This window comes from Lepidochelys olivacea (genome assembly GCF_965140295.1).
Source record: "Lepidochelys olivacea isolate rLepOli2 genome assembly, chromosome: 1".
Lineage (NCBI taxonomy): Eukaryota > Metazoa > Chordata > Testudines > Cheloniidae > Lepidochelys > Lepidochelys olivacea.
Genome location: NC_140411.1, coordinates 133,128,317 through 133,416,674, shown reverse-complemented (window position 1 = coordinate 133,416,674; position 288,358 = coordinate 133,128,317). Strand labels below are relative to the sequence as shown.

The window sequence follows — 288,358 nt, the reverse complement described above, 5'->3', positions numbered from 1 at the left end:
AGTGCCACCCCTCTCCATGGGGTTCTGCTGCAGTCTTCACCGCCAGCTGCACCTCTCCGCCAGCCGCCCTGCTATCCGCTCCACTTGCCATCCTGCACCGCCAGCGGCCCTGCTATCCGCTCCTCTCCACTCACTGTCCTGCTGTCTGCTCCGCTCCACCAGCCGCCCTGCTATCCACTCCACTCCTCTCCGCTAGCCACTCACCAACTGGCCTTTAGGCCCCCGCCTACTTAACACAGCTCTCAGTGATCTCAGCTCTTAGTCACTTCAGCTCTTCAGTGACTTCATCTCTCAGTGAGTTTAGCTGGTAGTAGGGGGAGCCTCAGTCCTGGTGCACCACTAGCCCAGAGTGGGTCTAATGCTTAGACCTAGGGGTCAGTGATTTCAGCTCTGCAGCACGTCACAAGATTTCTAATGGAGTCAAAATCAGGTCTGTTATTACACAGTAGAGAGAGGAGGGGTCAAAGTAGTGTTTTCGGCCCTCAGACAGTGCCTACACTACCAGGTACATATCCCTATCCCCAGCCTCTCTCAATTCACTGGGCTTTGGAACTCATGTCCCTTGCCTAGCAAGTGCTGCTTAGATGAGGATGAGTCCCTCCGTCATAAAATGCCAAGTACAGTTCTACTGTCCTTGATTCACATAACCAGGATAACAACCCTTTATCACTCCTGCCCCAATAACAAAGAGACTGGAGATCCCACAGCAGCCAAAGTGACCATTTGGGCAGGCAGTCCATCGTGTTAGGCAGGGTGGGTGTGCTCATGCAAACGAGATCAGCCTCTGAAGTCTTTTTCCACAGCTTACCACCAGATGTCAGGGTAGAGCTCATTCTGACTCTGCTTACATATATATATGCCAACTAGCATTTTTAATTTATTTTTAGTATCATTTTATTAGATTTGAAAGGATTCAGTTTTTATTGGTATACTTTGGTAAACATCTGTTTCATGGTACACTCACAAACCAATGAAAAAATTATTTCCATCTATAATAAATTAAAGTTTACAGAGAGTCAAAATAAGAAAAATGCTGCTTGAGAACTTATTAGAGTTTGATTTAAGGGTATTAACTTTGTAGATTGTGACTTGTGAAACTGACAATGTGTTTTATCAGTAAACTTTTTGAATCTCAACATCTATTGCCATCAAACACTTACAGTTTGACTCTCTCCATTGAATGACCCTCCATAATTTCCTGCAACTATCAACATTTTAATCTGTAAACATAGAAAAACCTAATATTTTTGTGCAATGATGAAAATTTAAATGGATAAAATAAGCAAAAAGGTTTAAAAATCAACATTGACATTATCAGTCAAAATTATTTTTAAAAATTCAAATTCTGCCAAGACTTTTTATGAGGGATGACAATCTTTTGTGCAAACATGTCAATATTTCAGACCTTGTACACCAGGTCTTCAGCAGTGCTCAGCACCCCACGACTCCCATTGGAAGCACTGTTCGGAGTCACTAGATGCTGAGGTCTTTTGAATATCCCAAGTGAGGGTGCTAAGCATGTTTGAAAATCTGCCTTGTAGTAGTGTTTGATATAGTGTCTTCTACAAAAGTGTTCTTTTGTTGGCTAACATTGATGTTATGCTGAACAGCTCGGCAAAGACACTTGATATACCTGTGTCAGAACCAGACTGTGCTTTCACTGAGCTGCCTGATCATATACAAAATTGAGACAAAGGTATTCACACTTTACAAAATACAAAGATTGAAATCCTTTTTAATGCTGCTAAGTCTACAAATGAATGAGAATGCCCTCTCTGATAAAAAGAAAGACAGTACAAGGTGACATTGTATGTTTCCAGAAATGAGGAGACATAAATGAGACACAAAAGAGATTCCTTCACAGATGAGAAGCCCTACCAAATAAATATACTAGTTTAAATGATTCATTAAGCCCCAAAGAGATAATTACCACATATACCTTTAAAATGTAGTATCATTTTTCTAAGATGAAATTCACTATAACTTCTGCTGTATGATTTACCAGTTGCTAGTTTCAGACAATGTAATTTAATGGTGTAACTTGAAAATACTCCTGAGACCAAGGAAAGGTCTGACCTAGACATGCAATCAGTGCTGAATATGTTAGGTGTAACTGGGATCACCTGCATATCATACGTGTGACACCTGTGAAATTGAAGTGCCAATTGAAGTGCCAAAGCTTATAATTATTACTTTGGAAACACTAGATTTAAATACGAGCCTCAAAGAAATCAAATGGAAGTTTTGCCACTGAAGTTAATGGGACCATGATTTCAACTCTCAAATATCTATATAGAAGAAACACACACTCTCTCTTCATATGGTGGACAACTCCTTTTTACTGTGAAATCTTTTCAGTAGTACTGATGCCTTATTTCCTTCCTTACCTTTCAAAGCTCCAGTTCTGCCATGTGGAACACAATTCCTCTAAATCATGGATAATAAATGGCAATGACTCCACAAGGAAGGATACACTGAAGGATGTAATTTTTCCCTCTGTTGGTAGAATACATGGTGGTATGTAATGGAGCAGGGAGGTTGTAATCCCTATTTGTATTTGTCTGATGAGATAGCACATGGAATATTCTGAGTACCTCAGTCCCTGAAATATATTCCAAAATTTGGAAGTAGTTCTGAGATGAGATGAGAAAGTGTTCAGAGGGTGGATAAATTGATTTATGAAAAAAAAAATAAATTGAGAGGCAAATGTGACTAACTTGGCTAAGCAAGACAAATATATCCCTGCAAGCATTTGAAGAGTAGGAGCACCAGATACTTGGTACATCTTTCATTCATTTTGCACCTGTGTGATTATATTGACTTCAATAGAGTTACACTATTGCTTAAGTGAAAGAAGAATCAGGTCCCAAGAACAGAGATGGTAAAAGCAAGTAGTGTGATGAAAATAAGAGAATATTTATGCTGAAAAACCTCCTGACACTGAATTCTACTTTGATTGTGCAGCTAGATTCTCTGAAGAGATGACTGTAAAATTACAGGTTGTTTGAAAAGATGATCTCTGATAGTGTATTTATCAGGGCATTTTATGTGAAATTCCAGTTTTTAAAACTTTAAAGAGTTTCTCAAGATAATAAAATTTTATCAAATCCTGCCATGAATAGACAGGCAATTGAGAGAGCATTTTGTAACACAGAAACTTAATTTTGATAGGTGAAAGAGTAACATTATTATTTGTTCAGTACAAAATTTCCTTCATCCTGCTACGAGATCTCATTTGCAGAGAGTGGAATTCAAAGCCTAGGATTTTGGATAACGTGTAAGAGTGTCTGCTTCTGAAAGGGAAGAGCCTTATATCGTATTGATTGAATGAAGAAATTCTAATAATTGAGAAGTCACTAAGGGTTGGAGGTAATCTTTGCAACTGAAGATTGAATGCCACTTGCCATTATTCAATCAGGTTAAAAATTTGACTTAAATGCTCTCAAACTTTCTTCTTTACAACTTCTGTCTTCATCTTAATTGAATGGGCACTATGAATAACAAGATGTTATACTGATAATGAACTGATATGAATTTAATATCATAATATAACAGAAAGATTGCAGAACTGGCAAATCTATGTTCAAATAAGTGAACCCAGAGATGAAATATGGCCCCAAAGGCATTGAATAACCCCCCTTGCTACCTGTGACTGCAAAGGATAAAACTGATCAGCTTAGATTGTATTGCTGGTGTATACAAACACCAAGTAATTTCTATTATTCTGTGGAGAACAAAAACCAGGATGTATTATGGCTGTGTGTTCATTCATTTCTGCTGAAGAAAATATGTAAGCCTATATAAGAATGATGACCCCCAATTATCCAAAGATGTAAGCAGGTAATTCATTTCAACCACATGAGTAGTACCATGAACTTTGATTAGACTAAGCATGCTCTTAAAGTTAAGCACCTGTGAAAGACTCTGCATAATCAGTCTCTTTGTGCATCCCTGTGTTTCCTAGGAAGTTGCCATTGTGGCTCTCAGTGCTGCAAAGCTGGGTACCCTTATGACCTGTTGAAGGTACCAAATGCTGCTGTACTTGTTCATTTTCAGAATCTTATTCCATGACTAGTCTTGCTGATTCACTTAGAAAGTCCTATGATTTTTAAAAAATATATAAGAACATAAGACTGGCCATACTGGGTCAGACCAAAGGTCTATCTAGCCCAGTATCCTGTCTTCTGACAGTGGCCAATGCCAGGTGCCCCAGAGGGAATGAACAGAAACAGCAATCATCAAGTGATTCATCCCGTTGCCCATTTCCAACTTCTGGCAAACAGAGGCTAGGGACACCATCCCTGCCCATCCTGGCTAATAGCTATTGATGGCCCTATCCTCCATGCACTTTTCTAGTTCTTTTTTGAACCTTGTTATAGTCTTGGCCTTCACAACATCCTCTGGCAAGGAGTTCCACAGGTTGACTGTGCGTTATTTGAAAAAATACTTCCTTTTGTTTGAGTTAAACCTGCTTCCTATTAATTTCATTTGGTGACCTCAAGTTCTTGTCTTATGAGAAGGAGTAAATAACACTTCCTTATTTACTTTCTTCACACCAGTCATGATTTTATAGACCTCAATCATATCCCCCCTTAGTCATCTCTTTTCCAAGCTGAAAAGTCCCCATTTTAATAATCTCTCCTCATATGGCAGCCTTTCCATACCCCTAATCATTTTTGTCGTCCTTTTCTGAACATTTTCCAATTCCTATATTATACATCATTAATACATATATATATATATATAATATGATTCCCAACATTCTGTTTGCTTTTTTGACTGCCACTACACATTGAGTGGATGTTTCTAGAGAACTATCCACAATGACTCCAAGATCTCGTTCTTGAGTGGTAACAGCTAATTTAGACCCCATCATTTTATATGTATAGTTGAAATTATGTTCTCCAATAGCATTACTTTGCATTTATCAAAATTGAATTTCATCTGCCATTTTGTTGCCTTGTCACCCAGTTTTGTGAGAACCCTTTGTAGCTCTTTGCAGTCTGCCTGGGACTTAATGATCTCGAGTAGTTTTGTATCATGTGCAAATTTTTCCACCTCACTTTTTACCCCCTTGTCCAGATGTAGACCTGAGGTTGAAAAGGATCTTAAAGGGAGCGGGAAAGAATTCCCCTAATTATCCTTCATGTGGGAACAAATGATACAGCTAGATTCTCGCTGGAAAGTATTAAGGGTGACTATGCTAGGCTGGGGAAGACGCTTAAGGAAATCGAGGCTCAGGTAATCTTCAGTGGGATTCTGCCTGTTCCTAGAGAAGGGCAACAAATGTGTGACAAGATTATGACTATCATAGAACCATAGAATCATAGAATATCAGGGTTGGAAGGGACCTCAGGAGGTCATCTAGTCGAACCCCCTGCTCAAAGCAGGACCAATCCCCAATTAAATCATCCAAGCCAGAGCTTTGTCAAGCCTAACCTTAAAAATATCTAAGGAAAGAGATTCCACCACCTCCCTAGGTAACGCATTCCAGTGTTTCACCACCCTCCTAGTGAAAAAGTTTTTCCTAATATCCAACCTAAACCTCCCCCACTGCAACTTGAGACCATTACTCCTTGTTCTGTCATCAGCTACCACTGAGAACAGTCTAGATCCATCCTCTTTGGAACCCCCTTTCAGGTAGTTGAAAGCAGCTGTCATATCCCCCCTCATTCTTCTCTTCCGCAGACTAAACAATCCCAGTTCCCTCAGCCTCTCCTCATAAGTCATGTGCTCCAGCCTGCTAATCATTTTTGTTGCCCTTTGCTGGACTCCTTTCAGATTTTTCCACATCCTTCTTGTAGTGTGGGGCCCAAAACTGGACACAGTACTCCAGATGAGGCCTCACCAGTGTCGAATAGAGGGGAACGATCACGTCCCTCGATCTGCTGGCAATGCCCCTACATATATATCCCAAAATGCCATTGGCCTTCTTGGCAACAATGGCACACTGTTGACTCATATCCAGCTTCTCGTCCACTGTCACCCCTAGGTCCTTTTCTGCAGAACTGCTGCCGAGCCATTCGGTCCATAGTCTGTAGCGGTCCATGGGATTCTTCCGTCCTAAGTGCAGGACTCTGCACTTGTACTTGTTGAACTTCATCAGATTTCTTTTGGCCCAATCCTCTAATTTGTCTAGGGCCCTCTGTATCCTATCCCTGCCCTCCAGTGTATCTACCACTCCTCCCAGTTTAGTGTCATCCGCAAACTTGCTGAGGGTGCAATCCACATAATCCTCCAGATCATTTATGAAGATATTGAACAAAACCAGCCCCAGGAGCGACCCTTGGGGCACTCCACTTGATACCGGCTGCCAACTAGACATGGAGCCATTGATCACTACCTGTTGAGCCCGACAATCTAGCCAACTTTCTATCCACCTTATAGTCCATTCATTCAGCCCATACTTCTTTAACTTGCTGGCAAGAATACTGTGGGAGACCGTGTCAAAAGCTTTGCTAAAGTCAAGGACCAACACGTTCACCACTTTCCCCTCATCCGCAGAGCCAGTTATCTCGTCATAGAAGGCAATTAGATTAGTCAGGCATGACTTGTCCTTGGTGAATCCATGCAGACTGTTCCTGATCACTTTCCTCTCCTCTAAGTGCTTCAGAATTGATTCCTTGAGGACCTGCTCGATGATTTTTTCAGGGACTGAGGTGAGGCTGACTAGCCTGTAGTTCTCCAGATCCTCCTTCTTCCCTTTTTGAAGATGGGCACTACATTAGCCTTTTTCCAGATGGCTTAGGCAGTGGTGCTATAAGGAGGGCTTTGGGATGTATGGTCACTGGGAGGTGTTCCTGGACAGAGGACAGTTCTCTCGGGATGGACTTCATCTGAGTAGGGAAGGAAATAGACTTCTAGGATGGAGGCTGGCACAACTGATTAAGAGAGCTTTAAACTAGGAATTTGGGGGAGATGGTTGGGAGATGTCCAGGTAATCTCCACGCCGGATTTTAGCATTGAGAGGGAAGAAAATGAAGTAAGAAAGGATACAGCCGTGGGTAGGGGAATGTATATAAGGAGGAAGGGCAGTGTGGATACCAGTCTAATAGGTTATACTGGCTGTAGAATGACCGTGCCTAATAGAGTACAGAATGTGAGTGAGGCCAAACAGCAAAAATTAAAATGTTTGTACACCAATGCGAGGAGCCTAGGTAACAAAATGGAGGAACTAGAGCTACTGGTGCAGGAAGTGAAACCAGATATTACAGGGATAACAGAAACATGGTGGAATAGTAGTCATGACTGGACTACAGGTATTGAAGGGTATGTGCTGTTTAGGAAAGACTGAAATAAAGGTAAAGGTGGTGGAGTAACATTGTATATCAATGATGAGGTAGAATGTAAAGAAATAAGAAGCGATGGAATGGATAAGACAGAGTCTGTCTGGGCAAAAATTATATTGCGGAAGAAAACTATTAGAGCCCCCCCGGGATAGTGCTTGGGGTGTGCTATAGACTGCCGGGATCTAATTTGGATATGAATAGAGCCCTTTTTAATGCTTTTAATAAAGTAAATAATAATGGAATCATGGGAGACTTTAACTTCCCAGATATAGACTGGAGGACGAGTGCTAGTAATAATAATAGGGCTCAGATTTTCCTAGATGCGATAGCTGATGGATTCCTCATCAAGTAGTTGCTGAACCAACTAGAGGGGATGCCATTTTAGATTTGGTTTTGGTGAGTAGTGAGGACCTCATAGAAGAAATGGTTGTAGGGGATAATCTTGGTTCAAGTGATCATGAGTTAATTCAGTTCAAACTGAACGGAAGGATTAACAAAAATAAATCTGCAGCTAGGGTTTTTGACTTCAAAAGGGTTGACTTTCAAAAATTAAGGAAATTAGTTAGGGAAGTGGATTGGACTGAAGAACTTATGGATCTAAAGGTATAGGAGGCCTGGGATTACTTTAAATCAAAGCTGCAGAAGCTATCGGAAGCCTGCATCCCAAGAAAGGGGAAAAAATTCATAGGCAGGAGTTGTAGACCAAGCTGGATGAGCAAGCATCTCAGAGAGGTGATTAAGAAAAAGCAGAAAGCATACAGGGAGTGGAAGATGAGAGGGATCAGCCAGGACAGCTACCTTATTGAGTTCAGAACATGTAGGGATAAAGTGAGACAGGCTAAAAGTCAAGTAGAGTTGGACCTTGCAAAGGGAATTAAAACCAATAGTAAAAGGTTCTGTAGCCATATAAATAAGAAGAAAACAAAGAAAGAAGAAGTGGGACCGCTAAACACTGAGGATGGAGTGGAGGTCAAGGATAATCTAGGCATGGCCCAATATCTAAACAAATACTTTGCCTCAGTCTTTAATAAGGCTAAAGAGGATCTTAAGGATAATGGTAGCATGACAAATGGGAATGAGGATATGGAGGTAGATATTACCATATCTGAGGTAGAAGCGAAACTCAAACGGCTTAATGGGACTAAATTGGGGGGCCCAGATAATCTTCATCCAAGAATATTAAAGGAATTGGCACCCGAAATTGCAAGCCCATTAGCAGGGATTTTTAATGAATCTGTAAACTCAGGGGTTGTACCGTATGATTGGAGAATTGCTAACATAGTTCCTATTTTTAAGAAAGGGAAAAAAAGTGATCCGGGTAACTACAGGCCTGTTAGTTTGACATCTGTAGTATGCAAGGTCTTGGAAAAAAATTTGAAGGAGAAAGTAGTTAAGGACATTGAAGTCAATGGTAAATGGGACAAAATACAACATGGTTTTACAAAAGGTAGATTGTGTCAAACCAACCTGATCTCCTTCTTTGAGAAAGTAACAGATTTTTTAGACAAAAGAACTGCAGTGGATCTAATTTCCCTAGATTTCAGTACGGCGTTTGATACTGTGCCACATGGGGAATTATTAGTTCAATTGGAAAAGATGGGGATCAATATGAAAATTGAAAGGTGGATAAGGAATTGGTTAAAGGGGAGACTACAACGGGTCCTACTGAAAGGTGAACTGCCAGGCTGGAGGGAGGTTACCAGTGGAGTTATTCAAGAATCAGTTTTGGGACCAATCTTATTTAATCTTTTTATTACTGACCTCTGCACAAAAAGTGGGAGTGTGCTAATAAAGTTCGTGAATGATACAAAGCTGGGAGGTATTGCCAATTTAGAGAAGGATCGGGATACCATACAGGAGGATCTGGATGACCTTGTAAACTGGAGTAATAGTAATAGGATGAAATTTAATAGTGAGAAGTGTAAGGTTATGCATTTAGGGATTAATAACAAGAATTTTAGTTATAAGCTAGGGACGCTTAGAATCAATTAGAAGTAATGGAGGAGGAGAAGGACCTTGGAGTATTGGTTGATCATAGGATGACTATGAGCTGCCAGTGTGATATGGCCGTGAAAAAAGCTAATGCGATCTTGGGATGCATCAGGAGAGGTATTTCCAGTAGAGATAAGGAGGTTTTAGTACCGTTATACAAGGCACTGGTGAGACCTCACCTGGAATACTGTGTGCAGTTCTGGTCTCCCATGTTTAAGAAGGATGAATTCAAACTGGAACAGGTACAGAGAAGGGCTACGAGGATGATCTGAGGAATGGAAAACTTGTCTTATGAAAGGAGACTCAAGGAGCTTAGCTTGTTTAGCCTAACTAAAAGAAGGTTGAGGGGAGATATGATTGCTCTCTATAAATATATCAGAGGGATAAATACCGGAGAGGGAGAGGAATTATTTAAGCTCAGTACCAATGTGGACACAAGAACAAATGGATATAAACTGGTCATTGGGAAATTTAGGCTTGAAATTAGACGAAGGTTTCTAACCATCGGAGGAGTGAAATTTTGGAATAGCCTTCCAAGGGAAGCAGTGGTGGCAAAAGGTCTATCTGGTTTTAAGATTAAACTCGATAAGTTTATGGAGGAGATGGTATGAAGGGATAACATGATTTTGGTAATTAATTGGTCTTTAAATATTCATGGTAAATAGGCCTAATGGCCTGTGATGGGACGTTAGATGGGGTGGGATCTGAATTAACCCAGGAAAGAATTTTCTATAATATCTGGCTGGTGAATCTTGCCCATATGCTCAGGGTTTAGCTGATGGCCATATTTGGGGTCGGGAAGGAGTTTTCCTCCAGGGTAGATTGGAAGAGGCCCTGGAGGTTTTTCACCTTTCTCTGTAGCATGGGGCACGGGTCATTTGCTGGAGGATTCTCTGCTCCCTGAAGTCTTTAAACTATGATTTGAGGACTTCAATAGCTCAGACATAGGTGAGAGGTTTTTCGCAGGAGTGGGTGGGTGAGATTCTGTGGCCTGCGTTGTGCAGGAGGTCGGACTAGACGGTCATAATGGTCCCTTCTGACCTTAGTATCTATGAATCATTTATGAATATGTTGAATAGGACTGGTCCCAGTACAGACCCCTGGTGGACACCACTATTTATCTTGCTCCATTCTGAAAACTGACCATTTATTCCTATCCTTTGTTTCCTATCTTTTAACCAGTTACTGATCCACGAGAGGACCTTCCCTCTTACTCCATGACAGATTAGTTTGCTTAAGAGCCTTTGGTGAAGGACCTTGTCAAAGGCTTTCTGAAAATATAAGTACACTATATCCACTGGATTCCCCTTGTCCACATGCTTGTTGACCCCCTCAAAAAATTCTAGTAGATTGGTGAAGCATGATATCCCTTTATAAAAATCCATGTTGACTCTTCCCCAACAAATAATGTTTATCTATGTGTCTGATAATTCTGTTCTTCACTATAATTTCAACCAGTTTCCCCAGTACTGAAGTTAGGCTTACCAGCCTGTAATTGCTGGAATCACCTCTGGAACCTTTTAAAAAAATTGGCGTCACATTAGCTCTCCTCCAGTGTCATCATATTATTCTCCTTGCAACATTAAATCGTGAAAATAAAATATGGGTCACTCAGAAATAGAACTGGTTGAGAAATACTCACAAATGACATTGTCAGCATGTTTTTACTGTGAATTGCTGAATACATTATTCATTATGAAGTTTCTGCTCTATTCAAACAGTTCCATAGAGAAATAATATTTGTCCAAAAATTTTCATGAATTCCCCAACAAATAAAATTTAAATGTATTATTATTTTGCGAGCTTTACTTACAAACCAGAGACATTAAAAGTGAGATTTCCACCCGCCCGCCCCCAATAATTATTATCTAATATGGGCCTAACTCAGGGGTGGGCAAACTTTTTGGCCCGAGGGCCACATCGGGGTGCGACACTGTATGGAGGGCCGGGTAGGGAAGGCTGTGCCCCACAAACAGCCTGGCCCCACCCCCTATCTGCTCCCTCCCACTTCCTACCCCCTGACTGTCCCCCTCAGAACCTCCAACCCATCCAACCTCCCCTGCTCTCCTTGTCTCCTGACCACCCCCTCCCCCGACACCCTGTTCTAAACCGCCCCCCCCCGGGATCCCACTCCCTATCCAACCCCCCCTGTTCCCCGACCCCTGACCGCCCCAGAACCTCTGCCCCATCCAACCGCTCCCTGTCCCCTGAGACCCCCTACCCAGCCCCCCAATGCCATGTGCACACGCCACTGCTGCCCCCTTACCATGCCGCTCAGAGTGGCAGGAGCTCGCAGCCCTGCTGCCCACGTGGTGGCATGACTGCGGGGGAGGCAAGACAGCAGGGGACCGGCCGGGGGCTAGCCTTCCCGGCCAGGAGCTCAACGGCCGGGCAAGATGGTCCCGCAGGCCGGATGTTGCCCCTCGGGCCGTCGTTTGCCCACCACAGCACTTTTGAAAATCCCAAACCAAGGCCTTTTATTTTTTTTAAAGATTATTTTATTGCTCTTTGAGCAGTATGTAGAACCCACTGTGAAAAACAAGAGCTGCTTGATAATTTCCTGACACAATGTTTTCCATCAGAAAATGCTAATTCATCAAAATCTAAACATTCTGCAGGACCATGATTATTTCATGAAATTTTGTTTTAAAAAAATCAAAATGAAGCATTTTGAGAAGGTCAAAATGTTCCATTTGTATCTTATTGGAATGGAACTTTTTTATTTTTTTTTGTTTCAAAACAATTTTGCTTGATAATGTATTTTATGTTATATTTATAAATATAAATATATGAAAATAAAAACAAAGCATTTTAATTTACCCCCACATTTTGTTCAGAAATTTTGTTTCATGGGAAATTAATTTTATTCTGGTTTGGAACAAAAGTTTTTTTCAAAGTGTCAGTTTCCTTTGGAGTGGAAATTCCACATTTTGACTGGTTCTAGTAAAAACTAACGTTAAACAATAAAACAGTTTGTTAAATTTTTATTTAAGGATTGTTGTACTTCTATTCTAAAGGTTCACTATGTTACTTTATCAACAATACTTCTGATATACTGAAATGATTAAGCATTTGATTCTATAACTACTTCCTAGTTTAGTATTGTGGATGCCACCTCCTTGCCAAGCCAAAATTATGGCCAGGCTGATTTAGAAGTCTTTGTCTTCATTATCAATCTTAGATACTTATATGGCCTTCATTGTACACATATCTGAGCACAGCACAATCTTTAATGTATTTATCCTCTGAATACTCTTTGATATACTGAAGTGGTAAGGCACCGAGAGCCAAATGTTCTTGCATAAGATCACACAAGAAATCTGAGGTGGAGCAAGGAATTGAACTTAGGTGTCCTAATGCCCAGGCTAGTGTCCTAACCACAGTACTATGCGTCCTGACTGCTTTGAGCCTCCTGATGTTGTCACATCAGCAGCTACATATAGACAGTCTTGGCAACTGTGAAATCTATAATGAATTGATGTTGTCATGAAACAACAGAAATGGAAGAAACCCAATTGCCTCATTAAGACTAAAAAGAGGCTGATATATTATCAGGATGCTGTGGCAAAAGGTTAAAGAATAGAATTGCTCCAAAGCTTGGTATTTCCCAGGTAATAGCCTAGATTGCCCATCAGCATCTGTCCTGCATTCATTTATTCCTTCAAAGTTTTAATATACATATATAGGTACCCATGCAGTGTTCTAAGTGTCTTTCATATAAGCTAAAAAGTTACAACAGTAACATAGACTAAGGTCCGCCCATAAATACATCTACCTCAGCCACACTCTACTGAGAGTGTGATTCCCAGCTCAAGTACACATATTTGTGCTCACACACTAAATATAGTAATGTAGCTGTGGTAGCATGAGCTAGCTGCCCCAAGTATAAACCCACCCAGATCCTGTGGATACACACCTGGGGCAGCTAGCCTGTCCTGCCATTCGCTGCTTCCCATGCTACAACACCTACTCTGCTATGTTTAGTGCACTAGCTTAATCAGAACTATCATGAGTATCCTACTCAAGCAGGGAATCATATCCCTGACTCCAAGTAAAGATTTAACCACAGAAGTTCAATTAAAAACAAAATGCTCTTGTTGGAAATGATGCAGTGTACTTTCTTAGAATACAGAACAGAGAGAGACAAAGCAGGCTGCTCCCTAAAAAACAGAAGCACAATGTAGCCCACTATACTGTGGGCTGGATTTCTGCAGATTGACTCCAATTGCACTCTTCACCCCAGAGCTCCTTCACCTGCAAGCAGGACTGGAAAACCTGAATGTAATAGCTTGTGTCATAAATATAAAGGGAAGGGTAAACCCCTTTGAAATCCCTCCTGGCCAGGGGAAAGCTCCTCTCACCTGTAAAGGGTTAAGAAGCTAAAGGTAACCTCGCTGGCACCTGACCAAAATGACCAATGAGGAGACAAGATACTTTCAAAAGCTGGGAGGAGGGAGAAAAACAAAGGGTCTGTGTCTGTCTGTAGTCGTCTTTGCTGGGGATAGACCAGGAATGGAGTCTTAGAACTTTTAGTAAGTAATCTAGCTAGGTATGTGTTAGATTATGATTTCTTTAAATGGCTGAGAAAAGAATTGTGCTGAATAGAATAACTATTTCTGTCTGTGTATCTTTTTTGTAACTTAAGGTTTTGCCTAGAGGGGTTCTCTATGTTTTTGAATCTAATTACCCTGTAAGATATCTACCATCCTGATTTTACAGGGGGGATTTCTTTATTTCCATTTACTTCTATTTTTTATTAAAAGTCTTCTTGTAAAAAACTGAATGCTTTTTCATTGCCCTCAGATCCAAGGGTTTGGGTCTGTGGTCACCTATGCAAATTGGTGAGGCTTTTATTCCAACATTTCCCAGGAAAGGGGGGGTGCAAGTGTTGGGAGGATTGTTCGTTGTTCTTAAGATCCAAGGGTCTGGGTCTGTAGTCACCTAGGCAAATTGGTGAGGCTTTTTACCAAACCTTGTCCAGGAAGTGGGGTGCAAGGTTTCGGGAAGTATTTTGGGGGGAAGGACGCATCCAAACAGCTCTTCCCCAGTAACCAGTATTAGTTTGGTGGTGGTAGCGGCCAGTCCAAGGACAACGGGTGGAATATTTTGTACCTTGGGGAAGTTTTGACCTAAGCTGGTAAAGATAAGCTTAGGAGGTTTTTCATGCAGGTCCCCACATCTGTACCCTAGAGTTCAGAGTGGGGGAGGAACCTTGACAGCTTGTAACAGTTCCAAGCCACCACAAGGACCCCTCACAGAGTATGTCCTGTCAGCAGCGTCCTCTCGTTTATGTTGAGGGAACTCTAGCTTGAGTGTCTCTCCTGATCTTAACTGTTGTATTCTATTCAGGAAAAGAGAAGCTTTTGGGTTATCTCTGTATAGATTCTTCCCCCACACCCCAACATGGCCAGAGCCATTACTTTCCCTATCTTGCTCAGTATTTTTCGTATTGATCCAGTCTGTGGTTTTGACTGAGCCAAAGCTCATGTAACCTGCAAAAATTATTCATCTTTGAAAAGGCTAATAATAATAATAATTAGATACTAGCCTACCGTGCATTTTTACAGAAAAAGATGGCATTTGCTTAACACAAGCTAGACAAAACTCTTAGAGCTTGTATGAGAATTTTCCCTGAGGAAAAACAGCAGGACTGAGCTCGTGCTGTACTAAAGTATGGTTCAGTGGCAGCACATTCACGAGTAAACAAGTGAACCAGAGACATACATTCGTATCTGTTTGGTTAGTAATTTGTGATTCCCACTTAATTAAAAATAATTTCATCTTTTTGCCACTGAAATACTGCATTTACTGCCATAGTATGTTTGTAACTATCTGATGCTGCAGCTTTTATCCCCTTTGTCACAGGGGTAGCCAGTACACACTAAACAATTCCCCACACTAAACACACTAAACAATTCCTTCCTTCTTTCACCCTTCTGAGCCTAAACAGTTCGATAATCCTTTTATGGGACCCATGCTAGTCTTCACTCTGTTGATGCAGGAACTGGAGCAGGGCTTCCTTCCCCACTCTTTGGAAGTTCCAGCAATGGGATTTCCTGAGAGGAAGCTAGCAATTGATTCCCATCCCAAGCCTTCAATGTTTCCTTTCCCCATAGCCTCTCCCTGCATTTCTCCATGGAATCCTTCCATATTCTGCTTGTCTCTAGGCCTCCTCCTAGTTCTTCTAGGCTAAGCCTTGAACAATGGACCATATGCTGGGGTTCTGACCTCTTTGAAGACCTTTTCCCCAGCTTCTCCTAGACTGGTTCTCCAGCTCTCTTAATAGAGAAGCCAATTCCATATCTTGCCTTAACCCTGATGTCTCTAGGCTCATCAAGAAGCTTTCTTTATATAGTCCCAACCCAGTAACCTGGTTCCTGGAATACACCTCCCATCAGTTCCCCAAGACAACATCCTCTATATTGCACTTATTTAAGGCCAAACCAGGCACTGGCCATGCTTGGCCAGTAACCTTCCTTAAAGTCTACAGGACAGATGTGTTATATCCAGGCTTGATAATTCTGAGATGTACAATGAACCAATGTCATGAAACAATACAAATGGCAGAAATCCACTGGGATTCACATGACCTAATATAGTAATATTTAGAGCAACTTTTTTACAATGTGCCCAAATTAGCATTTTTAGGGAAAAATTGCCTTCCCTATTATGAAGACTTTTCAGTGGAGTATTATCTTCTGTAGATTAGCTTTACACATATGTGCATTTAAGCCTATTAGAATAATAACTTTAAAGATATGAGCAAGGTAAACAATGGCCTTTGCAATTATTCTGTTAGCTTGGGTCACAGAGAGATTTAAGGATGACAAATGTAAATGTTTGAAAGTCAAGCTTTGAAAGACAGTAATTATGAATGAACTTCTGAAGCCTATACTGAACAAGTAATCTGAATGCTGTAGACAGCGTGCATTGTAGAAATGTCACCAGTATAATTAAGAACGTTGACTATCTTCTTTTGATACGAAAAGAAAAAAGATTCCATGAGGGTGAGACGAAATCTGTCTTTGTACCCCAGATTATCATACAGCATTGACTTGTAGATTTAGTATTGTCTTTCATGGAAATTATGACTGATTCCACTGAAAATTAGGGCAGTCTATTGACTTTACTGATGAGAAACATTCAAGTAAATTATCTCAGAAAAAAACAACACGGAAGCTTCAGGTAATACAACACTTTTCTTAGCAAAGACTTTAGGAGGCACTAATTAAGGCATAGGATAACGTCAAATGAATCCAAACAAAATAGACAAGAGGAAAATATACTTGTAAAATAAAGCCTAAATTCCACAGAGACAAGCAGACTTTGGTGATTAGTAGGTATTAAGTCATATATATTAATTTTTAAAGGGAGTCATATACTGTGTATTGTAAAAACCAAGTGCATCCAAGTAAATTTGATTTGAATGGTGTTGCGTCACAAGTTTTCTGCTCGTGTCTATTCCCGCTTATAAAAGATTGTTTAGGACACAGTCTGCATCTTGAACACTCCCTGCTTTCCTTCAAATTGGTCTGGTTATGGTGGGAAATGTCTTTCATAAAGGAGGATCATGTACCATTCTCTAAAGTTACTCATATTCTGGATGCAGCTGACCTCCTCTGCAAGTTTGTTCCACAGTTTAACACCTTAAAATGACTGCAGTTTCTTCTGCTGTTATATACTTTGGCCTGAACTTTGAGAGCTATGCTCTTCCCAAGAAATGCAGCAGTATTCTTCACTGGCAGCAGACTGAGATGCATATTACCACAATCATCCAAACCCTACAGTGGCTCTCAATTTGACTCTGTTGCCAGGTCAACACTCTGATCCTCTTGTGGCTGGCTCCTGACACGATGATGGCTTTGAAGATCACAATCAAACCTTGGAATAGGCACTGGAAGCAGAATGGGAGCTGAGGGAGGGATCAGAGGACAAGAATTGTGTTCACATATAACCTGCTGGTCAGTGTATGTTATATGTCTCCTCTAAACCTGAGAGTGACAGCTCTCCATTTGAGAAGTTAGGTCTTTTGCTCAAGCTGTAAAGACGAATGCTTTTAACTCTGGAGATTCCTAGCGTGGCCACAATTTGAGCTGTCACAAAAGTAAGGGCTTGTCTCCTCCCCCACAACAGAGAGAGGAGCATAAAGCCATAATCTGCTCCTAAATGTTTGTAGTTGACAAACAAGTCTTTAAAACAACAGTGATAAACTAGTGTTTGAAAACACCACCAACAGGCTACTGGATTATGCAGCATATTATAAAAATGAATTTGGTTGTTGTAGTGTATAGGGATACTACCCTATTCCTTGTAAACATATTGGTAGAATTTAATAAAAATCCATACACTAATTTCAGTAATTTTATCCATTTGCAGAGACCAACTCTCTAGTGTTTTAGCTCTCGTCCCAGGCACCTGTTTTCTTGGGCTGGTACAGCAACAAAAACAGCAAGCAAAATGGAAATACTGCCACCTTGTGTATAAACTGACATTAAATGCTGTCCAATCTAGTCTTCTGGTGAAGAGTTATGTACAATTTTCTGCCTCCTATAATACGTGGAAATAATTTTCTTAAATTTTTAACTTGCAGTGTTACAAAAACTTTCATGTATTTAAAATATATATTGTTTAAAACTCTTTAGGCCTTAAACTTCAAAATTGTGGTTGTAAATGGGGTAACTGCAATGCAGGATGTAACCATCTGGCACACTCCCTTTTGACAGGACAGATACTCAGTAACTTGTGTCACTCATGTTCCCAATGCTGCTGCCCTGCATTGTCATAAAAAGCAATGGATAGGTGTCTGAGTTTTTGTTTGTTTCTTTAAACTTGTGCCTATGTTTTTGTCTGAGATTAGGACTAATCTATGTTATAAAGTAGGGTCCCTATTCAGCCAGGTGCTTGAGCATGTGCCTAATTTTAAATATGTTAATTGTCCCACTGAAGTCAAAGGGGCTATGCACTTGCTTGGAGTTAAGTTCATGCTTAAGTGCCTTGCTGAATTAGGATGCTAAGTAGCCTACAGCATTGGGTTTGTAGGATCACACTTCACTGAGATAGACAATATCTGAAAAACAGATGTGGCAAAGTTGTTTATATAGACTGTTGATGTGAAGATTGCATGAGGTTGCATGAAATTAAGTCACACCCATGGATCTACTTAGGAAAAGAAACGTCTTGTTTAACTCACAGACAGTATTTGTGTGTGTCTGTGTGTGTATCTGAGCCTAATGTACTTGTTTTATGGTGACAATTTCCCAAAAAGGAACTTTGCAAAGAGTAAACAAAAGTATACAAATCTTTTCTTTATAGTGATATGTGATTCTGCTGTCAGGGCAACTTGTGATCCAGCTCTGAGAATATTAACTACTAGACTTATCTAGCAATCCCAGACACAGTAACCTCTGGCATGAGAGCTAAAAAATCTTAGAAGGACAGGTAAATTGATAGTGAAGATAGACACAGTGTTCCTGACTATCTTCTCCTTTACACCCACTTTTTTAGCAATATGACTCCACTGTTTTTTTTTCCTTTTTTGCTTTTAGCTTTAGATTTCAATAAGGCTACACTGGTACAAAGGTTTCAGAGTGGTAGCCGTGTTAGTCTGTACAAGTACTCCTCGTTCTTTTTACTGGTACAAAGCTGGTGTAACAGAGCAATTTAGTGGTCTAGGTATCTGCATTTATAAAGATATTTGGTATCTTTATATGGATGTGGGTAAGTAAATGATGGAGTCTGACTATTCCTTCCACAGTACATGTCAGAGCCATTCAATTATGTTTTACTGAAGTGTAACCCTCACCTGTGTGCCTGGGCACCTGATGTTGCTGACATTCAGGAAGATCCTGAGTAACCCAGTGATGATGATAGATAGGTGGGAATCCTCTATCCACCCCTCTGCTGCCGTCCCTTTACTTCTAAAGGAATTTAAAATTGGTGGTGCCTCCACCTGGCTGGCCCCTGTACACACTCAATGGTGTGCCTTGGGAACCTCCAGGAATAAACCTCTTCTAATAATAAATAATAATAATATAATCTGTGGCATGGGTGTAAATCGAAAATACTAATTACAAATAATATACATCCAATACACTTAAATTATAGTTAACACACCTTTACTTAAAAACTTTTAAAAAACAGGGTATAACAGACTAAGATTACATGTCATTAATAATTTAAATCCACAGGGGGCAGTTGAATAAAATCAATTAACAAATATAGTGTACAGTAATAAATGAAACGTATCTAACTGGTATTTACATGGCCACCATTTACCCCACCCCAGAGTGTACACTACTCTGGTGTTCAGAGTCTTAGACACTTGCTTGCGTGCCCGCGCTTGAAGATCTGCAGCTGGAGACAGTGCTCTGTTAGTTCTGCGTATCAGTCCAGCCCAGGTAACAAGCTGCACAACCCGCCTGGAGATTGGCGTTTGTCCCACCAAATCTCAGCAGCTCTGGGTCCTGATTTGGTGGGAAGATCCCTCTGCCTCTCCTCAGACTCAGTCTCTCTGCTGTGCCCCTTCCCTTGCAAGTATTTTCCCAAACAACAGTGGGGGTTACTCACAGTTCCTTCACTGCAGGCCCACCTCAGTCAGCTCTAGGCACAGCAACAGTCTCTGTCCTGGCTCCAGGGAAGCCACCAATAGTCTCTGAGGCTCCCTGCTTGATTAAAGCCCCTGCAGGCTCTCAGCAGCAGCTTCTGGCTTCCTAGCAGCAGCTCCTGGTATGGACAGAGCTCCACAGCAGCGATCTCACTCCTTTCCCAAAAATGGAGTTCACTGCCCGCTCCTTTGGGGCACTCCCAGGCAGATACATGGGCCGGGGTCAATTTCACCCACAATGCCAAACTCCTGGGGTACACACTGTGGGTCCAATTCAGCAGTCACTCTCACCAGTACAGACACAGTCTGACTGTTAGGGTCACCACGGTGACCATAAATTGTGGTCTTCCCAAAGATTTTTATAGTTGCCTGATAGATAGTAGCATCCTCAGTGTGCATGGGCACTTTATCCAGTATAAGTGCTCGGCTGAGTGGCATCCTATCTCTTTACACCAGGACATTAACTTGTCATGATCCATGATGCAGCAGAGAAAAAGTTTACTAAAACAAACAAAGTTCTTTAAAATCCAGTAGGGCTTAGGAAAATAGTCAGAACTTCAATAACATAAAGAAATAGATGAAATGATTTCTTGCAGCAGAACTGGAGGTGGTAGAGGGATCCCAGAGGTGCCTCCAAAATGTCACTTGTAACGCCAACAGACCCGAATCGTCGATGAGCTGAAATGAACTTGGGACCTCTGGAACTAAATGCATGAGCCTCTACTGCATGAGCTAAAAGCCATATAACTGTTAGCTAAGGCTGTAGAGGAGACTCCATCTCCCTCTCTCTAAGTGGTCTTGGTGCCACTAGATGGGACAGAACACCACACCCAGGAAGTGTGTGGGTTACAGACGTATATATCCAAAGCATATCAAGAAGTCTTTGAGAGGGAGTAATAACCCCCCCCCCCACTCTTCTCCCCACCATTCTTAAATTAGACACAGTCCTGCAACTTTCTGTGACAAGGAACTATTTTCACTTTCAGAACTGACTTTGGTTATATTCTGATCTCAATACTCCAGAGTAACTCCAGTGACATGAATGAAGTATTCTATATTTACACTGGTTTAACTAAGATCAGCATATGGTCCACTCTCGGTAAGTAAACTGAAATGTCTGACCTCATTGTGTTTGTTTCTCTTAGTAGGTATTTAGAAAAACAGAACACGTGGAAGACAAGAGACGCAATATTTCATGATCCTTATTTGGAAAAATGAGTGGGAGAAGAGCTACTTTTTAAGAGTAGTTTTTGTTCTAATGTAAATGGTGTGTGCTGGCAGGTGCAGCCTGGTTCTCAGAAGCTAACACATGCAATGATTCAAACTCTCCCACGGGGGCACCCTTATTCATGCCAGAATTTTACATTTACAACTTTATGTAAAGTCACCTTTCCCCACACACTGAGAACTACTATGCCATAGATTTTCCTATTAAATGAAGCCAACACCCAAAAGGGCAAGTGACCAAATATAGTACCCTGTTGGTGGCAAACTACTGTCATAAGCCTGTGAGAATGGAGCGAGAAGATGATGTATAATACTTTGCACTTGCATATGGCAGTTTTCACTGAAAATCTCAAAGCACTTTACAAAAATATTGATAAGCATTATCCTTTCTATTTTACAGATGGGGGGAGAGGAAGCAGAGACAGGAAAAGGAGCTAACCCAACCCCCATTGAAGTCAACAGAAAAACTCCAAATAGACTATGAGAAAGGTTCCAAGTGACTTGCCCAAAGTAACAAAGCAAGTTAGCTACAGTATGAAGCATCAGAACCAGGTCTCCTGGCACACAGTGCTGTGCCTCATCAGCTATGTCATAACTACCCTGCACAGAAAGGAGTATTTTCCTTCATCCCACCCTTTCAAGGTTCTGCATTGTGCTAGTGTCTGGGGGCCGTACAGACCGGATGTAATTCCATCAACCTTAATGGCATTGCATCAGGTTTTGATTTTTCCCTGGGTGTCAATATCCAGTAGAAGTGTACAGTATTTCAAGTTCTTTTTTGTAGTTAGAATGTGAAAATTTATGCTCTATTAGTCTGCTCTTTGGTGAAGTCTGGCTGAAAATGGTATGAATACCATTCTCCTTCACCTCCACCCCACTTTTTTCCCTGATTTAAGATTAAAACTAAATTACCTTTATGAAAGACTATTTTCTACTGTTTTCCTATCACAAAAACTCTTTTTAAAGTTCTCAAACTTGTTTTCACTTTGTATTTATATTTTGTTTTCTCTCCTTTCTATTCATTCATCTGCTTTGTTGCAATATTATTTACACTTTTCCTTTCACCGAAAGCATAACATGAAGGGGCAACTTTGCAGCCTATACCAGCACTGTTGTATATAAAACATTGTCACAAAACAGCCACAAAGTACTCACCTCACCATCTCTCTCCTTGATTCTAGAGTCAGCAACCTTGACCTCAGTTTGACCTTGTACTTTTTCCTACTTCTCAATTCATCCAGCTCTATACATCTACCAACTGTCACTTCCAAAACATTACCCACATAGGACTTCTTTGCCTCAATTCTTATTCATATCCCATGCCATCTCTCACCTTGGCAATTGTAATTCTCTTCTTTATAGCACTTCAAGTCAAATGACTAATCCATTCACTAGACACAGAATCAGAAACACAAACTCCTATTATCAGTCAGGGTTGGTAATATTCTTTGCACATTTCACATTTCCATACTCATCTCCAGTCTCATAAAATGGGATCCAGATTTTCATCATGGAAGAAAAGTATTTGTGAATGTTATATATGCAGCACATTTTATATGTTGGACTTGCATATCTATCTATATATACCCATATATGAACAAGTATGACATTGGCACTGTAACAAGAGCATCTTACCTATCTTTGCTTCTGGCCATATGTCTGCCTCAATTTACCCACACTGATCAACTCAGTCTCCCCATGTGGTCCTCTAGCTGCTAGCACTTTTGGACCTCTGATATGACTTAGATTTCCAGCTGAGGCCACCCTTTCCAGAATTAACAAATAAGAGACAAACACAACAAAACAAACATACAGCAACCTTACGCTGGGTCTTCAGTCCAACTCCAGGCTCAAGTCCTGCTCCTCATTGCCTTCCTAGAAGCCTTGTAGGGGAACATAGGCCCTCCCTCTACTTTGGGTGCCAGCCCAGGGACCCTATAATAAGCAGAAAATGTCAATCTCCTTAGAATCCTTGCTTCACTTTCCTGGACACTTCCTACAAAAGCTTGCCTGTAGTCCTTTCCCACAGCCCTTCCTGGAGTCTCTGTGCCTAGGTTTCATCCCTGGTCCCACTGAAGGTAGCCTCTAAGCACTTTCTGCTACCCACATACCTTTACTGTAGGTAAGCCTTTGTAGTCCCTGCAGTCAGGCACTCAGTCTCCCAACTGAACTGAAGAGGGTCCCTTTAATCTGCCTCAAAGCCCGTCACCTGGAGAGGCAGCTAATAAGGCACAAGCTACCCTTGAGTCTGGCTGTCTTGTCTTTCTTTGTGCAGGGTTTGAACCCGTGACAAATGTGACATTTGTCACTCATATGCTCTTCCCCCAGACACTTAAGGCAGCGGTGGTGTGAGTCATTCACTGCCAAAAGACCAGTTACTTGAGTGACAGGACTTGAAGCCAGGAGAATGGAGCATGAGTCCAGTACAGGAACCCAAATGGGAACCGGTGAAACCAAGTTACTAACTACTAACCTGAACTTAATCTTATATCTAAAACTATGTACAAAAGCTCTAAACTAGCCTAAAACTAACACAACAGGTATTATGTACGTTAAAGAGTATAGGACTTGCAAATGCAAGGATAGTAGTTCCAACAACTGTCATGGGTGGTAGGAAGGACTGAGTGCGGGTTCAGGGTAGGGCTCTTCCCTTTATACTTGTGCTCTGTGGCCCGAGGCACTTGTGTCACCCTGACAGGTACTGCTGAGGGAAAAATCTCTAACAGCTGTGTACGAGGCACACACACACACCTACAGTGGAATGGACATGTGCAATCACCTGGAAAAGAACCGGTAGTCATGCCAGGAGTCAGAGCCAGAACCAGAATCTAATAGCCACACCAAGGATCAGAACTGGAGTCAAGAACCAGGGTCAGGACAAGGAAGCCAGAGCCAGGAGCAAGTTGAGTTAGAATAATAGAATCATAGAAGATTAGGGTTGGAAGAGACCTCAGGAGGTCATCTAGTCTAATCCCCTGCTCAAAGCAGGACCAACCCCAACTAAATCATCCCAGCCAGGGCTTTGTCAAGCCGGGACTTAAAAACCTCTAAGGATGGAGATTCCACCACCGCCCTACGTAACCCATTACAGTGCTTCATCACCCTCCTAGTGAAATGGTGTTTCCTAATATCCAACCTAGACCTCTCCCACTGCAACCTGAGACCATTGCTTCTTGTTCTGTCATCTGCCACCATTGAGAACAGCTGAGCTCCATCCTCTTTGGAACCCCCTTTCAGGTAGTTGAAGGCTGCTATCAGAACTCCTGTCATTCTTCTCTTCTGCAGACTAAATAAGCCCAGTCCCCTCAGCCTCTCCTCATAAGTCATGTGCCCCAGGCCCCTGATCATTTTTGTTGCCCTCCGCTGGACTCTCTCCAATTTGTCCACATCCCTTCTATAGTGGGGGGGACCAAAACTGGACGCAGTACTTCAGGTGTGGCCCCACTAGTGCCGAATACAGTGAGCAAGAATTGAGCAGGAGCAAGGTTGGGGAACAAGGCAGGAACAGGACAAGGAGCAACAAGCACAGGGAGACTCACGGCTGCCGGTGAGAATACACCGCGAAGCCAGAGTGCTGCTGTTGCTGGGCTAAAACCCAGCCAGCTTCCCCTTCTGACCAGTCAGGTTGTGTGGGCAATACTGCTGATGCAAACCAGCTGTGCTTGTGGGGTTGCCAGGAGACAACCTCTACTGCAGGCCCTGATACCTGACATCACCACCCTCCCTGTAAAAAGTGTAGAAGCAAACTGTTAAAAGAGTAAAGTAGTTCCCCAGTGGTATAGAATTTCTTGTCGGGTAAGATCACCCCATCCAATTCAATCAACCAACTCAACTTTAACTTTGCTGCAGTTATTACTCTGGGTATCTATTAAACCCCATGCCAATAATTGCCTTATAATGATAGTGGTGGTTTTGACCAGGAAGAAAAAGCTCCAGCAAATTAAGGCAACTTTACTCCTTAGTGAGAGCATCCACCTGGTGTTTAATACACTTTAACTTATATGCATTGACTTTGCAGCTTTGTTGATTCCCCATGTAGACATGATCTAAGCTGCCTAGATCCTTTTCAGAATCATTACTGTCCAGGATACTGCCCCCCTACTCCGTAGATATGTCCTGCATTCCCTGTTCCTAGATGTATTCATTAGCATTTGGCTCTATTAAAACACATTGTGTTTGATTGAGCCCAACTTACCAAGCCATCCAGATGACTTTCTATGATTGCCTTCTTCTCATCTTTATTTGCTACTCTGCCAATCTTTTGCCATCCACAAATTTCACTTATGAAAATATTGAGTAGTGTTGGGCCTAGTACTAATCCCTGTGGAATCCCACTAAAAATAGCCCTGTTCAGTGATGACTCCCCATTGCTGATTACCTTTTGAGATCTATTAGTTAGCCAGTTCTTCATCCATTCCAAGTGTACTTTACTGATATTGCATGCTGCTAATTCTTTAATCAGAATTGTAGTACTAAGTCAAATACCCTACAAAAGTTTAACTGTATTACATCTACACAGTGACCTTGATAGATCACACTTGTAATCTCATCAAAAAATTAAGTCAGGTTGGTTTGACAAGATCTATTTCCCACAAAATCTAGAGATATAGTCATATACTTGGCATTGCACATAGAGCTCAAAGCACTTAACATAGGAGGATAAGTATCATTATCCAACTGTATTAATTGAACAATTGAAATGCAAGGAAGTTGAATGACTTACCCTAGGTCACCCAGTGAGTCACTGATAGAGTCAGATATACATCTCCAAACTCCTGATTCCAAATAGAGTGCCCCATTTACTTTGCTAATACTAGTTATTAATGTGCAAACCCTTTGTGTTTGTGTGTGTGTGTAGTTCACATGCTTGCACAGATACATAGTAGGAAGCATTATGTGGAAAAAGACTTGAGAAAAAATACAAGCCTTATCTATATAAATCTATATATTTTTGCTTGTCAGCTACCTTACTTTCTACATTTACAAGTAGGATGCAAGTCAGGTGCATTCCTCTTGTTACAGTCCTGAGAAACTGAACTCATCCCATTGGGAATTCAGGTGAGTTAAGCAGTTTGTTAAAGTTTTTGCAGAAGCTGACAAGGGAATCCCTGAGGCAATAATGCATCAGTGCCAAAGTGTAGCACATTTTACATCAAAACCAGGGGTGCTTACTCCTCAGATATTTCAAAAGAAGATTCTTAATAAGTTTTAGTGGACACCTGAGAGAATCTATAAGGCACATTTGACCTGAACAACAGTTTCAGGGCATGTCACTTGAAAAAAACAACCTGATAATCTGTCTCACATAACATTCTCTTGTCTGGACTCCTAAAGTTAAAAATTTTTGGATCAGCATCTGGAAAAGAATTTCCTCTTCTCTCAGAGTAGCAGTTTTGGCCTTTCTCCTCATTTGCTTTGAAGTTGGTCTCTGCTACACTAACTGTGGCTAACAGGGTTATATTAAGAAAGTGGAAAAGTACAGCTTAGCAGAACAGTTGGTTCAGTTCCCAAAGCAGTGGGAAAAAGCAGGAAAATATTTAACAAAATTTGGAAGTATTTTGACAAACGTATTGAAAATAATATGTAGATTGGCACCCCCTGCGTACTCTCCATTTAATACATAAAAACCACTGACCTCTAAAATGTTGTCATATAAGCTTATGGCTCTTTCCTGCCTGTGCTTATAAGGCTAAACCCTAAGTCCAGTACCTTGCTTTTCTCTATGACTTTTTTGTGTGTATTTTGTTATTCTCCCCAAAACAGACAAACAAACAAACCAAACATCACCAGCACTATCACCCAGAAACGGTTCTCTCAACATAAGGCCGATCCTGGAAGAGATACCAGGAATGTTCTTTTCTGGGAGCAAACACCTCATAATAGAAAATCCAAAAATATCCCAAACTTTTCGTTCCTTTCATAAAATATTTTTACTACCCACTTCTCAGCAATTATTTTATTATATAGACACAGGGCCTGGTTCCCCATTGCATTACACCTGTGTAATTCCTTTGAATTGGAGTTACAACAGTATAAGCTGGAGTAAGAGAGCGGAGAATCTGGCCTGTAAACTGAACAGCTGCCTTAGATAGCTTATGCCTTGGGCCCCATCCTTTGAGAGTCACTATGCTTCTTCTGACAGCATGACCCACAAAGGCTTATGACCTTATGATGGCCTCTTGGAAACCCAGCAATGCTCACTGTGGGCAAGCCCCTCTCCATGTCTGGGCAGACAGTGCTATTTTTAAGGGCATTTATTTTACTTTTATTTATGATAGGCACCAATCCTAGGCTCTGGTGCTTGGACATTACACTATGTATATTAGTATTTTAAAATATATATAAAAATCCACTTGGACCTAGAGTTAAAGAAGAAAGTTATGAGTCCTTTAAAGGTTACCGACTCATCCTCTCTCAACCCAATGCCTCAGTAAAAGCTGGGAAGAACAGGCAGGTTTGTGCAGCACATTTTGAAATCGAGAGACTAAGGCTGTATCATATCAAAGGGGGAGTAAGTTCTTAAGCTGAGAGCCTTCCTAAGAAAATGTCCTGCTTCCAATACCTAGACAAAAATATATAAGATCTGAAGAACCAGCAGCTCAGACTTGCCAACTGGGTCTCAATTACCAGGGTATAATAAAAAGGAAAGGGACAGGGACAGGACATATTCAGAGATGAGGCATAAAGTGGTGGATTGCTTGTTTGTTATTTTGCATATTCCTCCTCAGTTCTTTTCAAAACCAAATTTAATTTTCAAAATCCAAGATCCAGGCTAAGGGGAATCTGGATTTCTAGTTCTGTGGTCAGTCCTGCCACTGAACTGCTGTGGGACTTGGATGTGGAAGCTAACTCACTGCACCCTAGTTTGATTATCCAACAAAAAAGGGTGTACAAAAACTTTCCTAACTTGCAAGGAAATTGTGAGGTTTCATTAATGTGCGTACAGCGCTTGGAGACCATTAAATGAAAGATATTATTGAATGATAAAGCAAAGCATAACTACACATGTTTAAGATACATGTCATAAAACAATCTTTTTCTTGTGAACTACAGATAGTGAACGGATAACACAGATAACCATGTGTTAAACTTCTGAATTGGTTTCACACCAGGACTTTTATTTTAAATAGGCTTCACTTACATTTGAAATATGGAAAAAATGTTTTTTAAATGAAAAGAGTACAGGATAAAATTGACAGGTAAATGCTATTGGAACTCATTGTCTTTATTTTCACTATTTAAACCAATTTTTAAAAGTTATATTTCCTAGGAGTCAAGTTAGGTAGTGAAAGAAGACTTTCTTAGAACAACAGATCCATGAAATGAGAGGGTTTTACTTTTGCTTTGTGTAGGGTTTGCACATATTTATTAGTTGTAGGATATAAACAACAACAGATGAGGTAAGTGTTAGCTTCCTCAGAATCCAGAAAACTGCAATGAATTCTGCTAGCACAAATTTATTACTGTTACAGAAAATATTAAACTACACCTGAAAACACTCTTCCCTTTGCTGCAGAAGCTGATACTGTCACCACAGAATACCATGGCTTCTGGTCTTAATAAAACAAGCAATATAAGGTGGGTGAGGTAATATATTTTATTGGACCAACTTCTGTTGGTGCAAGAGACAAGCTTTGAGGCTTACCTAGAGCTCTTCTTCAGGTTTGGGAAACATACGCAGAGTGTCACAGCTAAATACAAGGTGGAACAGATTGTTTAGCATAAGTAGTTAACACATATTGTACAAGACCATTCAAGATGAAGAGCACCTTTCCCAGACCTAAGGGAGAGCTTTGTGTAAAAACTTGTCTCTTTCCCAACAGAAGTTGGTCCAACAAAAGATATCACCTCATCTACCTTGTCTCTCTAATATCCTGGAACCAACATGTCTACAACATGGCATAAAACAAGAAATAGTCATTTGAAGATATTTCCCTTATGAATTCTCTAACCCCTCCCTCCAAAACCTGAAAATCTTTATGAATTGAGGCTTGTGGGCTTTTGAGTCAATATGTCTTGGAGTTTAAGGTTTCAGCCAAAAAAGTTTTGTAAACAAATAGATTTCAACTTTGGGATTATGCTTCCATTAAGGTTTCTATTTCCTATTCATTCATCCATCATGTCACAATTATCTAATTCTGAGGAATGAAATTCATGTCTCCTGTTTTAATCTGCCATGTGATAGAAGCAGAAGAAAAAAAAATACTGTATTATGTAATCCTCTGTAAAAATGCATCACTTCAGTTATACTTATTTTCTCCCTTTAGTCCCCCATTTTAAATTTTACATGTAAAAAAAACAAGCAAACACAAAACAGAACAGTGTTAATGTAACTGGGAAAAGCCCCAGAGTAGCAGGAACCTTTTCAAAACAGTTAGTGTTTTATACTATCTATAAGGTACCTATAAAGTACTGGATGACCCAGGAGATCTCTAATGGGCATTGGCTGAGAAATTAGAAGAGGATTTCAATCTGTAGTTAACTGGTTCACATTCAGTTCAGATCAGTCATGACTGAATGTTGTTGCCATTTGATAGATGTTCCGAGGTCTATGTGGATAAGTTGATGGCTTCATTTCAGTGAATAAGTGTCTACATAACAGAAGTCACCATCATAAATGTTTCTTTTGAAGACAAATTCAGCAGGGAGACCAAGGACTATGTGGACAATAGAGACTACACTCTTACTGAGGTCGTGGTACAGGTACACTGATGAGAAAACAGCCCGTACTGCACCTTTTCTATGATACAATGCAGAAAATCATGGTTGTCAGTCCAGAACTTTTCACGAGCAATAAAGTAACAAAGTAAAACAGAAGAATATGACAGAACTGCAGCAACGAAGGGCTGACATTAAAAATGGGATAAAGGCAAAAAAATAAAATAATTATTTGTTTCAACACACACAACGGGGGAATAGATGCCTACATTTTAGAGATCATATGCAGCCAGCAGAAATCAGTTGTTGTTGCATTGCCTATTACTTCTCTGAAATCAATAACAGGGAGACAGAACTACTGGATATTGTTTGCCTATACACAATGCTTAAGTCAAAAGACAGCATTAAGCTTTGTAATAACTGTACACTATTGGCCTGATCCAGGTCCCCCCACTACCCCTTAAAAAAAGCAACAGAATTTCCCCCCATTGACTTCAATGAGAGTTGGGTCAGCACAATATGCTTATCAGAGTACGTCAGGGAAGGATCCAAACATACCATGACATACTTATACGTTGTAGCTCTTTTAACAGTTAGCCTCCACTCAAAACCCCCCCAGCCAGCCAGACAAAAAAACATTTTAATTGAATTGTGGAAGAAGTGACAAACCACAAAATGTATGCACTTCTTAGAATAAATCTGATATTAAGCCTTTTAGAAAGCTGAAGCCAGTGCAGATCCAGACTGTGCTGATAAATCAGACTTCAATGCGTAGTCAAATGTAATTGTGAAGTGCTTATAGATACTAAGCAATACATACATGACAACACTGAACCAGTGACTGGGGAAGTTGAAAGAGTACATGAATTAGAGATGGGCCATTGGTCACTAATGAAACCCCAGGAGAGATGACAGAATGAGAATGTAATTCAGAAATACTGGACCAAAGCTAAATTTTCATAAGATTGGCATCCAGTAAAGCCACTTGATTCTATCAAAAGTGTTCTCTGTCCAGACTTCCGTATTCCAAGGAGAAGTGGGTTGAATTCATTACTCCACCACTAACCTGCAGTAATAGCCTTGGTCCTGCTTCTGTAGAGAAGAGTTGGCATCTTGGGCTTTCCCTTCTACTTAGTAGCACTGTACTGGGTTTATGCATGGAGCAAATCCTTTTAATTGAGACTTTGCTCTGTGTTCCAGGATTTAGCCAAAAGGGGTTATTTCTCATATTGCATCATTTTCTCATGAAACCATTACTAAAATTTCTTGAGAGCCATTAGGAGTGCTACTGATGCTAGTTCCTCCTCAATTTCATTGATTAGTAGTGATGCAATTAATTTTAGAGAAGGGAAAGACATGATTGAATAGATTTAGGCATTCGGAGAATGTAGAAATAATTAAAAGGACAAAACACATCAAAAGGAATGAAACTAGACTGGAAAGGTAATGATTGAAGAGGAAATGGTATCAATATCCTTTTTTGTGTGCTGAGAATGTTCTCAGTGCATGCATTCTTCTCTATTCTCTTTTCTTTCTGGATGACAGCTGCTAGAAACGAGTAAATTCTTGTCACAGAAAGGATGATCAGTTAATCCAGATAGGGGAAAAGATGAAAGAATAGATGGTGAGATATTTTAGTACTCAGCTCATATCCCTCCATCATTCTTAGTAATAATTGGTCATACCAGCTAAGACACTTGCAGGGCATTGTTTGGAGAATTATAGGCTTTATTATTAACATTTTTTTCATTTTTAGTTTTTAGAGCACAGAGGTAGCATTGAAAGGTTGCTTAACTCCGCTGACAAATTAGGGAAGACTGAAATCCTCTAGCATGGAGAGCCCGATTTGTTCCACTGAAGTCAATAGGAAATTTCGCTCAACACCTTGGAAACGTCCATATTACTCAGCTCAGGAATGCATTAGTAAATCTAAAAAGCCTGTTGATAAATGGCCTCATCTTCTCTGAATCCCACTGTCCAGCATGTATGTCCAACTTGGAGAGATTCAGGTCCAGTTAAAGTAAATTTAGCCACATTCCGTGTCATGTACTTCCTTACTTTAATTACCTTGAGAATCTAATCATGCTGTGTATTTCCCCATGAACAGTTAGCTTGGTCATCTAGTTTTCCCTCAACATTTTCTATTTTCTGCTTCAGTAAAGCAGTTTCAGACTTGTCGTTATTTTCCATTGTTATCATCTGTATTACATTTTCAAGTGTTTCTAATCTAGATTTTACAGCACACAGATCCTTGGATAAGGTTTATATGTCTTCTGAGATTTTGTCCAATTTACCTGACAGGAAATCTTTAAGTACTGAGATTTCCTGAGAGTGAGCTGGTTGCTGTGCTGCTAAATCTGACCTGGGGCTCTTGTTAGGCGAGTGTGTCTCAAACCTTTAATTACCCTCTGATTTCCCAGTTATTGATTTTGGTCAGGCACAAATTAATGTTGCGGGTCAGCACTTCCAGACATTTGCCAAACTTGGCAATTTCAGGAGGACTCGAGAGTGCATGTGAGTGATCCAAGCAGTCATTTTTGTTTGTGTTCCATGTGACCCTTCAATATAAAAATACTTTAAAAATAATAGAAAGCAAACAACAAGAGTGAAGAAAAGTTTATCTTACATCCATCCTGTAGTCTTGCCATGAAGAGAAGGCCTTAATGTACAAAAACTAATGGATACTTACCGTATAGGTGATATTTACTCTTTCATGTCTTTCAAATCAGAAATATAAATGATTTTTTTTTCATGAAAGGATCAATATTATTCAACTTGCAAATTCTAAAACATGCCTGTTGCAACCTTGAGGTGAACAGACTGGTTAAAACTGGCAGAAAGTCAACTGAGAGGAAGATGCCCCCAAAGCTACCACAAAAGATGTGTATCCTTCCTACCCCTAAATACAAGATGCTACTTCAGGCAAAATTATGGATGAACACATATGATAATGGCCACAAGCCACACATACAGATAATTTGGGCACTCAGTGTTGTGCAGGCACAAATAAAAGCTTGATGATTGAAGCTCGATGGCAGATATGACCCTACAGGTCATCATTATGCATTAAAGGACAAAAGCATATGTACGTCTTGAGAGCCTAAAAGTTACTCAGCCTTTGGCCTGATGCCTCACAGCTTACACTGGGCTTGCACCAATGATCCATTAATACATGTCATGTCACAGATCATTACCCAAACAGCAAATGCAGACAATTTAATAGTTCGCATGCATGTCTAAAATCCATTATTAGCTTTAACATGAAGATGAAATTGAAGTAAGTGAAGACAAAAGAGCATGTTCCATTGAGACACTAAAGAGGAGTCAGTGATACATGAATCAATACATTGTAATAAGAAAACACTCATGTCCTATTAGATAAACCAAGCTTGCGGGGTGGGCGGGGGGAGATGAATTATTGGTGGAGTGGTACCATCTACAGATTTCACATGTTGCCATTAAAACATAAAGTAGTCATTTTCCCTTTATCTGACAGTTACTTATTTCCAAGCATATGCTATTCTACCTTTCTAAATAATATCTTTTGGTCACATGCCACAAGCCTGGCCGCTCTAAACGTGTGGAATAAATTACATATTGGAAGACAGTTCAGGCCTTAACAGCAATTTGATCATCACAAGCATCTGTAGATCTAATTATTTATAAGCAAAAATGCCTGAGTTGCATATTAAACCACAAATATCTTGTTTAGAGTTGAATTAAAGATCTGATCATAGAATCATAGAATAACAGAGTTGGAAGGGACCTCTGGAGGCCATCTAGTCCAATCACTTGCCCAGAGCAGGACCAATCCCAACTATATCATCCCAGCCAGGGCTTTGTCAAGCCTGACCTTAAAAACTTCTAAGGAAGGGGATCCCACCACCTCCCTAGGTAATGCATTCCAGTGTTTCACCACCCTCCTAGTGAAAAAGTTTTTCCTAATATCCAACCTAAACCTCCCCCACTGCAACTTGAGACCATTACTCCTTGTCCTGTCATCTGCTATCACTGAGAATAGTCTAGATCCATCCTCTTTGGATCCACCTTTCAGGTAGTTAAAAGCAGCTATCAAATCCCCCCTCATTCTTCTCTTCCATAGACTAAACAATCCCAGTTCCCTCAGCCTCTCCTCATAACTCATGTGTTCCAGTCCCCTAATCATTTTTGCTGCCCTTCCCTGGACTCGCTCCAATTTTTCCACATCCTTCTTGTAGTGTAGGGCCCAAAACTGGACACAGTACTCCAGATGAGGCCTCACCAATGTCGAATAGAGGGGGATGATCAAGTCCCATGATCTGCTGGCAATGTCCCTACTTACACAGCCCAAAACGCCATTGGCCTTCTTGGCAACAAGGGCACACTGTTGACTCATATCCAGCTTCTCGTCCACTGTCACTCCTAGGTCCTTCTTTGCAGAACTGCTGCCTAGACATTCGGTCCCTAGTCTGTAGCGGTGCATTGGATTCTTCCGTCCTAAGTGCAGGATTCTGCACTTGTCCTTGTTTAACCTCATCAGATTTCTTTTGGCCCAATCCTCCAATTTGTCTAGGTCCCTCTGTATCCTATCCCTACCCTCCAGCGTATCTACCACTCCTCCCAGTTTAGTGTCATCCACAAACTTGCTGAGGGTGCAATCCACACCATCCTCCAGATCATTAATGAAGATATTGATATCTTCTGATATACAGAATGGCATTCAAATGTACTAAAGTTGAAACTGTTGATGGCTGGTAGATATTGCACAAATTAAACCACTGCATTTCAAATGCAAAACCATTGCACTGTCCATTTTAAAATTTGTATTTCAAAAATAAAATATAAAAATAAAAACTTCTGGCAAACTGACCCCACAGACTGGCTCTGATCAATAAAACACTTTAGACACATGTTTAATTTGAAGTATGCAATCAGTTCCACGGAGTTCAAGTATATTTGTATAGTAGGTTTGCTATTTAGTGAAATCATCTGAAGAAAATCACTTTAAAATTCTCAAGAAAATAGATAATTAGGAATCTAATTTGTCAGTTTTTACTGAAAAAGATCATATTCCTGTCATTCCTTTTGTGAACTCATATCTGATAGAGCAGGTCAGCATTTTTTGACTGACATTTTTTTCTGCTAAAAATGGGGTTTCAAAGAAAAATGAGATTATGAACAGGAAAATGTCATTTTTGACAAAGCTTTTCAAAATCTTGAGGGGGAATTTCTGAACAAATAAAACAAATGAAATGAAGATTTTAATTAAAGCAAAATGAAAAATTTTCATTTTGAAAACAAAAAAAAAATTAACATTTTGTTTTCTCTCTCCTGCCCATTCACCCTTTTTCCGTTTTCATCACAGAATGCCAGAGAATGAATAATGTCTAGTTCCTCACCTTTTTCTTCCTCTCCCCTTTCCTTTTTCCACTCTAACTTTTTAAAACTTCCTCAATTTGGAAAAGGTAGAATGGCAAAAGAAAAAAAGAGAAAAGAAAAAAAAAAGAGAGAGAAAGCCCATTGGACATTATTAATTTTTTTGCAGAGTGGTAAAAAAAAAAAAAGAAAAAAAAAGGGGGGGGGATTTATACTTCAAGGTTTCAAAAGTTTGAAAAAATTGGAACATTTTTAGGTTCTCAGTTTCAATCCTTCACAATGGAAACCATGTTGAAAATTTCATTTATTATGTAATTATTTTTCCATTTTTCTTTCAGCTCTATTATCCAACAGGAGGAGCTATGTGCAGTTTTTGTGATAAAACCCCAAATCACATGAAACTCTCCTGGTTTAGAGTTTAGCTAAAAACTGAAAGCTCAGACGAGGGTTGTCAAATGACTGGCTAAGGTTCAAGTAAAGCCAAGCATAGTTTTGAATGTGAATCATAGAATCATAGACTATCATGTTGGAAGGGACCTCTGGAGGCCATCTAGTCCAACCCCCTGCCCAGAGCAGGACCAATCCCAACTGAATCTAGCTGCTGTATGGTTTTGCAGCAGACATGGAAAATTTGTGATTTTATATGTTTTGGAAACAAAAATGTGAAACTCAGTTATTTCTTACTCAGTTCCACATTGACATTTTTAGGCCTCAATCCTGCAAACACTTAAACATATGCTTAACTTTACTACTGTCAGCATGACATCACTGATTTTAATGGGAGCTATAGCCAGTAGTAAAGTGCTTAAGCATTCCATAACTGGGCCTTGAAGTGTTGGAACCCCAAACTCAGAACAGAGCTGAATGATCAAAAGAGAAGAAAGTGCTTGTAGGACCCCTGCAAAGCAAAATAGTCTAGCACAGTTCTACAGACTGAGATGGCAATGCATGTTTACAGCTTAAATTCCTTAGCAGGACCACTATGAATATGGCACCTTCATAGAACCTGCTCTAATTTAGGACTCAGAAGAACTGGTCAGGTTCTCTTTTGATTTTGATACATATTTACAATCTTTAATACAACTTAATGGCTTTTTTGTCTTGGAATAAATAGAATATCTGGTTAATCATCAATAATAATTTACATCATTCCCTGCATATATAGAGTGACAAAATTTGGTGCATCTGCATGGGCTTGTAAGTGTGTAAGTGTCACTGCATATTTGTCCAGGTGTTTTATATCATTTATAGGTAAACAAACGTGTATGCTGGGGAAAGCAGTGCTCTAACCAGGGACTAGCATTTTGGTGAGGCTCCACTGTTGTACAAATTATAGCTGTGAGGAGACAGTCACTTTTTTCTTCACTTAATATATTCTTGAATTACACCAGCCAGAAAGCCAGTGAGGCTCACTTTTCAATAGACATTGCTCCTTTAGTACCACTGATATTAATGTTCATACTAATGTAAACATTTGCAGAAAATAATTTCTGCAACCGTTCTTCTTGGAAGTTTCTCTCTCTCTGCTTCATACAGATAGGGACAACTCTTTAAGCATGCTGCATATTTGTCTACTTAGCTGGGCTGAGACTCCTCAAACATGTCAGAAAGGGAACTTATTAGAAGATGAGATCTCTGGACAGTCTATTTAATGTAAATAGATCAACTAAAACAAACAGCTATGTGAATCCAGACCATACATGATCTGATACGACCTATCAGAATATTTATGTTATGAGGACATCTAACTCAAAACAGTTATATTTTAAATGTATCACGGCTGAATTACGCTTTGCACAGATTTTTTAGAAGTTATTCTAATTGCAAATGATTTTTGGTTCCCTTAGAATGTCAAACTAACAAAGGTCATGACTGGAAACAAATGACAGGGTAACATTTAAAGCAAGTGGTTTTTAGGTACTGTGAAAAAATGAATAGGCATAACCTCTGACCCCCAATGTTTTGTACCTGAAAGCATTTCTATTTCTAGACAAATTCACAACATAGTCATAAAAGAGGGGAAGTTCATATACAGTAGATGAACAGGTGGTGTATAATTTATGAAGTATGGTATATTATAGACTTAACTGATCAATATATTTAACTTTGAGAGAATGATTTTTATGAGATTTGGGCTGTTAAATCTTTAACGATCAATAGGGGGCAACACATGGTTTAAAACTGAAGTCTTTTTAAATTCCTCAGTGCAAAATTAATAGCTGCATACTGGTAGAATTTCCACTGCAAAGTACCATTTCCATTTGCACTCAGTCTAGCATCACTTGTTCAGTTTGTTCCAATAGGATCTCTAAACAAAGAATAGTTTCTTACTCATCTGGAAATTAAGTTATTCAAAACATAAGGGATTCACAGAAGTTCAAATCTAACAGAAGATGCCAATCTAACAAATCATCCAGCCACAAACCAATTCAGCAGAGTCAACAGGTGAATACCACACACACATAGCTGAGGGAATAGAACTCAGTAACATCTGCATCAGGCTTGTATTACTGACTGAAAGAAGGGCTTCAACTCTAAACAGATAATATAGTATAACACATATATTACTATGTGTGATGGGGTGTTCGCTCCACACTAGCCTCGAAGGGCTTAATGAGGCTGAGTACAGGTCAATTAATTGGATAAGAATTAGGTGGCCTAAGTAACTCCTGGATGAGACAGAACAGAGGAGGCTCGTATAAAGCCAGGAAGCTGGCACTAGGAAGGGCTGTAGCAGGGGGAGCCTGTAGCCCACCTCTAGACATTAGGGAAGGAAATCTAAGGAAGAGGGTGTAGGAAAAGGCTCAGGAAAACAGCAGTAAGGTTAAGCAGGATGGAGACTTAGCTGTTGATTAGAGGGTCCCTGAGCTGGAACCTGTCAGAGGATGGCCTGGGTTCCCTTACCAGCCACAGGGGAAGTGGCACAGTTTGGGCAGTGGATGGGAAGACTGCCAAAGACAGTGTGTAGCAAGGGACTTTGATACCCTGGAAGGGGAGAACTACAGTAACCTAGCCAGAGGGCCAAGCCACAAAGAGACAGCACCCTGAGTCACACAGACAGAGAGAGAGAGAGCGAGCATGCGTGCGTGCGCAGAAGTGGGTGTCAGACCTGAAAAGAGCTAATCCCAGAGTGGCCCGGTGGAGGTGTCCTAGCAGTGAGTGGGCCCTGTGTCCCTATGTAACCTATAGAACCCTATATAGAAACCTGTTCCAATAATACTAAGAATTTGACTCCATGTCAGTTAAATCCAAGGGGTGAAATCCTGTCTCTTTGAAACCAATATGAGTTTTGTCATAGACTTCAGTGAGACCAGGACTTCACCCTAGAGCTTCAGCTGGACTGTGTTGCCATAACTCACCTGAAGTCCATACAGCTATGTTGATTTATACCATTCAAGTATTTGGCCCAAGGCTGCTCAGAAGTGGCAATTTTTTGGAATTTAGACGTTTGTTCACTGAAGAAATCATTTTACTTTCTAGGCCACTGAATATCCATCAAAAGGTCAGAATTTCCTGTCACTAGTAGTCTTGGTTGTATTTTCAAAACGACTGTAAAAGTACCTTCATGCATCGCAAGAGGCACTAGAATAATCCTTAATTCACTACACAGTGATATGCTCTTCAGACTGCAGACCAGGTGCTGCATCAACTATTTCCTCCATTACTGTGGAATCTTTTAAAATGGCTAGAGTAATAACTTTAACAGTACTTAATTTAGTTTGGAGGACAGATTCTAAGAGGAAAAAAATGTATGCAGTACAGTCACAGACCTTTTGCACAGACAACTTCATAGTGTGGACATCCAGCATTTATCCTAATGACTCATCCTGACCTTTGGCTGGAACTACTGTATATCAGCTCTTAGGAAAAAATCTTGTGCTCATCACTCAGAACAAATAACCTGAGCGGAGTGGAAAAAATCCTCCTGCAAGGCTGTTACTCCAAAATTTGGACCCCAATACTGGCTTGCCTATAACCATAAATTGATCAATTTATTCTGCCCAAATGGGTAATAAGGTTGTAGCCCGTCCTAAAGGAAATGCTGGAGTTACCAGGGGGTTTGTCTTTAACTTGCAGAGGACTCCCCAGAGCAGGCTAATCCTGCTAACCTGTGGGAGGACACGGATACTACCCTCCACTCAACAGACTGGACATCCAAGCAGTAATTTTTTGAAAACAAAGTATCATTTATTTAAAGGAAATAAGCAGTTACAATACATTCAAGAAAGCAAGAGGGAGAACATTATAATACACCAAATATAGTAAAACATTTATTAACTCTTGTTTAGAAATTATACATTAAAGGAGTGCAATAAAGAAAAGACACAGACTCCACAGAATACATAGCATACACAGATCATATAACAGTTACAATGTGATACACAAAGACCCTGCATACATATGTATACAAGCCCTACTACAATGCTGATACAAATACTATACTTATTACAGTGTAGCAGATGGCGCCTCTATACATACATATAGGAAAGCATTATACGCTTGTTACAATTTAACATTACCATTCTGTGAGAGATGATCAAATGGTTATAGGATGGGGTGGGGTGAATAGCACTCAGATGCAAACATCCAGCTTTATTTACAAGCACACCCAGACAGTCTTTTAAATTAGACAGGGAAAAAAAATCAGACTTACATGCCTTCACACTTCCTCTGAACTGTCTTTTGGTCCTTCTACTCTGTCTGAACACAAAAGGTCCATGATTGACCAGGCTATGTCATTTCAGTTGCTGCCTCCAACCGCTGCCTCAGAGTGCTGTCTGCCGCTTCTGTGGCTGCTGTCTTCATAGAATCATAGACTGTCAGGGTTGGAAGGGACCTCTGGAGGTCATCTCGTCCAACCCCCTGTTCAAAGCAGGACCAACACTCACCTAATTCATCCCAGCCAGGGCTTTGTCAAGCCAGGCCTTAAAAACCTCTAAGGAAGGAGATTCTGCCACCTCTGTAGGTAACCCATTCCAGTGCTTCGCCACCCTCCTAATGAAAAAGTTTTTCCTAATATCCAACTAAACCTCCCCCACTGCAACTCGAGACCATTGCCCCTTGTTCTGTCATCTGCCACCACTGAGAACAGCCTAGCTCCATCCTCTTTGGAACCCCCCTTCAGGTAGTTGAAAGCAGCTATCAAATTCCCCCCTCATTACTCCCTTCTGCAGACTAAATAATCCCAGTTTCCTCAGCCTCTGCTCATAAGTCATGTGCTCCAGCCTGCTAATCATTTTTGTTGCCCTTCGCTGGACTCTCTCCAATTTATCCACATCCTTCTTGTAGTGTGGGCCCAAAACTGGACACAGTACTCCAGATGAGGCCTCACCAATGTCAAATAGAGGGGAATGATCATGTCCCTCGATCTGCTGGCAATGCCCCTATTTATACAGCCCAAAATGCCATTGGCCTTCTTGGCAACAAGGGCACACTGTTGACTCATATCCAGCTTCTCGTCCACTGTAACCCCTAGGTCCTTTTCTTCAGAACTGCTGCCGAGCCAGTCGGTCCCCAGCCTGTGGCGGTGCATGGGATTCTTCCTTCCTAAGTGCAGGACTCTGCACTTGTCCTTGTTGAACCTCATCAGATTTCATTTGGCCCAATCCTCTAATTTGTCTAGGTCCCTCTGTATCCTATCCCTCCCCTCCAGCGTATCTACCTCTCCTCCCAGTTTAGTGTCATCTGCAAACTTGCTGAGGGTGCAATCCACACCATCCTCCAGATTGTTAATAAAGATTTGGTTGCTGCTGTTGCTGCTGCTGCTGCTGCTGCTGCTTCAGGTAGCTGCTTCACTTCTCCTTTGCTGGTTGATCTTCTCTGCTTGGTTTTACATACACACTAGCCTGCTGGTTGTCAGCCTTATAGCCAGTCCCTAGCCTCCTCTGATTGGTTGCTTTTCTAAGCTCAGCAATTAGTATAGATCCTCCCTGCCTAATTGTACCAGCTCAGCCAATCATCTTAAATGTAGTATCATACACGCTAATCCTGTCTAGATCCTCCTTCTAGCTATTAGCATAAATCCTACTCCTAGCTCCACCCTTCAGGCATTTTGGAGAGGAAGCTGAGTCATGCCTGTTGAACTCTGTTTCAACCCTATCTCTTATCTGCTGTTGGTCAATTCAATCTGTGTCCTTCATTTTGATGTTTTTTAATAGAGAATCATTGTGACCTCCATTTTGGATTTTTAGCGCTCAACTATCACTATGTATTCCTTGTCTAAAGGCTTAATTCTAAAACTAACTACTGTTTCACGCAAGCTAAAGCATTATGATATTGCCACCACCACTGTTATGTTAATTTGGAGAGATAATTTCTCTTATGTTTTTAAACCCCTCTAACTGCTTTCCTCTGAATATCTCTGTCCTAGGTGCTGCAAGCGTTTTTTAAAGCAACTAAAAGCAAAATTTCTTGTTTCAAGGCCATGGACCTGCTTCACCTGCTCCATGGTCCTACTATCCCTGATGGGTGTAGTGTTGGATTTACCAGTCTGGCTCATGCCCCACTCCCTTACTGTCTTTACTTAGTCCTTAAAGAACTGCTGCACTCAGTGATGCAGGAAGCAAATTTTAGAGCCCAGCCATGGGATTCACATGGGATGAGCTTATAAGTGCTCCTGACATCTTTCCTCTTCACGTGTTCTACTGGTCTAGGCCACTCCAAACAGGTTTCTGGGGGAAAGGATTTGCCCCATAATGTGCAGAAGACTTACTGGTAATGTGCCACCTAGATGCTGAGAATATGCACCCTGTGTTATAAAAATGTCTTTTCTTTCTTTTCCTCTTTCAAATAAACTTACAGGAAGCTATCTAATATATACAATAGCTCTTACATATCTGAAAAGGGTGAATAAACTTCATCACCACCCTATACAATTCTGAGGTTCTTTTGGGCTTGAGTGCACTAGACATTTAGGGAATGCATTACTACAGTAGTCAGCATTTAAAAGTCCACATTTATTCCCAGTTACCATGAAGCTATATCAGATATATTGCAACTGTACTCTATTTGTAGTACAAGGAAATACAGTGGTATCGGAGATTCAGCAGTATGGGAACTGTAGGAAAGTGGACTCATTGCTGGCATGCCCCCTTGTCACCAAGAATGGCAGCTCTCTCCTCATGCCATCACAGCTCTGCTGTAGTCCCCCTTTTTGTGACTCAGTCCTCCAGCCAGATCACACTTTGAAGTCTCTCCTCTTCCAGGGTAAACAAGAAGTCCAGTTCAACTAAACTATAAACTAAAAAAAATTCTTCACCCCTACCCAGGCTCTGTCTTACCCCTTCCTCAGCTTTGCAGAGCTGTCCTGCCGCTCTTGTGCAAAATGACACCTCCAGGACTTTCTCCCTAGAGCTTTAGTTCCAGACTCAATAGTCCTTCTCCCACTTGTATCAAGATGTTTCTTTACTACCTTTTCTAGTGGTCAGTAAGAGATCCCAGGCCCTCCCTCTCCTCTGGGTTCCAGGCAAGTGACCCCGTCGCAAGCAGCTGAGGTCTGCTCCCTCACGCTCTTTGCTGCTTCCCTGGGCTATTTTTTTTACCTTGGTCTTTCTTCAGGCCCTTTCCCACAGTCTTCCCTGGGCTTACTATACATCTGCCTCTCTCTAGGCCCTTCCTTCACTCTCTAGTAAGTGGAGAAGAACTACAGAGTTCTTTCCCTCTTTCCTTGCAGTTCTTCTTCTTGTGTTTTGTGGTGCAGCAGCCTAACTTCCTGAGTCTATGACTGACTTCGTAGATAGATTATGACTTAAAGTCTGTTACCTTTCCCAGTATAATTAAAGAATTGTACAATAACTTTTTCAATAGGGCCCCATTTTCCTTGTATTCTGGATAGGTGTTGCAAAGAAAATTTTGTTAGTCTAAGGCTTCTGAGTTCTCCATCCAAATATCTCCTTTCACTGATAAACTCTTATGGAATTGTAAAGACTATCTATTTTTTCCCGGCCCTTATGTTTATTTATTAGAAATAGATTACTATTTAATCTACTGACCTGTTACAATTCTGAATAGAGTCACTTCGCTCTTCCACTCAGAGTAAAATTATATCAACATTTTCAACTGCTGGGCGTAAGTCATGGAATTTTTTCCCTTTCATTTCATGTACTACAGTTCTTGCCATTCCTCTCATAGCTTACTTTTGACTAAGTGTTTAAATTCCAGTTTGCTTATGGGGATCTCTAGGTCAACTTGTTTGTGATTAATGGCATTTTTTGCCTCTTTGTCTTCCAAGTCCTTGCCAGCTGTCCCTACATGTGTTGGGATCCATGCTATTACTATGGTCACATCCAGCTGTACCAATTCGGTTGTTAGCAGTCAAGACAAAGATAAAAGTAGTTAGCCTTATGGCTTTCTTGAGTCCAAATGTAGGCACTCAGAAATCAATTCCCACTCTACCCATTCCTTTCTCTTTAAAGCCATCAGTATACATTGGACAAAATAGTGTCCCCACTTATCACAAATATCTTCATTTGCTATATCTCGTATTTTCATCATTCTTCTCCTTTTGTTTATTTTATTATATCATTTCATGTCTATCTTGGAGGATGGAGGGAGGGTAGGGGTTTCCAGGGATATTTTCCTGTAGCTATAGACTTTGACCTCTTTTAACCCTCTCTTCTCATTGAGATTCTTTATCCTACTTGCATGAGGAAATTTGATATTTTTGTCTTCCACTTAACTCCCAACAATCAATATTAGTAATAATAAATCCCAACTAAACAATATTAGTTTAGTGTTATCATCTTCACTATAATCTAGTGCTTGGCCCAAAAGATTAGGTCTAGGTGCTTCATTCTAAGAGTGACAGGCATTTCTCTACCTGTTATCTGCATTACATACAGAGGCATAGTAATGAAGCCAGCACATGCTATGCAATGCTCATGCTTCAATACAGTCCTGTTTTCTCAGATTTGTTTTTGATGCTGGCCTAACGGCCTGGCAGTCATACTTGATTAGTGCTCTGTATAGCATTATCACAGTTTTTTTATCTGCTCCCCAGGAGGCTCCAAATGTACTTTTATGTAAGTTTATTTTTCCTTTGCTATAACATTTTCAGTACAGTACCTCAGGTGAGCTTGTTATCAAATATCATAGAATTTGTGCTTTCACTATGCCTATTCCTGGTGATAAAAACATAATTTTATCTCTTTTTGAATCTTCCATGTTATGAAGCTCTTTCCCTTAATTTTGTTAATGGAGAACTTGAAGCCCCACCTGTTTGATTTTTTTGGTGGCACTGTGCTGCTGGAGAAGCCCGTAATCAGCTCCTGACACTCCCCAGCCCCAATCAGGGAGAATGGATTGGGGCTAGGTGAACCACCCTATGTTTGCCTGGTAACTGACCACACCTGCCAGCCTCATTAGCAGGAGCTATAAGGCTGGAAGGAAGGAAATGTGGTGTGAGGTAACGTGAGGTAGAGGGGAAAACAAAACAAAACAAAACAAAACAAAACCAAAACACCACACCACACCACACCATGAACGAACCTACCTGCCTAAGAGCAGGAGGGTAGGCTCCGAGGGAATAGGAGCCTCCTAGTCTGTTGCTGGCCAGGCCAGTGGTAGGCCAAGCAGTTGCAAAGCCTGTATATAGTTGGAAATTGGTATTGGGAAATGGATCACAAACAAAGAACACAGGTGTTGAACCAGACTTAAGTGTCCCCGATTCACAGAAGAGAGGGACTAAGGGCCCGAATCCAGAGGGGTGCAGTGTGCACCCTGTTATAGGAACTTTCAAGGTTTCTACTTTTGGTCTATACGGCACAGTCATCAGGAAATCTGATGCCCACCCTGCACACAATTCCTTTGGAAGATCATTTATCATGATGTTAAAGAGGGTTGGGGTAATGACATTCCCCCGTGGGGTTCCATTTGTAATGGAATACATGATGGAAAAGGCTTTCTCTACCTGGATTTGTATAGTTTTTGTGCTTAGAAAATTCCTTGTCCATGTGTACATTCTTCCTGCAGTATCTAGGGTTGCCACTTTTATGCAATAGTCCTCCCCCTAACACATTGTAGGCTTTTTTCTATATACAGAAAGATTACTATAATGTGTTCTTTGGTTCTCAAGCTTTGTGCTTCTGTCTCTATCCATATGGTGTGGTCTGTCACACGCCTACTCTTCAGAATCCACTTTGTGTTCAATCTCTGAGCCTATTTCTTTCTAAGTGTGCTATTAATCTCTTTGTCACCAGTTTTTCCATAGTTTTACCTAAACATGCCATGCGGGCAATTGGTCCGTATGCCTCAGGCCTACAGCACATCTTGCGTGGTTTCCTCACTGGTACAATAAACATGTTTCCAGTCCCTAGATATTTTCTCTTTCCTCCATATTCTTTTGTATAATTTTTGTATTTACCTCCAGCTTTTATCACTTAGGTGTTTGAGCATTTCAAAGCTTATTTCATCGCTGCTTGGTGCGGTGCTGTTGCTACTGATTATCATTTTTTGGAGTTCCCTCATGCAGAAGTTTTCATTTAAGATAAGATCCACATTCTCTTCATCTCATCATTATCATTAAGGGGAATGTTCTTTTCCTTTCCCTAATTTCTATCCTCTGATCTTAGTCATTACTGACTTTTTGAAACATGGCAGCCAGAGTTTTCTCTTTTTTTTCTTTTGGAACTTATTGCTCTATGGCCTTCCACTTGGTATTGAGTGATTGCAAGTCTTTATTCCATTCTGTAGCCTTTATTTAATTTGAATTGATAGTTTTGTGTTAAATCATAGGGAGTCCAGCTCCTGTGTTGCCACAGTTTTAAGATCAACAGGGTGGAAATCACTCTTAGATTTGGAAACTCTAGGAACACACGAAGAATGAAGACAGTGACCATACACACACACACAGACTCACAAGTAAAAAGTTTTACTAAGCAGATGATAAAGGTTACAATCACACATGCGTATACAAAACTTGAGGGAGCCCATGCAATAGCTGCTGCTATATTCATGTTCACATACTCAAAGATGTTGTAGAGTCTGGTGGCTCTTTCAACAGCTGGTGATTAATAGAAGGGTGGTTCCTGTTGGTGTCTTCATAATGAGGTCTTACCTCAAGGTCTTCCCACCCTATCCATACCAGGGAACTCTTTTTATCTTGTGTTAGGCATGGTTAAAAGAACCTTATGCGTATACATGTGGGTTCCAACCTCCTTGTCCTTATCTGTACTTCCACATCCCATAAATGTTGGGGTGCCCCGCTTTTCATAGGTTGTTTTCTTATTCTCATTATGTAAATGTTAATAACGTGCTGAACATGCTTCCATGGTGACCTGCAATCTGAACAGAACTTTCCGTGATGTTATAGTCAGGTGTCTTGCAGTCTAGATGGGTACCTTTTGGTATATTTTTCCAGAGCATCACCTATTGGCACATCCTTTACAGTATTCTGGTAACTTTACTGGCATAGAGTCATTCCTCGGTCATCTACCTATGTCAAGCCTCCTTAAGTCTGAGGCCTAGAGTAGCTAATCTGAAATCTTACAGGCCTTAGCCTGTAGGTCTTGCATTACAGCTTTGCTTTACTTATATATCTAATACACACTCATCACTCCTAAACACTTGTCATCCTTATACTCTTATAATCCTATCCCACTTATCTATTCCTATACCTACAATTTATCACACATTGATTACATATGAAATAGCACGAGTTAACCATGACAACAGGATGATACAATTAAATGATAAAATGAACAATTCATTTTCTGAAGTTGCTTGTATACCTCCATATCATTATTGTACTGGTATTGTTCACTTTCCCACAGTATTTCATTCAGCTTTCAATTTTTTTCCTTTTTATAGCACTTTGTGCAACTGCCATACTTTTTTTATATGTATATTCAGGGTGATCGCAGTAGCTTGAATAAAAGAAAAGAGCTCAGATCTTCACCCACCACTCAATTCAAACAGAAACTTCCAATTATGTACCTATAGATCACCAGCTCTCACCTGCAGTGTGATGGGAAGAAGTTGACTGCTATGCCATACACTTGCATCCAGGCAATGCCATACTCACTTCCATCAAATGGTGATTCCATCAAGTCATGGCACCCAGAAAGATAATGGAGTAAATAATCAATTTGTAAGCATGTAGAAGATAATAAGGTGACAAGTAACAGTCAACATGGATTTGTCAAAAACAAATCATGTCAAGCCAACCTTACATCCTTCTTTGACAGTGTAACAAGCCTCGTGGCTGGGGGAAAGCAGTAGATTCTATATATCTCAACTTTAGTAAGGCTTTTGATAACATCTCACATGAACTTCTCACAAGCAAATCAGGGAAATATATTCTAGACAAACCTATTGTAAGGTGGATGCACAACTGGTTCGAAAACTACTCAGAGTTATCAATGGTTCATAGTCAAGCTGGAAGAGCATATTGAGTGAGGTCTGCAAGGATCTGTCCTGGATCTGATTCTATTCAATATCTTCATAAAGGATTTGGATAATGGCCTAAAGAGTACACTTATTACATTTGAGGATAATACCAAATTGGGAGGGGTTGAAAGCATGTTGGAGGACAGGATTAGAATTCCAAATGATCTTGATAAACTAGAGAAATGGTATGAAATAAATAAGATGACATTCAATAAGGACAAATGCAAAGTACTACACTTAGGAAGGAATCAATAGTATAAATAGAAGATGGGAAATGACTGCCTAGGAAGGAGTACTGCAGAAAAGGATCTGGGGCTTATACTGGAACACAAACTAAATACGAATCACCAATATAATACTGTTGCAAAAAAACAAACAAACAAAACTGAAAATCATTATGGGATGTATTAGCAGGAGTGTTGTAAGCAAGACACAAGACGTAATTCTTCCAAGCCACTCAGCACTGATAAAGGCTCAGCTGGAATACTGGGTCGAAGTCTGGGCACCACTCTTCAGGAAAGATGTGTACAAATTGGAAGAATTTCTCCAGAGGAGAACCACAGAAATGATTAAAGGTCTAGAAAACATGACCTATGAGGGAAAGATTATAAAAAACTGGTTTGTTTAATCTGGAGAGGAGAAAACTGAGGGGGGGCATAAGTCTTCAAGTACATAAAAGGTTCTTATAAAGAGGAGGGTGTTAAATTGTTCTTATCCACTGAGGACAGGACAATAAATAATAGGCTTAAATTGCAGCAAGGAAAATTTAGGTTAGACATTAGGAAAAACTTCTTAACTGTAAGGTAGTTAAACCCTGGTTACAAATTACCTAGGTAGATTGTGGAATCTCCATCATTGGAGGTTGTTTAACCTGTTCTTAAAAAACACCTGTCAAAGATGATCTAGATAATACTTAGTCCTGCCTCAGTGCAGGGGACTGGGGTAGATCACCTATCAAGGGCCCTTCTAGTCCTACATTTCTATGATTCTATAATCTTCATCATTTTCAGAGAATGCTTGGGCCATCCAGCCCCTTATTTTGGTGTAATTTCAACAGGCCTCACTGATTTCATTGCCTTAAAATGTCAAAGATATTCTGGATCTAGACAATTTATATCCCAATGTGCGTCACACAGGTCCTCCATCTACTACTGTGCAACTCCTAGTCTTGCAGAAGTCCTGCTGCCCCCATCTGCTATATTTCCTGGCTTAATCACACTGGTCTTCCAAAGGACAGAATCTAACCCTTAGCCCTAATTAGAATGCCATAAATACCTTATAAAAAGACACAATGCTCCATTTTCTCTCTTGGGACCCAAGTCTACCCCATTTACTAGCATTGCCAACTTTGGTTGGACAAACTCCTGGAGATTTCATCACATGACAATCTTTAATTATAGATTAATCTTTAATTTCTGGAAACTCCAGGACAATCTGGGAGGGTTGGCAACCCTACGTATACTCATCATGCTAAACTGAAGTCAGTGGGCATTTAGCCATTGACTTCAATGGGGCCAAGACTTTACCAATGAGTACTTTACTTTGCAAGTACGCACATGGAAACCAAAGGGGCTTGTCATGGAGTGAGGCACTGTTCATTGTGAGGGATTGTGGCAGAATCTTGCCCATAATAAATAAGGCGGTAATTTCCTATGAAGAATACAACTTTTGAAAGCTGACAGTTGACTTGATACGCTATTTGTGGTATATGATCTCACTGTATTTCCTAGAGAAAATGCTTAAAACCTTAATACTTAAGCCATCATCTCAGAATCTGTAGTCACATTGAATGACATGTGAATGAAGGCTGATTGCTATTTGCTTAACTACATTACTATTATAAGCAACCAAAGTAAATAAATAAATGTTGGCTTTAACATTAGAAAAGCATTTTATAAATTAAACTCCTGCTGTTTTGCACATTCTCAGCTCATTACTAAGACCAAACAACATATTCATTATCTGACACTTGCGTATGAACATCAGTCACTGGAAACAGAAACAGAAGGTGTGTAGGCTGGATTATTTTTAATATAGTTTTTTCAGTTAAAGTTCATTTGTATGATAAAGTAAATTGCATTATTTTGTAGACTTGTACAGATGACAATTAGAACATTTGGGGGGTTTAGAATATCATATCATGTGTTTATATTCTAGGTAAGAAACTCAGTGAGTTTAGCTATTTAAGATGCCCTCATTCTAGCTCTGCAGTTAACAGGTTGTGAGATTATAAAATAATTGTAAGGGTTGTGAAGGAACTTGTGTGACAGATATTGCAATGTATTTGTTGGTTCATATTCTTCATTTTAAATCCTTAAAACCCAATAGAAAAGCCTAAGCAATGTGCATTTATGTAAAGGGTTATTCAGTATTGGGAATCAGTTACCAGAATTAGGAAGAGCCATTTTTATTTAGTCCGACATCCCATATATTAAACTAAGATTCCTTCTTGAGCTATAGAAACTTTATCATGTTGAAAGGCTCTGGTTTTCAAACTTAACTGAGACCTTATGTGAATCAAATGCTTTCCAATGTGTCTCTTTTCTGCTGAAGATTTAACAATATGAATAATAAATAAATGATTAATACTTAACTCTTCTATGGCTCTCTTCATCCTCAGAGGTTTTACAAAACTAAAAATAATTCTGTGAGACAGATGTGTCATTATCATCGTTCTGCAATTACAGTGTCCCTTACATTGAAGGATTAGTACTTTTTTCTTTTGCCTGTCATCAACTAACACCAAGATAAGTCAGCTGATCCTTTCCATGATGAAATGCACAATCTTGCTCCCAAAGAAGTAAATGGAAGAATTTCAGGGTAAGGATGATCAGATCCTTAGGTTTGAAAGAGGGTATTTCTTTGGCCAGCTCTACACTAAAAAGTTACATCAATCCAGATATGTCACTTGGGGATGTGAAAAATCTACACCCCTGAACAATGTAGTTAAGCTGATCTAACCCCCAGTGTAGACAGTGCTAGGTCAATGGAAGAAGTCCTACCTATTGCCTCTCAGGGAGGTGGGTTAACTACAGTGATGGTAGAACCTCTCCCAGTGTCAACACCTGAAGCGCTATTCCTACCTACATGCCTCCAGCTTTCACCCTGACCACACCACACGATCCATTGTCTACAGCCAAGCTCTGCGATACAACCGCATTTGCTCCAACCCCTCAGACAGAGACAAACACCTACAAGATCTCTATCAAGCATTCTTACAACTACAATACCCACCTGCAGAAGTGAAGAAACAGATTGATAGAGCCAGAAGAGTTCCCAGAAGTCACCTACTACAGGACAGGCCTAACAAAGAAAATAACAGAACGCCACTAGCCGTCACCTTCAGCCCCCAACTAAAACCTCTCCAACGCATTATCAAGGATCTACAACCTACCTGAAGGATGACCCAACACTCTCACAAATCTTGGGAGACAGGCCAGTCCTTGCCTACAGACAGCCCCCCAACCTGAAGTGAATACTCACCAGCAACCACATACCACACAACAGAACCACTAACCCAGGAACCTATCCTTGCAACAAAGCCCTTTGCCAACTGTGCCCACATATCAATTCAGGGGACACCATCACAGGGCCTAATAAAATCAGCCACACTATCAGAGGCTCGTTCACCTGCACATCTACCAATGTGATATATGCCATCATGTGCCAGCAATGCCCCTCTGCCATATACATTGGTCAAACTGGACAGTCTCTACGTAAAAGAATAAATGGACACAAATCAGATGTCAAGAATTATAACATTCATAAACCAGTCGGAGAACACTTCAATCTCTCTGGTCACGCGATTACAGACATGAAAGTTGCCGTATTACAACTGAAAAACTTCAAATCCAGACTCCAGCGAGAGTCATTTGCAAATTGGATACAATTAACTTAGGCTTGAATAGAGACTGGGAGTGGCTAAGTCATTATGCAAGGTAACCTATTTCCCCTTGTTTTTTCCTACCCCCCTCCCCTCCTCCTCAGATGTTCTTGTTAAACCCTGGATTTGTGCTGGAAATGGCCCACCTTGATTATCATACCCATTTTAAGGAGAGTGATCACTTTAGATAAGCTATTACCAGCAGGAGAGTGGGGTGGGGGGAGAGAAAACCTTTTGTAGTGATAATCACCCATTTTTTCATGGTTTGTGTGTATAAAAACATCTTCTCTATTTTCCACAGTATGCATCCGATGAAGTGAGCTGTAGCTCACGAAAGCTTATGCACAAATAAATTGGTTAGTCTCTAAGGTGCCACAAGTACTCCTTTTCTTTTTGCAAATACAGACTAACACGGCTGTTACTCTGAAATACAGCAGAGCAGCTGCAGCAGTGTAGCAGTTTAAGCGCAGACATCACCTTTCTGTTTTAACTCACCAGATTGCTTGCTTGTGTTTTAGTGGACGTTACACTAGGACAAAGAACCAAGAGAGAAATACTAAACAGGGGGAAAATTGAGGATAAGTCTCAGGCTATTGTCTTTTCCCAGAAACTGGAAGCTAACATGTTTCCAGTAATATAAGTCTTGAGAATCCTATGATAAATTTGCATTTTAAGCAGCATTCAAACTGGGGAACTAAAAGTCTGGGTACACTCCCTCTCTCATCGAGTCCTCAGTCATCACAGCTGTTCTCCCCCATACTTTACCCAACTTACTTCTTCCCCCGCCCCCCGCCGCCTTTTGTAGCAAGGAAGTACAATAAAATGTGTAAATAACATTTTTATATCCCTGTACCTATCTACACATCTAAATTCAGGATCAGAGGCTCAGATCTTCAGTTGGACCAGAGGTCTGTTTGGAAGGTGCCATTTTGCACCAGGGAGTCAGGAGGGGAGTGGTTTACAGCCACTGAACAAATTGATTTCTAGGTTTACTGGCCAAACTGAAAATAATGTGGTTAAGTTTGAACTGAAACAGATTTTTCTCAATTTCTTGGCAAAATGAAAAATGGGGGTGGGAGGGGGGATTGTTCAGGTCACAACAAAACATTTTGAATATTGATTCAAAATAGTTCTTTGAAATGAAATGTCAAATCAAAAATGATGTTTTCAAAATAAAAAGCTGAATGTTGTCATTTTGATTAAACACTTTCAAAATGCTTGGTTTGTTGGGGTTGGGGGAGTTGGAAATTTGTGTTTTCAGATTTTTTTGAGTGAAACTGTTTGCCAAATACAAACTGAATTTGTGAATAGTTTTAGGGCTCATCCCAAAATGCATATTTTTGATGAACATGCTGTTTGCTGAAGATTTTTGTTCAGCTCTAACAGCCAGCTGTACACAGATTTCTCCTTGTTGGCTATTTACACCAGTTTGCCAGCCTCTTAGTGCCACAGGAGCACACAAAGTTATGTCTACACTGCAATCAACCCCCCATAGCTGGCCTGTGTCAGCTGATTTGGGCTTGTAGGGCTCAGGCTATGAGGCTATAAAACTTCAGTGTAGACATTTGGGCTCAGGCTCTGGGACCCTTCCCCTATACGGGGCCCCAGTACTTGGGCTCCAGCCTGAGCCCAGCCATTTCCATTGTGGTTTTATAGTCCTGCAGCCTGATCCATGCAAGCACAAGTCAGCTGGCAGAGGCCAGCTGTGGGTGTTGAATTGCAGTAGAGACTTATCCAAAGGGGCCAGAGTGGTGGCCATGATCTGGACCTGAATGGGAAAAGTGAATCTCGTCAGAATGGAATAAGTGTGATAGTACCCAAAATGTATGGACTTAGTTTAGATTGAAGTTGTTTGAGTGTCTGAGAATGATATGCAGTTTGTCCTCAGGGTTTAGTACCTGGGAAGGTACAGGGATACAGTGAGTGGTATAGAATTTCCCTTGGGTATGTGGTACTTCTCTGCCCATTAGCTCCAAAGATGAGAAGATCTGGGTCATTTTAGAATGACATTTTATCAGTGGATTGCCACTCAGTATTACTAAAGAAATGATTTAAACGTAGTGTAAATATATGCTGCACATTCTGCCTATCTACCTCTCCTCCCACAAAATAATAGTTACATGATATGTCTTCTGGGGCAACAATGAGGATGCTAGATATATTCCATGTCATGGAGTTTATTTTCCATACAGCTGCAGTGGACGCACCCTTCACTATGTGGTAAACAAATGTTTCTCCCCTGGTATGCATACACACACGCACACACACACACACACTCAACATATCAATTAACAGAATTTAGTAAAACAAAATCTAAGGGCTGAATACTGCTATTTATTGCTCTTGAACTGATTTGGAGCCCACATTAGCTTCACAGATTTGTGCACTTTATCTTAAAACAAAGTGTAGTGATTTTGAATTGCATTTCCCCCACTTCTGTACACCAGGACTGAGGAAGACATAATATTCTTAGTTCATATTGGTTCAGTAATATATTGGAGACACAAAGTGCCATGAAGAGCTGACCTATTAAACTGCAATGTGCATGTAACACCTGAAACCTATGAGGAAATTACATTGTCAGAGTGTTTTCAAGGTATCAAACCCACTTAACTGTATACAAGGCTTGATTTTCTGACTGAACTTCTGCCATTCCCTTTGACTTCAGTTCAAGTTATGGGTGCTCAGCTCTTTTGAAAATTAGGCCTATGCCATTTTACTCAGCTGAAACCCACATCTAGTCTCAAGATTAGAACTGTCTGAAACTATCTTTCTCACATACAAAATTGCCTTGGGGGGGGGGGGGGAGGAGAGAGGGTAGGAGAAAGCAGAGGAGCAGGTTTTTTTTTTTTAAATGAAACTGCAAAATGTTAAAAAAAAAGTCAAAACTGACAAAACTCTGATTCTTTGATAGGACAGGAATGTTTTGTTCACTGCTCTGCTGACGATATATTTAAAGTTAACTAGCTCAAGACCTAACTAGCTGAAAATGGTCAAATCCGCACTTTCAGCAGCTTGTGCTTATAAAGAACTGATCCTAGGCACCTGCAGATACTCCAACTTCCTGGGGGCCCTGGCTCTCAGGGGCTTCAGCAGAAGTAGGACTTAAAATGGGGACCATAAAACCTCAAGCCATACCAAGTTAGAGGTGATACAAGCACTTCTACTTTAGTCAAAGTAGGTTGGTACTCACCCTCCCATAGCTATACTGACAGTGAAGTCCTAAAAGCAGTAAAAGTAATAGAAACTTATTTTTTGAAAGAAAAAGGCCAGACTCAGTTATCCCTATTCATGTTAGGTAGCATTTTGTTCCATAAATATTTCCAGCGACTTCAGTGAGGGCTATTTATGGAGTAAGGTGCTATTCAACAAAACATGTATAAGGTTATCAGAAGTTGGCCCAGAGTAAGCAGCTGTGTACCAGGGAGCTGATCAGCTGACTGATAGTGTCATATTTATAGAGACTCTTCTTCTGACCAAAAATCACACTTTAAATGGGCAATCTCCAGGCTACATTAAAATTAGACCTAACAGCTGTGTTTGGGTTGCAGGCTGGTGTGTGCAGAAAGCTACATTTCTCTCCTCACCCTTTCTCCTTGTATGCAAGCAAGATATTGAAATATATAAGTACCGTTCTTCACAAGTACCATAGACAGTAAGCTTTTTGTAACCTTCACACCTTGCATGGTTACCAGAACAGAACAAAGAGAGCACTAGGTAATCAAAGGCTTCTGATCAAAATAAGCAAAATAAGCATAGGCCCTGCCTGCATGATATTTGGGACATGCGGGAGAGAGATGGAGTTTTATCAGCAATGCAGTCCTCGCCTTGGAGAGCTGATAGATTTATTAGGATCAAAATGGAAGTAAGTGTAAGCTGCTAGAAGGGGTCAACCGGGTGTAACTGCACTAAAGGCCTTTACCATGCAAGATGTTTAGTCCAGGGCTTTGGTCTCAGATTTAAAGATTCACATGTTATAATAAACAAAAAAAGATTTAATAGAAACCCAGCTCTTTAACAACCCTTTTTCCCTTTCTATAATTCCTCCTCAGCAGCTTCTCACCTTCAAACCTGAGGGAGGCTGTCATCTTTAGAGCTACTTGCTTTAACCCCAGGCACTTCACTAACCTTCAGGAGTCCACCTTGCCTAATTGCCCCACCCTTCATCTTTAGCATAGCTGCAAGGAAGTTAATTCTCTGTCTATCTTAGGTACTTACATGGTCGATATTATTGTAGCATCTGAGCACCTCACAGTCTGGAATGTATTTATCCTCACAACACCCCTGTGAAGTAGGGAAGTGCTATCATCCCCATTTAACAGATGGGGCAATGAGGCACAGAGAGGCTGAGTGCTTTGCCCAAGGTCACGCAGGAAGCCTGTGGTGGATCAAGGACTTGAACCCAGGGCACTCAAGTTCTTCCTTTCCCTGCCAGTACCTCAGAAGCAATTTTTAGAAATATATGTTTCTGAGGTAGGTGTCATTAGGTGCCTGTCAATCTTGGCTTTGTCCCTATAATAATTTAATTTTCTCAGGCAGTTTATTAAATGAGAGAGAGAGAGAAAAATTAGTGTGTGTCAGTGGGAGAGAGAGATTTTGCTAATTACAATGTTGCAAAACATTCTTAGGAATACTGTAACTGAAAAGTATCTGGAGACAGAGGGACAACAGATTTGTGAAAGTACTATCATAGGCATATCTGTAAATATGAGGGCAATCTTGAAAAACATCCATATTGTAAAGGAAAGTTTTCTGACTTTCAGAATTAACACATTTCTTTCCCTGTGTGGGGGAAGGGGGAGAAGCCTTTATTAGGCTGATCCACTGATGGGACTATAGCTCAGTCAATGCAACAGCAGTGTGGCAGCAGTAATAAAGATTAGAAATATTAAATGCTTCAGATACTTGTTATTCTATAGGAGGTATGTGAAGGGGTACACCTGGACTTTGTGGATCCCTACATGAGGACCCTGGGCCCCACTATACCCCACACAGGAAGTATTGAAGTGATGGAAAGGAGCAGAGAAGGTGGATCCTCCGGGTCTGTCTAAAGAGGCCTTACAGAAGCAGCCAATCAGAGCCCAGTAGGCTTAGATAAAAGGAGCTGCAGGGCCTTAACACATCAGTTCCTGGTTGGGACCAGAGGGGCGGGGCAAGGCAGGGCAGGGCAGGGCAGGGCAGGGCAGGGCAGGGAGCGGAGCGGAGCGGAGCTCTTCTCTGGCCAAAGTAGCTTAAGGGATTGGCAGAGTTTGGGTCTGGCTGCATTTACTTAAGAAGGGTTTGCAGGGGGTAGGGGGAGAGAGGACATAAGAGCTTTAACCCTGATAGAAGGGAGGAGCTAAAAGGGGCCACGTAGGAAGAGGACCAGGGAAGCAGCAGCAATAAACTGAAATTGAGCAATGCGTAGCTGTTGTTTATATGGTCCTTGGGTTGGAACCCAAAGTAGTGGGTGGGCTTGGGTTCCCCCACTGGCCACAGTGACATAAACCCCAAGACGGGGACAGGGCTTATTTGCAGGCCTGAACAAAAGGCTGAATTTAAAGGGCCCAAAGCTGGGACTGAAGACCCTAGTGAGGGCAACTGGGACTGTTCATTTATTGGGCTCTTTATTACCACAGAAGGGGTTCATTTGGACTTTGTGACTTGGCTGGAGGGCCAAGCAGTGAAGACCCATCCAGGTCAGCCGACAGCCTCCAGGAAGCACCAAGGATGAGAAAAGAACTGCAATACCACATCCAGCCATTAGGAGTGCCCCCATTGCAACGTGATAAAAGATCTTATTCCCACTGGTAGAAAGCACACTCTATCTCCTGCTAGGTGGTAGGAAAGGTGACAATATTTCTATGAATTAGGTGCCTGAAGGTTTGCCAAGAACACTTGGGGTAAAATCTGAAGCCAATGGCAAAACTCCTATTGACCTCAGTGGGGCTAGGATTTCATGCTTGGTCAGCTAACAGGAATTTTGGAGAATGTCTATAATCCACATGCAGTCATCATGGGGAGGTAGAAGAAAAAGGTTAAAAGAAATAACAGCAAAAAGAAAAGCAAATAATGAAAAATCTGTAAAAACTGGTTATAAAACATTGGAAAACCCTATTCATGCTCAAGTCACCTCCTTGAATATTTCATCTTTATAGATATTTTGTGCTACACATCTGGAAAGAGCCTTTCCTCATTAAAACTCCTTCATAAAACTTTCCCCAGTTTTATGTCCTGGAATTAAAGACTTCATATTCGCCTTGAGTAGACTAGCTATGTTACATACAATGGTCCTGATTCTCTGTTGCCTGGCATGAAGTATGATCATTTAGGGAGGGATTTTCAAATGCACTCAGCATTAGCTGCACGCTGCTCCCACTGAAATCTGCATAATTTTGACCAACCACTTTTGGAAGTATTCACTCCACTGTGTGTGCCACACAAAGTGGGTACAGCACAGCACCACTGGTGCAGGTGACTGGAGAATTTGGATTGGGTATCATTTTACACTCATTTTGAGCAGGTTTAAACGACCACACAAGGTACAAAGCCATGATAATCAGGATTCTAGGGCTGGATTCCTCATTGCTCATCAGTCCCTTTGTGCCAACTCAAAGTGGCTGCCAAGCAGCTCCAAAGCTATCAGGAAAATATCGCTTGTGTAGTGCTTCTTTACTCAGTGTGCCCTAGACAGCTCGTTAGCCCTACCCATCACAGGAGCCCTCAGCATATGGAGTGTACTGGTGGCAAGTGTACTCTGTCAGGGGCAAATGCCCCAGCTATTTTCTGACCGTTCCAATGCTGACTGTTCTTCCATGTTGATAGCAATAAAAACACATGGTAACCATATGGTGGTCAGGGAATCAAATCAACAGCAGCAACACTATGCTCGTACCACAGAATCCTAACCAGTGAACACACACAGTCATCTGAGGGGGTGCTGAGTGCCTCTGAGTTGGGGGCCCTGATTCATCCACTGCACCAGAGCCGAGCCCAGTGCAAGGGACTGGGGACAGGAGTTAGGTTTCCAATATTGTGTTGTATAACACTGCTGGGAAAAAATTTGGCCCTCAGCACAGGCTGGGTCAGTTCTCATCTCTATCTAAAATTGAGCCCCAGCTGCCATGGCCATTGTGTGAATTACTCTGCAACACATAATACAGAGTTTCTCTTCTGATACAATGAATTTAAATCCTCCATATTTTCTCAGTAGCCATAGCCGAAATTATTTTCAGATGCAACGCTATACATCTGGGCAGGAGGGAACTGACTCCATTGAATACAGGAACAAAAAACTTACTGCAAAATAAGGGTTTTTTATCTAGGAAAAATAATCTTACCCCACAAATGTAGTATACACAATTCCTAAAATAGAATGTAATGCAAACTTTCCACAAACACACATGCACAGGTTGAAATCAAACTAGTGAAATCTGTAAACATTTTTAAAGTAGGAAAATATGGAATTGTAAACAAATAATCACTAATCTGCATTAAAATGCAGTCAAATTTTCTCATGGATAAGTATTTTGTTTTCATTCTGTTGTAATGCAATTAAATCAATATGGAATAAAAAACAGATTTCAGTGAATGAAGCAGCTAAAATCCTTACTGTTTCTGTGTTTCATTTCCTTAGACTCTTCCTATGATACAGGAATATTTTGACAGAAATTGTAACTAAGAATACCGAGCTGTGCCTTGCTTTGAAATATAAGGTTCTTGCATCACAATTCACAGCTGTTCCACATTCATATTTTGTTTATTTCAGACTCAAATTCACCTCTAGCTTACACAAATCTGGTTTTATCAACAATGTAAATAGTTGACAGGTTGCCTCCTGATTATGTGATTATAGGAAAATTTACACTTTATACATGCTAATGAAAATAATATTTATAATTTAAAAATTGACCTGCAAGTGATTAAAAATGGTGTTGTTCTTCTATAAAGAAAACTTGGAAGGTTTTTATGTTTTTAAAGTATTTTTCTGCTTGTTTTTTTTTCATTAAGAAGTCAGGTCATGTCTACCCTGGAAAGCTCTGTGAAGTTGGGAGACCTGTTGAAATTATGACATCACAAGAGACTGAAAACAGAGCAATGAAGAGGGAAAGGGACATGGAATTTGGTTGTATAACTCACTCTATTTTTTTGTTATCACCTTTTAAATTCTAATGACTAATGAGCTCTTTGGTAAAAGGATATCTTTGTTACAGAGGCAACTCCTCTAATGTGGGGGAGTTCATAATAAACATCCCATAAAGAAAGAAAGAAACTGGGAAGACCAGCTTTCAGATTCCTAATATTTTCCATGCTACATATATTTATATAAAAAAATCCTTTCCAGACCACCTTTACTTTTTCTCCTTTACTGTTCTTTTGTTGTAGCCCTTATTTTGGGTCACTAGCACATCTTTAAAGAGCAAATTTTAGTTTTAGTCAAAGAGCAAGTGGATGATTATATTCTATATCAGTTGAATTTGCTTGGATCTTCCATATATATTTTAATTAGGACTATCAAGCAATTAAAAAAATAATCACAGTTAATCACATGATTAATCGCGCTGTTAAGCATTAATAGAATATCATTTATTTAAATATTTTTGGACGTTTTCTACATTTTCAAATATATTGATTTTAATTACAACACAGAATACAAATTTAATTAATGCATTATTATTTTAACGAGCATCATCAGCATCATCAGCATGGAAGCATGTCCTCTGGAATGGTGGCCGAAGTATGAAGGGGCATAGGAATATTTAGCATATCTGGCACTTAAATACCTTGCAATGCCAGCTACAAAAGTGCTATGCAAACGCCTGTTCTCACTTTCAGGTGACATTGCAAATAAGAAGCAAACAGCATTATCTCCCATAAATGTAAACAAACTTGGTTGTCTTAGGGCTGGTCTACACTACATCATTAGATTGACATTCCCCGCATTAGGACAAATTTATAATGTGTGTGTCTACACTACTGAGCCCTTCCCACTGACCTAAAGGCCTTTTAAAATCAATGTCCGTACTCCACCTCAACGAGAGGAGTAGCACTAGATTCAATCGTCCCAGGTTGAATTAGGGGTAGTGTAGACACAGCACAGTGTATTTCAATTTGTTTGGCCTCTGGGAGGTGTCCCAGAGTGCTCCAATGTGTCCGCTCTGGACAGCACTTTCAACTCCACTGCACTTTAGTCAAGTAAACAGGAAAAGCCCTGGGAAGTTTTCAATTTCATTTGCTGTTTGATCAGCGTGGAGAGCTCACCACCACAGCTGACCATGGCTGTCTCTGTTCAATGTTTGTTAGCATAATAAAATGCATGAATTGAGGACAAGAGACTCTTTATTCACTGTGCTCACTGTGGTTGGTGGAGGTCTTGTTTACAGAGCAGTACATGCGAAAAAGGGAGCAGGTTGGTAAGGAACAACACACAGAACTGTCACATCAGTGTTGCATCATTCATGAAACAGGTTTTCAAAGCCTCTCGGAGATGCAGTGTACCTTGAAGTGCTCTTCTTATTGCCCTGGTGTCTGGCTGCTCATAATTAGCAGCCAGGCAATCTGCCTCAACCCCCACACCCCGCCAGAAACTTTTCCCCCTTACTTTCACAGATCTCATGTAAAACACAGCAAGCAGCAACAACAATAGGAATATTGCTTTTGCTGAGGTCTAACCTAGTGAGTAAACTGCGCCAGCGCCCCTTTAGACATCCAAAGGCACATTCTACCACCATTCTGCACTTGCTCAGCCTCTGGTTTAACTGCTCCTTACTGCTCTGCAGGCTACCTGTGTACGGCTTCATGAGCCATGGGAGCAAGGGGTAGGCTGGGTCTCCAAGGGTAACTATTGGCATTTCAACATCACCAAAGGTAATTTTCTGGTCTGGGAAGTAAGTTCCTTCTTGTGGCTTTCTGAAGAGACTGGAGTTCCTAAAGATGCGCTCGTCATGTACCTTTCCCGACCATCCCACGTTGATGTCAGTGAAATGGCCCCTGTGATCCACTAGTGCTTGCAACACCATTGAAAAGTAGCCCTTCCGGTCTATGTTATCTTTAGCAAGGTGATCTGGTGCCAAGATAGGGATGTGTGTTCCATCTATCGCCCCACCACAGTTAGGGAACCCCATCACGGCAAAGCCATCCACTATATCCTCCACATTTTCTAGAGTCACTACCCTTCTTAGCAAAAGTGAATTGATTTCCCTGGCTAATTGGATCACAGCAGCCCCCACGGTAGATTTACCCACTCCAAACTGATTCCCGACTGACCGGTAACAATCTGGAATCGCAAGCTTCCACAGGGCTATCACTGCTCACTTCTCAACTGTCAGAGCAGGTCTCACTTTGGTATTTCTGCGATTCAGGGCTGGGGAAAGAAATTAGCAAAGTTCCATGAAAGTGTCATTACAGATTCAAAAGTTATGCAGCCACTGTTCCTCATCCCATACCTGCATCACGATGTGATCCCACCAGTTAGTGCTTGTTTTCCTGGCCCAGAAGTGGCGTTCCACTGTGTCAACAAGTCCAGCTGCCACTGCCAGTATGTGCAAATTTCTCCGTTCCATGGCTTCCAGCACAGCTATTTGCATGGCATCACATTCTTCTGCACAGCTGGTCCTGGCTAGGCTCTGCAAATATTGCAGGACGATGTGTGAGGTGTTTGTGGGTGGGGTCCATGCTTGCTGTGCTATGGCGTTTGCAAGAGTAACCCAGACTTAGGCACGAAAATGATTGTTTGACATTGCTTTGAGGGACGGAGTGAGGGAGGAGACAAGTGCATCATGGGAGGCTGATGATATGTACCCAAAACACCTCACAAAAATGTTTTTGTCCCATCAGGCTTTGGGAGCCTAACCCAGAATTCCAATAGGCAGCAGGAACTGTGGGATAGCTGACCACAGTGCATCGCTCCGTAAGTCATGCTACTCATGGTAGTGGGGATGCACTCCATCGACGGAATGTGCATAGTGGGGACATACACCACCGATTTTGTAAAATCAGAGGCTACAGGTCAACTTTAATAAATTCAACCTAATTTCGTAGTGTAGACAAGCCCTTAGTGGTTGGCCAAACAAAAGGTAGGACTGAGTGGACTTGTAGGCTCCAAAGTTTTACATTGTTTTGTTTTTGAGTGTAGTTATGTAACAAAAAAATCTACATTTGTAAGTTAAACTTTCACAATAAAAAGATCGCACTTTAGTATTTGTATGAGGTGAATTGAAAAATACAATTTCTTTTATCATTTTTACAGTGCAAATATTTGTAATAAAAATAATAATATAAAGTGAGCACTGTACACTTTGTATTCTGTGTTGTAATTGAAGTAAATATATTTGAAAATATAGAAAAACATCCAAAAATATTTAATACATTTCAATTGACATTCTATTGTTTAACAGTGCAATTAAATCTGTGATTAATTTTTTTAATCACAAATAACTTTTTTAGTTAATCACGAGTTAACTGAGGTTAATTGACAGTCCTAATTTTAATAATTGATATGGGGTGGAGAGGTGCATGCCTGTAGATGTATTTCCTGAGACTAAAAGAAGAACTTTCTCACAGAAATGCTTTTATATCAGAAGCCTTCAGTCCTACCTTTTGAATGCAGACCCAACCCAGTCATGTATTTCTCACATCAACTTGCTCCTATTGACCTTTGAACTAGGATCTGCACTTCATGTCATAGTGTAAGGCCTAGTTATTTAGTTTAATGTTTTACTCTTTTTATTAATTTGTTTGTTTATTTGATCAGGTGGTTTGCAGTAATTTCAGAATCAGTAGGTTCATGACCATATTGTTTATCATGAGCTTTCAAAACAAGGGCAGATGTGTTTTAATCTCAGCTATGGAATTTAATTGGAGCCAGTACCTGCAAACAGTTCTCACACAAATACCCCATGTGTATGAGTAACCTCACTGACTTCAGTGGGACTGCTCTTGTCAGGAGTTGTGTTTGTACAGCACCTTGAAGGTACAAGGTGCCATATGAGTAGAAGTAATAGGTAAAAGTAGAGATCTCCAAAGAGGTCTTGAAGGTGCAAGGTGCCATACGAGTAGAAGTAATAGGTAAAAGTAGAGATCTCCAAAGAGAATAATATAAAGTGAGCACTATACACTTTGTATTCTGTGTTGTAATTGAAGTAAATATATTTGAAAATATAGAAAAACATCCAAAAATATTTAATACATTTCAATTGACATTCTATTGTTTAACAGTGCAATTAAATCTATGATCTCCTTCAGACTGTTAGGGTCTGACCAAGAAGCCAATGGATATCAATGGAAATGCTGGGTTTAATTCTTTCTGCTGAGCCTTCCTGGATGCTGAAGAGGTGAAAAAAATTCATTATAAACTCTTAAGGGCGGGAACTGTCTTTGTTCTGTATTTATACGGCACCCAACACAATGGGGTCTGGGTTCATGACTGGAGCACCAAGGCGCTATGATGGTAAAAAAAATTACATGTTCAGCTGAGAATTCCCCTCTTTTGTTGGCGCTTTGTGTTTTTCCCCCTTTACTAAGTTTCCGATCCTTCAAACGCTTAAGTGGATGTTAAGCTAGACACACGAGTAGCCTCACTGAAGGAAATGGCATTACTCACTGTGGATAAACAAAGGTCTAAATGGTTGCAGGACCAGGGCCTAAATACGCTGTTCATAAATTTATGTGCATATGAGAATGATTACACCCTGGAAGGAATATTTTCATTGAATTTCTAATATATGGTCCTGGCATTTTTTTTCAACTCCAGAACAACAGCCAGCTTTATAAACACAGCGTTAAAAGAATTGAAAATCATGTGCTGAAGTGGCACGTTGGTTTACTGCTATGTACAGGGTTACCCTGTAAATGTAAAAGAGCATACTCCTTGTACACAAACTACTGCTGCAAAATATAATATGCCAAAGTGCTTAGCTGCATTTATTAATCATATAATAAATCTTCACCAAGCAAAAAGAGTTGCCATTAAATATTTTACAAATGGGAATCCGACTGCTAAAATGTATTATTGCGCAATGTATTGACCTAATAAATGGTATTAAAAAATAAATGAAGTTTAAACTGCACAGAGCACTGAGTTTTCAAATAAATTCCTCAAAAGCTTCCATCTTTCCTTCAGAACAGCTGAACTTTTACTGTACTCAGATCTCCTGGATTTGTTTAGTATGCACTGCTCTGTACTGCACAGGTGTGAGTATATACTATTATATTTAATTGTCTGGTGTGAGCTCAGTATAACCATATCAAAATGATTTATAAAAGACCACAGTGCTCATTTCTGAAAATTTATTTTTCGAACGTTTTTGGGGAAAAAGCGTGTATCCAGGTCATTACTGTGATAGAATACTGCAAATGTTCTAACTGTCCAGCTGGGACTCATGGAATTATTGTCCTTTCAGAGAAAAAATGCCCACATATAAGTCATGGACAGAGAATTGATTTCCTCATAATATTAAAGCAAGCCTTTTCCTGGTGGAATTATTATGTTAGTAAACAAATCCACATCTGTCCCATTTATTGCCATGTACTTCATGCAACAGCTGTGCTTCGTAACATTAATCAAAATGTGGTTGTGAAAGGTACAAGACAACTGTTGGCTGTGGTTATTTTTGTGTGTGCATATTACATTCAAAAACCCTGCTTTAAAAGGTGATATATTCAAGTACTCTAAAGTTAGGAAATGTCAGAATTAAAGTTGCCCAGGAAACTTTAATCCTGCCCCTTGTGTGTTTTTCCACAAGATCCCTGCCTCATTCACTGGAGAGTGCCTTCCCTCCAGTGGTCGAGGTGGTGCAGGATCCTTTTTGGCTCATCACTGCTCAAACACATCCAAATAGAAGAACATTGGCAGAAATGCTTTATTCCAGGAGGCTTCTGTCATACCTCTCAAATGCAGACCCAACCACAGGAATACATGCCTTTGTCACATCAGGACTTGGTTATTGCAAAGCTCTCTTGGGCTTACCTTGAAGATGACATGGAAATGACAATTGGTTGCACACTCACTGCTTGGTGGGGCAGAAAGATATGAAAACCTTATTCCAATATTTTGCATGCTAACACTGGTTGTCTGTCGAAACCCAGACTCAGCTATCTGAGAGACTGCCTCTTGCTCCATACATACCAGTGGTAGCTACTTCTGATGGGGACTGTAAGGCTTGGTCTACAGCACACAGTTAGGTCAACATCAGTTGCCTTGTGTCGACCTAGTAGTGCATGTGTTTTCATTTAAATTTGTCACCCACGATGTAAAAGTACCCCGTTCTGCCGACATAGTAACACCACCTCCCTCAGAAGCATTGAGCCATGATCAATGTACTGAGCTCGAAGCAATGTGAGTGTAAACACTGCATCACTTTGGTTGATCCTAACAGTCCTCCAGCAGCTGTTTCACAATGAAAAAAAACTGACCGCTCTGGTCTCAGTTGTGAACTCCACTGCCCAGGGGTTACGTATACCAGAAGGGCCCCCATCCCTTTAAAACCCTGTGAATTTTTGAAATGCCTTTTCCTGATTGTCGAGCTAGGGGAACACACCTAGCAGCTCTCCAGTGTTGGGCACAACTGCCCAGCTGATCATGCCAGCTACATGTTCCAGATGCACTCCGGCTGGGAGTAGACTGGAGATGTTGTATCTCCTGATTGTGTGGGGAGAAGAGGCTGTGCAAGCATAGCTATGGACCAGCTGTAGAAACGTCAACAGCTATGAGCAGATAGCATGGGGGATGCAGGAGAAGGGATATGACAGGGACCAGCAGCAGTGCCATGTGAAAGCTAAGGAGGTGTGGCAGACATACCAGAAGCCCAGGGAGGCCAACAGTCGATCCGCTGCCACAGATCTGCTGCTTGTACAAAGAGCTGTGTGCCATAGTTTGGGAACACACCACCCCCACCTCACAGATCACCAGGGATACATCTGAGGATCCCAAGCCATGGGCCCCTGGCCTGAACAGCAAGGAGGAGGAGGAGAAAGAAGAGAAGGATGGGGTCCAGTCATACCACTAGTCATGACCAGTTTGAGACTCCTCCGCAGTCCAGTCAGTCCCAGCAGTTGAGCACAGACAAGCCTGATGCAAGGGAAGGATCCTCGGCTAAGTGTGCAAATGTATTTCCCATTACAGTTATGGCAACCCCAACTTAACAGGATGCAGCTATCAACTTTGCATTAAAAATTTACTCCTACTAGAAGAGATAGTGGCAGAGCTGGATTAACTTTTTGTGGGCCTGGCGGCAAACATATTCGTGGGCCTCCATGAAGGCAATGGAGCATGGTGCAGGGAGGTCAGTCCCTGGAGCAAGGGGCCAGCCAGAGGCAATAGGGCATGGCATGGCAGGGGCAGCCCAACTCCGCCCACTGCGAGGGCACTATTTACAAAACGGCAGTTGCCAGATGCACAGTGGCCTGCCCAGCCCTGTGCTGCCAGCATCCCCTTGGGGATGGGCCCATTCCATGCCACACAGCGCCCCCCGACCCAACACCCCCAGACTCCCTTTGGCCAGAGCCTCCCCCCAGACCCACTATGCCCAGCACCCTGCCCAGACCCACCCACAAATGCACAGCACCCTGCACAACACCACCCCTGCCCACAGCCCCATCACAACTGCCCAGCACCCCCTAGAGAACCCCCAGTTCCTAGTGCCCCAACACACACACAGATCCTCCCGACCCCTTCACAGCCCAGCACACCCACCCCCGCACAGACTCCCCCAAGACCCACTCCCCCAAGCCCTGCCTCCCGGCTGCACTCACCAGCCCTGCTGGGAGGTGACTGTGTCTACCGGGCTGAGCCAGCAGAGCAGCCAAGGCTGGTCCCAGGGCCAGGAATCACTCTGGCCACTCAGGAGTGGCGCAATCAGCCAGGCGAGTGCCTGCCCTGGCCAGACTCCCACAAGATGCACTTGCCTGGAGGGGCCCAGCCAAGCCCCCCACACTGTCCCCCCGCCACACACATCCTTGGATGAGACTGACCAGGCTTCTGCACCAGTCCCAGGCGGCTCAGCTCCGGGGAGACAGGTGGGTCCCCACAGGTGGTGGGAAGCAGAGACTGCCTGGAGCCGGAGGTGCACTGGAGTCTGGCCAGGGGGCTGAGAGGAGCCATTGTAAACCCAGCGCTGGATAGTGGTACAACAAAGAGAGGTAACATTGTGATCTGCTTTGCATTCCTCTAGGTATGGGGCCCCATGCAGAGCAGTTTGTTTACGTGTCAGTGAAGTGGCCCAGAGGATGCACCAGTGCTTGCATAACCATACAAAATATCCCTTTCTGCTGATGTACTCTGTGACAAGGTGGTCTGGTGCCAAAATAGGGATACGTGTGCATTCTATTGCTTCACCACAGTTCAGGAACCCAATTTCTGCGAATCCATCCAGTATGTCCTGCACATTGCCGAAGGTCATAGTCCTGCATAGCAGGTGGCAATTAATTGCTCTACACACTTGCATGACACAGTGGATTTTCCAACTCCAAAATGATTTCCCACTGACTGGTAGCAATCTGACGTTGCAAGTTTCCACAGTGTGGTTGCCTCATACTTCTCCACTGTCAAAGCAGCTCTTATTCTGGCATCTGTAAGTTGGAAGTCTGGGTTAAGCTTGGTACGGAGATCCAAGAAAGTGGCCTTGTGCATCTGAAAGTTCTGCAGCTACTGCTCATCATCCCAAACCAGCATTATGATGCAATCCCACCAGACAGGGCTCATTTCTCCGGCCCAGAAGCTGCACTACACTCTCTGTAGCTGCTCCATGAACAGCACCAACAACCTTGAATTGGTTCACTCTATGCACCACAGCAATCTGTCCTCCAAGAAATTGTCATGTTCCCTGCTGATTTGGTTATTCTTGTGGCTAGAGGATTGTGCGTCCTGTGCTTGCAATGCTTATGACAATAGGGCAGAGCTTCTGTCAGATACGGTGGATACTGAGGAGGTCCATTCAGCTTTGTGGGATTTTTTTAAAAAGGTGCAAAAATTATGGGATACAGATGACATTGTGAGATGGAGACAGTTGAACACTGGGAAGTTGACCCCTTGCACCCAGTCATAGAATCATAGAATCATAGAATATCAGGGTTGGAAGGGACCCCAGAAGGTCATCTAGTCCAACCCCCTGCTCGAAGCAGGACCAATTCCCAGTTAAATCATCCCAGCCAGGGCTTTGTCAAGCCTGACCTTAAAAACCTCTAAGGAAGGAGATTCTACCACCTCCCTAGGTAATGCATTCCAGTGTTTCACCACCCTCTTAGTGAAAAAGTTTTTCCTAATATCCAATCTAAACCTCCCCCACTGCAACTTGAGACCATTACTCCACATTCTGTCATCTGCTACCATTGAGAACAGTCTAGAGCCATCCTCTTTGGAACCCCCTTTCAGGTAGTTGAAAGCAGCTATCAAATCCCCCCCTCATTCTTCTCTTCTGCAGGCTAAACAATCCCAACTCCCTCAGCCTCTCCTCATAACTCATGTGTTCCAGACCCCTAATCATTTTTGTTGCCCTTCGCTGGACTCTCTCCAATTTATCCACATCCTTCTTGTAGTGTGGGGCCCAAAACTGGACACAGTACTCCAGATGAGGCCTCACCAATGTCAAATAGAGGGGAACGATCACGTCCCTCGATCTGCTCGCTATGCCCCTACTTATACATCCCAAAATGCCATTGGCCTTCTTGGCAACAAGGGCACACTGCTGACTCATATCCAGCTTCTCGTCCACTGTCACCCCTAGGTCCTTCTCCGCAGAACTGCTGCCTAGCCATTCGGTCGCTAGTCTGTAGCTGTGCATTGGGTTCTTCCGTCCTAAGTGCAGGACCCTGCACTTATCCTTATTGAACCTCATCAGATTTCTTTTGGCCCAATCCTCCAATTTGTCTAGGTCCTTCTGTATCCTATCCCTCCCCTCCAGCGTATCTACCACTCCTCCCAGTTTAGTATCATCCGCAAATATGCTGAGAGTGCAATCCACACCATCCTCCAGATCATTTATGAAGATATTGAACAAAACCGGCCCCAGGACCGACCTTTGGGGCACTCCACTTGATACCGGCTGCCAACTAGACATGGAGCCATTGATCACTACCCGTTGAGCCCGACAATCTAGCCAGCTTTCTACCCACCTTATAGTGCATTCATCCAGCCCATACTTCCTTAACTTGCTGACAAGAATACTGTGGGAGACCGTGTCAAAAGCTTTGCTAAAGTCAAGAAACAATACATCCACTGCTTTCCCTTCATCCACAGAACCAGTAATCTCATCATAAAAGGCAATTAGATTAGTCAGGCATGACCTTCCCTTGGTGAATCCATGCTGGCTGTTCCTGATCACTTTCCTCTCATGCAAGTGCTTCAGGATTGATTCTTTGAGGACCTGCTCCATGATTTTTCCAGGGACCGAGGTGAGGCTGACTGGCCTGTAGTTCCCAGGATCCTCCTTCTTCCCTTTTTTAAAGATTGGCACTACATTAGCCTTTTTCCAGTCATCCGGGACTTCCCCGGTTCGCCACGAGTTTTCAAAGATAATGGCCAATGGCTCTGCAATCACAGCCGCCAATTCCTTCAGCACTCTCGGATGCAACTCGTCCGGCCCCATGGACTTGTGCACATCCAGCTTTTCTAAATAGTCCCTAACCACCTCTATCTCCACAGAGGGCTGGCCATCTCTTCCCCATTTCGTGATGCCCAGCGCAGCAGTCTGGGAGCTGACCTTGTTAGTGAAAACAGAGGCAAAAAAAGCATTGAGCACATTAGCTTTTTCCACATCCTCTGTCACTAGGTTGCCTCCCTCATTCAGTAAGGGGCCCACACTTTCCTTGGCTTTCTTCTTGTTGCCAACATACCTGAAGAAACCCTTCTTGTTACTCTTAACATCTCTGGCTAGCTGCAGCTCCAGGTGCGATTTGGCCCTCCTGATATCATTCCTACATGCCCGAGCAATATTTTTATACTCTTCCCTGGTCATATGTCCAACCTTCCACTTCTTGTAAGCTTCTTTTTTATGTTTAAGATCCGCTAGGATTTCACCATTAAGCCAAGCTGGTCGCCTGCCATATTTACTATTCGTTCGTCTCATTGGGATGGTTTGTCCCTGTAACCTCAACAGGGATTCCTTGAAATACAGCCAGCTCTCCTGGACTCCTTTCCCCTTCAAGTTAGTCCCCCAGGGGATCCTGGCCATCCGTTTTTTGAGGGAGTCGAAGTCTGCTTTCCTGAAGTCCAGGGTCCGTATCCTGCTGCTTACCTTTCTTCCCTGCGTCAGGATCCTGAACTCAACCAACTCATGGTCACTGCCTCCCAGATTCCCATCCACTTTTGCTTCCCCCACTAATTCTACCCGGTTTGTGAGCAGCAGGTCAAGAAAAGCGCCCCCCTAGTTGGCTCCTCTAGCACTTGCGCCAGGAAATTGTCCCCTACGCTTTCCAAAAACTTCCTGGATTGTCTATGCACCGCTGTATTGCTCTCCCAGCAGATATCAGGAAAATTAAAGTCACCCATGAGAATCAGGGCGATCTAGTAGCTTCCGTGAGCTGCCGGAAGAAAGCCTCATCCACCTCATCCCCCTGGTCCGGTGGTCTATAGCAGACTCCCACCACTACATCACTCTTGTTGCACACACTTCTAAACTTAATCCAGAGACACTCAGGTTTTTCTGCAGTTTCGTACCGGAGCTCTGAGCAGTCATACTGCTCCCTTACATACAGTGCTACTCCCCCACCTTTTCTGCCCTGCCTGTCCTTCCTGAACAGTTTATAACCATCCATGACAGTACTCCAGTCATGTGAGTTATCCCACCAAGTCTCTGTTATTCCAATCACATCATAATTCCTTGACATCACCAGGACCTCCAGTTCTCCCTGCTTGTTTCCAAGGCTTTGTGCATTTGTATATAAGCACTTGAGATAACCTGTTGATCGCCCCTCATTCCCAGTATGAGGCAGGAGCCCTCCCCTCACAGACATTCCTGCCTGTGCTTCCTCCCGGTATCCCGCTTTCCCACTTACCTCAGGGCTTTGGTCTCCTTCCCCCAGTGAACCTAGTTTAAAGCCCTCCTCACTAGGTTAGCCAGCCTGCTGGCAAAGATGCTCTTCCCTCTCTTCGTGAGATGGAGCCCGTCTCTGCCCAGCACTCCTCCTTCATGGAACACCATCCCTTGGTCAAAGAATCCAAAGCCTTCTCTCCGACACCACCTGCGTAGCCATTCGTTGACTTCCACGATTCGACGGTCCCTACCTAGGCCTTTTCCTTCCACTGGGAGGATGGACGAGAACACCACTTGCGCCTCCAACTCCTTTATCCTTCTTCCTAGAGCCACATAGTCCGCAGTGATCCGCTCAAGGTCATTCTTGGCAGTATCATTGGTGCCCACATGGAGAAGCAGGAAGGGGTAGTGATCCGAGGGCTTGATGAGTCTCGGCAGTCTCTCCGTCACATCGCGAATCTTAGCCTCTGGCAAGCAACAGACTTCTCGGTTTTCCCGGTCAGGGCGACAGATAGATGACTCAGTCCCCCGGAGGAGAGAGTCCCCGACCACCACCACCCGCCTTCTCCTCTTGGGAGTGGTGGTCGTGGAACCCCCAACCTCAGGACATAGCATCTCATGCCTTCCAACCAGCGGAGTCTCCTTCTGCTTTCTCGCCCCAGACATATCATCTGGTCCACTCTCCGCAACGATACCTGTGGAGAGAACATGGAAGCGGTTAGTTACCTGTGTCTGTGTTACTGGAACCCGGACATTCCGCTTACCTCTTCTGGAGGTCACATGTTGCCAAGCTTCTTCACTGGCCTCTTGGCTTCTCTGTGCAACCTGCTCTATATCTGTAGAGCTTTGTGCCCCTAGAAGCCTATCCTGAGTTTTGTCCAGAAAATCCTCAGTTTCTCGTATGCAACGCAGGGTTGTTATCTGTTGCTCCAGACCTTCAATCTTCTCTTCCAATATGGAGACCAGCTTGCACTTTGTACAGACAAAGTCGCTTCTGTCCTGTGGAAGAAAGACAAACATGGCACATCCAGTGCAGGTCACAACAGCTGAACCCCCCCCTTCCATATCACCTTCCTACTATGAGCTTCCTCAGAGCAGTTTGCAAGACGTAAGCCTCACTGGGCTCACTCCAGGCGAACTCCCAGGCAAACTCCTGCTGTGAGCTGCTCTGCTGTCCCCTGCTGCTCAGCTGGTTCGCCGCCGCTCAGCTGGTTCGCGAAGCTCTGGCTATTTTTAAACAGCCAGGCTTCCCTGAGGCAAACAAACAGACCCTGTGCAAGTTGTTTTGGTCCCACCATTCATTGCCAAAACTTCCCAAAAGACAGTACGCTGGATGGTGACAGATTGTGGCCTGGGATACCTATCTGTGGTGCACCGTACTGTGCATTGACCCAAGCACTCCTGGTGAGTACGTGCAGCGCCAACGCAAAGAGCCGACTATGCATGTGCACAAGCAGTATGCTAACTAATGGTGGCTTTATGCCGACGTCGGCTTTATGTCGGCTTTATGCCGACGTAATTTGCATCAACCAAAGTTTGTAGTGTAGACACGGCCTAAGGCTGACAGAGCCCAGGTTTGAACTTAGAGCATTCCCATTGCACTCCTCTTTACTTAACAATTAAATACGTAATAATAGGCTGGAACTCGAGACTTGACATCCTTCTCTTGCAGCAAGAATAATAACATTACTTAGCACTTGTATACAACTTTTCGTCCATAGACCTCAAAGCACATTTCAGAAATGGGAAAACTGATGCATAGATAGGTTAGGTGACAACATGCCCTGATTAAGCATGCTAAGGAATAAACTCTCTAGATTTGATTCCTTTCAACTAAACCTTTTCAGTATGTCTACCCTGGAGCTGGAGCTGTAATATCCAGTTCAGAGAGACATATGCATGCTGGTTTTCATTGAGCCAGTGCACTAATAATAGCAGTGTAGCAGGATCATCGTTAGCTGCCATATGCACAATCCTGTTAGACACCCTAGGTATATGGTTGGGTGACTAGTCTATCCTGCCACCTGCATCATTGTGGCTCCACTGTTATTTTCAGTGTGCAAGTTTGGTACAACCATGAGAAAAGAGTCTTTAGGCTGCTGTTAGTTGATTGGTGAGATGATTCTTTGCGTGAGGAAGTATTTCAAACTTCATGCAGCACACTGTCACAATGTATTCGCTCATTAGAAATGACCTTGCTTCATCAAAGTCACCAACTTTTCTTTTAAGAGCCTGAACAGTCTGTTAGCTTAGCTTGCTGGGGGTGATCAAAAGGGAAACAATGAAACAAGGTGACTAAATCCATTAGAGAAACAATCCTTTGAGAATGATAGCCTTTTAAAAATTAATAGCATTTCAGTCAAAGAATCACTGGGGCTTTTAAAGGCTAAGAGCAAGGTATTTTTTAACTAAGGATTAGAGGAGATCTTGAAAGTTTAGCCTGAAGTTATCTATCAGAGTACAACCACTGAATATTTACATACTCAGTGGTACAAAGTATTAGAGCATAAATGTTGCTTTTAGTTTTGATGTGTAGTCCAAAATACACTCTATCCTAAGATGGGTGCTGCATTGATCAGGTTTGAAGAACTGGCAAATGGAAAAGAAAACCATTAACTTTATCTCACTGTAGATTTGTAGAGGCTTCTGGTGTATTACACCTTAGAGAGCAATAGAGAATTTTTTTCATTATTTTTAATTATAATCATCATAAAATACTATCTTAAATTAAAAGGCCACATCCTGCCATTGATTTTGCACATTACTGCCACTGAAATCATTAGGATTTCTAAGTTATCATTAGGATTTCAGTAGGGGTTCAATGCATATGGTTCAAAGACATGACTTGGGAAACACTTAAAAGGAGAGTGAGTTTGTGTGTGTGGTTTTTGGAGGGGGGTGAGGGAGTGAGAGAACCTGGATTTGTGCAGGAAATGGCCCACCTTGATTATCATACACATTGTGAAGAGAGTGGTCACTTTGGATGGGCTATTACCAGCAGGAGAGTGAGTTTGTGTGTGTGGGGAGGGGGGCGGGGGGCGGAGGGTGAGAAAACCTGGATTTGTGCTGGAAATGGCCCAACTTGATGATCACTTTAGATAAGCTATTACCAGCAGGACAGTGGGGTGGGAGGAGGTATTGTTTCATGGTCTCTGAGTGTATATAATGTCTTCTGCAGTTTCCACAGTATGCATCCGATGAAGTGAGCTGTAGCTCACGAAAGCTCATGCTCCAATAAATTGGTTAGTCTCTAAGGTGCCACAAGTCCTCCTTTTCTTTTTGCGAATACAGACTAACACGGCTGTTACTCTGAAACTTAAAAGCAAATGTATCTCTTTTACTTTCAATGATTCTCTAGCAACTCATATTATTGCTGAACAGCTAATAGACAAGAGAGTTATGCAAGTAATTTGAAGCTGTTTAGGAAAATGACTATTCCCAGTGAAGACCATGATGGGGAATGTAGATTTTTGCCCTTACAATAACAAACACTGAAATATTTGTGTGTGTGTGTGTGTGTGTATTTAGGACCAGGGTCTCAGCTGTACCTTTTTAGTACTGGGGGCAGCTGGGAAGAGAGGGTCCAAAAGCACCATTCAATATTAGACAGCAGCGTAGTGCCAGCCCAATCCCCAGAATAATTTACAGCAGCGTCAGGGTTGCCCCTAAATTGTATCAAATGCCAACAGCCTCCAAGGGCCATTTCTCAGGCTGGGGTTTGCTAAAATCCATGGGCACTCCAGTCACTCACGCCTGCCCCCAGATATGCCCCAAAACAGTCTTAATGGGGCTGAGTATCTAGTTCTTAACAACTTGAGTGCACAATTGTCTGATTTACATACAAACTGGTGACAACTGTGCACACAAATTTAGGCACACAATTGAATGTATATTTCTGAGGAACTAAAAACTTAAAAAGAAAATTGTCTTGTATTATCTGAGCACTTGGTCTCAGTTAAAGGCTTTTCTCAGGAGTCCAGGGCAATGGTTGTTCAAGACCCTCAGTTCAACATAAGCATGGAAGGGAATCGGGAGAAAAACAGAGTTTATTGCATATAACCTCAGGCGCTAGAGGTGGTCCACGTGGTGATGGATTCATTTATCTTTGTCCACTCACTTAGGAATCTTACTGACTTCAAACCTTGAGAGATTACATCAGCAAATCACATAGCTCTATGCTTCTATTCTATTTTATTAATCAGAGCATTATTTCTTCAACAAGCGGCAGCACGGAAGCTGTGATAAGAGGAGACATTCTGCTTTGGCCTGTCCCATGACACAGTGGCATAGACAAGAAGGCACAGAGAATAATAATAATACTAATGCCTACAAATACAAACATTTGAACAAACTATTTGGTTATGGAGGCACCTGTCTCAGAAACTGTGCCCTCGTATAAGGATATCTCGTGAACTATACCATTTGATAGAAGTGTAGGTAATGTGGAATAACTGGGACTCAAATATTCCAATCTGAGTTAAGATAAATACAAATGGTCTGAATATGGAAATAAAATGGATAGAGGGTCTGCAATATCGGAGATTGCTGAAGAAATGTACAAACAACAAATCACCAGATGCTAAAAGTAGGAGAAAATCATGTTGTTTTAAAACTATACTTAGGGAGGCACAAAAGGATAAGAATGCTTGCAGGTCACTAATAACTAGAAAAGTTCCTGCTTACCCTTACAGTTAAGTATGACTGAAGACAGTGGGGAAAAGGTGTTGGCAGGAAGATATTGAGACAAGGAAATTACCAAGAAGAGAGGAAATTGAGATATTAAATTATAATTCTGTTTATTAGATTAGATAATGAAGTACTGATATCTGTATTTGTGTTAAACTTCAGTCAAGTACTATGGCTGAAGATTAATATTGAATTAGGTACATGAGTCTATGGTCTGGGCATTGCTGGAAATGGTACAGTTGTGCCTGATCTCTGGTCTTCGGAGTGACACAGAGAATCAGTGATAGGCTGAAAATTATTAGCCCAATCAATTGTGGGGAAAAAGAAAAACAAGGTTACTGAAATGGGCCGTTTCTATATATATATATATATATATAATAAATTTTCAGTATTATTAATAGTGGATCATATACAAAGGCAAATGTCATAGTATCATTCCTTAACTGAATTTTCATAATTAATTAACCAGGAAGAAAGAGCTATGAATAAAAACCTGAATGATTCTCTATTTTAAATGTTAACATTTACAAGGTACATTTTAGTATGACAGCAGAAAAATCCATAAAAACAAAATTTCAGGTTTTGCTTCTCCTTAATTGTCATCATTTTTCATTCAAGCATGTTCTGTTTTAGTTGAGGTTGAAGGACACATGGTACAAACAACAACCTCTCAAGGGTGTATAAAAATATTTCAACTTAATTCAAGGGAAGCCCCACAATGGTTTCATACACTATGTCTTTATCCTTAGTGGCAGAAGGCAGTATAAAATAGGCTTGTTTTTTTTTTTAAATTAACATGATGTGCATGGAGATATTCAATAAGAATATTATGAATATATAGATATAATACTGATATATTCATAATGAACATTTCATGGTATTATAGGACTTTGATCATTCTGAAATCCTCATTTCTAAATGTACTGCTAATAAGTCTTAAAATTTACTTGGTGTTAAAATTTCACGTTGATTTGGGTCCAGGTTAATTTACTTTTGTCATGTAACAGGCTGGATCTTAAATTTAAGACTAACAAAGCAGAATTATTACAAATGTGGCACTAGTTTCTCTCATCCAATGCCCACATTCAAACCCCACAGTGGTAACAAATGCTGACAAAATACTGCAATAGATGGTCTTGAGACCATTTTGGTTTCTTTTTAAATTCAGATTGGGCATAATGGGGGCTAAAGTGTAGACCTTGTGATGGTCCTCTCAACAGAAGTGAATTTCACTGTTATGATGCCTACACACACGCACACACACACACATATTAGACTCTCATTGGCATATTAGTATATTTTGAAACATTCTGCTTGATTTTAAGGTTCATTTATTGGGTTTTTTAAGTGAATTATGAAACACTGTTATATTATTCCTCAATAAACTTCAAATTTGGTGTGAGACCTTCTGCGTATTGTGGGCCTAGGCCAGTGGTGCCAGAACAATTTTTATATTGAGGGTGTTGAAGGCGTACACCATGTATATGGGTTATTACCACTTCAAGCCTGGGGGTGCAGTAGCACCCCCAGCACTCCTCGTTCCAGCACTTATGGCCCAAGCCTATGAGCTACTGAGTGCATGTTCACTGATGCCAGTTACTCTCAACTTTCATTGACTTCAGTAGGAACTAAGGACACGCAGTACTTTTCATCAGGAGCTGAGTACTTCACATAATTGGGAGAACTGGTCCGAAAATAGTGAAAAAAATTAGAAGAAATTTTGCACTGGACAGGGATTCAGTAGACTTGGGTTCTATTTCTCCCTCTTTCCCTGAGCCACTGCATGATCTTGAACAAGTCACTTCACCTCTCTCTCCCTTTGTCTGACTTTTCTATTTAGACCGTCTCTTAATATGTCTTTGTGCAGTGCCTAGCACAATGGAGACCACTCCTTGTTTGGATTCTCTAAGAGTATTATTGTTATTTTTAACAACAACTACTACAGTCTGTTCTACTTGATCCCAGGCAAAATTATAGAAAGGCTGATACAAGATACAATCAGTAAAGAATTAAAGGATGGTAGCATAATTAATACCAGTCAAACGTGGTTTTATGGAAAAGAGGTCTTGTCCAACAAGCCCGATCTAATCTTTTGATGAGATTACAAGTCTGGTTGAGAAAGATAACTATGTTGATATAAGAGACTTAAGCTTCTGTTGGACATTTGACTTAGTGCCATATAACATTTTGATTTAAAAAATTACTTTCCATGGACTCACAGTAGCACATATTAAATGAATTAAAAACTGGGTAACTCATAGATGTAAAATAATTATAAAGGGAGAATCATCATCCACAGGGCCGTTCCTCATATGGTCCCCCAGGAATCTGTTGTTGGCCCTATGCTATTCAATGATTTATTTATCAATGATCTGAAAGAAAATCATCGCTGATAAATCTTGCAGAAGACACAAATATTGGTAGAGTGGTAAACAATCATAAGAACAGGTCAGTTATACAGAGAAATCTGAATCATTTCATAATATGGGCTCACTTAAGCAGCACACATTTTAATATAGCCATATGCTACATTGTACATTTAGGAACAAAGAAAGTAGGTCTTGGAGAGCATATCCTGGAAAGCAGTGACTCTGTATAAGCCTTTGGGGTCTGGGGGTTACCAACTGAACATAAACTGCCAGTGTGATCCTGTGAGGGCTAATGCAATTCTTGAAGGTCCAAGCAAAGGACATTGAGCAGGAGTAGGAAGTTGGTATTTCCTCTGTTTACATCATTAGTGAGACCATTGCTAGAATTCTGTGTCCAATTCTGATGACCACACTCCAAAAAATGGTGAAAGCTATATGAATGTTCTCAGGTTTGGAAAACATGCTGACAGCAAAACACATAGGCAGCTCAGTCTATTTAATTTATTGAAGAAAAAATTAAGAGGGGACAGATTCACAACGGGGACTTAAGAACCTAACCATCACTTTAGGTACCTAAGTCCAACATTTAGGACCACTGGCATTCATGAAACCACCATTTAGTGCAGTCGTGGGCAACCTGAAGCCCGCAGACTGCACACAGCCCATCAGGGTAATCCGCTGGTGGGCCCCCAGACAGTCGGTTTACATTTGCATGGCAGCCTGCAGTTCCCAGTGGCCGCAATTCACCATTCCCGGCCAATGGGACCTGCAGAAAGTGGCGGCCAGCACGTCCCTGTGGCCTACACCGCTTCCCAAAGCTCCCATTGGCCACGAATGGTGAACCATGGCCACTGAGAGCTGCGGGTGGCCGTGCAAATGTATACAAACTGTCTGGAGGACTGCCAGCGGATTACCCTGACGGGCCGCGTGTGACCCCCAGGCCGCAGGTTGCCCACCACTGGTTTAGCTACTGCCTAATTCTATATGTGGTGAATTTCCATTAGCAAAGTCCCCTAGGCACCTACATTTCTGCAGGTGGGTGCGCACAAAGCTTCCTGAGACCTGACAGCACGAAGAAGCTCAGCACCTATTTCACTCCTAAACCCCAATAGGATTAATAAACTAGTATTCCCCACCTATTTCAGCTGCAGGATCCAGTCCAGCATGCATGATCTTAGACCACTATCAGACTGGGCCTCATACAAAACACAGTCAGAGGAGGTGGTGGAGGTAACCCCCTTAAAACTAATAACTCAGTGGTTAGAGCACTCAGTGAGAATGTGGGATGCAGCAGTTTAAATCTCTCCTCTGTCTGTTTCAGAGCAAGGCCTTGAACCCAGGTTTCCCACCTGAATGCTCACACTATTGGGCTACAGGAGTGCATTTTGGGGTTGTGTTCTCAGTCTTTCCTGTTAAAGCTCTTCCACTTTGTATTAAGTGCTTAAATAGTTATTGGGCTAGAGAGAGAGAGAGTGAAATTGACTTGATAGCCCAGTGATAAGGGCTCTATAGACTATGCTCGAGATCAGCCAGATGATATGGGCTTGATGCAGGAATTACTGGGCGAGATTCTATGGCCTGTGTTATGCAGGAGATCAGAGTACATGATGATAATGGTTCTTTTTGGTTTTAAAATCTATGAATCTATGAGCCTCTCCAAGGCAAGGGGCAAGCAGGAGGGAAATTTAGACTCAGAAGAGTGTCTTTTAGTCACAGTGTCTCCTGGGACAAATCCTGGGGGAGTGCAGTTTATGCAGCATCCCTTTCTTAAGGCTGTGACTAAGGTCACAATCTAGCCCTAAGAGACAAAATAACAAGTAAGCTCAAAATACCATTTTTAGTCACTTTTCTGAGCAGAATGGCTCGTTAAGAGATTCAGTCTAAATAGATATTTTTGGAATGCAATTTTGTATAAATGTATTTGTAAATAACACCCCCCCAACACACACACACCTGGGATAGAAACATTTTATAAATTAAAACAAATAAGATATTCTGCCACTCTTATTGTTTCATAAATGTTCCCATTGATTTCAAAGGGACTGCTTGCAGGATCAGATGCAGATTAACATGAGTGGCAGAATCAGGCCCTAAATAATGAAGGACCAGACTGTGCCCTTGTCTTCCTTGACCGAGAAGGGCAATAACGTGGATCTTGGGTCACGATCTGGTTTGGAGGATAGCCCCTGCTCTCACCTATGCCCTACCGATGAGCAAGTGGCAGAGAGGGGTGTGGAGTGAGTGGAGTCTTGACTCCACCCCCGACATAAAGGACAGAGTAGAGTCCCAGGCACTTGCATTCATTCAAAGGCTGAAGTATTCTCCCTTGCCCTGAAGCAAGATAGGGGCAACAGGGAAGGAACTTTGACTCTGAGATCCCCTTCCCAGGGCTGCTCCTGGGGTGCAGCAGTTATCATAGCATCATAGAAAGGTAGGATTGGAAGGGACCTCAAGAGGTCATCTAGTCCAGTCCCCTGCACCTAGGTAGGACTAAGTATTATCCAGACCATCCCTGACAGGTGTTTGTCTAATCTGTTTTTAAAAATCTCCAGTGATGGAGATTCCACAACTTCCCGAGTCAATTTATTCCAGTGCTTAACTACCCTTCACTTAGGAAGTTTTTCTTAAAGTCTAACATAAATCTCCCTTGCTGCAATTTAAACCCATTATCTCTTGCTCTATTTTCTATGGTGTGATGCTAGTAAATGAAATGCCAGCTCTTGCCACAGTCATGGGCATTAGCTAAGAACTGACAAACTCATAGTTGGAAACCAAACCAGCTCACCTGTATGTTAGTTTTGTTCAAAATAGGTAGTAGTCTAATAAAAATATATTTAGATTCTATGAAATGCTTGTAAGGTGTTGCATGCATTAATCTCCCTTGTAATGTCTGTATTCCATGCTATAAGGAAATATGTAAGTTTTGTTGTATAACTTTGAAAAGATTTTCTCTGAACTTGTGGCCCTAGGCATGGGACTCATCTCCCCCTGCCCATTCAGGAGGTCTATCAAGATTAAACGGGCTACAAGGAACATGACAATGCAAAGAATTGGTGAATGGCCTTATCACACCTTGGAAATGTTATATGACAGGGCGTTTGTCTCATGGACTGGAAGGCTAAAAGTAAAAGATAAAACAGGGTCACAAGAAATTTTTTCATCTCTTTGCTGTTTGAACTCTAATTCTAAATTAACAGAGAACAGAGACACTAAATTAAGGCAGAGATCCTCAGGGGTTAACCCTGGGTCTGCCATGAAAGACATTTTGAATTGACAGATTACTACATCTCTGTCATCTTTAGGAACCATAGATGGTAACTCATTTGTGTGTATATGTTTGTTTGCTTTATCCTGTAAATAACTCTCATTTATTTTTCCTAGTTAATAAACCCTCAGTTAGTTTATTAGAGAATTGGCTACAAGCATTATCTTTGGTGCGAGTTCTGACATACAAATTGGTCTGAGGTACATGACTGGAAATAACCTGAATACTTTGTGATCTTTGGTACAAATGACCATTTAGCACTAAGTCCAGCTTCCATGGGTACCAAGATAGACTGGGGAGTCTAAGAGGACTGTCTGTGACTCCATGGTAAGACTGTTACAGTGATGCAGGAGTTCACATTTGTTACTGGGTTGGTGAAATTTAATTATAGAACACACCACCAGTTTGGGGTGTCTGCCCTGCTTTGACAGTCTTCCCTGAGGTAGGCACTCATGCTCATGAGCCACTCCAGACAGCATGACAAGTGGTTTAGGAGAACAATTTACCTATGTTCTCTTTATAATAACTTTTTATGTTCTTGAAGACTGTTATCATGTCCTCCCTGAGTCTTGTTTTCTGCCCAAAAGCTAAGCTTAGAAAGTATCACATTTATTAGACATAGGGTTAGCTTTTGGCATCTAGCCACAGGCCTGAGTTGGGAGTATACAGAGCCACACAACTTCAAAAGGAACTCCAGGAGGGATTTTGCCTCCACCAGTCTTGCATATGCAAGTGGAGTGCTATGTCCCTGCTTTTGGCCACCTTTGAAGAACATGAATTTCCGTGATACCAGTAGTGTAGGAATTATGATTGTGGTTGGTCCATGGGTGGAATGTGCAAAGTAGAGGCATGGCTTCTGACGCTATCCTTCCTGCCATATTTACTAGGGCAGGGACAGTCTGACCTATAGCTTGCATAATTTCTTGTCATAAATTCATGATGCCTTCCATTTTGTCCAGTCAAGATTCTGCATTATGAAATTTAACTTCAGTTGTGCACCCCATAATTTGAATTGCAAAAAGAATTGATTTAATAGACCTGTCCTTCCAAGTGACTTCATTTTCCATTGTAACTGCTTTGAACTTCCCTTGGGGAATGATAAACTCCAAATAGACAGTACTTTCTACCCAGAACTCAGATTGTAAATTAAGGACAAACATCTATTGCTTTTTTGTTTACTTTTTTTTTTTTTTTGCCTTTGGCACCATTGGTGCTAGTAGGAAATCACAATCAAGAACAGAAGAAAGACAATATCCCAGATAAATGAGGCCTCTTACAAAACTCACAAATATTTCCCAAATAAATTTTCATCTTGCTCTGTCCTGTAGTGTATTTTTAAACAGTTCTATCCTTTTTGGTGGCCTGGGATTTTCTCTTCCTAACTCTTCAAAACACAAAACTGCCTAGTTTACCATTGATTTTAAATTATTGGACCTCTTGCTGTTGTGTTTTTAATGTACCATAAATGCCACATGAATATGCTGACATCCCAGTAAAGGAAATATTTGGTTAATGGGATTCAGGACAGATGGACTCCAAACAACTATTGGAGGTAAAAGGGGTAAAGGAAAAGGGAAAAAAAAAGGTCTGACTCATTATCAGTTCCTTATGAACAATTATAAGCAGCTTGCCACTTTTGAAAAGGCGATTAAATAGATAGTTGTGTTATTACATTAAATAAATATTTTTTTATCTGAGAAAGATCTTTTGACAACTATAGAGAAAACTATGGCACACATTTGGTTTGGAGATGATACTGACTATATGTATTATATTTTCTATTTTGCTTTCTCTCTGTTTTTTATTATATGGGAAATATGGTTGTAAATGGGCTGTTTTAAGAACTTCTATGTGTGTTTTGTTTATTTGACCTTCATAATCTTCTGTTTGCAACATCATTGAAGCTAATGGGAATTATGCTTGAGTATAGATTGCAGGAACAGGGCCTTTTAATATAGTAAATCAAATCAGTGAATTCTGGTACCCCATATTTAAACAGCAAATACTGTTAAAGTAAACAATATCATCTTTATTTGCCCAACTGGGCATGGTTTTTAATGTCAGTATTACTAGATAGTAAGAGGTAATTATTTAAGAGGCATTCAGGTTTATTTAAAATTGATGAAAAGTGACTCATAAAATCAGATTAATTCTGTGCAATGTAACATTCTATTAGTCACTTGCAGATCTCACTTCACATAACCAGTATGTGGCGCTGTCTCCTGTCAAAAAACAGCCCTGACTTTCACAAAGCTGGTCTTCAGGAGAGCTAGTGTTTACATTGCCAGCTGTAAATGTCACAGCACAACACTGAAGAAGGACTAATTGTGTTTTCATAGTAGCATGAGGTCAATGCTTTATGCGTTTAAAGATTATTTTTGCTTGAGTTTTTAATGTTTTTAATGCTGAGAGATTACTTTTTTTTAGTTTATTGGGGGGTGAGGACCAAAACCAAAAACCAAGTAAACAAAAACAGATCAATATATTTTAGTTTGTGGAAAAGAAAAAGACATGTACTGCATCAAAGTAACACAATTCACAAGAAAAAGGATTTTTAAAAGCAGAAATTTAAGAGTGGTTAGAGGTAGTCAGCAGAAAAAATCACCCAAAAGGAAAATTGTGTTTGCTTTAACAAATTACTAATTTTATTCCATGGATGTCTATAAGTTGTGTGTGTTTAATAAACTAAAACAATCTCTTGTTTACTTCAGAATTTTGCAAAAAACATGTTACTTTGTGCATCCTACTTGTTTCCAAATCTCATGTTCCATGAAGAAACTTAGTAAACTTTCTCCCTATAACATACAGACACGCACATTCATATATTTACATTTATATGTGTATGTAATTTCTTTCTAACAATCAGGTATATATTTAGTCCTTACAGGTTTTTGACTGCCAACCTTGTTTACCAAGTATTTGAATTATAGTCCCTGGGTTTCTTTAGTTTCTTAATCTCCTTGTAAGGGAAACATGTCCTGTGCGAATTTGGTTTTAGTGGCATTGAACAGCCATTCTTTTGTGTGCTAACCAACTCAGCCTCACTTAAAAGGAATTCAGAGACTACCCTGATGATCTCTGTAACTGTGACCTTTCCAACACAAGCAACTGAATAAACTGTATTCACAAACTTTTTTAATGATTAAGGGCTCTGTGCCTTTTGCTACCAATCTTCAAAAAACCAACAAAACAGCAGGATTCATGGACTTTAATGTAGTTATTTTAGTTTTAATATGCAGCATTGATTGGTTAGTAGTACAATAGCACTAACACTGGGAATAAATCTGTCTGTCTTCCATACCCGTCATATCTGAGCACCAAATACCACTATTAAAGATGGCTGCAGATTTTTTCAGACCGCCATACTTATTTAATAAAATTGTGGCAAAAGTTGAAAGCATTTGGTATGCTTGTAAACATAATTAATCAGTCAAGGGTAATGGGTTTTGTCAGTTGTCTGTTCCCTTCTAGACTGGGGTGTCGCTGAGGAATTGCAGAATTGTTAGTCAAGCCTAAAACAGACTAAATGGGTCAGAAAAAGACATTTTCTGAATTGGATAGGCAGAACCAGGCCACCTCTGACTAGTAAGGCTGTAGCTCCAGCCTTTAGCAGCCTTGCTAGGTCTACACCATAATTTCCATAATGAGGGTGATTTTTTTACTACTATTGGGGTGCCAGACAGGCCAGATTCCATTGTGCATGTTGACTCAGTGGATTCCACCAACTGTTATTAGTAGATCCCAGGATGTTGTCCTCCAGTGATAGGAAGTCTACTAGAAGTGGGGCACAGTTTACAAGCCACCACCAGCCTTCACTCAGCTGAGGGGATCAGGGCTGGCCATCACAGCTCACAAAGTGTGTGGAGTCTTCTGGAGAGGTAGTTGGGACAGCTCCAGAGCTTACTTGGTGCATCTCCAAAGTAGCCTCCATTTCTGGACTTCTTTCTAGGGTATATTGACACTGCCATGGCTGTCCTGGGTGAGCTGCGTTGGGCTTGCAAGCCTTGGGCTGCTGGGCTAACACTTGCATTGTAGACATTTGGGCTCAGGCTGGAGCTCAGGCTCTGAAACCCGGTGAGGCAGGGTGGGTGGCAGGTTACATCTATATGGGGATAAAAAACCCGTGGCTGGCCCCGGGTCAGCTGACTCAGTCTCGGGCTGTTGGCCTGAAAAATTGCTGTGTAGAGGTTTGGGCTCCAGCTGGACCCTGAGATCTGGGACTCTGTGGGATGGAGGGTCCCAGAGCCTGGGCCTCTACCTGAGCCCGAAAGCCTTCATTTCAATTTTTAACCCCACAGCCAAAGCCCCGGGAGACTGAATCAATTGACCCTGGCACTGAGACTTGGTGCCACAGGTTTTTTATTGCTGTGTAGACGTACCCCAGTGGCACCCTGCACCAATTTGCTTTTAAACGTGCCTCCCTTGCTGAACCCCTTTCGGTAGGCTGTGATAGCACTGCCATCAGACCAGTCCCCCTCTGCCACCGCAGCTCCCTCAGGCACAGGAGGAAATTTGTAACTGCTGTTCCCCAGCCACTCACAGGGTGACGTCTATTGAGTTACCCCAGATTTCTGCCAGTGACCCGAGGGCAGAATTTGATCCAGAAGTACTTCAGGCCACAAAAAAAAATTAAAAGTGAAGACTCTCCTCCACCCCTATTATAGCTACATATTGCAAGTGGCTGACTGAAACTAGTGTCTGATGTTACCAAATTCCTGTGGATTGTAACACCTAGTCCAAGCTCTGTTTTCTTCTATTCAATTTCTTATATCATGCTCAGCACCAAATTGAATAGAATTATAACATTAGATATGAATGTCCTTGCTTCAGGCTTAACAATGTCCTTGGTTCATAGGCTTAACAACAGTCTTTAGGGTTTGATTCTCCCTTGATATACTTGTGTATTGCCTGCTGTGGACAATGGAAGTTGCCTGCATGTGTTCAGGGGAAAAAAAAATCTCCTTGGGCTTCTTGCTTACATTATGCTGGTGTCAATCTAGGGGTGAGGAGAGCGGTGTTACACTGGTGTAAAACTAGTATAAGTGAGATTATTCACAGCCCTTGTTATATATTAATTTCATTGAAGGAGATTTTTCCAATTTGTGTATTTAGCTGCATTTTAAAATATATTCAGCAAAAGAGACTCCAACAGCCTCTAGACCATTGACATAATAATTTATAAATTATTTCAACAGCAGAGATATTTACACCTCCTGTAATGGCCCCAAATCTCAGTTCTGACAAGTGATACAAGCTTGGGATCACCTAGTTTGGGAGATTTAATCCACAGACTACTGTTAGAAAAGAACATTTACTCCTTCTATTCATATGGTTTATTGCAGCAATAGGAGTTTACATACAGTGTTTTAAAATTAATGCATAATGTAATGTATGTGTTTTGTACTGCGTACATGCACTGTAAATATGCAAACTAAAAAGAAAACAGAAAGAGAATAGTTCTTGTATGTGTATTTTAGCTATTTTGTTTAAAACAGGGCAAGATGTTAATCATTTTAATTTTGTAGTTATTACCTAAAGGCACTGGACTAATGACTTATAAAAATTAATTTTTAAATAACACACTAGGATGAAATTTTATGGGATGAAATTTTATGCAAGCTCCAGCCTGGAACAAATGGTTAGTACTGACTTGGGATTTTAATATGGGAAAACTCCCAGTCTTCAGTAAACCCCAAGCTGCAATTTCACTACACTTTTTTAGACCTTAACAAAGAGACTTAGAGGAATTGTCCATTAGTTGAATTTCTCAGCTTTATTTACATTTATGAATGAATATATCTGAGTTCATAAGTCAAAATAAGGCATATGAACACAGCAATATTATTAATAGAACAAAGTAAATATGAGTTTTGACAGTGAAAAATCAACAGACCCCAGGGTGTGCATGTCTCTGTGCATACTGGGTGTGTCTATTTAGGTCTATATGCCTTAGTCCGTCTGTGGATGTGTTTGTGTTTGCCTGGGTGCATTAGGCATGTTTGTATCCGAGGATAAGTAGGTGTACTTGTTTAAGGGCCAGATCCGGCAGGTTGCTGCGTGTCTTCAATTCCCTGTGATGTCCGTGGGAGCTAACAGGGCTCAGCACTTGGCACCGTCAAGCCGTGTGTGTGTGTGTGTTTAGGAATGCCCGAGTCTACATGTGTGCTAGGGGTGTCTGTGTTTGGGGTGTCTATTTAGGAACAGCTGAGGGTCCGTGTAGGCTGGGCTGAGTGCTAGTCATGTAAGGGGGTGGGGGAGTTACTGTGCAGGGTCTGTGTCCCAGTGTGTTGCAGCAGCCCAGGGTGTACACAGCATGTGTCCAGGGGACCTCGGAGAAGTTCACCAGCTCCCTCGCATTCTCTGTCCCCTGCCTGCGGTCAGGCAGCCCGGCTCTGCTGTCACTCCCATTTCTTGCAGCCAATGGCACAGCCTCCTGTCACCCTCACCCCACCCCCTCCTGGGAGTAAGGGGAGGGGTGTGTGCTGGGGAGGGGAGGAAGGGGGGTGAAGAGAGTTGAATGATTGAACTTTCTTGTTTAGTTTCTGCAGCGCTGAGGTCCCCCCCCCCCCGCCCCCAGTCCAGTCTAGCACCAGATCGGTGCAGGGGGGCTTATCCGGGCGTCTCTTGCTCTCTGCGGCACCCCTTCCTCTCCTCAGCACCCACCCAGCGCACAGCGATGGTGCTAAAGGATCCCGCCGGGTCTCTGACCCTTTTCCTTTGGATTACGGCTTCCTGGGGCTGCCTGGCTGCAGCTGCTGGGGTTGCTGCTGCTCGCAAGCAGGACGAGTCTTTCTCCACTGTCAGTGTCTACAGAGCCAGATGCACCTCCAGGTGCCTGAGCCTGCAGATCACTCGCATATCTGCCTTCTTCAAGCATTTCCAGGTACGGTCGCAGCGCAATAGGGGAAGAGAGACCCCGCACCCGCCCCTCGCTCTCCACGCGCTCTCCACGCGTGCAAGCCCTTGGCCCGGTGACGCCGCTGGGCAGTGTTGCCCAGGTCTGGGGGAGTGCACGTTCAGGGTGGGGTGGGGGGTGCTGTGAGGTGGGGGAGGGGGTGCTAGTGGGTGTACATGGGACGGCTTGGTCTTCATCGCTTCTTTGCAAACTTCCCGGGCGGGAGTTCCCAAAAGGGGCTGCTTATGTCGCAGGGTGTACATCTTCCCCCCCCCCCCCCCAGCCCCTGCGATCGCCCCAGAGCTTAGGCAGGTGGAAAGCCTTACCGCCAACACAAGGAACCCCCGGGGCGACCAGAACGAGAATGAGTGGTATTTCGGACCCGTCCTCACGCTGTGCAAACCAGGCTTTTATCCCGGCACCGGGTCTTACCGGGGCAGATCGCTGTGCTTGCCGCGTGTTTCGCTAAATGCTCCCATTGACTATTAATTGCATCTGTAAATGTCCTAGCGCGGCTGGAACTGGGGTTGTTTGTGCAGGGATTTGTTGGCAGGGTTTTTCACTGAAGCGGGCAGTTTGTGCCGGGGAAGGTGACTTATGCAGGCAAGGCAGCTCTCTTCCCCCTCACAGGTGCCCAGTTTGGTTAGTCTCTAAGGTGCCACAAGGACTCCTTTTCTTTTTGCGAATCCAGACTAACACGGCTGTTACTCTGAAACCTGTCTCTGGTAGTTCCTTTGATAGTTACACAGGACCTGCAGCCCAGAGCCTCCGAGGGCTCCTGAATTCATGCCCGGGCGGCAGGCGATGTCCTGGCATGGTTGGCTAAGCGCGCACGTCTCTGGTTTTTAGGAGATTTAAGAGCGGTGTGAAAACTAAGTAGGACAAGACACTGGTGCTTTGTGTGTGTGTGTGTGTGTGGAGGGGGGTTTAAATGCTGAAGAAAGTCTGAGGGGCAGATGATCTGAGTTTTGGTTGCTCTGATGTTAAGAAGCAAGTGTTTATTACAGTTCATCATTGGAGTTGGATTTCTCTTACGTTCTGCTTGAAAATTCGGGATGTTTTCTTAAGGGCGATGGTCAAGAGTTTGTAGCCTCTGTTCCGATCTGCCAGAATAAAAGCGGATGGGGAGTTGGTGGTTATAATAGAACTACAAACTAGGCGACAAGCTATGCGGGACAAATGTCTATGTGGTGGCGGAGATGATGATGATGATGATGGGGGGTGGGGCAGAAATGGGACAAGACATTGGGAAATAGGTCGAGGTGCATGAGCACGAGACCTGTCTGGAGTAAAATGAACCACACCTAAATTGGTGGGTCAAAAAGCATATTTAGGACATCGCGGACGAGATCTTCTTAGGAAATCGTGTCTCCAACTCGGTATGTCCACACCTTCCCTCTAGACTATCTCTTCCGACCCCCCCCCCCCACACACCTGTTCGGTGGTGATGTAAAGACTGAACTGCATCGGCCAGAAGGAAATGGTGAAAACACTTTAAATTGCACATAACAACAGCCCTCTCTCCCCTTAATAAACTGGCCTCCCACCTATTTGGACAGAGGGAGCCATTAGCACTGTAGAGATATGTCCCAAAACACGGGTGGGGAAAAGGTGAGAGGGAAGTGATTGTGTTTCTCTCCTCTCTGTGCTTTTAGAGTGCATTGAAACAAACACAAACTGCGAGGGAAATAGTTGCCTAAAGCCGCTTTGTTCATCCAAAGCAAAGGAGTTTACGAAAGCTCATGCTCAAATAAATTGGTTAGTCTCTAAGGTGCCACAAGGACTCCTTTTCTTTTTGCAAAGACAGACTAACACGGCTGTTACTCTGAAACCTGAAATGCTGGGCTTTTTAAAAACCGGATCACCGGTACATATTTTAAATTCAATAGGAAAATAAAACCCAAATGTTTTGATGTCTCGACTGCAACAAGAGCTTTCTCGTATCTGTAGCTGAATTTAAGAATAAAAAGCCTGGGAATGCAAAAGAGCCCCTCTTAAACGGGGGTGTGTGTGTGGAGAGCTTGGGGTACGCTACTGACTGTCCATATCAGACAGAAAGGGCAAGGGGAAAATATTTGAACCTGCACATTCGCGTGTGGGGCAAAGAGCACGTGCAGTCCCAAGATTTTACCTGAAGGTGTCCTGGATTTTGAAACTGCAGAGTGCTTGCTATGAAAATGTCTTCGTCTCAGAAAATGTCTCGAAAGCAGGAAAAACATGTAAAACAGTTCTTTATCTTGGAATGGGCTTGCACTGTCAGCCGGTTGTAACTTATTTGTTTTAGAGTTTCAGTGGCTAAGGCGCCAGTTTAGATCAAGCCAATTCCTAGTGAAAGGCTTTTTTTGTTTTTTTCTTGGCATGATTTCTTTTCCGAAGTAAAACTGCTGACAGAATGCACATTGCCAAACAATACTGATTACATTTTAATTAGCTAGGGTGAAATAAACTGCAAATTACTCAGTTAGGGCTTAATAATGGGCCGCTTTTTTTTTGTAATCAGTTGCAAATCTCGGAGTTTTAACCCTGGGTTGTAAACGACTGTAATGTTTAGAAGAAAATGATCTCGCTTATAAAAGTTAAGCTTCCCATTGTCTTTTAATGAAAAAAGGAAGGACTGTTTCATAGGGTGCATTCACTGTTTGATATGCATAATAGACCACAAGGTCATACCTAGGCGACATTATTCAATGATGAGAACTACCCTCAACTACCATCTCTAAAGTAGCAGTTGCTGAAGTTATTTCACTGCAGAGGATGCCACATTATCTCATTATCAGACTCAGCCTTTGAAGTGACCCAAACATTAACTCAGCCCAACAGCAAGAGTAAGGTTCTAGATTGTCTCACTAAAGACCACATGAAGAACAGGCAGTGCCAATGCTTAATTTGTGATGAAAGAGGTGCTGGGCCTCAAGCAATTGTTTTACTTTCATAACTGCTGCAGCAAGGCAGAAGGGCCAGGGCTATGAACTGCTGGGCCAGAGGCCTGGGACAAATTAAGTACTGTGCAGTGCCTGTCTTGAGAAGACTCTCTGCTTTTCCTCATCCCCTCGGTTACAGTCACGCAGTAGCTGGGGGTCAGCCAGATAGCTCTGGAGCACGGGGGTGAGCGGTGCTGCTTCTGGATGACACATGATTCCTGGGGGCTGCCTTGCGTTGTAGAGGTGGAGGGTTCTAAAAACACATCATTTAGGGTCTGATAGCAGAAATATCAACTCATCTGAACAATGAAGAAATCAGTGAAGGGTAAGGATTATTTCTATAATTCCAGGCTCTTATTTTCCCCATTGTCCTGCCCAGAGCTAGTCGATATTTTTTGACTATATTTTTCGTGAAGAAAATGGAATTGTTATCACTGTTTTCATCTTTCTTTAAATCACCTCAGGTTCTGATGGGCAGTTGAAATGCTCTGTTTTCTTTAACTTCACTGCCTCACTTCTCTATGGAAATAATAATATTTAACTACCTCTGAGCGGTGTCTGACATCTCAGATACCCCGATGAAGCAGCCCCACATACCCATTGAAGGGTGCACCTTCACTAGGAAGAAAGTGTGTTCTAACCATGTTTTAGCTAATGTGTGGTAAAACCCTTGGTAAGAAAAGGCAATTTGTAGTTTTCATACACATTAGCAAGTTCTATCATGTGTCCCCCATACTTATGATGTGTATGAGCACCTCACAATCTTCAGTGAGCAAATTAGGGAAATCAAGCAAACTAGGGAAATATGGTTTTGACAAAAGTACTATAAGGTGGGTGCAAAACTGGTTGGAAGGCTGTACTTAAAGAGTAGTTATCAATGGTTCACCGTCAAACTGTGAGACTGTATTTAGTAGGATCCCACAGGTGTCAATCCTGGATGTGGTACTAGTCAATTTTTTCATTAATGACTTGGATAATGGAACGGAGAGTATGCATATACAATTTTCAGATGACACCAAACTGGGAGGGGTTGCAAGCACTGTGGAGGACAGGATTAGAATTCAAAACAACTTTGACAAATTGGAGAATCGGTCAGATCAACACAGTGAAATTCAATAAAAAGAAGTGCAAAGTATGTCAGTTAGGAAGGAAAAATTAAATGTACAACTACAAAATGCAGAATAATTGGCTAAAAGTAGAGCTGCTGTAAAAGATGCGGGAGTTATAGTGGATCTCAGAGTGAATATGAGTCAACAATGTGATACTGTTGTGAAAAAGGCTAATGTCATTCTGGAGTTTATTAACAGGATGCATTATCTAAGACATGGGATTTTTGTCTCAATCTACTCAGCACTGGTAGGGCCTCAGCTAGAGTACTATGTCCAGTTCTGGGCACCGCACTTTAAGAAGGATGTGGACAATTTGGAGAGAGTCCAGAGGAGAGCAACAAAACAGATAAAAGGTTTAGAAAACTTGACCTATGCAGAAAAGTTTAAAACTTGTTTAGTCTTGAGAAAAAAAGACTGAGGGCGGACCTGATAATAGTCTTCATAAATTACTCCTGCAGGAATTCTGCACCAAAAAAATAAAAATTCTGCACACAATATTTTAAAATTCTGCATTTTTTGTCAAAATAATGCAATATAATCCAGCTAGTTTCAATTATTTTGGTAATTTATTTAAACTACAATACAATGGATGGAGAATGGAAGTGGGAAGCATTGGAGGAAATCACCAACCCCCCTCTGTCTAATAGTAATATAGCTAGTATTGACCCTTACTTCTAATTATTAGTCAACAAATATATGCAGCCATATGCTCATTGTTACATCATAGGCAACTGAAGAGCAAGTGAGGGCTGGGGACTCAAACTCACAATTTATACTGGCTACTGACCATCTCCAAAAAGGTCAGTCGCAAACAGTTCATGGAGCACATTTTGATAGGTAATTTTTTCAGTCCAAATATGTAGACCAGTTCTAAACGCTAAAGCACCATAAGCATGTATAAGGCCATACTGCACTTTACAATAAGGCTCCTTTACACCACTCTGGAAATGTAAAGGAGCCTTAAAATTTTTACGCCTGTTTTATACTCTTTTTTGTCAGCATCTACCAGTATACACATTTTCCCTGCCTAGTGGGCTGGCTTTTGTGGATTGCATTCTTTAGGTGACTCTCTCCCCCCATTCATTGTATAGGGAGCCTAGGGCTCTAACTCAGTCTTTGTGAATCACGTTGTTCCTGTGATTTTCTGGGTGCCTAAAAGTTAGGTGTTGCAATGCTCAGCATTCCAATGCCTAAATCCTTGTGTGGATCCGAGCCTGTGATTATTATAAATAGCTTCTTGGCTGATATGATCTACCAGAGCTAAGGAGTTGACTTGGTAAGGAGTTAGTTTTACACAAACCACTGCAGGTTTCAGAGTAACAGCCGTGTTAGTCTGTATCCGCAAAAAGAAAAGGAGTACTTGTGGCACCTTAGAGACTAACCAATTTATTTGAGCATGAGCTTTCGTGAGTTTCTCCAGATGTCTTGCTCTGTTCTCTTCTACCAAAACTTGAAAGAATCCTGTTCTTCTAAAGGCTAAGAAACTGGGATCCTTGTACTTAGGCGGTGTACTGAAAATTAAAGGCACGTAGCAGAGAAGACGGTTCCACACATGTATGTACTTCTTATATGTCCACATGCTTCTGCAAGCCACATAAATATGTTAGGCCAGATTCCGGCTTACTTGCTTCTGCAGTTTACCTTAAATATAATAGCTGAGAAGATTTGTATTTTGAAGGAGGAGGATGTATAATCTTGTATAGTTCTAATCAGGAATAATTAAGTCACTTAGTCTAAACATTTGTTATATTCAGTAAACAATAATTATATTGTGGTGAGAGAATGTTCTCATCATTTCAAATGTACCATTCTCCTATCAACAATGTCTTGCTCTGTTCTCTTCTACCAAAACTTGAAAGAATCCTGTTCTTCTAAGGGCTAAGAAACTGGGATCCTTGTACTTAGGCGGTGTACTGAAAATTATAGGCACGTAGCAGAGAAGACGGTTCCACACATGTATGTACTTCTTATATGTCTACATGCTTCTGCAAGCCACATAAATATGTTAGGCCAGATTCCTGGCTTTCTTGGTTCTGCAGTTTACCTTAAATATAATAGCTGAGAAGATTTGTATTTTCAAGGAGGAGGATGTATAATCTTGTAAAGTTCTAATCAGGAATAATTAAGTCACTTAGTCTAAACATTTGTTATATTCAGTAAACAATAATTACATTGTGGTGAGAGAATGTTCTCATCATTTCAAATGTACCATTCTCCTATCAACAAATGAATTTAGGAGAGCTAGAGTTTTTGGCAGACCAAATAAGGCACATTAAAAAAAAAAGTCTCCCATTTTGCATACTCAGTCCCTTGTGGGTACACATAATTATGTGTGCAAGTGATATGATTTAGATATCTTGCTACCAGATTGCACGCGCTAATCAGGTAGCTAGTTATCTAAATGCCACCACCTCTGCCTAAAAATGATCACCACCCCAAAATTGATAGCTCTTGACACATTTCAATGTTAATTGATTGTAGGTGCAAAAGTTGTAGGGCCAGGTTGAGGCCCCTTAGCAAATTTGGCCCACAGTGCTCTGTTGCAGAGGTAAAGGAGAGCAAATGTTAACTGCCAGTATAATGTAACAATTGTTACTGCACTTCTCAGGGTATTTCCAGTTTCCGCTCCATGCTTCATATGGTGCGGTGACCAAAACTTAGCATAGTATTGTGCATGAGAATACATTCATTTATATAGGTCAGTGGTTCTCCAACTTATTTGATCGGGACCCCCTTCTTTGTGTCTGTAATAGTTTACACACACACACACCACCACCACCACCACCCAGCTCTGAAGACAGAGTAGAGAGCAGCGGCTGCTGCCTGGGCACCCAGCTCTGAAGGCAGAGTGCTGGCTCGGTGTCCGGCTCTGAAGGCAGCACTGCACCAGCAGCAGCGCAGAAGTAAGGGTGGCAGTGTGAAAAATGATATTTGTCATCACTTTTCACAGCAGACTTATAGCCTCACTGCCACCCTTACTTCTGCGCTGCTGCTGCTACCCCAGGGCTGACAGCCAGAGCCCCGCCACCTGCAGGTGAGGGATTGTGGGGAGGGAAGGAGAGCCTGAACCTGGGTTGCCTCCCAGTGAAGGACTGGGGGGGCAGGGAAGGAGAGGCCTGGCAGCGGGGCTTCGGCTTTTTTGCCCCAGTGCGACGGGACTCCGGGTGTCCCCTTTATTCCTGCCTCTTGGGTGTGCATGCCCCTTCTGCATGAGCCCCAGCCACCTGGGGCTGACAACCAGAGCTCTTAAAAAAAATCCACACAATTTGCGCCTCCCTTGACACATTCCCGTGCCTCCCTTAGGAGGCCTGCTCCATAGTTTAAGAACCACTGATATAGATAATAGCATTATGATGTTTTTTGTTCATTCTTTAACTGCTTCTTAATATGGTCTTACATCTTGTATTCTTTTCTGACTAGTTTGTGACATCTAGATCTTTTACTTGAATGATTACAGTTAACTTCAAACTCAATGATCTCTCTGAAAAGCTCAAATTGTTGCTGTAAATATGCACTCACACTTGTCCACATTCAATTTAATCTGCACAGACTGTCTACTCATCTAGCTTTGTTAGGTCTTCCTTAGCTTTCTCAGTCTTCTTTAGACTACCAAGTAAATGTGTGTTAACTGCCAGTTTAGCCATTTTAATATTTAAATCCCCTTCAAGATAATTAATTATGTTAAATAATGCTGATCCTAGCAGGTATCTTTGGGGCACCCCAGTGGTAACTTTCTTCCATGTACACAACCTTACCATTTATCCAGACTGTTTGTCTCCTGTTTCTTCACCAGTTTCTAATTCCAGATAGAATGTTACCTCTCACCCCATGACTACCTAGTTTCCCCCTTTCTAGAGGAACTTTCTCAAAGGCTTTTTGAAAATCCAAATCCTCTTTTCACTAGATTGTTTGTATCATATAGAATTCAGTGTTGGTTTGGCTATCTAGTCTTATATCTGGTCTAATCCCCTTGTTGAGATCCATGATCATAGACTCAGGAGTCGTACAGATATGCTAATATGATCCTTTTGGAGGACAGAATCTGAGTGGATCAACTGTTTAGATTGGAGGCTGATGGAAGCACATCATAAGCACAAATCATTTAAAATGTTGGAAAACCAAATTATGGATCTGAGACAGAATTAAAGCTTTAAGGCAGAATCTAGCTCTGTGATATGGGTCAATGGGATTCAATGGGAGGTTTGCCCACTTTCCACAGGGCTGAATCTGCTCCTTATAATCCTGCAATTTTGACTGATCAAATTTGGGACCTTTAAGTTTGGATAGTGTCCCTTTAAATTTGAAGTACTTTTGTCTGATCATGTCTTAAGTGTAACTTAACTATGCAGAAAGATAAGGAAATAGTGGATTTATTGAGGAATAAAAGTTGGCAAGGTACTTCCATCCTGCTACATTTTGCTTGTGGCTGCCTAAACATTCTTAAAATAATACTTTTACTGTCATGCCCTTCAAAAACCATTTTCATTTTATTTTAGAGAGTCTGATCTACAGACATGATGCAAAAATACATTGTCAATAGGAGTATTGTTGACATTAGCAGAGCTTGCATCAGGCCCAGTATTGATGTTATTATTAAATCTGGAAATGTAATTCAGAGAAAGAAATATTCAACTTTTAAAAAGTAAACAGATACCTTTTTTTCTTGCAGTCTGTAGCAGCGTGCTAAAGGTTAAGGAGGGCTTAATCTATGAAGTGCTTATTTTAAATTTAACTTATTAAATCATCATTCACTATCTGGATAAGGAATATTTCTGTGATTAACTTGTGTTCTGAAATGCATTTAAAATGTATTTGGTTTAATAAGCTTCCTATGAAGAAAAAGTCAATAAGCATCTATGATAGCTTAAAAACCAGAATGGTTTTCCTGTATATTGAACATTTGTAATTTTGCAGAGGGCAAATTTCCTAGGAGTGAATGTCAACTTTGTGGGCCTGTGAAAGGAGATTATTATTTACAAGCTGGTCTTCCTCTCTTGTGACATAAAAATCATGTTAATTTTTTGCTTCCACTGTTATCTGGAATTAGTAGAGATCCAACTCTGTAAACAGACAGGATAATCTTTTAGAATTCATATTTTTAAAGGCAAAATGATGACTAATGGGTGTAGCCTAGGAGACAGGGTATAATGAAAGAGAGGAAACATTGTTTATATTGACTTAATTATTCAATACTTAGCAATGAATAAGTTAGTGGGTTCTCTGAACAGGTGTAAATCTTCTGGCAAAACAGAACTCAGAATAGGAGATAATACTGTGGAGCTGCATTCTGCGATGTGATCATGAAATAGTAGAGTTCATGATTCTAAGAAATGGTAGAAGGGAAAACAGCACAACAAAGATAACGGATTACAAGAAGGCAGACTGTAGCAAACTCAGGGAATTGGTAGGTAAGATCCCATGGGAAGCAATCTAAGGGGACAAACAGTTCAAGAGAGTTGGCAGTTTTTGAAAGGGCACAAGAGTAAACTATCCCAAGGAGTAGGAAAGACAGGAAGTATGCCAAGATACCATCCTGGCTTAACCAGGAGATCTTCAATGATCTGAAACTCAAAAAAGAGTCCTACAAAAAGTAGAAACTAGGTCAAATTACAAAGAATGAATAGAAACAAATAATCCAAGTATGTAGGGGCAAAATTAAAAAGGCAAAAGCACAAAAATGAGATTAAACTAGCTAGAGACATGAAGGTTAACAAGAAAACATTCTACAAATACATTAGCAGCAAGAGAAAGACCAAGGACATTGTAGGCCCATTACTCAATGGGGCGGGAGGAAACAATAACAGAAAATATGGAAATGGCAGAAGTGCTAAATGACTTTTTTATTTTTGTTTTAATCAAAAAGGTTAGTAGCAATTGGACATCTAACATAGTGAATAACAGTGAAAATGAGGTAGGATCAGTGGGAAATAGGGAAAGAAGAAGTTAAAAATTACTTAGACAAGTCAAATGTCTTCAAGTCACCAATACTGGATGACATATGTCCATACTCAAGGAGCTGACTGAGGAGATATCTGAGCCATTAGCGATTATCATAGAAAAGTCATGGAAGAGAGATTCCAGAGGACTAGAAAAGGGCAAATATAGTTCCAATCTATAAAAAGGGAAATAAGGACAACCCGGGGAATTACAGACCAGTCAGCTTGACTTCAGTACCTGGAAAGGGAATGGAGCAAATAATTAAGCAATCAATTTGCAAATAACTAGAAGATAACAGGGTGATAAGTAACATTCAGCATGGATTTGTCAAGAACAAATCATGTCAAACCAACCTAATAGCTTTTTTTGACAGGGCAACAAACCTGGTAGATATGGGGGGCGGGGAAGTGGTAGATATGGTATATCTTGATTTTAATAAGGCTTTTGAAACTGTCTTGCATGACCTTCTCATAAACAAACTATGAGTCTATGATTTTATGTTTCCCACTGCTGGGCCTTATGGTCCTAGTACAAAGCCCTCTGTAGTCAATGGAAAGATTACCACTGATTTCAGTTGGGTCAGATCAGACAGAACCACTGATACTTGTTTTGTCAAGCAAGAAGAAGAGCACTGTGAACCTTCTGTCCCTGTTCCAGTCTTTTAATGCCCCAGAGATCAGAGGACAAGGAAAGAGGTCTAGAAATTTGAATGTTACATTTCAGGTATCTGAGACTTGAAAGTATCATCCCTTTCTTCCCCAATTAAAAAAACCAAAAAAACAGAAAAAAAACCACAGTTTTTTTTTGGTGATGATTAATATATTGACCACCACTTCCTCCCCCCAAATATCTCTAGATATGGGGCAAAATCCTGGCCCTATTGACTTCAGTAGAAACCCCCCCATTGACTTCATTGGGCCCATGGAATGTTTGGATTGCAGTAGCAGTATAAGATGTGTTTGCAGCTTATGAAAGCATTGTAATAGAGAAAATTATTCATAAGTCTTCCAGGAAAAGAGGTAGTTGTGGGGGTACCAGATACGGTAGTGCCTTAATATGCTAAAATCTATTGAGAGTATTATTAACCATATTGTTGTACAGTACAAACAGTTACAGGTGTGACATCCTCTGGCCCTTGTAATGTAGTGAAGTGATGTCACACCACCAACTTAGGAAAGTCTACTTGAAAGCAAAGACCTCATCCTTTCACATGCTTTCCACCAGTGCTTCTTTAGGCAGCTGATGTTACAATCCAGCTGCCAAGTTTTCAGGTGGATCCAATAATAGTATAGCATGGATGAAGGAACAGATGTCTGAATTTCTGTGATGAGACTTCTGCTGCTCACATTCACAAGTGAAACAAAGATTGAGCTTGGTAGCGAGAACAGGATGGCAATAGCATCTTACCTCAAGCTAGTGCAACAACTGACTCCTCTCTCCTTGCTTATTTTTTTCTCAATATATAGATCTCTGTCTCTATTTCTTTTTTCCTGGATCCCTACCCCTCAGTTTTATTACAGAACAACCCCCAAAATAACATCTTTTCACTTTAAGGCTGTGCTTTCACAAGTAATTACACTTGAGACACACTGCTGTGATATGGCATTGCCACTGCCTTCCTGAGACAGAGCCCTGTAATTCACACTAATCTGTTATTATTTTTGTTATTGTTTATTTGTAGTACTGGGGCTCCTAAGATCAAGACCTCATTGTTCTAGAACCTATACAGTCACTTATTGAAAAGTCCCTGCCCCAAGATCTTGTAATTTAGATTACAATAGACCACACCACGGGAATGAAACAAGCAAGATAGGGATGGGAAGAAAGCTGGGGAGGGGGAGGATGAGGTAACAGTAAAAACAGTACCTAGCACAATGAGCTTCAGTCATGGCTTTTTTAGAATTTAAGATCCGATATACAGCTTGATTCATCCCTGCAAAAAAAAGTTATACTGGTGTAAAACTGGAGTAACATGGTAGTGAATCACACCATAATCTGTTTTTCCCCATTTTTCTTAGTCACAAAGTGTATATATAATATGTTTACTTTTGATCCATACATAGCAGCTCTGTCAAGAGAACTGCACATAGGAACCTTGAGCTGTCCCATTTTCTTTTCAATTTAGTGATTTATTTCTATGCCGCTATGAGCTAATAGATCATGAACTAACCAGCAGCCCTTTGATCACTGTAGATCTGCAGCTGGTGAAAGAAGCATGTGGGGTTGGGTAAATTGACAGAAGCAGGTTGAAGAACTCTTTTGATAAAGAGATTGTATCCCTCTGTCTCTTTACACAGTGCTGAATATCAGCTACAGGACACATTTTACACAGTAATTAAGGAAAGGGAATGTTTTTGTTGCATCCTAGTGGCAGGTGGCAGCCTGCCGTTGGATCTTCATAATTCATATTTTTTTGAATTTTAAAACCGCAGGAAACACAACAGGCTATTTGCAAGTCAGCTGTGTAAACACATCTTCCATCCAATAACCAATGAATTCTTAATGAGCAAGGAGCATGTGAATGGTATTGGATGATATATACCTAGCATATTAGCTTATCATATCATAAAGTTTCATTTAATCACACACACACACACACACTCAAATCTTTAGTACTGAAAAGCCCTGGAAAAATTTTCTTACTGGTGATCAAACCCTGGCCAGTTATTTATAATTAGAAAATAGTTTAACTGTTTTCCATCATTTTGGAAATCTTACTGCTCTCTAGTTTCTTCTAGGCAAAAAGGCAGCAACCTGGTCCAGACCTGCAAGCTAAAACAATAAACTTCAGCCATTTGCTAAACCACAAAAGGAGGAAGTATTTATAGTTTGTGAAATTCATGCCAGCTGTCTTCGTTCAAGGGATGAAAACCATTACTTTTAGATAAATTAACGTGTACCTATGTAAAAACTCTAACAAACTGTAGACTGCTGGGTACTGACAGCCAGTAACTCTTTTACAGTTTCTGGTCTTTCAGTTTTTCTTCTGATTTTTATTTATTCATTTTCAGTTTATAAAATGCCCCCCATCTTTAAGATTCTGATAGTGGGATTTTCAGAAGAGTTTAATGTTGGCCAACTCTGTTGGTCCTGCTTTGAGCAGGGGGTTGGACTAGATGACCTCCTGAGGTATCTTCCAACCCTAATCTTCTATGATTCTATGAACTCTGGTCCTTTTGAAGTCAATGGAAAAACTTTAATTGATTTTAATTGGAGTAGACTTAGACCAGTGGTCACCAACCCGTTGATCGTGATCGACTGGTCGATCCTGGAGCCTCTGCCAGTCGATCGTGATCTCCAGGCCGTTAAAAGTCTGGCGGCACAGTGTGGCTCAGGGAGGCTGCCTGCCTGCTGTGGCCTTCACACCGCTCCTGGAGGTGTCTGGCTACTGGCACATCTCTGCAGCCCCTGTGGGGGAGGCGGCTCTGCGTGCTGCCCCTGCCCCCACCACTGTCCCCACAGCTCCCATTGGCCAGGAACTGGGGGCGGCACTTGCAGGCACAAGCAGCGCATGGAGAGCCACTGGCCCCCTCCCCTGCAGGGCCCCCAGAGATGTGCCGCCAGCCAGATGCTTCTGGGAGTGGTATGGGGCCATGGCAGACAGGCAGCCTGCCTGAGCCCCACTGTACTTCCGGCTGGGCACTGCCTGTGGTAAGTGCCTCCTGAACAGAGCCTGCATCTTGCACCCTCTCCCACACCCCAACCCCCTGCCCCAGCCCGGAGCCCCCTCCTCCACGCAAACTCCCTCCCAGAGCTTGCACCCCTCACTCCTGCACCCCAACCCCCTGCCCCAGGCTCAGCCTGGAGCCCCCTCCCACACTCCGAACCCCTCGGCCCAAGCCCAGAGCCTGCACCCCCTCCTGCATCTGAACCCCCTGCCCCAGCCCGGTGAAAGTGAGTGGGGGTGAGGGGAGAGCAAGCGACGGAGGGAGAGGGGAATGGAGTGAGTGGTGCGTGGCTTCAGGGAAGGGGAGTGGACCTTGGGGAAGGGGCAGGGTAGATCCTGGGTTGACCTTAAATTCAAAAAGTGATCTTGTGCGTAAAAAGGTTGGAGACCACTGACTTAGACCAATGATGACTGCTTTTGAAAAATACATTATGAGTGTTATATTAATTTCAAGGGTCAAAAGAGTTAAAGGTGTTATAAAACCAACATAAAACAGTGAGGAGTCTGGGTTTTTACTATGGAGACCTTGATTTACTTGGTTTCTTGGAAAACACCAGAAAGCACCCATTCTAAAATTGAAAGTTTATTGGTCAAATACAAAAAGAGCAAGAAAGGAAACAAGCATGTATACTGAAACTGAAATTGAGTGACTATGTAAACCAAACTTAGTCAGACCCTACCAAATTCTCTCTCCTTTTGGCATTAAAATATCAGTCTCTTATTTTGATTAATAACCTTTCTTTGATTAAACACATTAATTTTATTCTCAGTCCTGATGTGTGAAGGACATTCATATATCCTGTTTTTAACAAACACACAGCCACAAGGTGGAAGAGAGATAGCATCGAAAAGATGCGTGAAACATGGCTTTGTTGATGTTTTTGGAACACTGTGTTGCTGATTAATTACGACTGGATGCTTTGGCTGGCAAGTCAACCATGATATCTGCTGCTTGGACCGTGGTTCACATTCTGGTCATGGATGTCATCTCATTGGATCCTATCTCCACAGGCAAGGCAGGCTTGGATGAATAGAGTATAGTTGATTTCAGGATTCAGTGAAAAGCCAGGAGACTGAGAGATCGCATAGGAGGAAAGAACCGTTGGGGGCAGAAAGCAACCCAACAAGGGAAGGGAAAACCAGTACAGGATCTTCTGTCACCTTTGTGGTGTGGATAGTTAGATATCCCCACTGGTGGACTGAGGACTGGATGTCATGATAATGTGATGACTTTCAGCACTTGCAGGTGAAAACAAAGTTCCTTAAACGAGAGAAAGGCCAGGCAGCCTTCCTCTTGGGAAGAAAGCCCCTTAGACAGGTCTGTTCTTTCTGACTTGAGATGCAGGAAGCTGAGATTAGTCGAGATGAGATGCAATGCTGGCAGGTTCGGGGATGAGCTGGAGGGAAGATGATTCTTTTTTTTTCTTTTCCCCAAAGTCTCTTTTTAAGAACCCTGAAAAGGAGTAAAAGTGGGTGGCATATTGTATCCTTATTATTTTGCCTACCAATTAAATACATTTCAGTAAGGGCAACTTGGCATAGGTAACTTTGCTTCCACATCTTCTTGATTACTAAGTATGAGCTCATTACAGTCCTTGAGACTTATATAAATATTCCATTTTTGTTTGGACTAATCTAGTTATTCTGTCTGGTTTTCTTGCACCTGTTCATAACATTCATTTATTACAAACAACTTCACCTGTTTTCCATGAACATAAGAACATAAGAACGGCCATACTAGGTCAGACCAAGGGTCCATCTAGCCCAGTATCCTGTTTTCTGACAGTGGCCAATGCCAGGTGCCCCAGAGGGAATGACCAGAACAGGTAATCATCAAGTGATCCATTCCCCGTCACCTATTCCCAGCTTCTAGCAAACAGAGGCTAGGGACACCATCCCTGCCCATCCTGGCTAATAGCCATTGATGGACCAACTCTCCATGAACGTATCTAGTTCTTTTTTAAACCCTGTTATAGTCTTGGCCTTCACAATATCCTCTGGCAAGGAGTTCCACATGTTGACTGTGTGTTGTGTGAAGAAATACTACCTTTTGTTTGTTTTAAACCTGCTGCCTATTAATTTCATTTGGTGACCCCTAGGTCTTGTGTTATGAGAAGGAGTAAATAGTACTTCCTTATTTACTTTCTCTACACCAGTCATGATTTTAATATCATATCCCCCCTTTGTTGTCTCTTTTCCAAGGTGAAAAGTCCCAGTCCTATTAATCTCTCCTCATACAGAAGCCGTTCCATACCCCTAATCATTTTTTTGCCCTTTTCTGAACCTTTTCCAATTCCAGTATATCTTTTTAGATGGGGTGACCACATCTGCACACAGTATTCAAGATGTGGGCGTACCATGGATTTAGAGCCTATATGATATTTTCTGTCTTATTATCTATCCCTTTCTTAATGATTCCCAACATTCTGTTCACTTTTTTGACTACTGCTTCATATTGAGTGGATGTTTTCAGCGAACTATTCACAATGACTCCAAGATCTCTTTCTTGAGTGGTAACAGTTAATTTAGACTCCATCATTTTTTATGTATAGTTGGGATTATGTTTTCCAATGTGCATACTTTGCATTTATTAACATTAAATTTCATCTGCCATTTTGTTGCCCAGTCACCCAGTTTTGAGAGATCCTTTTGTAGCTCTTCGCAGTCTGCCTGGGACTTAACTATCTTGAGTAGTTTTGTATCATCTGCAAATTTTGCCATCTCACTGTTTACCCCTTTTTCCAGATCATTTATGAATATGTCGAATAGTACTGGTCTCAGTACAGACCCTTGGGGGACACCACTATTTATCTTGCTCCATTCTGAAAACTGACCATTTATTCCTAACTTTTGTTTCCTATCTTTTAACCAGTTACCATTTCATGAGAGGACCTTCCCTCTTATCCCATGACAGCTTACTTTGCTTAAGAGCGTTTGGTGAGGGACCTTGTTAAAGGCATTCTGAAAATCTAAATACACTATATCCACTGGATCCCCCTTGTCCAAGTGCTTGTTTACCCCCTCAAAGAATTCTAGTAGATAAGTGGGGCATGATTTCCCTTTACAAAAACCATGTTGACTCTTCCCCAACAAATTATGTTCATCTATATGTCTGACAGTATTGTTCTTTACTATAGTTTCAACCAGTTTGCCCAGAACTGAAGTCAGGCTTACCAGCCTGTAATTGCTGGGAACACCTCTGGAGCCCTTTTTAAAAATTGGCATCACATTAGCTATCTTCCAGTCATTTGGTACAGGTGCTGATTTAAATGATAGGTTACAGACTACAGTTAGTAGTTCTGAAATTTCACATTTGAGTTCCTTTAGAACTCTTGGGTGAATACCATCTGGTCCTGGTGACTTATTACTGTTTAATTTATCAATTTCTTCCAAAACCTCCTCTAACAACACCTCAGTCTGGGACAGTTCATCAGATTGGTCACCTAAAAAGAATGGCTCAGGTTTGGGAATCTCCCTCACATCCTCAACCGTGAAGACTGATGCAAAGAATTAATTTAGTTTCTCCACAATGGCCTTATCATCCTTGATTGCTCCTTTAGCATCTCAATCATCCAGTGGCCGCACTGGTTGTTTAGCAGGCTTCCTGCTTCTGATGTACATGGTTAATTCTCAGGCAGGCAAAAAGTCACAGGCTATTGTGACATCTAATTAACTTTTGCATCATTTCACAGTTGATCTTAGAGTACACTTTGTAGGCCCAAGTGTACATATAAATACAACAAGAAACAATATATTGATTAATGACGTGTAAAATGAATTCCTTCAATGCCATCTTAATGCATCATCCTCACATCATCCTCCACAGTTCAAGGCCAGAATAAATAGATGAACATAAGACATGTCATGAAGATAAAATCAAAGATGGTTTTGTTGGGCCAACAGAGAGAGTGAATTTCATAGTCTCTGAAAATAGCACCAAAATTTGAATCAAGGGACAGGGCGTTAGAAGAAATAATTCCAGATGGTCTTATCTCCCACAAGTTAGGTAGACTGGGGGAATAGTTGCCTCTAAGATAGCCAGGAGCCACCATTCAGGACTTTTAAATCAAGATCAACACTTTAAATTTAATGCACAAGTGAAATAGGAACTGGTTTATGATTATTACTATAACATGTGCATCCAGATGCCTTCAGATTCAGAAACATTCCAAAATTGTAAACCTCATCAACAAATGCAAATCCCTGAGGGTGGATGTCAACCCTTCATGCCCTTAAGATGCTTGCCCATACCTCTGGCATACATCTTGTCAGGATGAAGCCTCAGCCAAATCATTCTCATCCAAGCCTCTCTCAGTGCCAGACATGAAGACAGCAAACAGACCACACTGTCTAGGTCCAGTGAAAAGGATAGATAGATTTAAAAGTCATCGACATAGTGATAGTGCTGCAACTCAACACACCTCATTATCTGTCTTACCAGCCTCATACATGTGGGAAGATTGACAAAATGGGAGAAAATGGGGAATAACACATGACTGATGTTAGTCATATTGCTTAATGGGCTACTGGAAGATATTCAGATACTACAGTGATGAGCATGGTATAAGAATCTGAATAGAATAGAATGGGATGAGGGTTCTTGGGCAGATAAGAAGTTGCCTAACAGCAATACCTGGGACCTTCCAAAGATGGAGCCATTGTAGCATTATATAATGCTACAGGGTTGGATGATTTAAGGAAAAAGTACTGGTCTGTGGTATCAAGTGCTGCTGATAGCAAGAGCTGCAATATGTTGGAAAAAGGGAATTTGAGTTGATTTGAATTTTCTGCATTTGAGCACAAGTTATATTGTGTGTGTGTGTGTATTGGGAAGTTTGGGTTGAGACCACTGAAAGAATATATAATACAGTTGCAGACTTGAGAGTTGGTTCAAAGAATTCTATATCCAACTCTGATTTTTCAGAAGCCATTAAAATGCTGTGGATCATGCAAAGGTCTAAACTGAAAGGTGGCTTTGAGATCTAAAACATTACAAAGCTTCCAACATTTGGAGCACAAAAGAGCTTGTTTATTTTTCCCTTCCTTTACCTGATGCCAAAAACATTTGAAACATGACTTGTCAGTAAATGATTCCTTTATATACCAGTTACACCACTGATGACCGGGGATGTGTCAGTGTCAAATATTTCAGTCTTGTCCTGAAGGGATAGATATTTTCTTTTTATAGTACATCCTCATTTACCAGTTGCTAGACTGTCCTCTGAGCCACTGGTAAATTCTGATTTCTAGAAAGCTTTATCAGAATATGATAGAGAGAAATACTAACTTAATCCTTCCTCTGATTTCTGCCACTGAAAATCATTATTATAGAGGGATTTGGGAGCTCCCCTGTACTTCAGGCTTGCATAATAGTTACCATTCTGTTCCATTGTTTTAATAGCTCATAGCTTTCTGAAACTTTCACATTTCAGGTTGATTTTTTTTTCCAGAATTGCCCTCTGGTTTTATTTCCACGATAGATGATTTTTTTTCCTGTATGGTTTCAGCAAAATGTTTCAGCTATATTGGCATGAGAAGAGCAGGAAAAGGAGAAAAGAAACACCTTTCTAATGATCAGAAAATGACATGACCTTTTAAAAACAGCTAAGGCAATAAAATGGCGGGGTAGGGAGAAAGAGTTTAACAATTGAAATTTGTCCTGGAGAAAGCCCTCAGTGAGGAAAAGTGTCTTTCAGTGTTCTGGTGAAAACTGGTTTGGAATTGACTAAGGCTTTGAGCCTTTGTAAATAGCACTTCATGCACAATGCAGTTCTGGGTTTACTCTTAGAACTTTTCCAAATATTCAGAGTGAAGATGGGCTATGCTGCAGATTCATACCCAATTCTTTGGTTCCTGAATTACCACAAATTGGTTAGGATTCATTTCCAAACATTTCTGGGAAACTGGTAGACCTGGTTGATGGGATGCTTCTCATCCTCATCCTGTGTGAATGAAGCAGGGTTCCTGTGGAAAAGAAAGCCTGTGATCATATAATTAAAGCAGGCATTGTAATACATATGCAAAAGAGAGCCATATTAAAGTTACATGGGCTACTTTAATACTGGCATTTCCCAACTTTTGAGAGCTTTGTTTTGCAACTTTAATAATATTCTCTTAGCATAGTGTTTGTTTAGGGAAGATTATATGTGTATGTATATAGTTCCCTAAATTCATTTCTATATTTAACACAATATAACATCAGACTCTTTTCACAGCAACCTGAGAGACAAAAGTGAAGCACCCTGTAGTACTGAGTAATTTTCTGTATATGCTAGTTAAACAGAGTCCATGAAAGTCATTTATATGGCCACCATGTAGTACATTGTATTTAGCATGCTAATTGATGAAGTATAATGGAATAGACCAAAGGTGAAAACTTGCTGAGGTTTACAGAGGCTTGGAATTAAATTACAACACTAACAGCTAGGCTGCGCCAGCAGGCTCCGTCCTGCAATCAGTAACATGAGCAACCCAAACACATGGTAATAGAACCTTTCTGCTATACAACACTATCATGTGCTCTTACATGCTCTATATTTTACAGATAAACTGTTTTAGAAATATTTCAAAATATTTGATCACCACTGTTTCTTGTATCCTTAGCTCCGCAAGGGCACAACATACTGGAACCTTAAACCTGTCATTGATCCAGGAATGAATGCTGCCCAAGCAGAGCCTCAGGCCATTGTAATTTTCAGAGGAAAATGTCAGAGCCTGGAGGAATGATGGGAAATTTCTCTTGCATGTTGATATATGTACGGCAGATGTTAGATGTTACTCAGCTGTTTGGAGTGTTGGAAGTAGCTCTGGGAGAAATGGATTAGTGGGCAAAGTGCAGGGTAGTGCAGTACATGATAAATACATATTATTCCAAGTATCTTTGCAATGTATCACGAGATCCATAATTAATGATATTATGTATATTATATATTGAAGCTGTACAATCAAAGAATATATTATCATGTTTTCCTTTACAAAATTAAATTAATTTGCAATATAGGTTGCACACAAATGTTGCCCAGACATGGAACACTGCTGAACTTTTAAACATATCTAGTTTGTGGCTCAGTCAGACTTTAATGTGATTACTAATACAGTCCAAATATGACTGCTATATTTTGTGAAATGTATGTAGTTGTTTTTACTTCTGGTACAAAAAATATTTCCAGGAGGTTACATCCTGGTAGATTCTAGACGAACGTTACTTTGCTAGTTTATTTGTTCAGATCCAGTAAACTCTATTGTGCACCTTGACGGAAAAGCTAAAGTGGAAGCATTATGTATTCTGAGGAAACATAGTTTACAGACAAGTGCACAGTAAGACAAATCTTAGTTGTCTTATTCATGCAAGTAGATCCATTGACTTCAGTGGGACTATGCACCTGAGTAAAGCAAGCAGGATTTGTCCCAATGCATATTAAATGCTTTTGAATATGAGATTCCGTATACTACCTTCAAGTTATCATTATTTGCTCCTGGTTCTTTGTCCCATACTCCTTGTTGAACTTTATTTTAAATCTAAAATTTTCTTTCATAATGTGACTGAAATTGCTGTTGAATAAAGTAAAACTTCATTGGTAGGGGATGACTTCTAGAAAGTGTCATGGAGTAGTTTGTAATACCACAAGAAGGCAGTCATAACTCACAAGTGCTGCGGAAATCAAAAAGATTGTTTGTGCTCATTTGTTTATACAGCTTTGTTTATCTAGTAGTTTTTGTGTCCATTTTTAGTAGACACTGTGGTAGAAAGAAGAAATGTAATCTCCATTAAAGGCCTAAATTAAACCATAACAATGTGTGGTATATAATTTTAAGACTACAGATCTCCTGTTCATTCTTCTGTTAATGTGGTTTAGATTTTGACAGCTGCCTCTCCAGGAGATTATTAGCTATGATGGCCAGTCAAGAAACACTGAAGTCTCTGGAGTTTCTGTAGCAGTAGATCTTGACTTTATTTTTTTTTAAAATCACTCAGAAAATATTTATCAATTTTATTTTGCTGGATCATATCTTTTTGATGCATTATGGGTTGTAGCTTTACAGATTTCACTATAAACTTAAATAAACACAGTCTGTTAGGTAAAGTAAGAATAATCTTTGAAATCATTCATAGGAATTACATAGGATCAGTATAATGTCATGGAGAGGCTATTTTACTGTCATTTTCTTTCCTACCTGTCTATAAAAGTGAAACATAGATACCAGTGTTGCACTGAAGTCCACAGAGTTGCATTGGTGTAAAACCAATGTAAATGATAGGGAAATTAGGCTCATACTTTCTGCACATAACAACACTGTTCGTAATTTGACATTGATTAATAATTTGGGATGTAGTTTTTCCTAAAATAGTATTGGTGGCTAATCTAGATAATTAAATTCCATATATATTGTTAGGCTCTATGTTATCCATGGCAATTGAATTTTGGTTTGTGTTTATAGGGATGCAATTAAGTCTTCAAAACAGATCATTAGACATGTCAAAGCTTCATAACTTCTGACAAGCAATGATCCTTATAGCTTCAGTCTACTGGGTTAGCTGAAAATCCAGGTTTACTTTTCTGCAGCCTAGGTAATTGTGACATAGCTATGGGTTTTCTTCAGAAATATGTGTATTTCATTTTGCTATGAAGGGCTACACGGTATACAGAGTTCTCCTACTCAAAGCAATAGCTGCACTCCAAATATGTATTCCAAAGTACGGGCTACCATTTTGGATTTCTTCCCAGGGAATCTCAGCCCCAAGTTGCCTGCAATAGACAAACAACTAATCCCTCTTTTTTATTTACTTAAAGGATTCTAGAAGAAATGCCAGGTAAAGGAGGCTGTGATGATTTTATTTTACAAACTTCATTCCTGTTTGCCTAAATATCAGTCACAATCATTCCTATTTCCTTACACAAATAATACCTAAAACTAAAGCTCATTATTATTTGCCCTCTCACACTACAACTTACCAGGTCACTGAACCTTGATAATTACATTTGTTATTTCTTTTGCTTATTAGACCAAATTTCAATAGGCCAAATACAGAGCCTTTACTCCATAGTTAATCAGTTGTTATTTGAGGCAAAACTCACAGTAAAAGAACAGCCTATGTAGAAAAGAGAAAAGTCTGTGGGTATCAATCTGTGGAGTTTCCTAGCAGTTCTTCTGGGTTCTCCGTCCTCCCCATGGCAGACGGCAGGGGACCAGCCCCCAAAACCATCAGATCCCTGGGATCTGAGTGTATCTTAGATGGCTCTGTATTCTGGCAGACCACCGTATGCAAGTCTTGTGCCTCTGTGCTGGCTCTTCTAAATGCTGCCCTGAGAATTACCCTCAAGAGGGACAAGCAAGTAGAAGCTAACACAGCCTATATCACTGGGTTCAGTTAGGAGAGAAGCCCAGGTTGTTCACCCACTCCCTCCTTGCCATCTCCAAATGTGCAGTGCTGGATCCTATCCCATCCCTTTCTCTCCAGTCAAGAAGTTCTTGCAGGATTGGCGTCTGTAGGGGAGGCATACCACAGAGGCAAAACTGTCTTCCTCTGCAGTGACAGACCCCCTTCCATGCACATACGTATGTGGAAGGGAACGTGGAGCCCTAAGCAGGATTCCAGGATCTGGCCTTGTGGGTTTCGGTCTATTACATGACTTATTTAATTCAAAGGCAGCTCTTGTCATCATTTATTTCATCCATGGCATTGTATCAATTTAAAAGATGAAGTGATTTTCACTTCCAAAGAGGAAAGTGTTATGGATCATCAACAACATGCAGCTCCTCATTGATTTTCAGCCGAGTAGTAAGTACAATCATGTTTTACTTTATTTTGCCCCACTTAACTTAAAAACCTCTTAAAAACCTCGATTGCCCCCACATGACTGGCCCAAGAACATTTTGTGAAAATGGGAGTTTGATACGGATCAGTAGTTAGCAGATCTGTTAGGCTATGTCTACACAGCAATAAAACACTCATGGCTGGTCCTTGTCAACTGACTTGGGCTTGTGAGCCTGCAAAATTATGGTGTTGATGTTCAGGCTTGGGCTGGAGCCCGAACTCTGGGACCCTGTGAGGGAGGAGGGTCCCAAAGCCCAGGCTCTTGTCTCAGCTCGAACATCCACACTGCAATTTTTCAGCCTCATAGCTCGAGTCCAGTGAGCCTGAGTCAGCTGACACAGGCCAGCCCAGGGCATTTAATTGCTTTGAAGACATTCTCTTAGTGTCAAGAGAGAGTTTCTTGAACACAGATCTTGCAGAAGCTTCTTTAATCTGGCATCCTGTGACTCCCCACAGAGAAACACTGAGAACCTCAACAAAAGGCAGGTCCGCTAGTTGCTCACTGGTCATCAGTGTCCAGGAAGGATATGTGTCCTTAGTGGAGAAACTAGACACTGTACAGACAAGAACATGCCCTTTCACTGCGTGGGAGGAGGATAAAGAGCTCTTCTGGGCTTGTGTTGCACTAACAAGGCACACCTGCAAGGGTAGAAGAGAGGGTAAACAACAGATAGTGGGACCTGGAGGGGCCTAGGGAGCCCTGCCCTTCCCCACAAATGGTGGAGAATGTGGGCAAACTATGTCTGTTACAAAGGGTTTTTTTAAAAAAGCCTTAAAGAGGATAGAGTCCAGCTGCTCTGCTCAAGATGGAATCAGAGTGGTGGTATAAGTGGGTGGCAGAGATACCAAGAGATATTAACCGACCAAGGGACTAACTTCAGCTCCCAACTGATAAAGGAATTATGCTTCCTTCTGAAGGTCAGGTCGCTGAAAACTATGGTAGACCAACCATAGATTGATGGTCTAGTAGAGTGGTTTAATAACACCCTGAAGGGAAAGTTAAAACGCTTTGTCAATGACAACCCTAAGCAGTGGGACTGGCTACTTCCAGCAGTCCTTTTTGCATTGGGGAGATCCCACAAACCTCTACAGAGCTCTTCCTATTCGAGTTGCTGTATGTTTGCCAACCACGAGGCATCTTGGACTTGCTATGAGGAGGGTGGGAAGAGCAAGATGTGGGGGCCTTACGTATGACCGAGTATATCTGAGTTTAGAGAGAAAATTAGAAACATAGGGATGTTCACCAGGGAGAATCTGAGGAATGCAGCAACCCTAAGAAGATCTACTGGGATGGGAAGTTCAAGGAAGTGTTCAGGGAACTGAAAACATGACTATGGCGTGCACCCATGCTCTTCAACCCTGATTTTTCTTGGGAATTCATACTACATACAGATGCTTTGAACATCGGTCTCGGCACTGTCCTCTCACAGGACTTTGGAGGAGAAGAACATCCAATCCTATACCTAAGTAGGAAGCTATTCCCTAGAGAAAAGTCATACTTCGTTATTGAAAAGGAGGCATTAATGATCAAATGGGCGGTAGATGCCTTCAGGTATTACCTGTTGTGTAGCTACTTCTCCCTAATTGCTGATCTGAATCCACCCTTACGCTGGATTCAAACCATGAGGGACAAGAACCCTCTTTTAATGAGATGGTATCTTGCATTACATTCCTATAATTTCTGAGTAGAACAACAGACCACACTAACACTGATTTCTTGTCACAAGAGATCGGGGATGGAGTCAACCCCCCTGCCTCTGTGAATGGCCATCCCATCTTGAGGGAAGAGGTATGTGAAGGGACACACCCTCACACTGGGTTAGAGGAGGCTAATGAGCTATCCTGAGCCTGTGATGTGCTAACAAGGTGCATCTGCAAGGCTTGTTGAACCTGGAGGAGGAGAAGCCTAAAAAGGGAAACTTACCCCAGGCCTGTATTAAACACGGATAGCTAACTCCTTCCCTATGCAATTTGAATCCCAGCTTCTGCAAATTACAGGAAGTTAAATGGATGCAGAGAATGTTATTTCCTGTTCAAATGGATTCATTTCCATATTCCTGAAAATGTATTGCCTGTCATTTCTGGTTAGGTAAAAAGGAATCCCCAAGACCCTGTAAGAAATTATCATTACTTGATCTGTGCTGTGCATATAGATATACATGCAAACACCATAAACATGGTTAATTAGTAACTGGGAGAGTGTGGTATCAGGAGAGAGAGAGAGAGAGATTTAGGAGAAAGTGCTGTTTCACAGCCTATAATGTTCAGGCTGCAGAGACTGCTGACAGGTTAATGAAAAATGTTGGGAATAAGATGCCTGTATGAGCTGCATTTGTAGTGTTGTTAACTCATGTCATCCCCTTACTGTGTTCCTTAGCAGCAGCTATAGGTCTGTCTACTCAGTAGCTCTGTTTCATGCAGGTGACAGGCTGTCATATGAAGGACTTATTTCTACACTTCATTTGTGGGGTTTTCATTTTTGACAGAAGAAGCTTTTGAAGAATAGGCGTTTCAATCAAAAGTGAATCAAAGGTTGCAGAAAGGAACAGACTTTCAAAAACGATAATAGAGACATCGGGATTGTCATAACAGATCACACAAGTGGTTCATTTAGCCCAGCCTCTTATCTCTAGCAGTGTCAGGTATCAGATACTTCAAAAGAAGGTTCAAGAAACCTCATAATGGAAAATTAGGGAATAAGATGACAATGAGGGAAGTTATTTTTGTCATGGCTTGCATCCATAGCTGACAGTTTCCAGTTGCTTTGGAGGGGCATTGTGATAATACTTGTTAAAAGTACTTCCCTGTTCCAGGCCATGGATATAAACAAGGTTCTTGAACTTTTCAGCGCTTTGCACGCTTACAAATCTTCTGATCCGGCAGGGTGCTGAGAACTTTCTGTACACTGCTGGATTCCCTCTGTGTCCATTTAAAATATGGAGTGGAAGGCACAGAACACCTGTGCTTTTCATCTTGAAGGATCATGCCCAGTGACGTTACTGGCTGGGCAACTCGATAGTGCAGTGTGCATGCACACCTGTCAGAAACAATGCATCTAAATATCTTTATCTCATAAGCTTGAATTATATACTTGTAATGTTTCCAGGGCAAATGGCTTTGTCATCTTTCACTTTCTAATCACTTGCATTTGCGGTTCATTTGTTGTAAAATTCAGAAGTAAATTTTCAAAGGCAATCTGGCTTTAAATTTACACATCAAGTACAATGGTCAGATCATGGTCCCATTACAATCAATGGTAAAACTCCCACAGAATTAAGTGGGACCTGGATTTGACTCTGTAGAAATACAGATAATGCAAGGGAACCTAGCAGGTAAAATGTCCAAGCTAAAATTCAGGAATTCAAATACTTTGAAACATAAAGTTCTATCCAGATGGGTTTGCATTTAAAAAAATCACTTCTCGAATGTAAATGATATTTGTATTAGTCATTTGCAAAAGGAGAGGAATCAGGGTTCAGAATTCTAGTTTCCATATTGTTCAAATAAAGCACTAAAAATTTTCTCTTTCACCTTATAAAGTATAGCATTCAGTACATGTTAGTTTGTATGCAGCTGACTCTGCTAAGTGATGGTTTTATGTGGCTCTGAACTTAGAATTGTTTTTTAATTGAGCACATACTAGTATACAGTAGGAAAATGCAAATGTTTGTAGATGTAAAACATTAAAAAGAAGGAAAGGCATCCATCTGGATATTTGTTGAGGGATTGTTCCAAGTACCAGATATAATTAAAAAGCAAGAATGTTTTTTTTTGTTTCAGTAGAAGGGGCTGCCTCACTAGGATGTAAAACAATAAGTTGCTACTAATCTGTTATTGCAATCATTGCTATTTCTGTTACTTTTTTACATGAAGAAGTAAGAAAATGAAAGTAGCATGTAAAATATTGCTTTAATATTGCCCCTGGCTAGATTTGTAAAGGGAACCATTACATTCTAGACTGACATTGAGGATAACACTAAAGCATTCCCACTCGTGTGTGTTCTTTATAGAGATCCTAAAGTTTTATTTCAACTATTTATGTCTTTTTAAGGAGTTGTGCATGACTTCTCTTTTCATATTTAATTATTCTTGTGTCTATAAACATTGTAGCTAGTAAAATTCTAAAATAATCACAGCTAAGTATGAGATTGTATGAATGAAGGAGTGGCTTTATAGTAGATAATTGGGAAGATGGAAAGGCAAATACACATAAAATATTGAAATCAAATTATATGAGTCAAGAGCCTTTTAAGACTGCTATTAAAATGAGCTTTGGATAAGTGGGGTACTGGTTGCTCATCTTTATATATATCATCTTCTCAGTTATTCCACCAAATAGCTGTGATGCTAAAAACATCTACTCTGCCATATAAAAATAAACAAAACTAAAATTCATTACTGGAACTAAGTGGGATTTCCTGACCTACAGGTGCAGGTACTCTCTTCTACCATATTCATCTCCAACAAGCATGTACATAATTTTAATTGCATTAATTGAGCTTGTAAAGTAGAAGTGTAATTCTTGTTAATTCAGTGTTTTTAACGTCTGTCCCTGTACTTCAGAATGGGCCTGATCCAAAGCCCCTAGAAATCAATGGACACACTTAAACTGACTTCAGTGGGCTTTGGATCAGGTCCAGTACACATAGGAAAGGAGTACTTGTGGCACCTTAGAGACTAACAAATTTATTTGAGCATAAGCTTTCGTGAGCTATGGCTCACTTCATCAGATGCATTCAGTGGAAAATACAGTGGGGAGATTTATATACACAGAGAACATGAAACAATGGGTGTCACCGTACACACTGTAACCAGAGTGATCACTTAAGGTGAGCTATTACCAGCAAGAGAGCAGGGGGAGGGGGGAACCTTTTGTAGTGATAATCAAGGTGGGCCATTTCCAGCAGTTGACAAGAACGTCTGAGGAACAGGTGGGGGGGGAATAAACATGGGGAAATAGTTTTACTTTGTGTAATGACCCTTCCACTCCCAGTCTCTATTCAAGCCTAAGTTAATTGTATCCAGTTTGCAAATGAATTCCAATTCAGCAGTCTCTCGTTGGAGTCTGTTTTTGAAGTTTTTTTGTTGAAGTATTGCCACTTTTAGGTCTGTAATCGAGTGACCAGAGAGACTGAAGTGTTCTCCAACTGGTTTTTGAATGTTATAGTTCTTGACATCTGATTTGTGTCCATTTATTCTTTTACGTAGAGACTGTCCAATTTGGCCAATGTACATGGCAGAGGGGCATTGCTGGCACATGATGGCATATACCACATTGGTAGATGTCAAATAAATTGGTTAGTCTCTAAGGTGCCACAAGTCCTCCTTTTCTTTTTGCGAATACAGACTAACACGGCTCCTACTGTGAAACGTGTCAGTATACATAGGGTGACCAGATGTCCCGATTTTATAGGGACAGTCCCGATATTTGGGGCTTTTTCTTATATAGAGACCTATTACCCCCCCACCCCCATCCCAATTTTTCACATTTGCTATGTGGTCACCAGAAGTATGCAGGTCCAAATTCAGAAAGGGCATGTACTGCATCCTACCACCTTCAGCTCTCTATTATGATCACAGAAAGTTGGAAATCAATGTTTGTAATTCAAGTCCTAGCCCAGCAAAGCGCTTAAGCATGTGCTTAACTTTAAACATGCAAGTTGTTCTGTTGATGTCTGGGACTATTCATGTGTTTAAAGTTAACCACGTGTTTTAAGTGCTTTTGCTGTATCAAGGCCTTTGTGTCTGCTTTAAGGGAAAAAATGGACAAAATAATTTTCTTTCCTCTGCTTTTATCCACAGACCCCACTATACAGAGTAGGTGAAAAATAATAGATGAGATTTTGGAAATTTGGGTAAACTTGCACCCCAGGGGGAGGAAGGACAATAGTGGTTTTAATCCACCTTTGCATTTTATCAATCCTGAGCGACTTTGGGGGCTGTAGAGACCCCTGTCATAACTTAGATTGCCCCACAAGCTTGTCAAAATTACATCAGCCTCCCCAAGCTGCCCTGTGAACTGGAGCATTGCCTAGAATCTCCACAGTGCTGCCTGCCTGATATGCTCTGACACGTTCCTTCTGTTCTCAGTTCTGTTCCTCAGCATGCCTCTACGATCAGTGCTGGGTGAAGGGGTCTTCAGAAGGCAGCCTTATGGTTGGGTTCCTCTGTGCCTATGCTGGGGGAACTTTCTCCCAGTTGTAACCAGGATTTTTAAGGGACCTTTATGCCATACTAGGCCTTTTACCCAATGTAAAGGGGCCAAGGCAGGGATGAGGACCTCACCCAATAACAACTAAACAATTGTCGGGATTGTTACTCATACTGGGCTTACATTGTAACATCAGTTTCCAAACAGAATTAGAAGAGAAGTTCAGTCTAAAAACTGATGGCATAATCTGGGCAATTTTTAATGACATATTTAATATTAACATATCATTTTTTTTCTTTTGCAGAACAATGGTTCCCTTGTTTGGTGCCAGAATCACAAACAGTGTTCAAAGGTAAGTGCTTCTTTAACTACCCGGGAGCTTACACTTTGGTTTTTGGAAATGAAACTTGTCTTTGACTTTAAGAAACTTGTCTTCCGAAGGAGCTGATAAAGATTTCTTCTAAAAAACACTCATTATGGTAAAACATAGTCCTGTGATCTTTATAGGAAGATAAAGCACCCAGAGAGCCATATCCTCTGCTGGTGGAAATGGGAATAGGCCTATTGCAGCAGTTAGTCGAATTATCCCAGTGTACACCGACTGAAAATCTTACCCATAATTTCTGTTTGACACAATGTTTTAGAGAAGCGAGTGAAGCAGCCAATCTTGTTAAAGTGTACATTCAATAACTCTCAGATACTCCAACATTAGACATTTCATTTAGTTGGATGCTTAATATACAGCATAGGACTGAATTTCTTGGACAAAATTATTTCACAAATTCCAGTGTTACCCTTTCTCAAGCTGACTCTTTGACCCCAGAAGCTTAGGGGGTAAGTGAGCTGATAACCAACTTATTTTGCTGGACAAGAATTTTGCTAGATTGCCTGGAGAGAAGCAACAATGCTTCAGCAGCATTAGAGGGTGAAAGTGGAACTACAGGGTCTAGTCACTGACTGCTCTTTTCATAAACACACAATGTTAGATGCATCCATTTCCTGCATTAGTAATTCACCTGAAAACTGTGAAGAATGGGCAATGAGGAACAGTGGAAAAAAGGCCACAGACCCTAAATCTCCATGATGATGTAGGCCTACAATAATTTAGGCATTGTATCATGTAGTGATCTATATTCACTGTTTATTCCCTGATAGATTGACTATGAATGGGGTCAAACCCCAGTGGCATTATAATGGAATAGATCACTTACTAAAGAGGTGCATTGTTTAGTTGACGTAGCTGAGTGTACTCTGTTTTATGAAATCCAGACTCCCCATATGCAAAAAGGTTTGTGCATTACTGTTTTAACATAATTTGCTTAAAAGCTCATTCTAATATTAGCTGTAGCATATGGCGATCCTTGGTATATATTGTATCAACATTTCCACAGTAAGACTTTTAGATCATGTAGGAGCTAATCCAGCTCCCTTTGAAGACAGTGACATTTTTCTAATTGATGACACTGGAGGATCAGTCCCTTATTGAGTATGCTATTGCATGAAAATCAAAATACACCACAGAATGATTATCAGTCTTATCAATGATAAAAAAGCTATATTTGTAAGTTACATTGCCTGCACATGAACAGTAGCATGTTGGTATCAGAAGAAAGAGTGAAAAATATTCCTACTAGCTCTTCTCAATTTCAATACTCAGCCATCCTGAATTCTCAGGGAAACAGGTTCTACTTGTTACACTGTTACAGAGAAACCTCACCACCCATAAAAGAGGTTCATTCAGAGTATGTGATACATCATAATTAAATCACCTCCTTAAGAATATGCAGGGACTTTCACATCCTTTCAATGATCTTGATATAGCTTTCCCTTTTTATTATTGAGGCTGATACTGTACCTCCGCTAATCTCTGAAAGAAACTCACTGAATGGCTTTTGTCTGCATGAAAAAAGAAGGAAACAAATAAAAATGTGGTCCAACTTCTAAAGCAAGGCAGAGGTTAAATGAACATCCATTTGAGTCAGTGCCAAGTGCATAGCAGCCATACAACATATGTCTTATCTAGCATGAATTTGAGGGCAACCTTTAGATTGAATTACTGTCTTGAAAGGATGAAAGACCGAATGTTCCAAGTTAAGATTTTTTTTTTAAACTGAAAACATGGCTATTATTCACATCTTGGATTGCTGAATGCTTAGAGTGCTCATAATAGCTTGTCTTATCATTCCCTAGTAGGTAGGAGGGTAACATAAATATTTTGCATAACAATAATAGGTTTGCCATTTATAAGGAAAATAAATAAATATGTATTAGACTGTATTCTTTGTGGTTCTGAGTCCATGGGAAATGTGATTTCCCAGAAGGTTTTACCCCATCATATTTTGCAATTTATAATTAAATAGGTGGGTTACATAAAAGCTGAGATTTCAAAGCAGTGCAGGGGATTTTGCCAGACATCTTCTATCCATATTTCCTCCACTGCTCTGGTCATCTCAACCAAAGGGTGTAAAGTGAAGACAATTTTTTAACATTTCAGAACACATTTTTAAAAGGGCACCACCCAACTTTCACAGTGCACCTTTAGTTTTGTTCGCACAGTCCTTAGGGCACAGTTTTGTGGGGCAAATAACTATAGGCACAAGCGATGGCAATAGATGTTACCTTTTACCTCGTAAGCATGTGCGTTCAGATAGTCGAACATTAAAATGACATCATTGGCCACCACAACTATTTGCAACTAATATATGACAGAGAAGTTTGTCAAGAAATCATGTCAGTAGCACATGGCATCTCTCTGAGAGACTGTGTGGTTAATTCATTGATTTATTTTTACATTCTATTATTTAAATTAGTGAAGTTTTTTTTCATCAAATCTGTAGACAATTTTAAAGAAAAAGGAAATTGGGTAGTAAAAACAAGAGATTTGAAAGGCCTTGGCATGATCAGACATATCCATTGTGTTTTGTACTTGTGCATTCCTTACTGCCTAGATGTTTTACATCAAATATTTAACTTACAATTTCCTAACTATTTAAAATCTATTACGTAGGATGCAAAAAATAAGAGATAGAAGAGAACAGTTAAATATTCCACTTTGTCTCCCCATCAGGATTGTTCCCTTATCTTATATTTTTCTAGAGTTTTCTCCATTGTAGGGACAGATCATTCTCTCTTGTGGTAAAACGTACATGTGGGAGCTTTGGGGAAGAAAATGCCCCTCCCCAAATCATTCTATCAAGTTTTCTCATTGAAAAGGCCATGGATCCCTGTTTTGGCCTCTGGTTGGCCTAGGATTGGCCCCCATTCCTCTTCTGAATTCCTCCTAGTAGTAGTGTGGCACAGCTGAAAATTGAGTCCATAAACATTCTACATCATTTTGTGTATATATAGTATCTAAACAAAAATTCAGCTTATTGCCATTCTAAGGAAATATTGTGTACACCTTTAATGCTGCTGTTTTTCTTTTTAAGGAAGCTCTTTATAAGGTCAACATAGTAATTAAAATACAATGGAAATTCATATCGTTTATCTCATAACTCTGAAGTTACAGAATGATATTATACTAATAACCGCTAATACCAATGTGTGGGACAGTCTTGGTGGCCTGAAAACAGGAAATGTAAATTGAATATATCGAAGAACCATTCTTTTTTTCAAAGAGATGCAAAGGTAATGAACAGAAGTGATTACAGTTCTCACAGGACCAACTATGGACCAGTTATCCCAGTCTCAAATGACCATTTATTTTTTGTTATTTTAATGGAACAGGTCACAAAAGCATGACTATGAATGGCAAGATATGTAGCACTGGTTTTGTATGTATGATTTCATCTAATATGATATCTCCAGTGACCTATTTCACAAGATAAAACTGAAGAGCACTATTTGAAGACGCTCTCCCACTTGGATATTAATAGATGGGCAATTTAAAAACTGTTAGCACAGCACAGTATGGGGAGGAGGTGAACAGCCCTCAGTGGTGAAAGAACACGTTAAGGACTATTTAGAAAAGATGGACATGCACAAGTCCATGGGTCCAGATCTAATGCATCCAATGGTGCTGAGGGAGTTGGCTGATGTGATTGCAGAGCCATTGGCCATTATCTTTGAAAACTCATGGCAATTGGGGGAGGTCCAGGATGATTGGAGAAAGGCAAATATAGTGCCTATATTTAAAAAAGGGAAGAAAGAGAACCCGGGGAACTACAGACCGGTCAGCCTCACTTCAGTCCTTAGCAAAATCATGGAGCAGGTCTTCAAGGAGTCCATGTTGATGCACTTGGAGGAGAGGAAAGTGATGAAGAACAGTCAGCATGGATTCACCAAGGGCAAGTCGCGCCTGATCAACCTGATTGCCTTCTATGATGAGATAACTGGCTCTGTGGATATGGGGAAAGTGGTGGATGTGATATATCTTGACTTTAGCAAAGCTTTTGATACGATCTCCCACAGTATTCTTGCTAGCAAGTTAAAGAAGTGTGGATTGGATGAATGTACTATAAGGTGGATAGAAAGCTGGCTAGATTGTTGGGCTAAATGGGTAGTGATCAATGGCTCGATATCTAGCTGGCAGCCGGTATCAAGCAGAGTGCCCCAGGGGTTGGTCTTGGGGCTGGTTTTGTTCAACATCTTTATTAATGATCTGGATGATGGGATTAATTGCAAATCAGCAAGTTTTCAGATGACACTAAGCTGGGGGGAGAGGTAGATACACTGAGGGTAGGGATAGGGTCCAGAGTCACATAGACAAATTGGAGGATTTGGCCAAAAGAAATCTGATGAGGTTCAACAGAGGCAAGTGCAGAGTCCTGAACTTAGGAAGGAAGAATCCCATGCACCGCTACAAGCTGGGGACTAACCGGCTAAACAGCAGTTCTGCAGAAAAGGACCTGGGGATTACAGTGGATGAGAAGCTGGATATGAGTTAACAGTGTGTCCTTGTTGCCAAGAAGTCCAATGGCATATTGGGCTGTATTAGTAGAAGCACTGCCAGCAGATTGAGGGAAGTGATAATTCCCCTCTATTCAGCATTGGTGAGGCCTCATCTGGAATACTATGTCCAGTTTTGGTCCCCCCGCTACAGAAGGGATATGGACAAATTGGAGCAAGACCAGTGGAGGGCAACGAAAATGATTAGGGGGCTGGGGCACATGACTAATGAGGAGAGGCTGAGGGAACTGGGGTTATTTAGTCTGCAGAAGAGAAGAGTGAGGGGGGATTTGATAGCAGCCTTCAACTACCTGAAGGGGGATTCCAAAGAGGATGGAGCTAGGCTGTTCTCAGTGGTGGAAGATGACAGAACCACAAGCAATGGTCTCAAGTTGCAGTGCGGGAGGTCTAGGTTGGATATTAGGAAATACTATGTCACTAGAAGGGTGGTGAAGCCCTGGAATGGGTTACCTAGGGAGGCGGTGGGATCTCCATCCTTAGAGGTTTTTAAGGCCCGACTCGCTAAATCCCTGGCTGGGATGATTTAGTTTGTGTTGGTCCTGTTTTGAGCAGGGGATTGGACTAGATGACCTCCTGCGGTCTCTTCAAACCCTAATATTCTATGATTCTATGATAGTTTGAAGTCCATTTCTGCAGTCACAAATAGGATTGTGTCTCAGTCCCCATTTATGGAGAAGATAGAAGCATTTGCCATGTAATATGTGGATATAGTTCAAAGTGGACCATATTTTCCATGGAAAGTCTTTGGTTGGTTCCTTGATGGGGTGTTTATTTGGGACACTGGCAACCTTCTACCTTGCTCACCATTAATCTCTGGGGGGAAAAACCCTGAGTGTTTGAGCTCTTGCACTAAAACCAAAAAAGGTTCTCTGGATTGAGCTGGAATCTTGATATATTTTTTAGGTCTTTGCGTATTGGAAGATCCTTGTTCCCTAAAATATAATAGAACTCCGGAAGAATTCTCATGTCACAGTGAACTTGGGTTGGGAAGACATGGTTGTGACACTGATTTTATTGTGCCCATAATAATCTGCATGAAGGTGTTAAATTGAGATTTGACAAGTGACGTGTGTGAGCTATGTGCCTGAATGGATGATTCTGCACAAGAGTGGACAAGGGCCAGTAAAGAGGTAGTAGAGCATTTGCATCAGCTCCCCAGGCTGTCCTTGTCGACTTCTGTATGAGATTTACACACATCTTTATTTTGTCTTGAATATTTTTCAGGTGCTAGTGGTATGTGAGGTTTTCATCTAATGTCAATCCAGGATATGTCAGGGTGTGATTGTGTCTTATCTGCTGGTGACAGAAATTCCTGTGTAGTTTTGGCCTTTTTCAGCTGTTTAGATGAGATGATGACATGACACTTTTAGTGAGGTTTGGTTTTAGCTCCCAATATAAGAAATATTCTTCCATGATTTTAAGATCCTCAGTTGGGATTTGCTCTGTGGTAGGTAAATACTATGCCAGTGTGGTCAAAGCATCATCAACTGCATAGGCAAATTTCCATAATGATTTTGGGGAAGGCGGCTGGTGAAAATATGAAACAAAATCATGCTAAGACTGATCCCTATGGTAGGTCATCATTAATAGCATATGGCCTGCTGACCGGGTCATCAAGGACAACATGAAACCTATGATTGGTCAGAATGTATCAGAATAATGTTATTGTTGCATTGCATAGGGCCATTGCTCCATACAGCAGATAAGTGTAAGAAAACTGCCCCTGACTTGAGTTTTCCTTGGAATCCCACTTCAATTCCTTGGAATCCCACTTGTTAAGGCTAATACTTGGTCAGAAACCCACTTGTTCATTTGGTAACATTTTGACAAGCAGCCTAATTCTTGCTAGTAATATTTTCTCCATGAGCGTATATAATGTGCAGAGGAGTAATACAGGCCAGTACAATGAGGGATTGGCAATGTCAGTGACCATAGCCTTATGCCAGATCCTCAGGACAAGCCCTAAGGAATGGATATCGGAGAACCGTGCTGCGAGCCATTCCTGTCCCTTGGCTCTGAGGTTTTTCAGAAACTCCACGAAGACACCTTCAGGCACTGCAGCTTTCCTGGCTTTCGTGAGTGAGGGCCTTATTTACCTCCTCAACAATGTAGGGCAGTGATTGAGGGGACGAGGCAGGCAGTGCGGTCTCTGCGCACTTTGCTCTTAATAGACTTGTCCCCTGGTGGGCTTGAATTCATAAGGAGCATTCAGGGTTTTGATGTTTCACTGGGTTTGCAGCCTGAAGCTGAGGCAGCAAGAGCCAAGCTTTGTGGCTGGAGTGAGTAAAGTCCAGAGCTCGATCCATCTTTGATGGTACGCTGTATTCAGTGACTCGAATAGGCGTGTTGCAGTGTTTGGGTCACCAGACGTTTGGTATTCCTTTAATAGCCTTTCTGTTTCTGGTTTCCAGTATGGGGATTATCCTTTTTAATACCCATGACACATACTTTTCTTGCAGGTCTTCAGACAAACTGGGTAATATGATCAAAACGTTGTTGGGATTGCGTGTATGGTGGCCTCACCGGTCACAGTTAATCCTAGCTAGGATTGCTGGGAGTTCAGGGCCAATCAATGTAGATGATCACCAGTCAATGCTGTCTGGGGGGGGAGTTGCTAAGAATAGTTCTGGAGGCATTCTGAGGGGTTCCAAACTAGTCTTTGGTGAGGAAACAGAGCTGTGTGCCCGAAACCAATCTCTGTTCCAACAGGCCGAATGAAAAGTGCCTCTGTCCTTTGCATTGGAAAGAAGGTGTGTGTCTTTGTCTGATGGACATTCTGCAGTATCATTACTATTATAGCCCGTGTTGTGTGGTGGCTATAGAAATGATCACTCATTTAGCTGGGTGACAGAGTAGCAGCCGTGTTAGTCTGTATTCGCAAAAAGAAAAGGAGTACTTGTGGCACCTTAGAGACAAACCAATTTCTTTGAGCATAAGCTTTCGTGAGCTACAGCTCACTTCATCGGATGCATACTGTGGAAAATACGGATGCATTCAGTGGAAAATACAGTATTTTCCACTGAATGCATCTGATGAAGTGAGCTGTAGCTCACGAAAGCTTATGCTCAAAGAAATTGGTTAGTCTCTAAGGTGCCACAAGTACTCCTTTTCTTTTAGCTGAGTGATAGGCTGTTGGTAATGGGGGAGAAAGCCAGTCTGTATTTGATGGTTTATACACCTTAACCACCATTATCTTGCCAATTCTTATTGAGATGGGTTTCAGAGTAACAGCCGTGTTAGTCTGTATTCGCAAAAAGAAAAGGAGTACTTGTGGCACCTTAGAGACTAACCAATTTATTTGAGTATAAGCTTTTGTGAGCTACAGCTCACTTCATCGGATGCATACTGTGGAAAGTGTAGAAGATCTTTTTATACACACAAAGCATGAAAAAATACCTCCCCCCACCCCACTCTCGTGCTGGTAATAGCTTATCTAAAGTGATCACTCTCCTTACAATGTGTATGATAATCAAGTTGGGCCATTTCCAGCACAAATCCAGGTTTTCTCACCCCCCCCCTCGCACCTCCCCCCCAAACCCACTCTCCTGCTGGTAATAGCTTATCTAAAGTGACCACTCTCCTTACAATGTGTATGATAATCAAGGTGGGCCATTTCCAGCACAACTCCAGGGTTTAACCAGAACGACTGGGGGAGGGAGGGGTAAGAAAAAACAAGGGGAAATAGGTTACCTTGCATAATGACTCCTCCTGAAGGTCGAAACAGCAGACTGGACTTCTACATAGAGTGCTTCCGCCGACGTGCACGGGCTGAAATTGTGGAAAAGCAGCATCACTTGCCCCATAACCTCAGCCGTGCGGAACACAATGCCATCCACAGCCTCAGAAACAACTCTGACATCATAATCAAAAAGGCTGACAAAGGAGGTGCTGTTGTCATCATGAATAGGTCGGATTATGAACAAGAGGCTGCTCGGCAGCTCTCCAACACCACTTTCTACAAGCCATTACCCTCTGATCCCACTGAGAGTTACCAAAAGAAACTACAGCATTTGCTCAAGAAACTCCCTGAAAAAGCACAAGATCAAATCCGCACAGACACACCCCTGGAACCCCGACCTGGGATATTCTATCTGCTACCCAAGATCCATAAACCTGGAAATCCTGGGCACCCCATCATCTCAGGCATTGGCACCCTGACAGCAGGATTGTCTGGCTATGTAGACTCCCTCCTCAGGCCCTACGCTACCAGCACTCCCAGCTACCTTCGAGACACCACTGACTTCCTGAGGAAACTACAATCCATCGGTGATCTTCCTGATAACACCATCCTGGCCACTATGGATGTAGAAACCCTCTACACCAGCATTCCACACAAAGATGGACTACAAGCCATCAAGAACACTATCCCCGATAATGTCATGGCTAACCTGGTGGCTGAACTTTGTGACTTTGTCCTTACCCATAACTATTTTACATTTGGGGACAATGTATACCTTCAGATCAGCGGCACTGCTATGGTACCCGCATGGCCCCACAGTATGCCAACATATTTATGGCTGACTTAGAACAATGCTTCCTCAGCTCTTGTCCCCTAACGCCCCTACTCTACTTGCGCTATATTGATGACATCTTCATCATCTGGACCCATGGAAAAGAAGCTCTTGAGGAATTCAACCATGATTTCAACAATTTCCATCCCACCATCAACCTCAGCCTGGTCCAGTCCACACAAGAGATCCACTTCCTGGACACTACAGTGCTAATAAACGATGGTCACATAAACACCACCCTATACCAGAAACCTACTGACCGCTATTCCTACCTACATGCCTCCAGCTTTCATCCTGACCACACCACATGATCCATCATCTACAGCCAAGCTCTGCGATAAAACCACATTTGCTCCAACCCCTCAGACAGAGACAAACACCTACAAGATCTCTATCAAGCATTCTTACAACTACAATACCCACCTGCGGAAGTGAAGAAACAGATTGATAGAGCCAGAAGAGTTCCCAGAAGTCACCTACTACAGGACAGGCCTAACAAAGAAAATAACAGAACGCCACTAGCCGTCACCTTCAACCCCCAACTAAAACCCCTCCAACGCATTATTAAGGATCTACAACCTATCCTGAAGGATGACCTAACACTCTCACAAATCTTGGGAGACAGGCCAGTCCTTGCCTACAGACAGCACCCCAACCTGAAGGAAATACTCACCAGCAACCACATACCACACAACAGAACCACTAACCCAGGAACCTATCCTTGCAACAAAGCCTGTTGCCAACTGTGCCCACATATCTATTCAGGGGACACCATCACAGGGCCTAATAACATCAGCCACACTATCAGAGGCTCGTTCACCTACACATCTACCAATGTGATATATGCCATCATGTGCCAGCAATGCCCCTGTGCCATGTACATTGGTCAAACTGGACAGTCTCTATGTAAAAGAATAAATGGACACAAATCAGATGTCAAGAATTATAACATTCATAAACTGGTCGGAGAACACTTCAATCTCTCTGGTCACGTGATTACAGACATGAAAGTTGCGATATTACAACAAAAAAACTTCAAATCCACACTCCAGCGAGAAACTGTTGAATTGGAATTCATTTGCAAATTGGATACAATTAACTTAGGCTTGAATAGAGACTGGGAGTGGCTAAGTCATTATGCAAGGTAACCTATTTCCCCTTGTTTTTTCCTACCCCTCTCCTCTCCTCCTCAGATGTTCTTGTTAAACCCTGGATTTGTGCTGGAAATGGCCCAATTTGGTTATCATACCCATTGTAAGGGGAGTGATCACTTTAGATAAGCTATTACCAGCAGGAGAGTGGGGTGGGGGGAGGTATTTGTTCATGCTTTGTGTATATAAAAAGATCTTCTACACTTTCCACAGTATACATCCGATGAAGTGAGCTGTAGTTCACGAAAGCTTATGCTCAAATAAATTGGTTAGTCTCTAAGGTGCCACAAGTACTCCTTTTCTTATTGAGATGGTTCTGAGGTTGCTCCTGGCATCTACCAGGATGACCTGCTTGATGTATGTGGCAAGGCTGTGTTTTAGGTGATGGAGGGAGGCAATGAGATTGTAGCCAGCAATATGGCAGTGTGATTCTTGGGCATCATCTTTGATATGGGCTTCTTGCAGGGTTATATCAATCATGTCTTGAATGTCACAAGCTAGGTCGTAGCTTTTAGATCAGGACATAACTTTGATGTTCAGTTGGCAAATGCATGGAGTGGGGGCCTACGTTTCCATTGCTGTTCAATCCAGGACTTTACTGAATGATGTTTGGATGTGGATTTGATGGCATTAGCTGTGCCTTAGCATGTAACAGGACAGATCATGAGAAGGCTATCATCACCTGCCACCCTCATTCAGTGCCCAGATTAGAGTACATATAGGCAGAATTAAGACTAGCACTTCTGACTTTTGAATGCTTAACTTTTCAGTCTAAATAAATGTTCTATTAACTTCCTTATTTTGTGTGTAATAAATACATGTATACGGGGCATAGACATTACTGGGGCAGGGACTGTCACTTGATACATATTTATACAGCAGGGTCCTGACATAGTTAGCCTCCAGTAACGATCACAAAATTTTAAATATGCATTTTAGGACAGGAAATAAAGGATAATATAATATTCAAATGAAATTGAAGGGGAGATTTAGATTGGCAAAATGCAATTATGCATGTTGGATATGGCCAAAGCAAGACATATAAGTTTTGAATTACAATTAGTTTATGTAGCTGCACTGTAGCTTAAAATAAACAATACGTGATTCTACAAGTTTCAACTCATGCCCAACACTAAGGTTTATTCATCTTTGAGTGTGGTTATAACCCTTATTAGCATTCTAAGAATTATAATCTACATTCTACATACAAAAAATAATTCACTTTTTATCTATTCTTATGATGGCAGTGGCAAAAAAAAAAAAATCTTCCTGTTTAAAAACCCATGAATTGCAATGTACAGATGACTAGACAGAAAGAATACCTAACACTGTCAGGTCAGACATTTGTACTATTTAGTATTGGAGCAGTGGTACATCTGATCTCAGTGATTTCAGCCTTTCCAGTTCTGCCTCCCTGCATTCTGCCTGTCACAATTATAGATTCCTGGGGTTAGGGGGATGGGGGATGTTTACAGTTTTAGCTCCTAGCAGTGCCTCTTTTCTCCCCCATTTTAGTACATTTTGAGACTTTCTGCCATATTTCATATGTTTATTAACTGCATATTTAATGTCTGCTGTTTACTCATTTTTGTTGTTGGTGGTGGTACCTGATGTTTGTATATTTTTGTCTACTATGGTTTAGACATTGCTGGCTAAAGAAAACAACAGGGCATTGTGTTAAAGGTTATTATATCTTTCTTAAAAAGTTTAGCAATCTTATATTTTCCCCCTCTTAGCATGACCCTCAAAGCATCAAGGGGAAGACTGGCTTAAAGGCAACACCTTCTAGCTATCAGTGTTCTGTGAGTTGCTTTTCATATTTCTAAAATTAGACTTCAGGGACAAAAGTCCCATGCTCAGGATCTGTTACTTGAAGTGTTGATCTCAGTTGTGGATTCTGCAGTCTTTTTGTCAGCAGAATTCCCACTGACATCAGTGGAAATTTTACATACAGAGTCCCCAGTAGAAGTCTGCAGCACAGAGAGAAGGATGTTGCCCCGTTACAGTAATCACTGTATGCATGTTTTTCTTAGGTTATTCTTCTCCATCTTCACTTGTAATTCCCCAGTGTTTTTGACAGTGGAAAATAATATGCTTGATTTATTCTTTGAATAGCTGCTCTCATCTGGTAATTTCATTATACACATCCTCAAGAGGAAATACAGGTTTCTTAACGGGTGTGGGAGTAAAAGAGAAAATATTCTCCTCCATTTCATGACTGAAATCTTCTATGATACATGTTAACCCGTTGCCTGGAAGTGAGGCGTAATTTTTCTTGCAAATGCCACCTCTATCTATTGCACACAAATTAAGTACCCAATTCTGCCACGTTTATTTATGTTGATTAGTACCTTACTCCATCTGTACTCCCACTGAACACAAAGGGCCAGATTCTTATACCTTACTTTTGTTGCCTAGTACCTTCCTGAACAAATAGTCCTGTTGAAGTAAATTGAACTATTTGTGTCATTCAGTGTGAGTCATGGTTGTCAGAATCTGACCAAATGAGGCTAGTTGTGAAGGAAGAACTAGTCAACATGAATAAGGGTGACAGTGTCAGGCCTGAAGTGGCTTTATTTGCACACAGGACAAGATTCTGCTTTAATTTTGCTTGGAATACCTGCACTGATTCCCCATCTGCTATCACATCAAATTTAAACTTAGAAGCTCTACGTAACTCTACCTTTCCCTCCTTATTCTCCTTTCAGGTTCCTCACATTGTTCCCTGTCCCCTTTGCTCTGCCAGTGCTCCCAGTTCATTTGTCTGTTGCTCACCCAATCACATCCCTGCCTTCTACTTATAAATGCTCCTTATGCACAGTATGGCCTCCCTGTACTCATCCACATAAACCCTTATATAAACCCTGTTAACAGGCCACTTCTGCTGTGCTGCTTACAACAAATCAAATTGAATTGTATATACATCGTATATAATTTGCCTTTTACTGTTCCCTTTCCCATAACCTCTGTCTACATGTCTGTTCTTAGATTGTGAGGTCCTCAAAGCAGAGACCAACTTTCTCATGTGTTTGGAAAGTGCTGAACATTTAATGGTGGATGTTCCCATACATTAAAACAAACAAACAAACAAACAAACCCTAATAATAAATGACACCAGTGCAAATCAAGAGTGACTCGCGGAAATGGTGAAGTGTTGCAGATTTATACTGGTTTAATGGAAAGCAGAATTTATCCCTGATGAGCATCTTATACTACAGGGAAAACCATTTCAAAAGGATTCTTTAAGTACAGGTCATTTTTGTTACAGATCCTTCAGCAAGTTTCAGAATTCGTGAGCAGTTGAAGTTCAAAAGACCAGCAGGCTTAATTTAGTACTGTGTGTGCAGTGGCATTTACAAGGAGTGGAAATAAATGGGAATCATCATAATGCACTGTGAATCTCAATCTGACTTTCTTGTTCACTGCAGCCAAGGCTCAGACAGTAGCCCTTGATTGACTGATCCAACTGTGAAGCTGAAAGGCCATTTTGAGTTTTCAGAATAGAGAGGATGTGTGAAAGACAAGATAAATAAGTTTACAAATGCAGCAGCAAAATAAACATTCTGTCTCAAAAGAGAAGGCTGATTTCTCTTTAGGATAACACACACTTCTGAATTCTCTCTGTGAGCACTTTTTCCAGGCTTCCAACAGAGTTCTTGCCAGAGATAATGCAGGTGGAAAGATGAGTTAATGGTTTAAACAGTTAGAGATTTGATGCACTCTTCCATCTGTCAAAGCCCACTGACATGAAATCTCACTGTTTTAATTTGTGCCTCCAGCATCCAATTCAGCCTGAAATGATGTCAGTGATTTGCCCTGCCCACAGTACTGTCATTCTTATGGTAAGCGTTCTGTGCACTCATGCTGGGAGACTTTTATCAGACATATTAGTGTGCATTTGAAGGATCATTAGCCTGCAGTAGCGGGAACATTCCAGGGTTCTTAGCCTGGAAACTCATCTCTCTGCTGCAAAGTATGCTGAGACACTGTTATGTGCACTATAAACTTACAACACAGATGTGTTGTTTTGTAAGATTTAAGAGAAATAGTGTGTATTCATGGGGTAAATCTATCATGATTTAAGTACCACCCATAAGAAGTTGAGATAATGTGCATTTGATATTAGGCTTTTAAAAGGTGTGTGTGTGCGGGGGGGGGGAGGGGCAGGGAAGGAGGAGGAATTAGGAGGAAAGTGTGAACATGTCTGCTTTTGCTTTCCTAAACAAGGAGTTTTCTTTCATCTTGTGAAAGATTAAGAAAAGCTGTTCAGTATAGTCAGAGTTGATGGCATTTGAGTGGACTATGATATGGAAAATATATGAAGTAATCCTGACCACATGAAAAAATCTGGAGGTAGATGCATTATATAGTGATTACGTCCTGACAGATGTAATGGGTTTATCCACAATAATATAGATAGGGCTGGTAGAGCATTAATGGTTTGAAGATTAGAGCTAAATTGGTTAAAAGAAATAGGTTGACTGAAGTTTCCGGGGTGGTTTTGATTTGGAAGTAACCGAAAGTGCTTTGTAATGAAATGGTTTTGTTTTTTAGCTTTTGTTTCCATGCAGACATTAGTATATAATGGTGCAGTGATGCCAGCCATCAAGACAGCAATAGAGCAAAGAAGTCACTGCTTCAGTGAACTCTTGAAAAGAAGGCTTAAATGTGGGAGATATTTACAGTTGATCACTCTATTAGATTTGTAAATGTCAATATTTCTGGTATCAGAAAGTAAAGACTGGCAAGAATGATTGGATTAGGAACATGGAAACTGCCATATTGGATCAGACCAGTGGTCCTTCTAATCTAGTATCCTGTTTCTAACAGGGGCCAGGTCTAGACTCTTCAGAGGCAAATATGGGAAACCCTGCAGTTTTTGAAAAATCTGTCACCAGGAAAAATTTCTTCCTAAACCCCATTAGGCAGAGCTTGGTTTAAGCCTGAGGCATGCAGGTTTATATCCCTTCCCAACTCCTGGTTTCAAATTTTTAAAAAATCCTTAATACTATAACTCGGTGTGTTCCTTTTATGATTATAAATGCCTAAATTAAAATACTTCTCAATTTCAAGCACAGAATAAACTTTGGAGAGACAGGTATTTTCCCTTGGGAATAACACTAAATTGTCTTATTAAATAATTTGTATCTACTGTGTGGCAATTGATTATAGTTGAGTCAGTTACATATACTGCCTCTTGCACTTATTTAACATTTTTCTTCCTGTAAATGGCTAATGCCTATGGAGAAAAAGAAAAACCCTTTTTATGGGTAAGTAAGAATCACATTGAGGGCTTGCCCCCTCCCCAGATTTCCTGATTCAGACTTCTGTGGAGTTTCACATGGGCCTGGATCAGCCTGTTTAGAGAAATGGCTTGGATCCCCATCAGATCTGCTCTCTTCCTCGACATTTGTATCAGTTCCACTTGCTAATGAAGAGGAGTGAGTTTGATTACTGTGTTGTTCTAATTTTGGACAGTTGAATTGTTGAACTTGGCCTGCCAAAGATGAATTAGACCTCTTTCCCAAGGAAAGGACACAGAATTGTCACTAGCAGCTGAATTATTCCACTGTATGGCTTCAAGTAGAATGAGGAACTTTCCTTAGGAAACATTTGAATCTTGCCTTATATATCCAACTTTATCTGCATGTCCCTGATCAGTGGAAAAAAATGTGTGCACTAAAGTAAAAAAAAAAAAGCCCCTCCCGCTCCCCCCCCTCCCGCCCCCCCAAAGATACTTATTAAGTCTGGCATTCTGAAACACTAAATGCTTCTTTAACTTAGCTTTGTCTGCTTCAGTGAACATTGTGTTCAGAATCCAGGATATTCACACTGCAGACCCTGAGCAAGCCCTTTCTTTAGAGCTATTTGGGCACAAAAATAATCCCTTCCTAGAACCTTTTGAAAAAACAACTGAACTATGCAGACTAATCAACTGTAAATCTTTGCCATCTAGAAAGCAGTTGATTAAGTAGCATCTAACAGTAGCCCAATCATCAGTGAAGCAGAGTTGATCAGATGCTTTCAAGACAGACAGTGCCTCTGAGACCTAAGGCAAATTAGCAATAAGTCTGCTTCAAAGTAAGTAACAAATTTATCACTTTAAATCTTTAGACAATCTTCCCAGGTCTCTGATTATCCAGGTCTCTCTAACTTAGTATGTAGTACTCATTTTTCAAAAAAATTTCGCTCCATAATTGGAAAAAATGAAAAAAGTGAGCTGTCCTTTGGACTTTACTTTTCCAACAATATTTTTAGTTCAGCAAACTCAGTTAACACTGATGTGAATATTAATAACTCCATTGAAGTCAGTAAAACTATCCTACAGTTACATCTTTGCAATTCAGATCAGAGTCTTGCATTTATCTTATTAAACTTAGGTGTATGTTTTAAACTAAATAATCACTTGATCCAAACCAGGATAGAGTATTCTGGTTGAAGTGCCTGATCCTGCTTTCCTCTTTTAGAAAAGTACTGCAGGATTAGGTTGCACATATCCACCTTTAAGCAGGGGTGAAAGTAAGTTGAGCGACTTACGGATACGCTGGGACCTAGGGCAGAAGGGGCGGGGCTGAGGGGTCAGAGACATCCTCAGCCCACCCTGTAAGGTAAGTGCCCCCCTCTTTGTTCTCCTCCCCCCCCCGCCACCAGGGTAGCAGCAGCAGCCCAGGGCTCCGGGGGCTATTTAAAAGCCCAGGGCTCCCCTGCTTCTACTGCCCCGGTCCTTTAAATAGCTCCCGGAGCCCTGGAGTAGAGGCAGTGGGGCTCCGGGGGCTATTTAAAGGACTGAGGCGGGTAAAAGCAGGGGAGCCCCGGGCCCTTTAAACAGCTGCCAGAGCCCCGCAGCCGCTACCCCAGGGCTCCAGCAGCAGGGCTCTAGAGGCAATTTAAGGGGCCTGGGGCTCCCAGCCCAGAAGCTGGGCTGCCCCAGTACGGTGCACCGGCTCTTGCTGGTACGCCATACCAGGGCGTAACGGCTTACTTTCACCTCTGTCTTTAAGTGACAAAGTTGAAATATGACTGAATTGACCTTGTTTGTAATAGTTTAGTAAAGCATGTTGAAGACATTGTATAGGGACAGAACCTGAAATACATACCTGCCTGTATCTCAGCTTTGGCTTTCATGCATGTTTTTCCTGAATAAAAGCCCATTGACTTCAAGGTAGGATTGTGTTTTTTAGTGAACTTCAGGTGGTTCACCACAGAAGTGCTCTTATACCACAGTAATAGGTGAGGTATAAAAACCTGGAGAGATTAAATATTATTATTGTGCAAAGACGAAGCACAGTGTCTTTAGGACTTCTCAGGCACACAGAGGACTGGGGCCACAGCTTACGAGAGTGAAGTTGGGCTCCTCCCTCCAGCTAACCAGCACAGCTGGCTGATGTAGGGTTTGGGGGACAGTTGCCCAATAGCCTCTCTCTCCTTTTTCAGGTGCCTAGTTCAACTAACCCTACTCTGTCTTTGTGCTCAACTGAGTGTGGAAATTGTGATTCTGCTCAATTCTGGGGGCAAAGAACAGGGACACTCCTTGTCCCTCCCCCTACACACCTGCACAGATGTGAAGCAAAGTCCATCTCTAAGTAAGAAACGCAGGATTTTGTCCATAATGACTATTACCACATTAATTTAGTAAGGCATTAAAAAGTTAACTGCATTTGCACACACATAAGTAATTTAAAAAAAAGAAAAGGAGTACTTGTGGCACCTTAGAGACTAACCAATTTATTTGAGTATAAGCTTTAGTGAGCTACAGCTCACTTCATCAGATGCATCCGATGAAGTGAGCTGTAGCTCACGAAAGCTTATGCTCAAATAAATTGGTTAGTCTCTAAGGTGCCACAAGTACTCCTTTTCTTTTTGCGAATACAGACTAACACGGCTGTTACTCTGAAACCCATAAGTAATTTAAGTAGATCACTGAGCACCACCAAAAAAAGAGATGATTCTGAGAGATGCACCATCAAAGGCACATATCACACCACTGATTCTAAGCAGATCTGCTCATTGGGCTTCATGGAAGAGTTCTGCTTAAAATCAGCAGCATGATATAGACCAAGGTTATTAGATCTGAAAGCTGATCTTCCTTAACAGTTCTCCCTTACTAAGATTTTCACCATATGCATTACGAACAGGCATTTTTTGTTCTTAATCTGATCATAAGATTTTACCTATCGCAGCAGCCTGAAGAGCTTAAACCTATAGAGGCAGGAAAAAGGTAGTCACTGGATAATCTCCCTGCAGTGTATAAGTAACCAAAAATGGATCATAAAGACTTAGATATGGAGCTAAAACAATAACAAGAGAACATTTTAGGTCTGTTTGTCCACTGTCTTCCGCATTGCGTAGCCATTTAAACTTGTGCAAAATGGATGTGAAATGCTATCCCTGAATTCCAAATGAGAGTTCTGATTTGCTATTGCACTGTGTCCACTTTGCACAGAGTAAATTATCACACAAGGTGCAATTCAGTGGAGAATCTGACCCATTGACATTTATTGGATTTTTATCTATGTATTTATTTAATGTTTAGACTAAATACATTGCTTTTTGGACATTCTCAACTTATGGAATCTTCAGTTCTAGGAGGGGCTGGCAAGATCCACCTAAAAGAAAACAAGTGACAACTGCCTGATATCTATATATCAATACTGCTACACCACTGGTGCCTCTGATCATAAATGAGATTGGCCACTTAACTGTCATGTGACTTAATCATATGCTTAGGGCTGAACATATTGCCACACTTGGGGCTGGGAAGAAAAGAGATGACTAAGGGGGGATATGATAGAGGTCTATGAAATCATGACTGCTGTGGAGAAAGTAAATAAGGAAGTGTTATTTACTCCTTCTCATAACACAAGAACTAGGGGTCACCAAATGAAATTAATAGGCAGCAGGTTTAAAACAAACAAAAGGAAGTATTTTTTCACACAGTCAACCTATGGAACTCCTTGCTAGAGGATGTTGTGAACCCAAGAGTATAACTTCCTACAACTGCAAGGTGTGGATAGTAGTGGACATAGGTACTTCCCATCTTCTGCTCTGCTGGTTGTTTCTGCATTCAAGTGTCTGGCTCAAGCTACCATACAGTAGTTTGTTTACTATGTCTTATACAATAAATCAGGAAATTAAATGGCTACCACCAATAGAAGACAAAGGCTTGGTCTACACTTAAAAGTGATGTGGCATAATGGTGTCAGTCAGGAATGTGAAAAAAACCACACACCTGACCAACAGATCTATCCCAACAAAACCCCCAGTGTAGATGCAGCTATATCAATGGAAGAGAGAGCTTTTGTTCTATGTAGCTAATGTTGTTCGGGGAGAGAGTGTCCTTACTCTAACAAAAAACTCCTTCTGTTGGTGTAGGCTGCATCTACACTAGGGGGGCTATGCCAGCATAGGTTCTATAGTGTAGATATAACCCCAGAAATAACAACTGAAATTAAAAAACAAACTGGGGACAGATTACACCCTTTAAAAGTAAGAGGAGTTTATCCAGAACTAGGATTGCAGGATCAGTCCCTAAAAGAAGTTCAGAAAGGCAGGCACTGCATGACTGAGAATTCCACAAATCTGAAGGTTGTTTAAAGCTTTCCATTGTCTCTTCGATGTTTTGACTATAAACTGCTGAAGGAGGGAACTGAATTTTCTTTCTATCTTACGTATCTGCAAACACATTATTAGAGCCTAACTAATAATCAATAATAACTGTGATAATAATTAGATAATGGCTGCCACTTGTACCAGTGTTGGTATGTTCACTGCATGCAACTTATTTGTCTACTTGCAAATGACTGAAGCCAGGCCCTACTGACACGTATGTATGTGCTGCTGCACACTTACCAATGTCAGGACTGCTAGAACTGTCTCCATAGAGCCTGAGAAAACACCATGGAGTATAAAACATATCCTTGTGTCATTATTTCTAAAAAACAAAACTAGTTCACTCCGTCACTATTCATATAAAAACTAACCATACTTGCTTCTGGGTGGCAAGAGCACTGAGGGAAGGTTTGGGTAGACCCAGCAGGAAGGGCTCAGCCTGGTTACGGTTGTTAATTTTTGTTTGGTTCTGGACCATTCTTCTGACTGATATCTGTATGTCTCATTATTCACTCACTGGGTGGCAGGTAAGAGACTTTTTTTTTTTTAGATTTTAGACAGGGTCAGAAGTTGCAGCTGGAAAAGATGCATTGACACAAAGAGAACTGACAAATAACTCTTTATGTCAATGAAAACAACACCCAGTCCATCATAGTTACCTCAGAAAATCATAGATTCACCAAATATTTTTTTAAAGAACAGCTGGTCCCATAGGAAAAACCTTCAATAACATTGTTTTTGGTAACTATTGGCTGGAGAAGTCATCTGACTTATATGTTTGCTAGTGTTAATGGCAGTTTGAAAGTATTAGGTAGAAAAGATTTAATCCCTTATGTGGTTAAAATAAGTAGGTCATCATCATCTTCAGGGAAAGACTCTGATATATTTACTCATTATTTCTTGGGTCCAGCATTACACAGGTTGCTATATAACAGATTTGAAAGTGGTTAAAGTAAATACAGTACTTTGAAAAAATCCATGAAGCATTTTCCTTTTGGACAACTGTTGATAATAAAACACATTTCCAACAACTATTCATGTGTATTAATGTTTTGGCATCATAAAGGACATCACTCATGTAGACTCACTGGTTCAGATATTCAGCTCTCCTTAGTCCCCTTTGTGCTGCATCTGTGGCAAAAAGGAACTCAAAGCTGCCTTGAGACAGTGTCTGAGGATTGTCTTAGCACAGAAAAACCCTGAAGTAACATAGGGCTGGCTCATGGACCCTCTCAAGAATAGATCATATTCCAGGGTCAGTTTCTGATTTTTCAGTGGCGAGAGTGGGTGGTGTTGAAGTATGGTGTACAATCATGACTGGCAGAACAGCTCCTTGGAAACTATTGTCTGCTGATGCAAGTAAGAGCAGTTTCAGGCTGCTCTAATTTGCATCTGAGCTAGCTTGTGTCCCAGCAGCCTTCCGGTTTAGAGTGGAGGGAGTGGCAGGAAGCCTGGAGATATGGCCCATTGAGTTAGAATTGTCAGACCAGGTCCACATCACAATATAGTGTATCAGAATTTAGAAATCATTCTTCATATATTAAAGTCTTCTCGATTTGTCTTTCCATTTTTAAAGTAATTTAAAACCTGATCCTGAAAACCTTACTCAAGTGAGTGGTCCTTATTCATGTGAGAAGAGGCTAGTTGCATGCAGTGAGCTTTTGGGATTGGGCCTGTATTGTTGGTGAAAGCTCCCATATTAACAGGTTGGGAACTGATATTGGCTGTTATGTCCTACTCTGGCCACAACTGAAAGATGTGGGAACTGAGGATGTTTGGAACTTTAATTTACCAAAGAGGTACACAGTGTGAATCTGCTATACAAGCTTCCCCATACTGGTCCACTGATGTCCCTCAGCTAATCAGGAGGGACAACTTCTAGGGGTGAACAGACAGTGCAGTCTGTAATTCCCTTTAAATCAGTGATGGGCAACTTGTGGCCTGTGGGTCGCATGCAGCCCATCAGGGTAATCCACTGGTGAGCCGTGAGACAGTTTGTTTACATTGACCATCCGCAGGCATGGCTGCCCACAGCTCCCAGTGACCACAGTTCTCCATTCCTGGCCAATGGGAGTTGTGGGAAGCGGCGGTCAGCCCAGAAATGGTGAACCCTGGCCACTGAGAGCTGCAGGCTGCTGTACCTCCAGATGGTGAGGCCTCATCTGGAGTACTGTGTCCAGTTTTGGGCCCCACACTTCAAGAAGGATGTGGATAAATTGGAGAGAGTCCAGCGAAGGGCAACAAAAATGATTAGGGGACTGGAACACATGAGTTATGAGGAGAGGCTGAGGGAGCTGGGATTGTTTAGCCTGCAGAAGAGAAGAATGAGGGGGGATTTGATAGCTGCTTTCAACTACCTGAAAGGGGGTTCCAAAGAGGATGGCTCTAGACTGTTCTCAATGGTAGCAGATGACAGAACGAGGAGTAATAGTCTCAAGTTGCAGTGGGGGAGGTTTAGATTGGATATTAGGAAAACCTTTTTCACTAAGAGGGTGGTGAAACACTGGAATGCGTTACCTAGGGAGGTGGTAGAATCTCCTTCCTTAGAGGTTTTTAAGGTCAGGCTTGACAAAGCCCTGGCTGGGATGATTTAACTGGGAATTGGTCCTGCTTCGAGCAGGGGGTTGGACTAGATGACCTTCTGGGGTTCCTTCCAACCCTGATATTCTATGATTCTATGATTCTATGGTGAGTGTAAACAAACTGTCTTGCGGCCAACCAGTGGATTACCCTGATGGGCGCATGTGGCCCGCAGGCCGCAGGTTGCCCACCACTGCTTTAAATCCTTGGCTGCCTCACCGAGTTTGCCAAAATGACTGCCAGCTGGGAGGTGGGTTTTGTTTAGTAAAAAAGGTATATTGTTTATATTTTATGACTGTATAAGTACCTGTGCTTTTGTCAAGATATGGAGGAACAAATCAAAAAGTAGCATAGATTGCTGATCCATTGTGGAATGTAGCTGATTTTAGAACACAAATTACAGTTTCACTAGTGAAAAGAAAAGGAGGACTTGTGGCACCTTAGAGACTAACCAATTTATTTGAGCATAAGCTTTCATGAGCTACAGCTCACCTCATCGGATGTTTCCACAGTATGCATCCGATGAAGTGAGCTGTAGCTCACGAAAGCTTATGCTCAAATAAATTGGTTAGTCTCTAAGGTGCCACAAGTACTCCTTTTCTTTTTGCGAATACAGACTAACATGGCTGTTACTCTGAAAAAAGTTTCACTAGTGAAACTATTTTGCATTTTGAGTTGGTGCATTAAAGACAATATATGTGCTGTTTACCACAGAAAATGAAGATATTCACAGCAGAACTAAGAACATGCAAAAGGGCTTATTTGTCAATTAATTGTAATACAAGAGTTTTTCTGATCATGAGTCACCATGGTGATCATCAGAATAGAGCAGTACAATTTAAACTCCTGATGAGTCCTTTTACGAGTATTTCATTTTTATTAAGAAGCTTTGTTGGGCTGGGTTACAAAATGGCCTGTTATGTGTGCTTCCTATTTTCTCCCAAGTCAATCTAAAATTCCTTTACAAAATTCTTACTTATATTAATGTAGTTTTATGAAATTGCAAATTTATTCAAAAGCTTTTAAATATGTTTTATCCTACCATTATAGAAAGCTTGTGAAGTTTTCTTTATTGCTCACATTTGGTGCCTGATGTTAGGTTATCAAACAACATTGAGCTGTTTAACACCTTAGGCAGAGACAATGAAGGAACTTGTGACACTTGCTCAATAAGAAGAAGAAGCTCAGTGTGTTTGGGAAATCTGTCATTTAGAAGACAAGTCTGTTAAGGCGTCAAAACCATTGTGACCTATTTTGCCCCTTTTTATATCGTACTGTTTCAGTTTTGCAAGTGACTTCACATTTGGCACGTTAATCTGACTTGAAAGTAAACATCACACAACCAGGAAAGTAAATAAATGTGTCTGCTTGTAGCATTTATCATCCACAACAATTTATTCTTTTTATTTATTTTAAAAAGTCTTTGCAATTGCATATTCCTTGTATTGTATTATAGCTCAAGAAAACAGACCACATTTTCCATAAATGGCCTCTAAATATTAAACCTAGTCTAACAGTCGTCTTACACATATTCATTTAATGTAAAATTGAGGCTGGTGGTCTTTCTAAGGGTTTGTCTCCACTGGCACTTTACAGCGCTGCAACTTTCTTGCTCAGGGGTGTGAAAAAACACCCCCCTGAGTGCTGCAAGTTTCAGTGCTGTAACGTGTCAGTATAGACAGTGCACCAGCACTGGGAGCTACACCCCTCATGGAGGTGGGTTTTTTAGAGCACTGGGAGACAGGTTGCCAGTGAAGACGTGCCCTAAGTGGTGAATACTCACATAAGAGCCTAATACCATTGATATTTGGCATTCTGTGTACCTGCAGTAACTTGAGCTCTACCGTAGTACTGTACCAAATTCACTTTGCACACTCTGCATTATATTTTATCCAGCATTTGGATAATGTAACACTCTGACCTTGTCTGATTGGGAATCTCATTTACAGTGAATGTTGCAAGAACAGTAAACAGAGCCTGGGAGAGCTGTCAAGCTGCCAAGTTGCATTGTTCTGTATCTTTTCATGGCAATGCCACATAATTTTATCTCTCTTGACATCTTTTTCTCTTGTATTAAGAAATTCTTAACTAAATTCTCTTTTGTTTTATAGTATATCATCTAAAAATGCCACATACTATAAAGAGAACAGGTCAAAAGGGCTATATAGAAGAGAACTCAGCAAGTTGGAATAAGTTAGGAAGGAGAGAAAGGCAACTCTAGGATATTATCTGAGATAGATAAAATTGTCATTTAAACAGTGTCGCACATGCAAACATTGAAAGAGTGTATTAGTATTATAATTTATAAATAATTGTGTATGAATCTACTAGGTAGATGTATTGTTGAAATATGTTGACTGGTGTAGGACATGTTTGCTTATGGTCCTGGTACCCACTTGCAAGGGTCAGTTAATGCAACTAATTAGTGACTGTGGTAAACCACTGAAATGGCTAAGACTGGGATTTTCAAAGAAGCCGAAGGAAGCTGGATGCTCAGCTCCTGTTGGATTTATGCACCCGCTTTGAAAGGTGTAGCTTAAATCAATAGAAAATAATTGAATTTGCTTTGAATTGTTATTTCATTGTCTGATGATAAACCTTGCTTTATTATAGAGTTTCATGCATTGAGTGGATAAAAGACTGAGGTACAAAAAACACATCTTGATACTGTAGCTGGGTTATGACCTAATGGCTAATACGTGGTTTTGTTTTAATAAGTTTTTAAAATATTAAAGATAAATAGAATTATTGACAGGAAAAATCTTACTGCATTAAAGGAGAATGACAAATAGAAAAGATAAAGGATTATAGCAAAAAGAACAGGAGGACTTGTGGCACCTTAGAGACTAACACATTTATTTGAGCAAAAGCTTTTGTGAGCTACAGCTCACTAGCTCCTGCAATTGGCTGAAGCATAAGAAGACTCAGGAAGCTCACTAGCTGCAGCTCACGAAAGCTTATGCTCAAATAAATGTGTTAGTCTCCAAGGTGCCACAAGTCCTCCTTTTCTTTTTGCGGATACAGACTAACACGGCTGATACTCTGCAACCGGACTATAGCAAAATGGCAGTCAAAATAGAAACTGGTTATCTATAGTATAGCATTACCAGTATTCAGGTTTAAGGTCTGTCTTTAATTTATTTATACCAAAGTTAATCATCTTCTAGTTGATCAGTTAAATACTGAGAACATCTCTTTATGAGTCTTCTTATGCTTTAGCCAATTGACAGGAGATAAGCTTCCATACCCATCCCTCCCAGCACTTTCAAAGTGCAGTGGAGCTTGTTATAAATGAATGACTCATACATAGGGTGGAACAAATGCACCATTGGTAGCCTACAGAGATAATAACACTGACCTCCGGTCATTTTACAAGAGAACTCTCTCACGTAGGTCAACTTCCCACTGCTTTAAACCCAGCCTAAATAGACTATTCATGGGGAACTAGACTGACAGATTAGAGATTTATATGCACAAATATGGGCATTAGCAGCAGGGTTTCTTCACTTTAGGACACAAGAAGCAGTTCAAATGGTCTGACCACTAAGAACAGGGCATTTTTCAGTTATAAAACTGGCTTGGTAAACTCCGATCAGCTTGACTGAAATCTGTAGGATAGTCCTTTGGATCCAGTTCAGTAGGGCCTACTCAGACAAAACTCCCATTGGTTTAATAAGAGAGGTTCAGGAGTAAGGAAGGTCACTGTTTGCAATCTTATATCTGAGGTTACAATTTGTTGGAAAAAAAAATTCAGATTCTGAATAAATACATATGTAAATACACCTACATCTCTCTCTCGGTCTCATACACACACACACAGAGCAAGAGGAGGATGAGTGAATTTGCAGAAGAAAATTAGCATGTGCCAAAGCTACTCTGTTATCAAGTTTAGTACCATCAGAAACTAAGCTTAACTCCAGAAGTTGAATGTGAGTATAAACAGCAGCTTAATTGTTCTAGCCCAAATATAACATCAAAGGGTGTCAAATAATTTCATTTCCCAGACACATTAGTATTCAGAAACTGCAGTTTAGCACAAGAAGTGGTCGACACAGAGAATGCCAAAGAGAAATTTAATTTGTGTCTCATTGCAAAAACAAATGCATTCTTCTGCCTGACTTTAACAAAGGACCACGCTGCAAAGAATGGTTTTGAAGGAAATGACAAATTATTGCAAAGAGGAATTTGTTCTAAGAATGAAGGGTCCTCACAAAAGGGAGGAAAAAAACCAAAAAAACAGAGAGAGAGAGAGAGAAAGAGGGAAGATCAGTCCCTAAAACTTATTTAAGGAAAAACATATGCTTTATTAACTCCCCTCCACCCCTTCAAAAAAGTGGGAAATTCAACATGATCTCCACTCCCTTCAGGGCCCTCTTAATGCAGGACTCTGCAGCCTGTAGTCAGATCTGTCAAAAGAGGTTGTTTCCTAAAATATATTATAAACTTGGATGGATTTATATGGTTAATAATGTTCAGCCAGAGGCTGAGGGGTGGTAAGTTAGAAAGTGTTGAAATTACCAGTTCATTGTACAGAAAGTGTTGAAATATCTTATTATTATTTTAATGCTTTCTACATCCTGAATCTGATCTTTTAACTCATCTCTTAGTCATTTATCAGATAGAATATAATCTCATGTATATTTAAAAATAAACTAAAAAGGGTACGAGTGAAATGCATAATACAGAAAATAAAAAAAAACAAAGGTCAAACCTTTCAAGTGCTCCTCCTAATCTTTTAACCATTTCCTCTATACTGAAAGGTGATTTCAGCCTGGCAAATTGCCCTACTTTCTGCAGCAAGGTAGAGAGTCTGCTTAGTCACTGTTACCCTCATCCTCTGTTTGCATTTTACACTAATCTCTTGCATCTTTGTTTTAAATTATACTGTAAACTTTTCAGGTCAGGGGCTGTCTCTTATGTGTGCTTATACACCTAGTAAAATGGGACCCTGATGTGGCCAAGTCCACTGGATGTTTTGGTAATATAAATAAATGCATAATAATAACAATTTTCCACACACACATACACAAAAATAATCAACCAGGCATACTCAAAGGAATCCTTAGCCCTGCCAAACATGGCTTAAAGATTAGACATCTCTTTTTGCTGTGCATTATATTGATTGGGTGATATGCTTTTATCAGCAAAAATGAATTAAGGTACATATCTTAATATTGAGTGCTGAAAGGGTAAGGAAATGTGAAACATGAGCAAAAATCTGTCAGCTATTGTCTTCTTTATCTGACACAAGATTTTCTGTTTCCTTTGAAATGCAAATGTTTTTAAGAAAAATAAAAAACAACAACAACAGGGAAGAGGAACTTAATTTAGATTGGGGGGGTTGGAATAGATAAAATGGGGTTTTGAGGAAGAAGACTGTGTTAATTTTAATAACTCTGCACAGGCTATTTCTGGAACTACAAGGAAATATCAGTTTTGTTTTGTTTTTTTAAAGTAGTCTTCATCCGTCAAGAGTTTTGCAGATAGGATTGATGAGTCAAGTGGCCTCTGTAGCAGTGACTGACAAGGGAGTTTTGATCAATCATCAGAGAAATGCTTGTGCATTTCCTGAAATTTTTTAATTTTAAAAATAACATTGGGCCTCTTTCTGTCATAACATGATCCTATTGACTTCAGTGGAGTTCCACCGGGGGTTAATTTGGGAGACTCTCTCCATTAGGCTAGGCCAGTTTGCTTGTTTTTTCTTAGTTGCATTAGCCCCAGTACTGGAAAGATCAGGGAACCAATGCTGATGTAGAGAATCAGATTAGACCTATCACAGTTCACTTCTCTGCACTGGAGACTGCCATTTAACCTTTATCCTCTAACTGGAAGTGGAAGCCTGTCTTCACAAGGACTGCTTGTAGGCAGAACATAGCTTTGTAGGCAGAGGTCAGTTAGCTGGGCTTTACTGCAGATCACACTCATTTAATCATTGACTAGAGTTCAATTCAACTTGAGGAAAACCTACTCATGAAACTTTTCTAGCTAATTACCACTAGTCGACCAAAAATATGTATCTATAGTCTTCTTAGTCCATTTTGAAGGAGTGGCTTAATAATACAGACATATATGGTTTAAAGTAGTCCTGTGTATCTGGAGGAAAAGACAGATAAGAAGCTCATGATTACGATCCTTGTAAGAAATGAATGAAATACTTGATTATAGATACATCTTGAAAGATATATTTCTATTTTATGTATCATAATTATGGAGGATATGGCAGCTAATAAAAATCTGTATGAAGCAAGGATGAAATTCACTGTTGGCCAGAGAGACAGCACAATATCTATACATAATTTAAGTCCCACTTAAGCAGCGTTTTAGATACATACGTGGATTTAAGTGCCATATAGTTCCTTGTGCTATCTCACCATACAGGGGTGACTTTCACCCTGAGGGAATAATAATGATCTTATATAGGATTAGGAGATCTGGGGTCTATTTCTTGCTCTGCCATTGATTGTTAGTGGAAGCCGCTTATCCTCCCTGTTCTTTAGTTTCCCCATCTGTAAAATGGGAATCATACTGACCTCATAGGGTTGGTTCCTTAAAGTTTGTAAAACACATTGAGATCCCTGGTTGTGCTATAGAATTGCAAAGTATTTGTGTTGAGTGAGACAGGCATTGCATTCCTGGGGGCATCCTTGGGTCAGTGAGTTTCTAAGCGCTGATGCGTGGAACAAAAAGGTTATACTTGTCAGTAGCTGTCCACTTGGAAAAGAGAGCTGTAGATGTGATTTAAAGAGACAAATGTAATCTAGGTGCAATCACTGTCATTGTAGGATAAACTATCCAGTGGATATAGACAAAGCCTGCTGTCCAGTGTCACTGCTAAGTGTCCCTGTCAATGCAAGACTGCCTCTTAGGGTCCTGTGCACATTGGGGAAAGGAGAGAGGGATGAAATGAGTGTGCACAAATGTCATGGGTAGGATCATAATAGTAACAAAATTCAGTCCTGGTTAAAGGGCTGCTCAGCTATGAAGTCGCAGTCCTGATTTTAATGGGTTGATTGCTTTATTGTGGTCAGGATGAAAAAAGCTTGTAGTTATTTCTTGGACTGACCATATCCCTTTAAAATTTCCAGTTTGATGATAGTGCAAATTATATAGTGGACTAAACAGCAGAGGTTTGACGGCACACATGAGCTGTATGTGAGGTGGGGCAGGGGAATTATGGTTTAAGAAAATATATTATGTATCAGGGCAGATGGTAAGGCAATAGAAGACTATCTGGAAAAATATGGTTTATATTCTTGATTTGTACCACAAACAATTGGAAAAACTTGCTATGTAGATCTGGGTTCCTCTAACATTACATATAATGGGCCTAATTCACCATTCTGTTATTCCAGTTTTACACTTATGAATTACCATTGAAATCTGCATTTTTCATTCAAAATCATATCGCATTTTAGTGGAATTATGCCATTATAAACTAGAGTAATGCAATAGTGAATCTGGCTCATGTAGCGGGGTGGACACCCGCTCGGGCCCAGAGGGGTTTAAGATAGCCCTGGGAGAGGGCTGGGGCAGGGGAAGAGCTGGGCTGATTGGCAGAGCAGCCGCAGCTGGGGGCCACACCCCAAACAGACCCATGGGGCCTTATCAAAGCCAGGGAAGCCAGGAACAGATAAGCACTCTCTCTCTAGCTCTGAGAGGGAGGGACCTGGCTGCAGAGACCAGAATAGAGGACCTAGTTTGGAGTAGGGCTGAGGAAAGGCCAAGGGAGCCTGGGAGCTCCGGCCTAGGAAGGCCCCAGGCTGCGGGCCTGGTAAGGTCTATTAGGTATGGGGGTTGCAGGGGCAGCCACGGATAGACAGAGGCAGCAGGTCCAAACCCAACCTTGCCTGTGATGAGTGGCTCATACTGTAGTCTGCCCCAGGGTGCGGGGGCTAGCTGGTGACTGGCAGGAGCCTCTGACTGAGGTGAGGTAGGGATAGTGGGTAGGGCGTTCTCCTGGGAGGGGGAGATCCAGAACTTTGGGGTACTGCCAGGGGGAAGCACCCAGCGAAAGGGGCACTGGGGTCCTGGGAGGGACACGGGAGCCAGCAGCAAGGCAAGACACTGGCCTGAAGGAGGCGCTCTGGAGGCTGGATGCTAATTCCCTGATGACCAGCAGCAGGCAGTGCCGGCTGAGTCTGGGCCCCGTGACAGCCCACTATATGCAGTGTTGGAGGAACCACAATTCTATATAGCAAGTTATCCTAACACAAATACACACATATTTATATGTAATGTCAATTATATTTCTTTCTACTATATGGAAAAAAGGATGATGTCCTAGTTGAAATATCATAAAAGGTTTTATATAAAGTAATAGCTGATATAACGATGATTAATTGTGGAATAATTAGTTCTTCACAATGTATTGTATCTGTTCACTTGGCTAAAATTAGGCCCTGGATTAAATGAGCATGGAGACAGATCTTGTTTCTTTCCTTTCGGAGATAAATTATGCTGGTATAGAATATAGGTGTGAAATAAGTTTGTCATATTTAGCTCTTGCAGCACTTTAGTTAGGTAAAGATAAAGGGCTTGATTCTCCTCTCACACCAAGAAATCTATCCACTGGAGTAAATACAGTTAAAACAATGTCAAACAAAGTTATTAGATCAGAAGCAGTTTCCCCAATTACTAATAATTGCCATTGAGGTATTTTAAATTTAATTACTAGTTCATACTGATCTTCTATAGACATTCCTTGTGGTGATCATATCAAACACCTACAGTGACTGACAGTAAAAAGTGAGCTCTTGCCGACAGATACCACATGGCAGTATCTGGGACGCCACCTTTATCTCCTAAACCTCTGTGTGGTAACTGATAGCAGATGTTGACTTTCTAATGGTGGGCATTACCTTCAGAAAATTTCTGCAGTCAACTGTATAGTATTTGCTATTTTGGGACGTAGAATGTACAAAAGATACAAGAACTGGTTCATAGTTATGCAAATACTTTACTCTTATTATATGGGATGACACCTGTAAATATTATATCGTATTACGTTGGTCTTCCATAGCAATATGTCGCTCATGTACCTGTTAAATGACATGCAAGAGACAAATAAACCACAGTATGAGTGTCATCCAGCAAGCTGGAATAAACTTGATTTCATGTTGTGACTGAAAACAATGATTGCACTTTGGGGTTTTGTTCTTAACTCATCATGACTTTGTTTATAAATCTGTCTGAAATTAATACTGCTCTGGCTGGGTGTTCCATCAGCTGCCAGCTCAATTCTAATACTTCTTATGACAGTTGCAATGAGGAAACAATTATCATCAAAAGCCATCTGTAGAGGCCATTGTGCTTTTGTAATTAGCATATAAAGGAGGTTACACAATGAAATAGTGTGTAATGTTGGCTACCAACTCATTGACTGATGGATTTACTTATCAGTAGATGCTATGTCTGATGAAATCATGACAGTTGATAAAACACATTGTGTGGATCAGAAAATTAGTAATATAATTCATTTAAATATTGAATTGCACTGAAATATAGATTTTAAATGAGCCTTTAATTTTCAAATCAAACTTTATTTCTTATACAAGCATAATGAGTTTATATGATTAAAACAGATAATAGACATGAAAAAAACAATTAACTGATCTGGAAGCGTAACAAATCTGATTTACTTCTAAAGTTTCTTTAAAAAGATTGTTTTTAAAAATACATTACTTCTGTAGAATAACATTCAATACCTATAAAAATTCTAAAAATTCTTGTTGTTGTTTCCCACTTCTATGACATTTTTTCTCATCACACAAGATGGGCGAACAACCTCAACATCTGTGGCCTAGAGGACAAAATACAGTAAATAAGGGAAAAAAAATTAAATAAGAATAGCAATAAAACTGTTCAGTTCATTAGTGCACAAAGTAAATTACAGCTGTAAAATAAGTACTTCAATAGGAATATATCCAAAGATCCAAATGTGTTAGGATATTTCATGTTTGCTGTTGGCTTTTCAAAATCCTACAGATTCATAAAACAGCCTATCATTACCTGATTTGCAACTGATTGAAGTCTTCCTATTAATCAGAAAATATTTTACATGGAAAATTAACTAATTTCAAAACAGAATCTCCCACCAGTCTCCTATACCTACACAGTTCTGCCCTGTTTTGCAATTGGTATGTAAGATTGCGGGGCATGGCAGCAGACAGTAAAAGTTATCATCTGTTTTGGAAGGCAGGGCCTAAACTACAGGGTACAGAACAAAGCATGGCTAGCTGTTGCTTACAGCGTGCTCTTGTTGCTGTTATGTAACATTTAAATAAAAAATAATTTTAGTTAAATGAAAGCTCTTTGTGCTGTTTAATATGTGACCCAAGGATCTCTTGATACCAACTGGCAGAGGACACAGGGGCACATAAGAGTTTCAGGATCCCCTGGGTCTGGTATCTACATACTAGTCCACTAAAGAATGACATGTGAGATCTCTACTGAAAGCCTATCACATTGGTTGTCATGATCATTGCAAAAATGTGTCTTGAAAATGTGAAGAGTTATGTGTATATATACTAAAAATATGTTCTCTAGGTCTACGAATTAAGACAGGTCACCAAAAGGTGATCCACATACTACTATCAGGCACGGAGGAAAAGATGCTTATCTATGGCTGGTCATGTGCAAATTGGGTATTGTATGGTTCACAATGGACACCCATTTACAGCCTGATCAAAATGCTAATCAATAGATCCTGGGGGTTGCAGGAGGAAACACAAACAGCAGGGGGATCCTCTTTAGGAATACAACTTTTTGGAACTATATCTGGGTGTGGATGAACACTCAATTATCCTTCAACCAATGAGGACAAGCTGCCAGTGGGCTTGATTTGATGAAATTAGGAATCTTAGCCAACCTGGCTGAAAATGCTGGGAAAAGGATTTGTGGTAAGATACTTTGCAAGAAATAGAGGAATGCCTTGTGAGTTCAGTTTAGGCACTAGAAAGCATGTTACAATTTTGTTTTATATGTATCTGTTTCCAATATTCTTCCTTTCTATTACTTGAATCTCTGTTCTGAGATAAAAAGAAAAGGAGTACTTGTGGCACCTTAGAGACTAACCAATTTATTTGAGCATGAGCTTTCATGAGCTACAGCTCACTTCATCGGATGCATACCGTGGAAACTGCAGCAGACTTTATATACACACAGAGATCATAAAACAATACCTCCTCCCACCCCACTGTCCTGCTGGTAATAGCTTATCTAAAGTGATCATCAGGTTGGGCCATTTCCAGCACAAATCCAGGTTTTCTCACCCTCCACCCCCGCACACACAAACTCACTCTCCAGTTTGTGTGTGGGGGGGGTGGAGGGTGAGAAAACCTGGATTTGTGCTGGAAATGGCCCAACTTGATGATCACTTTAGATAAGCTATTACCAGCAGGACAGTGGGGTGGGAGGAGGTATTGTTTCATATTCTCTGTGTGTATATAAAGTGTGCTGCAGTTTCCACGGTATGCATCCGATGAAGTGAGCTGTAGCTCACGAAAGCCCATGCTCAAATAAATTGGTTAGTCTCTAAGGTGCCACAAGTACTCCTTTTCTTTTTGCGAATACAGACTAACACGGCTGTTACTCTGAAACCTGTTCTGAGATAATAAACTTATTCTTGATCTATCTAAAGTGCTGTGTGTTAAGTAGAGTGGTGATCCTGAGTTGAATTGTACAAGCTGGTATGTACTCTTGCTTTAGGATTAGAGAATCTGAAAGTTTTGGAAGTGTTCAGTGGAACTACAGACTACTTCAGAGGCATTCTTGAAGGACTTAGGGGTTGGTGACTGTGTATCGTTAGTTTGTACAGAGAGAGTGAGGCCTGCGAAGGCCACAAGGGAGTGCTTGTGTTGCCAGAGGCTGGTGGATTCAGGGAAGTGATCCACAGCAGGCACAGACAGACTCCCTCACTCTAAGGGCAGGTGGTAGCGAGGTGCCTCACAACCCTGAGTACTCTTAGAAGCATCACATAACATACTGTATGGAGTAGAAAGGAAAGGAATACTTGTGGCACCTTAGAGAGTAACAAATTTATTTGAGCATAAGCTTTCGTGAGCTACAGCTCACTTATGCTCAAATAAATTTGTTAGTCTCTAAGGTGCCACAAGTACTCCTTTTCTTTTTATGGATTCAGACTAACACGGCTGCTACTCTGAAACCTGTATGGAGTAGCTGGCCTTGTGTATGCTAGATAACTGAACCATTAGTAGTAGAAACAATGGGATAGCAGTATTCTAAGTATTAGGAGTGCAGTGAGTCCAGAATAGCCAGGGAGTTTCAGGTGCAGGTTGGTTATAGCTTTACCCCCATCCACACTAATTTTCTTTCTGTCTGTACATCATTGTAAATCTTGCCTCAAAGTATTTTCCCCACATCCACGGTGCATATTGAGATGTGCTAACAAGAGGTGTCACTTGTGCCTCGGAAGTTGGGGGAAAGAAGACAGAGTAGCTGTGTGGTGGGGGGATGGGGGTGGAATAGAAGATCAATGAGATGTGGACATTTGTAACTTAATACGAAGACTTTTTGCCCCTTTTATGAACACAAACGGCAGAATGTATTAGATTCAGGAAAAACCCTTCCAGTCCCAAAGGCCAGGTACATTTCACAATGAAAAGGTTCATCCCTGCTGCATAGGTTCCCTTGTCCCCCCACTTTCAAGTGTCAGTTTCTGTTGAAAGAATGAAGGTCCTGGTCCTGCTCTTGTTGAAGTCAATTAGGGTTTTGGTATTGACTTAAGATGACCAACTTTTCTAAGTGGAAAAATCATGGCATCTGTCATGGTGCGCACACAGAGGATGGTTTGGGGAGGTTGTGGAATCTCCATCATTGGAAGTTTTTTAAGAACAGTGGACAAGAAACTTGTCAGGGATTGTCTAGACGATACTTAGTCCTGCCTTAGTGCAGGCAACTGGACTAGATGACCTATCAAGGTCCCTTCCAGTCCTACACTTTTCTGATTCTGTGATTGTTAGGGAGGTTTGCTCAGTGGAGGCTTGAGGGGAAGAGATTGTCCACTAGGGCTGGTCAAACACTTTTTTTGATGAAAATTGGAGTTTTCAACACAATATTTTTCACAAACAGTGTCTCCTTTCCATGGAAAATTTTAACTATTTATTCATTGTGCTGTCTTGTTGCACATAAGGGTTCATGGGAGCTGTGGGGGTTTAAAAAAGCTGAGACAAAACACTGATGGGGGACAATGGAACGGGCCCTGAAAATGGAGACACTCCTGGTTTTCAAGGACATATGGCAACCCTACATCCTACCTAGCTGAGTGGTAGCAGAATCAGACCCTAAATTAGAAGCCCAGATTAGAGTCTGGTTGTGATCTTAGTTATACCCTTGAAAATCAGAAATAACTTAATTGAATCAGTGGAATTACAAGGCTGTAAATGACAGGTTTCAGAGTAGCAGCCATGTTAGTCTGTATTCGCAAAAAGAAAAGGAGTACTTGTGGCACCTTAGAGACTAACCAATTTATTTGAGCATAAGTGAGCTGTAGCTCACGAAAGCTTATGCTCAAATAAATTTGTTACTCTCTAAGGTGCCACAAGTACTCCTTTTCTTAAGGCTGTAAATGATATTCTGGAGAAGTAAAGGAATGGGTCAGTTTAGGGGCTTGTCTACATGAACATTTAGTTTGTGGTAAATTGGATGTAAATTTACACTGTGCTTGCCTGCTGAACTAACGATCCATGTGGCTCTTTCTGACATGTATTAGCAGTTTGATGATGAACTCTTATCTAGTCCTCTTTGAAAAGTTCACTTATTTCTTTTCCATATATCCCCTCCTTCTCTCCCCTCCCATCTCCCCTGTTTCCAGTCCTATCCTCCTATCTTCTTTCCCTATTCCTTTCTCTATCTTGAACTGAAAAGCAGGTGTTGGGGGGCGGAGGGCGGGGGAGAGTGGATTTTCCTTTTTACTGGAAGTTTCTTTGAAGTTTCTTCAAAACTTTCTTATAGAAAAGTAGAGTAAGTGCAGGCAAACCAACAATGAAACACTTATTTTACCCCTCATCAAAACATGTACAGAAAATTCTTACATCCTAAAAATACCAGAATAGTAAAAATAACTAAATTACTTTGATATATAACAAAGGGGGGGAGTATCATTTTAGTGAACCTTTGCTTTTTTTAAATGACAAACTATTATATATTTAACTAGTTATAAACTAATAGTTTGGTATTTGCTAAGGAATGCCCATAAAACATAATTTTAAGGAATGCAGTCAAGTGTAGTAATTCAGTGTTATCTAACAATGAAATATAGAATGTAAATGAGTAAATCAGCTTGAAACTTGTAGCATCAATTACTGAAGTAAGAATATTACAATAGCTGTACCTACGGTTAGCTGTAAAGACAGATATCAAGTCTTCAGTGGTGACTGGTATTTTTCAAATCTGCATACGGAATTTTTGCAAGATCTTTCCCCTTTGTTAAACCATAAGGACATTACATCATTTGGAGCCAAAGTAAGGATTTATGGTCAACCTAGGTTAAGATTTCCTCATATATTAGCAATAAACCTATTCTGAACTGAATTGCTAATAAAAATTCCCACTTCTATCAAATCACACAGCCTTCTTATTTTACACTGGAACATAACAGGAATAAAGAAAATGTGAACTAATAAGTTGTGTTCAACAGGTCTTGGAATTTTTAAGTGCCAAACATGTTTTGCATGCTCAGAATCTATTGACCAAAAGTCTTTTTTGAATTACAAATTATTTGTAACTTGAAAGCCTGTTAGAGAAATACAGGCTGTGAATACTAATTTGCTTTGGCTTGACCAATCAAGAAATGTAGATGGAGCAACTCGCATTTTCTTTGAACAACTCTGATTAACATATATATATAATCACCTATATATTAGACTATTGAAGTTATAAAACTTAATAGTCCCATTTAATAATTAAATACAATATTCTTGAAGCTGAAAAAATGGCGAACAAAATGGCACAATGCTATCTTTGTATAGGAGCTAATCTAAATCATTTTTGTATTAGAAGAGATTTAGGAGAGAGGAGTTTTGCTATTTATCCTTTAATTCAAATAACTTAGCTGTGAATTCATAGCAGCATTAAGTAACTGTTAGGGTATGCTCATACATTCACCACAATGCAGTTACTGGTTTATCAAAAAATGTTAAAACAGGCACAAATTATTGAAGTAAAATTTCTGACATTTTCTAAATGTAAACTGCAGATGCCTGTTTGTTTTGACACTACATTGTAAACATGCCCAGAATTGGAAACAGTAGTCTGTCATTTTTCATTACTTACATTGGAATAATCTCTTACTAACACAGCTACCCCTCTGATACTTAACCAGAAGTGTAACTTTTATCTTAAAATTGCCGTAAAAGAAGGCAGCTCACATTTAATTCTTGGATAAATGTGAAACGTACTGAGGGTGAAATTCAGAAAACTAGCAATAAATGGGTTTTGCATGTGAGAGAAATTCAGGGATTGGGGGGCAGGCCCCCATCCCAGACCTGCAGAAGCACTTCATCGCTTGTATACCTTCCTGTGGGATCTTGCACCAGCTGCCCACAGCTTTGTACTATTGCTCAGGTATACAAAAAGTTGGCACTGAACTATCCTCTGCCAGGCATAGTGTGTATGCCTGTTCTGTAGCAACTTTCCCTCTCCATTGTGGAACCACAGCGGTTCTGCTGTATTGGGAGCCTTCCATCACATGCTGTGGACTGCTGGCTGTGTGCATATTTCATCCTTACGTATTTCAAGCAATTAAAACTTGAGCTGGTCAAAATTGTTCAGATTATGGAAAGTTTTGTTTAAAGAACAATTTTTTTTTGCAAAATATTTGCAAAGAATTCATCCCCTTTTCCAACTAGTTATGGAACTGGTAAAACAAAATTGAATTTCATTTTTTATTGAAAAAAGAAAACGTTTGTGAATAATGTCCCAATTTCTCAACCATCTGTAGTTACTATAGTGCACTTGAGCACTGGTTATTTTTCAAGATTGGATTAAAGCAATTATGGCCCAATTTAAAGCCCACTGAAGTAAGTGCAAGGATCCCATTGACTCAAGTAGGCTTTGGTTTGAGACTTAAGAGAAAACTATTGACTAGAGTTTTAATTTTTAACTCTTCTTTCTTATAATAGAAACTTGAGAATACAATTCCTCCCCCACCCGCAAACATTTTGTCATTGCTCTCAATTTGGCCAGTATTATATCTTGCTATATATTTAGTTTTGTTGGCGTCAGTATATGTCCCTTTGTTTACTTGTCTGGCTGAAGTTAGTAATAATAGCAGCTTCAGGAACGACAGGAGGGATTCCGTCTCCTCTCTCTCTTTTTTCCCCCCCCTGGCTCCGGCATGCTGTGAGGGAGAGGGAGAAAGCCTCTTAGCTGGCCAGGGGAGAATTCCCCTGATACAGACACTGGGTAGAGCTGCTATTGCAGCTTCACACAAGGCCCTTTGAAACCTCCAGAGTTAGTCGGGTTGTATGGTGGCAGGGTGGGGGCAGGAGGGATATGTGGAAGACAGTGAGGCCATAGTGTGCAGTGCTGTGGAGATTGTTGGCAGTGCTGCCAGCCATGGGGACAGGCTACCATATCTTAGCAGGGGCTACTCCCCTGTCTCCCCACCCACTACTCTCCACAGGAGGCTGGGGGGATGGCAATCAGAGGCAGGGAGTGGGCTCAGCCTTGATTCTGCTTAAAATGTGCCTGCCAGTGCAGCGGGAGAAGTAAGGTCATAATAGGTTACCACAATGGCATCTTCTGGCTTGAAAGTGTGTGACTGACAAATCAGTGTGCAGTGTAGTTGTAGCCAGGTTGGCCCCAGGATATTAGAGAGACAAGGTGGGTGAGGTCATACCTTTTATTGGATGATCTTCTTGAACTCCAAGGAGTTGGTCCAATAATAGCTATTACCTCATCCTCCTTTGTCTCTCTGACAAATCAGTAGCAGATTACTTCCCACCGAATCAAAGGAGGAATTAGGGACTGAACAGAGATTGTCAGAGTCGTAGTCTGGTCTCTGCTCCAAGGGCAGCACAGCTACCTGCAATCCCTGGTGCAGAACTTGTGGTAACCCCACAACTGAACTCTCAGATCGCTCCTCATTTACATTCTGGGCTCCTCTAACTGAGACCTCCAGCAGAAATAGGGAAGAGGTTTGACATATCTGATATTGTAAAGTAAAGGAATCTTTTTTAGTGAGTGGGGGAAGCTACCAGGCCTTTAAATACAAAAGCAAAAAAACCCAAAACCCAAAACACTAACCACCTTTTCCCCCACTTTTGTTTTTCTCTGACAGTCTAAAGACAGTTGTTGGTTTTTTTTCTGTCTTGTGGGAGAGTGAATAACCATATGGTGGAGGCTGGATGTAAAGAAGTCAAAACTCAATTCTTGTGTGAAACAACCAAGAGGATACACTTTGTGGCTCACCTGAGAGCTATTTCACATTAAAAAGAGTCCTGGGTTCTGCTTCTCTTCTCACTTAACTGACTTTTACACCAGGGTTAACTTCACTGACTTCATTGGAATTACTCCTGATTTACAGTGATGTAAGTGGAGAGGAGAATCAGACCTCAAATTTTAATCAAGATAAATGAAATGCCACTTTATTTGATATTTTAGAGTGTCATTCTTCAAATGTGTTAACCTCTTTCAGTCATGTGATTCATGCTTCAATTTCATTGCCTGAATTGTAGAGACCCTGGTTCTCTGGTGCCCTGCCTCTTGTGTATTAATGTCTATCAGGGAACAGCGAGTCCAAAGTGGTTGTAAAACACAATCTTTCTAATTTGGCAGCATTTTACATCCACTTGTAAATGACTATACTAGGTACATGGCAAGTCCTGTGCTGGGCTTGAATTGGCATGTGGCTTTGAAGTAGTTAATTAAATCAATGTTGTTTTTAAAGCTGTCTTTCTTTTGCCTTAAAGCAATTCTGATGCTAAGATCATGTCTTTTACAAAAATTAACAACGGATTTTCCAAAGAGGAAAACAAAACAAATGCCCCAAATTCCTGACATACACATGACAAATTGTATATTTAGTTGCTTTTTGGGGGGTGAGTGGGGAAGGTTTCAGCTATTACTGTGAGTAAACTTTATGGTAAACGTTTGCTTGGTTTTTTTTTTTCCTCTGTGATGCTACATGGAGGTTTTTGGACTACTTGAAATTTTGTCCTGTTTAAGCAGTGGAAAATGACAGAATGCACCAAAACAACCCATGAAACAAATAAAAGCAAAGAACTCAAAGAGTTCCTTGTCACAACATTTTGTAAGACTATTTACTGGTTTGGAAAATGGTAGGGGCAGTGAATGAACTGTTCTGTATTACAGATTAAGGGAAAAATATTTTCTTTATTGTTCTTGGTTCAGATTTCTGCCTTAGAGGGCTGGTGACTTTTCTTCAGGAAAGCAGTTATCTGCTATTAGCTAGAACTTGTCCCTTCTTTTCTTAAATACTTTAATTTTAATGGGTTTCAGAGTAGCAGCCGTGTTAATCTGTATTCGCAAAAAGAAAAGGAGTACTTGATGCATCCGATGAAGCGAGCTGTAGCTCACGAAAGCTTATGCTCAAATAAATTGGTTAGTCTCTAAGGTGCCACAAGTACTCCTTTTCTTTTTGCGAATACAGACTAACACGGCTGCTACTCTGAAACCTGTCATTAGGCAAGGCACTGCATTTAGCCGTATGGAGTGGAAATCTATCAACTTCATGAAAAAAAAAAAGGAATGCATCCGATGAAGTTGATAGATTTCCACTCCATTGATACGGCTAAATGCAGTGCCTTGCATAATGACAGGATTCAGAGTAGCAGCCATGTTAGTCTGTATTTGCAAAAAGAAAAGGAGGAATTGTGGCACCTTAGAGACTAACCAATTTATTTGAGCATAAGCTTTTCGTTAGCTACAGCTCACTTCATTGGATGCATTCCTTTTTTTTTTTTCCCATGAAGTGAGCTGTAGCTCACGAAAGCTTATGCTCAAATAAATTGGTCAGTCTCTAGGCCCTGGTCTACACTAGGACTTTAGGTCAAATTTAGCAGCATTAAATCGATGTAAACCTGCACCCATCCACACGATGAAGCCCTTTATTTCGACTTAAAGGGCTCTTAAAATAGATTTCCTTACTCCACCCCTGACAAGTGGATTAGTGCTTAAATCGGCCTTGCCGGCTCGAATTTGGGGTACTGTGGACACAATTTGACGGTATTGGCCTCCGGGAGCTATCCCAGAGTGCTCCATTGTGACTGCTGTGGACAGCACTCTCAACTCAGATGCACTGGCCAGGTAGGCAGGAAAAGAACCGCGAACTTTTGAATCTCATTTCCTGTTTGACCAGTGTGGCAAGCTGCAGGTGACCATGCAGAGCTCATCAGCAGAGGTGACCATGATGGAGTCCCAGAATCGCAAAAGAGCTCCAGCATGGACCGAACAGGAGGTACGGGATCTGATCGCTGTTTGGGGAGAGGAATCCGTGCTATCAGAACTCCGTTCCAGTTTTCGAAATGCCAAAACCTTTGTCAAAATTTCCCAGGGTATGAAAGACAGAGGCCATAATAGGGACCCGAAGCAGTGCCGCATGAAACTGAAGTAGCTGAGGCAAGCCTACCAGAAAACCAGAGAGGCAAACGGCCGCTCCGGGTCAGAGCCCCAAACATGCCGCTTCTATGATGAGCTGCATGCCATTTTAGGGGGTTCAGCCACCATTACCCCAGCCGTGTTGTTTGACTCCTTCAATGGAGATGGAGGCAATACGGAAGCAGGTTTTGGGGACGAAGAAGATGATGATGAGGTTGTAGATAGCTCACAGCAAGCAACCGGAGAAACCGGTTTTCCCGACAGCCAGGAACTGTTTCTCACCCTGGACCTGGAGCCAGTACCCCCTGAACCCACCCAAGGCTGCCTCCTGGACCCAGCAGGCGGAGAAGGGACCTCTGGTGAGTGTACCTTTTAAAATACTATACATGGTTTAAAAGCAAGCATGTGAAAGGATTACTTTGCCCTGGCATTCGTGGTTCTCCTGGATGTACTCCCAAAGCCTTTGCAAAAGGTTTCTGGGGAGGGCAGCCTTATTGCGTCCTTCATGGTAGGACACTTTACCACTCCAGGCCAGTAACACGTACTCGGGAATCATTGTACAACAAAGCATTGCAGTGTATGTTTGCTGGCGTTCAAACAACATCCGTTCTTTATCTCTCTGTGTTATCCTCAGGAGAGTGAGATATAATTCATGGTCACCTGGTTGAAATAGAGTGCTTTTCTTCAGGGGACACTCAGAGGAGCCCATTCCTGCTGGGCTGTTTGCCTGTGGCTAAACAGAAATGTTCCCCGCTGTTAGCCACAGGGAGGGGGGAAGGTTGAGGGGGTAGCCACGCGGTGGGGGAAGGCAAAATGCGACCTTGTAACGAAAGCACATGTGCTATGTATGTAATGTTAACAGCAAGGTTTACCCTGAAAGAGTGTAGCCACTGTTTTATAAAATGTGTCTTTTTAAATACCGCTGTCCCTTTTTTTTTCTCCACCAGCTTCATGTGTTTCAATGATCACAGGATCTTCTCCTTCCCAGAGGCTAGTGAAGCTTAGAAAGAAAAAAAACCGCACTCGCGATGAAATGTTCTCTCAGGTCATGCTGTCCTCCCACACTGACAGAGCACAGACGAATGCATGGAGGCAAATAACGTCAGAGTGCAGGAAAGCACAAAATGACTGGGAGGAGAGGTGGCGGACTGAAGAGAGTAAGTGGCGGGCTGAAGAGAGTAAGTGGCGGGCTGAAGACAAATAGGGCTGAAGCTCAAATGTGGCGGCAGCGTGATGAGAGGAGGCAGGATTCAATGCTGAGGCTGCTGGAGGACCAAACCAGTATGCTCCAGTGTATGGTTGAGCTGCAGCAAAGGCAGCTGGAGCACAGACTGCCACTACAGCCCCTGTGTAACCAACCGTCCTCCTCCCCAAGTTCCATAGCCTCCACACCCAGACGCCCAAGAACGTGGTGGGGGGGCCTCCGGCCAACCAGCCACTCCACCACAGAGGATTGCCCCCAAAAAAGAAGGCTGTCATTCAATAAATTTTAAAGTTGTAAACTTTTAAAGTGCTGTGTGGCATTTTCCTTCCCTCCTCCACCACCCCTCCTGGGCTACCTTGGTAGTCATCCCCCTATTTGTGTGATGAATGAATAAAGAATGCATGAATCTGAAGCAACAATGACTTTATTGCCTCTGCAAGCGGTGATTGAAGGGAGGATGGGAGGGTGGTTAGCTTACAGGGAAGTAGAGTGAACCAAGGGGTGGGGGGTTTCATCAAGGAGAAACAAACAGAACTTTCACACCGTAGCCTGGCCAGTCATGAAATTGTTTTTCAAAGCTTCTCTGATGTGTACTGCGCCCTCCTGTGCTCTTCTAACCGCCCTGGTGTCTGGCTGCGCGTAACCAGCAGCCAGGCGATTTGCCTCAACCTCCCACCCCGCCATAAACGTCTCCCCCTTATTCTCACAGATATTGTGGAGCACACAGCAAGCAGTAATAACAGTGGGAATATTGGTTTTGCTGAGGTCTAAGCGAGTCAGTAAACTGCGCCAGCGCGCCTTTAAACGTCCAAATGCACATTCTACCACCATTCTGCACTTGCTCAGCCTGTAGTTGAACAGCTCCTGACTACTGTCCAGGCTGCCTGTGTACGGCTTCATGAGCCATGGCATTAAGGGGTAGGCTGGGTCCCCAAGGATACATATAGGCATTTCAACATCCCCAACAGTTATTTTCTGGTCTGGGAATAAAGTCCCTTCCTACAGCTTTTGAAACAGACCAGAGTTTCTGAAGATGCGAGCGTCATGTAGCTTTCCCGGCCATCCCACGTTGATGTTTGTGAAACGTCCCTTGTGATCCACCAGAGCTTGCAGCACTATTGAAAAGTACCCCTTGCGGTTTATGTACTCGGCGGCTTGGTGCTCCGGTGCCAAAATAGGGATATGGGTTCCGTCTATGGCCCCACCACAGTTAGGGAATCCCATTGCAGCAAAGCCATCCACTATGACCTGCACATTTCCCAGGGTCGCTACCCTTGATATCAGCAGATCTTTGATTGTGTGGGCTACTTGCATCACACCAGCCCCAACAGTAGATTTGCCCACTGCAAATTGATTCCCAACTGACCGGTAGCTGTCTGGCGTTGCAAGCTTCCACAGGGCTATCGCCACTCGCTTCTCAACTGTGAGGGCTGCTCTCATCTTGGTATTCATGCGCCTCAGGGCAGGGGAAAGCAAGTCACAAAGTTCCATGAAAGTGCCCTTACACATGCGAAAGTTTTGCAGCCACTGGGAATCGTCCCAGACCTGCAACACTATGCGGTCCCACCAGTCTGTGCTTGTTTCCCGAGCCCAGAATCGATGTTCCACGGCATGAACCTGCCCCATTAGCACCATGATGCCTGCATTGCCAGGGCCCATGTTTTCAGAGAAATCTGTGTCCATGTCCTGATCACTCACGTGACCGTGCTGATGTCGCCTCCTCGCCTGGTATCGCTTTGCCAGGTTCTGGTGCTGCATATACTGCTGGATAATGCGTGTGGTGTTTAATGTGCTCCTAATTGCAAAAGTGAGCTGAGCGGCCTCCATGCTTGCCTTGGTATGGCGTCCGCACAGAAAAAAGGCGCGGAACGATTGTCTGCCGTTGCTCTGACGGAGGGAGGGGTGACTGACGACACGGCTTACAGGGTTGGCTTCAGGGAGCTAAAATCAAGAAAGGGGGTGTCTTTACATCAAGGAGTATTTCAGGCAGGACTTCACGGAGGGTTCCAATAAGAAATGGTGCACCTAAGTTATTGTTCTTATTGGAACAAGGAGGTTAGCCTGGCCTCTGGTTGATACATGGCTAGATTTACCTCACTGCACCTTCTCTGTGAGTGACTGCAGTGTGATCTAGAGGAATGAGTCCCCTAGACAGGGGAGGAAGCAAATGAGTACAAAACAAATCTGGTCTATTTCTTGTTTTGATCCACTCCATCTATCTTTTACATCTTTGGCTGGCAGCAGACAGTGCAGAAGGACTGCATGCCATCCACATCTCATGGCTGCTCGGCAGAAGATGGTACAGTACGACTGCTAGCCATCCTCATCTCTTGCCTGCCCGGCAGAAGATGGTACAGTACGACTGCTAGCAATCCGTATCGCCTGCCTGCTTACCATAAGACGGTTCAATAGGACTGACTGCAGGACTAAAGAGAATGACCTGGTCGAAAGTCACTCCAAATTTAGTCCCTGCGCCCATGTCTGCCCAGGCGCTCCCAGCCGACGTGGCCAGGAGCACCTTGGACACGACGAGGACGGCTACCAGTCATACTGCACCATCTGCTGCCAGAAGGCAATGGGTTGCTGCTACTGTGTAGCAATGCCGTACCGCGTCTGCCAGCACCCAGGAGACATAGGGTGACGGTTACCTGAGCGGGCTCCATGCTTGCCGTGGTATGGCGTCTGCACAGGTAACTCAGGAAAAAAGGTGCGAAACGATTGTCTGCCCTTGCTTTCACGGAGGGAGGGAGGGAACGGGGGCCTGACGATATGTACCCAGAACCACCCACGACAATGTTTTAGCCCCATCAGGCATTGGGATCTCAACCCAGAATTCCAATGGGCAGCGGAGACTGCGGGAACTGTGGGATTGCTATCCACAGTGCAATGCTCCGGAAGTCGACTCTAGCCTCGGTACTGTGGAAGCACTCCACTGAGTTAATGCACTTAATGCACTTAGAGCATTTTCTGTGGGGACACACACACTCGAATATATAAAACCGATTTCTAAAAAAACGACTTCTATAAATTCGACCTTATTCCGTAGTGTAGACCCTAAGGTGCCACAAGTACTCCTTTTCTTTTTGCTTAATTTTAATGATGCTGTGCCACGGTTTTGTCATGTTGGTTTCAACTTCAAGTAGTAAGAAAAATATAAAATTAGGCAAGGTCTATTCCAGAAATTGTTTTACCGCCTCTCGGGAAGGTGGAGTACCTGTGCCAATGGGAGAAGCTCTCCCATCGGTGTGGTAGCATCTTCACTAAGTGCTACAGCGGCACTGTAAATGTAGACAAGCCCAAAGCTAATTGTAATGGCCAAAATTTAAATGTATACTAACTAGGTTCAGGGAGTGTTGAAAACACAGCTGTCACTTTGGATGGACTATCACCAGCAGGAGAGTGAATTTGTGTGTGGGGCTGGAGGGTGAGAAAACCTGGATTTGTGCTGGAAATGGCCCACCTGATGATCACTTTAGATAAGCTATTACCAGCAGGACAGTGGGGTGGGAGGAGGTATTGTTTCATATTCTCTGTGTATATATAAAGTCTGCTGCAGTTTCCACGGTATGCATCCGATGAAGTGAGCTGTAGCTCACGAAAGCTTATGCTCAAATAAATTGGTTAGTCTCTAAGGTGCCACAAGTACTCCTTTTCTTTTTTCTTAATAAAACTGACATTTACAACAAAAATTACATGTCTGTTTTACATTTTGTCATTCTGCAAACATCTTTATTAGATTAACAGTTCTGCCTATGGGCAATGAAAGGTTTGCATGGTGTGGGGACACCTGAGGAGGTCTCCAAAAGAATTATCTATGAATATTTATATAGCACCAGTGGTATCTTCAGAAAGACCATGCATATTCATTTTTTCACTAGTCTCTTACCCAGTGAACTATTGTGGTGAGTCCAAAGTAAGAGGAAAATTTCTTTTAAGGAAGCAAAAATATATTCATTCAGTGGATTTATGTGACTGATGGATTTGTTGGAACACATTTTAAAATTTAGGAGCAATTGAAAGTCACCATAGATTGCTCCTCTTCCCCCCACTCTTCTCTTCTTCCCCCTACACAGCATTGTTTTCTTCCTCCTTGTAACACATTGTCTTGTGCTCTTTCCCTCCTTTCTTATCCCCCATGTATTCCTGCCACCTCCATGTGGCCTCTTAAAGCCTAGTCCTGCTCATGTTGAGGTCAGCGGCAAAACTGATGTCAGTGGGAGCAAGATCAGGTCCTTAGAGCGCAACTTATTTAATGCCAAGGCCCTCAGTGGCAATTTGCCAGGAGCCTGAGGTCTGTGGCTAGTTTGTATATATTTATGTAGGATTTTAATGATAGATAAATGCACAGTTATTTTTTCTTTATATAGTGCTGTAAGTCTGCACTGTGCCTCATGATACCCACAGCAACACAGAACATACTTTGTGGGCTGTGGGTTTAGTTAATAGGTTAACTTCCTACTTAGTCTTGAGTAAAAACTGAGCAAACATGAATTCTGAGATGTGTTGGGCACCTGCAGCTTCTGTTTCTGTCGATGCTAGTGTTACCTGGGGTTTTCAGAAGCCACAGCAGGGGCAGCGTAACTATTTCACTCCAGGTTGTGTCAGGAATTAATCAACAGGAACACAGAAATTCTGTCTGATCAAGGATTAAATGCACAAAAGCATGCTCTTGTCTAACACTGCAGTTTGTTAGATTTAAGCACACACAGACAAAAGCAATAGGTGTAGAACATCCCAGATATTTACCTAACATCTGGAATGGTATTGAGCAGGGGTTCTCAGACTTTTGTACTGGTGACCCCTTTCACACAGCAAACCTCTGAGTGCAACCCCGCCCCCCATACATTAAAAACACTCTTTTTATATATTTAACACCATTATAAATGCTGGAGGCAAAGTGGGATTTGGGGTAGAGGCTGACAGCTCGTGAACCCCCCACCCCACCCCATGCAGTGATGAGCTGCCAAAATCTGAAGAACCGGTTCCTTCACTTGCTCCGGGTCTTCTCGGCGGTGGGCCCTTCACTCGCTCTGGGTCTTCGGAGGCACTGAAGGACCCGCCTCCGAAGAGCCGGAGCGCTACCAGGTGAGTGAAAATTAAAAAGGGATTCTCAGCCAGAGGAGCCTCCCCAGCCGGGAACTCAGGCGGGCTTGACAGGACAGTCCTGCGGGCAGGATGTGGCGTGCGGGCCGGAGTTTGCCCACCCCTTTAACAACCGGTTCTAAACCGGCTTCAAAATTTAACAACCGGTTCACGCGAACCTGTGCAAACTGGCTCCAGCTCACCACTGCCCCCATGTAATAACCTCATGACCTCCTGAGGGGTCCCAATCCCCAGTTTGAGAACCCCTGGTATAGAGTAAGTAACAGCAGGTTTGCAGTGGCCAGTTGCTCATCTGCCGGAGAGAAAGGGTATCAGGAAAAATGTCTCAAGATGCCTCTTCAGAGGACAGCTCCAAAGTACACTCTATTATCTAATCTTTTATAACTAACTTCTACAAAACACATAGGTCATAATGACCCCTACTGGATCATCACTTTTCCTACTTTCAATAAACTGAGTATCAGAGGCATCTAGATTCAAGGTTTTCTGACCACCAAGTTTTCAGTCTCAGTTGTTTACTTGTGTGTCCCCTCTTCTCGTTCTGATTAGCAGAAACTATAGCTAGTTTTGACCTTGCTTCTGAAAACCTGTCTTCCAATTAACCCTTGCCTATGTGGTGTTCTATTTCATTAATTCAGGGTGGCTGAATACACATAATATGGTTGTAATTAACTTGATCACATTCTGGGGTATACACACCCCTCACATCCAGGGCAACAGCATTTGCAGGTGCTTAGTATCTCTGAGGATTTAGCCTTGAGTTAGAACTTCTGGATGTGGCCCTTTGGCTATGCTTCATTAACTAGTAAAAAGAAAAGGAGGACTTGTGGCACCTTAGAGACTAACCAATTTATTTGAGCATAAGCTTTCGTGAGCTACAGCTCACGAAATTTTCCACTGAATGCATCCGATGAAGTGAGCTGTAGCTCACGAAAGCTTATGCTCAAATAAATTGGTTAGTCTCTAAGGTGCCACAAGTACTCCTCTTCTTTTTGCAGATACAGACTAACATGGCTGCTACTCCGAAACCTTTCATTAACTAGTGTTTCCTTGCACACATTTACATATAAAGGAAAGTTACCAGTCTCATCTGTCAGTCTATGGAGTGCTGGGCAAAAAAGCCTTCCAAGGAACTGCATTTTCTGACAATTGTCCCCTCAGGGTTTTAAAACCAATGCACCGCCTCACTTTTACCATATTTGATTCCTTTTGAGGGCTCACTAGGGAGTCCCATTAAGATGAGTGGCAGAAAGCGAGATGAAGCATTACATTTCCCAAACTCCCACTTCACCCTTTTGCTGTGCCTCAGCAGCACCGTTACCACAGCATATTCAATTATACCCTATTTCATCACCCTGCCATATACACATTGTGCCAGTTCATGTAACGATGAATATAAAAATGTTACTCTGTCTTTCTCTTTATGGGATGTGCTTTATGACTGGAGGGATCAATTAATTTTAATAATATTAGAAATCAGTGGACAAGTCAAAGTACTCGACTCCCGGGCTAATCTCACTGGGTAAAGTACAACGATTCTTCATATTCCACCATAACCCTCTGGTTTTTTTTTAGATGTAATATCTTCCAATTCAGTGAAATGTGTAAGCATGCTTTTTGATTGGCCAATTAACATTGTAAAAGAATACATTAAGGCACCAATATGGGCAGCAAGGCTGAGCTGCTACTTGTGCGAAGCATTCTAAACATATTTTCTAAAACAGCAAATAAAGATTATAAAAAAAATAGGACTTGTGGCACCTTAGGGACTACCAAATTTATTTGAGCATAAGCTTTCATGAGCTACAGCTCACTTCATCGGAGCTCAGGAAAGCTTATGCTCAAATAAATTTGTTAGTCTCTAAGGTGCCACAAGTACTCCTTTTCTTTTTGCGGATACAGACTAACACGGCTGCTACTCTGGAGAAAAAAATAGTAATTTATCTTTTACTTAGCTACATTTCTTCACTCCTTACTTTTGCTGGAAGTGATATGGAAGGCTAATCAAAAAATTTCCATGTGGGGGGGGGGAGAAAGAAACAAAGCCTGGGTTTTTGATCAAACAATTTTTTTGCAAAAAAAATCAACTTTCCATGGAAAATGTCAAGTTTTCATTGAAACAATGAAAGCCCGAAAACGTTTTGGCTAGAAACCCTAAACTTCTGGGTTTTGGCTGAAAACTGAAATTTTTGGTTTTCTATTTTTGTAGAAAAATGACATTTGTTTTTTGTCTTCACTGAAATTTTCCTCAGGAAGAAAAGAAACTCCTGACTAATATGGGTGAACAAGTCGTGCCCCTTACCCCTATTCTTTTATTTATTGTGATGTAGAATAAATAAAAGAGCCCATTATCCAGGCCCTGTGCACCCATTCAGTTATTTAAAATTAGAAACATCTTGCTCCTCTTACCAAGCCTCAGCACATATTCAGAATACATTTGGCCACTAAATCTACAGACCCTCTTTTGAAGGCCAGGGGAATCAAACAGGCCCTGCATGTTCCATGGAAGTAATCAAATCTGGACTCTTTCAGAGCAGGAAGGCAATCCAGGGGCCTTACGCAGTCTGCCAGTTACTCCATCTCTTATATTTATGGGGATCTAGTACCCATGCCTTTGCTGATCACAACTGAGGCATAATATCATGGGGGAAATAGGGGAAATTCATTACTTATATTAAATACCATTGTCTAATGACTAGGTGACATGGTCATTGACTAGCTCGTCATTAATTTATTGATAGAAGTCACATGTACAGTATTCACACTGGTCTGTGCACTGTTAGAGATATATTACTGTGTATAATAGTAATTATGTATTATAGGAAGTTCTATGGCCTGTGTGATAGAGAAGGTGATCACAATGTTACCTGCTGGCCTTGGAATCGATAAATCTACTATAGGCCACTGAATGGTGTCTGCACATGTGCAGCTGTGAATATCTGTCCTCTAGCCTGTTCAGTCTTTTTCTCTTCAGAGAACACTGTCTCACCTGGACATCAGGAAAGATCAAGCTGTTTTTCTGGAGCAAACCCTAAGGCCATTCAGATGGCCTATAAAGTCATGTGCAGTGCACCTGCAGTCTGTACACATGAGCATTCTGGGAGGCAGAACTGACTCCTGAAGTTCCCTGTAGGGATGGGCAGCTCCGTGCTACCTTCCATGCAGGAGTGTGCCTATGAGACATGGCCTAACTCTAGAATAATAGATTCATTCAGATAAAATTAAGGTTTACACCGTTGTAATCATGAGCTTATCATTTTCTTATGTGTTTTCAGGAGTTCCTAACTCTGCCATGAAATATTATGCTGATTTACTTGGCTTACGAGATCTCAGCCCAGGAGCAAATGTATTCATTTATTTTCATTATTGAAATAAAATGGTACGGGTGTGGGTTTGAGAGTCTGTGTGGTGGGCCATTAGTCCATATTGTTGTCTACTTGCTATTTTGAAACCAAACATTGCTCTTGTCTTTTGGTGTGGAGAATCCTACACACAGTGAAATTGCAATGGATTCTGTTTCTGATGGAGTCTCTTTAGAGTCTGGGTAGGAGGACATCACCCCCTGGTGTGCCATGGAACTGTTTTATCAAGTGTCTCCCTCCATGGCAGCAAAGAGAGGATACTGTGGGAGGTTGGTGGGGAAGGCAGACAAATAGCCAAGGAATCTAATGCTGTACAGGTCCGCAGGCCCAAAGCTCCCAATATGAGGGGGAGGGGCATGAGATGACCCAGCTGCAATTACATCCTATAATGTAGCATACAAATGGCTGTGCAGCCACTGTGCTGCCAACTGCAAGAAGCTGCCAGTTTGTAAGAAGGACTACTATCCATCCGTGTATGTATTCATTCACCACCACCACCACAGCCCTAACTTGTGCAAAGCCTTGTTACTGGCTTTGTGAGAGATTGGACCAATATGTGGTTTTTAGAAACCATACCTTTAGACTTGATGTCCCCACACCCCCTCAGAAAAGATTAGTATGAATGTACATGCTTGCTGGTATGTAGCATGTGTTGCAAGATGATAAACAAAAGGAAAAAAAGAAAGCTATTTTGTGTCCCTTAACCTCTTAATTTTCTGGTAATACAGAGGCCTCCTGCCTTCCAAATGGCAAGTAACAAATATCATAGAGACAATCTTAAAATATTATTCAATGCCCTTTATTTATAGACATGTTATTTAACTAAATCTATTATTTATCATTTGGTATTTAAAACATTTAGTGTGCATGCGGAGAATAGGATACGGGTTAAGATGGACCCAGGTCTCAAAGGCCTATAAGCCTTTGGCACACAAACATCTGTTGGACTCAATGGGAATTCTACATACAGGGATGCTTTGCAGGATCAGGACTCAAATGAGAAACATCATTAGTGCTGATGGACTATAACTGTGAGAGATTTAACTAAGTGTAGAACATTTAGTGGGTAGTTTTCTTTAGGACAGTGTAGTATATTTTCCTCCCCCTTTGCTACAATTGCATGAAGAAGCTCAGATGCCTGCTGCCAGAATGATGGTCAGGTTAAGTACCACAAACAAGCCTCACAAAGAAAGGCTTTTCAGATCCCCCACTGAAACAACCACTGCATTTTATTATGGCGTGAAATTAGAAGTGAAAAGCCCTATGGCTCTTGCTATTTAGTAATGCGGAATATGTCGTTTCTGATGGCAATGGTAGAGCTGGGAGGGAAGTGGAAAGCCAGAGAAGAGAAATAAAGTAGCAGTTTAGACAAAGAAGGCCTTCTCCCCCAACCCCATCTCTGATTGTTTGGTGGTCTATAAAACCATAGCACTGAGGCGGATACGAGGCAAAAGAGCATTTTGTTGTGGCTCCAGCATTCAGACATGTATGTGTGAATTTGAAAAAGGATGTATAAGGAGAATCATCTATTATCTGAAGAGTTCACTAGTTTAGCTCATTTATAAAAGAACAACAAAAAACTTGACTTCTCTTTGAGAGAGCAGGACTAATCTGACAGACACTTTTTTGAGTACCGTAGCAAGATGGTGCTTACAACAAGGCTGTGCCTGGTTATCTGAAGCTGTCTTGTAACAGATTGGATGGAGAAAGTGCCAGCTTGTGGAATTTTTTCTTCCTTGTCTTCTTTTGAGATTAAAAGAACAATGTTTTGGAGATGAAAATTACATGTAGATATAAGTGTCAAAATATTTAAGATTGATTTTGATTTTAAGTGGTCTTTGAATACGAAGGCAAATAGTAAACCAATACAAACTGAGAAAACAGCAGATGAAAAAGACAGTGTCTTAGAGTGTAAGACTGATAAGATTAGGCTCGGTGTCTTTTATGTTTGTCCAGAACCTACATGTTGGCACTACTGGGAGCTAATAATAATTACTATAAATTTTAAACTGTGTAAAACCACACCTGAAACCTTATGTTATACAGATTCCTACAGTTAACAGGTTTCAGAGTAGCAGCTGTGTTACTCTGTACCCGCAAAAAGTCTAAGGTGCCACAAGTACTCCTTTTCTAACAAATATATTTGAGCATAAACTTTCGTGAGCTACAGCTCACTTCATTGGATGCATGCAATGTAAAATATGGTGGGGAGATTTTATCTACACAGAGAACATGAAACAATGGGTGTTACCTGATCACTCTCTCGTTAGTGTGTATGGTAAGATGAGCTATTACCAACAGGATGGGGGGGTGGGAAACCTTTTGTAGTGATGATCAAGGTGGGCCATTTCCAGCAGTTCACAAGAACGTGTGAGGAACAGTGTGGGGGGGTGTGTGTGGGGGAAACAAACATGGGGAAATAGTTTTACTTTGTGTAATGACACATCCACTCCCAGTCTTTATTCAAGCCTAATGTAATGGTGTCCACTTTGCAAATTAATTCCAATTCAGCAGTCTCTCATTGGAGTCTGTTTTTTGAAGTTTTTTTGCTGAAGAATTGCCACTTTTAGGTCTGAAAGTTTAACATTCAAAAACCAGTCGGAGAACACTTCAGTCTCCCTGGTCACTCAATTACAGACCTAAAAGTGGCAATTCTTCAACAAAAAAACTTCAAAAACAGACTCCAACGAGAGACTGCTGAATTGGAATTACTTTGCAGACTGGAAACCATTACATAATGGTGTGTGTGTGTGTGTGTATTTTATGTATATATATAAATAAAATAATCTGTGTATATAAAATCTCCCCACTGTATTTTCCACTGCATGCATCCGATAAAGTGAGCTGTAGCTCATGAAAGCTTATCTCAAATTTGTTAGTCTCTAAGGTGCTATAAGTACTCCTTTTCTTTATACAGTTAACAGTAAAGGTTATTTTTATTATAGTAGTTCCTAGAGGTCCCATTGTTCTAAAGACTGGACAAACTTATAATTAGAGACCGTCCCTGACTGGAGGAGTTTACAGTATAAATAGACATGGTAGGCAAAGGTTGGACTAGAACAGAGGAAAATTACCTATACACTAACGGAAAGATGGTCCCTGCCCTGCAGATCTCACAATCTGAGACACCACACGTGTACAGAAAATAGATGAGAGAACTACAAGGAAAAAAATGAAACAATACTTGTCAGCATGAGAAAAAAACAGAGTACACTGGCCGCCTACCCACTGTCAAGTTCTTTGCAAGCATGACAGCAAAGCAGAGCTTTAAGGAGGGGTTTGAAAAATGACAATGAGGTGGCTTTGCGGATATGTACTGAAGCTCCTTCCATACCTTAAGAGTGACATGAGAGAGCACAAAAGTGCTTGTTTGAAAACTTAACTTAAATGGACAATGAAGGCCAACATCATTGACTGGAAGGAGTCATTCATACCATGTAGAGATTATAGATACAGCAGGAATAATCTGTGAATCTTTTTAGAAGGAAAGAACTCACTTGTGCTTGATGCAGTGGAAAAAATTATTTTTACAGCAGTATTTTCAGTGGATATGAGTGGGGCAAGATTGCACAAGATATGAGATGATGAGAGCCTGGCCAAGAGTTTTAGCTGTGTAAATGGATAGGGAAAACCATATGTCATTATGCTGAAAGATTTAGACTCTGTCTGGATGTGAGGATCTAGATAAAAAGGCAGATAAAAAGGCATCATTATTAAAGATAATGCCCATATTATGGGTCTTGGTGATAGGGGAGGGGTTGTCCACAGTAACTGAGAAAGTACGAAGGCTGGTGAATTAGGAGGGGAAGATTAAGAGGTTTGGCCATGTTGAGATCTTCAAGATATTGTTTGGTTTTAAATCTCTTACAAAAATCAGTGAAGCTTGATTCATCTTGCACAAGTAAATCCTAATTAAAGTAGGATCTTGTAATGGCAGTGATCACAGTAGCATCTGAGATCCTACTGAGGCTATCAAGATTATACTAGTGTGTTTTTAATTTAATCGCTTCTTTTTTCTTTCCTTCTCTTTTTACTCCATTTCTTTGCTCTCGGTTTTTTTTGCCATCACTTTTTCCCCTCCAATTCCTCATTCTCTCTCCTTTGTTTCTAATGCAACTGTGGAAAAGCTAAATCAAAGAAGTGAGATTTATCTGTCATCCTGAAGACAGTGAGTTTTGTGGTCATTCTGATTTCTTCCAATAGTGGATTCCAGAGATTTGGCCCTATTGCGGAGAAAGCTCTACTTCCCAGTCTGACAAGTTGCATACTTGAGGATGACTGACTTCTTCATATTTCATAAGGAATATAGCTGTTGGGGGAAAGTCATCATGAGGTGCACTCTGAGATATCTTGGACCAATTCAGTGGCGATTCTTGAGGACTGACACTGAGAACTTGAATTTGAACCTCTGTTATGTGTGAAGCCAGTGGAGCACCAGGATATGCTCTCAGTAGCTAGTGTCGCTGGGGAAGAAGATTGCTTTATTCGTGACTAACAGAAGTTATTTTGAAGTTGGAGTGCTCATATCTAGGTTTAGTAACTTGCAATACTTCAGCCTGGAGGTCACAAAGACATAGAGCACTGTGGCTAGGTCCATGTTTGAGTTGGGACTATATCTGTTGGCTAATCATACATGGACAAAAGTGTTTGTAGCATATGTCACTATCTTTGTGTCCAGCAGGAAGATACTGAGGCTGCAGACTGGTTAGACCATCTGGGGACAGACCCCTTCAATGGAGGGAAAGGTGATGGTGGTTGCTAGGACTTCAAGTTGTTTCCCCTCTACTCATCCACATCACCTACCTCTTGCCCAAATTGAACATCAACCAGCCTCTTTTCATCCAAGTGCTTATTTCACCCAGTCAGGAGGATAGTTGGTAGAGAGTGCTATTTGTGTCCGAGGTAAACAAAAGGTAGAACTAGGTATAATCTCTGTATTGCAGGTGTTTGAGACCATGGCATCATAGCTTGATAGTGGTATTTATACTCAAGCTCTTTAAAATCTTTCAGAAACTTCAGAACTATAACATGTCATGTAACAAAATCACCAAACTTACAAGTTTTATTATTTCAGAATTATAAAACAAGCAAAAAACACCACAACCTTAAAATCTTCCTCAAGACAATTTGGCTTGGTATATAGTACACTTACCGTTCAAGACTCTTTTTGCAGCAGCTACACCTATAAACTGTTAAGTATTTCTGAGGATCAACTTGCCAATTTTAAGATGCTATAAAGAACAAGATTGAAATAAATCTATACCACAAACACACTGTGTGTGTATCCCCCAGAATGGTAGATCAACAGAACTGTATGCAAGGGCAGCTCAAACTATCACTTATCTTTTGAACTGGAAGAAGTTATAAGAGTATTAGCTTCAGTTCACTCATTTGTCAACAAGCCTACCACACTATCCACAAATTGATTGATTGGTATTTGTCAGGGCTGCATTAGTATTTTTGGAGCCAATTTTATGCTGACATAGCTGAGCATGATTTAATTTGGCAACAAAGACTGGAAACATGGAAACACTCCTCAAATTTATTCTACTGTCCTTTCAGAGATGTAGTGCTACTGGGAAAGTTTGACATAAGAGACAACTAACCTACACAGATGTCGAGATGTCAGTGTTAAGTTAGCCCTGGTCTACACTAGGAGTTGAGGTCGAATTTAGCAGCATTAAATCGATTTAACCCTGCACCCGTCCACACGATGAAGCCCTTTTTTTCGACTTAAAGGGCTCGTAAAATTGATTTCCTTACTCCACCCCCGACAAGGGGATTAGTACTTAAATCGGCCTTGCCGGGTCGAATTTGAGGTACTGTGGACGCAATTAGGCGATATTGGCTTCCGGGAGCTATACAGCTCTATTGTGACCGCTCTGGACAGCACTCTCAACTCAGATGCACTGGCCAGGTAGACAGGAAAAGGCCCGTAAACTTTTGAATTTCAGTTTCCTGTTTGCATGGTCACTTGCAGCTTGCCACGCTGGCCAGAGCTCATCAGCAGAGGTGACCATGCAGAGCTCATCAGCAGAGGTGACCATGATGGAGTCCCAGAATCGCAAAAGAGCTCCAGCATGTACCGAATGGGAGGTACGGGATCTGATCGCTGTTTGGGGAGAGGAATCTGTGTTATGAGAACTCCATTCAGTTTTCAAAATGCCAAAACATTTGTCAAAATCTCTCAGGGCATGAAGGACAGAGGCCATAACAGGGACCCAAAGCAGTGCCACGTGAAACTTAAGGAGCTGAGGCAAGCCTACCAGAAAACCAGAGAGGCAAACGGCCACTCTGGGTCAGAGCCCCAAACATGCTGCTTCTATGATGAGCTGCATGCCATTTTAGGGGGTTCAGCCACCACTACCCCAGCTGTGTTGTTTGACTCTTTCAATGGAGATGGAGGAAACACAGAAGCAGGTTTTGGGGACGAGGAAGATGATGATGATGAAGTTGTAGATTTCTCCGCTTGCTTGCTGTGAGCTACCGGTTTTCCCGACAGCCAGGAATTGTTTCCCACCCTGGACAGTGGAGCCAGTACCTCCCGAACCCACCCAAGGCTGCCTCCCGGACCCGCCAGGCGGAGAAGGGACCTCTGGTGAGTGTACCTTTTAAAATACTATATACATGGTTTAAAAGCAAGCATGTTTAATGATTAATTTGCCCTGGCATTTGCGGCTCTGCTGGATGTACTCCCAAAGCCTTTGCAAAAGGTTTCTGGGGAGGGCAGCCTTATTCCGTCCACCATGGTAGGACACTTTACCACACCAGGCCAGTAGCACGTACTCAGGAATCATTGTAGAACAAAGCATTGCAGTGTATGTTTGCTGGCATTCAAACAACATCCATTCTTTATCTCCCTGTGTTATCCTCAGGAGAGTGATATCATTCATGGTCACCTGGTTGAAATAGGGTGCTTTTCTTAAGGGGACATTCAGAGGTGCCCGTTCCTGCTGGGCTGTTTGCCTGGGCTGAACAGAAATGCTCCCCGCTGTTAGCCAGGGGGAGGGGTGAGGGGCTAGCCACGTGGTGGGGGGAGGCAAAATGCGACCTTGGAATGAAAGCACATGTGCTGTGTATGTAATGTTAACAGCAAGAATTTACAATGAAAGAGTGTACCCATTGTTCTATAAAATGTGTCTTTTTAAATACCACTGTCCCTTTTTTTTCTCCACCAGCTGCATGTGTTTCAAGGATCACAAGATCTTCTCCTTCCCAGAGGCTAGTCAAGATTAGAAGGCGAAAAAAACGCAGTCATGATGAAATGTTCTCTGAGCTCACGCTGTCCTCCCACACTGACAGAGCACAGACGAATGCATGGAGGCAGACAATGTCAGAGTGCAGGAAAGCACAAAATGACCGGGAGGAGAGGTGGCGGGCTGAAGAGAGTAAGTGGCGGGCTGAAGAGAGGGCTGAAGCTGAAAGGTGGCGGCAGCGTGATGAGAGGAGGCAGGATTCAATGCTGAGGCTGCTGGAGGAGCAAACTAATGCACTCCAGCATATGGCTGAGCTGCAGGAAAGGCAGCAGGAGCACAGACCGCCGCTACAGCTCCTGTGTAACCAACCGCCCTCCTCCCCAAGTTCCATAGCCTCCTCACCCAGACGCCCAAGAACGCAGTGGGGGGCCTCCGGCCACCCAGCAACTCCACCCCCAGAGGATTGCCCAAGCAACAAAAGGCTGGCATTCAATAAGTTTTAAAGTTTTAAACTTTTAAAGTGCTGTGTGTTCTTGTCCTTCTCTCCTCCACCTCTCCCGGTGCTTCTCTCCTTCACCACCCCTCCCAGGCTACCTTGGCAGTTATCCCCCTTTTTGTGTGATGAATTAATAAAGAATGCATGAATGTGAAGCAACAATGACTTTATTGCCTCTGCAAGTGGTGATCGAAGGGAGGAGGGGAGGGTGCTTAGCTTACAGGGAAGTAGAGTGAACCAAGGGGCAGGGGGTTTCATCAAGGAGAAACAAACAGAACTTTCACACCGTAGCCTGGCCAGTCATGAAACTGGTCTTCAAAGCTTCTCTGATGCACACTGTACCCTCCTGTGCTCTTCTAACCGCCCTGGTGTCGGGCTGCATGTAACTAGCGGCCAGGCGATTTGCCTCAACCTCCCACCCCGCCATAAACGTCTCCCCCTTACTCTCACAGATATTGTGGAGCACACAGCAAGCAGTAATAACAGTGGGAATATTGGTTTCACTGAGGTCAAACCGAGTCAGTAAACTGCGCCAGCGCGCCTTTAAACGTCCAAATGCACATTCTACCACCATTCTGCACTTGCTCAGCCTGTAGTTGAACAGCTCCTGACTACTGTCCAGGCTGCCTGTGTACGGCTTCATGAGCCATGGCATTAAGGGGTAGGCTGGGTCCCCAAGGATAACTATAGGCATTTCAACATCCCCAACGGTTATTTTCTGGTCTGGGAATAAAGTCCCTTCCTGCAGCTTTTGAAACAGACCAGAGTTCCTGAAGATGCGAGCGTCATGTAGCTTTCCCGGCCATCCCACGTTGATGTTGGTGAAACGTCCCTTGTGATCCACCAGAGCTTGCAGCACTATTGAAAAGTACCGCTTGCGGTTTATGTACTCGGCGGCTTGGTGCTCCGGTGCCAAGATAGGGATATGGGTTCCGTCTATGGCCCCACCACTGTTAGGGAATCCCATTGCAGCAAAGCCATCCACTATGACCTGCACATTTCCCAGGGTCACTACCCTTGTTATCAGCAGATCTTTGATTGCGTTGGCTACTTGCATCACATCAGCCCCCACAGTAGATTTGCTCACTCCAAATTGATTCCCAACTGACCGGTAGTTGTCTGGATTTGCAAGCTTCCATAGGGCTATTGCCACTCACTTCTCAACTGTGAGGGCTGCTCTCATCTTGGTATTCATGCACTTCAGGGCAAGGGAAAGCAAGTCACAAAGTTCCATGAAAGTGCCCTTACGCATGCGAAAGTTTTGCAGCCACTGGGAATCGTCCCAGACCTGCAACACTATGCGGTCCCACCAGTCTGTGCTTGTTTCCCGAGCCCAGAATCGATGTTCCACGGCATGAACCTGCCCCATTAGCACCATGATGCCTACATTGCCAGGGCCCATGCTTTGAGAGGAGTCTGTGCCCATGTCCTCATCACTCTCGTCACCGCGCTGACGTCGCCTACTCGCCCGGTATCGTTTTGCCAGGTTCTGGTGCTGCATATACTGCTGGATAATGCGTGTGGTGTTTAATGTGCTTCTAATTGCCAAAGTGATCTGAGAGGGCTCCATGCTTGCTGTGGTATGGCGTCTGCACAGGTAACTCAGGAAAAAAGGCTTGAAACGATTGTCTGCCGTTGTTTTCACAGAGGGAAGGAGGGCCTGATGACATGTACCCAAAACAACCTGCGACAATGTTTTTTGCCCCATCAGGCATTGGGATCTCAACCCAGAATTCCAATGGGCAGCGGAGACTGCAGAAACTGTGGAATAGCTACCCACAGTGCAACACTCCGGAAGTCGACACTAGCCTCGGTACTGTGGAAGCACTCCACCGAATTAATGTACTTAGAGCATTTTGTGTGGGGGGGACACACAATCGAGTATTTAAAAACGATTTCTAAAAAACTGACTTCTATAAATTCGACCTAATTTTGTAGTGTAGACATACCCTTATTGTCACTCCAAACAGATATGGTATTAAGCAGTTGTGGCTGCTGTAATATGATGATGTGGTTCCTTCTCGTTCTCCCACTGAAATAGTAATCTTTCTAAATATTTTCTGTTCAAAGAATTCCTTCGTTGACAACCATATTGATGACACTCATCATCAGTAAATCAAAACATGTGCCTGTGCAGACTTTCTGCTCCATGTAATCTTTTGTTTAATTTTGGGTGCAGTGTGGGATATGGTTGGCTCTTTACCACAAAGACTGTGTACTTCACAGCAAGCTTGACCTAAATGTTGCATCATGGCTCTTGGGCTTTGCATCTCTCCAGTAAAGCAGGCAGACATGCTGTGGCAACTTCAGATACATTTTTAAAATGTCGGGTTTTAGGGGATTAATATAATCCGAACAGTCAACTTCCCAAACCTTTGAAGCAGAGACCCCCGCATCGCTCCTTTAGTTAAACAAAACCAATCCAAAGCCTCCCTCTGAAAAACTACCTTGTGTTCTTAAAGACCTGTGCATCTTCTGTGATTCATTTTATGACACTCTCCCCCCCCCCCCGACCCTCTCCGTTTTATATTCTAGTGTAGATCTTCAGGTCATTGTACGTTCTCTCCTTTTTTACATGCTTTGAGCAGTGAAATAGTTGAAAATGTTGGCATTTTAACTATCATCATTGGCATCCAAGTTAGCACTCATTCAAATGAATGGGGCAGTTCAGACCTCAGAGCTAATGGTTAAGACTCCATTGGAAACTTGGACTTCTTTCCATTAGATATATTCAGTAGTTAGTTTTTGAAAAAAAAAATCACTAGCAAAACACTTAAAGAAAGAAAGCAAAGAATCTGGACACAAGTTCAGGGGTACGCCCATGTGCTTCAGCTAATTTCTTCCTCAGGGAAGATTAATGAACACTTAAGGAAACAGTACAATATTCCTCTTTTTAAGTTGGTATTATATTCAAATTATGTTATGTTGCTAGTATAATTTAAATTTTCAATATGTTGCAGAACTTTTTATTGAAAATTTTTATAACTGTTATAGAAAGTGTTAGCAAAGCTGGAGGCTTTCATGATTTGGTGTGAGACACTTGGGAGTTTTGATTTCTGGGTGTAGAAAGCAGATTGCATTTGTGGAATGATCAAACTGGATGTTAACTAGTGAAATAGATACTACCATATTCAAATAAAATGTGCATTATCAGAGTTAGCACCACACTGAGATTGTCAAGGTTCCTCCCCCACTCTGAACTCTAGGGGTACAGATGTGGGGACCTGCATGAAAAAACCTCCTAAGCTTATCTTTACCAGCTTAGGTCAAAACTTCCCCAAGGTACAAAATATTCCCCCTGTTGTCCTTGGACTGGCCGCTACCACCACCAAACTAATACTGGTTACTGGGGAAGAGCTGTTTGGACGCGTCTTTCCCCCCAAAATACTTCCCAAAACCCTGCACCCCACTTCCTGGACAAGGTTTGGTAAAAAGCCTCACCAATTTGCCTAGGTGACTACAGACCCAGACCCTTGGATCTTAAGAACAATGAACAATCCTCCCAACACTTGCACCCCCCCTTTCCTGGGAAATGTTGGATAAAAAGCCTCACCAATTTGCATAGGTGACCACAGGCCCAAACCCTTGGATCTGAGAACAATGAAAAAGCATTCAGTTTTTACAAGAAGACTTTTAATAAAAAATAGAAGTAAATAGAAATAAAGAAATCCCCCCTGTAAAATCAGGATGGTAGATATCTTACAGAGTAATTAGATTCAAAAACATAGAGAACCCCTCTAGGCAAAACCTTAAGTTACAAAAAAGATGCACAGACAGAAATAGTTATTCTATTCAGCACAATTCTTTTCTCAGCCATTTAAAGAAATCATAATCTAACACATACCTAGCTAGATTACTTACTAAAAGTTCTAAGACTCCATTCCTGGTCTATCCCCGGCCAAAACGACTACAGACAGACACAGACCCTTTGTTTCTCTTCCTCCTCCCAGCTTTTGAAAGTATCTTGTCTCCTCATTGGTCATTTTGGTCAGGTGCCAGCGAGGTTACCTTTAGCTTCTTAACCCTTTACAGGTGAGAGGAGCTTTCCCCTGGCCAGGAGGGATTTCAAAGGGGTTTACCCTTCCCTTTATATTTATGACAAAGATGAATGGGGAAGTTCACGCCTCTCAAAACTACTGTTTCAGATTCTCACAAGATAAAGGAAGACATTACTTCATTGGTTTATGCTCAGTTCACATTTGGGAGATTGTTTTTGAAATCTTTTTTCAGAGGAAGACTTGTTTTTTGTGTGCAGAAATTGTAGCAAGAAGGGATCATCAATCAAATTGTTCATGTGCAGAATTGGAGTGCATGCGAATCCTGGCTTATAACCAACTGAGAATCGGTTGAGCAAACAGCCACTGTTGCATATGGAGTCAAAGTAAATCTTCAAGAGTTCTCATAGGGAGGTCTTTACAACCTTTCTTTTAGGGGTATAGCAAATGCTGCCAGGAAGTATGCTTTTCATTACACCTGCTTTTGCCTACACAGACTTAATGCCGTCAGCAGCCGCTGCTTGGTTGTATACCCACCCTCATCTCATAGTGCTGCACTGTCATAAGAGTCATAACTTAATCCTCAGTTATCTAAAGCCTCACTACATGACTATTACATTTTGGCTGAGAAGTGGGGTGAGGCTGTTGTGCCTAGTAGAACTTAGAGATTAGCAAAATGAAAATTAGCTAGATTCCACTTAGCATTAATATTTCAAGTTTCATATTAATCCTGTTAAAGAAAAGCACACTTTATTAGATCTAAATAAACCAGATGGGAATGATCTTAGAGGAGAGTACTATTATTGGGTCGCTAATCTTTTTCTCAAAGATTAAATATTGCCAAATCAATAAAAACAAAATATACACCGTCTCTGACCCAAAGAGCTTACAGTCTAAATAAGATAGATGTAAAATAGACAGTTCATTGGGAAGGGAAAAGGGAATTACTAAGATTTAAAACAAATAATATTATTGTTAACTCACTGCTTATGGGCAGCACAGATCTGAGTCTGTATTTGTCGGTACAGTCTGCTTGTTCACTCAGTCCCTTTTGAACTGGTAGGGTACTAAATAGGATTCTGGCATGCTTAAACAAAGATCCTTCTGTCTCACAAGAAAGGTGCATAGGTTTGTTGTTGTTGCCCCTTTTAAATCCAAGCAGCTAGTCAAAGACTGGGGCCCTTGGGATGTTCGAGTTGGGAGCAGAAATTGATGATGGGGTCTGATATTTTCTTTGATGCAATCTTGGCTGTACAAAGTCCTACTTCTCCCACTGTAGCAGGAACAAGAAACGGGATAGCTTCTTTGAATATAGCCCTAAGCCTCATTAGCCAGCACCAGACACCAAAGTTTTCTCTAGGTTTCTCCTAGGGTCAGATCAACACAGGTCCACAAAGGGAATTAGGCTTTGCAATGAGAGGGGTGTGTCTTTAAGCCCCACCCCTCTCATGGAGATAGGTGCCTATTTCTGCTAGCAATCCATAAACAGGAGCCCCTCTTCTGAAGGCTTAGATGCCTAAGTAATTTCTTGTGAGAATTAAGTAAGGTGTCTGCTTCACTCACTAGAGGCTTCATAAAATCTGAGGCCAGGAAGGAACCATGGTGCTCATCTAGTCTGACCTCCTACATAACACAACCCATAGAACATCTCCAAAATAATTGCTAGAGCATCTATTTCAGACAGCAGCACCCACATTCTAACTCTTAGCCCTGGGGTTAGAACATTCACCTGGGCTGTAGGAGCACCAGGTTCAAGTCCCCTGCTCTACCTGATGGGAAGAAAGGATTTGAACAGGGGTCTCTCACTGCTCAGACAAGTGCTGTAACCACTGAGCTGGGGGTCTCGCTCTATTGTGCTTGTTGGAGCTGTTCCACTGTGTACACTTGGAGCCACTGGAGCAGAGAGAAAATGACTCCATGAGCCCGGTACTTAGCACGCCCACCTGGGAGGTCCAGTCTCACTGCTCCAATTACTATTTAATTTATACATAGTGGAATAACTTGGACCACTATCACCGCCTCTTCCAGCCAGACTTTGAATGGTATTTGATCCAGTAAGGGTCCTCTGAGTTCACTCACTGGACCAGGCCCCACATGTGAGTTAGGCAGAGAACTTCCTATCTTCCCCTGGTTCATGGACCACACTGGGGCTTAGGCAGGAGACGGGAGCCAGGACACCTAGAGGAAGGCAGCAGTGCACATGTCCAGAGGCAGAAATATAGGTGCCTAGGGAACTTTTACCCTGAAAATTTAGGTACTAAGTGAGTTGAATGCACTACAGCATTCAGCAGGAGTTTTCTGGATTGAAGTGGAGGTTAAAACTTGTACTTGGGTGCCTAAGGATTGGGGCCACTGTGCTTAGAGGCTCATGCTTTGCTTTAGTTTCTTTCTCTTCCTCTTAGTGTCTGCCAGTTTCATATTTGGCCCACCCTCCAGCTGGACTTTTTTCACACCCTTAGAAGCCCATTCACCTGACCAGAACAATTCCCAGTGGAACTTTCCACCCATATGTGCTAGTTTCTGGACAAACTTCATCACGCCTTGCTTTAGGCGTGGCCCCTTAAAGTATTCCTTATAGCAATCTTAAAAGCAGGGCACAGTCACACAAGTTTGAATGAGGTTTTAACTCAGGGATCAGCAACCTTTGGCACCTGGCCTGCTAGCGTAAGCCCCCTGGTGGGCCGGGCCGGTTTGTTTACCTGCCGTGTTCACAGGTTCGGCTGATCGCAGCTCCCACTGGCCACGGTTCACCACTCCAGGCCAATGGGGGCTGCAGAAGCAGCAGCCAGCACATGCGTTGGCCCACGCCACTTCCAGCAGCCCCCATTGGCCTGGGACGGTGAACCACAGCCAGTGGCAGCTGCGATCGGCCGAACCTGCGGACACGTGAGGTAAACAAACCGGCCCGGCCTACCAGGGGGCTTACCTTAGCTGGCTGCATGCCAAAGTCTGCCAACTCTGTTTTAACTCAACCCATAACAAGGTCTGACCCAGTTCAAAACAGTATTGTACAGTCACTCAGCAAAGTTCTTTCAAACTTTACTGTGGTACTAATCAGTAAACAGAGGGACTTCCAAGGCTCAGAAGGACAATGTGAGTGAAAAGGTAATATTTTCAAGCCATTTCAGCTTTTGGGCTGGTCAGCTTTTTTTAGTTACAGAGTTGTTCCCATTTGACTCTAAAGAACTTAGATTTCCCTGTCTTGTTTAATTATAATTAGGGTGACCATTTTTCCTAAAGTAAAAATGGGATGGCCCGGGGCTTGCCGGAGCTGTCCCCTTTCCCCCGCCACCTGTGATAGAGGCTGACCATCTCCCAGAGCTCCTTCCCGTCCACAGCTGGGACTGACCTTCCCCTGCCCCCAAGTTCTGCACTGCCCACGGCTGGGACTGGGGCTGGGGATGACCTCCCGAGCTCCGCGTTGCCTGGGGCTAGAGCTGACCCCTGCCCCAAGTCCTGCTGCCCAAGCACCTCGCGTCACCACCCTCCCCAACAGTCCTCCGTGCCCCTCTAGCGGGGCACATCTGACTTTTTTGGCAAACCAGGCACTTGTTCATTTGCTCTTGCTAACTGCCCACTTTTGTCAAAGTCAGGATGTACAGGACAGTGCTTAAAAAGGGGACTGTCCCGGCCAAAATGAGACATGTGGTCGCCCTAATAATAATCCTGTGCAGCTTCTCAGACTCAAGCTCTAGGGAACATAGTGCTCACCTACTACTCTCCTCCCTTTCTCCAAACTGTTCTGTGAGGGTAGAGAAAGGCGCAATGTCAGCTGGCCTCAAAAGATGAAGGGGGGGGGGAAGAATCTGGAACACATAACATCGCTCTCTCCCAAAACAAAAGGAGACAACAAGTACCTGGGCAGTAGCACCTGTGTTGCCCATAGGATCCTATAGCAGTGTGTTGCATTGGTTTAAAAAGTAGAGAAAGAAACACCCACCACCTAACCTAGTAAGCGGGGAGACAGATGTGAGGAAACTGGAAAGGAGCACTTCTTACTCCCTGTAATAAGGTGATACAGCCTGTCTTAGGGGGAGAAGCATTCCTTCCTGTCCCCTCCCTCCACCCCCCTGAAAATTCCAAACAAGATGGAGTAGGGATGTGGGGGGAAACACTGCAGGGGAGCAGGAGAGGATGCTTAGTGTGACCTTGGCTTCCCACTCTTTGCAGCAGAGCTGACATCAGCTCCCTATTGCTGGACTTGGAAGGGAGAGGAGATATGAGAACTTTGCCAGCACCCTGGGTCTTTCTCTTTTCAGGCCTACTCTTTTGATTGGGGGAGATTTTTAAGAAACATCTAAAATGAAGAAAAATCCATCAAAACTGGTTTTCAAAAACAATTTTTTTTGAGTAAAGAGAAAGTTTTGTGGAAAGTGTCGTCTTTTGTCAAACTTTTGTTTTATTTTGGAAAACCAAAAACCTGAAAACTTTTGGCCACTACTTACAAATGTAGAATCTTTTGTTTTGTTTGAGTGCAGTTATGTAACAAAAATGTAAAACTTTAGAGCCTACAAGTCCTCTCAGTCCTACTACTTGGTCAGTCAATCGCTAAGACAAACAAGCTTATTTACATTTACAAGAGATAATGCTGTCCACTTCTTATTCAGTGTTACCTGAAAGTGAGAACAGGCGTTCACATGGCACTGTTGTAGCCGGCATTACAAGGTATTTATGTGCCAGATATGCTAAACATTTGTATGCCCCTTCATGCTTCAACCACCATTCCAGAGGACATGCTGATGATGGGTTCTGCTTGACAACGATCAAAAGCAGTGTGGATTGATGCACATTCATTTTCATCATTTGAGTCAGATGCCATCAGTAGAAGGCTGATTTTATTTTTTGGTGGTTCAGGTTCTGTAGTTTCTTAATTGGAGTGTTGCTCTTTTAAGACTTCCAAAAGCATGCTCCTCACCTTATCCCTTTCAGATTTTGAACAGTACTTCAGATTCTTAAACCTTGGGTCAAGTGCTATAGCTATCTTTAGAAATCTGATATTGGAACCTTCTTTGTGTTTTGTCAGATCTGCTGTGAAAGTGTTCTCAATTCAAACAACATATGCTGTGTCGTCATCCAAGAGTGTCATAACACAACATATATGGCAGAATGTGGGTAAAACCACGGAGCAGAAGACATACAATTCTCCCCGCAGGAGTTAAGTCACAAATGTAACTAATGCATTCTTTTTTTAAATGAGCATCATCAGCTTGGAAGCATGACCTCTGGAATGGTGGTCAAAATATGAAGAGGCATATGAATGTTTAGCTTATCTGGCACGTAAATACCTTGCAACGCTGGCTACAAAAGTGCCACATGAATGCCTGCTCTCACTTTCAGGTGACATTGTATTTAAGAAGTGGGTAGTATTATCTCCCATAATGTAAACAAACTTATTTGTCTTAGTGATTGGCTGAATAAGAAGTAGGACTGAGTGGACTTGTAGACATTAATGTTTTACATTGTTTTGTTTTAGTGCAATTATGTAACAAAAAGAGCTACCTGTATAAGTTGCACTTTCACGATAAAGAGATTGCACTACGGTACGTGTATGAGGTGAACTGAAATGCTATTTCTTTTTTACAGTGCAAATATTTGCAATAAAAATATAAAGTGAGCACAGTACACTTTGTATTCTGTGTTATAATTGAAATCAATATATTGAAAATGTAGAAAAACACCCAAAATATTTATAATACATCTCAATTGGTATTCTTATTGTTTAACAATTTAATTAGAACTGCAATTAATCATGATTTTTTTAAAGTTAATTTTTTTTCAAGTAATCGCGTGAGTTAACTGACAGCCTTAGCTTTCAGGTTTTCCTCATTTGCTTTCATCTACATTTTCAATGTACCTTCCTTTTCTCCATTTATTAATCAGCTCTAGATTTTTTTTAAGCTGATTTGATTTAAGCCACTGTTGCCTGGGTCAAGGACTGACCCAGGCCCCTTGAACTGGAGTTTTGCACAAGGCGGTGTCCATCACTGCTAATGTACCCCTTTAACCTTTCTTTTTCACAGTTTAAATAAATACTTCTCTCTCTCCCTGGGGTCTTCTGGGGCTTCAGAAATTAAAGCTTGAAAAGGGCCTGAAACAGAGTCTGAAAAGGGCCTGAAACTATTCCTGTTATGTCTTGTGGCCAGAATCCAATACTGTTATACACACTAAATAGCACCTTACTCCATGAGCAATCCTATTAAATTCCTTGCACCTTTTTTGTGAAGGAGGGCACAATTCAATATTAGTAAGGGGAGCAGAAGCTGGTCCTGACTATTTGAACAAAAACCAGGACTTGTTATCTATCATATAGAGGGACAGTGTATTTTTAGTTTAAAGTGTCATGTGCTGTTCCCCTTCTCCCTCCCCTCACCCCCCGAGTGGTTAACCCCTGGGATGTGAGGAATAGCATTATTAACAGTCTTCATTTTGTAAAAAATGTGATGTTTGAATATTGATTGCATCGGCAGGATTTTTCTTCTCACCATGATGTATATCAGGATTTCTGTTTCTAAGCATAAATTTACAGTGAGTGACTATAGAAGAGGCTGAATTTCTAAGACATAACCTCTTGGAATAAAATGGATTCCAGCTTCAGTAGCACCATCCTTACACACAAGGCAGTGCATCATTAGAGAACAAAGATAATAAATATGGTGGGGGATCATTTCAGTCAGGATCCAACTAATGACCCTAAAGTATTTTTAAAGTTCCAAAACAATCTATTCATGCATCTCCTCTACAAACGTAGTGACCATTCAAAATCTGAGACCTGGCTTTCATTCAAAACCAGCCCTTCAATTAGCAAGTACTTTCAGGCAGTATCAGCTGGGTTCCCAGATAGCATGATAGTGTCACAGAATGACCCTAACTGTAACTAATTTAATTAAGACTCAAACACAAAACTGCCCTCTTTACCAAATGGTAGTGCTCACTGACCTACAGTAGTGAGAACACAAACAATATAGACTGGGAACACTTCTATGTCATTTAACCCTGTTGTTTCCAGGGGAAATGTTACCCGTTTTATGTCTGGCTTGAGAAGCTCTTTAATGTGGACACAGGAAGAACTTGAGGGCAGCCATGTGGAGCTGATGCTTTGTACCTAATAGCAGGCTTTATATCTGTCATCATGAACAGATGTATTCAATATTTTAAAGATACTTAATCATTAAATGTATTAAGTATTAAAGATATTTAATAATCCCTCTCAATTAGAGTGGCAGCAGTTTGGTTTGGGAGCTAAAATTTCAGATTTAGTTTGTAGGGAGATAATCACTGATGCTACTGGCTCATCAGCCTAAGGGGGTGGGGTGGGAGGGAGAAGAAAATCAGAGAGCAAGCATGTTTCAGTTTAGGATGGATCACACAAAATGCTCACTGGTCTCCCAGGCAGTGTATTGATATAAGTTGGCCTGACAGCTGCTGCTTCCACAGTTTAGTATTCCTCACTGGGTCTTGTGAGATCTTGGAATTAAGGAGGTGAACAGTTCATTAGTACATCTCCATCTCTAGTGTTTTATTTGTTGCATGTTCAGAAACAATGTGTGCCTGAGTTTTCCATTTCATTATACTAGTTTAACACAGTGGATTATTACACCAGTGTACACCAGCTAAGGATCTGGTCTCTTGCATTAATATTGGACAAAAACCAAAGTAAGGAGAACATGAAAAAATAACACAGGGATCTTTTAAACAATGTGGGAATACTGTGCCATTGTCTGTAACCTCAATTTGATGAGCAAACATTTTTTCCTTGTAACATATACAGCTCAAGCCAGGTGTTCGTGTGGGATGGTGTTAACAGTTAAAGGAGGGATGATACTCGTATTGAAGGCTGGTAGAAAGGGATGATTGTTGCTTCTTCTTAGTTCATGGCTATAGCCAGATAATATATTAATCCATTTCTTGATAGGTATAAGTCTTAGAATTTAAACCTGTGTGTGACATTTTTGGATCCACCCAGACCAGTATGAGATTCCGTCACCAGCTGCCCTGTAACTTTGGGGTCCTTTGTGCTATACAGTCATGGTTGAATTCCCTAACACCAGTAGCCAGCCCAAGGTTTCACCCTGGCTGCCACCAGCCCAGTTACTCTTTGGAGGGTGACATCAGCAGCCCTTCTAGCTCTGGGTCTCCCCAAATCTGTCCTTCCCGAGGTCTTAACTACCAGAACTTCAATTGTTCCCCTCTAGCTTGTCACACCCAGGGTGTGAAACCAGCCCCCCAAGTATGACTGTCACTTTGGTGTACACATTCCAGTTTGCACACCAGAGACCTGCTTGGGATAAAACTAAACAAAAATTTTATTAAATAGAAAAAAAAACAGATTCACAGATGAAACAATAAGGGGAAAGCAAACACATCCAAATTACACAGAAAATAAATATAAACGCACAACCTCAGGCTTCACACTTTTATAATAGAGAAAATTCTGTTTCTAATAAGAGTACCTATGGCATTAAAACAGTGTACCCAGAATATAGAAAGGATCCAGTGTTCACAGACAGCCTCCCACCTGGAAACTGGCCCCCCCAAGTTCTATATGTTCTTCAATTCAAACCCCTTTTATTTTGAAAGGGTTTGCAGTTTTTTTTTTCTTCAGTCACTATAGTTATTCCAAGTGGGAAAAAGCTCCCTCCTTTCTTTGGATATGTCTACACTTCAATGAAAGTCCAGTGTTTGAACTCAGGCTCAAGCCTAACCCCCTTCTACACACAAACGGTGGTAACACAAGGCTCTAGCCCAGGGTGCCGGGACTATATGAAGGTAGAGGGTCTGAGCAAGCGTTAAGCTGGGAGCCAGAGTTCAAACTGCTTTGCAGCGTAGACATGGCTCCACTGGATTAATTCTCCAGGAGTGTACCAAAAGTATTTCACAATCCTATGGGCTGACTTTCTTTGTTCTCTGGTCAGTCAAGTTTGGTGGATAGTCAAGTTTTCCTACACTGCACCATGAACAATGGGTTACAGTGGCCACATTTTGGCAGCGGACTAGTAAGTCTGGGGTAGGGATGGTTGGACTCAGGTTCACATAATGCAGTGTAGCTGCTAGAACCCCAGGTTGGGACCCAGAATTCAACAGTTCCTAACCTGGGGATACAAATGCATGTACACACTCAAGCCCTAGGTTAACAAACCCAGAGTCTGCTAACTCAAGTTCTCCTAACCCTGGGCTTACATTGCACTGCAGAAGTACCCTTAGTTTTTGACGACTGCAGTTTTCTTTTCCATTTCAAACTGTTCCCGTTTGCTTTGATAATTCTGCATTGTTCCCCCCCCCCCTCCCCTCCCCCCCAGGCTGGACAATGGCTAGGTGCTTGAATCCAGTCTTGTCTGGCTGAGGAGATAGCCCCTCCCTCCCTGATTGTTTCACCACCCTCTTGTGAAGCCATGCTGAAGATGCACCACAGTTAGAATTCCAGTTTTCCATGTATATACATTCATGTCTGTGTACCATAACCTGTATACATATCTCATAATAACTATTAAGTTCAGTGCATGAAAAGCTGTCATAAATGATCTTACTCGATGTTCCTTACAGTAAAATAACAGTGTGCAATTAGTTTAACTGCTTATTTTGGGGGAGTTAAACCTTCGATTCTTTCCTTGAGGTGTCTGGACCCTGGCTGTCACACCGAATTTCCTAAGTTTCAGAGTAACAGCCGTGTTAGTCTGTATTCGCAAAAAGAAAAGGAGTACTTGTGGCACCTTAGAGACTAACCAATTTATTTGAGCATAAGCTTTCGTGAGCTACATCCAATGAAGTGAGCTGTAGCTCATGCTCAAATAAATTGGTTAGTCTCTAAGGTGCCACAAGTACTCCTTTTCTTTTTAATAAAAGGATAGCAAAACAAAACTGAAGAAAGCAGCAGTAATTTATACAACTCAACCGGTGCCAGCCAGTGCTTAACATTATTCCTGATTATACGTAGTCATCATTGACATAGTTTATACCTACATTGGTTTTGAATGATACAAGATACTGAGATCATTTCAGTTATCATTTAAAGCAGGTACTGTGTTGAAACATGGCAATTGTTTAACAGTGCACAGCAACACTGTAAAATAGACTAGAACAGGAAAGGAAAGGCCGAATTAAACTACAGCAGATTTTAACATAGGCATAGTGCAGTTACCCAAAATGGAATTTGGCAAGGCCAGCAGGTTAACACCTTTCCTCTTATGAAGAATACTAGTGGGCCTCTAATGACCACAGGGGGTTCGGGCCTCAGTTTTATCTCTTATCCAAAACATAGCCCTCTCCAGCAGCACAATGTGCCCAACATCATGCTAGAATTGGTTCAGTAGTAACTCGGAGGGAACAGTGCCATCTACTGACTGAATCATCAGAACCACTTCCTGCAGCAGCTTGGTATGTGTTGGTGGTCTGTCCTCCAAGTACTGCACTTAGCTGAGAGCTGGTGGTATTGTTACAGGTGACTTTTTTCTCCTTTATAAGTAAAATAGTTAAAATCAGCAGAAAACTGTTTCCTGGCATAAATTTTGCCTTATCCTGGAAGAATTTTCAGAATCGTTTTACAGACACACATTTACAATAATCTGGAAAACCAGGAAGTGTTTATCTGCTGGATAGAATACTTTCCCCATGAGTGTTGTAGACCTTTCTTTGAAACTCTTTTTATTGGCCAGGAGAATTGTATGTTCTCCTCCCCAGCATGAACTCTGGTCTGAAGTCCACTGAAATCAACGGAAAGACTCCAAATGACGTCAGTGCACTTTGGATCGGGCCCTTGGTGACTTTCAGCAAAATCTTTGAAATGTGTCATCCGGACTTTTAATTTCAAGGCACACATACTTTGTTCAGATATTTTCTGAAGAGTTGGACATAAAAAGCAAATATTGCCTACCACTGCTAGTGTCAATGGGTTGACTTTATTTAAATATTCAACGTGACATATTTCATATCTTAACAGTATCTTCCTGCCTAGGCATTATTAATTGAGGGCTTGATCTTACAAGACTTTCATTTGCCAAATTCCTGTTTTTAGGGGCAAATCCTCAGCTGAGTGCCTAGCCTGATTGGATGGGCTAGTCATGGAGAAGATGTGTGTGGGAGGAGAAATTTTCGTGCTTTCATTTATATTAATAATTTAAGCCCCACTTTAGGCACTTCAGCACATGGGGATCAGGATCACTCTGTTGCAGAACATACACAGATAAACAGCCTATTTTTGTAGTGTTCTGCAGAGCACTGCTGTTGCCACAGGGAGGAGAAAAGGGGGACCCCTATTTAAATATAATAAATAAAATGCAGTTCAGAAGCGTATTTGTAATTTAAACTGAAATAGAATGCCTTAATAGAAACTGGTTTCAGAGTAGCAGCCGTGTTAGTCTGTATTTGCAAAAAGAAAAGGAGGACTTGTGGCACCTTAGAGACTAACCAATTTATTTGAGCATGAGCTTTCGTGAGCTACAGCTTGCTTCATCGGATGCAATGAAGTGAGCCGTAGCTCACAAAAGCTCATGCACAAATAAATTGGTTAGTCTCTAAGGTGCCACAAGTCCTCCTTTTCTTTTTAATAGAAACTAACACAGGTTGGCCACTATGAGACATATCGATTCCTGTCATGAGAAAATTCACAGGAGAGAGATAAACAGAGAGAAATAGCTGTACTGTTCTCCTCCCTGAGATTTGCCCCTGAACATTGCCATTAAAGGGGTAAGGTTTGCCTTCCCTACAAACAGCACATGAGATCTCAGGGATGGTCTCTGTGGTTAATGACCTGGACTGAAATACAAGAGAGCTGGGTTCAAATCCTAGCTTTGCCATGGACTTCCCATGTGACTTTGGTGCTTCAGTTTCTCACTTGTAAAATGGCAATATCAACACTTACTTACCTCTTGGTGTTGTTATGAGGCTAAATACACATTCATTAATGTGAGTGAGACACTCCTTTGCTATGGTGATGGGGGCTACACAACTGCCTATACAAAGAGTGTCCTAAATCCTGGGTTATCAGCAGTAGGCCAGGCCCATCTGCACTTTGTCTCTCTGCTCCTGACGACTCCTTCCCCAGTACCCAAGCAATACAACTCAGTTGAAGCTGGAGAGCCATGGCTTCTTGTGCCATCAGCTACTCCCCTCATAGGCTGATCCCCATGTTGGAGAGGACCTGAGTCAGGCCTCCCAATCTACTCCTTGCCACTGTCCCATCTCCCCTGGCTAAGTGGAGGAGCAGTGCCTTCCTTTCACGTGGGAGGAGTGAGAGGCATATGTGGAAGATCCCTTTTGTATGTAGATAGGGGATCCAGTCAGGTCTGGTGTTGTTTACTAATAAAAGCTTTATGTGGCTCTGCAGTAACCAAGCAAGAATTAGGAAAAGGTATAGGGTCATTGAAGTCAATGGCAGAGCTCCTATAGAGTCAGGATTTCACCCATAGTGTCTTCCCTCATATACCATAGTAAATCAAAACTAACTCGATCAAAGCCAGTTGAGGGTTGTAAAATTGGTGCGAGAGCAGAATCAGGCTCAGATGTATGGCACTTATAGCACAGAAGCAAGAAAACTCTGGAGTTCATTAAACTGACAGAGTTTGGTGAAAGCTTTAAAAAGTAGCAGTCTAATTATGCTAAAGTGTATCTTGTGGTTATTAAACTGCCAGAAGCTGGGATTAAAACTCCAAAATAGGAAATGGGGGATAGCTATATTTCATTATTGTAGCCCCTGTGACTAATACTTTTATGATTTTCTTTTTCCCTACCAAATTCACAGCTCTCTTTCACTAGTAGGGAAAAAAGACAAATCTTGTTTCAGTGCATTTAGTTTTTTACCATGGCACAAACGTACAGTTATGCTTAGATATAGGTTATATGTTTATGTTCATTTCTAAACTGTGTAGATGCACATGGTCCTATGAAAGCCACTCTATTCAGTCCCTGGGAAACATCTGGCACTGGCCACTGTCTGAGACAGGATACTGGGGCTAATGGATCATTGGTCTGACCCAGTGTGGCCATTCTCATGTTCTTATGATAAATTCTTGATTCTAAAACAAAATGCAATATGTGTTTAAGGAATACATGTGATTTTAATGCTAAACTGTACACAAGGGCCTTATTCTCCAGTGTAGATAAGCAGCTTTCCCCTGTGGCCAGGGACAATATATGGAATTTACTTTCAGCTCTATTAGTATTTTCCAAGATCTTCTGCCTTAATAATAATAATAATAATTAATAATAAAACCCACCCCCAAAATAAGCAAGTCTAGATTTTAGGAAGTGGCAAATCTTTTCCCTTCTCCATGGCAATAGAGGGCCCCAGACAGCCTGGCACTAGTTTTGCTCTGGTGTGCGTGTGGGTCAGGTTTGGGGATTCTGTGCTGTGGATCTGTGCATCCTGCATGCCATGGTACTAAGCTCACTGTATATACCTGTATAGTGGAGTTTGAAGGTGAAGAAGCAGTGGTTTGGGATTGATGAATCTGCTACTACATAACCTTTAGGCTTTGTCTCTCACAAATGCATAAGAACAGAGGTGAAACCTCTGCTACCGCAACTCCATGGTCTCAGGAGGCAGGATTCCTTCTCCTCCCAGCCTGGCAGAGCCCATATGCCAGCCTACTTGCTATGTTTAGCACAGAAGACATGGGTTAGTTTTCAAGAGCACGTCAGACAATAACTGTTGTCTCTAGGCTCCATGGAGCAATCTGGTCGCATGGTGTTAACTGTTATGTATCCAGATTCAACACAGCAATTAAGGGTTGAATTAAGCACATACACAGCCAAGGATACTGCCTAGTACAATGAGAAATATTGGAAACATTTCCTATAATCTAACAGTGGTTCAAAATGACCTTGATCTGAGACTATGACACAATCTTATCCTCAGAAGTGGTTTAAAGAAACGTATTAACTTCCTATGGGTCAAACAATCAATAAAGGCGTAAGGTCTGCTATGAATGTTACTTTTTCCTCTTACTGACTAGTCCCTTTTCTCTTTTTCATGATTTCCCTCAGTGCCTGGAGCCCTGCAAAGAATCTTGGGACTTGAAGAAAAACCATTGCCAAAGTTTCTGTGAGGTAGGTCAGCCCTGAGGCATTCTTTCTCACTTTGTTCTGGCTGTCTCTTTCATTCCTACTACTATGGAGGTTTGCACTTTAAGGTGACAGCTAACACACACAATCTACATATGCACATTCTCCTGTATTTTGGGAGGATGAGTGTAACAATTTAGTATTAAATCTGAGTAAAAACACTATTTTCACAATTTGTTACTGAATTTTTTATACCAACCATTTTCCTCAAGTTGAAACTTGAGTCTCCCATCTAGAACAAGCTTAGTTAACTTTACAAATATGAGAAGTTCTGTTAAATCCCTCTAGCTAGTTGCTATTACTGCTACACTCCCTTCTATCCCTTCAGGCCACATGTGTGTTTGAAACACATAGGAAAAAGTGTGTTTGAAACACACATGAGCTAATATATGAGCTAGAAGTCTTTACAATTCTAGGGTTGATGAAGCAAGACTGAGGATTTATCTGCACATGAAAATTATTCTGGAATAAGGTAGAGTGAGAACGGAATACACATAAACTATTCCTGATTAACTCCATGTGTGGACACTTTTATTCTAGAATAAGAAAGCCTTTTTTCTGGTTTGTTAATCCCCTTCCAAAGTGGATTAAGTGAAACTGGAGAAAGTTGGTCTTATTCCAGAACCAGAATGTCTGAATCAGGAAGAGATCTTTGGGAATTGCTATTCTGGAATAACTCTGTATGTAGACAAACCCTCAGGTCAAGTCTACGATACAAAGTTTTGCTTGAATAGCCATGTTGGTTCAACGGAATGAAAAAATCCACACCTCCAAATAACATAGCTATGCTGTCAAGAGTCCTTTTACCAGTATAGTGCATATTGTTTGGGGAACTGGTTTAGCTATACTGGCTTGCACCTTAGGCAAATATAAGGTGTGTATCCACGAGGGGGCTCTGCCACTATAACTATACCCATATAGCTGAATCAGCAAAGTCTTTCTTTCTAGCATAGACTAGTTAAACCAGTGCAAACTGTTGTATAGATAATCGTACTTGGTTTGAGAGTAGTTCATATCAATTTATTTATTAGTTTCTTACAGATTTAAACTAAACTGAATTTAACCCAAAATAAGAATGTTTACACAGGGCTTTGCACTGATTTAACTAAATCCGTTTGAAAACATCCTTCCATTAAATTAATAAAAATATGTGCATAGATAAGACTTTTGGTTTTGTCTCATGGGGAAGTGTTTTTGGTTTAATCTAATGTGTTAATTTAACTGATAAAGTTATACCGCTTTAACCTCCCTCTCCTTGTCTTCCCGCTCTTATTCTGGAATAAGAATGCCTTTTTTGGGCTTAGTTTATGTCCCTTGGGAAGGGGTTTAAACTGAATTCAAAAAGGCATTTTTATACCAGAATAAGTTTGTCTGTATGGGCACAGGTTATCCCTGTGTAACTATGCATATATAATATTAGCATAACTGGTAAAACTTCCCTGTGTAAACAAGTCCTTAGATTTCCATAAACTAAGGCTTTGTCTACTCTACCCTACTACTTTTGTCGGTGAAACTTTTGTTGGTCAGGGGTGTCAAAAACCACACCTCTGAGTCCTGACCAACATAAGTTTCACCACCAAAAGTGCTGGTATGGACAGTGCTGTGTTGGTGAGAAATGCTTTCCTGATGATATAGCTACCATTACTCATTGGGGGTTTAATTATGCTGGCAGGAGAGCTCTCTCCCGGCTACATAGAGCGGCTACACGGGAGACCTTAGAGTGGGGCAGCTGCAACGGTACATCTGTGCCATTATAAGGTCTGTAATGTAGACATAGCTTTAAATGGTTTAAACTCATGCAGCTTTCTCATGTAGACAAAACCTGAAGTAGTATAAAGTGGGTATAACTTACATCTCATACATCCCTCTTCACTGTGGCTTTATATCTCCAAATCTGAATTCACACATTTTCATTTAAAAGAAAAACATTAGTAGAACACTGCTCTATTGTATTTAAAATGTGCTAGCATCTCTTTTTGATTAGTGATTTTATGATTGAAGCTAAATTTAGAACCTCAAAGGCCAGTAATGAAGAGCAGCACATTTAGCAGCTAGCAGAAAAATGAGCTGTGAAACAGAGTGCGGAAGAGAAGCCTTGAAGACATATTATGCCTCCCAAGGGCTATAAAGTTTTTTAATTAACTAGCTGCAAATTTGTGATGTTTTAGAATTAAAATTAGCCTCTCCCTCCTTCTCTCTCACACACACACTCATTGTCACCCGCAACCTCACTGCAGAAGATGCCATTTTGATTGAATTAACCCAGGCCATTCTCATTTGCAGTGGAAATCTGTCAATTTCTCTTTATTCAGGATAACATTTGGAAGCAAAAATTCAGTTTCAAAGTTTGCAAAGTCTCTACTGGGAAATAAGGGCCTGATTCAACATTTCTTACTTATGTGAGGAATCCACTGAGACAGTGGGACTAGCTGTGTGAGGAAGAGTTACTCACAAGAGTTGGGGTTTGTAGAATAGGGCTCCAAAATCATTCTCTGAGAAAATTCATAATACTTTTAGAAGCAACTTTAAATGAACTCCATAAGCCCATTATTGGAACAAAGATGGCACATGCCTTTTAAAATTTTGTAGCTTTCCATAGAACTGGAACCTAATTTTTCACATAAGTAGAATTAACTGATCATTGAAAAATATCTCTCCTTTAAAAAAAAAATGACATTAGCATAAAGATGTTGGTAAGTCCCCTCACGTCAATGTGATTCAACAACCAAATGAAAATATTACTACTAAATTTTGTCTGTGTAATTTGGGGTGGCACTATGCAGCGGGGGTGCTGGAATTATTTTTATAGTAGGGGTGCTGATGATGGGAACCATGTATTTGGTATTTGTTATTACTACTTCAAGGCGGAGAGGTGTGGTAGCATTCCCAGCATCCCTTGTTCCTGCACCACTGCTATACAGTATACTATGGGTAAAGTGCCATGAAATACAAAGGGAAAAATACAGAATGGTTCCAAAAAGGACTCGTTTGTGAATGGTTTCAATCTGTCATGAAGCAACTTCATAATCAGCTAATATGAAAAAAAACGGGAAAAGCTGGCATATAAAAACAATTTAATTCCATAAAAGACAGTGGTCTTGTTTGAGGGATTTCACCATTCTGTACTCTGCAAGCTTTGTTTAAAAGCTACATGGATATGTAAACCCTCAGGGATAGTCTTGCAATAGCTGAGCATTTGACTTTTCTTTCCAAAGAAATCTCTGGAAATCTTTCAGCATTATTTTTTTTTCCACTGAAGACGTGTACAATTGTTTCATGTTCCCTTTAGCCTCTTTTCCCCAAGAAGAACTATGAATGCCTAACTAGCTGTGAATTCCTCAAATACATCCTGTCAGTGAAGCAAGGAGACTGCCCAGCACCTGAGAAGGCCAGCGGTTTTGCGGCTGCCTGTGTTGAAAGCTGTGAGGCTGACAGTGAATGTTCTGGGGTGAAGAAGTGCTGCTCCAATGGATGTGGACATACATGTCAAGTACCAAAAAATCTGTACAAAGGTAGAGATCATTAGGAGGCACTGTTAGTGTGCTAAGTGTTTTAGCCTGTAATAAAGCTGCCTGAAAAACAAGACCTTTAAGTTTATAGGGAAGTAAGTGTGTGTGTGAGAGGCGATGGTGAGGATATAATTGTAGCTGTAAATTGTTCTATCACTGGAGGTTTTTAAGAACAGGTTAGACAAACACCTGTCAGGAATGGTCTAGTTCTCAACCAGGTGTACAAGTCGTCTAGATATTTGCGTTGTTTTACAACAGGCTACATAAAAAGCACTGGCGAAGTCAGGACAAACTAAAATTTCATACAGACAATGACTTGTTTATAATTGCTCTATATGCTAGACACTGAAATGTAAGTACAGTATTTATATTCCAGTTGATTTATTTTATAATTCTATGGTAACAATGAGAAAGAGAGCCATTTTTCAGTAATAGTGTGCTGTGACATTTTTTTTTGTATTTTTATGTCTGATTTTGTAAGCAAGTAGTTTTTAAGTGAGGTGAAACTTGGGGTACGCAAGACAAATCAGACTCCTGAAAGGGGTTCAGTAGCCTGGAAAGATTGAGAGTCACTGGTCTAGTTATTAGGTAGTCCTGCCTTGAGCGGAGGGGACTGGACTAGATGACCTACTGAGGTCCCTTCCGCTCCTACGCTTCAATAATTCCCTCGTGGAATCCCTAACAAGGTGTCAGTGAATCACAGAGAGGAGGCCACAGTGAATCTGAATCATAAGCAGAACAAATTGGCCCGTCTGTGTAGAGTGTCACTTAATTTTACACAGATGAGAAGAACAATTTCAACAATGAAAGTATTTAAAGATAAACAGTTTAAATCACTTAAATCAGAGATAATCTTTGTTAATAAGAATCAAGTGGGTAGCACTACCAAGTACATAGTGAGAGATAATCCAATTGGAGAGCAAATGAGTGCTATATTCTGAATCAATGGCATTGATATCTTGCAGATAAAGCAGTTAAAAAATACTAAAAAATACATATAGGCAGTATTTCAATGCTTGAAGAGGCTGAGGAAAGAAGTTCTATTAAAATGTTTTTACTTGCTTTGATTGGAGTATTGAAATTCGGAGAAGAAAGTTTTCCTCATCATGCAACAATAAGGTATTATAACTTATGGAATGATTGGCTCTAAGAGTGATTCCAGAGTTTGATTTGTTAACAATAACTTTTGTTCACTTAAATATTCTTAAAGTGTGAATCTAACACTGAAAAGTGACTGTATAAAAGGCACTTTCTCACTCCACAGACTTGGTTTGTGTGTATATTAAAAGTAAATTCTCCTTACTTTAGTGAGAAAATAAGATTCTAGCAGTGTATACTTCTACCTCCTCCTGTCAAGGACTTTATCAACAGAACTGGACCAAATCAAGCCCACACTACCCAAGTCTCTCTAGCTTGACTTTCTAAACCCAGACAGCGTTAGCAGTTAGAAAATCTTTTGATTTACTTAACATAAATAAAACAAATTTGATCCGAAAGTTACCGAAGCACAGTAAACCTGGAACCCACAAAGGCACTGTATGTAAAGTGTTTTGGGATGACCTCCAATAAGAGCTTAATCCAAAGCTCATTGAAGTCAATGGAAAGACTTCCACTGGTTTCAATGGTCTGTGAATCAGGTCTTATATAATTATAAGACTTTAATACATTATTATAACATCACATATTAATGTGCAAAAGATTATTAAAAATGAATGATTTCATTAACTCATTCGTATTCTTTTTGATGCAAATGACCCACAATTGGTGCTAAAGTAATACAGTATCTGTATTGCATGGGAGCAGAAGTTTACAGGATCAAACCTCAAATGTGATGTTATATAGTAAGTTTCATTGAGGACATTCAAATGTTTTTCATAATTGGTGCGTGTGTGGAGCGGGGGGGGGGGTGAAATTAAAGGGCTGTATGGCTGTATGTAGGGAAGCATACATAGGATATGATATGGTGAATGAATGCAAAAGGAGAAGTCTGGTCTAATTATATACTTGTAGCACTAACATTCTGCTCCAACATCTTATCAGTTATCTTCAGTAGGTATTTGCTTGGAAGCACACAGATGTGTTACACAGGAAGGGCAGAACCAATGCTCTTCTGCTTTCTCAGCTGACGAATTCAGATCATTAGCCCTTGAAATTGTCTTCCTACAACAAAGAACAAGATGGAGCTGGGCAGTCTTGCTTTTCATTTTCTCCAAGGGCAAATGACCTCCCTGCCACTAGGAAGAGCAAAATTGGCAAGCATGACTAAGATCTAGTGAACAAATCCAATACTCATGCTAATCTTTTTGACAGCACTCATAGCCAGAAAATGAACTCAGATTGAAACTAAAATAGTCTATGGGCTTGTCTGCATTATAGGTTATGTCAGTATAACTTATGTTGCTCAGGGGTGTGAATAAACCACCCTCCCTGAGCAACGTAAGTTACATCGACCTAAGCACCAGAGTGGATGGTGCTGTGTTGGCAGGAGAGCTTCTGCTGACATAGCTACCACCTCTCATGGAGGTGGATTTATTATGCCAATGGGAGAGGACACTCTATGCCAACGGGAGAGCTTTCTCCAGTCGTGCCACCACAGCATAGCTGCATCCGTGCAACTGTGCTGCTGTAGCACTTCTAGTGTAGACTAGCTCTCTGCAAGTTTCTATAATTTCACCGTTGATCAAGCTTTGGAGATTGGTAATACACAGAAATACATAGAAAAATCTAATGACAACTTTTAATTAATGTAATATGCTGACAGTTCAGGGCAACTGCAGCTGTATTTCCCCTCCATGGTCCAGCAAGGGCATCCACTTTTAGGCTTCTAGATCCCAGCTGTTACCTGTCTTAGGCAGAGACTCACGTCTCTCTCCCTCCTGACCAGGGTATTTCCAAGCCGTATATTTTACTGACCACACTGTGTTATTCCAAGCAAGCAAGACTGCCTGCATGGGCCAGCATCTGTACTTTACTTAGTCTTCTAAGGCTTCTGAGCAGCATAATGGCCAGCGGTTGTAAGTTACCACACTGCCCTCTCTAAGCAAGAACATTTGTTCTTAAGATGAAAGCATTAGAGAGAACATTAAAAACAATAGAAGAACCTACACTCATGCTAAAAAACTTAAAAGGGATCACCCCAACTTTGGCTCTGGTAGGTGCCAGTCCTTCCAACACTTCCCTGAAGATTGACCCTCCCCAACTTTGGACAGAAGGTCTTGTCCATTTGCTGGATTAGAAAGAAGGCACTGAGTTAGTTTAAACTCAGACTGTTTATCCAAAGGTCCATTTTTTTGTCTGTTGGTCTCTGGAGAATCCAGTCTGAACTGGTATATGGAAGCATCTCCAGGTGTTGGAGGTGAGTTAATTTGCCTAATCACCCCCCCCATTATTCTTAGTTCCTGCAGGGCTGTGGTCATTCTCCCACATGAAATTACATACAATCCCTGGCCCACAATGATACATAAACTTAATATCCATATATTTTGAACCCCTCCTCCCCAGCCCCCAGGTATTGGGTTACTCTTACATTTGAGTTAAAAGTATGCTTTCTTATGTCTGATGTTTATATATTTACTTTTTATGGCACGGATACATACGTATTAGTTGAAAAACACCTTTGGTAACACATTTTCTGGACTCTGGTATTCCACATATAAAACAAGACATGGGCTGAATTCCTCACTGGAACACTGTATTTCAGAAGACTAATTTGTTCAAGAATGGTTAAAGGGACTGAGCATTTACATAATAAAAAGCACATTGAGTAGTGATTGCATTCACACATCTGGATATGAAACTGATGATGCTGATTCCACAAAAGGATTTTAAAATGCACTTGTGCTATGCGTTAGTTGTTTGTGCTGCTAAGATCCATCTGCACACAATTACATACACCAGAGAGGTTGAGTTACTTCCAATCAAGTGAATCCAACTGATCCTAATGCAAAGCAGGTGGAAGATTTTTTAACATGCAAATAGTAGGATTATTGTACATCATAATTAAAGAGGGATTTGAAAATGTAGACATATGAACTGACATAGTTCATGATGCTCATTACATTAGATTATGACTTCTGGCTGTTGAATGATATCCAGGATTTAAACCTATGTGGTAACAGGATTTGAATGCTGAATTTTCCTCATGATGCTTTTAGGTTTCTTCAACACTACAATATTTGTCTTTATTTACTGTAGCAGATTATGTAATTGGGAAAGGTCTGTTTATAAAGCTCTGCAAAAGGCAGTTTGTTGATCTAAGGAAGTGAAGGAGTTGGAACAATTAAACCTCAGATATTCCTCATTTAAATCTTTGGTAAATAGAGACAAGTGGATCAAAATTCTGATAATTTATGTTTACACACTGGCAGTTTTGGATTTGCTAAGAAAACACAGATGCTCCCATTATACAGTAATATCAGTTATGGATATGAAGAGAAAAAAACATCCGAGACCTGATTTATATATGCTCTTTGAACCAAATTCTTCCCCCATTGATGGCAGTGGCAAAACTCTGACTACAATGGGACTAATGTTTGGCTGTTTTTACACCCCTCATTTGATACATTTCTAATGTAAAAGTATTGAACTCTTAATATTAAAACTATTTGTAATTTCTTGGAGTCATCTGTGTATGGATAGTTAGGGTAGAAGCATATTTAAATTACAATGTATGGCACCAATCCACACACTGAACCCTGGCACCTGTGCAGAGCCTTATTAAAGTCACAACATAATTAAAATACATAGGACAAAATTGATAGGAGGGTTTAAAAGTCAACGCAGCAGTTTTATTTGTCATGATCTGAGGTAAGTGTGCTAGATACTGAAATAGATGAGTTCCAAAAGAGTATCCATAGAAATGCAACTAACAACTTGATTTGCTGATTGAATCAAAAGAGACCAGCTCTAGAAAGTAATTCCTTCCCCCAGTCTGTTATAAATGTTGCAAAGAGGTGTTGTAGTCATGATAACAAAACTGCAGAGAGAACATAATACTCCATAATAATGAGTGATTGCTGTAAACTTTTAAAAGGCAATTTCAGTAGATTGTAGTGTAGTGGTTGATAAAGGAAAAAATGAAATAGGGTGAGATTTTTCAAATGCACTCGGCATTAACTTTACTAACTTCAATATCAGTTTTACCATTGAGTTTAGTGGGAACGGAGTTAAGCTAACTCTGAACACTTTGGAAAATTCCACTCTTCATGCATGTTAAATCCCTTAACTTTTTTTCAGTCTGTCCAGCCATTTCCCTCTTAATTGTCCCACAACACCCCCTACATTTGCTTCCACATACACACCCTATTTTGTAAACGTCTTAACATTCTGTCTGTACGCTCCTATTTCAGGTGTTCCATTGAAACCCAGGAAAGAATTAAAATTCACAGAACTTCAGTCTGGACAACTGGAGGTTAAGTGGTCTTCAAAATTCAATATTTCAATTGAGCCTGTGATCTATGTGGTGCAGAGGAGATGGAATTATGGAATCCATCCCAGTGAGGATGATGCCACCAGCTGGCAAATGGTGGCACAGGTCAGTCATTTGTATAATAATCCCTAGCTCTTGTATAGCAATTTTATGAGTAGACCTCAAAGTGCTTTTACAAAAGAGATCAATACCATTAGTCCCATTTTACTGGTGGGGAGATGGCGGCACAGAGAGTTTAAGTGACTTGCCCACGGTCACCTAGCATACTAGAGGCAAACTGGGAATAGAAGCCAGGTTTCCTGAGTCCCATTGTAATTCTCTATGCACCGTAAGTCATGGTTTTCTGTCAATTTTTTTCATGGGAGAGTAACTTCATTTTCCTCAGCCCTATTACTTGTAGTATTAATATAATAATACCAAATGCTACAGTTTTAGCACTTTATACTAGTGAAAGGTGACAAGATGGTGAAAAAGCTGTTAGTATGAGTATACCAGCAAAGATGTAAAAATTTCTCCTAAAAAACACTTTTCAATCTATATTTTCAAAAATGATGAGTAATTTTGGGTTGCTCAATATTTAAGTGTTCATCTTGAGATGCCCAACAGGCTCCTAATTTTCAGGGGGTCAATGGTCAGCATTGTCTAGAAATCCAATTCTTTTAAGATGTGTCAAGTTTGGCATTTAAAAACAAAGGTATCCAATCTCATGAGTCACTTTTGAAAATTCAGGCTTAGGTACCAAATTTTGCCACTGAATGCATATGACAGACCCAGCCTATTCTGAAATCAGCAGGGCCCATACATAACATACAGTGATAGAGTTTGGGTCTAATCAAAACAGTAGAAAATTAGTTGGTATAAAAGCCAATTGTCTTTAAAAATAAAATAAAAAACAAAGTGGAAGAAAGAATAAAATACATTTGTTGGTCTGCTTATTTTAAATTGTAGTTTCTCTGGCATTTACCCTACCAGTTCAGCAAACTCTATTCTGTCATGCTCTTATTTCTTATAGCAATCCATACTGTATATGTAAAATTCATATACAAGTGCTTTTTAATGAGAAGCAGCCAACAGAGAAGAAATTTTCACTTAGTTCCTTCCCAGTTTCAGTCAGTTTCTTAACATGGTGACAGCCCTCCTGTATGGCAGAACTCCAGCAGTTTATCTTAACCGCTGCAGCCACATCCTTGCTGACAAGAAAAGCCAAACGTGGATGTTAAAAAGAGCTGTGAAATGTCCTTGCAGCAGGTAGCAAGGAGGGGAGAAAAAATAAAGTCCACAAAGTAGAGCCAGGAGTTTAAGTTCTGTAATGACCTGAGTTCATTCTCCATTGAGGTTACATACAAATAAGCGACATTAAAAGAACATTGGGCCTGTAAAGTCAAGCACCAAAAAATTAGTAAGTGCCAGAATGAACACTGCCTGTGCACATGCCACGATCACAGAGCCTTGCCCCGTATCCCAGGAGACGTCTAGGGCAGAGAACAGAACCCAGATTGTCTCAATCCCAGTATAGTACCTTAACAAAGCAACTTCCTTCCTCTTCTTACAGCTCTCAGCTTCATTTACTGTTATCTTGTAAAATGAATGACAGAGGGGTCCGGTAGAACAAACAGTGTGTGAACTTGTCACTAAAGACTGTATCATATTGCGTATGAACGAGGGGATGGAATTAAGGTTGACTGGGCAACATTAATTCTGGCATTTCCTAATTTTTGAGTGCTTGACTTTATACCATTAATGCTCTTTTAATGTAGTTTGTGATATGTAATGTCCTAGGTATGTGTGTGTGTATGTGGTTTCTCTTAACAGTCTCAAAAGACAGAAATTCCATGATGTGGAAACGTATAGATCCTAGCGCTTCCACATACACACAAAGTAGAATTTTACTACTTGAACTAGAAGAGTAACTGATAGCGAATCACAGCCTATCATCACTATGTGGACCACACTGTACGTAGCTTGTGCAACTGTTTGCTAGGTCACAGTGGAATATTGAGAGTCAGAATGCCTGGCTCTGGAGGTGAACATGGGCTAGTAGTTATAGAGAGCATAGCCAAGTACGCAAATTTGACCCGTTTGTTCTGAAAGGCAATGTGGCTGAGTAGATGAGAGTTTGGTTTGTCATATTAGAGATAGGGTTGGATTCCTAATCCTACCTGAAGTGATTATATGCAGCCCTAGTCTCACTCTAGCTATAAAATGAAGGAATTATATTTGTCTGCCTCCTAAATTTGGGGTGTGAGGCCTTGATCAATAATCTGGGTGACGAAGTGAACAGAGTTAAAAGAAAAGGAGTACTTGTGGCACTTTAGAGACTAACCAATTTATTTGAGCATGAGCTTTCGTGAGCTACAGTTCACTTCATCGGATGTAGCTCACGAAAGCTCGTGCTCAAATAAATTGGTTAGTCTCTAAGGTGCCACAAGTCCTCCTTTTCTTTTTGCAAATACAGACTAACACGGCTGCTACTCTGAAACCTGAACAGTTATTTACACGAGTCAGTGGAAAAGCTCAGAATTCATGGTTTTTCCTGGCTCCCAGCCCAGCACGTCTTCCTCTAGTCGAAAGTTGTGGGTGCTGCTGCTTGTTGAGGTATCCTTTTTGGAGCTCAGGCTTGATGGGGTGAGGAAGATATGCTCAATGCACATGGAAGGTCACTGAGGCCATAGCCAAGGATCCGGACCTGTGTGTGCTTGTGGCAGTAAAATGTATTGGATAACTGCTTCCACATTATTACAAACAGTTTTACAGTATTTCTTCTGGCTAATTAAAAATCTCTTTTCATGTTTTTTACTAGCGGAGCAAGGGTAATGGAGGGTCTATCAGTTTTGAGCTATGTTTCTCTAGGTTTTGGGTTCCCCAACATTTGCTCTAGCCTGTTGTAGAAAGACTCAGCATGACAGTCAATTTGTATGTATTGTATCTTGTTCCCTTGTGTGTATTCTTAGTTTAATTGTGCAAAAGATAATTTTGTAAATGTAGGTTGTCTGCTTTTGCATATGGTTTTGTGTGATACTAATTTTTTTAAAACTGCTCTTCAAAAAAAAAAGACATTTTGCAAACCATTAGCATACAATGTGCGTAACAAACAAACAAAAAACCAAAGCTGAATTACATTATTTAACATATGCAAATTGGTCATTGCACTAATGTAGGAGCTTTATTTTCTTTAATATTTTTAATATCTTTTCCCTAGTACCATTCTAAAACTGCCACAGTATAATAGGACATATTTTTTGGAAAAATATATTTCAGATGTGTAGAAGATTGACACAATGCACCAAAGTGATGCTCAGGGATCAATTACCATATAAAATATATTATACATAAATGTGTTAAGGTACCTTATACTACTCATTTTTACAACTTAACCACCTGCACTTAGGTATTGCAGAATAATACCATCTGAGTAGCAAACATGCTTTATAGGATAGACTCAAGGAGATCAGTCTAGTTAGTTTCACAAAGAGAATGTTAAGGGGTGACAGGTCCAATATAATATAATAGCGTTAGGATCATTGTTGTTTGTTGGTCTCTCATATACACTGGCAGTGTTGCAGGTGTGTAATGAAGTTCAGCCAAACAGTATTTAATATTGTATGGCACACTATTTTATTTACCTAATATATAGGACATCTGGTAAAATGATGCTGAATATTATGATCTGGGCTCCAAACACAGTTAACATGATTTTTTTTTTTTAAATGCAACTTACTGTAAAATATCCCATAAGCATTTAACATTTTGTTAAAGTTTGTTGAAATGGTGAATGGTTGCTGAGTGGTTCAGTGGTTTAGTGCTCCAACATCACACCTCTCAAGCTCCAGTTACATGCACTGTATATGCACCTAATAGGAGTTTTGCCACTGAAACCAATGGGAAGAGGAGTAGGTCTGCGATCAAGTCACAAATTAGAATGAGGTTGGCAGTCTCAGCCTAGACACAGTTTCTCTCTTTCTCATAATTAATACTAATTGTGCCATCACTGTGTAGTCTTTGTTTCCAACATTCCTAGGTTGGAATAGCAGGACTGTTACTGATAAGAGCCAGGAAGTCTTGGCTGAGAAACTGAGAAATTTTGTGTTATGTCTGCCTGTACTATGACTGTCTTATTATGACCACTCAATTCACCAGAACGTTTAAAAAATAAACGGTATTTATTACGGTATTAATACTCAACAGTATTGCCACTAATGTATTACCTCTAGAGACACTGGTCCAATCTCTGATCCCAGTTACACCAGTGTAAATCTTGAATAACCCACTGATTTCCATTGATTGTAATCCTCATCTCTTTCCTACTGTTGCTGCCATTCCCTGTGCCACTATTTAGATTCTAAGCTTTTTGGGTCAGTAACTGTCTTTCTGTCTCCTGTGAAATAATGGCACACCTTTGAGCTCTATAAAATTAAGATAACATTAAAGGCTGGTTCAACTATGTTCAAGCCCTCAAGGTGCTCATTTGATTGAATAATTCAGTCCCTCTCTACATAATAAAGAAGCAGATCATGGAGGGACGAAGATGCAGAGGAAGACTATGAAGGGAAAGGTCTGTAGCCCCCTCGTAGGCTGCAGTAGTTAATAAGGGAGTCCTAGATTTGTGCAGATGGAGGAAAAAGCTGGCAGCAGCAGCAGCTGGCTGGGCCTGGAGTGTACCACAGCCACAATAGCTTAAAACAGAGACTGGAGAGGCAAACAATAAGGCAAGAGAGGAGAGAAGACAGCCCGCTCCGCATCCCCAACATCAAATATCTCAATTTCTCTGACCGTAGCCTCTTACCAGGTCTGGTTACAGGTAGACACCTTAAGTGCAGGCACCACCTGAAAACTTAAGTGATCATTACTGATCATTTAGATCAGTGATCTAAAAATAATTTTGCTGGATAGATAGAGCATCTCTCAAAAGTTCAGGCTGGCTCACTAGGCCTGGGACATTCACAGGTATCAGGAGTATCTATATGAGGCAGTGTGCAGCACAACTCGTTCATTTATTCCTTATATAGTATTGACATGAGGAATAAATATGTAATAATGGGCCCTTCATTTGAACAGAAAAAGGTATAATACCATCTAATGGCTGCAATTTGAAGCTAGACAAATTCAGACTGGAAATAAAGCATTCATTTTAAACAGTGAGTGTAGTTAACCACTAGGACAATTTACCAAGAGTCGTGGTGGATTCTCTATCACTGACAATTTTTAAATCAAGACTGAAAGTTTTTCTAAAAGATCTGCTCTAGGACACAGGTTTTCAAACTGTGGGGCATGCGGCAATCCCAGGCAGGACTGGGACAAGCCCTGCACGGTGGGACGGGAGCACCATCTGCACCCCCTGACTTACTCAGCGGGCCACCCAGCCTGTGGGTGTCAACATCTGCTGTGGCCGCACCTATTTCTGCTCTGGCAGTGTCCACACGCAGCTCTGGCTCCGTCCCCAGAGACCGTCACACGCACCTTCTTACACTCTGAAAACCCGAGTTGGGAAGGGAAGGTATTGTGTCTATTTTTGTCTGGGTTGGGGGGGGAGCGGGGGCGGAGAGGGATAAAACTAAAAATTTTAACTCAAAGCGGGTAGGGGGAGCTCGCCTCAAAAAGTTTGAAAACCGCTACTCTAGTAGTTATTTTGGAGGAAGTTATTTGGCCTGTGTTACACAGGAGCCCAGACCAGATGATCACAATGTTCCCCTCTGGCCTCGGAATCTATGAAGCTTGAGGAGACATGGAGCAAACACACACAGACTTTACCTCCTCTGGGGCACTTGATACCCCAGGTTTCACAGCAACTCAGCAATGGATCTGATACTGGGAAGATAGATTAATGGGAAATAGATCTTGTCAAACTAATTTTATACCCCTTTTTTAAAATTAGATTACGAGTTTGGTTGACAAAGGCAACAGTGTTGATGTAAGATTTCTACAAGGTATTTTATTTGACACCGCACATTTTGATTAAGAAATTAGAATGATACAAATTCAAAACAGCATGCATTAAGTGGATTAAAACTGGCCAAATGATAGGTCTCAAAATGTGAATGTAAACAAGGAATCATCATTGAATGGGTGTGTTTCTAGGTGAATCTCATAGGGATCACTTCTTGGCCCTACACTCTTTAACATTTTTATCAATGACCTGGAAAAAAAGCCCATAACAGAGTTTGCAGATAACACAAAGACTGGGGGAGCCGAGTGGTAAATAATGAAGAGGAGAGGTCACTGACACAGAGCAATACATACTGTTTGGTAAGTTGGGTACAAGCAAACAATATGTGTTTCAGTACGGTCCAATGGAAACTTATAGATCTAGGCATAGAGAATGCAGGCCATACTTACATGGTGGGGTACTCAATCCAGGGAAAGGGTGACTCTGAAAGAGACTTGGGAGTCATGGTTTGTGATCAGCTGAACATGAGCTTCCCATGCTATACTGTGGCCAAAAGGACTAATGCAATCCTTGGATGAATAAATAGGGGAATCTTTAGTAGGAATAGAGAGGTTATTTTACCCATGTATTTGGCACTGGTGTGACCGCTGCTGGAATACTGTGTCCACTTCTGGTCTCTTCACTCTAACAGACAAAGATATAACAAGATCCAATGACTGGAAGTTGAAGCTAGACTTGAAATAAGGTGCAAGCTTTTTAAGAGTAAAGGTATATTTTAAGGGTAATTAATCATTTGAACAACTTATCAAGGGTTGTGGTGAGTACTCCATCACTGGAAATTTTTAAATCAAGATTGGATGTTTTTCTAAAGGATATGGTCTATTTAAACAAGAATTAATCCAAGGAATTTCTATGGTTTGTGTTATGCAGGAGGTCAGACTAGATAATTGCAGTGGTCCCTTCTGACATTATAATCTGTGATTCTGTGAAGATCCTCTTTAAAAATGGGTCCAGGATGCAGCCATATCCAGGATGGTTACAGTGGAGCCTCACTTTCAGGAACCAGGTGGATGGCCACATTTCCACACAGAGAGAAGGCTCTGCCTCCTATGCATTCCTAAGGATCTGTAGTGTTTTTGGATAGGCCTTAAAGTGTATTCTGCTGGAAACAAATCCTTGCTCTGTCTCTGCAAGGAGATCCTTATAGAGATTTCCTCCCCCTGAATTGATTTCCACAGTAATTATAATTGGAAAACATTTCCATCCAGTTCTCCTGAATGTATACAGGTGAAGGGGAGACCAGAATCTTGCCCACTTAAGTCACAAGTGAAAGTAAGCTTTGTCACTTAAGCTGATTTTTTGAGGGATATTTTAAAAAAATAATAATAAAAATCCACACTGTTTTGTACAGTTTAGCATGGTCAGAAGCCTTTGCTAAGAATCGTAGATGTGTTGCAGTTCACAACTAAGGTGGGCTGCCAGAGTAATGTGCAGTAGTTGGAATCTGCCGGCACTTATGATTTCACAATTTTATGTGTACTTAAAACAATTTCTCCAGTGTCCCCAACCTCAAAAACCCTACTGAATAAGCTAGTGTATGTCAGAAGATGTGAGACAGTAAGATTAACATTTCAGAATAAAAGGAGTCAGTGTGTTATGACATTTTTCCCACCAGACTACAGAGGAAAGAGTACAACTGTCTGACATAAGACCCAGCAGGTGGTACCAGTTCCGAGTGGCTGCCGTTAATGTGCATGGGACAAGAGGCTTCACAGCACCCAGTAAGCACTTCCGCTCCTCTAAAGGTTAGTATTCATTTCCTCCATCTCACCCTCATCTTGGCTACACATGGAATGCAACCCAATCTTCTTAATGTTTTTGTTCTGGATTTTCAATGGGTGGGTTGTCTGCATTTAGTCATTAGCTTAAGGAATGGCCCAGGTTTGACTGAAGTTATTACATAGATTAAAGGTTAATGATGCCATTATTCTTTTATCTGCAAGGGGGTCTCAGAATTAATGAACATCCTTTTGGGTTCTTTCAACACTGCTAGTAAGAGAACTGAAGTTCTCCTGACCACATGATACTGAAAGTCAAATATGAAAGAACTGAGATCTCAACATATGCTGTTGCAAGTAGTCTCAATATTTGTTATTTTCATAGGGAATATATTCCTGCCATTTGCTGGACAGACGGTATCACATAATTTTGTTGGTTGTGTTCAAGCAATTATAGCACCAGTAATTTGACTTAGTTCTGCTTCTCTGTGCATGCCCTTCCACCTCCTAGCAGGGATCACAAGGTCTCTGGCACCATCAAAAACATAAATCAAGCAAACTTTTTACTCTGAAGAGGAAGAAGTGCTAGAAATTTCATGAACTCAACTAGAGACTTTGTGGTTTCTATTTGCTTTTATATAGAAGGCACTCACGTGGTGATGCATGGCAGTATAAATCCCTAAGATAGACAGACTTTTTGTTCATTTTGGAAATAGGTGACACAAATCTTTAGTGATGTTTGATGCAGCACACTTCAAGAACCATATACTTTTCTATTTCTGTATGTCCTCTGAGCGTCAACATTCTGAAGGCATCAGAACTCCAATGAAGAAGGTGGGGCAAATATTCAGCATGTTACATGGAGACATAATCAAGCAATTATGGTCACAGTAATTGGCTATTACTCAATGTCTCAATGTCTGAGACATTTTTTAGACATTTTTTATTACTTGCCACTTTGACACTCATTGTATACCACACAGGTAAACTGCTCAGTCCAGATCCTTCCTAGCCACAGCTCAGCAGCTTTCAGCAGACAACAGAAATGGCATCCCTTTCCCCCGTGAGCTAAAAGAGTAAATGTAGAGCTAACATGTTAAATGCATGAAGAGTTCCTGAACAGGTTTAGTTTCAGGATTCACCTCTCTTCTGCATATGGTGGGCTAAACCTGATTAGAGAAATGAAGGGAAGAGGTGTGAGAACATTGAGGAATGGGGACAGGGAAAAGGAAGATGTCTCATCTGTGATGGTAACTTTGGTAGGAATAATGGAAATACAGACATGCTCTGAGGAATAGGAGAAAAAGCCTCCAGGAGGAGGAGAAATGGAATTTAAAAATTGGAATGAAAGATAGATGGAAGAATGAGGGTCAATTGAGAAAACGAGAGAGAGGATGTCATGCTTCCATTTACCCCCATTGACTAGTGTGGCTCTTGGCGATGTCCCCCAAGCTGGAATTTGGCCCCTGGTCCAAAGTCAATAAGTATCAGCTTATCCCAACACAACCTACTACAAACTCTCAATTGTTATACTATTTTCTGAAGATGAATTAAGTTTAATTATGCATGCATCCAATGAAGTGAGCTGTAGCTCACGAAAACTTATGCTCAAATAAATTTGTTTGTCTCTAAGGTGCCACAAGTCCTCCTTAACTTTAATTGTAATTTTACAAAACACATTAGGAAGTTTAATAAAATGCTATGAAAAGGGGCATGTTAATTAATGTTCTTTTCTGACTCCCTTTAGAGTAAATGGGGCTTTTGCATGTGTAACTTATGCAGTGTTTTACCAATGGACTCTGGAGTGTTCTATATAACGTAAAGGTAGTTGTATAAAAGAAATAGCTGATATGGGCCATTGCTAATGGAGCTTTTAATTTTTGGACTCTGGTCTGGAATAAGTATAGCTTAATAAAGCCCAGCAGCGACCAACATGGTCACAGTTAACAAGGGCATGTACTATTGCTGGCAATTTTGGTAAATAAATCAGAGTGAAAGGGTATGAGGACTGAATGAATACGTTATTACTGCCTGTCAGGGTTGAGGCATATTGATAGTTTTCAAAGCCACTGCCCATCCTCACCATTCTGTGAATAAATAAGAGTTCATTTTCTAGTTCTGACACCTTTTGAGTTCACCCATAAGAAAGTTTAAATTAAAAAAATAACGAGAAGACGACTTTTTCTATTTTTCTTTTAGCATAAACTGCTATGTGTACTATAAGAGGAGATATGCTGTTGTGTTGGATACCTTGGATTTATAGATGTGCACAGAGTCTATTGTAATGAGGGCTATGTATACCTAGACAGATGGATAAACAGACAATAGTCAAAAGTTCTCAATTAATTTAACTACTGGAGAAGTGATGTTGTTCATTATAACTATCCGAAGGTCTTGATGCTTTGGAGGTGTCCCTTGTGTGATTGAACATCCACTAACATGAGACTAAGGCCAAGGTATACACTAGAAACTTTTGCCAGTATTACAGTGTTGTTTGGGGTGTGTATGTGTGTGTGTGCGTGCGTGTGTGTGTGTTTGCTTTTGGTTTTTTTGCAACATTTCTATACCAGCAAATTTTCTTCATGCAGATGTAGTTATACGGGCATGAAAGTGCTGGTCTAGCTTAATTTACTTGCTGAACTGGTATAAATTATACTGGCATGGGCACTTTTTTGCTGGTATAACTGCATCCACATTAGGATTTTTCTGTGTGGCTATAGTTGTACCAACAAATCTTTTTCAGTGTAGACTACGTCTAAAAGTCATGCCATCTCATCAAGGTGCAGATGTCTGTCAGGAGCAAACTACTAGTGGCCAGAACAGCAGTAACTTGTTCTGTGTTCTGAAGTAAATGTTTTTTTTCCCCCCTGGGGTAGCAAATGTAACATGTTGACTTTTCTCTGGCTACATTCATGCTGCTGTACACCACACCTCAATTATTTGTTTGGATTTTGTTAGTCTGAGACAAATATTCTGTCTGGATGCAATTTAAAACTGTAATTGTGTAGAGATGTAACATATTAACCATGAAGTTTTGGCTTTTGCATGGCATTTTCAGGCAGGATTTGTAGTAAGTTCTAACATGTTTCTTCACTCCATAGTGTGCTACCCCCAGGAACATATGGCTCTAAATACCCACATGGAAAATGACCACATTTTAGATATTTGGAGCCTCCTATTTTCTGCAGCCTACCCTTCTGCCCCTCCCCGGCGCTTGCATGTATAACCTACTATTCCTGGTTGGTCTGTTGGCAGAAAAAGCCCTAAGAATTCTATGACAAGGACAGCGAAAGCCTGGAGTACTTTTTACATTCTGTTGCAGAAGAAACTAAAATAATTTGCATCTTTATAGCAGCAAAAAGTATAATCAACCTTGTTCAAAAGGTTACTGTAACCCTCACAAGTAACTGTTTTCAAGGCTAAACTGCAGCCCTCAACAAAGAAATGTGAATTGTCATGCAAGCAGTAGAGAATAGTTAGCTGATCAACTCCATAGTCAAATTTACCTCTCTTCAGGAATTTATATAATTTTTCAGGGCTGCTGGCACTTTTTGTGGCTGTGACAACATCTGTGCCACATTCACAAGTCCAGTAAGATGAAACATGTCTAGAATGAAATAATTGTTACATAACCCTAGTGTTCAGCGGATTGGTTCAGCTATTGGGTATTTATTTTGAAATATTTTATGTCTCCCTCCATAAGAAAGACATATGTATAGGAACACTGTCATATATAATAATAGTACAAATACCACAATCGGTGACAGAATGAATCATCTTGTGCCACTAAGAAATAGTCCAATATTGAATTTGTTGGATGAGCTGAAGAAAAAAACAAAACCCTATAGTCTTTGGCTATAGGATTGCCCAGTCTCCTCACATCTTGTCTAAATCAGCCTAAATCAACCATGTATGTATGAAGTACCTGATAAGTATTAGTGGTTTTATAAGATTTATCAAGGACTAGATCTAGAGTTTCATTAAAGTCTCCAACTATAATAATAGGATGGAGGCCCATGTCATTTACACTCATGAAAGTATTTGGGATCATCCTGCTTTGTCCTGTGGAGATTGGCAAAGATGATTTTAGAATTGCCAATTTCATCCATGAGAACAACAAATCGGACCTCACTGTCAGATATTATCCTCAGAATATTAATATTAAACTTTTGATGTATTAGTATGACAACAGCCTTAGCTTTAGAATAAAAGCAAACCAGAAACTGAGAAGCCTACCCAAGCTTTATTCAGTTTACAAGCTTCATGTTCTGTCAGATGTGTCTCCTGGAGCATAACAAAGGCAACATTCTCTTTTTTTAAGCATTGAGTATTTTTTCCCCCTCTTTGAACGGGGTTATTAAAATCCTTTAAATTCCAGGAGACACATTTAATTATCAGAGCCATCATTGTTAAAATATACTGGGTAAAATATAAGGTCACTTTGTGAATAAATGAAATAGCAACATTTCCTGAGTGCCATATAGTTCTTGCATAGCTGGGCAGCAAAAGTTATATAATCTAGGGGTAGGTTGTCACTTCCCAGTACCTATTCTACAAGAGTAGGAATGAAATTCCTAGCATGGGACAGTAACAGGATGGTGGCAGAGAAATTAAATAAGTAAAATAACATGGAAAAGATAGTGGAGAGAGAAATACACATTAGTACTATACAATCAAAAAAGAAGAATCTGTGTAAACAGCCCAAAACCACACACTTGACACCCAGAGGGGGCTGCTGGATCAGGTGAAACTTGGAGATCTTCACAGCCCCTGGGGCCCCAAACATTAATATAGTAATCCCTTATTACCAATAGAATCTTGATACATTAGTCCATAAAGAAGCACCATCTAATAAAACAATGATTTTATATATATAAACTAATGAAATGATAAATTTTACATTGAAGTTCCTTTCCCATGAGTTAAGGCAATAGGTAGTAAATTGATAATAACCCTTTAACTCTTCAACTCCAGAGAGAAAGAAAAAACAAGAACTAACATCAATATCAACCACTGTCCATCAACATTTTTAGAGCAGCCATATAAGATCTCAGAGAGCAAAACATAAATTCTGTATAATCAGATCATTCCGTAGATGTCTCCTCTTGCAAGAAAAGAGCTTGCATTTTTCTGCCTCCTGAGGGGAACTGAATGATACTGTCTTCTCACCACTGTTAATATGGAGTGTTTTCATGTAATTAACAAAATACTTCAAGTCCATCTTCCTGGCCAATGGTTTTTTTTGGTTAAAAGCTGACATCATTGCAACCACATCACAGGCATAATCATGAAAGAGCAGTATTTTAATTGCTGGTTCTCCCTATAACAGCTTCTTTTTTCTCTGGATTTCTGCAAGATAAGTCCCTTAGTGGTAAACTTCATGAACTTCACAATCAATGCTCCAGACTGACTTCCTGGAGCTGGCTTGGGGGCAAGGGTCTGGTGTGCCCCTTGTATATCAAACCAAAACTCTACTGGCAGATACAACAATTTAATAGTTTAGGGACAAATATGGAGGGTTTACTTGTCTATTCCCCCAGGGACACCTACAATCCTGATGTTACATCATTGTGAGTGGCTTTCTAGATCCAATAGCTTGGTCTTAATGGTCCTGATACCATAACAGTTCTTCATAATCTGTAATTTGTTCTCTCTGAAATCATCTTTCCCTTCAGAAATTCTGTGTTCTGCTTCACTCATCCTTCTGGTTACAGCTGTAGTGCACTCTCAATTTCAGTCATGGTGGCCTGTAGGGTGGAAAATGTAGATTTAATTTCAACAGTATCCATGGTCACCTGTTGCAGTATAGTTATCACCTGTGTTCCATCGGGCTCAGGCACCATCTTGTTTGTAGAAGGAGGGCAGGCGGATCTTCTCTTTCTTTCTTTCTTTCTTTCTTGCTTTCTTGCTTTCTTGCTTTCTTGCTTTCTTGCGTGCTTTCTTTGGTGCTTTTGGATTTGGAGAAGATAATGTGGTGCTAGAGGGCACCTTGGGGGTCACAATAGTTGGGTGCAATATTTCTTAGGGGCTTTAGGGGACCATGTTTGGGGATTCCCCGGGGGACACTTCAGAGTTCAAGCAAACTGCATCCACCTGAGTCGCATCCACCCTGGTGTTCTCCATCTTCTTGTTCTTAAAAAACCAAACCAAACCACAACAAACTGCTTATTTCGTGAAGCGTTCCAATGATAATGACCCTAGACCAGGAGTTCCCAAACTTGGCTTGCAGATTGTTCAGGGTAAGCTCCGGTGGGCTGCGAGACACTTTGTTTACCTGAGCGTCCGCAGGTAGGCCGCTTCCAGTGGCCGCGGTTCACCGTTCCCGGCCAATGGGAGCTGTGAGCAGCCATACCTGCTCATGCTCAGGTAAGCAAAGTGTCTCACAGCCCGCCAGGGGCTTACCCTAATCAAGCTGCGAACCAAGTTTGGGAACCCCTGCTCTAGACCATTCTGAGTCTATTTGGTTTGATTTTTTTTAACACAGTGTAGTCCCTGCTGCCTTTATATTGTAAGGATTTGAGAAACTTGGTAGTTTGGCACGAGCTCACTTATTTGTTTGTAACACTATATAAATAAATACTTCTTATTACACTCAGATAATCAGTGACCTCATTGGAGAGAACAACAATCATAAAATATTCAGAATGTTACAAAGGAGCAGCTGTTTTTTGTGTGCTTGGTTTGGTTTTTTTCTCAGATAAAGGGTTCAAGTGTGGCCAATATGCATGGCGTTGCATTGGGAGTGGAGTCAAGCTGCACTGCCCCAGGGGGAACTCCTTAAGGGACTGTGCCACAGAAAGAAAAAAAAAATCCCTCCCTGAGGTACTTGTCCGCGTGAGAGAATGCCCAGCTCTTTGGGACAAGGACTGTCATTTTGTTCAGCACTTAGCACTGTGGGGTCTCGGTCCATGACTGGGGTGCTGCAATACAAATAATAACAATCAGAATGATGCTCCCCAAGAGAGCTGATTTAGAGATCTTGAATTTTTGACTTACTTTTTTTGCAATCTTTTGCTCATTTGAGCGGCTAATATTTTCCAAAACAAAAGATTTTCACAAATAAACAAAATCATAAACAAAAAAAACCAATAATTTTTTTCCCCCTCACACGTTTACTGGTTCTATTCCCCAATCTGTGCCAATGGGCTCTGGAATGGGAAGGAGGAGGGCTCCTTGGGAGGCAGCAATCCCTGTGCTCCATTACTGTGTGTGTCTGGGTGCAGAAGATTGTAGAAAGCTACTTGTGCCCAACCCCAACTCGTGTGGATGATCAGTTACCTGCCTGAAAGGTGCTTGATGCCAATGATATGACTTGTTAGTATGACACAGTATGAAATTCACTTATTCAGAAGTAACAAAAGTGCATTTAGGTCAGTGTTTTGAGGCTCTAGTCGTGTAGTATTAACCTAATCCAGCTTTGTATATAATGGAGGTTTAGTCTCTCAAGAACAGGGTCTGCAGTTAACTGGAGGGATCAACATTAAACATTGTCATGTAATGCATTTATTTTTCAAGCCTATTCCTAGATTAATGTGCCATTTTCCTAAGCAAAAAGAGGCTATATAGGTCATCAAACACACACAAACAGCCAAAACACTCTCCCTCTGCTAGAGGCTTTTGTCTTCAGCATGAAGGCAGTTACTAGCATACACAGTATAAATTACCAAAAAAAAGGAAGCAGACAACATTGTTTTCACAGCACATTAGTACCATACTGGATGTGATTTCATGCATACATTACTGAGTGTTAGTAAAACCAGAACAGACACCCACTCCCAGCAATAAAACTCCTTCTGTTGCTCCTATGAGACCAATGATTTTTTTATACTGTTGCACAGCTGGTTTATGTGTGCCATTTCCAATGGGCAAAACGGATCCCTCGGCATATGCCTTGGAACTGTTTAATAGCTAGAAACTTGTCTGTGATGCAGCTTCAACAGTTTTGTAAAGACTTATAAGGTAAAATGTTTAAAAGACAGTGTTTGGTGATCCATTTTATATAATATGTGAAGTGAAAAAAGATCCTAAATTAGAACCAAACTTGCTCTGATTATTACAAGTCAGAAGGAGAATTCCAAGTTCTAGTGTCCTTTTTACATTATGGCAGACAGTAGAATTCATTTATTCGTTATGCTCATTACACATTAAGCAGTTTCCAAGTTTTGACCAAGAAATGGTTGCATTTTGGTAATGGATTAAATGATCCCGCTGCATGGTTTGTATGTATTGGTTTGTTAAGGTTGCAAAGTGCTTTTGGATGTAAGGTGGTTTTCAATATAGTAAAGATAATTAATATAGCAATACATTAATTTTTTTAAAATTGTCGAGGATATGGGGGAGGAGGTAGTTAAACAGCAAGGATTCCTCTTTTGGGGGATATGGGGACAAAGTTTTGCATGTGATGGCAGAGTAACCAGCAACACAGGAATTTAACTTCTTTGGGGATACACAGGCCAGATATGGTGCAGACAAATGCAGCATTTGCCCAATGTGCTGTGACGGTGACCTCAACCTTGACCTAATGAAGCTATCATTTCTTGAGGTGAGAAGTGATTTACTTGTCATGTTGCTTAGCCCAGAATTATTTCCAGATCGAGGACAGGTCTGTGTGCCAAATTGAAGTATATATGATGATTTTTTTTTTACTTGAACTACAGTACTAACCACAAAGGAAAGCGTTGCAAACACTGATATCAATGTTTCTGCAACCAAAAGATATGATTGTACCCTCAGGTAAGCACATGGCTCTGCAACAACAACAGTAACAAAAATAAGCATTTGAGAAACTCCAGAACTGGAATTATAAAATAGTGTCATCTTCGAAAAAGGTATCAAGACAAAGTGCACCTAACTAATTTATATTTTAAGGTGCTCAGTAAATGGGGTTAATGAAGTGTAACTATAAGGTAACATGTAGGGTGTCCTGTCCTGTCCTGGCCATCCCAACTTTTTTGGCAAAACTGGGCGTTTGTCCCACTTGCTCTTGCCAACTGATGATCAGTTGGCAAGAGCAAACTGGACAAACCCACAGTTTTGGCAAAAAAGTGGGGTGTGACCCCTAGCAGGGTGCAGAGGAACCTTCAGGAGAGAGAGGGGGCAAGCAGCAATGCCAGCCCTGTGTGAGAGGGAGGGCTCGGGAGAGCAGCTGGGCTGGGCCAGGCCAGCCCCGCACAGGCAGATAACGGGGTAGGGTGGGAGGGGGGTCGGGTCAGTCCAGCACGTGGGGAGGAGAGAGGGGCTTTTTTACCCTTTGGGTAAAATATGATAACAGGTTATCACTGTAGTCACATTAATCAGTATTTTGTTTCTGTAGAACTCTATAAGCTTTTTGCATTATTTTGATACAAAATTTCTTTGCCACTAGCATTTGCCTTGATGTACAAACCATGATATGACTTGTCAGTGTCTGGTAGAAACAACTTTTTCATTCAATAATGCAATAGTAAAAGCAAGAATATGAAAAAAGTGTTATCAGATAATTGGGGAACACATTATTAGGGAAGAACACTCTGGCTGGTTAATTACAATGTTCTGTATTTGATATTTAAGAAATTTCACATGACACTTTCTTTGTGTTCACAGTACACTATGTCTGGCTTATCCTCTATTGGTTCTCACTTGTGACTTTTGTCTGAAATAAAAAATTTTTAAATCACAGAAAAACGGGAGATTCCAAAATATTTAGACTTTTATGGAGGTAGTTTTGTCAGTTGTCGTGGCGATGAGTGTCATAGAAATGTCTATAAATAAAATTAGGTACCAGTATTTGCATGTAAAGACATTAGAGAAAGTAATGATACGTTAGCTTTAGATAAAATGGAACAGATCCTCTGCTGGTGTAAATTGTCATAGTTCCATTAATTTCAGTGGACTCCATTGACTTAAATGGAGGTATGACAATTTATACCAGCTGGAGTTCTGTACCTACATCACAATCTCAGGAAATATTCCCCACCTCCAGGCAATATTTTATTGCTACTGTCCAAACAAACAGTATTCATATTGCCTTCCGCTTGCTAATCTGTCTTCACAGGATTTATTCTAATAGTCCAAATTTTTAAGTAACTTCAAACAGTGCTAGATTTTTTTAAAAATCACCAGTCTAGAGAATTTTTACCTCTTTCTCCCTCAAATGTGAAATTTCTCCAACCAAAAGTCCAAGGTCCAGGATGATAACAATTAAAAATGTCACCTCCGTTTATTTTTTTTTAGGACCACAAATAGGTACACAAAAGAGAATACTCTGAAAATATGTGGTGTTGTCACTACTGCTGGCATGTGACTCAGAAGGGTGACATATAAATCCCTTAGAAAAGAAGAATTTTTTCAAGGAACGTAGGATCGGATCCTCAAAGGAATTTAGGCACCTAAATGGAGTTAGGATCTAGGACTTAGCGTTCTGAATGAGTTTTTCATGGAACTCTGAAGAATGGTGTTAACATTCCATTTCAGCAAAAGAACAGCTCTGGTAGCATCTATTCCCATTCAACTCTTCACTTCTTACCAAATGCTTTTCATCACAGTGCATGTTTGTCCAGCTGGAGTGTTGGTTTCGGTAAAGCCAGAGCAAATGTTACTTGGTATAGCAATGTCTTCCACCAGGGTTTTGTAGTTATAAAAAATACTCTGGGTGAAATCCCGACCCTGTGATTCAATGGGAGTTTTGCCTTTGGCTTCAGTGGGCCTGGATTTCACCCCATATGTTTTCACTGATGAAATGAAAAAAAATAGGGACATTTCAGGTTTCCTGAAAGTTCCCAGGAGGTGGTATAAGAAAAAACAACATAGTCACTTTACAGGATTGACCAGATTCAGTTTGGGGTACCGGGCATTTTTCTATACATAAAAATATCCATTACCAGCAGTCCTGCCAGGCTAAAAGCAGAAGCTTTATCCAATTGGGAAGGGGAGAGTCCCAGCTTCCCAAAGGGACACACAGCACTTGTTTCTAGCCCTTAATGAGCCCGAGATGACAGATTTTAAAGTTGTCAGAGTTATACATCTAGAGAAGCTATTTCAGTTCATTTTTAGAATTTTTTTATGAGCTCCCTGAGCCCTCTACAATTGCACTATAAAAACGAAGCCACCAGTCTTTATAGGTAAAGGGATGAAAAAATAGCCTCAATAACTTTTTTGTATCCTTCCACCTGCAAAGACATACTGTTTAAAATACTCTTAAAATAATTCTTCTGTAACATATACAATGGTGTCATGTGGTTTACTTGACACTCACATGAGATGACCTGTATAATTCACCTATGGCTTTGCCATCATGGGCAATATGATGATGATGATGTTGATTTATTGGTATTATCATAGTGCTTTGGAGGGCATCCAGCATTCATGCTGATAAAACATTTGTTTCTCACACCACCATACAATCTACAAAATATGTAGTTACAAATAAATAGCGAAAACTTTAAGTCAATCAAATATTTGTCCTTAGTAACAAATTCAGAATTTGGCACATAGCACTCAAATCATGAAACGTATATTTGTGAACCATATATTTTAATTGATTTCAATAAATTTCCTTGTGATATGACAGTTGTCATGTACAGATTGTTTTAACATATGTAGAAAGTAGACAATAAACTATACTAGAGCACAGTCCCCGACATTAGTTTAAGATTAACTACGGAAATACATCACTCATAGTTGTTCTTCCAATATACATAGCTAGATTAATTATGTACTTAAGACTGAGGCAGTGGATTCTTCACAGTTAAGGAAGTGACTATAAGGGCAACACTTCACCTGAGGGAAAAAAGGAAACTGGTTTCCAAGAGAGCTGAAAGATTTTGAGCAAGCGTGAAGAAATGAGGAATCCTCATTACTGGGGAAAGTCAGCTTGAATTGCCCAAGTCCAATAACTCAAGTATGCTTGGTAATTTTTATAACCAAAAATGTGGTTGAGTGAAATATGTGAGGAACAGGAGCAGCCATTATTATTTGAAATTCCTTTTTAGTGACATTAATAAGCCATTCATTATTTCACATCTGCTAGTCTTTAAATAGGAAATGCTGTCCTTATTAATTGTGATCATGTCAGTTTGCATCCCCTAAGTGATGGAATTTTTCAGTAAAACCATTTATCCTGGGGATTATCTGATGAACTTTCTGTGCCTGGAAAGTTCATTTAACAGCTCATTTACCATTATAAAAACACTCAGGTGAATCATGCAGTAAATGAATGTCTGGTGTCCCTTTTACACACCTCCAGCTTTATTTCTGCTAATAAGGGATGGTTCATTAGGCCTACAGTTCACGTGCAAAATGAGTCTTTTCAAACATATTACTTTGTTTGTTATAAGCTAGTAATATACCTTGACGTTTGGCAAACTGTGTTATTCTAGCTGATATGCTTTTAAATTTGTGTAAATCTTTCTTGTTTCACTGCTTTACTCTGGATCAAGAACTTCTCTTTTTACAGTTCCATAGTGTTTTGATGCTGATGATGTTGGGCTAGAACAAGCATAAAAAACGAAGGAAAAATTGTCTTGTTTTACTAGAGTTTGCCATTTAAAATATTGGCCAAATTCACTCCTTGTATAAGTCGATTATCTTCATTATGATGTCGTTTCCCTTAATTCAGTCCCCTTGTGCCCATGCATTATGACACAGTCTTTAATTCCATGATCACACACTTTTTTTTCCACAGGATCTCTGCCTCATTCAGTGCACAGGATGGACCTGCTCTGGAGATGAATTGGGGTGTGTAGTAAAGGAAGTTGTTTTGTGTAGGACCCCAGCTAGGGTGATCAGATGTCCCGTTTTTAATGGGACAGTCCCATATTTAAGCCCTCCTGCAGGTAGCCTACTTTTTCTTAAAAATGGGCAAATTGTCCCATATTTTCAGTTCCCTCCTCCCGCCATCAGTACTGGCGGGTCCTGTTGCTAGCCTGATCCCTGCTCACCAGCCGCCCGCCCACCAGCGGTGTGTGTGGGGGTGCAGTGGCTGACAAGGGGGTGGGTATGCAAGGCTTGTGGTGTGGCGAAGACGTAGTATGCAGGGCCGGCCACTCCCCCTGCTGGTCCGTCAGTGCAGCCCCCACTGTGTGCCGGCTCTTGGCCTGCAGGGTCCTGCCCCCGTCCCATTTCCAGCTGGCCCAGTGCCCCGGGAAAGCCCAAGACCCTCTGCCCGGGGCGCTGGCCAGGAGGAGCTGAGCCCTGCATGTGCCAAAGCCCCACACAGTGCTGGCACGGGTGAGCCTCTCCACCCTCAGCTAAGCTCTGGAGTGGTGGGGGAAAGCGATTTCCAGCCTGTTCCTGCCCTGAACCTGCAGGGTCCACAACAACCCCTGGGGCAGGGACTTAGCACCCTCTTCACCCATTTCCCCCCCCTCCACACACACACTGGGTCCTGAACTCAGGGAGCACGGGGCTGCTCCACCCCCTAGGTACCTTCACCTGCTGAGCCACTTCTGACTGGGTTTACTGAAGCCCCTGCAGTCAGGTTCCCTGGGCCCTGGTGCACAATGCATCCTTAGGGCATTAACCCCTTTCTGCCCACACTGTAGCCGGGGGACAGGAGGCGGCTGGATTATGTCAGTGGCCAGCAGCAGCCTGGAGGTGTTAGCTGCCTTTTGACACTGCGGGCAGGAAGGGACAAGCTGCTTCCAGCCAAGGGGATGTGGGGAGAAGAGATGAACTCTGGAAAGACATGGGCCAGGTCATTTCGTTCTCCCCCTCCCCCCTCTTGCAGCTGGAAACCGCTTCTATCCCTTCCCTCCCGCAGGGTGCCGAAAGGCTGCTGCTGGCCACATTCTTATCATAGAATCCTGCGTGCCTCCCCGCCACACACACACGTGTTGTCTCAGGAAGATGCGGTGCCAGGTACCCAGAGAGCTAGGTCCGTCCCAGGGGCCCAGCCAGGCATGTAGGGAAGAGAGCACTGGTCAGGAAGAGTTGCATCGGTCAGTCACCCCCCTGTGTGAGAGAAGGGTATGGGAGAGTGTGTGTGTGTGACCCCTCCCTGTGTGAACCCTAAAGCCTTAAGGAAGGTAAATAAAAAGAATCCAACTATGCAGTGTTTCTTTTTAACAGGTGCTCTGTCAACTCGATGTTAATTTGAATGCTTGTACTGCATAGTTCTGATTGCCGTTGAAGTTGTTTGAATACGAGTAAGTTACCTCGTGTCCTGTATTCAGTATAGGGAAATATGGTTGCCCTAACCCTTGCAGAAGTTGGGAAGCGTGTAGTGAATGAGATGGGATTGCAGGAAGAAAAAGGAGGGCCTTCTGGTTAAGGGAGCTGATTGCTGCCCTGGTGAATTGGATTTTACCCCACCCTGTGGCTCAGAGTTCCTATGTGATGCTGGACAAATCACTTCAACCAAACTTTTCACAGGTGGTCACTAATTGTGTGTTCCTCATTTTCTGGCTGCCTGACTTGAGACTCTGGGGTCTGGTTTACAGAAGTGCTGAGCATTCACAGCTGCAACTGAAGTCAATGGGAGTTGTACTTTGAAGTTATAAGGTACTATGTGATGCTAAGTACTGTGAAAAATAGTTCGTAGGTATCTCAAATAGGGCGTCCAAAATTAATGGATACTTTTGACTTTAATCTCTCTGTGCCTCAGAGAATAAAGGGAGATAATACCAAGGGTTTTATGAGTCTAGAACCATCCTGTACACTGACTGAGGCAGGAGTCCTGTGGAAACAACAGTATATGATCATGTAATTAAAAACTATCTTGTAATGCATACACACAAGGGAGCCAAATTAAGGTTGCACAGATAGGAAATGTCAGAATTAAGGTTATCTTTTGAATTCAAATCATATGACTTCACTATTCTTGCTGCCTGGGTGCCAATAGGAGTGTCACTGGATGTACAGGAGAGACCGGTTCCCTCCTATCATTTTCAGTGCTAGGCCTTACACTGCCCCTGAGCAGCTAGGGCACACCTTATAGGGAATGTACTTCTGAGCCACTGCCACCCTAAGCACAAACATGATCACTTGCTCTTTGGGAGTTCAAAGAACTCATTTCAAAGAAAAGATTACCAGAATTGTTTAACCAGGGTTAAACAATGTATTTTCCCCTAGTCTCAATCTTGGAAACATCTGGACCATTTGGGCTGAAATTTCGCAAAACTATTCAGGCTGAGGCAGACACTTCACATGGAAAATTTCAGCCCAAACACTTAGTTTGGGAAAGTTATAGGATCCTACTTTTTAATTGCTTATAATGAGAAGTGTCAGGCAAGCTCAATAATAAGCTGTGCTATCAGCCCAACCTGTAGTATAGGGTCCTCCTAATCAGGACCTCCTCCTAATTCTCTTCCAGGATCTGTCACTGACTTCCTGGCCTAGGCCATAGTTTGACACTCTCTCCGTGCCATACTGTCCTAGTTGCAGACAGCAGAACTGCCAATGCTGGACGCCTCCTCTGCATGAAATTGGGGGTGGTGTTGGTAGGACATGCTTTGAGCTTTTGAATTCAGCTTTTGAATTCATTCTCCTGCGTGGTGAGGAATAGTCCATATATTGACCTTGAGGTAAATCTTGAGGCATGCCCTCTTTACTCAGGATGTTTTTGGAGAGAAAGGAATGTGACAATATTGGAAGGATTGTTATAGTTATTTCTGTGGTTATTTTCGGGTTTTGGGGAGGCTGTTTTTTGGCTGTATTTTTAAAATTGTCTTTTTGTTTTAAATTATTTAAATTATTTGTATTACAAATCCAAATCTATAAAATGGCTAGAATAGCACTTCCCTACCTCAAAGTATTGTGAGACTTAATTTATATTCATAAAGCTCTTTGAGATCCTTGAATGAAGATGCTATTGCTGCCTAGATTTTAAGGTGATAGGCACATTAGAATCGTGTTGGCTATATAAATCATTGAGATGGTTCTTGGTTCCACAAATACAGAGGCAGTTGCAGGATCCACATTACTTACCAGAAATTAAAATAGTAGGCCTTGTAAGATGCAAGGATTTGTTCATTGGTCTTATTTATTTGAAATAGAATGCATAGATTATAATGATGAGCATATAGAGTATTATTAGCTTTCTGGGTTTGGACTCCCTCTGGCTGGCAGGAAAGGAAGAGAGATGTATCTTTGTTGTTTTTACTCTAAGGAAATGCTCAAATACTATGGTGCTGGGCACTGATATGAGAACCTGGAAGGATGGACAGATAGGGGCATACATAGATCTTATCTCCTGAGAATTCCCTTAGGATACTGAAGAGAAAAATTCAGTATTCTACTCTTCATTCCTGGAAGGAAGTTAATTTTTCTCTTGGACCATCTATAAAACATTTTTGTCTTATACAGTTCCTTACATGTGTTTTTCATCTCAGCCAGAAGTAAAATCTGTAATATATTTTTTTTTATTGAACATCATAATAAATGTTCAACAAGACTTGCAGAATAATGGCACAACTAAACCTAATCCCAGAATGTACATTTGAAAAGAGTTTGGATTCCAAGTGGTATAATTTACAAAAGTTGATGAAACATATTCAGTTGTTTCTTAAGAATGAAGCAAACTGTGATGATAGCTGGTGTTATGAGTTCAGCAGTTAAATCTGTAGAATAGTTACTGAGAAAGGTCATCTTTACTTAATCCATATTACTTCATATTCTTGGGGGGGGGGGTGTTTTTGTTTTTGTTTACTCCAGACCCATCTGCTCCACCAGCCCCAGCTAATCTCAGAATTGCCAACTCCACTACAAATAGTGATGGAAGTGTAACTGTGAGGATTGTTTGGGATCTCCCGGAAGAACCTGATATCCCAGTGCATCACTACAAAGTCTTCTGGAGCTGGACAGTCAGCAGCAAGTCTGTCATCCCAGCTAAGAAGAAAAGAAGAAAGACTACTGATGGGGTAAGGAGCAAACTGGAAAATGAGGCACAAATGCTCCTACTCAGTCATGGCATATGAAAACATATTGCTGGTTTAAAAAACAAAATTGTGCTGTACCAAATAAATGTGAAGTCACATAAATAAATAGGATGGAAAGGTGTATTCCTTTTTAATTTACAAGAAGATCACTCTGATAGTTTTATAGCCAGTTTTCTTTAGAAATAAGCATTGCTATTGTTCTGTAGAAGTCAAAGGGAGGAGCAAGTGTTGATTGACAGCAGAATTGAACCATATATACAGATGGAAATATTTTAAGTGTCTAAATCCAGATAAACTGGAATCTATTGTAGATGTACAATTAATATATAACACTAATTATTTCTCTAACATAAGGCTTATTTTACTGGAAGCCTCTGAATGATGGAATGCTCATTCAATAAAATGTCATCTATAGCATAGTTTTCATTATATCAAGGGAACTCTGGAAGTGATGTTTGCTCATATCAGAGAAATTTATGATGGGTTAGTTACCATGTAGGTCTAAGATAATAACAAAATCCTTCTTAAATAATCCTACTGTACCAATACGCTGAAATATTTCCATAGGAAAAGATTAATGTCAGCTTCTGAACTGATATGTAACGCATTGGTTTAACGAAAAACTAGCTGCCGTAATCCCCTTAGGCACATTGCATTTTCTTTTTATAAATAGCTTTATAGGTAATAAAATAGAAACCACTAAAGGCCATGGGACAGACTCTTGTCTTAGTTACATTAAGAGCAACATATTAGCAATATATTACATTCCTGATTCTTCACTACATCTGAGAACGTAGTGCAGAGTGTTGGGCCACAAGGAGGTGATTTCAGCTCTCTGACCCTCAGCCACCTGGCCCTAGTGGAAGTGAAAGCAGCAGGGGGCCTACTCTAATTTCCGCTATGACAGAGGATCACGCATAATGGAGCTCTTTTCCCTGGAATCACTCTCTGGAACACCATTGACACATGCCCCATTCCCCTCACACTGCAGATTGGGGGGCACCAGAGTTCCACCAGCAGAGAGTTCCCCTATGCAAGGGCAGTTCACTAGCTATTTCCAGCCATGTTTTACATGACATAAAGTGGACTTAGTGGACCAGAGACTCTGGTTTTATGTGGTGTTCTTCAATTAAAAATTCACTTTCAAAGCCCCATGTTAAAAACACATTGAAAATGAGGGTAGCATTCCAGGGTATCTCTGCTTTCTTATAACCACTGTATATTCCACTGGGTGACACAGGAGTAGAGCTGGCATATAAAAGGCAGGTAGTGAAGTCTGAAGTTCCCAGGTAAAGTACTATAGGTCAGAGATCTTCAACCAAAGAGGCCCCAAATCCCAGGGATCCCTACCCAGGTATGTAGTAAGGCTGTCCTTTAAATCACAAAAGGAAGGAAATTCGAAATAGAAATGGATCCTTAGTTTGAATTAAAACCACTTTAGATGTATGAGTAGAAGGTGTATAACATCAAGATGTTTTAAAAACAGATAATAAATAAAACCTTGCTCTTATATCCAAAAGAACTTTACAAAGGATTAAGTATCATTATCTCAGTTTTCCATCATACAAGATGACACGTTTTTATGTTAGTAGGTCCAAGTTCTGGCCTTAGGCTTCAATGAGAGCTGTGAACATGTCTTATGACAACCAAGCACATACATCCAAAAGCAGAGATTAGCCCCTAGAATAACTTTACTTTTACTCTGAGGAGAAGTATCTCATTGTGCTTTGTTCTTTTACAGCATACTGTGAAAGCTATAAAATGATAGTAGTAAAGGGGGAAATTCCCTGATGGAACTCCACTGAAGTCAGTTCCAATCAATGATCCATTAAATATTAGAACAACTTTTCCAAAAACCAAAATTGCACATTTCTAGACATGGAGAGATGTATTCCCCTGATTTGATAAGATCACTCAAACTTTTTAACCAATTTTGCTTTTAGAAGTAACCCAGTCCATGCTTTTATGACTAAATCTATATGAAGTCAGTGGAATTGCCAGCAGAGAATTTGGCCTACAATATTTTACAATGAACAATGCCACTACATGAACTGGGGAAATCAAGAGGCTTAATCAATTTTATAAATCGCTCTCAGAACAAACCAAGTAATGATTGTTAATTTGAATATTTTTAGATGTACTAACATACTATTTGGTGTTAAATATGACACTGCATGGTTGACATGCCACTCCTAGTTGACACAAGAAAGCTAGACAAGTAACAAGGAATTCAGAGGAGTCCTTGTGGCACCTTGTGGGTGGGTCACTACAAAAACTAATTTTCCCCTGCTGATACTCACACCTTCTTGTCATCTGTTTGAAATGGGCCACCTTGATTACATTGAACTCATTAGCACTACAAAAGTTATTTTTCCTCCCTTCTTGTCAACTGTTGAGAATTGGCTCGTTAACACTGACCACCCACTTGCTAAGGCAACTCCCATCTTTTCATATGCTGTGTATTTATACCTCTCTAATGTATTTTCCACTTCATGCATCTGATGAAGTGGGTTTTAGCCCACGAAAGCTTATGCCCAAATAAATTTGTTAGTCTCTAAGGTGCCACAAGGACTCCTCATTATTTTTGCTGATACAGATTAACACGGCTACCACTCTGAAACCTGTTACTCTGAAAGGAATTCAGAGTAAAAAAGCAGAGTCAAATTTGTGCTTGACAAAATATACAATGGTGCATTTTTAGGAATAAATCTATAAATAAATGCAAAGAATTCAGAAAGGCTATGTCTCTTGTTTGCAGTCTTATGGGATTTGTTTTACTTTGTGGATTGTTAACTAGAGAATGAAAATCCAGTTCATGAGCCTCTCCATGCGGTGACATTGGAGAACTGAGTTGTTGTGGGTTGTTTGTTTGTTTCTTTTCTTTCTCTAACAAAGATGAAAAGCACTCTTGTTGGTATTTTAGCAACAACAGAAGCAAATAGAAAAATATTGTTCAATATACTGCACAGTATGTTCTATCTGTCCTCAGACTAGCTGTCTCTAGACAAAGCTTCCTGTTGCTTAGCTAATTGAGTCTGTCCAGGAGCTGGGAAACACAAAGTTTAGATTTCACTGGCCAAAATCTTTTTGGCATCAGAAAAACTGGTTATACATATAAAAAGAAATTTAGTCTTGGCTTAAAACAGCAGATGCCTATATTTACTAAAGACAGGCAAGTTCTGTAGACATCACTAAGTTTAGCATTTTAAAAACTACACACAGAACAGAGTCCAAATGAAAGAGAGTATGAAATAAAAATCAAAGAAGAAAGCAAGTTGAGTTCTGGTGAAATTTATAAATTCTTTCTCATTCCAAGAAGAATTTTGTGTGCCTAAGACAACAGGCCTGCTTTTAATTTAATAAGAGCCAGCAATCCCATAACTATTCTGCGTGTATATTCTCTTTCGCTATAGTCCCAAAATTATGTGGTCCTGGAGGGACTGCAACCCAACAGCAACTACATGGTGGAACTGCAGGCAGTAACATACTGGGGACAAGTACGACTAAAAAGCGCCAAGGTGTCTCTCTATTTCAGCTCAACTCAAACAACTATTAATAGTAAGTAACTGCATCCAAAGTCCTCTTACGCTCTGTTTTAACTGATGATTTCTCAGATTTCAAAAAATAAATACATCACCCATTATAGGTGGCTGTATTATAGCATGCCTCTGTGGTCTTGGTCAAGTCACTTAAGTTTTCTGTCTTCGTTTCCTCATCTGTAAATTGGGGATAATAAGTCTTATCTACCTTGCCTGTTTTGAAAATTACTTTAAAAAATAAACATGTTAAGCATGTGCATATTTGCAAGATCAGGGTCATAGTGTTATATTAGTGCTAAAATTCCCCGAAATACACATTAAACTTCCCAATAAACAGAGCAGAAGCAAATCCCAGACCACTGGCTTAACTGTACAATTTTCCCTTGCAAAAGTTTTTAAAATGTTGGCAACTTCAAGTAGCCCATAAATTCAGATCTTAGCGCAAATTTATATATCCTGTGGATTCGGACAAAGAATTGATTCTCCTACTAGGATCTTAAAATATAAAACAGTGTCCTGGTTAGCAAGAAGTTAATCCCAAACTTGTATCACATGCACAGCACTTACCTTCAAGATGAAGTCTTGAGGTATTAAGTTCTTTCTAAAACTAAACTCACGTGCTAAACAATACAGTGGAAAAATTCTTCAAATCCCGAGGGGCCTATACTGTGACACTCAATCTTAGTTAAATACTCTTTGAATAATAATTTGTCTAAGGTCAAGGTCAAGATTGATCTGCCCTTCCAACTGCCGATGTGTCATCTGATTAACCAAATACAACCACTGATGCTTATGACAGTAATAGTTTTCAGGATTAGACCACAAACAGTTTCCAAAGTTTGCCATTTTACCCATCTTTGCTTTCCCCATCTTTCATTCCTTTTGCATTAGTTTCCCTTTTATGTTATAAGCAAAATGAAAATTAATTGCAACAGTTTTTCTAACTCTTATATCATTCTGTATTCCAGTACTGAATATTCTGATTGCTAATGTAGGTGGACCGCTCTGCAAGCATGTTCAGTCCATTTTGGATGCAAATAAGATATATTCTATGTATACTGAGATATAAAGGTTGACAACTATGCAAGAACTCCCATTATAAGCAATGGTGCTTTCCTTTTCCTGAAACAGGAGGGAGAGACAGAACTGAGTTTCCTTCCCCTTCTGCCTGCAACACACACACATTATTTTTATATGAAATGAGTCAGTTACATTTGGATATACCCCAAAGGATTATTTTGCTATCTTTCTTCAAGCCCTCAGGCTAAATCTGGTTATATAAGTGTCATTGCTGTGAGTACCAGTAAGTTGTGCTTGGTGTGTGTATGTGGGTGGGTACGGGGAAGGGTTGAAAAATTGTTCAGCAGGCCCCAGAACTGCCAGCCCCAAGCTTTCAAAAAGTATATGCCAGGCTCTAAAGATTATCTTAAAAATCATGAGATTAATAGTAATTATTTGGGGGTGGGAGGATTGTTTTTTTTCCATTCCGGTTTTTGAGCTGTTAGAGTTCATGTTTTTAAGCTTTTCTCCGCAACCATGAGGGTTAGAAACTTACACCCAGATCCTCAAAGGCATTTGGGTGCCTAACTCCCATTGAAATCACTGCCTTTGAGGATCTGGGCCTTACTTTTTTAAAAAATGAAAGCAGAGATTCTCACACAATATTATGATTCTAAGGCTTTTTAAAGAAAATCAACAAATATTGTGAGACTTGCCATAAAATCATGAGAACAGGCAACACTGAAACATATGAAAATGCTTAGGCTAACTCTGGATGAAGTTAGCAAAGCACAGCAAATTAAGGGCTTAGTCTTTCTCCCATTGAATTCAGTAGAACTTTTACTATTTATTTTCATGGGAACAGAATCAGCCCAGAATTTGTTAGCAAAATCTCTTTACCTGTTATTCAGATTGTAGTAACAGATCACAAAACTGGGTAGTTCAAATGTAAGCAGAATATTGCTTGTCTTATAGCAAAGGCATGAATGCAGAACTTCAAAAGCCAAATGCTCTGAGTTATTGTGCTATCTGTCCCCTGAAGCAAGGCTCATAGTGGCATTATTTGATATGAGCAAGATTCTAAGAAAATATGGGACTGGCAATGTGTAATTGAAACACATTTCACAATTCATTATCATCATAGTGAAATTCTGGTTAAAAATGCTTTTAAAATTAACCCCAACTATGTAAGACTTAGCAGATCTGTTGCAGATAATAAGTAGATTTTGATCATAAAACTAATCAAGTGAGCTTGAATTAAAGTAAAAACTTTATAGAACAGTGTTAACCATGTAAACTATAGACACAATGATACATGATCAAGTAGTTAGAATATTGAACTGAGATTAGGGACTAAAAGTCCTGTCCTCGGATACTTGATCACCGAGTGACTTTGCACAAGAAACTTCTTTCCCCATCTATAAAATGGGGATAATAACATCTACTTGTCTACTTCAGAGGCATCTTGTTAGTCAGTTATGTTTCATAAGAACTTTGAGGTTCTTTGAAGAAAGTTGGTATATCAATGCTATGAATTAGTATTTAATGTTGTTAGATAGTTTTCAGCACAGTCACTGGGCAGATTGTGATCTCTCTTCCATTGGTGTAAATCTGGAGTATCTCCTTTTTGTTTAGTGGATCCTCTTCTGGATTCAGACTGGTTTCACTAACGTCAGAATCTGGCTCACTGTTTTGGGCACTGTTGCCACATCACCAGCGCCCAAAAATGCTTCTAGAGTTCGTGTTGCACTGAGCCTCTGCAATCTCACTGCTGAGTTCACTAACAGGTCGTGTTGCTGAGGAGGAAGGGAAGGCGGAATGTTTGCTTCACTTTCCTTTTTTATGCTTTGACACTTTTCTGCTTTCAGATTCCAATGCAGATCATAGAATCATAGAATCATAGAATATCAGGGTTGGAAGGGACCCCAGAAGGTCATCTAGTCCAACCCCCTGCTCAAAGCAGGACCAATTCCCAGTTAAATCATCCCAGCCAGGGCTTTGTCAAGCCTGACCTTAAAAACCTCTAAGGAAGGAGATTCTACCACCTCCCTAGGTAACGCATTCCAGTGTTTCACCACCCTCTTAGTGAAAAAGTTTTTCCTAATATCCAATCTAAACCTCCCCCACTGCAACTTGAGACCATTACTCCTCGTTCTGTCATCTGCTACCATTGAGAACAGTCTAGAGCCATCCTCTTTGGAACCCCCTTTCAGGTAGTTGAAAGCAGCTATCAAATCCCCCCTCATTCTTCTCTTCTGCAGGCTAAACAATCCCAGCTCCCTCAGCCTCTCCTCATAACTCATGTGTTCCAGTCCCCTAATCATTTTTGTTGCCCTTCGCTGGACTCTCTCCAATTTATCCACATCCTTCTTGAAGTGTGGGGCCCAAAACTGGACACAGTACTCCAGATGAGGCCTCACCAATGTCGAATAGAGGGGAACGATCACGTCCCTCGATCTGCTCGCTATGCCCCTACTTATACATCCCAAAATGCCATTGGCCTTCTTGGCAACAAGGGCACACTGCTGACTCATATCCAGCTTCTCGTCCACTGTCACCCCTAGGTCCTTTTCCGCAGAACTGCTGCCTAGCCATTCGGTCCCTAGTCTGTAGCTGTGCATTGGGTTCTTCTGTCCTAAGTGCAGGACCCTGCACTTATCCTTATTGAACCTCATCAGATTCCTTTTGGCCCAATCTTCCAATTGGTCTAGGTCCTTCTGTATCCTATCCCTCCCCTCCAGCGTATCTACCACTCCTCCCAGTTTAGTATCATCCGCAAATTTGCTGAGAGTGCAATCCACACCATCCTCCAGATCATTTATGAAGATATTGAATAAAACCGGCCCCAGGACCGACCCTTGGGGCACTCCACTTGATACTGGCTGCCAACTAGACATGGAGCCATTGATCACTACCCGTTGAGCCCGACAATTTAGCCAGCTTTCTACCCACCTTATAGTGCATTCATCCAGCCCATACTTCCTTAACTTGCTGACAAAAATACTGTGGGAGACCGTGTCAAAAGCTTTGCTAAAGTCAAGAAACAATACATCCACTGCTTTCCCTTCATCCACAGAACCAGTAATCTCATCATAAAAGGCGATTAGATTAGTCAGGCATGACCTTCCCTTGGTGAATCCATGCTGGCTGTTCCTGATCACTTTCCTCTCATGCAAGTGCTTCAGGATTGATTCTTTGAGGACCTGCTCCATGATTTTTCCAGGGACTGAGGTGAGGCTGACTGGCCTGTAGTTCCCAGGATCTTCCTTCTTCCCTTTTTTAAAGATTGGCACTACATTAGCCTTTTTCCAGTCATCCGGGACTTCCCCGGTTCGCCACGAGTTTTCAAAGATAATGGCCAGTGGCTCTGCAATCACAGCCGCCAATTCCTTCAGCACTCTTGGATGCAACTCGTCCGGCCCCATGATCATATTTGACTGACTAACAAAATCTTTACCAACAGGGGTTCATTTATCCTAAACTGCATATGTGAGTTTTGTGGTTTCATCAGTTACTGTTCACTTCAACGGCACTCATCACCACAACTAACTTTAAATTCTCTTCTACAGTTTCTTTGGGATAGTCTAATCTCTCCTGGACTCTTTTACCCTCTATAGCTTCAGAAAATAGACTGGATTATATTTCTGTGAAGTCTATCGATCTCATCTCATTTCTTTTTAGTCATGATCTATTTCATATTACTTTGGTGAATTTTTAGGCTATTGCTTTGACTGGTTTTATAGGGTTTTTTAAATCCAAGTACATGACAGAGCTATACTTCTGGTTGGTCTCAAATCTCTGTTATTGTCTTTAGTAATGTTGACCTTAGTAGATTTGCACACAAATATTCAAGAACATTAATTAAATTAAAGCCTGTGATTTCATTTTGACCACAAATCAATTCAATTCACTTTGATTCACAACTCTTTATTCATTTTTTTCATGAACAGTTGCATAAACAGCTTGCATGCACGTGTGTGTGAGGATATTCATGGAAAGTGAAATATTGCATGAATATTATGATTAGCTGTTATTTAGTCATTCGTGACTTAAGTGGAGCTACATCAATTTGCATCAACTGAGAATCTAGCCCAGAGATTTTTGCACTATATATCGTAGTTGCTGTTGTGTATGAAAGTAATCAGTACGTAAAATGCCAGAAAAATATCTATTCCAGACCATTTATTCCCACACTGTAAAGTGATCCAGCAAACACCACTGTATGATATTCAAAGCCTCTATAATTTGGTTGTGAGCATTATTTTCCCTTCCTGTTGTTTGTTAGTATTCTACTCTAAATTCACTGAGAAGAGGTAAATGAAGATTGGATGAAATGTCAAGATTGGATGCTTTTTTCTAAAATATATTCTCTAGGAATTATTTTGGAGAAGTTCTATGGTCTGTGTTATACAGCAGGTAAGACTAGATGATCACAATGGTCCTTTCTAGCCTTGGAATCGATGAAACTAAGAAAGCAGAGCTGAATTTCAGCGGGAATTTGGCGCTTCATTCCCTTAAATTCAGCCTGTGCCCATTATAGGGTATATCACTAGTGCCTGATTCTAAAGGAGATATCATTAATTTACAGAGTATTTTTGCTAAATAAATATTATAATTGCTCATTGCCAGAGAGACACTTTTCAAGGATATTTAGAGAGATAGGGTGGCTGAGATAATATCTTTTACTGGTCCAACTTTTGTTGGTGAAAGAGACAAGCTTTTGAGCTACACAGCACTGTAGCTCTAAAACTTGTCTCTTTCACTGACAGAAGTTGGTCCAGTAGATATTACCTCACTCACCTTGGCTTTCTAACATCACCGGACCAACACTGCAAATAACTTTTCAAGGATGACAAGCCAAATTTTACCTATTTATGACACATTAGAGCATGCCTCTGTAATGGAGCGCATCACTCAACACCACAGCACCTCCTGTTGGCCATCCTGGCAATTAGCTCTGGTTTGCCAGTGCGCTTTCATCTAGTGGCATCTTGCTGCTGTCATTTCTGTTGTCAGGACCTATGTCACCCTCAGGACTGCGGTGTCCTCTTCTGGACACAGCCGTCCAGCTGTGCCCCACTCAGTCCCCCCCCCCCATCTTCCAGGAGGGCCGGCAGTTCTCTGACCAGCCACTTGCCTCAGTGGCAGGCTGCAGTCCAGGGTCTATCCACCTGTGTCAGTGGCAACTGGGGCCAAAGGTGGGGGGCGGGCGGCAGTCACGCTCTGCAACACCTCCAACCCCCACCATCTTTTCCCCTGGGCCATTTTCCCCACTGCTCTAGCACCTTCTCCACCCTTGTATCAGGGCCTCAGTCTGGCAGGGGTTGGCCAGGAGCTCACTTATGCTCCCCTGACCTGTCCAGCACTGCTCTGACCATGGTGCTGTCCTCCCTCTTCAAACTCCAGGGAGTGACTCAAGCTGGTCTGTTCAGCAGCCCTTCTTATATGGCCCAGCCTGGCCCTGATTGGCTGTCTCTCTAAACCTTCTCCCGATTGGCTGTCTCTACAAGCCCTTGCCTAATTGGCTGCCTCCTGTATAGCCTCCCAGACCTGCTATAACCCCTCTTCTGGCAGTATGGGGCAGATACCCCACCACAGCCTCATAATCTTGAAAATCTTTTTGGTTCCACCAACTACAGAAAACAAAGGACTTGATCCAAAGCCCAGTAAGGTAATTGAAGTTAATGGAAAGACTATCACTGACTTCAGTGGGCTTTGGATCAGACCCTAAGGGGTTTTTCCGTGCTCAGGAACATATTATTTTATCATTCCACTCTGCTTGTCTGCTTCATTCTTGTGAAACATACAACATGAACACCTCTTTCTGAAGTGATAGATATGTAGGGATAGTCTTATTCAAGCCCCTGATTGTTCCCAAGAATGGATAGACGAAAGGGAAGAACTAGTTGTAAATAAGGCAGAACCTTCAAATTTACATTTTATCCAATTAGTTTAGTTAATAAATCAAACCTGAGTCTCCTCTCCTTTCTTTGCAATATATTGTTGATTCCTCAGCAGCTTTTTGGTTGTTCGCATCTTTACTTTCCATTTAAGTACTGTAATTAATTAAATACATCATGTTTCATAATCAGATGTAAATATTGTCCCCTAAATTCGAATTTGCAACTTTCAGGTAGTGAAAGTGTTGATTCAAAGCTTGGATACAATACTACTGTTTTTAAACTGCAGATGCCTGGGGTATTTTTAAATTCTGGTCCTAAATACTGACGTATGTTAGTAAGCTGTTTCAATATAAAAAGGCATATTTATTTTAACGTAGCACCTACACCCTGTGGGTTATATTCTATACTGTACTTGTGTATTGTATACTGTGTTTGTGTGTATTTAACTACTGTCTGAAAATATAGCTCCCAAAATGTTATACAAAACTACAACTACATATAATGCCCATTAGAATCTCAAAGGTATCAAATATCAACATTTCTTGCTCCTAGGATTATAGAATCGTAGGACTGGAAAGGACCTTTAGTGGTCATCTAGGCCAATCCTCTGCACTCATGGCAGGACTAAGTAGTAAATACTTTTATTAAATTAAATTAAATCTAAGTATAAATACAGTAGAACTTTGAAGGAAGGGAATATAGAACTATGGAACACTCTTACATTAAAATAGATTTAAAATACTCTTAAAACTGAAAGAATATTAAAGAACTAATTTGCTTCTTTATCCTTGATGTTTTGTTTATTTTTTGCATTTATTTCACTCAGTTTGGGCAAGGAAATAAGAATGGTTAGTTTCTGTCAGTTTCATTTTCTGACTCTCAAACACTATTAGCACAATGCTTCAGTGTTTAGGTTGCACTGTATTAAACCAAGATATTTCCTGATGGTGTTGTATGTTGCAGAAGAACAGACCTCTCCAATTGGGAAAACCCGGAAAGGACTAGCTGACCCTCTTCCACCCTTTCAAAGAAGAAGACCAGCTCGTCGTCTTGAAATTGGAGCTCCTTTCTATCAAGACAATCACCTTCAGATCAAAGTCTACTGGAAGAAGACAGAAGGTTTGTTGAAAGTTCTGTCTTTAAGCAGGGACTACAATGAACCCATCTATGTCAAAGGTGGAGAAGCTCTAACACTGATATATTTACAGTGAACCCCATCAAGCAGTTCTGCCCCCAAAATATCCTATTTGCTTGGCAAGTCCAAATACAGAGAAACCACTGCTGATCATTCTTCCTGGATGGTGAAAGGATACACAGAGAGAATGCACATCTCCAGAGCAGTGCTATGTGGTGGTATATAAGGAAGGGCTTTAGGGCACAGGTTTCAGGGATGCAATGTATTGTGAGAAGAAAAGTGATGAGGAGGAGGAGGGAGGTGGGCCTTAGTCCCCCCTCGACATGAATCCTGGCCCCTCTCCATGGCCCCATCCCTGTTCCTCCTCTTGCCCCGTGGCCAAGCCGGAAGCTGGATCTGGGCAGTGGTAAGAGCTGCCCAGGGAGCTCAGGCTGCTGTGGGAAGCACTGGACCCTCCACCTGCTCTGCGTGGCATGCCCCAGAGGGTGGGAACACAAGCCAGGGACACCCCAGCCCCCCACCCAGGGCAGGTGGAGGGTCCAGGACTCCCCAGGTGGCTCTTACCACTGCCCGGCTCTGACTTCCGGCCTGGCCAGGGGGCAGGGTCTTGGGGGGGAGAAGAGGAGCAGGGGGAAGGGCCACAGAGATGGGTGGGGCCTTGTGCCCTCCCCCCCTCCAATTCTACCGAGGTTCTGGCACTCCTGCTTGTACTCCACATCCTGAGGGTGCGGAGAGGATTCCACACCCCCTTAAAGTGCCCTTTGTAAGATTTTCTGCCGGGGGGTAGAATTTGGCCTTATGCAAAACTCCCATTGAAGTAGATAGTGGTTTGGTTGAGTGAGGCCAAAAGGCCTCAATCTGCATGTGGCATTCCCATTGAAGCCAGTGGGACCTCTCTGTAGGATTGGGCCTAATATCAGGATTATAAGAAAGTAAAACCAGAAAATGAATGTAAATGGAGAGAGAATAGGGCTTCCTGGCTGCCCTGCATATGCCCATTTTCTGGCCTGCCTCCACCTAAGTTTGGGACTGTGCTGATTGTCAACAGAGGTCATGCACCAGGATTCAACATAATATCTGCCAGCATATGCACTGGAGTAAATGTGGGTGAGCAATACATTCTGATAGCAGGAAAAATCTTTACTGGCTTCATGTGTTTTATGATCCCCTGCTTCTCAGTAAATATAGCGCCTAACAACTTCTTTTATGTTTTCATCTTTCCTAAAAGACAAATGCCATAAAATGTAAGTGTCTAATTAGCTTTGGAAGCCAAAAAGGGCTTAGCTTTCACTGCCTTCCAGAATCAAGTAGGGATTGTTACACAGTGTATCAGTTTAGTACAGGGGTAGGCAAACCTTTTGGCCCGAGGGTCACCTCTGGGTATGGAAATTGTATGGCGGGCCATGAATGCTCACAAAATTGGAGGTTGGGGTGTGGGAGGGGGTGAGTGCTCCGGCTGATGGTGAGGGCTCTGGGGTGGGGCCAGAAATGAGGAGTTCAGGGCGGGAGGGGGCTCTGGGCTGGGGCAGCGGGTTGGAGCACAGGAGGGGGCTCTGGACTTGGGCAGGGGGTTGGGGTGCAGGCTCCGGATGGCACTTACCTCAAGCAGTTCCCAGAAGCAGCAGCATGTCCCCACTCCAGCTCCTACATGGAGGTGCGGCCAGGTGGCTCTGCGTGCTGCCCAGTCCACAGGAGTCTGGAGGCAGAACTTGGGGCGGGGGCAACGTGTGGAGCCCCCTGGCTGCCCCTACATGTAGGAGCCAGAGGTGGGATATGACGCTGCTTCCAGGAGCTGTTCGGAGTCACAGTATGCACTGGGGGGGGGCCAGCCCCCGACCCTGCTCCCCGGCTGGAGCACCGGAGTGGGGCAAGCCCTTAACCCTGCTCCCCAGCAGGAGCTCGAGGGCCATAGTTTGCCCACCTCTGGTTTAGTACGATGATCAATATCCCCACGTGCAGTTACTTGAATATATGCTAACAATGATAGTGGTTTTGCCTTGTAGCTATCTATAAATGTGCATATCAAATTAATGTCCACATAAAAATACATTAAAATAAATACCAGGTCTGAAGTCACATCCTACCAAAGGAATGATCCCTTTTCCTCTTGACTTTTGCAAGTGATTTTTAGGAACCCTGAAGATTCTTCAATTCATCATTGAAATTACCCTTATCTTAGCTCCTCACATCCAGGCACTTTCAAATCTTGGTGCTTATTTCTGCACGACATTTAAAAGATCTGGCTGTTCCACTCTATGCCCACAATTAAACTGTTCATCATCTCCTGACTTGATCATGTCAACCTACTCTTCTTTGGCTGTACAATATCCACCTTGCCCCCCATTCAGATTAATTCAAAATGCGATGGTTAAAATCATCTTCCTGACCTGTGAGTGTGATCATGGCTCCCTCTTCTTCACCACAGCAGATTCTAGCATCTTGTCTGTCAGGGATGCCTATGAATTTATATCTTAGTATTTAAAATAAATAAATAATGGCTTTAAATGACCTATTTCACCCACAGCACACCTACAGCTTATCACTGTTACTGTTGTCCTCACTCTGATGATTATAATCACTCCTTGTTTTTAAAATTAAACTGAAAGTTCTTTGGGGGCAGGGATTCGATCTTGTTTTGCAGTTACCCACTATGATAGTGCCTTACTCCTGAATGGCCTCTGCTACTTTAATACAAATAACAATGAAAAGAGTTGTAGAAATCATGCTCATGTCTATCCCTAAAAGACATGAAATGGAACACACGGTGGAATGAAACGTTAAAGTAAGTATAGATCAGAAGTTTTCTACTCCCCCTCAAAACTCTGTATTGTTTTTGGGTGCATGTTTTTTTTTTTTAAATATTCTAAATCTAACATTTTAATTTATTCAAGGAGCATAACAAATTCAGTAAAAATAGAGGTCTCATGACTTTAACAAGAATTTTGATCTTAGTACTGATGTCTTGGCCAGATAACAAATAAGAGAAGAAATTTACCGCTGCAGGTGCAAGTGGCTGTGGTATTCTTCTTCACTTATTATCATGAAGTTGTGAAGTGTTGCAGTGACCTATATTAAACAGCTCTCATGCTCCAAATCAGAGATGATTGTGTTTAATGTGTTTTATGTTTGTGATGATTGTGTTTTAATGATGGATGAAGTGCCTACTATATAGGGTGCTTTGTGGATCCTTTGAATTGGAAGACAGTTAAACTGAAGTAAAATATTGGTATAAAGACTATTTTTATCTGTAAGAAACCCTTTTATTTTAAATAAATAATTACATTAAATCTTCTCTCAATAAAACTTAAAACAATGAAATGTTGTTCATGCAGTATATTAATCATCGTTAAGAAATTGTTTTTGTATACGTGGTTACAATGAGCTAGACCATTCTGCGGGGCAGGTTACTGATGTGTAGATGCGGGGCAACCACAGCTTTGGACTTGTGAAGTTTCCTTGGATTTCTGTCTGGAAACCAGGTTTATTCTTCAACCATGGATCGATCTATCTAAGAATTGCTACTGCTGCCCATGACTATAGTATCTGAATATTTCCTATGTGAAATAGCTTAGCAACAGTAGAGTCCCTAGTGGTTTTTATAGTGTCTCTGGCTCTTCTCCTTTCTTAGGATTGTTTTTTTTTTGTTGATTTGTTTGTTTCAGGTCTTTTTGTTTTGTCTTTGAATTTTGGATTTGTTGTTGTTGTTGTTGTTCCCACGGGGGGAAGTGCTAGATGGGAGTGCTGGTGTTGAGAAAATTGTTTTTATGAACGGCAGGGGTTTTCAACACTAGTCCTGTGGTTTCCTGGAGGCACAGGCCGTCGACGCAGAGACCCTCTAACTTTCTGGTGATGTTGTTGCAGCTGTCCCTGCAGCCCCAAACTAGCCCACCATAACCCCACACAGAAAACCTATATCCCTCTGTGGCACTTTCAAAAGAGTCTTTGTGGGCCAAGGGAAGAGAGGAAAGATGCAATGAAGACTAGACAGCCTCCTTCCATAACTTGACTTCTGTTCTGTCCATTCCAGGAAGTGTAGGGGATAATATATTATTTTACAACACATTTATTGATGGCTTTACTACACCCTCCAGTACATATTTCTATTTATGATTCAGAGCATCTAATTATATATATATGTGTGTGTGTGTGTGTATATATATATACATATATATATATATATACATATATGCATGCCAGTGAATGCCAGAGGTTGGAAGGCCAGATTGACTTCTCTGGACTCGATCTTCTCCTCTTTATGGGCCTCATTCTGAATGTTCCATTAATATCACTGAACTTGGGGCATGCAAGCAATGTAGGATCTGTCCTTCTGTGTTAAAATAGATCACTTTTTGCAATAATATTCAGGCTGAATGCCGTTTTATGATGGCAATTATACATGCACTTCAGGATGTGTGTTAATGGGAATAACTCCCATGGAATCAAAAAAGAGGAACTTTATTCTCTATAGATCAGTGATTTTCAAACTTTTTGTATTTGTGACCCCTTTCACACAGCAAGGCTCTGAGTGTGACCCTCCCCTTATACATTAAAAATGGTGTGTGTCGGGGGGGTAATTTAATTTAATGGGGGCAGGGAGTTGACAGCTCCCAACCCCCATGTAACCACCTTGTGACCCCCTGAAGGGTCATGAGCCCCAGTTGGAGAACCCCTGCTATAGATGTACTTCATAAGTCTCATCGCTTACTGCAGTAATTCTCATCAGTGAGAATAACATACTGTAATTTAGTGCAATGATTTCCTTCCAATGCAAAATGTCGCAGTACTGTGTCCTAAACCCATTGCTGCAACACAATTGATGTTTTAGTGACTCTTATTTAGGGATAATACAGCTATTTTTACTTAGGCAAACTCCCATTCTATTAGTATTCTGCCTGAGTCATGACTATAGCATTTGCCCCATATTAAACATCATTTTATTGAGTTCATCAGTGTTTCCACTTAGTGTTTAATTTTTTACCTCTTACTTTTGCTTGAAAGTATAGATGTTTAAAAAATATTTGTACTTGGCTTCAGATTTGATTCTTTGCTTTCTTACCAGAAATGCAAAGCAAAGCATGTCTTAAGAGGGATTGAAGCAGGGAGGGGCAAAAAATCTCTCCTGCACTGTCTGATAAATCAACTGAACAGGAATAATCAATTAAATTACAGGGAAGAATAAAACACAGGGCAAGGCAAAGCAGATAGAAAGCTGCCACAAAAGATTTTATAACCAGATCACTGGAAAACAAAACTAGCTCTTTCTTAGTGCAGGAAGATAAATGAAGTGACTGTTTGCTTAGACGGTTTGTTTGTAACAGGTCATTTTCATCCTGTAGGGTTAAAAATAATGTGAATGCTTCCCAGAATGATCTCTACCAGGCATTGGGTCCAGTCCTGCAACCCTTCTATATGCAAGCAGTTCCATTAAATTAATGGGACTATGCAAAGTGAGTAAGGATTGCCGGATCTGACCCACTGGACAATACATTTGTTAGTGTGGAGAAATCAGCAGTGTTGCCCATGCATCGAGGAATTATTTCAGTTAGTAAGAATTAATACAGGAGGGAGATCAGTGTTTGAGTACATGGCTATTTACTAATTTATCATGATACTTTATTATATTTCCTCAAACAATTACACAGTTTCACTTTAAAGTATCACATTGGTCCAGATACTTCCCTCCAACAGGAAAATATCCCTGTGAAATAACAGCAAAGTTTAGGGCAGCACATTTCCCTCACATCATCCCTATGAGAGCATGGGGACAGTGATCCTATGGAATAAGTGTGTGTGTGTGTCTGTGTGAGGAACCTCCAGCACCACTAAACGGGGGGAAAGGGGGGGTTGCCCCAACTACAGGGATCACTGAGACCAGCTGTGTAGAAATTTCCCGTCCACATTGAATAATTTGTTTCCCAATTGGCTTACATGGTGCTTTTGGCTTCCTCATCACTGCTGAGCAATCCTACCTTTTCCAGGAGGAGCTAATGTGATGATGGGGAAATCAATGCTCATTTACCAGCATTAATCTCAGTGGGAAATTGCTAGGGCATTTAAACAACCTGGGCCAGAGGGGTATTCATCATTGAGCAGCTTCTGCCTAGCTCTGGGTGGGCATTGGTGTTGCATAGTTCCAGAACAAGTGCAGAGCCCCTCCTGTATGTTACTGGTGTTGAGGGACTTCTTTGAGTGTGGGTATATGAGGCATATGCGGCACTCGCACAGCGACCCTCCCCTCGCTGGCCTTTTGCTGCCCTCCATTCGGAGGAAGGAAAGGGGAGCATTCAGCCAACTCTGGTTATATTGGTTATACTTTTATAAGCTAAACAACACTTAAAGTATTTATTTCCTATATGCTTAAATTCTGGGTGCCTATCCCTAAACTTTAAGTGCTGGCAAAACTTAAGATCCACCTGGTGAAAGCCATGAAACAATAACATATAAGAGAATTAATAGTAAAACATATAGTATATAAGTTGGATGTGTAATTGATGGATGAGATGAACAATAATGGTGAAATTCATGCTTCCCAGGTGGGAAACACTGAATGCAATACACCCACCAAACAGACAGTCCCCAGGACTGCAGCAAAATCTCTTCATGGCCACAGTGGGCTGGAATAGTGTCTTCAGATTTCGATACCCCCTACATGGAAACAGTGCCCCTTGCCCATGATTCAATCCCAAACCTCTCGTCCATACCTACATAGCACACCTCTCATCCCTGCCTGCATATTCAGCATGGATATAGATGCTCTGTGCATGTCTGTTTCAACTGTGGCTTCCTTGTATAATGACTCTTCTCCAGTCCTCCATGAGACTGAACCTCACCCCAAACTATAAGTAGTTGTGAAAGACCATAGGCGTCAATCCTTCAACCCTTTGCCCATATTTAACTTCACTCCTGAGCACCAACTTTTCCTTTTCCCTGGGGGTGCTCCACCCCCCGTTCCACCCCGAGGCCCCGTCCCCATTCTGCCCATTCCCTAAAGCCCCGCCTTCATGCTGCCTCTTCCTGCCCCTGTTCTGCCCATTTCTCCAAGACCCCACCCTCACTCCGCCTTTTCACGACCCCACTCTGCCCCCTCCCGGAGGCCTTCCTCCACCCTCCCTCAAGCCCCTCCCTAAGCTGCCAAACAGCTGTTTGGCAACAGCACTGCCTCCTATCAGCTGATAAGCAGGGGTGGCAAACAGCAGTGGCTGGTGGGTGCTGAGCACCCACTATTTCTTTTCCATGGGTGCTCCAGCCTTGGAAAACCCATGGAGTTGGCACCTATGCTCCCGAGTGTAGTAGTCCTGTTGATTTCTTTTACATATTTCCAAGGATCTCTATTGCTACCAACTTCAAGAATATAATTTGTTTTGAGTAGAAGTTTGAACAGCACAATTTCTTTCAAGTTTACATTAAAAGATCAAATAGAAAACAGAGGGCAAATTAAAAACAAAACAAAACATGCCATGAGTGTAGTCCAGGGTGTGCTTACCATACTGTGGAATTTTATAAGATTGCTGACAAGACATGCAATGTAACATTAGCTGGGAAATTTCCAGAGAAGACTCATTTTAACAAGGAATTAAAAAAAAAACCTATGTATTGGCTAACCATTAAACAAACTGTTTGCCCAAATTAGTTAGTTTTTTCTACTGTTCAAGAAAGATGGGTATGTTTCCAAAAACATCATCTTTCTTTTGCCGCAGTAACATCTGTTTATACAGTTTACATTTTTCACTTTTTCAGATTCATTCTTGTCTAGTTAACCATGATCAGGTCTCTCTATAAAGTGAATTCTTCTAATCACTGTTAAGACACATATGAAGATATTAACATCTCACTCATTTGGAGACTTGGCCTATCAGTAGCAGTTAACTAACCACCTTGACTAAAGGGCAGATTTTCAAAGGTGTTTAGGCACTTAAAAATACAGATAGTTCCCTAGTGGGATTTTCAAAAGCACCTAAGCAATGAGAGTTATGTGCCTAGTGAGATTTTCAAAAGTATCCATCTGTATCTTTAGGCACCTAAATACCTTTGAAAATTTGGCCCTGAGTAGTTAGCCTGAATCTTAGCTTCATATGGTACCAGACATGGAAAAGTGTGGCATTATAGTTTCTACAATCGGCAAAATTTCCCTTTAAAAATGTGGGGTGCCTGTGGACATTGCTGGCAAACAGAACTCTCAGTAAAATATATTGTTTTGTGTACTCTACCGGGCTCACACCAAATTCCTGAATACAAATACTGTTAATCATCAGTGCAGTATGTGTCCAGATGTGGATATACACATTGTAGCTTGGGCCCATCTTTAAATTACACACTTTCCATTAATGTCATTCTTTGAAGGGAATTACCATTTTATTATCCAAATGATATGTGTGAGAGAGAGAGTGTTTTAAATGGCAGAGAGTTCAGAACCAAATTCTTAACAATTTAAACACAAACACTAATATTCCATATTAGAGCAGGAAACTATAGATTACCTTTTGAAAGAACTGTTTATTTGAATGAAGTTTAAATGCCAGCCAAGGGTTCTTTTGGTGTTTATTTTAATTGTGCTGTATGAATAAGTGATCATTAAAGGTGGAGTGTTTTTTTCAGAGCTGTCATGAGAACCATAACTACGTAACAATAAAATCCACTGCTTGGCATTTTGGAATCTTTTCTTCTTATGCCATTGGATGGGTAAAGGAACAAACAGATAAACTGTCATGTAAATGCAATTGCAGGAGAAAACATACCTAGGACTACATAGGAGGTGAAAAAAGAGGAGAGGAGCAGCAAAATTTTTGCAGGAATGTAAAGGACTTTTATGGGGCTCTCCCCCTCTCCCCCCCCCCACACACACACTAAACCATTAGGACAGTATAGGACACACCTAAAGGAAAAGAGTTTTTGTTACTTGAATATTAAGATTAGGATCTCATCCTGAGATATGTTCCACAGGGGGATGTCCTGAATATTACCGGAAATGCCATTGAGAATTCAGCCAGTGAATAGATTCATTTTTCCCTCTGAGTTTCAGTTCCCTAGCTTTGGAATAGAGTTTATAATGTTTGCAAAATACACCATTTCACAGGAGACATAAAAAGGCCTGTTTGCTTGCAGTCTCTAAAAAACCCACAGCACTTTTTGCAAGAAGAGTGTTGTAAACTTTAGTAGGACAGTAGTCAAATTCCAGATTAGATACCAGTAATCACATTCTGCCTGTCTTCAGTTTCTTCACTCTCTTTCTTAAGCCATTTTATAGCATTTCTATGTTCTGTCAAGTAGTTGCGACTGTGTGGGTCACCATAGATTTAGCTGCTTTTAGCAGTAGAGAGAAAAGTAGATAAGAGGAACAACATAAATGAATAAATAAATACATAAAATCACATGTATTTACTTGAACTTTATCCATGTTCATGCCTCTTCTTTACATTTGCTTTCCAGGCGCATTACAGCAGTTGAGTTTTACTTATAAAATGCTCATGAAAAGTAAATTTTAAGCTTGCATGTTTCAGTATTCACCCAGGGCTGAAGCATGGCCCAGCTACCATGGTGTCACAAAGGTAAAAGATGTCTCCTTTCGCCTATGCACCAGCTACTGATATCATGGGTAGTGATGTGGGTGTGGAAGCAGGTTCCACGGTGCCACTATGCCTCCTCCCTGTGCAGGAGGGGTTGGGCAGTGAGAAGAACCTTGGCTCTACTCCCTCCAGCCCACTCAGCAATGTAGCTGCCTTGGCTTACTAAGGGTTGTATACTGTGAGGGAATGGACCTGGCACAGTTTTCTCCCTCCCTCAAGTGGCAGAAAGTCAAGAAGAGAGTCTATGACTTGGAGATTCAGAATCACCCTCCTAGGCTGCTCCAAGGGCAGCATAACACTGTGTTGCTCTTGATGCTGGGCAGATCATCATATTACCATCAGCCCTGTGAAAATAGTACATTCTATATAGGATGGTGGAATACTGCTCATCGCAGCATATGTATGCAGCTCCCCAAATCTCTTGCTATAGCACTTGCCACAGAGACAGTTAAATAAGCTAGAGAAGTCTTTAGACAAGCCCCTTTCAACTAAGACTTCACCAGCTTGGTGTGAATGTAATTTTGTGATGTGCAGTTAAATTTAAAAACTTTAGCCAGTCAATAAATCTTGCAGTCATCTAATTTGTGTAGAAATAATGCCTTGGCATAGGTCTGCATGATCCAGAAAGGAAATTGTTTAACTTCCCTCATCCTGTTTATCTTCTACCTCTTTCTAAGAGACTCAAAGCCCTAGAGACATGTTCAAGCCCTTCTCCTGTTAATAAGATGCATACTCCTCCATGACGTGATCCTGCCAGAGGCCAAGCATTTTGGCCATGATCCACTTAAGCACATGCTTAACTATTGAAGTCAACAGGACTGCTCACATACTTAAGTGCTTTATTGAATCAGGGCCAAAGTGCTCAGAATCTTGTAGGATCAAACCCCTAATAAGGGAACAAAAACCAAACCACATCACTTATGTGGCTAATCACAACCAATCAACACCTTTCAAATAATGGAATCAACACCTTTCAAATATGGAATACTTGAAGCAAACTATTTGTCATCTATCTATAGAGTAAGGTACACACACAACAAATGACTTGAGTAATTTTGAATACGGAATAAATTAAAGGAAATTACAGTCTGCCTCTTTCCAAAAGTAGACTGAATTTATTTTTACATTATTCAATGTAAATAATTTGCTCAGCTCTGATAAATATCCCTTTAGCAACACAGTCTGTATATTTAGCTAGTTACATTTGTCTAATTTGTTGGGGTCCTTTGTGATGAAAGACACAACATATAAATACACAGTATTATCATATACTAAAACACTAATTTGGCTTAAATTTCTTACTTGTACTTGAAACATTCCAAATTAGATTTTTTCATGCTACCCCAATAAAAGCTGCTTTATTTCTAGTTTCATAGTCTTCATTTGATCTTTTTTTTTTTTAAACTACATGTAGGCACATTTCTTTCCACTGTGAATTATCACCCACACCACATTGTTCCAAATTCTCTGGCAAACACAGAGATCAGTTCAGTGTTAGTGTACAAGGGGGATCTGTAGCTGAAGCTTGAGTTTTCATTGGATTTAAATCCTAGACTATGCTATTCTTGTTGAAATCTGCTTTGAACTATATAATGGGCCAAATTCTCCCTGTGCACCAAACTTCAATTGCCAAATTTGAACAAATTTTATGTAAATCTTTTGTACAGATTTACATTAAATGTGTGCAAACTTGGCAATTGAAGTTTGGTATGCAGGGACAATTGGAATTCAAAGAAAAGTCTGCAGAAAACTACGACTGGCTTTGGTGAAACTCTGAAAACTTAAGGTGAAAGTTTTGGAGGTGCTAGCCATACAAGCCGTAGCCTGTCACTAAGTTCATTGTGTTCAAGCAAGCCTTGTCTGATGGACTCTTTCAAATAAGTTTTCACAGTCCATTTGCTCATAAACAAATATCCTCACATGGAGAGCAACAGTATCCTGGTTGGCACTCATTAGTACTCTTGCACCAACATGTGTCAACAAACATGCACAGAACTAAATAATAATAATACTAATACCACCTCATATATAATGCTTTTCAGCCACACAGCTCCAAGTTCCTTACCTAGGAGGTCATTATCATTAACCCCATTTTACAGATGGGTAAACTAGAGGGCACATAGATGAACTGACATGCCCAAGATCTCCCAGCAGTCCAGTGTCACCACTGGTAGTAGAACACAGCATTTCCAAGTCCCAGTCCAGTGCTGTATCCACGAGGTCACATGAGCTCAAATACAAGGAGATAAATACCCTTTTAACTCTATAGGCCATCTCTCAGCACAATAGTGAGGCCACTTGGTGGGGTGGGACTGTCATACTGCTACTGCCCAAGCTATACCCCAATACCTATTCTAGCTATGCAAAAGACTTCAGTTTCCTAGATTGTTGACCTGACACCCTTCAGCAGCAAAGCATACACTGTACCATAGGGAAAAAAGCATTTGAGGCAAAGAAAGAAGTTGTCTGTAGTAACATGATAGAAAAAATAAACCACATTTGATAAATTATTCACATAGCCAGTGTCAGGAGGAAAACACATCAGAACAGAAACATGGAATATGTTGGCAGAGAAAATGAGTAGAGGTTACTTATTTTGTTAAGGTTTTTTACTATTTTACTAAGGTTTTACTATTTTAGTATGGTTTTTTTTACTATTATTTTGTTTATTTTACAATAAACTTTAGAATCATTTTAACCAAAAATCCCAGCTGAGGAGTAGTAACAATATCAACTAAAATTGCTTTTGGTATTCAAAGTAAAACTAAGAGCTTCAAACACTGTTTTGAGATTACAAGATTTAGCAGATGTAGGATATATGCCTACAGGTCTGGAGTTACCCATATCTAGCCTTATTTAAATAAGGTTTTAATGGTTTAGGCAAAGCATTCCAACCTGGGTGCCTAAAGTTGGGATTCTAAATCCATATTTATGCTCCTGAAGAAAAATGACCTGAGTCTGAAAGTTGCTGAGCTCCTGGAGCTCTCCAGGACTTCAGTAGGAGTTAAGGGTACTTGGTAAAGATGTTTGAAAAATGCCAATTATTTGGCATTGGGAATTTAAATAAAAAAATCTTCTTTTCATTTTTGTCACAATTTCCCATTGATTACTCAGTTTTTTTAATGAAAAAAACCCTGACATTTTTGGGTTTAAAAATGTTAAAAAATTGTTTTCTGTTTGTTTTATGTAAAAAAACCCCAGAAAGTTATGTCTTTGGTTGGTTGGTTTGTTTTTTGCCTTTTTGCAAAAATCTAAATGACTTTTCATCTAAAACTTTTCAGTGGCACCTCTGAAAATCAACTCACTTCTATTCAGGCATCTAGGTATGGATATAGGGCACCTATTTAGGAAAGCTTTTAAGCACATGCTTAAATCCATCCCAATTCAAGGTAGCAAGGCAGCAGTCTTTTTGTTAGTCTCTTTAATTTCAGAAGTTATAGTTACAAGGAATAGCAAGGCTTTCTGCTAAAACTAGCTATGATAATGAAATAATCCTACTGCATATTGGATATTCTTACTAATTTTAACTTCACAAACAACTTTTCATATGTGACTTCCAGGCATGCCTATAGATTATAGTGAATTAACTTCAACTGTCTATAATCATGAGCCTTGGTGACTCTGCCATTACACTAAAAAGCAGCTTGAATTGGTTGCCCATTGCATTATCAGTTAGAATTACTACTTCCATGTTTATAGCTGATAGATGAACAAAAAAATCCAAAGAAAAGTACAGTAGTGATCTCAGTAGGGACCAATCCACATTGCTGATGGGAAAAGCTACACTAGGTATTTCTTTTGCATTGTTTAAATCTCACAGATTTATACTACCCATAGATAAAAACCCTAGAGTCATACAATTTACACTCACAGTTAGCACCCTAATAAAGAAAAAGGAAATGTATTTTCAGAGGTTTAGAAAAGTTTCTCACTAGAAACTTTGGCTTTCATATCTCAGCTATGCTAGATCTATTTGTTTTCAAATATATTAGGATATAGTTATTTTTAAAGGTGATGTTGTTACAAAACGTGTATCCTGCATAAACAAAGCATGATTTTTTTTTATATCTGTTACTCTGCCAAAGCAAAAACATCCCTCCAACCATTGAAAAAGTGCATTGCTAACCTAGAGACTGTTTTTCCCTCCCACATTTCAGTTTTCTATCCGAAATCATGGATGTGCTATAGAGTTGTGGTTTGTGTTGGTGGGTTTGGGGGTTATTATTTTCTATTTCCTTTCAATCTTCTTGCTAGCCAAAATGCCTGAACTCTTTTTTTGCTCAAACTCTCTAAAAATGTCCAGAAACAAGACCTGGAAAGTTTTATCCCCAAACGAACAAGTTTAGGAAAATCAGCTCAATGAAAAAGGCCCTTTAGAATGGAAATACAGTGAGTAACCTTAACTGTATCTATTACTATTCATGCATTCCAGCCATGACTGGTTATATATATGTTGAGATAAGTTTTTGAAGTAATTATAACTGTTTGTAAAACTAAAAAAAAATAAAGGAATATGGTTTTGGTGTGGCAGTTATGTCTAGGTGATCAGGTTGTTACTGGGATATGAAATGTGAATGATAAAAAAACAACAACAGAAAACATGAGTAGTAATTAGAGATATTACAGACTTTCTTCACACCAGCCCAGCAACAATCTCATTTGAATCCAGCAGCAGGAAGCCTCTTGGGAAGTTGTGTTTTGAGTTCACTTCTTAGCTTCCCCACCCATGTAGAGAGACAAAGAGGTTGCCACTGCCTGAATGGATAGGCAAGAAGGAAGGAAGGAACGAGGTGTGAGCAGGATACGTGTATGCCCAGGTGGAAAGATCAGATAACAGGTGGGGAGCTGGACAGAGTCCCACAGTTCCCATAGAATTTCCTATCTGGCCAAAACCTGGAAAGATATTTAAATATTGCGTTGAAAGCCTAATTTCATGAGATTTCCAGTCTGATGATTAGCTAAACTCGAGACTGGTCAGTTAGGATACTTAACCAAAGCAAACTTTTGAAACCTCAAGGTTCATAGAATCAGAGAAATGTAAGACTGACAGGAACTTTGAGAGGTCACCAAGTCCAGCTCCATCTTTCACTGGTTGTTCATATGGAGGTGTTCAATGGTCTATTTGAAATATTAGTGGTCTTCTCTGGTTCTTGGTGGACAGGTGACCAGTCCTCCCTCAATCTGTGACAAAGCCTACAGCAATACTTTTATCTAATGACTAGAGAGTGTATTGAATTTAAAGTTTGAATGGCTCTATAAGTGGTCTGCCTTGTGTAAGTATACTTTAAAAGAGTAAATTTTTGATGATCAGAAAGTAGATCAATAAGAAGATTCACTATACAGTCATTCAGCAGAGACTTTAGATGGTTAATAGAATAGCACTGAGTTTTCAGGTCTCTAGATGCCAGTTGATGGACTGCATGTCCTATGTGTTTGTCTCAGGAGAGGGAGCGAACAGAGAATAGGAAATAATTAAATAACTCAGAACAGATGAAATCAGATGAGACCTACTTGCCGATGCATTGTGAGTGTGTATCTCCCTCTGACAGGTACGTCTAATGGCAAAGCCACAACGGTCAGATTCAAGTGAGAACACCTACCTTTTAAAAAAATATGCAAGAAAATAATTAGAACACAGTTGATTATTTCTTCATTCATTTCTTATTGAAAACTTTTTGGGCTTCGAGAGCAGTCATGAAAATAATTAACATATATGTTGTTATGAAGACAACAGCTACAAAAATCCATTTTGAGCAAACTTCCAATCAGTCTTTCTTACCAAACTCCATTTGTGCTAGCTTCAAAGATCACTTATTTTGTCTTTAATTTGTAATTCCTCTCTTCTGCTTCCAAATTGCTCATAGCAGTCTATTGCCAGATCAACCCTAACGCCATCAAAGGTATTTCTTTTCCCTTCCAGAAAACCATAATCATGCACTTGACATGAGTAACTCTGGCATAACAAGTTAATTACTATAATAGACATTTAATGTTTATATCCACTATACATAGAAATATGAATACTCCAGGAAAACAACAAGATGCATTTGTACCACCATGTTGCGTTTTCTTTCTCAGTTCTTCATTTTTCTTTGTTTTGCCCCAGTCTGCTTTATCATACAGTCTGCATTGAGAGGATTGGTTATAAATTTTATGCCTGCCACTACAATTCTGTATGGAGCTCTCAAAGAATTTTTACTAGAAATCACTCTGATAATTAGGGAATTTCTGTTGTAAAGTCTGCACCATTGAAGTCACGGAAGTTTTGCCACTGGTTTCAATGAGAGCAAGATCAAGCCTTTAGTATTGTTCCTAAGAGCTGTGACTAGATTTTCAGTTGGCTACATGTGGAGGCGGTTTCATGATACATTCTGAAAGTATAAGGTTCAGGGAAATTTTCACACATGTCCAAACTCAGCTTTACCGAATGGTGCCATGCAGCAGCGTTGCAATGTTCTGACAATGTAAACAGTTACAGATGGTTGGCACTGAGTCATTCCCATCATTCCCAAGATATTTGGCAGCATATACCATGGGGATTTTTTCTCCCTCTCATCAACACTTAAATTTCTGCTACCCCCCCCCCCTTTTTTTTTTTAGTTCATCCTTACTGTGCTCACACATGGATTAAGTTATTGACATGTTTAATATTCTCTTCTTTTTGTTCATGGGCACTTTAAGTGCTTTTGAGCAGCAAGGAACTGACACTTCCAAAGTTCTTAAAATCCCTTCGTTTTATATTCAGAAAAGCCAGGAAAGCTGCAGATGGCTAAAGCATAACTGTAATGTATATTTTCCTTTTTGTATTGCTGTTTTGTTCATTTAGACACTAGTATGAGTCGATATCACGTCCAGTGGTTCCCAGAATCCTGTGTGCACAATGAAACTAAAGGGCCTGAAAAAGCAACTGGCCTGACCTATGTAAGTTGAAATTCAGTCCCTTGCTTAACTTGAAGTGGTTTTCAGTCATTGGGTATGGTGGGAAAGGAAGAGGGAAGTGATATGTAATAGCATGCAGAATGTTTTATACCTGTCATTGCTACAGTAGGAGTGGGTTTTTTTTACTTCACTGCAGAGTAGTGATATATTTGGCTTTGTTGATTTAACCAACATGAAAGGTAATCTAAATGAATGTACTGCATTCAAATGCTTTACGTGGGTATCTGAAGTGTTCATATTACACTACAAGGCAAACCTGTTTGTACAATGCATATATGCTTATCAGTATCTAGGTCAACAGGGACCTGATCCATGATTAGCACCCCGGGAACCACTACTATACAATTACTGAATATTAATCTAAATAAGCAGCTAGGCTTGTTTTCAGACATAGAGAGGATCCATATGCAAGGCTCCCCCTGAGAAGAGCAAGAGATGAAGAAAAGAGCCTCACATTATAGATGCTAGACATTAACGCTGGAAGATGCAAAGATATCACAGTGATTCTCCATCACTAGCAATTTTAAAATGAAGATTGGATTTTTTTAAAATGTATGCTTTAGTTCAAACAGGAATTAAATTAGGGGAAGTCTTATGGCCTGTATTATGCAGTAAGTCACACTAGATGATCACAGTGGTCCCGTCTGGCCTTACAGTCGATGAGTGGTGCAGTATAAGAACCTGAATAGAAGAGAGAAAGATTCTAAATTACTATAGTTCTCTATAATTAAATATTATATCCCAATTATATTTTAGCAATGGCATTTCTTCCTACTGAATGTATTATCCAATCTAGTATCACTCTACTCAAGTAATATGTTATACAAATATTACATTACTGAAATGTCAAGTCAGTGAATAATGAAGGAAACTCAATATAAGAAAACGTGATCAGCCTTTCTTTTTTACCCTGTGCTATAATAAGAAGTCAACTCACTGAAGTTAATGGCAAGTAAAGTGAGACTAAATCAAAGGGAATAGTTGTAATTTACTGCTGTCAGAGAGTCAAATACTGTACATGGATTTAAAAAGAGGATAGATAATTTTGTAATCAGTAACAACATTTGGAGTTATGCATGCTAAGGTAAGGGAAAGCTAATATAATTAAATAAGTTTTATTGCCACTAGAGGTCAGGAAAGATTTTTTTCTCTCCATGAATAGCATTGCACAACTGGCCAGGTGCATTATGTTTTTTTTGGTTTTCCTGTAAATTATTTTACAGTGATTAGTCTAGTCTGATTTGGCAAACCCTGTGTTTATTTGTAAGTTCCAATCAATACATTGAGATATTGAATATTATGCTAAAATAGTTAAGAAACTACCTTCAATAAACACATGGTTGCAAAGGGCCTGATGCTGAAAACCATACTTCCTTTGGGTCTGATCCTGCTTCCGGTGATGTCAATGGCAAAACTCCCATAGACTTTACTAGATGTACAATCTGGCTCTTGAATAATCTTAAGTAGGAAATACAGGAGTCAGGTTTGCAGGATCAGCTTCTAATACTGTAATATTCTACTTCCGATATATTCTGAGCAATCTGATGTGATAAATAAGGGGCCTAGTCCTACAGTACTTACTCATGCCAATAGTTACCTCAGCATCAAAGTGGAGATTTGTTTACAAGTGCTGTTCTAAAAGGACTGCACTGGAATGTTTGAGTAATCCATTATTCATGCACTTTTCATGTATGCAGTGTTCCTGTAGCCGTGCTGGTCCCAGGATATTAGAGAGACAAGGTGGGTGAGGAAATATCTTTTATTGGCCCAACTTCTGTTGATGAGAGAGACAATTGTTCGAGCTTACACAGAGCTCTTCTTCAGGTCTGGGAAAGGAACTCACAGTGTCACAGCTAAATACAAGGTTTGAACAGATTGTTTAGCATAAGTAGCTAACGCATATTTTAAAGGATCATTCAAGGTGAAGTGGCCTGTTAAAATATGTTGAAATATGTGTTAACTACTTATGCTAAACAATCTGTTCAAAGCTTGTATTTAGCTATGACACTTTGAGATAGTTTCCCAGACCTGAAGAAGAGCTTTGTGTAAGCGCATAAGCTTGTCTCTCTCACCAACAGAAGTTGGTCCAATAAATGATATTACCTCACCCACCTTGTCTCTCTAATGCACTTTCCATGTCAGTTATGAGAAAATTTACTTAGCTTAGCTCTAACACTCTTCAGCTGTTTTCAAACACAGAGTACAAAAATTTTAGAAACACCTAAGTACTGTAAAGAACTGAAAATCAATGAGACTTGGAGATCCTAAGTCACTTAGGTGACTTTTGGAAATTTTACCAGAGGCTAGAATTTCTCTTATTAAACTTGCTTTGAACAAAAACATGTAGGCGGGGATTTTCAAAAGTATCAGGGCTCTTGTTTAGTTGTTACCTTAAAGATATCATTCTACATATAACGGTGTTTTATTGCTCAGTTGTGGATCCTTTTCTGCTTAGAGGAATAACGTGCTATATCAAAGGGTGGAAATAGGATGTCCTCAAGGAAAGATGTATAAGGCCTTCTTGGGATTTGTATGCACATTAAAAGGAGTTCTTAAATGTAGACTAAACCTGTCTTTCATCTCAGTTTAAATAATCTTCCTTACATTTATTTAATTGGATTAGCATTTTTCATCCTCACACTGCCATTCCCCACTGCCATCATGTCAAGGGAGTGTTCCTTGTGTTAGAAGTTAGCTACTTCGATGCAGCATGACTAAGGTATTGTATAGGATTGAAGAAAGTATCCAACCACCATAATAATGTTTTCTGATTATAATTGAATAATAATATAGGCAATATTTGCTTTGTTCTCTGAATAAAAACCACATTTGCATGTGCTAATCATGTAGAGAAAAATACACTTGACTAGGAAAAAAAACCATTTAATCTTATGCCAACATTATGGTTTTAAGAAAAGGTTTATTCGCAGCATATACTGTTTTTCTTGGTCTAGGAAAACTACATAATTCTTCAGGACCTGTCATTTTCATGTAAATATAAAGTGACCATTCAGCCAGCAAGATCTAAAGGTCGTTTGAAGGCTGAAAGTATTTTCTTTACCACACCACCTTGCTCTGCTCTTAAAGGAAAAAACCACAAGCACATTAGTTGTCCTGCTGAAGGAGGTAAGTCACGGTCTGAAGCACTTGCAGAGTAGATTTCAAGTGCACTTCTAGGCACTCAAAAACAAGTTTTGTAAAGCAATTCTCAAATGTGTTTTGAAAGACTCAGAATAAGTAGGGGAGACTTATTTTTGTGTCTCTGGATGTCCAGGTAATTACCAGGATATCCTGGTAAGTAATGTTTTTCAACATTAAAGAGTCATTGAATTCTTTTAGTAGGAAATTCGTCTAACAAACACTTTCAAAAATTTTCCTTGTTACAAATGCAATCAAATTAAATACATAGGGGTGTAGTTTTACCAACATGACAAGGTTATCATAGTATTGGTTGATCACTTAGATAAGAAAAGGAGTACTTGTGGCACCTTAGAGACTAACCAATTTATTTGAGCATGAGCTTTCGTGAGCTACAGCTCACTTCATCCGATGAAGTGAGCTGTAGCTCACGAAAGCTCATGCTCAAATAAATTGGTTAGTCTCTAAGGTGCCACAAGTACTCCTTTTCTTTTTGCGAATACAGACTAACACGGCTGTTACTCTGAAACCTGTCACTTAGATAAGAATTTCAGGGGATTATTCAAGTATATATTGTAGCAGTATTATGATTTATATTGCTATTCTTTTTTTAAGGACTTGTTTGTGCTGGAAAGTTTTATCAGTTATACAGATAGAATTATACAAATGTTAGTTATACCTTTATAATCCACCTTGTGAATACTCTTATTCCAGTGTAAGAGTGGCTGTTTTTGGTTTAACTTAACCCCTTTCCCAAATAAGCTATATAAAAATAAAATAAAATTAAAATTAAAATTAACAAAGCACTTTTATACTGGTATAAATGTCCACACAGAGAGTTATACTGGAATAACTGTATCAGTTTAAATTCAAACCCTAGGTTATATCCAAAACTATTTTCCTGTGCTGACAAGGCCTAAGGCTGTATGTTTTAATTGCCAGTGCTTTGCACCTTATGTAGTTATTTACACCTTTCCAAAGTGAGTGTAAAATGCTCCCATTTTGAATTGGCAGATTGTATACTACTTTGCATTCACTTTGCACAGGTAAGTGACCAGACAAAATACAAGTCAGTTAATAATCAAGCCATGGGACTATACTATACTTTTTACCAGATGCAATAATGAGAAGTTACCTTAAAACTCTCCTAAATTAGAGTTTATGCTGTTCCCTCTTCAGAAGTATCTTTACCTTTAAGAAAAGAGGTTGCAACAAGTTGGCAGAGTCCTGAGTAAACTAGATAAAGAAATGCAAAAGAAATGCACATCAAGAAGCAGACTGTGACTCTGGGATCTCAAGCTATATTAACAATATTACCAGCAGGACAGTGGGGTGGGAGGAGGTATTGTTTTATGATCTCTGTGTGTATATAAAGTCTGCTGCAGTTTCCACGGTATGCATCTGATGAAGTGAGCTGTAGCTCACGAAAGCTTATGCTCAAATAAATTGGTTAGTCTCTAAGGTGCCACAAGTACTCCTTTTCTTTTTGCGAATACAGACTAACACGGCTGTTACTCTGAAATATTTCAGCTGTTCCTCAAAATTTAACTCATCCTCTTGCCTCAAATTTTTGCAGCATCAGTTCTCCCTAAAGTGCTGGCCAAACCCGAGAATCTATCTGCCTCTTTCATTGTTCAGGAAGTAAATATTACTGGTCACTTTTCATGGAAGATATCAAAGGCAAATCTTCATCAGCCCATGACAGGGTTTCAAGTCACCTGGGCAGAGGTTACTACAGAGAGCAGACAAAACAGCTTACCCAACAGCATCATTTCCCAATCACAGATACTGCCAGCAGTAAGTTTGTTTTCTTTTCATTGCTGGGGGCATTGCATGTTTGTGTGCATGGCTAATTTTGTATTTTTAGTCATGATTTAGCTGCCAGGCACCATTGCTTTCTCTGGTTCCGCATATGTGTCTGAGCAGGAAATGGGTTCACTTTTCCCCCTTGTTTGGGATACATGTCCGGTACAACTGCTCATCTTGATGACACATCAAACATTGTAATGTGTGTGATTGTCAAATTAGCAACCAAATTTGAGATATGCCTTAATGAAGGCAAAGATCGTCTAGGCAGCAGAAGATATTTTTCTTTTGATGATCAGGCTGCTCTGTTCACAGGATAGTAAGGATTTGTTAATTCTTTGTTCTCCAGGATGAGAAAATTAGTGGAGTTACCCTGAATGCAAGATAATTTCTCTCTCCTTTGTATTAACCTTCTCTCTGCTCCATCTGGATATATGCTTCATGGAAAATAAAGCTCTTCTCCCTTTTCTGCAAATGTGTACCAAGGTATAAAGGGACACATCCTCACACTAACAGAGAGGGGACTAACAAGTTTCTCAGGGCCTGTTCAACACTAACAAGATGCAGCTGTGAGACTTGTTCTGCTGGAGTGGGCGGGGAAAGGGAGGGAGGAGCTTAAAAGGGAAAAGCTGCCTCAGGAAGGACTGGGGGAAGAGGAAAAGGCTGCCCAGCTGAGAGGGAGATATCAATAAGCCTCATTGCTCCTGAAGCTATGCAACCTAGCCTCAGAGCAGCATGTCCCATGGAGGGGCTGGAGGTAGACCCTGTTTAGACTAAGCTGAAAGGGCTGACTCTGGAAGACTGACTGAGATCAAGGTCACCCTCCCTTCTCTTTAATTTCCCACAGACTCCCCTCTCCCAGAAGGGAAGAAAGAAGGGAGGGAACTTTTCTTTAGTTTGTTTGCTCCAAGAAGCCCCTTGGACATCTCTCAGGAGGTGGGAGAAAGACATTGCAAGGACCTGAAGCAGGGTCTGGTGGGGACTTGAGGGGATTCCTGCCCCCCTTATAGGAACAGTTAAATAATGGCAATTCAAAATAGAACTAGATCTCTCCTCATATAAAGTGGGAGAAGACTTAACTTGCACTATTCCCCCTTTTCTTTGGAAGGGCTCCTTTGCTGGCTTCAGTTCCTCCCATGGTAGCAGCAGCAGGAGGGAGGATATTCAAGAGGTGTTGCCAACTCCACCAGAGGCAGAGATTGCTACTAAGCAACTAGGGCCTGATCCAAAGCCCAAGAAAGACAGTGGTCTTTACATTGACTTCAGTGAGCTAGATCAGGACAAGTAGCTGAGTACACTTTAAATGCTCTGTCTGTTGCCTGCCAGAAGAAATTTCTGTGCCAGTTCCTGGAATGCTAGGTGTAGCTATCAGGTGGAGCTTACTTTGTGTTTGTACAGTGTTTGGTTCCACAGATCTTAGTTTAATGCCACTAGTCCAGTCCTAGGACTAGTCCGATGGATGGCTGTCTGGTGATTCAGCAGCCAAACTAACTTGGGAAGAAGTTGAATTGAAGGTCTGATTCTCCACTGTATTTCCTTGAGTCATTTACAAGTGTGCATTCTCATTTTACACCTAATCTGCACTTATTTGTCTGGCTGTAAATGATCGTACAAGCTGCAAAGCAGTAAAAAGTCTGGCCCAGAGTTAATTAATATTCCATCTCTCACCACTTCAAAAATGGGATTAAAAATTAGGGGCCAGATCATTAGTCTGGGTAGCTGAGTGGATCTATACTAATTTTCACCAGCTGAGGCTCTTGCCCTTGACTCAAAAAGGGCATGAGTTTACAAATCAATGGCAACCAAAGTCAGACATTGGCTTCTATAAAATATTTTATGAGATGTACAATGTACTTGTTAACTGAAAGAAAACCATAAAACCTAGAAATAAACTCCATTCATGGCACTGACACTTTAATTTCAGGAAACCGACTAGAAAATTGAAGTTGGAAGTATCTGGAAGTGGAATCACAAAATGTACAAGTGAAATCTTAACTATAGGGAGAGCTGTATTTTAAGGGAAAGGGGGGGAATATCCTAAAGGTGAACTCAACGGATATGTTTACACTAGAAACATCACAGCTTCAGGGCTACAGCTGTGCCACGGTAGCACTGACTCTTACTACAGTGACAAAGGGTTCTTCCGTTGACCTAGCTGAGTCTACACTAGGGTCACGGTTGGCTTAACTACCTCTCTCATTGGTATGAATGTAGCTAGGTTGACCTAAGATCTATGTGTAGACCAGACCAGAGAACTGGCTTTATTTCCAATTCTTGCTCTGCCAAGTATTTTTTGATACCAACTCTTTAGGAATATGCTAACCAAACCAAAAGAGTAGTGAACTAAATAATAAATGTACAAAATCTTTAATATAAAACCTTAAGAAAACAAGCTGTGGGAATTGCAACACGGTTTTTAAAAAAGTATGTATGTGAGGAAAAAAAAGTATCTACTTAATGTACAATTTCCGGATGGAGCAATTGTCTATTATTTCTGGTAGACATAAGAATTTATTCTATTCATACATTTTTAGGATCATTATGTGCTGACTGTCCCCAACCTGAGGCCATCAACACTTTACCGATTAGAAGTGCAAGTGCTGACAACAGGCGGGGAGGGGCCAGCTACAATAAAATCTTTCCGAACACCTGATCTGCTGCCATCTTCATCCCACAGTAAGTGTTGTGACCTGACATAAAAGTATTTGGACTAGTGTATATGCAGAGAAAGGCTCTTAAAACATTGTCTACCACAACAATTAAAACAAAGTCCTGGGGTTCTACTGCTCTAACCCTTTATACAGTGAGTAGTCTTAAACTGTTCTGTTTTTAGAGATATTATGGATTCCAGGGATATTCCCTATAACTAAAATGGAGAATCCTGCTGGAACGTTTAATGGCTCTGAAACCAGAATGAACTTCTTAATTGCATCCACTGTATATTTACTGCACAGTTTTTGTTGTATTTCCCCCATATATAAATACATATAAAAGGAAAGTGAACCCAATAATTTTAGAATATTTAGCGCGTAAATAATGCTAGTGTTTCTCATAATCACTTTCTTCCCTCTAATGTAACACTGCAAATTTGCACAAGGTTTACTACAAACAATGGCTTAAAAAAAATTCAGAGCCACAAACTGCTAACCAAGGGACATTGGTAAATACTCTGTTATGATATCTAATGCTCAGTTACACAAATATTGGTTCAGGTTAAAAACAAACAATCTGCCTATTTGGTATTATAGGCTAAAATGGTAGCTCAGATTATCAGTCTCCAAAACCTGTTAAATCCAGGTTTCTTTCTTTCTTTCTTTCTTTCTTTCTTTCTTTCTTTCGGGGGGAGGGGAGAAACTGCAAAAAGGTAGTTTAAGTGATCTGGTGATATTACTTCAGGGTCATGTCGAGGCCATTGCAAAGTATTGTAGCGAAGAAACTACACGTGTGCACAGCCAGTGCATTGCTTTGTGAGAAATCTGTGGATAAGAAATCTGGGATACAGAGGTGCTGTAGAGAGAAATGCAAGTAGTAAATCGCTGGCTGAATTTAGGAATGAAGGGTTCTACAGCAATCAAAGGTTTAGAATACAGAGTATCTGACTTCTTGGTTATCTTGAAATCCAGACTAGATTAGAAGTGATCCAAAGCCTGTACCGTGTCCTGGCTTTCTGATGACCTATATGCAACACTTAAGAGGTGCACAATTAGTTCTTATCAATGTTTCCAGTCAAAGCCCTGAGTTGTAGAGTATTTGCCACTGATTTCAACTGAAGTTTACATAGTAATATATGAACTGTGGTTATTTTCTTCTCCCCCACAAAGACTATGCCCCCAAGCCATTGCACATTATTTCAGTTAATATTGTAAATTGATTGCACAATATAAACAAAAAAGGCAAATTATATTACTCATTAGACAATAAATGCTACCTACATTTATTTTTGCCCACATTTTAATGCAGTTAGATTTTAAGAAGCTGCTTACAACAAAATACTATTTTCTGAGCATTTAGAATAAGGCAACTTAATTTTATGGGAACCCAAGAAATATCGAAGAAATTCGTCCTGATCCGACAAAATAATTGACCTGCTTGGATCCTTCCACCCTTGCAGAATTCCACTGAAGTCATATGAACAGTGCGTGGGCGTGTGTCAGCACAGGCAGAGTGTTTTGCAGGTTCAGGGCCTTGTATGCAATTACTCCACTGAAAGGATGGATGGTCCAGTGGCAAACTGGGCTGTAAGAGACTCCGCTTCTAGTCTTGCTCTGCTGCAGACATTCTGTGTAAGTCACCTGGTCTTTCAGTTCTCTGCCTGTAAAAGGGGGCTAACAGCACGGCCCTGCCTTATAGAGGGGTTGTGGGGATAAAAGCGTCAAAGATTGGGAGGTTCTCAAATAGTACGGTGATGAAGGCCTAATTATTTTATCGTCTATACAGCAAAGGTGAATTCCCTTTCTTCTTTACTTAGGGTCTCATCTGAAACAGCACCATCCACATCACTACAAGCCACCCCCAGAAAAATACTAGACTGCTTCACATAATTAAACAAATCACTGAGAGAAAAACTGAGCTCTCACAAGAAGACCAGAAAAATTCACATCTGTAGGAATAATAAATCGTTTTTTTCCAGTGGAAGTTATCATCCTGTATGATTTGTAACTACTTCTACATAGTTTAAGCATGAAGAATAGTATTTGTACCAATGCCAGGATGAAATGTACAGCAACTATCCTGACAGTACCACCCCTATTCTGCTAAGTGAAGATTGCATCCAATTCAACACATCTGAGAAACATCAAATGTATGTTTGTTGTAATAACATTTTATTTCCTAGGTTTAAAGTAGATTGAAAGGGTGCAGTGAATAGCAGAGGGTTTTGTTTTGCTAATCTTTATAACAATATCTGAGACATTGTTCTTTTATATATACATAGCTTTGAAAGCCAGAGGCCAGATCTTCAGCTGGGGTAAATTAGCATCTGTCACTTGAACTCAGTGGAGCTGAGCCAATTTATGTCAGCTAAACCTATACAGCAAATGCAGTTTGCCATTAAAGGAGATCTCCATTTACCTAAAATAAGTGCACAACCAAATAAGTAGCAATAATAGATGCACGCAGTTCAGTCTGCAATGGAAACTACTATTAACTTAGCAACAAAAAAAGTAGATCATACTAGCTGATGTATTTCATTAGTAATATATCTATATTTTGTGTGGAAATGGTACCATGAAGTTCTCTCCTTAACAAAATGTGTTAACAAGGGAGATTTTCAAAGGCACAAATGGCAGTTGGTGCCTGACTTCCATTGACGTTCTGTAGTAGCTGGACACATGCCTTTGAAAATCTCCCCCATTTTTTTTTTTTAATATTTTGAAGGGAACTCTGTATTTTCCCTGTTAGAGAACTAAATAGTGAATGTTCACATTTTAGACATGAACGTTCCAAGGCACATGTTATGTTACTTTGGGGTTTCTTTGGCTTTTTGATGTGCATATCTATTTTCCCCGAGGATCTTTTGAACAGCAGAATGGATGTGCTGGCTACATGGTACTCCACTCATAGAATTAAGTGACAATACATTGATGTCTGGAAGTCATTGGCTTGTAATTTATTTGAATGCATTTTTCAAATTCAAGCATGAAGGTTACCCTGTTTTTTAACCATAAGGGAATGCAGATGACCTTATTGTGCAATGTAAACAGAGTAATTTGCCACACAGAGAGACAGTCTTTAATAGTAAAGAGAAACTGCTTGGATTTATAATCAGAATGATGGGAAATTTCTCTCTACAAATAATCCTGATGACGCAACCTCTTGTCCAAAAAATTGCTGTCTGTGCATTCTCATGTGCAAATTCTATTACCCATCTTTAAATGAGGATAATACATCTCAAGCTTTCTGTAACTTGAAATTCACAAATACCTTCATGGAATCCCCCAACAACAAGCACCACAAAAATGAACCCAAATCTGACTAAAGATAAAGTTTCTGTACTTGACTTCTTCCTGAGATACCCCAAGAAGTGGAAATACTCTTTGTCACAACAACAATAAATATTCTGAAGAACACCAAATAAAAAGATAAACATATCTGTGCTTGAAACTGAAAGAGCATGGTTATGCTCAGTATAGCATAGCACAGAAGAAATTCAAATACAGATCATCTATATAGAAAAGGTTTGACCAGGCTGACGATACCAAGAGTCAAAAGCCCCATTGCAATTTCTGACTATTTTTTTCCTTCAATTTTTCCAGCATTCGAATATTTTTTTTTTAAAAAAAAGACAACTCAGATTACTGCATTAATTCTACCATTCTCTTTCTATTTTTCCTGGTACCTTTTTGATTTATGCACCCATGGAGCAAATAACTTCACAAAGCTGTCTTTAGGGTACAAGTCTTGGGCCTTGGATAGTTACTTTACGAGGTATTAAGAGCTGTTCATACTTTGGAACTACAAAAAAACAAACGAAAAAAAGAAACCCACCCCACATACCACAACTTCTCTTCCCTATTACATAATGTGAGCAAGCTTTGAAGGGAACTGGAACTGACAGTAGACAGAAGGTCAACTATTTTCACCCAGCTGAAATCTGACATGCATCTAGGTACACAGGTCTTCAGACATAAATTACTAAGTCTATGCAATTTGAATAGGACCAATGCCTGGCACCACTTATACATTTAAATTACATAGGACATAAGTAAGGCTAGGAAAGTGCTATGAGAGTTAGATTGTGGCACCTAATTCCCCTAGGTTTCTCTGAAACATTCAGCCTAAACTTTTTGGCCAGACTCTCTTCTCAGTAATGCTGGAATAAATCTAGAATAAATTGACTGATGTTAACGAAGTTATGCTGAATTCACATTGATGCAACTGAGTGCAGAATTTGTGTCTCTGTCTTTTTTAAGCCAACATCTATGACAAACCTTGGATTCAAGAAGATAGAAATTGGCAAATTAACAGCTCTTGATTATTATATGAAAGGTCTTGATTATTGAGTGGAATGCCATATTCCTCAAAATGGTTTGAGCTGCTTGCTAGATTTGTTATTTTTTCTTAATTGGATGTTTCAGGAGGAGACTAAAGTTCATTCAAATATTTATAAAATAGTCTGGAGGTTTTTATATATTTATATAAAGATAAATTATTTATTATAGGACCAGTCAGCCGAACTCAGGCAAAACTGTCATTGAAGAACTGCTATTGAATTTTGCCTGAGTAAGGCCAGTAGGATTTGACTCTTTATATCTTGGAGAAAAAGGTGAAGGGCATGGGAGTGGAATGAACAGATTATAGTTTATAAACAGATTAAGACTTTAATCTTGCTCTTTAATAATCAGTTCCTCAACTCAACATTCAGCTATAGAAATTTCATGGGAATAAATGATCCTGAAATTATAAGAGTCAACCAAACCATCAACAAATGGGACATTAGATTATATCTTGTTTGTTCTTAAATATCAGCCATTTTCATATAATTATTTGAATTTAACATCATATATTTGAAGACTTTTATGCCTAGATCCAGTTGGAGTTAGGCACCTCAGTACCTTGAGGATGTGGGTCTTAGTGTCTAATTCATAAATCCTCATTTACTGAATTGCACAGGGTATATTACAGTTCACCTATTTGACTAGCCTAAATCATGCTAACATTGCATTCAGCAATGGAGTTTGAAATCACTACTTGAGATTTTTAGTTAAAGATTTTTTTTCTCAGTTTTTCTCAGTTTCTCAGTAATAAAGATCAAATATGGATAGTGGGATATTTCTAGGTATGCTGCACTTTTACACCCATATATTACTAACTTACTTAGCATACTATTCTGATTGATTTATCAGTTAAATCCTGGATGTCATATATTTTGTTTGCTAATGGAAAATTATAGGATTATTCCATTTTTGCTCTAACATTTTTTTTATGCATATGAAACTAGTTTTTACATTGAATGCTGTTTAAGAATGAGAATTTTTTTTCTTATGGCAGTTAATTTTTGATAGAGCAGATCAAGAACTAGAAAATATTTCTGTCTTAAAACTTAAAAGGAGAAAGGTAGAACCATACTAATAGGGTGCCAGGTGGTGTTCACTGGGAATATGGCTGAAGGAGACAAGAACTTCTTACAAATAAAAGGGCTGCATTGCAAGATACTAAACACCCTCAACTTTCATAGCATTCATCTGGAGTTGAGGGCACAATGCAGCAACTCACAGGTGGCACTAGTACCTTGCAAGATCACGCACAAAATCAAAGAAACACTGGTCTGGTCTTGCGCCATGAATGCAAATGGAAATTTTACTATTGCCTTCAGTGGAAGCAGGATTGAGGCTGACATACTCCATGAGCCTAATCTGAATTCCTTTCCTACCCAAGACTCTCACTGAAATCAATCAGAGTTCTGGATATAGAGGTCCTGCTTCAGGAAAGCATTGCTATTCAGGACAGAACTTAAGCACATGTTTAACTGCATTGATGTTAATAGAACATAAGCACATGTTTAAATTAAACATGTGCTTAATTTCTGTCTTGAATAGGAATGGATTTAAGCACTCCCTTAAGTGCTGTCCTAAATCAGCGCCTTAAAGAACAAAGGATAAGGTCCAGACTGTTTTAAATCCCTTGTACAACACTCTTAGAAAATTTATTTTTGCCCTATGTATCTGTAAAGGTAGCTGTGATAGTGACATATTTATTAATTCCTTTTCTTTCCCTGTATGCCAAGTATATTCTGACATTTTTATCAGTACCTGTGAACATCAATTAGTATAAATACTGTTATGCAAACTTGTGCATTGTAACCTGGAATCTGATGCTAATAAGCTGTTGCATGTAGTTTAAATAAATAACTAAAAACTTTATTTAAAAATGTAAATGAATACCTGCAGATGTGGATGGTGGTTATATATGGTTTTGCATGCCCAAACTCATTGTTCAGTTATAGGCATGAAGTGTAATGACTGTCTTAGCTCTACTGAATATATTAGTAAGGTACAATTTACAAAGTAATTAACAGAGGTCTATATGTGAAATAATTTTTCCTTTTTACTTAATGATATTGTAATGCAGAGATGACAGAACTACTTGTCTGTTGCCCAAATTGGCTGTAGAAATTATGTTCCTATAACTGTCATTTAAAGTCAATATTTATTTATGTATGTAATACAGAAAGGTTGATTTTTGTGTATGTGTGTGTCTGTCATGTTATTTAGAGCAAAAATGCTTCTTGTAAAAACATTTTGTAAAAAACAAATGTAATTGTAAATAGAGTATGATATTCTGTTACTCGGTATTTTCATGTTTAGAATTTGTACATACTGTTTAAGTAATAAACTATCCTGCTATGTGGAAATGTAGCTTTATTATCTCCTGCAGACAGAGCTTATGCTTTTGCTTCTATTAATTCCTAGTCTTATCCTCTTCTTCCATAAGTCGGCTTCAAACTGCATATCTTTTCTGTGTCCATGTGTCTCATATCAGGTTCTGGAGAATGTTCATGAGAGAGCATCCTATTTTAATTAAGTATTTCAGATCTTGACAGTCATCACCTCACAAGGCTTTCATCACATTTGGAATCATTTTTTATAGTGTCAAAGCAGAAACCGTTAACACTTAGCTAATCCCCGATGAGCCACAAGGAGATACCCCAGCAGTGAGTACTGAAGCTTGTGATAGAGGGTCAGGTTTCCAATGTGAATACTCACTGATAAGTCTCTGCCCACAAACATTCAAAGTCAGGTTTAAAATCTCTTTTCAAACATATTCTGTAACATTTGCTTTCAATTTAAACATCACAGAATCTCTGTGAATATGTCTGCAAGTATTACGTAACTTCTTAGCTAGAAAACTCAGAAGATGAGCACAGAAAGACAGGGAAAGTGAGCAAAAACAATAGCAGCAGAATTCCTCTATTTGCAATAACATTTCTGGGAAACTGCAGTATTCACTTAGCACTATGGCTCGCACTTCTAGTCTACGTTGTGCATCGGCTTGCTTTCTTTTAGAGTTTGCATTGGAAGCTTGCTGTGGGAAGCTAATGTTAATTCTTGTGAAGCCCCTTTTATAGTGTCCTTACAGCACAATGTTCACTGAACCTTAGAGAACCATGTGCAGTTTTCCTTCCTGGAGCAGAATTCTTGTGTAGGTTTCTTGAATTTGGCTTACTGCATAGTATTTGGCTAACTGACATAACCTACTTTATTGAAGGGCCTAATCCACCACTGAGTTACTGCAGTGAAAAATACAGTGGGGAGATTTATATACATAGAGAACATGAAACAACGGGTGTTACCATACACACTGTAACCAGAGTAATCACTTAAGGTGAGCTATTACCAGCAGGACTTTTTGTAGTGATGATCAAGGTGGGGCATTTCCAGCAGTTGACAAGAACGTCTGAGTAACAGTGGGGCGTGGGGGGAATAAACATGGGGAAATAGTTTTACTTTGTGTAATGACCCATCCACTCCCAGTCTTTATTCAAGCCTAAGTTAATTGTATCCAGTTTGCAAATTAATTCCAATTCATCAGTCTCTCCTTGGAGTCTGTTTTTGAAGTTCTTTGTTGAAGAATTACAACTTTTAGGTCTGTAATCGAGTGACCAAAGAGATTGAAATGTTCTCCCACTGGTTTTTGAATGTTATAGTTCTTGACGTCTGATTTGTGTCCATTTATTCTTTTACATAGAGACTGTCCAGTTTGACCGATGTACATGGCAGAGGGGCATTGCTGGCACATGATGGCATATATCACATTGGTAGATGTGCAGGTGAACGAGCCTCTGATAGTGTGGCTGATGTGATTAGGCCCTATGATGGTGTCTCCTGAATAGATATGTGGACACAGTTGGCAACGGGCTTTGTTGCAAGTCTAGGTTCCTGGGTTAGTGGTTCTGTTGTGTGGTGTGTGGTTGCTGGTGAGTATTTGCTTCAAGTTGGGGGGCTGTCTGTAAGCAAGGACTCGCCTGTCTCCCAAGATCTGTGAGAGTGATGGGTTGTCCTTCAGGATAGGTTGTAGATCCTTGATGATGCGTTGGAGAGGTTTTAGTTGGGGACTGAAGGTGACGGCTAGTGGCGTTCTGTTATTTTCTTTGTTGGGCCTGTCCTGCAGTAGGTGACTTCTGGGTACTCTTCTGGCTCTGTCAATCTGTTTCTTCACTTCAGCAGGTGGGTATTGTAGTTGTAAGAATGCTTTATAGAGATCCTGTAGGTGTTTGTCTCTGTCTGAGAGGCTGGAGCAAATGCGGTTGTATCGTAGAGCTTGGCTGTAGACGATGAATCATGTGGTGTGGTCTGGATGAAAGCTGAAGGCGTGTAGGTAGGAATAGTGGTCAGTAGGTTTCCGGTATAGGGTGGTGTTTATGTGACCATCGCTTATTAACACCGTAGTGTCCAGAAAGTGGATCTCTTGTGTGGACTGGTCCAGGCTGAGGTTGATGGTGGAACGGAAATTGTTGAAATCATGGTGGAATTCCTCAAGGGCTTCTTTTGCATGGGTCCAGATGATGAAGATGTCATCAATGTAGCCCAAGTAGAATAGGGGCATTAGGGGACGAGAGCTGAGGAAGAGTTGTTCTAAGTCAGTCATAAAAATGTTGGCATACTGTGGGGCCATGCGGGTACCCATGGCAGTGCCGCTGATTTGAAGGTACACATTGTCACCAAATGTGAAATAGTTATGAGTGAGGACAAAGTCACAAAGTTCAGCCACCAGGTTTGCCGTGATATTATTGGGGACACTGTTCCTGACGGCTTGTAGTCCATCTTTGTGTGGAATGTTGGTGTAGAGGGCTTCTACATCCATAGTGGCCAGGATGGTGTTTTCAGGAAGATCATCGATGGATTGTAGTTTCCTCAGGAAGTCAGTGGTGTCTCGAAGATAGCTGGGAGTGCTGGTAGCGTAGGGCCTGAAGAGGGAGTCTACATAGCCAACTCCTGGAATTGGCCCACCTTGATTATCACTACAAAAAGTTTTTTCCTCCCCCCACTCTCCTGCTGGTAATAGCTCACCTTAAGTGATCACTCTCGTTACAGTGTGTTTGGTAACACCCATTGTTTCATGTTCTCTATGTATATAAATCTCCCCACTGTATTTTCCACTGAATGCATCTGATGAAGTGAGCTGTAGCTCACGAAAGCTTATGCTCAAATAAATTTATTAGTCTCTAAGGTACCACAAGTACTCCTTTTCTTTTTACGGATACAGACTAACACGGCTGCTACTCTGAAACCTGCAGTTTTACAGTGGTGAACCAGCCCCATAATCCTTTAAACTCCACTGTCTTTTTGGATTCTCATTTTGTGAAGTTTGTGCTAACATGCCACAATTGTTTTAGCTGAACTTCCCATTAGTGTTTTCTGTTGTGGATCAGCATGACCATTCTGTTGTTGCTGGGTTTGAAATGTAAGGACTTGCCTAAGATAAATTGATAGGACAGCTGTAATGTGCTCCAATTTAATTCTTTTATATTTCTCCTCTCTGCACTGTATGTTACTTCAGCTTTAGACTTGCAATATATTTCCAATAAAGAAAATAAAACCATTGAAATAATAAATCCTCATTCATCGAATGTATTTAATAAGTGATTTAAAGAAACTGTCCTCTTAGCACAGCCATTTTATTTTTACTTGTAAATTTCATATAGCGTACTAGCACTTACAGAATATAGTCTTATTTTGTTATCCTGGCTAATGTATTTGCTATCCATTTTAATGGTAGGCATGCAAGCTACAGTAAATAGTTGAAAATACATTGAAGCATATTGAACTGGGAGGTGTCAACAATGCCTGTAGATTGGCAAACATGGCAAGTACCATAAATTATGCTCAGGTTAGTTTAATACATGACCTCGACTGCAGAGCAAACTGTTTCCTGTTCATCTGCAGAACAGGAGACAGGGATGAATAACAGAGGCAGCTAGATGGACAGATATGCAGAAGGAGCAATATAAGCTCTCATGCCTGGACAATATCAAAAAGCACAAGGCTGACATTTCTTAAATCATCTTTATATGTTTGGTTTCCCACTAACTACTAATGCATACTCAGTCCTTTCGTGCCTATTCCGGAGGTGTCACGCTGATCATTTGCATGTTTGTTCCATACATTGAATCCATAACAAGAAAGGAGACTTTTGTTTGATGGATTTCTGATAAGTTATCCAAACTCACCTTGGGAATCAGACAACAGCAATTGTAGCAGTGTAATTCTAAAAGTGTAGACACTTTATTAACTTCACCTTGGGACATTTTTACGTCCTGCAATTCAAGCTCTGACTGCAGAAAAATAGCAAATTTCAGTTCTGAAAACCACTAGCATTTTTTTCCAGCCTTTTTCTTTTGAAGCCTTTATTAGATTAAGTCTGTATATTTGTAGTAATAACTGTCAATATTCATTAAGGAAGTTTGTTTTCATATCTTAGCTCAATTCTAAAGCAGTAACATAATTTTTTGCTCAAAACCTTGAACCAGTTAATTGTGAAACAATTGAACAAAAGTAACTGAAAAGTCAAATGGTTAATTTAGAAGTGCAAGTATGGGTTTCAATGTAACCAAACATCCATGCTCACACTACCAACAGAATTGCATAAGGAAAATAGTATAGCACACCATGAATAATTGTGTTGTCATTAGGACAAACCAGACAACAAAGCAACTGCCTTTGAAGCAAAAGTATTATGGACTCTTTTATTCCTAGTGTTAACTAGAACTTCAATAAATTTACCAGAGACTGGGCTGAAATTATGGTTCCAATGTCTTCAAGAGTGAAATTCAGGCTGTACTGATCTCACAGAAAATAAAACTTGCAGACTTTACCCATATTTTTCTCTGGGCTTGCAATGCACAGTAAGCCTAGACTAAAACAGCGTGGCGAGCTGTGCAGCCAAGTTTCTAAAGGAACCCAACCTCGTACAGTAGGCTTGTGAGATGGGGCATCGGTCGGAAGCAGGTTTGCTGTTCCATTTTGCTTACAATAAACATTATTAACATTTCTGAAGGATACTTTAAAATCTCTCCCCACTGATCACCACTCACTAAAGGGCTATAAAATTGTTCAAGAATTGTGGTGAGGACAACCACATAGGTACTGGTATGGCCAATGGTTATCTAATCAATGCCAGGAAAGGAAAGTGAACTACCCTCTCCCATCCAATCCCAAACACATTGGACTTAACTGTGCAGTACTATAAGTAGGGATTTATTTTTCTAGGCACCAGCTGATGATCATCCAACCAAGACTGCATTGAGTCACTTAGGACTTTCTGGAAAAATATTAGGGCAGCAAAAAAATGCTGCATGAGTGACCAACGAGCAAAGGAAATTAAAAGGAGGTTTAGCTATTGATGACAAGCAGTCACAAAAATACTCTTACAAGTTGGCTAGTCCAGATCAGATGCAGCCTAAGGAATTAGCCAATACTTTACCACTGATAATTATTTTTGAAAAAAACATGGAAAATTTAAAAGTAATGAAAATAAAAAAAACCCGTCTACTTAGCATAGCCACTATCCCCAGTGAACTAATGAAACAAATATTGACGGGGGAAAAAGTTCTAAATGTCAGGTTGGTAATGTAACTGAACAATATGCAGCTACAATCTCCAAAGAACAGACCTTGCCAGGTGTAAGTGTTTGTTTTTTTTTTGACAGAATTAGAAATAAAAAATTGATAAAGGAAAGTAATAGGTGGCAAATAGCAGGATTTTACCCATCATTTGACACAGTATCTCATAAAATATCACACTCAAAATTAGGCCAAATTGGGTTAGATATGGGCGTAGATATTTGGACTGGAAAATGGTGTATACACCATAGAGTTGTGACAAATGGCAGAGTAATGAATTAGCAGAAAGTAGTTAGGTTTGTACTGCAAGTATCTGTGTTAGGCCCAGCATTGTTTAGCATTAACATTAATGATCTAGAGGAGGGATTAAACAGAACAGTGATAAGATTAAAAGATTACATGAAATTGGGAGGAAACTGCCAGTCAGATACTCACAAATACTGTGTCAGATACACTCACCTTCCCTTTGTAACTAGTACAGGCTTTGAACTGAATCAGGCAACTGATCTTTCCTCCGGTCTACAAACTGATCTACTTTGGGACGATGGATCATCTTTAGTAAAGTCTCCTTACAAATCCATCACCGCTAGCCTTGAATCAATTTTAAACTTAAAAGCAGTTTTGCAATCTTGAGATTAGCACCCCAACTTGTCCATGGATGCTGTTTTTTGGAAGCAGATCCCAGTAAACAGCCATCACTCATTCTTGGGTGGGTTATCTCACCAATTTCTCTGCTTTGACAGAATCTCAGTGTCCTTTTATTTTTACTTTACATTCCTGTAAATGCTTCCACTAGCTCAACCGACCAAGTTTCCTGTGTTCTCCTTTGCTTATGCCAACCGTATTTCTACCCTGGGAAGTAATATCCCCTAAGAAGGATCTTTAAGGTGATTCTTTGTGGCCCATAGGAATTCTTTCTTTGCTCATTTTTGAGCCACTTCCCTCCTACTCTCTTTCTGGATGATCTGCATTTTTAGTAGGTCAGACAGTCATGCATCTACACCAATAGTTTCAGAGTTAGCTCAGCCATTAATTATATATAGATAGATAGATAGATAGATAGATAGATTCCTTGTATAAGATCCCAACTACTAAACAATGTTTAATGTTCCTTACTTACTGATACCAAAGCCACATTGCACTTCTTTGATTATGGCTCTTATAAATGCTTCTACTCTTTCTCTGGCTTTTTGTATTCTCTGGTCAAAGCATACCTGTTTGTGTATTACATACCTGTTTAGAATGGAACACTAATAAGGTTTTTAAAGACTGATACCATAGTTCCTCTTATTTTCTTCCTCAGCAAAGGTGCTTGATCTATAAATATTATCTTCACTCCCCATTGAATAACTTAATGAGGTGATTTGTTCTTCATCATTCTGTGTTCTTCATCATTTTTTGTTTCTTCAGTTCCTGATGAAATGCTCCTTCCCCTCCGATGATTCTGGGAATTTAATAAATTCATGTCTCATGGAAGGTTGAACATCAGCTTATTTTTCACCTCTTATTTATGCCAGTTGAAAATTATTCAATTTCTGACACCATGTCATGTGAAAAATGGTAAAGAATCACAAAGAGTCTTTATCTTCAAACACTGAGCACACACCTTTAGATAATGGAAGACAATATTAGCCCTTCAACTACACTTTCTGAGACTTTCTGTCTCATTGTAGAGCTTCTGCTTAGAATCTTCCCATCCCCTCCTGCCTGCCTGCCAGCGACAGATCCAAAGAAACCGTGTATATATTCTTGCAATCTTTGTACAGTAAATCAGACACAAGATTGAATCAATAATATAAGACGTATTGTTTGAAATGTGTTGTAACAGAACTCTGTCCTTTGGATCACTTTCTGCATTTAGTGTATATTGACTCAACCCAATGTGCAAATGCACTGTTTACAAAAATATAGTTTCAGGAAATGTTTCAAGAATGTATGTAGAGCTTTAGTTAAGCAAAACCTTATTACCAAAGATATGTATTCTTTTTTATAACCACTTTACCCAAGGGTGGCCAAAATTGTTGGTTTTTTTTATGTTCCATCAGTGTTTTAGCTGTGGTTAGCCAAGTGATCCCTGGTATTCCTAACCACAAGCATTCACAATCATGGTTCAGACTGCCCCAACTCTGAAAATCCTAGGACTGGCTAAAACATATCAAGAGATTAAAAAAACATATATACATGCTGGGTGCTTTATATTTGTTTTCTGGTTTATGAGCCTTTGTAAGATTCACATTTTGAAGTTTCTCTACAACCATGAGCACTAGAAAGTTACTTTAGAAAAAGAAAGCAAGCTGCGATTCTCAGGCAGTCAACTGATTTCAAGAGCTGGGACTGCAGAAAAAACTGCTAAATATCACAAGACTTGTGACAAAATTGAGACAGTTGGCAACACTTGATCCCTACTATGTAACTTATGAGTTAGGTGTGCTGGGTGGGTGGGAAGAGGGATAGTGCAATGTCACTGAGCAATGCTGCCAGGCACGTCAGCTCAGGGAAGCAATGTACTTTGTAGTGCTCCTTATTGTTTGTCCAAAGAGGGCAATATCTTCTCCCAGCTAGTTGCTGTTGCTGCTGCTGTTGCCAGAATGTGTGTGAAGATACCAGGAGGATGGCCATTCTCCCAGCCAAACAACAGGGCCCAGGGAAAGCCACACAATTCTAGGACTACGAGGGATCTTAGAAATCCCTTTGCCATGGAAAAATGTGGGAAAACATGGCATTTGCATTTTTACATAGTATTTTTAGTTTTTACATTTTGTGAACATATACAAATATATACAGTAGGACCCTATTTATCTGAGTCTCTAGATTTATCCATTATCCAGAGCTCTATACAAACCAAACCGGGGCTCAGGCTGTCACCCCTGGCCAGTGGGGCTTCAGCTGAAGCCTGAACCTCAACACCTGGGGCTGACGGTGGGAGATCTGCTGCCAGGACAGACAGCCTGAGCCCCACCACCCAGGGCTGAGACTGTCAGCCCCAGTTCAGTTAATACAGAGAGCTGAATAATGGAGACTCACTTAAAGTGGGTTCTATTGTACATCAATAAGACATTGTGTTCAATTGGTGCCTATATATATTGCAGCTAGGGAAACTAAAGATCTGGATTTAATTTTAATTGCAGGAAAACAAAGGATTTTTATGGTTTTCTATACGATAATTATGTTTTTTTTATCACGGAACACTAGAATCCCTGATTACACAAATCTGTTCCTAGCACCCAAGGAAATAATAAAACTGAGATTTTCAGATGCCTAAGAGACTTGGATACCCAATTCCCATTAATTTTAAGACTTTGTCTGAGACACTGTATGATTTAAAAAATCAATATTTTTGCCTTTCTTTCTCTCAGAACGTAGAGTGGGATTTTCAAGTCATTTGGGACCTGCTCCAAACTCCATTAGGTACTTCTGGAAAAAGTGTTCAGAAACATGAAAAATATAGGGGGAAAATGAAATGAAGAAAATGATAGCTATATTTGATGATTTTTTTATATAAAATGTTGGCAGGAGTTTCTAGAAGGTTCTCTTCTGACACAAGAGATAAGTTCTTCAATTTTTGTAGAATAAGCATCTCATTCTCTCCCTCTCCTACCCTTTAAGCTAAAGCACTGCACATTAAATTTTAACAGTTCCTTTTGTGTTTTCTTTAAGCAGCTTTAAAATTTTGCTGAAATGATTAAACAGCATGACTTGCTTTTCTTAAATGAGTTTAATGAGTTAAATGAGTTTGCATTATCTGAGAGCTTCAAGAATGGCATTATATAGGTGTAACCAAGAGGAAAATTTGGCCTATTGGTGGCCTGCCTGGGATAATTTTTTTGGACCCTGCCAAATTCCCAAATTTACTTTTACCCACCCAAAAGGCCATATAGTAGGAGACTTAGTGAAGCACCACAAGCTCTCCCCTGAGTATTACTATAGATATTTTAGTACCAAATCACCCTCCGTCACCTCGCTGCTCATACAGATTACGATGATTCTCGGAAGAAGAAGTAGGAGGGAAGGAAGGAAACTCTAGCATTTTTGCTAGAAACACAGACAGGTAAAGGGCATCAGTGACACTCTGTATCTCAAAGTAGCACCCTGGAAACCCATATTCACCTCTGTCAGATAATTATGATATGATTTGCACAAAGTATGCCTTGTAAGGTTATTGTTTTAAAAGTCTTAATCTGTTGAAGAGTAATATCCTGTTGGACTGTATATGCTATCCCTACATGTGAGGTTAAGTATTGCTGAAATATGTTGTGAGGTTGGGAACACCCACAACCAGCCTTTCAGTTACAACAAAGGAATAGCTATCACCAGCCAGATGGGCATTAATGGCTCATCAATACCCCATCTACTATCCCAGATATTTCTTGGAAAAGGCACATGTGCGATGGGGATGGACTAACCCATATCACAGCAAAGATCTTTCCAGCAAGCTGAAAGAAAGTATAAATGAGAGACAGGAACATCATCACTTGGACTCTCCCCTCTCCCACCCATCTCAACACCTGGAAGAATGTCTGCAAGAAAAAGACTTTGAACTGGGGAATTTTGGTCCCAGGCTGGAAAGTGGTCCAGTCTGTGTATTGAGGAACTATAACCTGCTTGTACCATCTGGTCAGGTGAGACATTACTTGATTCAAATCTTGCTTAGTCTGTTTAAATTAGAATAGGCTATATTTTTCTTTTTGATCCTTAGCTATGCCTGCTATTTATAATCATTTAAAATCTATCTTTTTTTTGTCAATCTGTTTTATATTTTACCTAATTTTTTTTTGTTAAAGAGCTAAAGGAATCTCAGTTCAGGTTACAAAGGCTGGTGCCTTTCCAATTTCCTATGAAAAAGTGGTGAGTAATGAGTTTACACAGGCATGGCTTCTGACCAGTACAAGACAGTACAGTTCTTGGGTGGAAGGCTGGGGAACTAGGGGGAATTGGCTGAGGCCTCCCTATTGATGGTTCATGAGTGGCTGGGAGATCATTCATTTAACTCAGTTGGGTGTGTCCCTGCATGTGGATGTCTGTGTAAGTGCAGTGCCTGTCAGAGGTTTGTAGCTTGAGATCAGCATCACAGTGTGAGAGGTCACCCAGGTTGGTGGGTTTGGAGGTCTCAGCAGTCCCATAGTCCAGGTTACACCCTGGGGACCCCATCATACTATCATCCTGCTTCTATTGAAGCCCTACCAAGGACAGGACAAAAAGTAATTGTCAGCAAGGGAGATTTAGGTTAGATACTAGAAAAAGCTTTCTAACTATAAGGATAGTTAAGATCTGAAACAGGCTATCTACGGAGGCTGTGGAATTCCTGTCATTGGAGGCTTTTAGGTGTTTGTCTAAACTGTTCCTCTTTGGGCTGGTGTAAGTACTTAATCCTGCTCCCTCATGGAGGGATGGACAAGATGACTTCTCAAGGTCCCTTCCAGCCCTACATGTATACAAATCTAAATCAGTGTGAATTTTACATTGACTTTAATGTGGCCAGTATCAGACCATAATGGCACAGACACATCTACAAACAGAGTACCATTAACATAGTAGCATAGCTATTGACACTAAAACAAAATGTAGCCTAAGTACATTTAGAAACTGACACAAGATTATACAGAAAATTGCCCTACTTTAAAGAAAGAAAAGAACAAATATGGTCTTATCTTAAACATTTCAGCACTATTATGAGTTACTTTTAATAGTGTCAAATTTAAGACATAATAGCTGATATCATTTGGTAAATACATCTGTCTTTCCACACAACCAGGAAAAATATAAATCTGACACAGAACTTCAAGTAACAATCGTGAAAAATGATATTGCTTTATATAAAGTACTGTATTTTAGTACTAGAGTGCTACACTGTCATTACAGGAACACTTCTAATTGCTTTGAGAATGAGCAATTTTCTGAGACAGGGCCATTATTTCACTCAAAAAGGGCTCAGATGTTGTATTATTTGGGGAAGTAGTCCTGTTGTCTTTAATGGGATTATACTTGTGAGATGGATTGTTTGCATAAAAAAGAGTGGCAGGATTGAGTCCAGTGTCTAAAATGAAAATCTTAAATCTGTCAAATCTTTTTTTTTAACTTTCTTCTGCATTACAAGTAACTACATGTCACAAATTCCCCACTTTGTGATGGAAGGGGTCTATTTGGCAATTTGTCAGGGGCCCAAAAGTCCTGCAAGCCCTTATTCACAGGCATGGGCCTTACATACATGAGTATTCCCATGAACTACTCTGCACTAGTATCACTGAAATGATTATTTATACGAGTAAAGGATTGGATCCTTTAGGCCAGATACCGCTCCCCTTACACACACTGATTATTTCCTTACTGCATGACTAGTTCCCCTGGCTACATTCTCAGTTCTTGCTCTTCTCCACTTGTGAAGATAGAAGAAAATCTGCCCCTTATGTTTTTAAGTTTAGAGGACCCATTGTAATAGAGGACATCTATCCCCTGCCTAAAATATTGCTTCTAATGCTATTTCTGTTGCACAGGAGTGGAAAACTCAGTTGTGACTTTTTATCTCTGTATTAAATCTGCACGCATTGCTGCCCTCTTTTCCAGTCTCAAGATGTCTTTTTGGAAATATTTTTCCCCTAGTCAAAAGTGGAATTAATGTACTTTATTATTTCTCTAGGAACAATATACTTGGATTCTGTGAAAATGAAATTTCATGTTCATTGCACAATAGGAGACTTACTGCTAAGGAAGACTGCTGCATTAATTCAAGAGTAGCATAGGAAGGATATGGATTCCTGAGACATGGATTGCCACACTGAGAACTTTGTGATCAGTGCAAGAACATCTTATGATTCACTGGTTAGCTATGGAAAAAAAATGTCATTTATATTAATGTGAAATAGGACAGTCACCCAATAAGAACCCTAGTCTACTGCCCTTACTGACATTTAGTTGTACCTTACTCTATAACTAGTCCCATCACAGCTGTTGATGGAATATTCTCCGCTGTTTCAGCACACTTGTGGATGATGTGTGCAACTGGTACAATGCAAATATCTATTTCTGTCTTCAAAACACCTGTGCAGAAGGTCATACATTACCATTTTCTCTTAAAAGGCATGTCTTAAATGGTGTCCTAGTAACACAAGCACAGGGTTAGAAAAATATGTTATACCAAGGCAGTGATGCACTTTCCTAATAGAGAAATGTGATATGGGAAGAGTAAATATTTGCTAAATAGACAAAGAGCTAAAGAGAGACATGGATGTCAAATACTGAAGGATATCCATGTATGTTTCTGGGGAACACTGTAACATTGTTCATCTAGTCGAAATGAAATATTATCACTTGTGTGAGTAAGGCCAATTTCAGCTTGGGTTTTCTGTCATCACTCAATATTTCTCCTTGCATGATTGATATTTATACACACACCGAATTGACAAATATCCTGTAAAGTGTTGATATCTTGAGCAAAATTATGTGAAATATTATGACAACATTTTCATTTTACACTAACAGTAACTTTCTATTTTGGTCATTCCATTTTTGGTCATTGACATTTATTTGCTCCATTCTAAGGAATGAATGTATTTCCCTTCCCTATTTCCCAGAAGGGTGCAGATGCACCAGATGTAGAGAATAGTGAAAAAGGAATGTAGTGGAGCTTCATAGGCACTGCCATGAGCAAATAATGCATTAGCACATGGGTCTTTTTTCATCCCTATGCCAGAAAATCAATACGTTCCTTTTTGTGCACTGCATTGTATCTTAGACCTTCTCTCGGTGAGGAAGGGTAATCATCAGGTTAAGGTACTGGACTCAGATTCAGAAGATCTGGACTGGATTCCAGACTTCCACAGACTTGCTCTGTTACCTTGGGCAAATCGCTATACTCTGTCCCTCAGTTCCCCATTGGTGAAATGTTGATCAGAATCCTTCTTTTGTGTGTTTAGATTGTAAAGTCTTTAGGCCAGTGACTGGCTCGTTCTTTGTCTATATACACAATGCCTAGCACAATGAGGCTACTAGAGTGCAAAGATCACTGCCTATCATACTGACCAATATCGTTTGCTTGTGTTCCCCCATCAGTTGGTATCCATCTGCTGTCTCTTGTCTTACAACCCCTTTGAAGTTAGGACCATCTTTTGATTCTGTTTGTAAAGCACCTAGCATAACAGGGTCCTGGTCCATGATTAGGGCTCCTAGGCACCAGGGTTATACAAATAATTCATTTTGTTTTCAGCCTGGAGGTGCTTCTGTAATGTAAACAATCATTTTAGATGTTCAATACCATACCAAGTCACACTACTGAGCGTACTTTAAGTATAATTGTAAACACTGGGGAAGATCTTCAGCTGTCAATCAGTATAGTTCTTAAGTCCATGGAACTGTGATTTACATCAGCTGAGGATCTGTCCTATTATTTTCAAAAATAAGTCTCACTTCAGAGAAATTTTAAATTGTCCCCCAAGACAATCTCTCAAGATAGGGATATTATCATAAGGAATGAGTTTACTAATTTCATCTTTGATGCCACTGACCCAAAGAAAGTTGCATTATACTTTTTCACACTGTGACCTCAGCTTTCAGAATTTCACCTTCAGAGCTTTTGCCCTATGGAATGAAAGAGAGTTAAGTGTCATGAAAGACACTGTCCTTAAATAGCTTAGGATTTCTCTTTTTCTTGCCTTTCCTATCTTGAACAAGAATATGAACTCTTTCAACATTAGAACTCAGTAGGGAAATGTGCCCCCCTTCTGCAGTTTTGTATTAATAGGTAAATTTTCACTGCTCTTCTGTTGTACAAACACAGCCCTCATGTTGGTACACATCACTGAAATGATCCAAGATAATATTTTAATAGTTTCTGAATGATAAAGCTTGAATATAGGGTGTGATTAACAGAAGGGATATTGCCCAATGTAAAATTGGGTTTGTGTTTCTTAAGTATTGGAAGGAGGGGGAGAATGATTGTACAAACATGTCTATGTCCCAAGTGAGCTTGAGAGGCCAGTCTACATGAGAAAGTGACACAAATGCAAATATTAGGTAACATATTCAGGCTTGAAAGTTCAAACCTCAGTTCAGATCCAAACTTAGTGGCGTGGTCCCATCTGTATTAAGAGTTTTAATAAACAGTTTGGCCTCATTTTTTCACTTTTTTCAAACTCTAGTGTCCTGCCTGTATTTGGCTTCCATCTATGTCATTTATAGAAAGCAAGTACTCAATCATTTCTATTTACATCTGCCTATTTTACCTCCTCATAATATTTATGCCATAGAATAGTGGCATTTGTAGTAATCTGGCTGTACTATATCCATAGAAGGAATGGGGTGAAGAAGCTCTGAAATCTGTCATGCAGATGACCAGCTTGATGAGGATTAATTCATTAGCGATTCCATTTATTGAAATGGAATCAAACAGTCCATGCAATCATGGTGTGACAGGTTGTTCTGCTTCCTTAAGGGTAGTGGTTCCTAGTGGTCAGTCCAACCCTCTCATGTGGCATGGGCTCTTTAAGGTTTTGAAAAGTCCAATATACATACAAGGACCTAGGAGATACTGATGGAGAGGAAGAAGCTTGAGAATAAGTGGTGCTTGGGAGGTAATGTCACTGTGTCTCTAAAGGTCTGTGGACAGGAGCCTTGCAGAGTGGACAGGCAAGTCTCCCTTCTCTTCCAACCAACTGGGAGAAGGGACCACCATATGTGCTGTCTCCTCCCTCCCAGCAGGATGGACACCAACAGTGGAAGTTTGAGGGCTAATTGAGGAAAAACAGGCCAGCTGAAGGAGAAGCAGACTAACATTTTATAGCTGGCTAAATTACACCCGGGAGAGCTGGGGACTCTGACCTAAGGAAAGATTAATAACTCCTTGACTTACCCAGCTACAGCAGGAGGGCTGGGGATCCTCTTTAAGGAAAGGTGGAGACTGAAAGGTAACCTAGAGGGCAGGGTTTGGAGAAGCCCTGAAGGCCAGAGAAACTTTTATTCAGACTTGTTACCCAAGGAATTGAACTCAGAGTGACCAGCCAGAGGACTTGGACACATGAATCTTTGGATAGTCAATAACTCTGGAGAGGAGGAAACTGAGGCAGAGAGTGACTGCAGTGCTACACTCAGCCATCAGGGGGCACTATAGGGAAGTAACAGGACACTTGGACTGTACTTTTGAACTTTCATGTGAATAAGAGCTTCATCTGTTGCAGCTCATGAGTCCGATTCTGTGTTAAGAACAATTGATGTTGATGATGGGGCCTCCCATTGAGTTCAACAGATGAACTACAGTCACTTATTATAAGTCCTTAGATGGAACCAAAGACCACTTTTGGACCTGCAGCCCCATCCACAAGTGCCACAAGTGAGGACAACTGTAGATGAATGTGTGCTGCTTTTAGCTGTATGCCTCAATGTCTCTCCTTGATTGCTGCAACCCACAAATTCTCAAAGCCTTTCAGTCCAAGGTGACAGAGTTGCCACCATTGGATCTAGTCCTGGGCCAAGAGCTCCAAGATATTGCGGCCGAGACTGGAGAGTGTCTTTGTAACACTTCCTTGGTCTGTCCCTAAAATGAGTTCCAGTCTGCAATTCTCTGTAGACAACAGACTTTGCTAGTCTACATTCAGACCAAATGACCACACGATCTCAGAGGCACTCTCACTATAAAATATTCAGTGCTTGGGATATTGAAACACTCCAGGACTGTGGTATTTGGAAACAGATTTTGCCATTTCATTCCTGTTATCTGCTGGAAACTTTGTAAGGTGGAATTGTCCAAGTGTTTCTGTGGCATTGCTAACTAGTCCACATATCACAGCCATGGAGGAGTGTGGTGATGACAGCACAGAAATCATCAATTTTTGCTTGCAGTCTGATACCATGTTCATTCCAGAGATGACTGAAGTTTTCTGAAGGCACTGCTGGCAGCACTAAATGCATTTGTAATGTCATGATCTATCATTGTGTCGCCTGAAATACACTATCTTTACTATAAAGACCTATTAAAGTCTAACAACTTTAAGTACCAGCCCAGTAGCTCGATCTATTTGTACATGACCAGAAGGGATGTAAGAGGAGATTGACCTAGTGAGTGCTCTAGAACATAGGATAGATGGGGTGGTTTAAAAAAAAAACCTGAATGCAAACATTCCTCTTTACACATAGAGGAAATAATGAATAAAATAAAGACCTAACTTATTTTAATTCTGTGTTCTGTTTCCAGTCAATCCTCATCACCCCTGACTGAAATTAAAGCCCTGCTCCTTGAACTAAGCCCCAGTAAAGAGGCTTTGAGTATTAGAAACAAGCAGAGATTCAAAACCTACCTCCTAACCATGGCAAGGGTGTGCAGCAGCTCCAAAGTCTATCCACAGTCACATTGTTCCATCCCTTGGACTAGAATATTCATTAGATGCCAGCATGGCCTTGATGTAGGGCTTCATAGCTGTCAAGGCACTATCAG

At 40.8% G+C, this 288,358-nt stretch overlaps 1 protein-coding gene across 2 annotated transcripts; it reads left to right on the top strand.

Moving 5' to 3' along the window:
- Positions 1 to 88,174: 88,174 nt before the first annotated feature.
- ANOS1 (anosmin 1) lies at positions 88,175 to 271,652 on the top strand (the record flags this gene model as incomplete). Of its 2 annotated transcripts, none has more annotated exons than XM_084647311.1 (14): positions 88,175 to 88,540; positions 118,459 to 118,506; positions 195,828 to 195,890; positions 199,195 to 199,417; positions 204,763 to 204,947; positions 212,402 to 212,531; positions 229,134 to 229,339; positions 232,771 to 232,915; positions 240,762 to 240,917; positions 257,323 to 257,417; positions 260,390 to 260,561; positions 262,150 to 262,370; positions 264,914 to 265,055; positions 266,848 to 271,652. In XM_084647311.1, 14 exons carry the CDS (start codon positions 88,175 to 88,177, stop codon positions 266,904 to 266,906), a joined length of 2,211 nt encoding a protein of 736 aa, XP_084503437.1. In that variant the 3' UTR covers positions 266,907 to 271,652. The 2 variants fall into 2 exon arrangements, with proteins under 2 accessions (XP_084503437.1, XP_084503438.1); XM_084647312.1 differs by having other exon boundaries at positions 88,251 to 88,540; positions 240,765 to 240,917; positions 266,848 to 271,651.
- Positions 271,653 to 288,358: the final 16,706 nt, after the last annotated feature.